The sequence below is a fragment of the Euprymna scolopes genome, chromosome 24 (genome assembly GCF_053919585.1).
Source record: "Euprymna scolopes isolate OS-2025 chromosome 24, ASM5391958v1, whole genome shotgun sequence".
In the NCBI taxonomy this organism is placed as follows: domain Eukaryota; kingdom Metazoa; phylum Mollusca; class Cephalopoda; order Sepiida; family Sepiolidae; genus Euprymna; species Euprymna scolopes.
The window spans coordinates 62,450,112-62,709,858 of NC_136505.1; the positions used below are offsets into that span (position 1 = coordinate 62,450,112).

General features: G+C 34.5%; 2 protein-coding genes and 2 pseudogenes across 8 annotated transcripts in view; all 4 read right to left on the minus strand.

Annotated features, from left to right (window-relative positions):
- Nucleotides 1-29,951, minus strand: part of LOC145246744 (F-box/LRR-repeat protein 2-like) — a 423,804-nt gene extending 393,853 nt beyond the window's left edge. Inside the window, exon 1 of one of the 4 annotated variants that reach the window (XM_080108504.1) lies at nt 29,760-29,951. In XM_080108504.1, coding sequence (XP_079964630.1) covers nt 29,760-29,920 — 161 coding nt within the window. In that variant the 5' untranslated portion in view covers nt 29,921-29,951. Of the gene's footprint in view, nt 1-29,124 lie in introns of all 4 variants that reach the window. The other 3 variants (XM_080108506.1, XM_080108508.1, XM_080108507.1) reach the window with 3 other exon arrangements.
- Nucleotides 29,952-99,962: 70,011 nt separating this feature from the next.
- Nucleotides 99,963-242,769, minus strand: LOC145246746 (histone acetyltransferase type B catalytic subunit-like). 4 transcript variants are annotated; one of them, XM_080108513.1, is made up of 11 exons: nt 242,381-242,517; nt 224,087-224,164; nt 215,761-215,836; nt 205,951-206,074; nt 200,875-201,016; nt 195,714-195,876; nt 189,456-189,560; nt 184,319-184,425; nt 176,627-176,778; nt 165,035-165,151; nt 99,963-100,543 (listed from the first exon to the last, which is right to left on the minus strand). In XM_080108513.1, the coding sequence occupies exons 1-11, from the start codon at nt 242,385-242,387 to the stop codon at nt 100,367-100,369; spliced, it is 1,248 nt and encodes a 415-aa protein (XP_079964639.1). In that variant the 5' UTR covers nt 242,388-242,517; the 3' UTR covers nt 99,963-100,366. The 4 variants fall into 4 exon arrangements, with proteins under 4 accessions (XP_079964639.1, XP_079964638.1, XP_079964636.1 ...); XM_080108512.1 differs by lacking the exons at nt 99,963-100,543; nt 242,381-242,517 and adding exons at nt 134,409-134,818; nt 242,724-242,769; XM_080108510.1 differs by lacking the exon at nt 99,963-100,543 and adding an exon at nt 134,409-134,818.
- Nucleotides 121,991-122,127, minus strand: LOC145247009 (U2 spliceosomal RNA; annotated as a pseudogene).
- Nucleotides 211,450-211,566, minus strand: LOC145246915 (5S ribosomal RNA; annotated as a pseudogene).
- Nucleotides 242,770-259,747: the final 16,978 nt, after the last annotated feature.

A 259,747-nucleotide genomic window follows, 5' to 3' on the forward strand; every position in this document is an offset into this window, starting at 1 on the left:
TTGTCACCATCTATTAAAATTATTTTTTAAAAAAATCTTTTACTTATCAGATCTTACAAAACTTAAATTTATATATTAATGGCCTGGCAAGGCCACAGGGGAGACAACCAAGCAAAAAAAAAAAAAAAAAAAAAAAGCAGCAAAACTGAAGCTGGTCTTCCATGCAAATGTAGGCAAATTTGGGCATATTTTATTGGTTTGAAACTAGATTCTTTTTTTACCAATTGTCATAAAATATTTACCATAGAAGTGCTCGTCCAAGCTCCAATCTATGCCCCCCTCCCTCACCAAACTTTCACAAAAAACACTTGTCTAACTGAAACCACTCTTTATCCTAAACGTAGATTCCATGTGCAAAGCTTCTTTAGAACTGCACGCCTGTGGAACTCTTCCATTTACCTGCTTTCCAGTTGACTACAATATGGTTGTCGGCAAGTACAATAAAAACAAGTTCTTGATGAGCCGTCCCCTTAAGTAATCCAATTTAAAAAATTTCCACTAACGATTACTATGATATTGTCCCACTGACTACTGCACTTATTAACCTTTATCCTTAAATGGCACCAGGCCTTGATAAATGGTGACACCTTAAAAAAAAAAAAAAAAAAAATTATATATATATATATATATATATATATATATATAAAGCTGAACGTCTGTGTGTGTCTGGTCACAAATAGGCTCCTATATGGTTGACTATTATAGAAAACTGATCACATAAGGATAGATGTATCGAGACACAGGAATAGGTAGGTTTGATCTGGCATAATGATGATTCATTAAAATTGTGGGGTCTGCGTACGCGCCTGGTCCACAAGTAACATGCTTCCACAAGTATGGAAATAAAACATTTAAAAAAAAAAAAAAAAAAAACGTTTACAAGTGTTTTTGATATAGATGTACATAATACTTTGATAAGTATGTTTTAACTTAAATAGGGATGGTATAATAAAATTGTGGGGTCTGCATTCGAGCCTGGCCTCCATAGAATGGAAATAGGCACAAACTTTAATAAAGACTTTTCACATCTATCTGCGTAAGTATACTTTGATAATTATGTTTAAGTTTGAAGAAATATGGTATAATAAACTTATGGGGTGTTCGTCCGCACCTGACCTCCATAGAATGGAAATATGTCACAAAGTTTAACAAGGTTTTTTTAATATAGATCCACAGAATATTGTGATAAGTGTTTCAGTGCGAACAGGTATGGTATAATAAATTATGGGGTTTATCTATTTTATTTTTACTTTCATCATATTTTGCTTTGGTTTTGATACCCCCAAATTCGAAACTATCTCTTTACAACCCTTCCTTTACATAACCTATCATACTTTCATAAATCAGCGTCCATTTTCTGTAGGCTATTTTTGAACTCAGTCAACGAAGGGTACTTTTGCTAGTATATAACTGAAAGACCAAATTAACTTGCAATTCAGCAGAAGTCTTCACAAGACACAGATCAGATATTTTGTTAATTCTGGAACAATTCACTGAAATACCTATGAACCATGTGGAGTTAGTGATACATCATAGCTATAAATTTTTTATTAGATGGCTATAAAGTGACCCAGGGTTATTAATCAGAATTCTATGAGTATCGGCTGACCCAACACCACAACATACATGCGGAGATTTGTCACTGAATCACAGGATTATGAATTCTTATTTGAAGACATAGCATTCTACATAATTTATTCAAACTGTCCGACACAAGGTCAATACAAGTCAGTTATTGAAGTCTATAGGCAACTGCAGAGTACCAAACAGTGAAGCTGGCAGCTAAGAAAAGGTCAATTCTCTTCCACCAACATCGATATCCTCTTAAAGTACTTTAAGATCCGAATTGAGGGGCAAGAATGGATGATTTTCCAGAATAGCTAACAAAACTACGAAAAAAATAAAACAGAGGGTGAAAAAGTAAACCAAAGGCATGCCAAGTTATACTCTACTTACCTAGATAAGTTTTTGTTTTAACTTATTTTAAAGTTTTTTTTTTTAATATAGCTAATCTTATCGAATTAAAAAGAAAAACAAAATGACGGTCTCAGAGCTTCAATAATCTCTCAAAAATGGAAGCTTAATACTGATAGAAACGCGTCCAACAAATGTCAGCAATCATGCTGAAATCTAATGTTCTATTATTTTTTAATTTTTGAGCGATTATCGAGGCTTGAATGGGATCGCCATCTTGTTTTCCATTAGACACCTTCACTACCTATATTTTTAACTAAAACAGCTTAAAATAAGTTAGAACGCAACTTATCCAGGTAGGTAGAAGAGTAACTTAGCTTGCCTTTGATAACATTTTTTTTATTTTTTCACCTTTTGTTTTGTTGACTATTCTGGGGAGGGGGGGTCACTCAGGGATGCTTTCATCATATAGATAAACAAAACGTAAAGAAAAATATAAATTGTAAACTAGAGGACGGGGAGGATAATGAAGCAAAAGTTTATCCATGAACTGAATATGAAAAAAAAAAGAATCGATATTTAATGCAAATTAAAACCGACTTTAAAAATAACTACAACTGCTCAAAGCACTGTTTAAGCTGATTTTTTAAGACAAGCGAGGATATTGGTTTTACCATTTTGTTTAATATATTGTCCAGTAAGAACACATTTTTTTATGAACATTTACTTTATGCATTATTTCAGGGTTTTTTTTTTTTTTTTTTCTTCATCCAGAGTTTGGTTAGATAAGAATTCACGATCTGAGTCATATTGAATGAACAAAAACAAAAGAAAAAAGATTGTCATCAAAATGTCAATTGTAAATGATGTATCAATAATTGTTGCATTGTGAGATTGACATTTGTCCAGTTTAGGTCAATGAAAACGACACAGAATGAAAGACGCAGACGCACACAGAATGAAAGACGCAGACGCGCGCGCGCGCACACACACACACACACAGAATGAAACAGACGCACACGCACACACGCATACAGAATGAGACAGACGCACACACGCATACAGAATGAGACAGACGCACACACGCATACAGAATGAGACAGACGCACACACGCATACAGAATGAGACAGACGCACACACGCATACAGAATGAGACAGACGCACACACGCATACAGAATGAGACAGACGCACACACGCATACAGAATGAGACAGACGCACACACGCATACAGAATGAGACAGACGCACACACATACACGCATACAGAATGAAACAGACGCACACACATACACGCATACAGAATGAAACAGACGCACACACATACACGCATACAGAATGAAACAGACGCACACACATACAGAATGAAACAGACGCACACGCATACAGAATGAAACAGACGCACACACATACACGCATACAGAATGAAACAGACGCACACACATACACGCATACAGAATGAAACAGACGCACACACATACACGCATACAGAATGAAACAGACGCATACACATACACGCATACAGAATGAAACAGACGCACACACATACACGCATACAGAATGAAACAGACGCACACACATACACGCATACAGAATGAAACAGACGCACACACATACACGCATACAGAATGAAACAGACGCACACACATACACGCATACAGAATGAAACAGACGCATACACATACACGCATACAGAATGAAACAGACGCATACACATACACGCATACAGAATGAAACAGACGCATACACATACACGCATACAGAATGAAACAGACGCATACACATACACGCATACAGAATGAAACAGACGCATACACATACACACACAGAACGAAACAGATTAAATATCACAATAGAGCTGCAGCAAAATGTAATCTAAAGTTTATCAATTACATCGTTTGGATTACTTACTCGTACATAATTACAAATACTAAAAAGAAACAAAAAAAATCAAAATTGGAGGACAAAGTCAAAAGCTATTATTAATGTCTCATTTTGAGAATGACTCTTCAATCATTTCCGGAAAGCCGATTCTCTGCATTGAAGCAGATTTTAGGTGGCCGATGTTATTCATCGGCTTCTAATTTGGGATATTTCATTTGCTGTTCGACACAAATTATTCCGAAGGAAATACCGTTGAAACATGAACTAAAAGTTGTGACCCAATTGGGTTTTAAAGAAACTTTAAAATTTCAAGCAATTAACCGTAAATAATGATCGAGTAAAATAATTTGCGAGTATAAGTTTTAATCTATAATTGTATTCCTTGTATCGCTTATGAGAATTGAACCGCTCAATAACCCTTACTACAACGAATGAAAGTTATAATCAGATCTAAGTGATATTCTTGAGGTTGAAGGTTCCTTATGCCGTGCGTATTTCAGAGTTCAACACACTTGAAGGTTGAGGGCAGAAACATGAGGATACCCAAGCCGAGAATCAATCTTTTTTTTTTTTTTTACACAGTGGTCACCACTTATCAAGGCCCGGAAGCCACTCAGGGATAAGGGTTATTGCAAGTACATTACGTTAGTGTGGAGATCTGATGAAGTGTTTACTTAAGGGGGCGGTTCATCAAGAACTTGTTAACGTTGGACTTGAAGACATCCAAGCTGTAGTCCGGTGGGAAGCAGGCAGACGGAACAGAGTTCCACAGGCATGCAGTTCTAAGAAATCATGGAATCCGCGTTTTGATTTAGGCACAGATACAGAGTGGGGGAAATTTTTCACAGTGGATTCAGCTAGACGGGTGTTTTTCGTGAAAGATTGGCGAGGGGGGACCAGAGATTGGAGTTCAGACGAGCACCTGCCATGGAAATAACGATAAAACAAGGATAGGCTCGCAACGTCTCTTCTGTAGGAGAGAGGTTGCAGGGTAGAGAAAAGGGCATCCCCCACTAAGCCACGAAGTCTATTTTGTACTCTGTCAAGGCAGGATAGGCTGTTTTTAGCAGCTCCTGCCCAGATATGGTAAATGAAGAGTTTTAAGGTTTAAACAGTTTAAAGTTTTTGAATCGGTGTGTAGTCGATGATCACGCACACAAGATTAGAAGCGTTTTAAATTAGAATCAGTTTAGTATTAAGTAGTAATACGGAGAAAAGTGATACAAGAAAAATTACAACACTTCCGGTCCCGTAACACTCCATTTTGTTAAACTATTATTCGAGGATATTTAAACATTCCAAACGTGTTTTTTCCCCTTTTTTTCCGGATTACATATGTTGGACTAGATTTTAAATCGAAATGGTTCCGAATTAAAAATAATTTATTGCATTTACAATTTACCGTACACCATTTGAAATCATTTACCAATCCTATTTATTAACTCCAATACATGTTCCATCCTTGCGTGAATTACTCCGTCATCGTTTTCAGTACAATATATAACAATCACGACGAATGAATATATATATATATATATATATGAATATATATATATATTGCCCAAACAGCTCCATTTCACTAGACACTCATGCTGGCACATGGAAACATGTACCAGAAAGAACAGTTTGAATAAGTCATACACTATTCACTATGACTACGAAATTCCTACCACCACATACCTAGAAAATGGGACTATTAAGCCTAACAGAGTGATATGGGACAAGGAGAAAGTGGCAACCCTATTTGAAGTAAGCGTCCCTAATGATGCTGGCCTTAACAGAGCAGAGAGGGAGAAAATAAAATATCAAGGGCTTATGTACGACATGAAAAGAAACTGGAACCTTAAGGTATCAATCATACCAGTCATTATAGGAGCAACCGGGCTAATGAAAAAGAATTTCAAAAACTATCTGGCGAATATACCAAATGAACCAAGTGCAAACAAGATCTCTCGGTTGGAGTAACTAAATTAACTGGAGAATGCTTGGCATCCGGTAGAATGCCCCATCCCCAGCAAAAACAAAGTGATAAGAAAATTAAAACAAAAAGCATAACTAGTTGAATTAGTTTTATTCGTTGGGTGTAAATATTTTTCATTCATGATAATGAATGAAAAATATTTACGCCCGACAAATAAACTAATTTAGGTCTTTAAAAAGCAAAATCCAGGGGCAGATAATTACATGCTAGTCGGGTTCAGTTACGGACTATGTCCGTGATCGGGCCATAATCGTACATCACCCTGTTTTACAAACAGGTGTATGAAATATCACATATGTGGCGCCTGCTTTATAAACAGGTGCGACAAAATATTGAGTTTTCTTCATTCAGATTTGGTAGTTCAAAAATCAGTTTAGACATATATGTGTGTGTGTGTGTGTGTGTGTGTGTGTGTGTGTGTGTGTGTGTGTGTGTGTGTGTGTGTGAAGCATGCATGGTCTCCAGTGAATGCAGTGAACGAGGCATAAAAAAATGATTCATGTTCAGCATTTGCCACACCTCATTTAGCCCCAAAAGTCCAAAGGACGTCAAATCCTGGTGAAAATGAACAAACTTTGCAGTTTTAGGTCTTAACATATGTAAAAAGAAATGACTAAGTCCATTTGAGCCCCCCCCCCCATTTAGCCCTAAAAGTCCCTAAGGCCTTAATATATTTACATTTGAGTTCAGTCCCATGAAAAAAATTTTGGACAAATATGCTAAAATAGTCCCGAAATTGGAGTGTTTTTATTAGGCCTAAAAGAACCCCTGGGGCACACCCAAGAGTTATCGCGAAGTATAGATAAACAAAATTATATAAAAATCAGTTAGTTACAACTTTTCAGAAAGTTTTATAAGGCATCAATTTTTTTTTTAATAAGCATAAAAGTGTCAATTTTAGCCATTTTAACCCGAAAGGCACCCCTGGGGGAGGGGACAACTAGAGTTTTCCCGGAAAATCCGTTCTGTTATTCATATTATGTTTAATGTTTGTGCAAAATTTCAAAATTGTCCAAGGCGTAGTTATTGAGAAAAGTGCGGACAGACGAACGGACGAAGGTGAATTTACAGGCCCATTCTTCTTTTATCGGGGGGGGGGGTGCAGAGATAATAGTATGGCATTTTCAAGGAAGTTTTTCTCATTTTGCTAAAACTAGATTAAGCCAATACAAAATCATTCCTTACAACATTAAAAATATCCCTTGAGTTATTGAAACTATACAAGTTCGAAGAATAAAGTTTCTCAGTGTATGAAGGGCTTTTTGTTCAACCGTGGGATTACAACGGATTAAAATGACAAGGTTTGTTTAACAATCCAGAGATTCGAAACAGTAGTAAAAAACAAATCAATGTTACCAAAGGCAGGATAAGTTTTACTAGTTTACCTAGTCGGTTTAGTTTTTAGTGTTTTCATTTAATGCAAAATATTTATTCGGTTCGAAAAAAGTGTCGAGTGTTACACGAGCACGAGAAACAAACGGCCACGTGGTACCATCTTTGAAGTCTCGCCAATGAATTAAAAACTAAAAATTATACAAAATAATGTTAGAAACCGACCCAATAAATGTTATAGCAACATTTATTAGCTAGGTTTCTAACAGTATTTCATAGTTTTTAAGTCATGAGCTACCATACAGCCATTTTATCTTGTGCTTGTGTAACCCTCGACACTAGTTTTTCGAACCGAATAAACATTAAATAAAAACACTAAAAATTTATCCAGCTAGGTAGAAGTGTAACTTGTCTTGCTTTTGGTAACATTTATTGTGTATATGTATATATATATATATATATATATATATATTTATTGAATCTCTGGATTTGAAAACTAACGACAAAATAGAAAATAAAAACGCTATTAAGGTGGCAAGTGAACCCCCGTTTCCTCGTACCCTTTTAAAAAGGCATGTTAAAAAGTAATTTAACTATTCAATACTTAATCGTGTATTCCAAACCGAGTAGATTACTTAACTGCCGAGGATTAGATATAGTCCGCAACACCTGAAATTTAATTTACCCAAAATTTCGGGAGATTAACACTAATAAAAGCGAGGCCAGAGATGCAAGCAGGGAGAAAAGTTAGGGTGACCAAGCGACACAAAAACCAACTGGAAGGGGGAGAGCCAAACAAAAGCCCAACTGGAGTGGTGGGAGGAGCCAAACAAAAGCCCAACTGGAGTGGTGGGAGGAGCCAAACAAAAGCCCAACTGGAGTGGTGGGAGGAGCCAAACAAAAGCCCAACTGGAGTGGTGGGAGGAGCCAAACAAAAGCCCAACTGGAGTGGTGGGAGGAGCCAAACAAAAGCCCAACTGGAGTGGTGGGAGGAGCCAAACAAAAGCCCAACTAGAGTGGTGGGAGGAGCCAAGCAAAAGCCCAACTGGAGTGGTGGGAGGAGCCAAACAAAAGCCCAACTGGAGTGGTGGGAGGAGCCAAACAAAAGCCCAACTGGAGTGGTGGGAGGAGCCAAACAAAAGCCCAACTGGAGTGGTGGGAGGAGCCAAACAAAAGCCCAACTGGAGTGGTGGGAGGAGCCAAACAAAAGCCCAACTGGAGTGGTGGGAGGAGCCAAACAAAAGCCCAACTGGAGTGGTGGGAGGAGCCAAACAAAAGCCCAACTGGAGTGGTGGGAGGAGCCAAACAAAAGCCCAACTGGAGTGGTGGGAGGAGCCAAACAAAAGCCCAACTGGAGTGGTGGGAGGAGCCAAACAAAAGCCCAACTAGAGTGGTGGGAGGAGCCAAGCAAAAGCCCAACTGGAGTGGTGGGAGGGGCCAAACAAAAGCCCAACTGGAGTGGTGGGAGGAGCCAAACAAAAGCCCAACTGGAGTGGTGGGAGGAGCCAAACAAAAGCCCAACTGGAGTGGTGGGAGGAGCCAAACAAAAGCCCAACTGGAGTGGTGGGAGGAGCCAAACAAAAGCCCAACTGGAGTGGTGGGAGGAGCCAAACAAAAGCCCAACTGGAGTGGTGGGAGGAGCCAAACAAAAGCCCAACTGGAGTGGTGGGAGGAGCCAAACAAAAGCCCAACTGGAGTGGTGGGAGGAGCCAAACAAAAGCCCAACTGGAGTGGTGGAGGAGCCAAACAAAAGCCCAACTGGAGTGGTGGAGGAGCCAAACAAAAGCCCAACTGGAGTGGTGGGGCAGCCAAACAAAAGCCCAACTGGAGTGGTGGGGCAGCCAAACTGGAGTGGTGGGGCAGCCAAACAAAAGCCCAACTGGAGTGGTGGGGCAGCCAAACAAAAGCCCAACTGGAGTGGTGGGGCAGCCAAACAAAAGCCCAACTGGAGTGGTGGGGCAGCCAAACAAAAAACCAACTGCAGTGGGGGGGAGCGAAACAAAAACCAACTGCAGTGGGGGGGAGCGAAACAAATACCAACTGCAGTGAGGGGGGAGCGAAACAAAAAACACCTGAAAGGGGGTGGCGGGAGCGCAAAACAAAAAACACCTGAAAGGGGGTGGCGGGAGCACAAAACAAACAACACCCGAAAGAGGATGGGGGGAGCGCAAAATTAAAAACAGCTGGAGGGGAGGGAGTGCAAAACTAAAAACAGCTGGAGGGGAGGGAGTGCAAAACTAAAAACAGCTGGAGGGGAGGGAGTGCAAAACTAAAAACAGCTGGAGGGGAGGGAGTGCAAAACTAAAAACAGCTGGAGGGGAGGGAGTGCAAAACTAAAAACAGCTGGAGGGGAGGGAGTGCAAAACTAAAAACAGCTGGAGGGGAGGGAGTGCAAAACTAAAAACAGCTGGAGGGGAGGGAGTGCAAAACTAAAAACAGCTGGAGGGGAGGGAGTGCAAAACTAAAAACAGCTGGAGGGGAGGGAGTGCAAAACTAAAAACAGCTGGAGGGGAGGGAGTGCAAAACTAAAAACAGCTGGAGGGGAGGGAGTGCAAAACTAAAAACAGCTGGAGGGGAGGGAGTGCAAAACTAAAAACAGCTGGAGGGGAGGGAGTGCAAAACTAAAAACAGCTGGAGGGGAGGGAGTGCAAAACTAAAAACAGCTGGAGGGGAGGGAGTGCAAAACTAAAAACAGCTGGAGGGGAGGGAGTGCAAAACTAAAAACAGCTGGAGGGGAGGGAGTGCAAAACTAAAAACAGCTGGAGGGGAGAGAGTGCAAAACTAAAAACAGCTGGAGGGGAGGGAGTGCAAAACTAAAAACAGCTGGAGGGGAGGGAGCGCAAAACTAAAAACAGCTGGAGGGGAGGGAGCGCAAAACTAAAAACAGCTGGAGGGGGGGCGCAAAACTAAAAACAGCTGGAGGGGGGAGATTAAAACTAAAAACAGCTGGAGGGGGAAGATTAAAACTAAAAACAGCTGGAGGGGGGAGATTAAAACTAAAAACAGCTGGAGGGGGGAGATTAAAACTAAAAACAGCTGGAGGGGGGAGATTAAAACTAAAAACAGCTGGAGGGGAGGGAGTGCAAAACTAAAAACAGCTGGAGGGGAGGGAGTGCAAAACTAAAAACAGCTGGAGGGGAGGGAGTGCAAAACTAAAAACAGCTGGAGGGGAGGGAGTGCAAAACTAAAAATAGCTGGAGGGGGAGCGCAAAACTAAAAACAGCTGGAGGGGGGAGATTAAAACTAAAAACAGCTGGAGGGGGGAGATTAAAACTAAAAACAGCTGGAGGGGGGAGATTAAAACTAAAAACAGCTGGAGGGGGGAGATTAAAACTAAAAACAGCTGGAGGGGGGAGATTAAAACTAAAAACAGCTGGAGGGGTGAGATTAAAACTAAAAACAGCTGGAGGGGGAAGATTAAAACTAAAAACAGCTGGAGGGGGAAGATTAAAACTAAAAACAGCTGGAGGGGGCAGATTAAAACTAAAAACAGCTGGAGGGGAGAGAGTGCAAAACTAAAAACAGCTGGAGGGGAGGGAGTGCAAAACTAAAAACAGCTGGAAGGGAGGGAGTGCAAAACTAAAAACAGCTGGAGAGGAGAGAGTGCAAAACTAAAAACAGCTGGAGGGGAGGGAGTGCAAAACTAAAAACAGCTAGAGTGGGAGTGCAAAACTAAAAACAGCTGGAGGGGGGAGATTAAAACTAAAAACAGCTGGAGGGGGGAGATTAAAACAAACAGCTGGAGAGGGAGCATAAAACAAAAAATAGCTGGATGGGGAGTTTAAGGGGGGAGCGAAACAAACCAGCTGGAGGTTCGATTGTGGAGGGGAGCGAAACACAAACTAGCGGGAATGTCTTGAGGAGGGTAAAAATAAAACCAGTTGGTGGGGCAGTGGGGCACAAACAAAACTAGCTATTGGATTTTAATTATAAGGTGAAGCTCCAATGATTCAAACTCGAGAGATAAGGCCAAAAACATCTACCCATTAATATGGGAAGGGAGATTATTATCAAAAGTGTCCTGAATTTATAATTTAGCACCGGACTTTACTACTTAGATATTAATAAGTCCCTTGTACCCATTCCCCTCCTCCCCGTTTATTTATTTATTTTTTTATTTTATTTTAATGGAGAGTAGATAATACAGTGGATGTGTTATCGGCAACTCTAGTAACTCGCTTCTCCTTTTTTGTCCCTCAATCCACATTCAAATGAGTGATTTTTCTGACAAAGGGTGAAGAAAAAGCTGCTTTAAAGGTTGGTAGTGTCTTTGTGAACAGTAGTCTGAGATGTTGGAAATTTTTCTGTCTATCCTTGTGGCCATGTCACTAGTAAGGGTGCTGGAGGTAAACGTTTTGTCTGGGCTGATGTTATCCGCCTGATAGTCAGGGACCCGAACCTTAGATTAACCACTAAGGAGGCTTTCCTATCAGCAGACGCAAAGTACTGGGACTGCTGTATTGCCATTTGGTGAATGGATTTTGGACCATGCAGTAGTCTCTGGTGGGGCCTCTCGATGCCATACTAGTGGGTAATTGTTACGGCTTTACCTTTTCATGTGCTATAAAAAAAAAAAAATTTCCTGTCTTTTTCTCTTACTTTCCCTCTCTATCCTGCTCTAGCCAAGTATGCCGACCTGTTCCACAAATCCCAAAACCTCAACATGAAATATTTCCAGAAAAAAAACTTGCATAAATCTAGAACCCCATCTTCCAACGCAGACCCCTACTACCAGGTCTCCTTCTCCAACATCAGGGGTCTACGTTCCAACCTTCCAGAGGTTGAAACCCAATTACAGGAGACGAAACCGGACATATTCTTTCTAAGCGAAACTGGAATAGGGCCGACCATTTCCCTAGATGAGTTCATAATTAATGGATACTCTAACTTAACAGCTAAATCTGACTCCCAAGATCGCCAAGGGTATGGAATATGTGCCTACATTAAGGATGGCTTCCCGTGTGGCAGGGATATCTCTAGAGAAGATCCTAATTTACCCTATATGTGCTTCCGGGTTGCACTTGCTTACACCACTGCATTTATATTTGCCCTCTATCAGCCCCATAACAGCGGAGTTACTATCTTTAAGAGTATATCTGAGAAAATAGACCACATTCTGTTTGCACATCCCTTGGCTAACATTCACATCTGTGGTGACTTCAACGTCCATAACGTGGAATGGCTGACCCATTCAAATAAGACAGACGATGAGGGAAGGTTTAGTCATGATTTTGCCATTGCTTATGACCTCACCCAGATTCTTCGCGAACCCACCCGTCTGCCCGATACTACTGGTCAATATGCAAGCCTCCTAGACCTTTTTCTCTCAATTTCCCCTGAGCTATGTTCATGTTCCGTTCATTCTCCTCTATGATACTCCGACCACTCCGTCGTATCAGTTAAGATAAAAATGAAATGTAATAAGTCCCCAGACATACCTATCCACCATACTGTATATCGATACTCTTTGGCTGACTGGGATAGCTCCCATATATTCATATCTGCTTTACCTCTGCATTCCATGTTTAAAAACGAGGTGTCCTCTATAGTATCAGATCTGACCAAATTGTTAATTGTAGGCATAGACCGATTCATACCATCTAAAAAATTCCAACAAGAACCTAACAGCCAGCCATGGTTTGCCCCAGAATGTGCTGCTGCTATCGCTCACGGAAATCACTTTTTCCATAACTATCAACGTAATAGATGCACTGAGACTAAAGCTGCTTTCAGGAACGCCAGCAACCACTGTAAAAGAGTAATAAAAAATGCAAGAGAGCTATATGCCCAGTCTGTTAAATCCAAAGTAGCTGATCAGCGGCTTGGTTCCCACCAGTTTTGGCAAATAACAAATAGGATCCTGAACAGAAGTGTGCGTTCTATCCCAACCATTATCAATAGACTAGAGGTCATCTCGTCAGCATCAGACAAGGCCAAACTATTTGCAAAGAACTTTGCAGCTAATTCTACCCTATGTGACAAAGGCCATCAACTCCCCATATTTCCTCCTATAACACAGAACACGCTAGGTAACATACAAATATCTGTGCATGAGGTCGCAAAGCTAATCAAAAACCTTGATTCCAGTAAAGCAACTGGCCCCGACGGCATCCCAATTATAGTGTTAAAAAAAGCTTCAACCAGAACTTGCTCCCATACTTACGAAACTGTTTAAGCGTTGTCTTAAGGAGAAGTGCTTTCCGACTCCCTGGAAAACCTCATCAGTATGCCCTGTATTTAAGAATTCAGGTGATAAGTCATCTCCCTCTCAGTACAGACCAATAAGTCTGTGTGTTATGAGTAAGTTGTTGGAATCCATATTAAATAGAGAAATAGTCAACCACCTCAGCAGAAATAACCTTAGTGACACACAATATGGTTTCCGTTCTGCAAGATCTACCACAGATGTGCTAACAGTTATATCTCACAGGATTAGTGAATCTCTTGACAAAGGATTTCTTTCTAGGGCAATTGCTCTTGACATATCAAAGGCCTTCGACAAGGTATGGCATAAGGGTCTACTTCACAAGATTTCCAGCTACGGTATAACTGGAAATGTTTTCTCAATCATTAAATCATTTCTCTCTGATAGGCTCATAAGAGTAGTGGTCGATGGGCAAAAATCAGAGGCCTGCAGTATTAATGCTGGAGTCCCTCAAGGGTCAATCCTGGGCCCAACTCTCTTCCTGATCTACATCAATGATCTCCCTAAACACATACTTAAATCATTCGTTGACATCTATGCTGATGACACGACCATCTACGGCAACACATCAAAGGCTGTAAATGAAGTTCTCTGATTCTTTCTCCTCTGATCTTGAGCGCGTGGTTCAGTGGGGGAAGACGTGGCTGGTTACCTTTAATGCATCTAAAACCAAACTCCTATCTTTACATCATCAACACTGATCTCCATCTGGCATCAATTGAAATGGGTGGCTCTCGTCTTAAGTGGTGACCACCGTGTCAAAAAAAAAAAAGCTAGTAGGGCAATGGCAGGATGAACCAAGAACCGTGCGGAGTGGGGGGGGTGAAATAAAAACCAGTTGGAGACCGGGGAAGGACGGTGAAACAAAAACGGTGGGGGGGGGGGAAGTATTTAACCGAAACCTAGCCGGGGAGGAAGGGGCGAGAGTGAAATAAAAAAAATAAAAAAATTCCAGTGTGGAAGAGAGCGAGGAAATTAAATTTAAAATATCTAAAACAAATTTAGTATGTTAACGTTTATAAAATACTTTCCTTTTTCTGTGCTCTGGGTTCTCCCCCATTTCGTTGACAAAGAACATGTGTAGTATTTGTTCTACTACACTTCATCTGTTCTCGATCAGACAAGGAAAGGAGAAACATTTCAATTATTCTGTCTCAATCTTTTTAGAGGGGTTGCTGAATTTTTATCTTGATTAAAATTGACCTTCGTGGGGAAACAATGCTTAATATGGAGAAATATTTTACAAGTCTTAATTTCTAAAATTCCAAAGTACCTGTGCACAACAGCGAGCAAGTTACTCAAACTCGACAATTCGTACTATTAGCATTTCAGCCCGGCGTTGCCCGGGTGTTTGGAAGTGTATGTTGAGAAAAAAAAAAAAAGTGGTGGTAGGAAGGCAGGCTCGAACCCGTACTGCAAAGGAGGAAAAAAACGGGGAAAACACCTGAAGTCTTTGCTGTTACAACCACCGCCAAACCGGAAGTAACTTAGGTTAAAATTAAGGCTTAGACAATCGAAAAGAGGGGGATGAAAATACCGTAGAAAAGTGCCCAGTTAAAAGCGAAGAAATTAATGTTTTTAGCTAATTTTTCGATATTTTTCGTCTGAAAGGTCGAATTTCAAAACGATAGTGATCTTGTAAAAATCCGTCGCCTCTGTCGAAAGTTTTAGGCAGACATGCACACATTTATATATTGGTAACTAAAAATTTTCTACCTAAACTGATTAAAAAGCTTGCCCTATCTCTGAATACTCTATGTAAAATTTCAAATGTTTAGACCAGAAATTATCTGAGTAATTTGATAGAGACCACAAAGATCAAATTTTTTTTTTTTTTTTTTTTTTTTTTAAACTTTGCCCCCTATTATGACCACTTAACATTTGTTTTGGGCTCAAATCAAGTTATTAAGTTAGATCCATGTCCAAGGAACCTATATCTAAAATATCAAGTGTTTAGACCCACAATTGTCGGAGGAGTTTGGTAGAGTTCTCAAAGGTCAAATCGTTGAACTTTGACCCCTTAACAGCCAAATTTCTGGCCGAAAACCGATCACAAAGATTTTTCCAAATCTCAGTATCCTGTATATCAAATTTGGAGTCTAGACTAAAAATTGACAGAGTTATTGCGTAGGGAAATGTACACAGACAGACACGCAGACAGACAGACACGTTCACTTTTATAGATATATAGATATATAGATAGATAGATAGATAGATAGAATTCAAGTAAAACTTGAACAGATTTTTTTGTCCTCCTAACGTATGCGCTCGAGTCCTGTTCCTCTTGCTCGTTCACGACCAGCATCACATCTGAGCACAGCCAGAAACCAACCCCAAATAAACCACGAACGCACTAGTTTGCCCATGAAACAAACTGAATGAGCACGACTCGCTAACGCCCTCACCTGACTTTCAGCCTCTATGGGCAATACTTAAAAATGTTAAAAAACAAAACCCATGACAACGACAGATAAATTTGAAATAAAATTGAAAATTCAATTTTATTTCATGATTGAAGTACCACTTCACACTAAAAACGCAATTTTGGTTGAACAGAACAATAGCTTTGGCTTAAATAGAAATTTCCTACTTTGTCGTGGCCGCCAAATATGTAATTTTGTCAGATGTTAAAATTCTAAGGTATTTTTTTTTTTTACAAGTAAAAAAAAAAAAAAAAAAAAAAAAAAAAAAAAAAAAAGGGGGGGCGGAAAAATATGTATATTTATTACAAATAAATGTTACCAACCTGGATAACTTTGTGTCTGTATTTTAAAGCGTTTATTTGCTTGTCAACAAAAGTAGTTTAAGAATGAAAAATGGCGGTTTCGTTACATCTATTTGGACCCTCGATAATCTCAAAAATAAAATGCTGGTAGAAACCCATTCAATTAATCATGCGAAAAAATGTTCTACCAGTATTTTGTAGAATTTTCGAACCTACAAATGGTTATAACAAAACCAGCATGTGGGGGGTCTAATTCAACAGCATTGACACTACTTTTGATTTCAAGTAAATAAACGCTTTAAAATAAGTTAAAACACAAAAAATCCAGGTAAGTAAAGGCATCAATATCTTGCCTTTGGTAACATTTATGGCATTTTTTTTTTTCGTGTTTTTAGTTTTGTTGGCCATTGTATAAGAAATTAAAAAATGCCCCCAAATAAATCAAGCCTAAATTAGTCTTGTTAGAACACCAGTCGAAATTTGATTTGACAGCCATGATGGAGTGGGAAATTTCTATTTTACTACAAATGTACCTATTTACTATGCCTCCCCACGGGACAGAATTAGACACCAGGGTCGTTTTTTAACGTGGAGAAAAGGTACAAAAATAATTGTCTTAGTCGTGAAGGATTTCTCCTCCACCGAAAGAGAACAAGAAATGGAAGTGCTGACTGAGTGCTGCAGTGCTGCAGCAGCACTGCAGCATCTGAAGAACAGATACTACACTTTGATCTTCAAATGTATCTAACAAGTTAAACATCGGCACAGTAACGAGTTTACATAAAATTAAACTGGTTGAAAAAAAAAAAAAAAAAAAGTTTGGTTTTTTTTTTTACAACCTGCCCCAGCGACAGCGTGGTATAAATACCCCCAACCTCCCCATGTTAAGAACGGCTTTCGAGTTTAAGGCTGCTTATTCGGAAAGTCGTTCTTAACATGGGAGGAGGGAGGGGTTGAAGGTGTTTTACTACGTTGGGGAAGGTCGTAAAAAAAATAAATAAAAATAAAAATAAATACCAAAAAAATGAATTACGTTTTTACAAATTTATAAAAGCAAGTTATCTGAGTAATAGAAAAAAAATACTACAATACAGCTTACAAAAAAATAAACTAAAAAATGATTTTAATTTATTCAAGTAAATTTGTTTAGTTTTATTCCTTTTCAAGAAAAAGTTTCATTTTGTGTGGTTGCCTTTCGGTTGTTGTAACTAAATACCCCCCCTCCACACACACACACACACACAAAACCATCCATGGGGACTAATCTATACAAACACCGTTTGCTTTTCTTTGTCTGGAAAAAATGTTTACTTAAATATTTGAACTTCAAGCATTAATTAGATACAAAATTCTCAAGCCTTTGCGAATATTTTTTATTTAATAAAAATAAAATTACAAATGTTAATTATAATTAAGCGATGTGATTAAACGGCTACTATAGGTCAGCAAATTAAAACATTTCTGAAAATAAATGTTATGGATGGCCAAAGGGGTATTAATAATCAGAAGCAACAAGAGATTAAAAGTACATTGCATACGAGACTAAACATTTAATAAAAATAATCGCATTGCAAAAAAGGCTGCTAAACATGTTCTGAAATCATTGTTCAAGGTACCCAACAAAACAAAAACAAATCGTAGCATAAACACGATCAGAGAGAGAAACTAGTAGTCGCACCATCTCGGCTGTTGTATACATATTTCTGTACTTTTAATAAGAATTCCAAAACCTACAAAGAAATAATTCTACTTCAATGCATTAAAAATGAATACAAGACTTGCTGCTTAATTGGCAAGCATTCGTTAAAACTAAATTAAATGCTGGCTACTAAATTGCTATTTGCCAGTCCTACTGTCCTTCCATAAAGTAAAAATAGGTCAGTCAAGCTTTCTCCGTTTTGGTACCCTCGTTATTGAGATGTAGTTATTGCTTTGTTGTTGAAGCATTTTTTTTTTTCTCCTAACAATAACATGTAAGTCGACTTTTCTATTTAAATACATTAATTGCGTTAATAAAAATAAAATTCGAAACTCGTTAAGCATTTTTAATTACATGTTAAAAAAAAAAATACAAAAGAAAAAAAAATACAAAAGAAAATAGTATCTTTCATGTACATTTTCAAAGTCCTAAATTCTTTTTTTTTCAAGGCCGTCATTAGATTCGTTTTTCAAGTTACATTGCAATTTTAGTATGTAACAGTAAATATTTTAAATTTAACTTCATAATTATGCTTATTGCTACTTTTATTTAAAAAAAAATAAAAAAATTGCACAATGATTTTTAAATAATCACAACACAACACTAACTCTTAAGTTAGAAATAAAAGACGATAGACCAAATTAAAACTAATATTTATAAATCGTTACCTTTAAATCTACAAAACGTTACGAACGAGGTTTTGAATAATAATAATAATAAAAAAAAAACGTACACAACCGTGTCTTTTGTTTAGAAACAATGGACAACAATCAAGTGTACGTTTTATTAAGACCAATACTAACCAGAATACCATTTGGGAATTTAAAGGGTTGAAAAATATCACTTTATTGGATACGTAATTATAGAGGTTTGAACGATGTTCGGGATTCCAAAGATCAGTTTTTGTCCTAACGTAACATTCGACACTACGCGTTACAAACTAAACACTTTAAAAGAAGTTAAAACACCAACAACTTAGGTAGGTTGGTAACATTACAATACACCTTTATTTTTGTTTGTTTTTATCACTTTTTCGTTTTGTTATCTATACAACAAAATTTCCAGACAATTGAGGAAAGAAAATAGTGGCCGTTTAAAAATTCGGAAGTGATTTTTTTTAGCTAACTTTCTAGAAAAAAAAAAAAAAAAGTATAGTGTTAATGGGATTTATTTTTGTATCATTCGGATTAGTATTCTCAGGTTAGTTATTGTCACAACGTTCCAGTCGATGTAACCTCCAATCTTTAGATGTAGCTTTTCGAATTAAAGGAACCATTTATTTAATCCACGAGGGTAGCTGACTTGTTTCGAGTAGACATGAGGATTTCATGCTATTGTCGCCTTTAGCAAGGATTGAACCGTCAACCTCCAAGAGACCACACCATTAAGGGGCAGAGATCACTTAAGGTAAGATTTAATGGGTACCGTAGTGGACTTTTAATCATTTATCTTAGAGGACGGCTCTTCAAGAACCGTTTATAGTTGAAAACGACCATGTTATAGTCAGCTGGGAAGCAGCTCCGTGGTATTGTGGTCCACAGACGAACAGCCGTAGGAAAAACTGCTCACGGAATTTTCGTTTAGATTTATGAACAGGCAGAGAATAAAGAAATTGTTGATAGTTGGTTATAGAGGTAAAACTATATGAAGCTCAGTCGAGCACTCGAGCACCTGCTATGAAAATAACGATAGAGAAATAACCAACGCTTTAAGACATTGGTTCATTCGAGTGTGATTTTGGAATTATTGAATCTAATGTTTATAGTATAAAATTTGCTTTTAAATTCCATTGAAAATTTCCTAGTACAAAAATAAGAAAAAACAATGTGCCTAAAAAGGGTCGGAGAAACCATCGACCGACACGCTGTGCTTACAAAACTGTTGGCCTTGACTGGAAACAAAGTGTAGTATATGTTCCGATGCTACAATAAGTAGCATGTCCTCGGTCATTTAATCTTTCTAGACGGAGGTAATTTTAATTTGTTCCAATCCAGATTGCCCCTCTTTAGGGAGCTGGATGTTCCCTACATCCAAAACGATCTTGTGCTTAACTTTACCATCGTGGGGAGGGGGGGAGTAAATAGGAACAAAACTGAAAATGAAATTCAGACTAAGAAATTCCGTAAAATACTATCATTTGTATTTTGTAAAAACAAAGAACTGGTTTTCGACCGCGTCAAATTTTTATATTAAACACATCTTAAAACAAGTTTATATCAAGTGTTTCTTTTTTTTCTTTTTTTTTTTTTTTTTTTTTTTTTTAGAAAAAAAATCTAGTGTTTTTTTTATAATACTATGTTAAACTGACCTTGAATCTAACTTTGCCCTCGTAGGGAGGCAAGTAAATAAGATGGTTTTGCCAACAATAAGAGTTAGAGAACACTCACTCCTAAAACCGAGAAGAGGAAAAAAAGAAAAAAAAAAAAGATAAAGAACCTTTTCTTGTTTGCTAGCATAGTTTGTTTCTATGGACTGTGTGTGTGTGTATGTGTGTGTGTGTGCGTGTGCGCGCGCGCGCTGTTAGGATCGGGGACTTTTCTCTTGCAATTAGTTTTTGGCGAGCTTAAACACAAAACCCAATTCAGTGAAACAGAAATACCATCAGTTAAGAGAAAGTAATTGATTTTGCGAATAAAAATAAAATTAATTCCAAGTAAAAATTCGCGAAATTTGGCCTAAAAACGTCGAGTGGTTTTAAAATGGGTGGTCAATTTACTAGAACGTTGGATTAGAAATTGAGCACCCCTACAAATATTTGAATATATTATATGGTAGACCAGTGTCCATTCAATCCGTTGAAAAAAATCGAAAATATAAAAAATAAAAAAAATATGAGGGGCAAGCTCCTTTAGGTCCGCCGCAACCCGGATTGAGAAAAAAATTCCGTCGACGCTCCCGTCACAAAGGAAGGCTACTCGCGTAGAGAAGTCTCATCATATGCAACAATTGATTCTCAAAAGTCCAGTCGTCGTATAATTATGTTCTTTCTTAGTCCCCGCCCCGACCCTCTGAGTTATTGTTTATCTGATTTAGAAGCACACAGGAACCACAATACTGAACTTTAAGGTATAAATTTTAATCCTAACCAGAAATTACGGTGTGTTAAAGGAAATTTTAAAACAGTTTTAAGACGTTTAAAGAATACAGGTCGGTAGATTAATCCTGCTGCGTTTGATACGAGTCATTTGTTTAATGTTTTGATTACAATTTCACGTCTTAATTATTCTGCCCTTTAACTATGGGAAAATCCATCATAGTGAGTTTGAATAGAAAAAAAAAATGCCGCAGAACAAATAGATTTTAACGTTAATTCCATTTGAAAAATAAAATAACATTAAACAGAAAAAATATTGTAAAGTCTGTCATTCAGAGGGAGGAGGAGTATAAAAAAAAAGTGAAGTTTTTTTGTATTTATGCACTTATGTTACATGCTGTTTTTTTTTTTAATAGTATTTAAGTTGCATTCAAGTTTCACTATATATTTTATTAAATTGTTAGGTGGAAGTACAGAAAAGTTACAAAATACCGTCCCCCTGTTAAGAATGGCTTTCAAAACATTATTTCAGCACGGTAACGTAAGTGTATAAGTACCATTTTGAAGGCAGACAATTTTTTTAATGGTTGTGATCTATTGGTTATTTGAGTCACGTGATTGATTGTGATTGGTGGCGTTCAGAGGCGGACATAAAAATGTCAACCAATCGAATTTTGTCCATGAATTTCTATTATTTATCTATAAAAATTAATACAAGAATTAATTCGAGCGAATTTATGAAATTTAGAAAAAGAATATTTCGCTTTGTTTATCAATGGATGATATTTTTGGTAGTTTTTGTTCTGATTTATATATGTATATGAGAGAGGATGGGACCCTTATGGATCCGAATGTATCAGATTTACGAAACGAACTGAGAGTAACCAAGTCGTCACCAAACGATCAATTAGTACTGACATTAAACGAAACTTGTTTCGATTCGAGGTAAATTTTCAAGCCATTGATTTTTTTTTAACCCTACGGTGTCGAATCCAACCGTTTCAGATATTTCCGGTTTTTCCGTAATTCGCAGTTGGAAAAACACACGCAGATATGAATTTCTTAGTTCCAAAAAAATGGGTGTATTGCTTTTAGATTTACCCATCAAAATTGTTATGGTTAATTGGTAAATATAAGGTACTGAATTTCATTTCCGGTTGCAGCTACGCTGACAGCTTAGCTTAGCAGCTACAAAAACAAAACGTGTTCCATAACATTTCACAAAATTAAACGTTCTTAATCGGATTTTTTTACAGTATTCGTTTAAATAAAACAAAAAAGTTATGTCCAAAAATTCAACTCGCCGGAAGTTTACCTAAATATGGAATGGAAGCCAGTAAACATGAAACGAAATACGAAACCATATGGAAATAATTTTTTTTTTTTTTACATTGGAATCACCACTTATCAAGGCCCGGAGGCCACTCGAGGATAAGGATTATTGCGTGTACAGTAATCAATAGGATAATAGCGTAATAATCGTTAGTAATGGAGATTTGATAAAGTGTCTTAAGGGGCGGTTTATTAGGAATGTGTTTACGTTGGACTTGAAGACATCCAAGTTGTAGTCAGGTGGGAAGCAGGCAAGCGGCAGAGAGTTCCACAAGCGTGCACTTCTAAGAAAGAAGCTTTGTTCATGGAATCTACGTTTTGATTTAGGCACAGATAAAGAGTGGGGAAAATTACTGACAGTGGTTTCAGCTGAACAGGTGTTTTTGTGAAAGATTGGCGAGGGGGGGGGCAGAGACTGGAGTTCAGACGAGCACTTGCCATGGAAATAACGTTAAAACAAAAAACAGGCTCGCAACGTATCTTCTATGGGAGAGAGGTTGCAGGGGAGAGAAAAGGGCATCCCCCACTAAGCTACGAAGTCTATTTTGTACTCTGTCAAGGCAGGATAGGCTGTTTTTAGCAACTCCTGACCAGATGTGACAGCAGTACTCCATCCTTGGACGTACTTGGCTTTTATATAGATAGAGATTTGCATCAGCAGTGAGATATCTTCTGGAGCGGTAGAAGGATCCCACTATTTTTCCAGCGACCTTGGCAACGGATTTGATGTACGTGTTCCATTTCAGATCAGGAGTAAAGGTCAATCCCAGAAGCTTGTCAAAACAGAGCCTCCCCAAGACGAGAGCCATCCATTTCAATTGATGCCAGATGGGGAATAGAGCGTTGATGATAGGAGCTTGGTTTTAGATACATTAAAAGTAACCAGCCACCTCTTCCTACCACGCGCTCAAGATCAGAGGAGAGAGAATCATTTCAAAAAATTAGTTTTTACACTTTTAGTGCTATCATGAAAAAAAAAAAAAAAAAAAAAAAAAAAAAAAAAAAAAAAAAAAAAAAAAAAAAAAAAAACAATCCAGGGTTTGTTTTACTATACAGATTCGAAAAGGTTAAGTTATCAAAGGCAAGATAAGTTACTTTTCTACCTCACTGGATATTTTTTGTGGTTTTATTTAATGTAAAATGTTTATTCGGTTCGAAAAACGAGAAGTGTTGAAAGCTTCCAAGAAAAGATGGATGCGATGTTCTTGACTCGATAATCACTTCAAAATAAGAAATAAAACAAAATGTTAGTGAAATTTACATTTCTATAAATAGTGTCTTTTTGAAAGATTTGTTTTTCATAAGTTTTATCATAGAAAATTGTTAAATGTTTTTTAACACTTGTGTTAGTTTGTTTCGTTATTTAATTGAAGCTAGCTACTTTGTTTTATCATACATGACAAAACTGACAAAACTTGAAAATGTTAAATTATTTCCATATTTAGAAAATTATAGAAATATAAACTATGAAAGTTTAAATTAGTTTTGAAAATAAAATATTTCCATATGAATATATTTTAAATACTAAAATATTTATAGAAATGTAAAAAATAAGTTTTTTTTTTGTTTCGCGATAAAACAAGTGGTTCCATATGGTTTCGTTTTTCGTTTAATGCTTAGTGACTTCCCTTCCATATTTAAGTAAACGGAGTTCACATCCGGAGTTTTAACTACGTACTGAATAAAGATGCAAAAACGATTTTCTAAATATTTAGAAAGCCGTTCTTACCTTTAATGCATTTTAAGGTACAGTAAAAAAAAAAAAATAAAATAAAATTCTTTTACAAATACTTTAAGTTAATTTCTCCAGGATTTCATGTTATCCGAGACGAAATGGGACCCTTTCTGCCTTGTCACCGGGTCTGCAGCAGCAACCGGAAGGAAAACTCAGCACGGAATCTTAACCATAATCTAGATGGATATTTATGCAGAACGGATTGCTATTTTTTCTTTTTAGATAGCATTTAAGTTAAATTCCATTTTTACTTTTATCTTGTTAATTGTTTAGGTGAAAGTGCAAAAAAAAAATAAATAAATAAATAAAATAAATAAATAAAAATAATAAAATGTAACCCCTTTCCCCCGCCATGTTAAGAATAAGTTTATTTCAGTACGGTCCGTATTCGGCATGAGTATCTATCTCGAGATACTTTTCAATAATCGAAATTTGTTTTCGCTTTTAGAAAGTCATTCTGAATCAAATTGGTTCAACAAGTATCTGTTAAGGAAGAGACATCATTCCTTTGTTTGACTCCCGTTGGGTATTGATTGGTTTTAGAGACATACAAAAAGAAAATGAAGTGTTCAGGCTAAAATATAACTTTAATTAAAATGTTAAATTAGTTTCTCGTCTAAATAAATTGTCTAAATTGTAAACGAGACAGATGTGCAGATAGTAAACAAAGCAATTTGTATCAACCATCATCAAAACAAACGCCATGCTTTGTTTTCCCCCCGTTTCTTGTAACTTCATTCATTGTAATAAAGACCTTTGTTCAGTTTTTTTTCTCTTGCTTTTTTTTTTTTACCATATTTAAATAAATTAACAGTAATTTGAAGTTGCCCTTTTAAATTAATGTTGATTTAAAAAAACAAAAACAACAAAAAAAAAACAAACTTAATTTGAAGTTGAAAAATCAATTAGGTAAACTATGCTAGTAATTCATAGTTTTAGTTTAATTCAAACTAAAAATAAAATAAACTTACTCAAAATTAAAGTTGAAGTTGAAAAAAAAAAAAAAAGGACCGCTGAAGGAGCTCCTTTTCTTGTTTTTCCTCAAAACAAATGAACTAAAATATTCATTCAAACAACGGATCTTTCTTTCTTCTTCCCGTTATTTTTTCTTTCTTTGTTCAAAATAAAGAAATAAAAATAGAAAATAAATGCGACAGATTGGGAAAGAAGCGGGGTCCAATCATACAATAGTTGCGCGATGGAAAAACAAGTTTTTTAGCAGCACAAATGAACCATAATACTCGACTTTGTAAAAAAAAAAAAAAAAAAAAAAAAAAAAAAAATTTAACCAACATAAATGCTTCAAAATCACTTTGGAATGTCCAATACGACGATGTAAACAGTTCACCAAACCGTGTTTTACTTTGTCTTTGGATACGTTTGGTATTTATGCAGAATACGGGCCGTGCTGAAATGTTATTCTAATTAACATTTTAATAAGATAGCGTGTCGTAAACAATGAATTTAAAATCATCTTTAAAATGGTACGGTGCGTATTTTGCATAAGTACCCACGATTTTTAGAGTATAAGAATAGCGTATTTGAAGAAATCTGTCAGTGAGAAAGAAAACCGAAACTGGGGCAAGTTTTACTTTTATCCCAAACTAGAGCGTATTTTTCCAGAGAGCTGGGGATTCCTCACATTAAAACTGACCTTGTGTCTAACTGCTCTCACGATGAGAGCAAATATACTAGCTGTATCTACCTGGTTAGTTTTTTTTGTTTTTAATTTGTTAACTTGTTTCTTTACACTCCTTTTAACAGAATTTTAGAAATTCAGTTTAACTATTACGATATAGTTCATTCAAATTATTGATTTAACTAAATTGCTTCTATAAAACTAAGTAATTGTAAAAGGCAAAGTTTTTATCTACAAAATTAATGGACGTAAAAAGTTCGAAAACTTAATGTGAAGAACTTAAGCCCAACGTGAATAACGCTGTTCTGTTGTGCTTGGAAACAATTGCATTAACAAAGATATTTTAGACAATGACTTATTTATCTGGGTAGAAAAAGTCAAAATTAAATGTAAATGCAATGCATTAATGACCTAATGCAGTCATTACTATTTCAAACCTCAACTAATGTAAAAAAAAAAAAAAAAAAAAAAAAAAAATTAAAAACTCTAGTTTATTCAAATTTGAGTTCTTATTTAGAATTAATTTTAAGAGTACAGAAGTTTTTGTATGTACGTATCCGTCACGGAGACATTCCAAAAATCGTTTTATTTTTATAACTAAATTTTTAAACGATTTAAAGCGATTAGAGCTGATTTCGCAAATTTTAATTATTGAATTTATCCACTAGATTTTTTTCAGGATGGTGACGCGAGGAAGTCCCTTTGTGTACTCCAATTTATAAGACTCAATTTACGTGATTTTTGGAATGGCATCTTCGTTCCGTAATAGACATATGTACACTATAAAGATTTGTATTTTTTTTTTATGTTGAATTTTAAATAACCAAAATTTAGAAAATAAATCAAGTTTAACTGAAAATAAATTTATAATCAAATTAAATAATGCTACTTCCGGGTTCGCATTTTTTAATCTTGAAAAGAATCTAAAAATATTTTTTTTCAAACCAGACAAAGAAAAATGATTAGGTAAACAAAAAGTCAACTACAAAGTCCTCAAAAAAAATAAATAAAAAAAATCCTTAATTAAGAAAGCGAAGGAAAATATATTCAACTGAAAAAAAAAAAAAAAAAATGGTGCTTATATAGATCAGCACCCATGGCTGGCCATTTGCTCGATAAAATCTGGTAACGAATTACGACAGCTGAAAAAAAATGACTACAAAAAGAACCTAGTTCTCGAATGTAAACTTGATTTGACATTTTTGTAAATATTTGCCTCCCCACGAGGGCACACTATCGGTTTTTGAGGTCAGGAAAAAACAACTCCTCCTCCAAAAGAAGCAAGGCACACTTGATTGAAACAAAGTTGTCCGAGTCTAGAAGGACTTCAACTACGAAGAAAATGGATTAAATGCAGCATCTGAACAGATACACTTTGTGGTACTTGTGCATCTATGTTACCGCGCTGAAATAACATTTACAGAAAGCCATTCTTAACATGGGGAGGGGGAATGTTTCGTAACTATTCTGTACTTTCACCTAACAATTTAATAAAAAAATATCGTAGAAAATGAATTTAACTTGAAAATGATATCTAAAAAATAACGCGGTAACAGGTACGCAAAAAGCACCCACTTTGTTGGCCTTTTATCAGTTTTACCAAAAAAAAAAAAAAAAAAAAAAAATCTCTTAAGTTTTGTAAACCAAGATACAACTTTGCATTTTGGCTAAGAGCAAAGCGTTGTTTGTATTGTGTTCTGATATACTCCATTTTTTTCTGCTCTCGGTCAGTAAAGGAGTAATTATAGATAATTTTCCCCAATTCAGAATCCCCTTTAGGCGGAGCTGGATTTACCTCGTATTAAAATACTTTACTGCCCTCGTGGGGGAGGCAAAACACGAAAATAAAATGTTCGCGTTACTGAAAGGAAAAAAAACCACTAAAGTATAAAATACAACACATCTAAATAAGTAAACAAAACATTAAATTTTCCAGTCTTTTTTTGTTTTGTTTTTCTCGCAGTTTTAAAGTATTTTTGTGTGGTCGCCTTTAATTATCGAATCTTACAGAGATTAGCAGAATTTGAAACTTTTCTCAATTCCTTCATAAGGAAATTTGAAAAATAAAAAACATTCTTAAAAAGCAACAAGTATTTTTAAATTAAAAAAAAAATGGAGTTGCTTGATTCAACTTTCCCATATATATATATATATATATATATATATATATATATATATATATATATATATATATATATATATATATGTTTTTCAAACGATGAATATGGTTGATTATTGGCTTCGCCTCGTAGCTCGTTTTTGTTTATTTAGAAAGTCGCCCATAATTTGTTTGGATGTATAACATTTTTATTTATTTATTATTTTTAAAACTAATCTACGTACACGCGTGTTTCGAGTTAACTAACTCATCAATGGAATCTTAAATAACTAGTTGATCCCAACCAGCGTTGTCCGGGAGTATTTCCTTTTGTTTTTAGATTTAACAAAAACAAACAAAAAAAAAACAAGAAAAAAAAAATGAAATTCGGTCATTAAATTAACTGAAGTTATGAAACAAAAACACGATTTTTTTATGTTTAAATCTATACAATTATTGAATACAAAAAGCGTAGTAAACACCAACCTCCACATGGTAAGAACGACTTCCAAGGTTGGGGGGGGGGGTTATTCCGAAAGCCATTCTTAACATGCGGAGGTTGAGGAGGGGGTATACTATACTGGGTTAGGTCGTTAAAAAAGAAAGAAAAATACCCCAAAAAATTTCCAAATTTCTTTCAAATGTCGAAGAGCTACGAAATTTGTATTCATTTTTTTTTTTTAACTATTAATAGGGTTAAAATGGCTGACGTGTTTACGAAAATGCGAAATGCAGTATGGTGGATTTAATTTAACCTTTTTTTTAATGATTTTTTTAAAAGTTATTTTCGTAGTATCTTACGCTATTGCTTTTTTCTATTTCAATAAATTGATCGATTTGTAAAATAAAAAAAATGCCAGTTCAGAGACGAAAAACACGTATACAAAGTGGTAATAATTATGGAGATGCTGCCTTGTTAGGTTTTTCAAAATGTACATTTCAAATTTGCAAGTATCAAATTTACTTAAGTTATAATAAATAAAATATTGAATATTTAAAAAATAAAACAGGATCTGTTTATTTTTTAATAGTGTCACTTATAATGTGAGTTATGGTAAAAAAAAAAAAAACCTGACAAATAAACATAGCTGACAATAACAAACACGTAACAAGGAAATATTTAAAATAAATCTATATTTACCAATAAGTATATTTTTAATATAAGCATTAATCTCATTCTCCAAAGAAATCGGAGTAAAAAAAAAAAAAAAAAAAAACCGAGATGGGGATATACATAAAAAAAAAAATTAATATTATCCTAAATTTTCCTGAAAGTCGGTGACCAGTTTACAACAATAAAAACTTGCTGTATAAATCCCCCACTTTAAGGCCAGATCGAAAAAAAGAAAAAAAAAAAAAGAAAAAAAGTCGGAATTAAGATCATCCTTGAATTTTGTTTTATTTTTCGTGGTCGAAAATTTAAGCTGCACATGTTTGTAAGTGTACTGAATAGGTTTTTATTTTAAACCTATAAATATATGCACATAACATGCACGTATCCTAAAAGCATTTAATAAACCACCCAGGGTTTATTTTTATTTTTCTTACCTTGGGAAAGCACTTGATGATGGAGTTTATGTCCAGCCAGATGCCTTGTTGGCAGTAAGAAGTTTGCAAATAAATATATTATCCATTCCTGTAAGTGGAAACCCAGTGTAAAAAAAAAAAAAATAGCCAGAACGAAGATATACACCTAAGAAAGAATTGTTGGGAGTTTGTTTATTTTTATTTTTTTTTAAAATAAATATCCCTGTTTTGTTGTTGTTTGTTTGTTTGTTTTTTCCAAAGAAAAACGACTTTGTTGTTGTTGAAAACGAGAAGTATTCTAGCAGTTACTGTTGTTATCAACGAATTTGGTTTAAACTGCGAATAAATGCAGCCTTTAATTGTTTGAAATAATTGTGAAGGAGACTAGAAATCCCATAACGCTTATATAGAGAAAAGCATAAACATCAATATGCAACTAAATCGATGTTTTCAGTTGGAGTCATTATTATTTGTGTGCGTCTATATTTACGTTTATATGAAGAACATTGCACACACGCATGGAAATTGAGCGAATGACTCGATATAACACCATCGTCGATTGGTCAGTTACAATGACGCAAATATGCTCATTTTGAGGGAATATGATATGAAAATAATAGGTTCAAACCTCGAATAAAATTCAGAATTACACTTACGGTCGTCGACTAAGCTTTTGTTTAATATTTATGATCCTTTTCGTTCGGATAAAACAGATATTTCTACATGATTTCAATTCTCTTTTGGTACCCGTGTCTGTGTTTGAAAACACAGTGAATCGCCCAATCAGAGAAAGCGTATTGTCAACAGAAAGAACCATGTGGGTACTTCCTCAATGTTTTGATGTGCATGTGACGTCATAGTACGGGAAAAGTGAAGAAAACAATCAATCTCTCTCTCTCTCTCTCTCTCTCTCTCTCTCTCTCTCTCTCTCTCTCTCTCTTACCTGCACGTGTGTGTGTGCAGTATGAATGGAACTTTTTTTTTTCACAAACGTGTTCTGTAAAACAAAGACATATTTATAAGTAACTGTACCTTCTTCCCGACGTTGCCCATGAGTAGTTGATGTTTATTTTATATTATTATTATTATTATTATTATTATTATTATTATTAACAACTAGGAGCTTATTATTATTGTTGTTATTCATTTTTAAAAATATTTTACGATATGGGTTGAAAAAATTGAAAAAAAATAGTTATACTATGAATTAATTTTCTTCGGGTAATCCTTTTTTAATCTTCTATCTATAACATTATTGGATTTAATAGCTTCCAAAAATTTCAGTCTGTAATAATGAGTATTGGCTAAGAATTTTAAAGTCAGAAATGAATTTATTTTTGGGGATTTTAGGATTTCTAAATTGTTTTCAATTTTTCAAAGGTTGTGGCGACTTAATCGCGGAAGTGATTCCTACTAACACTAAAAAGCAAATGGTTATAATTGCTACACACTTTCTTTCTCCGCTCCATTGGAATTCGCTTTCTTCCTTACTTTCTAAAGTAAGTTTCACAGGAATGTGTCAACTCAAAATATTTTTCAACCACCGAAAATCGTCTCAAGCCTCAACAGTAACATGTTGCAATATTTTGGACTTGTAATGAGGTATATATTTAATTGCTGCCCACATCAGCAAAATGTGGCACAAGGCCGGAAAGTGGGAACCTCGCAGGCTCCCCTAAAGAAGGGGCACTCCTGCAATTTTAAAAATTGCCTGAGTAACCCCGTCGGCATTCCCCGAAACTTGCCCCACCGGAAAGCCCAGTGGCAAGGCCTGGGAGGGTGGACCTCCTAGGTATTACCCAGGCGGTGTACCTCAGTCCGACAGATGCTGGGCCGGTTCCCGACCCTTCACCTGTTGGACTGAGTGTCGGTCCGACAGGTGCTGGGCCGGTTCCCAACCCTTCACCTGTCGGACTGAGTGTCAAGTGATGAATCCTTGACGTGTACTACCCTGTCTCCCTGCAGCCAAAGCCGCTAGGAGACCTTCCCCATCAGACGCAGTAATGGGATCATACCCCATTACAGTCGGACGATTCTATTTATAAACGATGCTGCTAGGAACTGACGAATCGAATTAATTCACGTTCTGCTACCAACCAATCAGAAACCAGAATTGCTTCATAAATATTAAACCTTTTTTGGAGCAATTTCACATGTTCCCCCCCCCCGTCTCGACACGGTAAGAATATTTTGCTCTGTGGAACTGTTTACTGCAAACAAGTCACCTCTCAAAACTTGTTTAGAACAACAAACCATCGGAAACTGTTCTGTCTACTGCAAACCAGTCACCTCTCAAGACTTGTTTAAAACAACAAACCATCTGAAACTTTTATGAAACTAAACATGGCTTACACTTCTAGACCTATGTGAAAATAGTAAGCCAACACGAAGTTAAAACATCCTATAAGACCCAGTAACAAAATCAATTTTCCCCAGACTTCTCAAGCCAGTACATTTTGGTCAGGAACCCAACTCCTCCTTTGAGCCGAGATTGGCAAGTTGCAAAAGAAAAGGATTAATGACTCACATATAAGCTTTGTCTATCTTTCATGTACATGCCTACGCACTAGTAACAGTTAGACAAAGAGAAAAGAATTAGAAGGTGCCTTCAATAAGTTTCCAAACTGTTTTTGTACAGGCATTTAAAATTTTCGCAGATTCTTGAAAATTCAATATGTTATTGTTATACATCTTATGAGATGATTGACCAATTTTTATGATTTCAGGTTCAAATGACCAGCTACAGCAGGGATTGGATACACCCTACTAAAGCCTGATTGTCACAGTTGGTGAATTTCAAAAATGCAATCTGGATGTGAGGACACTTTATGGAAAAACGATATGCAATAGAATTCTATTTTAAACTTGGAAAAAAATCCTGCAGAAACGTATGGAATGCTTCATTTTGGACCATCTTGCATAAATTGAGAATCAGTTTTTAAGTGGCATAAGAGATTCAAGGAAGGTAGGGAGTCTGTAAGGGATGAGAGGAGGTGTGGGAGGAATAAGGAAGTTAGAACACCAGAGTTGATTGGTCAAATAAAGAATTTCCTGGATAAGACCGTTGTGTGTCTATAAAGACAATAAGTGCACAGTTTGATGTCAGTGTGGGAACTGTACACACAATTATTTGCGAGGAACTGAAGATGTAGAAGATTTGCGTGAAGGAACCAGTTCCCAACTCTGTCCTTGCAGGGCCGCTGCGAAAAAGGTAGGCTGTCTCTACCGTGCTAGAAAACTACTGACACCTGAAAGTATCCTGTACCTCTATAAGGCTACCATTCGCCCATGTATAGAGTATTGTTGTCACATTTAGGCTGGTGCATCTGCTACTAGTCTCTCGTTCCTAGACAAGGTTCAAAAGAGAGTCGCCAATCTGATAGGCCCTGAACTGGCATCTAAGCTTCAGCCTCTGTCCCATCAACGAAACGTTGCATCCCTCTGCCTGTTCTACAAGTATTTTAATGGTGAATGCTCTGACGAACTGCAGACACTTGTTCCCCCACGACGTAGACACCCTCAACAAACCCGACAGGCAGCTAAATCCCACCCCCATACAGTAGAGATCCCTAGATGTCTTTCTACTCCGGTAGTTTCTTCCCCAGAACCGCTAGATTCTGGAATTCCATTCCAGGTTCCTGTTTCCCTAACTGTACTGACATGCAGAAGTTCAAGTGTAACGTGAACCGACATCTTGCTGCCCAAATCCCAACATAGTGCCCCAGTAGTAGCTGCCCCTGATAGTAGCCCCCTACACCAAAGTGGCAATGTGCCTTGTTCGGGGTGAAAATGTAATAAAAAAAAAAAAAAAAAAAAAAAAAAACCTATTTGACCAAGATAGGCATCAAGACAGTTCCTCATCCTAACCTATTGTCCAGACTTTGCTCCTCCTGACTTTTGGTTATTCCTTAAACTCAAGGAAACCCTTAGAGGCTGTCGTTATAAGACAACTGAGGGGATGAAAGAGGCTGTGACAAGGGTCATTGACACACTCGCACAAGAGAACTTCCATAGGGCCTTCCAGAAGTTGTTGGAACGGTACAAGTGCACTGCAGCCGGAGGAGGTTACTTTGAATGGGACTAGAGTTTCATATGTGTACTGTCAATAAAAGTGCCCATACGAAAAAAAAAAAATGTCTGGAAACTTCTTGAAGGCACCTCTTAATACTCACTCACATGCACTAACAAGAAAAAGGTAAACCAACACACACATATACACATATGCATACGCGTATTACTTACACACGCATATTCATTTGTTGGAAAATATTTTGAGTTCACACAAAATAATTCATTCTTTTTTCAAACTATTAACAAAATATTAAAATAGTTGAAACTGAAATGCATTCTGGTAGATTTAATTTTGTAAATATATGTGCTTCAGATTAACCTTAGAACACAGTGTTACTTACATTACCTCTACTATTCTCCTTCAGCATAGGATTGTATCCTGCTTGACTATATTTGTAATATTATATATTATTTTATGTTTTGGAATCCTTTTTGAGAAGAGGCTTCATAATTGTGTATTCATTTTTTTTTTTTTTTTTGTGGACTGTTATCCACATCTTCATAGTTGTTGTTTCACCACATTTTGGCTAAATCACCCTCTAGCCTTCTTCAGGTGATTATTAACTGCGATGAGATAGAAATGCTAGGTCTTGTAACTGTATAATCTTTGGTGATTTTAATGTTCACCATAAAGATTGGCTTGGTTTCTTGAGCTACACGGCTGGTAATAGCATGTATAGTTTCTTTATTGTAAAAAAACATTACTTTCCCAATACACATCCCAGATCGTGATGATCAGCAAGCTCACTTTTCATCTATTCTGGACAATATGACCCAAAGTTTGTGTAAGAGATGCCCAAAGCTCACTTGTGATGCTGACCATCTTGTAATAATAGTTGATATCAACCTAAACCTCCAACCTCAAACAACGATTGGAAATCCATTAGAAATGCTCCATGCAGTAAACTTTTTTTCGTTCCTTGCTAAACAGGGTGCAAATGAGGCAACGGAATGGGTCATAACAGGTGAAGGAGAATATCTGCCCATGTACAAATTCTATAGTAAGCTCCCCTGTCCCCAATGGTTTACTTCAACCTATGCAGCTGCTATTGCACATAGGCAGCAAGCATCCCATAAATTTAACAGCTACTCAAGGCAGCCACTAATAAACAAAAATTTATAGAATATAAAAAAACCATTGTAAGAATGTAATAGCTGTAACTAAAAGTAGGTATACTAAGATGACCAGAAAATTTATTGAATTACAGCTATATATATATATATATATATATATATATATATATATATATATATATATCGGATAAAATATAATCATTGATATTAGTAAAAAGTTGGATTTTCTAATAAAATACTCAAGTCGTGTGCTCTGAAAATTTGGTAATTCTAACAGTAACAGAGAGAATCTAAAAGCTACACTGGATTTCTAACGCACACGGTATGTCAAATCTAAAAAGAAGGAAGCACCCACTGTCAGAAAATAGGATTGAAAAAGTTTTTTTTTTTTTTTTTTTTTTTTTTTTTGAGTTAAACGAAAAAGATTTCCGAGCGAGATTTTGAAATCTAAATCTTTTAACCATGGAAAAAAAGAAAAGCCAACAAAAAGTTCAGATGAATTTTCTCCGTTTTGTTAATTGTGTGATTAAGAACACGAAACTTTCTCATTTTTATACTCTCGCTAAGAAGTTAAGGATTTCTCTGCAAGTGAGAAAAGTTAGGATCATGTGAGAAAAAAATAAAAATAAAACAAAAGAAACACACACACACACACACACACACACACACACACACATGAAACAGTCGGTAACCTATTTTAAGGGTCAAAATTGAGGAATTTAACAGAGGAATATTGGATATCATTTAACATCAACAAGAACAACGGCTTTCAAAAGCAATTGCGAGAAAAGAAAAACACACAAATAGTATTAAAGGAATATCAGAAGAAATGGAAATAGAAAAGCTCCGTTCAGAAGAGAAACTTCAAGAAAAATAAGACAAATTTCAGCAAAGACAACTAGAACAAATAAAAAAATTTTGAGGAAATATTTCGGTGCTTCTACACTATTGGAACCAAATTTCGGAAATCGTAAAACTGAATTTCGCATGAAAACAATGGTATCTACGTACTTCTCGTATTTTTAAGATGATTATATCCAAAGATTACGAAAATCGATAAGGTAGAAAATTATTTATTAAAAAAAATAAAAAATAGAATTTGATGAAAATGATCGTAAGACACAGGAGAGTTCAAAGGGAGGTAATCTTTTGTTTTGGTTAAAACAAGATGGCGGCAATTTTCCACCTGCTAACACTATTAAAGTTGTTTTGTTTAATAATTCAGTAATATTTAGGTAATTTCGACTGCATAATTTGGAAGCTATTATTGTACTTATTAGAATTGACAAAAAAAATCAGTTTTTTTTTTGTTTTTTTTTTTTTACATAGGCGTCACCACTTATCAAGGCTGATAGGCCACTCAAGGATAAGGGTTAAAGAGTGTAGAGTAGTCAAAAGGACAATATAGTAATCGATAGTAATGGAAGTTCGGTAAATTTGTTAACTTAAATGGAACGGCTCATCAGAAACTTGTTCACGTTGGACTTGAAGACAACCATATTATAGACAGCTGGAAAGCAGGAAAACGGAAGACAATTCCACAGGCAACGGAAGACAATTCCACAGGCGTGCAGTTCTAAGAAAGAAGCTTTGATCATGGAATCTATGTTTAGGTTTAGGTACAGATAAAGAGTGGGGAAAATTATTGATAATGTTTTCAGCTAGTCTAGTGTTTCTTGTGAAAGTTTAGCGAGGGGGGACCATAGATTGAAGCTCAGTTGAACACTTTCCATGAAAATAACGATAAAGCAGAGACAAACTCGCAACATAACTCCATTTATCGGCTACAAAATCTCGTCCCAATTCTGTAGAAGCGCCAATATGTCTTCATGCCCTGCAAGAACAAAAGTTATCGAATATGGGTTAAAATGGTGAAGATGGAAGTGCATTTTCACGAAATTCTATTTGAAGCCTTATCAGTAATTTTAATAACGATCCTGAAAACAGAATGATATTTGCTTTGTATTTTAGACGATACGAAGATCTAAATACGAACTGCGCGAATTAAATTAAAATCTCTGCTTGTTATTAAGAAAATTGGGTACCGTTAAACATACTAAATTCGCCAATTATTTATTGCCACAAAACCCAACGTTCTTACATTTGTTGACGCGATACAATTATTGGCACTTTCTGTATTATACACGGACGGTCGGACGACGGACATTTTTTTTTTTTTTTTTTTTTTTTTTTGTGCGTTTCACTAAACTGTCGCCAGGTGTAGCTTCTCTCCATTTAAATTGTTTATTAATTTAAAAATTAAAACTAATGTATTGTTGATCATTCAACAGGTGCTCTCCAAAAATTAAAACTATATTTTGTTACAATGACAAGGTTACTTTAATTAAAAAAAATGTTTCGGGAAAAAAATATCCAATGATGCTTTAATTCAAAAATTGTTTTATTAAAATTATATTTTCTTACGGTAGACTTTTCAATAAATGCTTCTACAATTATATATTTATACATTTTTATACAATAAATGTTTTGGTTTTCAAATATTTTTGTGTTCGGAAAAGAAAATCATGTTTATTTATTTGCCGTGTTATTAGACCAAAAAGAAATTGGAGTTGTCGCTCCCTAACAATTATCGCCACCCGTGTAATGCAGAAGTGCCCAATTATTAATTATTTTTAATTAATTTTAAAACGTTTCTTTTTTACAAAAGGTGGAAATGTATGTAGGTATTTATATACTCTGGAAGTATGCAAACATAAAATTGCCTCACTATAGAAAACTTTCCCCTTCCATTGACTAAAAACAATAATTAATTATTGAGTATATCATCAGTCAGATACTACACTCTGATGACGAAAACTCCACTACTTTCGCTATCCATGATTTCAAATCGTCAGTGTTAACGCGAACAATTTTAAATGCCTAATCTTCCCACCATGTGGATGCAAAAATCAGAAAGGTCCTTAATAAACTAGAAAATCTGGTTTAATGCTTCAGTATATCACAAAAGATTGCAATCTTTTTATGAACACTCACCAAGAGTCGAGAGATATTGAGCAAAGTGGAGTGATATATTTTAGAGAAAATTCATAAGAAAAAGAAAATTAATTTGCCCACTAAATTTAAGAATGAAAAAAAAAAAAAAAATTGACTCGTAAACCATGTTTGGTTGCAGGCATTTGCATTGGTACAAATATCGTACACATAAAATGAAAAAGTGTGTTAATTGCGATCGCACATGATACAAAAATACAAACTGCAGACTAAGCATTTTTTTTTAAGCTTTATTAAAATTTCTAAAAGTGACAAAGTTGAAAATAAATAGTTTGTACAAGTAAACATATTGAATAAAAATCTTAAATTATAATTTGATTCCATTGAAAAATGCGGTAAAAACATACAAAGGTGCTTTGCCGGCAAAAATATGCCTCCGTTCAGTCTCGAAAGACAAAGGATACCCCCTGTAAGGGTAGCTGCGTGTGTAATTGTGAGGCAAAGTCTGTGCAGTCCCCTAACCACATCTCTTCTGAATCGGCACGGCCTGGATCCAATGGCAAGGAGAAGTCCAGGACGACTGAAAACAATGCCGATATAAGCGGAGAGCACATACAGCACCTCGAAGTCCCAAATGATCACCCATTTAGTACTGCCCAGGTTTAACGTTGCTTAATTTCCATGATCCAATGGGGAACCTGTGTGTCAACATGATTATGCCGTACAGTAATAGCTGCTATAAATTTCACACCCTAACCGTAAACTGATTATGGTCTAGGATCTACGTAGATTTTGTTGGCCTACTGTATAGTTGTTGACCCACTGTATAGTTGTTGACAAACCAACCATGGAAGTAAGCGTTAGTTTTTTTTTCCATGAATTGTTCGCCGAGTTCGGGGTCAACGAAACTCAATTCACATCTAGTAAATTTAAAATATTTCGTGAAACTTTGTGATGGAGCATAGAAATAATCGTCTGGTTCGACCAATAATTGATAAATTTACGTATACTGGAATACTGCTTGTTAAGGCAAGTATATATAAAAAAAAAAAAAAAAACATTAACAAACAACTAATTAATGTTTTCTACGTGCTGTCAAAGAACAGAACGGCTTCTATAGTCAATAATTCAAAGTTTCATTTAACCTGAAACAATTGTGAAAGTCGTCAAGAACAGGAGTTATGGACGAGATATTTTATTAAAATTGAATTTTCAAGAGTAAACATTTAATTAAATTTCAATTTATGAAATGCCATATCAATGAGCATGGCCCCGATTAATATGTTACTTTAAACCATGCATGTGTTTTCGAGGCATGTTCACGACTGAAGGGCACTTTGTCGCCTCTGATCGTGGTGCTCGGGAAATCCCTCCTGGTCCGATGCTGTCCTAACGTATTAAAAGATTAAAAAGTTTGTAAGCTTTTTATGCCTAATCTATATATATATCTATAAAAGTGAAATTGTCTCTTTGTGTGTCTGTGTGCGTACATTTCCCTACCAAACTACTCTGTTAATTTTCAGTCTACAGACTTAGGATTTGACATAAGGGGTATTGAGATTTGAAAAGATCTTTTTAATCAGTTTTCGGCCAGAAATTTGGCTGTCAAGGGGTCACAGTTCAAAAGATTTTACCTTTGCGGTTTCTAACAAACTATTCAGCCAATTTTGGGTCTAAACATTTGAACTGCTAGTAATTATATAAATAGAAATTATAGCAATATTACCTTGATAACAATTAGTTATCATTTTGAGCAATGATGTAGTATAGTCAACAACCGAGAAATCGAAAACAAACAAAATTCGTATATAGCAAATAACTTTTACCAAATGCAAGAAAATTCCATTTTTAACGACCTGCATAGTTTTAGAGTGTGGAAACTGATTGTAAGATTCAACATCTCTGAATATGTTATCGTCACTTTCATTTAACCAAACACAAGTACATAAAAAAGAACAATTTTGTCCACTTTAAATATCGTACACCAAAAATCACGTAAATTGATCAAGTAGTTTTATTTTTATAAAGAAAATCATTTTAAAGCAAATTTGAGTTTTTCCAATGCCAATGGATTTCTAAAATCTCGGTTTAGAATTATCTCCCTTGTACTCTCAGCCTTTTTTTTAAGATGGCATCGCGAGATCGTCGCTCGTACTTTAACCATAAAATTTGATTTTTTTATTTAAAAATAAAACGATTTGATCAATTTACATGATTTGTAGTGCATGATAATTTTTCCCCGTCACGTCACGGTGCATCATACAAGTTTTTGTAAATTCTATTTTTGTCATGAGGGATGAGAATTCTGGACAAGCATCAGGGGGGGGGGGGAAACAAACAAAAAAAAAAAACGACATGATAGGAAAAAAAGAAGCGAAACAAAAATGGGAGTAAAAAAGACTCCCGGACACCATCGATAGGTCCAGCTTGTAGTAAATGGTTTAATGATAATAACAATGCTTGTTTACTAAGCCACAAAGTATTTATTTGACAATATAAACAAGAAATCGTGTTTTTAGTGTTTCATCTTTGCTGATCATTCGCGTTGTTGTTGTTGTTGTTGTTGTTGTTCGTGGTGATGACTAACACAAAGGTCAAGGCTAAATTGACCCCGTCATGCCAATGTTTACTGTTGATTTTGAGCCCGTGCGCATTATTGCCGCGTTTTTTTTTTTTTTGTTTTTTTTGTTTTTTGTTTCGTCTTTATTTATTTTGTTACACTTTGATTCTATCATCTATAAAAAAAAAAAACGAAATCATTCTCTGTCTGTCTGTCTGTGTCTCTCTCTGTGTCTCTTTCATATATATATATATATATATATATATATATATATATATATATATATATATATATATATATATATATAGTTTTGTTGTTGATTTTTTAAACGATATTAAGGTTATCGTCTCCACCTTGGAGATACTGTGTTTTCTTAGAAAGTTGCCCTCTTTTTATTTGAACGTATTTATTTATTATTTTAAAAAAAAACAGTAATCTACGCGTGTTTCGGGGGTCTACCCCTCTTCAGCGTAGCTTGACTGTTGTCTGGACCTTATAAGACGCTGGTCTGAAATACATAAGGTTCGAGTCCTAACAACAGTTAAGCTATGCTAAAGAGGGGTAGGACCCCGAAAAACGCGTGTACGTAGATTACTGTTTTTAAAAAATAATATATGCGATCATGCCATATATATATATATATATATATATATATATATATATATATATAACATAATCGCATTGACACGCCGGTTCTCGTCAGATCATCAAAGTTAAGCAACGTTTAGCCTTGTTAGTACCAGATGGGTAACCATTTCGGAATTCTAGGCGCTGTATGTGCTCTCCACTTATTTCAGCATTTGTTCCCAGTCGTCTTGTACATTCACTTCACCTTTCACTGGTATTTAACAATGTCGATTTAGGAGAGGTGTGGTTGGAGTTTGCGCACCTCCTGCCACAAAAATTGCATGCATGGGCACCCCTTTGTGGGTATCCATAGTCTGTAAAAGACTGATGGAGCCTTAAAAAAATATACATATATACACATACTGTTGTGGCCCAGGAAGAGTCATTAAGAAAACACAAACGTAGATATGTTAGAAAATGTAAAATATATTAAAACAAAAACAGCATATAGAAAGAGCAACCATCGTAGTAAGTACTGCCAAGATAGCAGACTAAGAAAGTATACTGACTATTCTGAGAATTGTAATTCTCAGTTAATTTATACAGTTTGGAAGAGTTCATCTTTAGTGCATGGGTGAGTCCCTATAACAATTATATACATATATGTTGTGGATAAAAAAAAAAGGTGAACACCTGTCATGTTAATAACAGAGTTCTGTTTATAGGGTGTAAAAACTTTTGAAAATTGTTTTTCTATGCGCTGATGATCTTGCTCAGTTGTGAAAAACTATAATTAATGAATTATTATATACTTGTATGTCAACATTGGGCCGAAACAGCTATATGCAAGTTGTTACCAATAAAGCCTAACATTTTAAAAATGATAAATATTATGAGATATATATATATCATATTATATATATTATATTGTATATATTATATTATATATATATTATATTGTATATATTATATTATATATATATTATATTATATATATGTTATATTACATATATATTATATATATTATATATATTATATTATATATATTATATATATATTATATTATATATATATATTATATATATATACATATACATATATATATATATATATATATATATATATATATATATATATATATAGAGAGAGAGAGAGAGAGAGAGAGAGAGAGAGAGAGAGGGTGTTTTTCAGAGGCGACGAACCTTAAATGAAAATAAATCACAGAAAAAATATTTCTATTATATAAAATATTTTGATTATATCAATATGTACTTTATTTCAAAGATTAATTTTTGGCATTTATAACTGATAGTTACCAAATCTACCATTAAGGAAAATCAAGATATCAATTTAAAATTTGCTACCTCTAAAAACACTCTGTATCTCTCTTTTTCTCACTCTCTAATATATATATATATATGCATGTATGTATGTATAAATATATATATGTATATATGTAGATATATATAGATATGTAAGTCTATAGATATGTATATATATATATATGTACATATATAGATATGCAGATATATAGATATGCCGATGTATAGATATGTAGATATATATAGATATGTAGATATATAAATATGTAGATATATCTATACAGGCAGATATATAGATATGTAGATATATATAGACATGTATATATGTATATATGCAGATATATGAATATGTAGATATATATATGTAGATATATATATATAGATATATGTAGATATATATAGATATATGTAGATATATATATGTAGATATATATATATATATATGTATATAAATAGATATGTATGCATATATATATATATATATATATATATATATATATATATATATATATATATATATATATATATATAACCTTATTTAAATAGGAAGAACATGTCCTTTGTATTTCTTCTGTTCATTAATATAAAAAAAATACAACTGAAGTTTTAATTCCGTTAAATAAGAACGAAAATTAAGTTGTGATAAAATCACAGCTTAATTTTCGTTCTTATTTTTACTTCTTTGTCCTAATTCAGCTGTTGCTGTTAAAGTCAGTTTCAAAATTCTTATTTTTCTGGAGCTTGTTTGCATAAAAAATGGGTGTATTTTTTATAAAAAATGTATTTTAAGTAAAAAAAAACAAAACAAAAAAACAATTACGTAATTACGAGTTATATCGAATTTAGTAAACATTCTAAATAATGATCAAGTAAAAAATAATTACAAGAAAAAAATAAAATGTTTTATCGGTTTCTTCTATTGCGACCAAACTGACCTATCTCCCTTATTTTCAGCTAACTTATCTTCTTCTATAATATAAATCTCACCTGTCTGTTTAAATGTATGTATGTATGTTTGTATGTATGTTTGTATGTCTGTCTAAAACTTTCGTCAGAGGTGATGGATTTTCACGAGATTTATGTCATTTTGAAGCTTGACTCTTCGGAAGACAAATATTGATAACTTGGCTAAAAACATTAATTCCTTCACCCTCAACTAGGCACTTTTCTACAGGGAGGAGTCACTTTTTTCACCAATATTTTCGAAAGTCATCCCCCTTTTTTCGATTGACTAGCCTTAATTTAAACATTCGTCACTTCCGGTTTGGCAATGGGCGCAACAGCAAAGACGTCACGTTTTGTTTTGTTTCATGTTCTTTTCCTCCTTCACGGTGCGGGTTTGAGCCTGCCTGCCTACTACCACTTTTTTATTCTTTCTTTTTGCTCAACACACACCTCCAAACTCCCGGGCTAGTTTCAAATAAATGGTGAATCAAGAATATATGATAATGGTATTTTTTTTGTTTGTAAAAAAATAGATCTAGTAGATCTTCTATTCGACCAAATAAGGGAAGTGAGAGTTATGAAGCTACTGAAAGCAAACAGTCCACTTAAACAAAACAAAAAAGAAATAATAATAATAATAATAATAATAATAATAATAATAATAATAATAATAATCAGTTTGATAGAAAATACAATGAGAACACGGAGACTTGAACTGACAGCTGATGGACAATACATAACTGAAATCAAAATACAAAGAGGGATCTTCCAAGGTGATTCTCTATCACCATTACTGTTCATTATAGGCATGATACCCCAGAACAATATATTAAGAAAATGCCAAGCCGGATACAAGTTCACTAACACAGAAGAAAGAATGAACCACCTAATGTACATGGATGACCTGAAACTGTTTGCAAAAAAAAAAGACAGAACTAGAAACGGTAATAAACCTGACCAGAATCTTTAGCCAGGATATCCGAATAGAATTCGGTATGGAAAAGTGTTCACTGCTGACCATGAGGAGGAGAAAACTGGAAGCAACAGGAGGTATAGCACTGCCCAATCAAACAGAGATGAGGGCACTATGTGAACATGTAGCTACAAATACTTGGGAGTGCTGGAAGCAGACACCATCAAAGCAATGGAAATGAAAGAGAAAATTGGAAAGGAATACCTCAGAAGAACAAGAAACTCCTCTGAACTAAACTATATAGTAGAAACCTAATTAAAGAAATACATATGTGGGCAGTGTTACTAATAAGTAGGGCTGTGACAACAGCATATTCTTTTTATTCTTTTGACTCTCGAGTATATATCCGACATGGTTAGACACAGTTAATCAACCGAGAACCACATCCATCTATATAAAAACATATAAGATATTAACGGATATATACTCAAGAATAAAAACAATGAAAAGAATATGCTGCTGTCACAGCCCTACTAATAAGATACTCTGGACTGCTTATAAGCTGGACCAAAGAAGAACTAAGGAATCTCGATCAGAGGACCAGAAAACTCATGACGATACACAATGCACTACACTCAAAGGATGATACTTACCGATGATATGTGAAAAGGAAAGACAGAGGAAGAGGGCTTGTCTGTATGGAGGACTGTGTAAATAACACACGCAAAAAATGAATTAGAAAAATACATAATGTAGAACACGAAAGGAATTACTGCAGCAAGCGACATGGAAGAAACAAATAAGATAGAAAAAGAGACGAGGAATAAGAAAAGGAAAGAAACATGGGAAGAGAAACAGCTACATGGACGATTCATAAGGATTACAAAAGATGGGACTAACGAAAACACTTGGAAATGGCTATAAAAAAAGAAATCTAAACCGGGAAACTGAATCACTAATAACAACTGCACAATATAACGCAATTAGAACCAACCACATCAAAGCAAGGATCGACAAGACACAAGAAAACAGCAAATGCAGAATCTGCAGACAAAGACACGAAACAATAAACCACATAATAAGTGACTGCAGCAAACCAACCCCAAAAGAATATAAAATAGACATGATCAAACGGGGAAGGCAGTACATTGGCAATTGTGCAAACAAATGAATTTTGAACACACAGACAAATGGTACAAACACAAACCGGTAGCAGTACTAGAAAATGAAAATCACAAACTCCTATGGCACATGGATATACAAACAGATAAACCCATCCAAGCAAGAAGACCAGATGTCATAATAGTTAACAAGAAAGAAAAGTCCTACCAGATTGTAGATGTTGCCGCAGACTACAGAGTGAAGATCAAAGAGACTGAGAAGTGGAGCAAATATACAGAACAAGCCAGAGAGCTCAAAAGGATCTGGAAAATGAAGAAAGTTAAGATAACACCACTAATAGTAGGAGCACTAGGAACGATACTGAAAAACTTTGGTAAAAGAATCGGAAAGATTGGAATCAAAGAGATGGCTGAGAAAATACAACAGATTTCAATAATGAAAACTGCAGAAATATTAAGGAAAACCCTTGAATGTGGAGACTAACACCATATATGAACTACATGCACAAACTTGACACAGAAACGATTACAGATGCAAAACACAAAGGAACATCACATGGAATCATAAAAACTGAAACTGTATAATTGTAAGATACCGCCTCCCTCTTTTATTTTTGTGAGTGTCACCATAAACGGGCACCACACCAAATAATGAGAGTCAAGGAGGATGGAAAGACTGAGGAGAGAAAACACTATCCAAACCTCCGCTGGCAGAGTGCAAAAAGGACTGGGACCTTGGGGAGATTTATTGCCACCCAAATACTAGCAAAGACCAATGGTTGCCGCCAACGAGAAATCAATGGTAACGGCTGTTGCGATAACGCAAATTCTTTTGCAAAGGTTATCAAAAGAGGTGGAGAGTGCGCCAGCCTTTTCTAGTCTCACATAAAAACACGCGTTCACATCTCAAGCTATATTGCTTGTCATATACATATGCGCACACAAACACACACGTACACATATTCACGTTCGCGTATATACACTCACATTCACATGTATACACACACACACGCTAACGAACACACATGTACTCACATACGCGCACACGTACGCACATGTAAGCACAGATGGACGACGTCACTTCCCCTTTCAAAGGAAATCCACACATGCGCAAAAGACCACCGGAAACACCTATAAAAGGAAGAGACAACCTGTTTCCAGCCCTTTTCGTCTTAGCTCTTGAGCTGAGCGGTCGTCGGACCATTCGCCCCCCCCACTTTCGGGGCGCCCGCGCGCGTCACGTCCCCTGCTACTATGTAGGGGACACGAGCTAACAGACAGTATGTACACTTTATACGTTTTTCTATCTCCATGGCCTGGATTGACTTTTTCTCATTCTCTCTCTATACTACAATACACTTTCCTTCTCACCAGCTAACAGCGAGAGACGCACGCCAAACTGTATTGACTTTCTTTCTTTCTCTCTCTACAACAATAGACTTTCTCCTTCTCACCAGTAAAGAGCGAGAGACGAACGCGGACATGAACACGTATTGTACCCTTTTCTTTCACTTGTTTCTTCACGAAATAAATTCCTGTTCGTTTAATTCAAGTAAACGCGTTGTTCGTTCCTTCCTCAAAGCAATTTATTTTTCCTTTCCCAATTCAAATCATTTCTCCTATCTTGTACGACTGGGGGATATGTATAATATATCCACCAGTCCACTACAAGAGTAATGGAAGTCTGGGGCGACTTGTTGTCACTCAGACTCCAGGGAAGAACACAAGTTGTTCTCAAAGAGCAATCTTTAATGATGGTTTGCGTGGCTACACCTAGTGAGTAAATAGTAATAATAATAATAATAATAATAATAATAATAATAAGAAGAAGAAGAAGAAGAAGAAGAAGAAGAAGAAGAAAAGTTTCTATTTTATAACAATAATTGCAGGTTAGACTAACACCCAGATGTCCTTGATTTCCGATTTGGTGATAACATGTCGCCGACTATAACTGGACCTCGGAAATGTTCCGATTTTAGTCCTTAATGAAACGGAAGAGAAAAAAATGGTGTGCTGAAGGAAAGAAAAGACATTAATACCCCCCCCCCCGTGTAGGAAGTAGGGAGAGAAATGAAGTGAGAGAGAGAGAGAGAGAGAGAGAGAGAGAGAGAGAGAGAGAGAAATATTCTCAGGGCGTATAGAAAGGGCAAACTATGTGTGTGTGGGAAGGGGGTATCCAACCGAGTTTTAGCACATAAAAGTAAAACCCAAGTGTTGTTGAGCAGTCAGGCTCCACAAATGTAGCTCAAACATAAAACGAAGAAGGCTTCTGTGAAGAAACAGAAGGCAAAGTGATAAAAAATAGCAATGCGATTCATATACGTTTACATAACGATGATAATAATTGGAAGTAAGCGAAAAGTTAACATATCTTTTTTTGAGTGAAAATGATTAGTATTTTTGAGTAGGAGGAGGAGGAGGAGCATCATTTATGATGATTTTGTTGGCATTCATTTCCCCGGTATCTTTCTAGTTAGAATTATCTCTAGAAAGACATCAGGTACTTATGGGAAGGAACACGTGAAGGTTGCCAACATCTCTAAGTGAATGTGTTTCTGTAGAACGAACTGGATTCGAACTTGCCACATCCAGGTTGTCAGTTTGTGTCATTAACCACTTAGCTACCATCACCTCCCTTTTGTTGTTGAAACCAAACTTCTACATATAGCGCTCATGAAAATCATATTTGAGGATTTTCTGGTTTGCATAAAATCCTTCTGTAACGTAGTACACTCGTTTACACGTGTGTTAACCTGTAGACCCAACACATTGTAAACTCTATCGCAAAGGAGACAAAGACAAGGAATGGGAAATAACTTCAACTCGCTGTTTCAGGTTTTACGAAATGACCTGTATTCTTCATTCTCTGGCCACGCATGACTGCACCCATATTTCTAAAGTGATCCTGATCCTCTCGAACCTGATCCTCATCCTCAGTCTGCACACACGTTCTTCTTTCTATATGTTTATCTTTTCTTCTTTGCTGTGACGTCACTTTGCACATTGCTCAGCATTTGCACACAGCTGCCATATGTGCGTCCGCGCTCTATGACACTCCTTGCTGGTCACAGCTGTTTGATAACCTGTAACATTGCAGTTTTTTAACCTTTGACACTGAAACCGCAAGACTCAATAATTGCACGCAAAGTCAGGGTAGGTTTGGCTTGAAACACAAAGGAATTACATAGAAGCAACGTTTTCTGGAACCGCAACTCAAACGTATTTCTCTTGATTTGTGGTTCTACACCTAACACGTTACTGTTGCTACATGGATTACAAATCCTGATGCTATTAACTCCTGGATTTTCATCTGTGCCAAGTAGCTCTGACACTATCTTGTTGCTACTGCCCCTACCACAAGTGAAGAAGGTTTGGATTTGGGGAGCAAAATCTTGGGGTTGTGTTTGTTTCAAACGAGTGAACATAGTGGACAGTTCATTCAGAGCATGATGACTGGTTCATCTGAATTCTGTCTGTTTTGATCCGTCTGTATTGGCAAAAAATTCTGCACTTATATTCCCGACGATCAGTTCCTGATAGGTCTATTTGATTTCAGCAGGTGTGACTTAGTAATTGAAAGCACAAATCAATTGCAAAGGGCAAAATTTTTTACTTATTCGTCCACGGATGGATGTAGATGATAGAACTTGTTAAGTAATCTGTGTCATCCAATGAAATGAGTTTGAGAATACTTCTATTTTTATATATATACTAGCCTAGGTGCCCGGCATTGCCAGGGTGTTTGGAGGTGTGTTTTGACAAACGAAAAAAAAAAAGTAGTAGTAGGCAGGCAGGCAGGCTCGAACCCGTGAATGTGGAAAAAGGTGTTAAAAAAAATGGTAGTAGCGTGAGGAGGGAATCAAGACAACAGTAGGCAGCCAGGGTGGAGAGAGGTGTTAAAAAAAGTGTTAATAGGCAGGCAGGCTCGAACCAGTGACGCGAAGGCAGAAAAGAAAGTGAATCAAACAGTAACGATGACTTGCTAAAATGTCAGCGAAAAAAACGACCCCTCTTTGTACAAAATGGCCGAGTTTAGGGTGAGGGAATTAATGTTTTTGGACAATTTTTCGATATTTGTCATCCGAAATGTTGACCTTCAAAATGATACCAATCTTGTCAGGATCTGTCGCCTCTGTCGAAAGTTTTTCCGTTCTGTTACCTTTTTACTCATATTATGTTTAATGTTTGTGCAAAATTTCAAAAAATTCCAAGGCGTAGTCATTGAGAAAAGTGTGGACAGACGAACGGACGAAGGGGTGAGGGTGAATTTACAGGCCCACCCTCCTTTTGTCGAGGGATCAGAAAGAAGAATGCAAGGAAGAAGAAAAAGAAGAAGAAGAAGTTAACTAAAAGGATAATGAAAAGGATGAAGATAAATAAATTTATATTTATTTATCTTCATCCTTTTCATTATCAGAGAGGGCAAAAGCAGGAGGAGAAAGACGAGGGAAGGGAGGAAGAAGAAAAACGAAAAAAAGAGAGTGAGAATAGGAGGGAAGAAAGCGTGGAGATTTATTTACAAATGTTATGTATACATGACCATCTGTAACAACACGACTAGCCTGTGAAATGGCATCAAACAAAGGCGGTCACAAGAGTTATTGTGGAACATGTCTTCATCCGGGTAACACCGAGTATCCCCGCTTGGAATTCCATTAATGAAACACTGAAACAAATTTCAACTCTGATACTTACATGTCATGTAACCGTACAATTATTGATCTGTGCTTATGCTGAATGCAAGAGAAATAAATACTCAGGAGATGTGAATCAAACAAGAGCACTTGTATTCATCAATTACGTCTCTCTCTCTCTCTCTCTCTCTCTCTCTCTCTCTCTCTCTCTCTATATATATATATATATATATATATATATATATATATATATATATATATATATATATATAATTCCAGGGTTAATATTTATCAGAGGTAAAACAACAATGAAATTTGAACGAGGTTAATGCAAGAGTACTCAATACCGAAGTAGGGCAAGATATACGTTTTTATTTGTTTTACATAAGTATTAATATGTTGCTACACATTCATGAGCATGTTTCGGTCAGCCAGTTACAAGTAACTAGAGACCTCTTCAGGCAGTATTGCCTATACAAAAGTTTAGTCCAAATGAAAATTTTACAGGAGTTCACAACAAATATATACACGCATATATAAATATATAAAGAAAGAGGTTTGTGTTTACTATAACCTTTTTACGCAAATATTACACAAGTATAAATCATGTAGAATCTAAATATTAATACGATAGCGTGTGTGTTATTTTCTGTGTCACGTTTACATCCGAGTCTTTTAATTGTTATGTACTTCCATTTCTTGTAATAAATAATTTTATCAAGAATTCTTCATAAGTTTTTGTTTCGGTTTTTATTATAGCTGATGGCACTCAAGTCATTTAATTTTTTTTATAAATAATTTTATCAAGAATTCTTCATAATTTTGGTTTTAGTTTCGATTATAGCTGATGGCATTTAAGTCATCTACTTTTTTATAAATAATTTTACCGAGAATTCCTCATAAGTTTTGGTTTTGGTTTCGGTTTCGATTATAGCTAATGGCATTCCAATAATCTATTTTTTTAAAATAATTTTATCAAGAATTCCTCATAAAGCTTGGTTTCGGTTTCGATTTTAGCTGATGGCACCTTAGTAATCTCTTTTTTTTATAAATAATTTTATCAAGAATTCTTCATAAGTTTTGGTTTCGATTATAGCTGAAAGAACTAAAGTTATATATATATATATATATATATATATATATATATATATATATATATATATATATATATATATATATATATATATACTTATCAAAATTTGAAAAGGTCTGGAACCTTTTTAATGTTTGTATTTTAATTATTCTCCTTGCCTGATGAAATCAAATATGATTGAAACGGTCTGCACATCGTAGCAAGATATGACTATTTAGATAAAGATTAATATATATATTCATAAGTTTGGGATTCGGCTTGGATTCAAGCTGATGAACCCATATTGATGTATTTTTTTATTTTTGAAATCGCAACTTTATAATATATAAAAATATTCCTTTTTTGGAATCTCGACTTGAACACTTACCATATCCTTTTTCTCCCTTTTCCTGTTTCTTGCTTTCTTAGTCTCATAAACTGCCACTAACTATTAAATAACTTTTTTGATACAATTATGGTAGATTTCATATTGCTTGTTTCCTTCAATGAACTAACCTGCAACATTTATTGTATATTTTGCAAACCTCTTCCCTCTGATGAGAAGAATTGCATTTTTCAAAACTCCATGGAATAAGGCTTTTTTGTTTATTTAAACTCCTTGTCAGATAATTAAAATAGTATTGCAGGTTTATAATGTTCTTTTTGAAAATTTGAATAAACTTTCATTAACAAGATTTTTAATTCATGTTATATATATATATATATATATATATATATAGTAGAAATGGTAATTAATAAAAACTGAAGAAAGTGCTCAATACTGTTGTAGAGCAAATATGCGATTTATAAAAAATAAATCGCATATATATATATATATATATATATATATATATATATATATATATATATATATATATATATTATAACTAACTATTACGTGTAAATATATATAGATATATGCATGTATGGCACAATTACGTTGACACACCGGTTCCTGCCAGATCACCAAAGTTAAGCAACGATGAACCTGGCCAGTACCAGATGGGTGACATTTGGGAAAGCTAGGTGCTGTATGTACCATGCCGAATTATAAGAAATTTCCAGGTTGGTATCTGGAGGCGTATTAATTCACTGGGAGAAATGCACTTAGTTAAGACATGCATCTAGGATAAGTTAACTCTGATCGCGTCGGCAGCAAAACTTTGGATGGCCATGGAGGAGGATGAATCTCTAGCAGATCAACGGCTCTGTGGTATTAAGAGTTATGTTATTCAATTGCAGCTATGCAGATTATCTAAGTGCGATTACTGCATCTTTTCAGATGATCGTTGTCATATTGAATTCTCATCTCATTGTCCATGCCATCTTAGATGACTCTGCAATCCCGCTGCATATCTTGAAGCAGATATGGCATGCAAATTGAGCAATTTCCACTGAGTTGACTTCCTTTGGAGGTTGAAGAATATTCCAATGAACAATAATATGTCTTAAACCAGCAGTAGACCTGCAAACTTTGCTGCATATTAAACAGATCGTTTGGTCTGGACTAATAGGTACAAAGTTGACCTGAACAGGAGTTTTGTGTGACTTAACGTGATTGACAGAGCCAGCTTTTGAAAGCAGCACTTGTTCACAAGTGTCACATTTCCAGCTATGTGTGTCATGGTTAAGACCATCAATTAAATATTTGCAAAGCTCTCGCTTCAGATTGCTGTGGGTATGCTTTCTTTTCTCTAGTGCATTACAACTTTCACATACAAGCTTTTGCCACTTCGGTCTTGGCAGAGTAATTTCTTCCCATGTGTCGATATTGATTTGCAGGACTTTCAAATTGTTCTTTGTACAATCTCTGAACCTCTTCCTAGGATTATGTTGAGGACGCTTGCCATTTTCCAGTTCCTCATAAAAAATTTGTTTCAGCAGCTTACAATCTTTCATTCGAACCATGTGGCCTACCCAATGCATCTGATTATAAGAGTCTGAACATGAGAGCAACATATTCTCACAAGGACCTCAGTGTCGGGTATTTGTAAGATACGCCTCAAGCATTTTCGGAGAAATCGTTCAAGCCATTTAATGTGCATTTGATGCAATGCCTGTGTCACCGATGAATAAAATAGTGTGGTTAGCACACACATCTCATAAATGCAGATCTTTGTCCTGCCTGTGATGCCACGATCAGACCACACTCTATTCTCCAATCTTCCAAAAGTTACAGCAGCCTTCTGAATTTATCTGCAGATTTCAGTGTCGAGAGAGCCATCCCTTGACAAAGAACTACTATGGTAGACAAACGAATCGACTACTGTATGATTATCCTGGTGCAAGAGTTTACATCACCTTTGTTTTCGACAGACTGATCTTCAGACCAAAGGCAGTGCAGGAGTCAGCAAAGCGATCCATTATATGCTGCATATCGGCCTCTGTGTGCAACAAAAAAACATCATTGTCTGCATACAATAAGCTCTTTAACTAAGGCATGATACAACTGGCAAAAAATGACACTTTTTCCCCCATAGTGTTTGATCCATCCATTAGATTTTCCTGCAACTTGGCCAAAATATTGAGGCCATTGTTGTTGATATAAATTTAGTATGGGTAACTGTGGCAAAATTTTGGTTCGCATCCCTCTGGGACTTTTAGGGCTAAAAAAATGCTCTTTTGGAGATTTTTTCATATTACTCAAAAACTTGATATGTATGTCTATATTGTGATTTTCCATGGTGCTGAATTCAAATATACATGTCTTAAGGCATGAAACTGCGCTGTTTGTCCATTTTAACTGGGATTCAGCATTTCCAGGAGCTCAAAAGGGGTCACAATTGCCCCAAAATTGCAAAAAAATGACACTTTTTACCCCATAACTTTTGCCCCATCCATTAGATTTTTCTGAAACTTGGCGAAAATGTGAAGGCAACGTTGGCCCTTCACACTTATCACATTCATAATTTCTTTACTATTTTTTGTGGTGTCATCTCACATGCAGCACAAGAAGGGGACCACACATGTGCGGCTTGTTAACTCACATGTCAGTTTAGAGATTGTAGTTTGCATCCTTGTCACATTTTCAAAACAAAATAAAATGTTCTTTATATGAGCTTTTTTTGCGCTCTCTTGTTTTATGTAGCTTTCACATTTAATTTATTCAATATTTTTCCACTTCTTTATTTTAATAATCAGCAACAAGCTTAAGACAATTTTAAATATCCGTTAAAGATATAAAATGTAAATTGCCTTTTTTCTTCCCTTTCCTTTTCATTACTGACTGACTTTGCCGTTTCTCTTCATTCACCGTTTCTCACTTTTTTTTTCATTCTGAAAGATAACACAAGGGGACGTTCACTGAAATTTCTTCAAGATTTTATTTGGAGAGAATGGATTTATGAGAGAGACTAATTCTATCTTAATAATTATTTACTTCTTAAATTTACAATTCTAACTTTATGAAATGAGTGAGGCAGACGGACAGACATCAGAGTAACATTTGCCTAGATTATAAGTTTTCTATATTATTGGCTTTAGCTTTATTGTATAGCTTCCACCAAGAGCCTGAACTGAAAACTTTAGTTTGTTCTTGCTTGAAAAACGTGACGTCATTCGTTGTTTTTGATTCCTGTTTTGTCTATAGAATTTGATCTTATGTCACCCGTCTTTGGGAACAATTCTGTTTGCGATTTAAAGTCATCATGACATGCACTAAATGTGACCTTTGTTAAAATTCGAACTAGCTAACTTAATCGCTACTGACATAGGGTCCTTAATATGTAACCTCCTGTCCGAGAGGGATGTAGTGATTAATGCATCAGTCTAAATGTGGCATCAATATTCCATATATTGATAAATAGCGGCTTTATAGATTTGTTTGTTCGCTTTGTTTTGTTTTACGACATATCAACCACTTTTGGGTCATTTAATGCCGGAACATTGTAATGTGTTAGATGTTGGTTTGGGGTTTTTCTTGTGGAATCTTTTGTTATATTTTGTTTTATATTTTAATCTCTTTTGAGAATTCAATAATTTATTTGTTAAATATCTCCCTTAGACTATTCTCTTTGTAATACTTTATTCGGGCCCATTTAAAGTCCACCCAGCCCGTCAGTACATGATGTACTGTGTACAGTTCCTGACAGGTTATGCAAATAGACACCTCTTCTCCTTTTAGTAGATGTGAGTGAGTGACACGAGTGTGACCTTTTCTTTTCTTGACATCTTTTTTTATTATTATTTCTTATTCCGATGTTTTGAATAGTTTATTCTCTGTGCATGAGTTCCGATGTTCTTGCCATTTTCTTTTTATATATATACTAGTCTGGGTGCTCGGCATTGCCCGGGTGTTTGGAGGTGTGTGTTGAGCAAAAAAAAAAAATGCTTGTAGGCAAGCAGGCTCGAAGTGAAAGAGGAAAAGAACATGAAAAAAAACAAAAACAAAAACGTGACGTCTTTGCTGTTGCGCCCATCGCCAAACCGGAAGTGGCGAAGGTTTAAATTAAGGCTAATCAATCGAAGAGAGGGGATGACTTTCGAAAATATCGGCGAAAAAAGCGACCCCTCCCTGTAGAAAAGTGCCCAGTTGAGGGTGAAAGAATAAATGTTTTTAGCCAATTTTTCGATATTTGTTGTCCGAAGGGTGGAACTTCAAAACGATACCAATCTCGTGAAAATTTTAGGCAGACATACAAGTATACATACATACATACAAACATGTATACATACATGCATTTAAACAGACAGGTGAGATTTATGTTATAGATTTATTTTGGGTTTTAGGTATGTATAAGGGATTTTTCCCATTGTATGGTTTTTACGACTTTATAGAGATAATGGATCAAGGAATATATTTCAACATATAAGACGACTGTTAAAGTTAAAAAATCATCTTTAAAAACCAATATTTCATAAGATACTGGGTATTGCAATCTCTAGCCTAGGCTAAACAAATATAGCTTCGTGATTTAGCAGTCATCTTATACAACTGATATATGATAAATTTATTAAAATTTGCTCCAATTTTGTACCTTGTCTTATCTGACGATTACCTTATATGCCGAAATATACGTTCCTGTTAGATCACCAAAGTTAAGCAACGTTGAGCCTGGTCAGTACTAAAATGGGTGACCATTTGGAAAATTCAGGTGCTGAATGTGATCTCCGCTTATATTAGCACTGTTTCCAGTTATCTAGCACCTCTCCTTGCCATTGGACACAAGCAGTGCAATTCAGGAGAGGTGTGGTTGGAAATTACACAACATTACCTCACAATTGCACATGCAGCTACCCTTACAAGGGGTATCCATTCTCTCTTGAGACTGAGCGAAGGCATTGAGAGATATAGGATAATGGAAGGTGTAAGAAGTTTTCTAGCCCGATAAAGAGACATAAAGAAATATGAACGAAAGAAAAGTTGCCAAACCGAAAAGTTAAAAAACAAAAAAATAAAAAACAGAACAACAAAAAAAAAAAAAGGAACATTTAATCAGTATAGGAAGCAGATAGAAATAAAGAAAAAGAAAAGAAATGTTACGTAAATAGATGTCTTGCCTTCCCTCATTCGTTGGACAGACTTTGTGTGACAGGATGGAAATATATTTATTTATGAATAAATATACATTGCTCTTTCTATGCCTTTTAAGAGATATCAAATATGCTGCCAAAATTAAAGCTAAAGTGTGAATTCCTTGGAATTTATCGAACGTATGACATCTTGTATGACTGCTAACTATATGTTCACTTGGAAAAACATAAACAGACTTTATTTCTCTTCTTCCTTGGAATTTATCGAACGTATGACATCTTGTATGACTGCTAACTATATGTTCACTTGGAAAAACATAAACAGACTTTATTTCTCTTCTTTCTGTCGATTCAGGAGAGGTGTGGTTGAGGATTGCACAATCCTTGCCTCACTATTACACGTGCAGCTACCCTTACGGGAGTATGACAGACTTTATTTCTCTTCTTCCTTGGAATTTATCGAACGTATGACATCTTGTATGACTGCTAACTATATGTTCACTTGGAAAAACATAAACAGACTTTATTTCTCTTCTTTCTGTCGATTCAGGAGAGGTGTGGTTGAGGATTGCACAATCCTTGCCTCACTATTACACGTGCAGCTACCCTTACGGGAGTGTCCATTATCTCTTCAGACTGAACGTAGGCATTGATATATATATATATATATATATATATGATGATTGCAACGTCTTGTCAGACGAGTGCCACTCCCTCAGACACTTAAAGTTCATGAGCTGAAAAATTACTTTTTTCCTACCGGTGAATTCACACGCTCAAGCAGGCATGACACTGAAGACGGTCATTGAGATCAATTATTATATGCTTCCAGCATTTCAAGCCTCCACACGTCACAACTTTTCCATCGCCACAGGACCATTTTTATAGGCAAATGCCTTAGGGAGTATCTATACACAGATGATGTTACAGAGTCTTAGCTTTGTACGACAGCTGTCTCTCTCTCGGTTCAAAATGTTGAGATCCAGCAACAAGCAAGAGCAAGATAGCCAGCAACAAGTTAAACTGCAGACCAGTTTAATGCGGGTACTGGTCTCCCGCTTTATGGCTTTTTAAATCAGAGATTTGCTTCTCCTAGAAAGGTTGCTTTAACCATGGCTTACGAGAGCCCTCTCCACCCCAACACACACATACATACACACAAACACACACAGTGCTAGTTGGCCGTTGACCAAGAAAAAAGGTTCATTCATATATATATATATATATACACACAGCCTTTGAGACGTTACACGACCGGTCGCCACAGTCGATTGAAAATTTCTTGGGTGACAAAGGCATAAAGTCGGACGAGCAAAAATATTTTGGGGTGAGTAAATTTTCCCTCACACTCGACCGGCGGTCGAGTGATTTTTTTTTCAAATCTCAAAGGCTGTACACACTATAAAAAAGTGACTTTGCCTATCTGTGAAACAGTTTCTACCAAACTACTCTGACAATTTTTGGTCTACAGACTTGAAACTTGATATATAGGTATTTGGACTTGTAGAACAAAATCGATTTCGTTTTTAGCTGGAAAAATAACTGCTAAAACATGAAAATTGAAAAATTGGAACTTAGCAAGCATAGTTCAACATCATGTGTATGTATCTACACATGAGCAAATATACATTTATATGTTTGACTGCGTTAACTTTTCAAGTTTTGATATACAAGCTCAAATAATTACGAATCCTGCCAGAGAGTCAAGGTTTTAGTTTTGATTCTAGCTGATGGCACCCAATTAATATATTTTTAAAAAACTTTTGAAATTACTTCTATATACTGAATACAATATAATAATTAATAGAGAATTGGATCTATAATAATAAATACGAAATCTGCATAAATTAAAATATCACATTGTAACATATTTTACGATTGAGCAATGCCGGACGGCCTGCTAGTATATATATATATATATATATATATATATATATATATATATATATATATATATATATATATATACACTTGTGCCCGATATTATTCATACCCCTCGGATCTTTGAGATTTCTATAAGAATATTGCTCAAACCAGAAGGTAGACTATATTAAAGGGATTTCAAACAATAAATCAAGCATAAGCATTTAATTTAAACTCAACAAATAAATAAATTATGCAAGTTTGAAACATTATACAAAGAAAAACAATAATGGCACTAGTTCAAAATTATTCATACCTCTCTTACTAATAGTCAATAGCATGCCCTTTATTCTTAATAACTGCCTGTAACCGTTTGGGATATTTATCAACAACGTTTTTACAAGCATCAACACTGATTTTTGACCATTCTTCAATGCAGTAGTTCTCCAAATCCCTCAAATTTCTAGGTTTCCGCTTTTTAACCTCAGTTTTCAATATGTGCCAGAGGTTTTCGATAGGGTTCAGGTCGGGACTCTGGCTAGGCCATTTCAAAACATTAATTTGATTATCCTCAAACCATTTCTTGACTATTTTGGCAGTATGTTTTGGATCATTATCCTGTTGAAGGACCCAGTTTGGTCCTAAATGGAGCTTCTCCGCATCCTGTCTAATGTTTTTCTTGAGTATCTCCAAATATTGCTCCTTCTTCATGGTTCCATCTATCTTGACCAAACTACCTGGACCACTAGCCGAAAAGGAGCCCCAAAACATTAGGCTACCACCACCATGTTTCACCGTGGGTATGGTGTTCTTTGGGTTGTAAGCTTCTCCTTTCTTCCTTCAAACGTAAGAAGCATCCATATGGCCAAACAATTCAATTTTTGTTTCGTCAGTCCACAAAATACTTGAGAAAACGGACTCTGAAGAATTCACATGGGTCCTAGCAAACTTTAGACGTACTGCAAGGTGTTTTCCGGTGTGCAATGGAGTCCTTCTTGGTCTTCTTCCTTTCAGACCATTTTCATGCAGAGTCCTTTGCAATGTTTGCCTTGATATTTTTATGCCAGAAGACTCCAGATTTTCTAAAATGTCCTTATTAGTGGTGGTTGGATTTGCATTAACACTTCTTACAATATTCCTGGTGGCTCTAGCAGACAGTTTCCTTTTTCTTCCTCTACCAATCAAGTTGTTTGTTGTGTGGTGGCTCTGGAATTTTTTGATGATGCTCTGTACTGTTGCTGTAGGGACCTCAAATTTCTTGAAAATTGACTTGTAACCTAAACCATCCTTATGTGAATTCACAATTTTAGTCCTAAGATCATTACTAAGCTCTTTTTTCTTCCCCATTCTAATAATTTTTATTCTTTTATTGGTTTTCAGTTGATATCATTTTAATTTCTGAAAAATGCAAAAAACGAAATGAAATTAATCAAAGGTTGTATAAAAGCATTCAAAATAAGAATCAAACAGAAAACAAACAGTCAGAAACTCGATTAATACTGAAAAAATAAGGGGGTATGATTATTTTTGAACATTGCAGATTTTATAAATAGCTGTATATTTCTTTTATTACAAGTATCCCGAGATTTTAAAATGACGAAAATGATCAGAAGAGGTTTATTAAGAATATGTATCAATATGGACGTAAACAATAAATTCTTACAAAAGTTACACCTAATAAACTCAATTTTCAAGGGGGGTATGAATAATATCGGGCACAACTGTATATATATATATATATATATATATATAAGCGAGATAAGTCACAGATTAAAGATCAAGTGAAATATCCTGTTAGATATTACATTCAACAACACTAGAGAGCTCCAATAACCTCCACGACATTACCTCCATTAATGGGACACAAGGTAACACCCAAGTTACACATGAATCCCCTCCTGAAAACAGCTCAGACCTAATTATCCCTTCCCCCTCTACAAACATATCCCATACCCAGAATAGAAACTTTAATGATTTAACTGCCATAAACGCAAATATAAAATCCCACACGTATATCGGCGCAACGGCAAATCTAATAAAGCTGAGAATTTCCAACCATTTAAGCTCCTTTAATAATGAGAATGCAAATAGCAGTAAAGGCACCTCCCTAACAACTCTGATTAAAAGCCTCTCATGCAGGAATATTCTGTACTCGCTAAAATAGGATATATTGAAAAAATCCAACTCCTAGACCCTTAGATTCAAACTCTGCAACCTTTGCACTTCAGAAGCACTTCATAATAACATACTCTAAAGCCACAATGAACGCCAAAAATTAGCTAATTTCGTTATGCAAACACAGGAAAAAATTCAAGTATAGCCAGTTCAAAATCACTTAAGTCACCATACTTAAACTAGCTATGGCAATATGCATCTATATATATGTATGTGTGTGTATGTGTGCATACATATGTGTGTATATGTATGTACAGTATGTATGTGTGTGTATATATATGTATATATGAATGTGTGTGCGTGTATGCATATATATATATGTACATATATGTGTATATGTATATGTGTGTATATGTGTATATATATGCATTAACAATTTACAGAGATACATGCGTATGCCATAAGTTAGCACACTCTAAATGTCTGAATCTCACCGGACCATTTGTGTATGCAGATATATTGGGAGCACACTCCCAATCTAGAAGAGAACTATTAGAAAAACCCAATTAATTGTTAATGTATGTATATGTGTAACTGTGTGGATGCATGCGCGTGGTATATATATATATGGATATGCGTGTCTGTATCTGTGTGTAGATTTATGTATATATATGTGTATGCATATGTTTGTGTGTATGTATATGCTTGTGTGTATGCGCATGTGTGTTATATATGTATACACATATGTATAAGTGTGTGTGTTCGTGTGCATGTGTGTGTGTGTGTGTGTGTGTGTACATTCATGTATGGATGCATGCTGGTATGTGTGGGTATATGTATGGTTATGCGTGTGTGCATTTATTCATGTATGTATGTGCGTGTATGGATATATATATATGTGTGTGTGTGTGTGTGTGTCTGTATGTGTGTATCTGTGCATATGTGTATATATTGCTGGATAGATATATGGATTATTATATAGATAGTCAGATTTAACCAGGTTCAGATCACCTTACACTCAACCCTACATGCACATCAAATCTTATCCATTCTAAGAATAGCTAATTAAACCCGAGTATATAAAGCCTTCAGTTCAACCCAATGAACAACAAAACCTATTTATGCATAGATCGCCTCCAAACAGAAATATATACGTTTTAAATAAATTTAATTAAACCAGATTACACTACTCTAACAAGCGTAATGAACAAACTTTATCTCAGCAAATCAAGTTACTTTTAAATAAATTCTCATAATGATAAAATCTCGGCAACCCCTCCCATCAATATCAAAATTAAAACTCTAATCGACGAGCAACTCCCCCAAATTAAATTAAATTAAACTAAATTAACGTTATCTATACCATCCTCATAAACTTATCGATTTCATAAGAATACACACCTTTTAACTCACTTAAATAATAAATCCCTCAAACATTTCAAAATTCTAGATTCTTACTCGTCTCCATTTCCACCTCACTTATTCACCCACCTCCCACAGCGCCTAAAAATAGCAGCCCTACTTCCATAAAAAAATCACAGAATATATACTTCCCATTTGAACCAAAAAATTAAGAGGTCAGCACAATGATTGATGCCTAACACCTAAATCCCCCCCCCCGAAGAAATTCTAATACACACATGCCTGCTCACACAGACCTAACCTTCCCCCTTCCCTCCTCATCCTCTCTAACTTACCGTCTTATTCCTCCTCTTCCTTTTCTCCTCTAAATGGTTTTCTTTACTTGTTCTCAACAAGTAAACTGACCCTCAGAAACCACAAATTCAACCCATATTAGAAGCTAACCGTCTAACACATCGGTCGAATAAGCATCTCTCCAGAGCATATATCGACCAGGTCTATTAATTTTCGAAGACTCTCGCACCCGAGATATGCATATATGACTCAACGTACAAATTTCATCACCGACGGAAATATATGCTATAGAATGGAACGTTGATTCAATATTTGATACACTGTCTCTACACCCACAAGGACTTTGGATCTCATCTACCAAAACGTATTTAAATCACTGACGAGGCAGTCGCTTCTTCGGAATAACAGTATGAAGCAATCAAACATTCTTGTTATATAGGATTGCTGGCTTCTCCCCTCGACCACTATTCCTCCGACCTGGTAATAATACCCCAGAAAATATTGAACTCTTTCCGATAATGGACTGCCCAGGTTGTATGAAATTCCTTTGCCTATAACTATTATTCACCAGTCAAACAATATTTTCAATATATGTGCTGAAAAGCAAAATACGTGTTTATTCACAGCTGAACATTTTGCTGACCGCATTTCATTTCCTCTGATGATATGAGCCAGTATTGAAAATCCATGGATTAAGGAAATTAACATAACTCTCCTCTATATATTCCTTGTGTCAAACAATAAATTCTTAACTCGAATATATGTGTTTATATTATATTTTGATTTTCAGAATTTAACTTTAACCACTGTGTGTGTGTGTGTGTGTGTGTGTGTGTGTGTGTGTGTGTGTGTGTGTGTGTGTGTGTGTGTGTGTGTGTGTGTGTGTGTGTGTGAGAGAGAGAGAGAGAGAGAAAAAAGGAAAAACTGCGAAAACTTATTGAGACACATTAAGAAGTAATTTTTAAAAGAAATGTGTTCTGGAAACTTTTTTGCGTAATCAAGTCTTCTTTCGGTTAAAAAATACCAATGTTTATTGAGAGTGAGTTATCAATAGGGTGATGACAACAGGATATTTTTTCATTGTTTTGACCTTCGAGTGTGTATCCGTTGATATCTTATATGCTTTAATATAGAATGATGTGGTTCTCGATTGATTAACTGTATCTAACTGTGTCTGATATACACGCGAGAGTCAAAACAATGATAAGAATATTCTGCTGTCATAGCCATAATTATCAAATAGCTTGTCCTCTTTGAGATATATTAACAAAGCATAAATGTCCATAATTATGTCCATTTATAATTTTGAAGTATTCGATTAGCAAAACCCCTCATTCTCCATTCTAATAACTTTCTGGCACTCACTTAGTTCGATCTCTCTTTTTATAACTCAAATTGGCCACCACTTCAATTATCCTTGCAAATTTTTACCGGAAATCAGATCAGATTGAATTCATTAATTTTACTAAAATTATTTAGTCAAATTGCATACCAGATTGGATTCTGTGTATAATTCAGTAGGCATTTATTAATTATACTAAAGATTAATTAATTAAATGGCAAATCTGATTTAATTCAATTAATAATAATTAATTAATTAAATAAGAAAAAAAATTTGTTTGATTGACAAAACGGTTGAATAGGAAGTTTAAAACCAATTTGTTTTGTGTCTTTACTAAATGTCAGAGTATAGAACACAGTTGCTGTTCGAATGATGTTCAGTGATATTCAGAGGTCTGATTTTGCCCCAGTGATGCCCAGGACAAACTTCTTGATTGTATGCGACAAAGACCCAAGTAAGTATAAGTCTTAGTACTGAGAAATATGAGAAACGGAGATAGTTTGAATATGATTGGATGCCCCACTTAATTTGCTGCCCCGTTACTCATACACCTTCTGAATTCTACTGGCAATCTCTGCATATAACGAGGATCTATAAACTCTGTTTCATGTGCATCAATATATAATTACTACAGTAGATTTAAAATACAGTGTATATATATTTTAAAAACAAAAAAGGCAAAGAAGAATGACAGACACAGGTTGTTTGGTTAAAGACGACTGTTCGCCTTTTATTTGCAAAGGAAGCGAAAAATCGTATGATCTGGATGCTGGTCACCTGGGATGTTGCACGTCACTGGAGGCTAAGGTCTGGAGGTTTGGAACAGGTACTCTAGACGTAGCGTGGTTCAAGGTTACTCGCTGGATCTGGAACGATCGGCTGGATGTCAGGTCGATCCGGAACGGACTGTGGACACTGAGAATGTGGGGGACAGTGTTAAGGAATGGACGACACTGAGGATGGGGGATCAGTGTTAAGAAACGGACAACACTGAGAACGGGGAATCAGTGTTAAGGAACGGACAACACTGAGAACGAAGGATCAGTGTTAAGGAACGGACGACACTGAGAACGTAGGGTCAGTGTTGTGGAATGGACGGTCGGTAGGGAGCGAGGTGCAGGTGGGGTTGCAGACCAGAGGAACAAGGTGCGAGTGAGGTAGCAGACTAGAGGTGAGAGGTGCAAGAGAGGTTGCGGGTCGGAGGAGAAAGGTGCAAGCGAGGTTGCAAGAAAGCTGCAGGAGGAAGCCAGAGGCGCTGGAGCGAGCTGGAGGCACCAAGGGCTGGAAGGCTGCGTTGGAGTGAGCTGGAAGCGCTGAAAACTGAGAATGAAATTCGCTGCTGGTGGGTCTAAGGAGGCAAGCAGTAGTGAATCCCATTAGTGAAAAAACTTATTAGCCTTGTTAAGGGCTGGTTGTTTAGCCCTGATAAGGGCTGTTTGAACTGCTGCTGAGATGGCTGGTGTCGCTGGTAACCCTTCGGCAGGTGGGTTTGGTCGACGTGATTGGTAGCATCAGTCGTCGCTTCAGGAGCCTCCTCTTCCCTAGGCCGGGGCTGTGTATTTATTTGCTTCCCCACTAAGCAAATTAGGCACAAGGCCGTTTTTTAGTGGAGAGATTGGAGAAATGGAGACCAGCTCCCCGGGGAGTAGGAGAGCTGGATAGTGACAATTGGTATGAAGGGTTTCCCCTACATTGACCAAGAACTGATTGCTACAAGATCAATGGTCTTATATGTGGGGTTTCCCCCACATATGGTCTTTGATTGCAGTATCTTCTGGAACAGATGGTATTTATTTGCTCCCCCACCGAGCAAATTAGGCACAAGGCCGATTTTTAATGTGAGGAGTGAAGGGAGGGGGAAGGGAAAAAGGGGACCAGCTCCCGAGAGGTGGGAAATGGGAGCTGGTTAAAGGTCAGGCATGTGGGGTTGCCCCCACATCTGGTCTTTGCTAGTCATAGCTTGCAGTATCTTCTGGAACAGATGGTATTTATTTGCTCCCCCACCGAGAAAATTAGGCACAAGGCCGATTTTTAATGTGAGGAGTGAAGGGAGGGGGAAGGGAAAAAGGGGACCAGCTCCCGAGAGGTGGGAAATGGGAGCTGGTTAAAGGTCAGGCATGTGGGGTTGCCCCCACATCTGGTCTTTGCTAGTCATAGCTTGCAGTATCTTCTGGAACAGATGGTGTTTATTTGCTCCCCCACTGAGCAAATTAGGCACAAGGCTGTTTTTAATGTGAGGTAAAAACCAGCTCCCCTAAAAGGGGTCACTCTGGTTACCAAAAATAATAATTGTCCCAGTATAGAGAGTTTCCCCTCCATTGACTGGTACAAATTATCTTAAGTGTAGTATCTGCCGGAACAGATGGTATTTATTTGCTCCTCCACCGAGCAAATTAGGCACAAGGCCGATTTTTAATATGAGGAGTGAAGGGAGGGGGAAGGGAAAAAGGGGACCAGCTCCCGAAAGGTGGAAAATGGGAGCTGGTTAAAGGTCAGGCATGTGGGGTTGCCCCCACATCTGGTCTTTGCTAGTCATAGCTAGTCATAGCTTGCAGCATCTGCCGGAACAGATGGTGTTTATTTGCTCCCCCACTGAGCAAATTAGGCACAAGGCCGTTTTTAATGTGAGGTAAAAACCAGCTCCCCTTAAAGTAGGCAAAAAGGGGGCACTCTGGTTACCAAAAATAATAATTGTCCCAGTATAGAGGGGTTCCCCTCCATTGACTGGTACAAATTATCTTAAGTGCAGCATCTGCCGGAACAGATGGTGTTTATTTGCTCCCCCACCGAGCAAATTAGGCACGAGGCCGATTTTTAATGTGAGGAGTGAAGGGAGGGGGAAGGGAAAAAGGGGACCAGCTCCCGAGAGGTGGGAAATGGGAGCTGGTTAAAGGTCAGGCATGTGGGGTTGCCCCCACATCCGGTCTTTGCTAGTCATAGCTAGTCATAGCTTGCAGCATCTGCCGGAACAGATACTACACTTGGCTGGGGGCCGGGGCTGGCGACCGGCCAAAATTGGACTGGTTGAGCCGAGGCTGGCTGTATTCATTTGGCCAGCATGATGTTAGTGATGTCGCTCCCAATGAGACAAACAAACGACTCTAATTAATTCTAGAAGGAAATTTATGCAATCAAAAGTAGATTGTGAGTTTGTTGATTCCATTTAAATTAATTTCGTCTAAAAGCAAAAATGTCAAAAATCCTGTTTTATTGGCATTTTGTTGATGTATTTGAATTCCAACGTGCATAGCGAAATCGATGATGAAAAGAGAAAGGGAAGGTGAATGAATTCACTGAACCCGGATATGTTTATATGTGTAGCTGGCGTTAACCTATCGCATCCTTTGTTTAAGGGAAGGGAAAGCGAAGAGAACAGTGGGAGCGAATAAAGAAAGAAAAAATGGAGGTTGTGATTTTGAAACCGCGACAAATTCATTTATCGATTAGAGAAACAATTATTAATTTCAATAATATTTTTTAAATAATTGGTCTAGTTAAAATACACATTTTTCGGATAATTATCCGGTATTTCAACAAATTTATGAAACATTAAGATTCTGTTTTCCTAATATAAATTTAAAGCTAAAAGTTCCTGCATAAACAAATCAATTGCCTCATGTACTTTATATTTTAAAGCTATAATAAAATGAATGTTGTTTTCTTCGACACTTCATATCGAAATATACAAGGAGAATATTTAATTTTCGTGAATATAATTTTCATAACAATAACTAACAACAAAAACAAAAATTATATTCACCATTGTAACCTCATCTGACGAAAACCCGCCAATATTTACAATTTAAAAAACGCGAAATCAAGACTGAAATCAACCAATAAAAGGCTGACACGAAAGCAATCATTCAAACATAAACACAAGTTCTATAGCCCATTATTTTAAAACGAAATTCAATAAAATTTGAATTTGCTCAAAAACAATAAATTTTATAAAGTTTATGTTCATTCACCCCATGCTGGCTGGAGTGCTGTGGTAGTTTTCAAGTCATTACAATATTGTAAGTATAATTTCATTCTTTTTATTAAGTGTTGTGTGAACATTCACACCCTTATAGCCGCTAAGATAAACTTGTCTATTTGCATATAACCAGCAAGTCTAGACCGCTCAATGAGAGCTATCCCAGATGTTGCACAGAGATGACTCCCCACGGACTTACTAACTTTTTCTGTACCACTAACCCTTGCTTGATATAAATGTTCTTATTCTCACCAAGTCATCGTGTTCCTACTTTCACCTTTTCCGACTCTACTACACTAAGTATTCCGAAATCATCCTACACCAGCACATTACATTATTAATATTTAATTATGATATTACTATAAGTTGCCCTTAGATTTGTAAAAAATAGAGACAGGTCTAACAAAACGTTATAGTCTGCAATAAGTGGTTAATCTATCAAAATGCTGCTGTTCTTGGGAACCGAACGTTTGATTCAGTCCCGAATTGTTTCTTTCCATTTAAAATGTGATATGAAAATCCGGCACTTTTGCAATACTGTGTGGTAACCAGGTTTTGGGTTTTCAGTTTTTTTTTTTTTTTTTTTATTATTATTATTATTATTATAATAATAATAATAATAATAATAATAATAATAATAATAATAATAATAATACATTTATTTGATGGTAAGTTTGCAGCACTTTTTTCAAGTCACCTCCTTTTCATTGGCACTGGTTCAATAAGATTGAATAGAGATCTTCAGTTGCACAAATTACCATGTGGCCACACAGTAAATTCAATGAGTGATCTGATGACTAAGGCTTTCACAGAATCTTGCTCAAAATTTCCACAATGTTGAATTGCTTCATGAAAGTGCAATCATGCCCTCTAGAAAGGATGCTGTTATATTATCAGTTATAATCTTTTGCAAGAGTTATCAGTCCATTGATTATGTAATTGATGAAGATCAAGCAGTAAAATTTCCTGTAGAATTCACTACAACTGCCTGGAATGCCATATCATAACCTGATATTGAAGCAGTGAGTTCCAGTTTTATTATTACGAAATCTTGATCCACCTAACCTGTGTAACGGTTAGCAATAAAATCTTTGAAAACTAATGATTCGGAAGCCATTATAATAACTGGAAAATTTAAAAGTGAAACTGTGTTAATTCCTCGGATTCCCCGTATTCCTTTCAGTTCAAGCGTTTACAATTCCCAATAAAATTAGTTTTGCTACGTCTATAAATAAAGCTCAAGGACAAAGCTTAAAAAATTGTTGAACTTAATCTTCAGACACCTTTCTTTTCTCATGGCCAATTGGTTGCTCACGCATTAGAAGTCCTGAAAAATTCTACATTTACACACTTGTAAGATGTCACACTATTTATGTAGAGGTTCTTTAAAATTAATGTTACAGGTACATTTACTAGTATTCATATATGCACTGCTGGAAAGTAAATTTTAATTATTTCATTAACAGAATAGATTACTAATGTGATCTTTATATATATTGTACATTAAATAATTAAAACAATAGGCAATTTAACAGTTTTCATATATGCATTATGATATAAAATAATAATTTCAATTCTTTTTTTTTTTTTTTTTTTTTTTTTTTTTTTTTTTTACAAAGGCATCACCACATTATCAAGGCCCAGAGGCCACTCAAGGATAAGGGTTAAAGAGTGTACAGTAGAAATTGGTCAATATAGTAATCATTAGTAATGAAAATTTGGTAAATTTAATAACTTATATGGAACGGCTCATCAAGAACTTATTTACTTTAGACTTGAACACAACCATATTGTAGTCAGCCGGAAAGCAGGAAAACGGAAGACAATTCCACAGGCGTGCAGTTCTAAGAAAGAAGCTTTGTTCATGGAATCTACGTTTAGGTTTAGCCACAGATAAAGAGTGGGGGAAATTATTGATAGTGTTTACAGCTAGACGAGTGTTTCTTGTGAAAGTTTGGCGAGGGGGGACCAAAGATTGAAGCTCAGTTGAACACTTTCCATGAAAATAACGATACATCAGAGACAAACTCGCAACATCTCTTCTGTGAGATAGAGGTTGCAAGGAGGAGAAAAGGACATCTCCTACGAGGCTACGAAGTCTATTTTGAACTCTATCAAGGCAGGACAAGTCCTTTCTAGCAGCTCCTGCCCAGATGTGGCAACAGTATTCCATCCTTGGACGTACCTGGCTCTTATATAGGTAGAGAATACCATCAGCAGTGAGATATCTACTGGATCGATAGAAAGATCCCACCATTTTTCCAGCGGCCTTGGCAACAGATTTGATATACGTGTTCCATTTAAGATCAGGAGTAATGGTCAAGCCCAGAAGCTTGTCAAAACTTGAGGCCTCCTGAAGACGAGAGCCATTCATTTCAATTGATGACAAATGTGGATTAGAATGTTGATGATGTAAAGAGAGAAGCTTGGTTTTAGATGCATTAAAAGTAACCAGCCACTCCTTTCCCCATTGTACTACGTGCTCAAGATCAGAGGAGAGAGAATTGGAGAGAACCTGCTCGTTTACTGTCTTAGATGTGGTACCATAAATGGTAGTGTCGTCAGCATAAATGTCTACAAATGATGTAAGGATATGATTTGGAAGATCATTAATGTAGATCAGGAAAAGAGTTGGGCCCAGGATGGATCCCTGAGGGACACCGGCATTAATACTGTGAGCTTCTGATTTTTGCCCCTCAACTACTACTCTTATGAACCTATCAGAAAGAAATGATTTAATAATTGAGAAGACTTTTCCAGCTATACCATAGCTAGCGATCTTATGAAGTAAACCTTTATGCCATACCCTATCAAAGGCTTTAGATATGTCAAGAGCAATTGCTCTAGAAAGATTGCCACCGTCGAGAGATTTGCTAATCCTATGCGATATAACTGTAATGACATCTGCTGTAGATCTAGCAGAACGGAAACCATATTGAGTGTCACTAAGAAGGTTATTTTTGTTGAGATGTTTGATTACTTCTGTATTTAACACAGATTCTAGCAACTTACTCATGACGCACAGGAGACTTATTGGCCTGTACTGAGAGGGGGATGAGCGATCACCTGAATTCTTAAATACAGGGCATACTGATGAGGTTTTCCAGGGAGATGGGAAACTATTCTCCTTAAGACAACGTTTAAACAGTTTTGTAAGTATGGGCGCTAATTCAGGTTGAAGTTTTTTGAGTACTATAATTGGAATACCATCAGGGCCAGTTGCTTTACTCGAATCAAGGTTTTTGATTAGCTTCGCAACATCACGTACAGATATACGTATATCACATAGCGTGTTTTCTGATACAGGAGGAAATATTGGGGGTTGGCGGTCTTGGTCGCAAAGGGTAGAATTTGCTGCAAAGTTCTTGACAAAGAGTTTGGCTTTGTCTGATGCTGACGAGATTACCTCAGGTCCATTGATAATAGTTGGGATGGAGCACACGCTTCTGTTCAGGATTCTGTTTGCTATTTGCCAAAACTGGTGGGAACCAAGCCGCTGCTCAGCTACTTTGGACTTAACAGATTGAGCATACAACTCTCTTGCGTTCCTTATTACTTTCTTACAATGGTTGCTGGCAGTCCTGAAAACGGCTTTAGTTTCCATACATCTATTACGTTTGAAGCAGTGGAAAAAGTGATTTCTTACATCATATTTTGAAAGAAGAAGGACTAAAAGATAAAATATTTAACTAGAAAAGAGTATTCAGGCTACTGGCGAGACCTCTATAAAATAAAAGGCACCTACTGTTCCTACCTCATGAGGGATATGGAAAAAGAAGCCATTATGAATTAATGTTTTGTTTAATCAATAAGATGATTATGTATAAGGACGGAATATTCAAATATATCAAATACAACCTGGCGACGCCGGGTACTTCAGCTAGTAATGAAATAAAAATAGAAGATGTAATTTTGTTGAGGATGTAGCAGTCATATATAAAGATCTATTTTCTCTTGTGAACCAATGCCCACCCCCACTCTGAGTGATACGCCCACACACTGACCAATCAACAGACAGAGCGGATTGATTCATCTTTCCCCTAAGGAACCTTTTTTTTTCTTTTTTTTTATCTCTTTTGGAAACCTCCGTTAGCGAGCAGAAAGAACCCGGCAAACAACAAAGACAGACTCTCTCCCTTCTCCTCTCGTCCCGTGTCCACTGGACATTGCAACATAGACGATTTTCATAGAAGATAACTGATGCCAACCTGGGACTCCACAAAGGACTGCTGCCTGACATTATTCACCCAAAGAACTTTCTATTCTTTCTTTCTTTAAAACTAGCCTGGGTGCCCGGCGTTGCCAAGGTGTTTGGAGGCGTGTACTGAGCAAAAAAAAAAAAAGTAGTAGTAGGTAGGCAGGCTCGAACTCGTACCACAAAGGAGGAAAAGAATGTGAAAAAAAAAAAGTGACGTCTTTACTGTTGCACCTATCGTCAAACCAGAAGTGGCAAAGGTTTAAATTAAAGCTAGTCAATCAAAAAGCGGAGATGACTTTCGAAAATATCGATAGAAAAGTGCCCAGTTGAGGGTGAAGGAATTAATGTTTTTAGTCAATTTTTTGATATTTTATGCCCAAAGGGTCGAGCTTCAAAACGATACCGATCTCGTGAAAATCTGTCGCCTCTGTCGAAAGTTTCAGGCAGACATATAAGCATACATACATACATACATACATACATACATACATACATACATACATGCATACATACATACATACATACATACATACATACATTTAAACAGATAGGTGAGATTTATATTATAGAAGATGAACACAGTTCAATCTTCAACTTTCTGCTACCAAAATAAATCCTTTTTTAGTTTCGTTTCAAAAGAGTTTTTAAAAATTTATTCTGCACTTTGCATTCGATGACAATTAATTATTAGGGTGTGCTAATAAGTTATCCCCTAAAAGACATCCCAATACTGTTCAATTTTATAAGAAACTCTCCTTATAAGTAGAAAAATAAATTATCCTTTGTACATATTTCATTTTTTTTTTTTTTTTAATTTTGTAGTTTATTGTCTAAAAATCTTAATACAGTATAATCATATTGACTGGTTCCCATTAGATCACCAAAGTTAAGCAACGTTGAGTCTGGTCAATAAATTGTGGGTATGGTTACTAATTCTCCTTATGTCTTAGTGACAATCTGCCTTGCTAAGGGTGAATATGAATAAAAAGTGGATGACCATTTAGGAATACCAGGTGCCGTATGAACTCTCCGCTTATCTCGGCATTGTTTCCAGCTGTCCTGAACTTCTCCTTGTCACTGGAATCAAACAGTGCCAATTCAAGAGAGGTGTGTTTAGCGGTTGCACAACCTTTGCTTCACAATTACTTGTGCGGCCACCTTTACAGGACATATCCATTGTTTTTTATGACTGAAAGAAAGCCACAAATCTTTAGTAATCCAAAAGATTTTTTTTATTTTCAAAAATCTAAATTTTAGGTGACGAAGTGGGAGGGGGAACTTTGTATACCTTGGTTTCAAATATTTTTATTTGTCAAGAGCTACAACCACTGTAATTGATTTTCCTTTCTTTCTTTGTGTACCAAAAACTGAATGGAACTTCTATGAATAAACTTTCTTTGTGAGAACTTTCCATCCGTGGAACACAATACTATGGGATTGCTTGCCAGCTGAATACAGCCTGGTCGTTTTCATATTAACAAATTCTTGTTCAGTCATCAAATTCTTCCCATTTCACTTACTATCTTCATTCCTCAAACTGGCAAACTCATTAAGCCTTATCCTTGAATGATCTTTGTGCCTTGATAAGCCGTGACATATTAATATGAACAAAATCTGATGAATTTTTTATTTTGCAAAAGTGTATTTTTTTTAATGGAAATAGCTCCATACAAAAATTAATCAACGATAAGTGTTGGATGGATATATTCCAACCCAGAAAACAGCAGTTCTTCTTCCTTTGTCAGAAACATTGTTCGTAGAATGTGAGGACTAAAGGACGAATGAAGCAAGAGTTATGAGGCTGCAATGCATTTTTTTTTTTATTATAGTCAAGAAAACGAAAAAGTGGCCCAAAAAGTATACCGTACTTTAGGGTAATTGTGCCAACTAGCTAAAAGTGCTCTTTTGGCAACGGCGCATATAAAGAACACTTTTTTAGTTGGTGCAATTACCCCCGGATTTGCCGCAATTGCCCCAAAGTATGGTATAAAAATAAATGTTATCAAAAGCCGGATAAGTTCCTTTTCCACCTACCGGGATAGGTTTTTAGTGTTTTAACATATTTTTAAGCGTTTATTCAGTTCGAAAAAAAATAATGTTGAGTTTTACGTCAGAACAAGAAAAAAATGACAGACATAAAAAGGTCACAACTTTGGAGTCTCGATAATTGATTAAAAATAGAAAATTGAATAAAATACTGGTAAAAACTAACCCAATAAATGTTAAAGTAAAGCGAAGTCCACTTTCTCTTGTCCTAAATTTATTCAATTATTAAAAACAATTAAGTTTTGTCCGTCATCACCTGTTATTTAGGGAGAGAGAGAGAGAGAGAGAGAGAGAGAGAGAGAGAGAGAGAGAGAGAGAGAGGGGGGGAGGGGGGATAGCTACAGTGTGGAACATTTTTCTGTGATACTAATATGTGTGAAATGAGAGACTTTGTATATTCACGCGTGCCAATTTTTTGTATAAATGACTAAGATGAAAAATCTGTTGTTTCCTTGTGTGTGTGTGTGTGTGTGTGTGTGTGTGTGTGTGTGTGTGTGTGTGTGTGTGTGTGTGTGTGTGTGTGTGTGTGTGTGTGTGTGTGTGTGTGCGAGCGCGCGTGTGTGTGTGGAGGGAAAAGAGATGGCTTATCCTGTGCTCAAACAAGTGACAATGAATTCCCCTCTCTTCCATAGAGATGTGATCCCACCCGTTGCTTGCTGGTATCGTGTCCTTCCGAGAAATGACGAAATGACGCATTGCATCTTGGCTTTTTTCCCATAAAAAAACTAAAAGACTGACCCTCTTCCCTGACAAAACTACCCTCCACCTTTTTAACACTTGAATCAATCCCACATTTCACAGTTGACTGATTCTTTTCCTCTTGTAATCGACCCCCCCCCCCAACAAAAAAAAATGAAAATGGAAGAAAAATCCCTGGGTATTGAAAACCAATGGAAACCAGATTTAAAACATCCTTTTGAACAGGAAATGTCCAGAGAAATTGCCGGATATTCCCAGACTAGATTATAAAGAGTCAAACGTAAATTGAGGTATCAGATTTCATTTATGCATTTCTGTTTGCTTCCCCAGGAGGGCAAGAGAGAGGAAAGTTTTTCTCTATTGTGGTAGAAAAACAAATTCTTGCTGTGAATGACTTACAAAACAGAAAAAAAAAAAAAAAAAAAAGATTGGTGCTCAGTTGAACACCTTCCATGAAATTAACGATAGAGTACAGAGCGACTAGCAACATCTCTTCTGTGAAAAAGAGGCTATAATGAACAGAGAACACCCCCCTCCTCACTAGATTTCTAAGTCGACTTTGAACTCTGTCTTGACAACAAAGAGTGTTCTAAGCAACACCTCTCCAGGTGTTTTTTTCTTTTTATGGATATCGCTTCTGGCAAGGCATGAAGCCATTTGATGTAAGGAGCAAACAAAAAAGTAAAAAAATAAAAAAATTCTTCAAAATTGAAAACTAGCCAACGATAAAGGTTATACGGAATAGATCCTGGCCGCAATTCTTCCCTCTTTATCAGCAATTCTTCCCCCTTTATCTGAAACATCACTCATGGAATGTGCATACTAAAGGATAAAATAATGTATCAACAGTATTCCATCTGAGAACTATTCTAACTTTTATATAGGCCGAGGATTGTATCAAAATTCAGGTACTTTCTGGAGCAGTAGAATGATCCAACATTTTTCCATTGACCTTAGCAACAGATTTTATATGTCTTCCATTTTAAATCTTGAACGAAATTCAGTCCCATGAACTTATCAAAACAAGAGGCTTTCACAAGGAGAGGCACATTCGTTTCAACTAGGGTAAAATAAGCTGGTGGTGGTGGTGGTGGTGGTGGTGGTGATGGAAGAAAAGAAATGTTGCTTTAGAGATGTTAAAAAGTAACAAGACACTTTTCCCCCATTGCACCAGATGTTCTAAATCAGAAGAGAGAGACTAAGCAAGTACTTTACCACCAGTGCTCTTTGAAGTGTTGCCATAGACAGTTGTATCATCTGTGTAGATGTTGACAAATGATCTCAGAATATAATTTGGAAGATAATTAATGACGATCAGGAAAATGGTGGAGGGTGGGGAGTAAATCTTGGAGGCATGCCAGCATTAATACAAGGTTAGCATTTTACAATAACAAAATATCAATTTTTTTATACATGCGTGCAGGGTGTTTATAGATGCTTGTCTGACGCCACTACTTTTTGTCATCATCATTGTTTCGTCTAGTGGTTGCTTTATAGAATAAGCTCCTATTCATGAAGAAAGATGGTGAGATCGTTCTACCGTTCCAGAAAGCATCTCACTCCGAACGCAATCCTTTACCTTTACAAGAGTCAAATATGTCCTAAGATGGAGTACTGTTGTCACATCTGGGGTGGAGCCCCTAAAAGTACCCTTTCCTGCCTTGACAGGGTACAAAACCGTCTTTGAATTTTAGTGGAGGATAACCTTTTCGTTTCCCTACTCCATCTTTTTCACAGAAGAGATGTTGCGAGTCCATCTCTGCTCTATTGGTACTTTTGTGGTAAATGTTTGACTGAGCCTGAATCTATCGTCCTTCACCATAAAATGTTCAAAACAAATACTTACCTAGCTGAAACGACCACCAACAACTTTCCTCATTTGTATCTGTGTATTGAGTCGTTCATGAAGATAATCTAGCTTGACCCAAGTTCCATTGTGACTGATCATGTCTCGCTATCTTTGGTTGGCCTTGGGGCCCTGATAAATGGTGATCCTCCAAATAAAAATAGAAAAAAGACTACACAACAAAAAATTCGCTGAGTTTTTTTCAAGGTTTTATTTAGAGAGAATGGGCTCAGAAGAGAGAGAAAGACTAATTATTATCTTAGTTAATTATTTACTTTTTAACTTAATTTTCTAATTGAAATGAGTTAGACACATGGACAGAGACATTTGATGAAATTATTCGTTTTCTACATCATCTGCAGTGTCTCATTCGCATGGCTTCCACATGGAGACTGATGTGAAAACTAGTTTCTCTCAGCTTGAAAATGTGGCATCATTCATCAATGTTCTGATTTGTCTACCGCTTGACCTTCTGTGAGTGGAAAAACAATACACAGATATAAAATATAGAATAGATTCATTCCGTTTCTGAATTTTGGGGATGAGGATTGGTTAATCATATTATTTGGAACCTTCGGACTACTGTTCTCATCTTAAATTTCGAACAATATCCTTTACTTACTTAATGGGAATAAAATGATCTCGTTCCATCAGCCATAACTGGATAGAGGTCCTAAATAATTCGCAATTGTATGTTTCTAGTGCCCACACCAAGAAGTAAACTTTTTTTTTTTTTACACAGTGATCACCACTTATCAAGGCCAGGAAGGCACTCAGGGATAAGGGTTATTGCGAGTACATTACGTTAGTGTGGAGATTTGATGAAGTGTTTAAGTAAGGGGGCGGTTCATTAGGAATTTGTTAACATTGGACTTGAAGACATCCAAGTTGTAGTCCGGAGGGAAGCAGGCAGACGGAACAGAGTTCCACAGGCGTGCAGTTCTAAGAAAGAAGCTTTGTTCATGGAATCCGCGTTTTGATTTAGGCACAGATATAGAGTGGGGGAAATTTTTCACAGTGGATTCAGCTAGACGGGTGTTTTTCGTGAAAGATTGGCGAGGGGGGACCAGAGATTGGAGTTCAGACGAGCACCTGCCATGGAAAAAAACTTTCAACCTTCAGGAGCATATCACTTTTACAATTGATTTTTCGAAGTAACCATTGCACCATGGGTCCTTGTGGAGTGATATTCTCCTGAAGGTTGAAGGTTCAATTCTCAGTGTGGGCGACAGGAACATACAATTGTGAATTACTTAGAACCTCTATCCAGTCATGCCTGATGGAATGAGGGCATTCTACCGACATGAAGTAAATAAAAGATTCTGTTCGGAATTCTGTCCAAATTCTTGAGTTCGACAGAGACGTTCATGAGTTTGACAAAATACACTTTAAGAAGGTCGAAGGTTACATTGACCAAAACTTTATGAAAATCAAACAAGATGAGAACAGTAGTCCCAAGGTACAAAATAATATGAATAAATTTATTTTGTCAGGTACAATAATAGAAGCCCGTGTCAGGTAGCAACAATTAGTAAGTAAGTTCACAAGTTAACCACCAAATGTTCGCATTCCGAATCACAGATTCAATTAACTCCAATGAAAGTAAAAAATAGAACTTGTTTCCTTTATTTTATCCTTTGGTCCTCATATTCCATAAATGATACTTCTGACAAAGGAGTAAGAATTACTATTTTCTGGGTTGTGATCTATCCATCTCATATTTATCGTTGACTAGCTTTTGACCTTGAAGTAGTATATTTTTTATCTCCTTACATCAAGTGGCTTCATGCCTTGTCTGGAGCGACTTCCACAAAAAAATAGCTTTTCTCTCCTTAAATATGCATGAAGCTAATCAAGTTTTTCGAGCCATGTCACAATACAGATATTCCATAGCTAGCAAATTTGTAAAACAAATTTTTTTTTTTGTGGTCGACCTATTAAATTAAAAACTACTAGTGGATTTCTTCAAATTTGGCATGAAGAGCTCTTGGGATGTCAGCTGTAATCAGATTATAAATCATAAAGTTTAAATAAAGCTTTAATACGTCTCTCTGCTGAATTTAAACTAAAAGTTGCGTGAAGGCTGATTAAATTATCAAAAAAAAAAAAAATCTTTTTTTATCTACAAGATGAATAAAAGCATCATAACCGGAAGTGGAAGTAAATAAACATTTTTTTCTTTAAATCAGATCAAAATAAGAATCCTTTTTTATATATACAAACCACTTCCTCCCACCTGAGACCATTCTCTATCTCTACACATCTACTATCAGACCATGTACTGTTGTTATATTTGGGCTCACAAATCTCTGTCCCATTTGAGGGTTATTGATAAGGTGCAGAAACGTATCTGTAGTTTGATTGGCTTCCACCCTTTCATCTTCTCTGCAACCTCTCTCTCACAGACGTGATGTTGCTAGTCTCAGTCTTTCCTATAAACACTATTATGGCATGTGTTCTTCAGAATTGTCTTATCTATTCTCTGTTTCCTTTGTTCGAGCTCGTTTGACTCATTAATCTAGTGGTCGCTATCAATTTGCTGTTTTGATATCCCATTATAATTCAGTTTCCTATTCCAGTAAACTCTTTCCAAGAATTGCAGGCTTCTGGAACTCTCTTCCTGCTGAATCTTTTCCTCTTACCTACCTACAGCCTAGATCTTTTCAAGACTAAAGCCAACAGGCATTTTCTGCCTTTGCGGTGATCATGTTCTGTTAGCTCCTTACATCAAGTGGCTTCATGCCTTGTCTGGATCGATTTACATATATAAAAAAATCCACTTTACTTTCGGTCTCCCCTCTCCTTCCACTGTATAGTGAACCAGCCCTACAGAGAATTCAACAAAAAATGGCTTTAAAAATCAAACTATTCCTCTTTCATCACAGCTATGCTTTTCGGTGGATGCGTGTTGAAATTATTTGAGCAAAAATGTATTTTTTTTAGGACATGATATTTTTTTTAATACTTTTTATACCAGCCAAGATTCCTTCTTTATTTTGAGGTTCATTAAGTGGCAATTCAACTGATTTTCTTATAAAACAAGTTTTACATGTAGACATTGCATATATGTACGTGGTATTTTTTGTGACTTGCATTTGTAGCTGCACACATGTATGCTCCATCTCTTTTTATTTCTCTTTGCCATCTCTTTGACGGACATTTTACACTTTTCGCACATTTGGATCTACACAGAAAAAGCTAATGGGCCTTCCTACTTCCTCTTTCTCACAGAAGAGATGCTGCGAGTCTATCTCTGCTCTATTGTTATTTTCATGGCAGGTGCTCGATTGAGATTTGATTTATGGTCCTCCTCCCCTACAAAACATTCACAGCAAGTACTCATCTTTCTAAAACAACTGTCGATAATTTCCCTTACTCTGTATTAGTGCTTAAAACTAAACGAAAATTCCATGAGCAAAGTTTCTTTTCTGGGACACAATATTGCAGGGTTGCTTCTTGGCTGACTATAACATAGTTGTTTTAAAATCTTATGTAAATAAGTTCTTGTTGATCCGCCCTCTTAAATAATCAAACCCTATCCAAATTCCGCCATTACCAATCAAGATATTGTCTTACAGTTTACCCGACATTCATTAATCTTCATCCTCGTATGGCTCTAGGCCTTGATAAGCGGTGACCCTATAAAAAGAACCTAAATTAGTTATACCTCTGCTTGACAATGTAAAGATGAGCGAAAGTCTTAATTCCCCACATTAAAAGCGGACATTTTGTATAGCTCTGCTCTTGTAGGGGAGACAACCCAATGAGAACTGTAAACATTGAATTTAATAAAATAGATTCTTACATAATTCACCAAAATGAAACAACAATCTATATGCACCATTAAAAATCTGAAAAAGAAAGAATGAGGAATGTATTCCCAATTTAAAATAGTATGCACATCATTTGGCAGTGGAAAGAACTCGAAAAGCAATGAACAGTGCATTTCTATCCTGATCGCTTTTTTTGGGGGGTGGGGGTGTTCCATTAAGAACATAGGATCTTCGTATTATTTGGATTCATCGGACTACTGCTCTCATCCCGAGTGTGATTTTCACATTTCGTAAGGACCAGTGGTTAGAGTACTTGGAAAAAGCAATCGTAAAAGTGATATTCTCTTGAAGTTTGAAGGTTCAATTTTCAGTGTGGGCAACTGAAAAATACAATTGCCAATTACTTACATGGCTGACGGAACAAGAGCATGCTATTTTTGTCAAGTAAATAAATGGTTCCGTTTCAAATTATGTACAAATTCCTGAGAAGAAGGTTGGAGATTACATCGACCGAAACGTGAAAATCACACTGAAGATGAGAACAGTAGTTTGATGAATCCAAATAATACGAATAATCAATCCTTATCTCAAAAATTCAGAAACGTCAACATAGGATCTTATTCTCTTTTACTGTAAATACTGAATGGTTTTGTTTTTTTAGCAGAAAAAAAACACCCCAACTGATGGAATTGAAACTGTACAGATATTCTTTGTAAAGAAAACATATTACAACTTGGGGACAAAGTAAAATAGGATTGCTCAATAGTGCAAGTGCGGTATTGTGGTAACCGAAACTAGTTAAATAGAATAGACCAAAAGGATGACGCACTAATAACTGTAATTTTTTTGGTACTTTTTGTGAAATTTTCTTGGAAATTTATTGTAATTATTATCCACAGATAAATATAATCATTGTTTTCAGTTATATTTTATGGTTTGTTTATTACTGTGTTTATTATTTTGTTTGTGTACAGTCTGATGTCGACATCACTTGACCAATCGTCACCAAACTTGGTTAAAATATCTGTTATGGTCTAACTTAGAACTCATTCAATTAGGAGATATCTTTAGCAGTAGCAGCTACAAGCAGCATCAACAACTGCAGCAGGAAGGTGATGGTTGCTCAGTGGTTAACGAGGCAGGCTGACGAGCTGGGTGTGCCAAGTTTGAACCCAGTTTGTTCCACCTAAGCACTGTTACTTAACGACATTGGCAACCTTCAAGTGGTCCCTTCTGTATGTACTTGATATCCTTCTAGAAAGAATTGTTAATTGAAAGATATCAAGGAAACGAATGCCAACAAAAATCATCATCATGAATGATGCTTAGCAACAACAACAACAGCAGCGGTTAGTGATATTGCTATGCTATAAACATTTCTAAATAATAAGCCATTCCCAGCTGACAAGACCAGTATGGAAGTAATCAGTTTCTATTAATAAGGTGTGACAGTGACTAAGACAAAAAACCGGACATAGGATCTCCGATTCTGAAGTCAATATATTTAGAAGTTTATGGTTTGTGAACAGTTTCCAGTTTGGGGCAGTCAACAACAGTACACACACACACACACACACACACACGCACACGCACACGCACACGCACACACACACACACACACACACACACACACGATGTATTGGAGTTTGTTTTTTCTCTTGTGAATTTGCATTGTTTTATTTATACTTGAGAACCAGTGCTTGCATTCTTGGCATACTGCAAAAATTAAACTACTGAGTAAATTTTAAATTCTGCAATTGCCAAAAATTTATTTTCTTATTATCAGAATTTAAATAATTTGAATATGCACATATGTACTTAACAATGTAACACACACACACACACACACACACACACACACACACACACACACACACACACATACATACATACACACACACAATCCTCATACAAAAATAGGCACGGCCTGACTTCAACATATACGAACATACAGATGTTTTCACAATATGAACTTTCTTTTTTCTCTACTAATGGATCATTTATTCAATACCACATAGAGTCTCTAACCTTCTTCCTCGTCCAAACTTTTAGATATATAACATAGTACATATGACATATGAGCACGTTGGAAAGTATCAGCAGCAGCAAAGGATGGCTGGCTCGTGAGGAGATTTGCAGCAGCAGCCGAAAAACGTGCGTATGCAAATTAGGCAGTGTGCGCAAGAAAAAGGAAAAAAAAGAGAGAAAAATACACCACGTGCTTGGAAGAGAAACAAAGTGTGACGTTGAAGAAAATGAACGTGTAAAGTCGAAGGCGAGAAATGGTTGGCTAGAAGAGAAGTGTACATCGGGTGAGATGGACGATAGTGAGAGACTTTTAAGTAGTGTCGAAACAATTATAATGGTAAGAAAAATCTTTTTGTTGAGGAAGAAAAAATGCCGACCCGGATTTTTATTTCTTTCTTTCTTCCTAGTTTTGTTTTTATGAATTACTAAAGTAAAACGTAACGGCCACGTTACACATATAATCCGTTTGCTACTAACCCTCTTTCTCTCTTCTGGATCCCCGAGCATCCGATTTTTTCACTTGAAGATAAAAGAACGTAATCTGTATTTGCTATTTTGATTCTTACTCAAAACATTTGAATTTACAACAAAACAGCCGCAGCAGCCGAAAAACGTGCATATGCAAATTAGGAAGTGTGCACGAGAAGAAGGAAAAAAAGGAGAGAAAAATACACCACGTGCTCGGAACAACTATAGATAATTATCTTAGAAAATTGACTTAAATGTTACAATGACACTTTGTGTTTCCATTCCATATTACAGTGACCCTAATGTGATCTGAACACACAACTTATCACTGGCACTACTTTCTTGCATATAAAGACCGTTGGACACACGCAAGACACAGCAGATATTCTGCATATCTAGATCAAAGACTGAAGTAGCAGAAAGGTGAAAGCTGCACTTTTTGGTGATAACTTCAGTCTGTTCATCGTAGAGTCTAGCTATTTGGCCCATATTGTAGCCAATGAAGTCCTGCATTTGATATTATCTTGATCCTGAGCTTGAAAAGTTTACTTAAGTTGGAAATTTTTTACAAAATTTAATTTTTGTCGAATTCGGTATATGAATCTGATGGTGTTTGATGACAGTACAAAAAAAAAAAAAAAAAATCAGCATTATCTTAGAAATAGTTTTTGAATTATCAACGTTTCCATGATATAACTTCGGGAACGCTTCATTGTCAAGCAGAAGTATACAGTCTCACGACTGACTTATGTTCTTGTCCATAAATGTTTTTAAATTCTCCATTTTTTTCATCTTCATGAATTTTAATATTAAAAGAGTGGTGGACATAGAAAATATGACAAAAAACAAAACGTAAAGCTTTTCATTTAAGGAAGATTATGGCTTTTTCATAAATTCATTTAATGCCTAGCAAAGTTTTAAAAAATTATGGACAACCAGGTCGGTACAAAAGTTTTTATCCATTTAAAATTTAATCATGCAAGTGAAAATGAAATGATTTTGAAAACCTTTATTCATAACAATAACGAACTTTGCTTTCTATAACTTGATTCCATCGATTAACGAACTTATAAATGCCTCCCTTGTAAAATTCTTTAGGTTTTGATGTGAAATATCGATCTAACTTATGTTTGATCTTCTCCTATTAGGTGTTGGTCTAAAGCCATCTAAATGATTTTGTAATCCTCAAAATAAGTGATAATCCAAGGGATCTAGGTTAGAAGAATATACAGAATGGAGCAAAATTTCTCAACCAAATTCTCCCTGGAGATCTTTGGTCAGTAGTGCTGTGTGAGTACAAGCATTATCATGATGGAAGATGATTCTCTTTCTGTTGAATAGAAAAGGTAATTTTCGGGTCAACATGGGTAAGAATTTTGCAGACAAAAGCATCAACGATATTTTAATAATCTGAAAGAAAAAGTTGATATGTTTTAGTAATGACAATATGCATAAAATAAATTACAAATGCTTTAAAATATCGCTCCTACAAACCGGCAAAAACTTTTGCAACGACCTGATACTCCCAAAATTAAATTACAGAGCAAATTTTAAATTCTGTGATTGTCAAAGGTTTATTTTCTTACAATCAGAATTTAAGTAATGGGATATACTTGAGTTACACACAAATTTATTATGTTGTTGACTTACAAAAACAATAATAAAAAAATTCCTTAAATTGTTTTCCAACGAGGGCGGTATCAACATTCTTATTTTGCTGTTGTTTTATTGTCAAATATGTTACAATAGAAAAGTATTAAAGTTTTTTGGACTTTTTTTTTGCATAATAGAACGTTTGTAAGTCGTCATTGCCGTAGTAAAGGCCTTACCTCATAGAGAATTCGGCTTGAAGCCTGTTAACCTTCTATTCTTTTTACTTGTAGGTCACCACTTATTAAGGCCCAGAAGCCACTCTAGTATAAGAGCTAATGAGTAACAAGAAGACAACACAGTGATGATCAGTTATGGTAGAACTTGTCTAGGATTTAGTTATTTAAGAGGATGATTCAACAAGAATTTATTTACATTAGACTTGAAAACGACCATGTTATAGTTAGCTGGGAAGCAGCCCCACAGTATTGTGTTCTACAGACGGACAGTTCTAGAAAAGAAACTTTGTTCATGGAATTTTCGTTCAGATACAGATAGAGGAAAATTGTTGATAGTTGTTGTAGCTAGACGTGTATTTGTTGCGAATGTTTTAAAGGGAAGGATCATTGATTGAAGCTCAGTCAAGAACCTGCAATCATAGAGCAGAGATAGACTTGCAACATCTTTTCTGTGAGAAAGAGAAAGCAGGGAGGCAAAAAAAAAGACTAGGTTTCGCAGACTGTTTTGAACTTTGTCAAAGCAGGAAAAGGTGCTCTTAGTAGCTCCTCCTCAGATGTGGCAACAGTACTTCATCTAAAGATGTTTTTGACTCTTGTATAAGTAGCAGACGACATTGGGAATGAGATACTTTGTAGAACGGTAAAATGATTCAACCATTTTCCCAATGATCTTCCATTTTAGGTCAGGAATGCAGGCCAGTCCTAGAAGTTTGTCAAAGCAGTTTGCTTCCTCAAAATGAGAGCCGTTCATGTGGTGGAAAGATAGAAGTTTGGTTTTGGATGCATTAATGTTATAACTAGGCCTGTGACAACAGCATATTCTTTTCATTGTTTTGACTCTCCAGTGTGTATCCATGGATATCTTATATGTTTGTATATAGAGTGATGTGGTTTTCGGTTGATTAACTGTGTCTAACTATGTCGGATATATACTCGAGAGTCAAAACAATGATAAGAATATTCTCTTGTCATAGCCCTAGTCATAACTAACCACGTTTTTATTCCATTTTATTATGTGCTGAAGGTTGGAGGAGAGAAAATCAGAAAGACCTTGGTCGTTGTCGGCCTTTGAAGTGTTGCTATAGATTTTTTGTTACACAAGGCAAAACTGAACATGTGGTGACTGGTGAACTACTGTTACTCTTCTGTGCAAATTTCTGACTTCCCCTTTTCCCTACATTGCAACTGAAGCACGCTTGTTTTATTTTTTGCCAAATAAATTGAATTGAATTGAATGTTCTTATCAGTTAGTAAGTAGTTTTTTTTAGATCATTTAGTAAATCTCTCTCTCTCTCTCTCTCTCTCTCTGTCTCTGTCTCTCTCTCTCTCTCTCTCTCTCTCTCTCTCTCTCTCTCTCTATATATATATATATATATATATATATATATATATATATATATATATATATATATATATATATATTCAAAAATGAAAATGAGACATTTAGATCTTTGTCTAGAAGTGAATCTGTCTCTTCTACCGGCGTCTTCGGTTAGATCAAAGAATGTTTCCTTTCTTTTTTAAGATCACATCTTCAAATGTACTGCGTCGAATTTACAATCCGATATAAAAAAAATGAATTCAACTGAATAAAAGATTCTTGTCCAGAATTCCCTCTATATTAAACAAAAAACAAAAATAATCTTTATGATAGAACGAAAATGTCATATTCCAAAAATCACGTAAATTGATCAAGTTAGTGCCGCAATCTTGAAGAAACAAAGGCAGATAAATCCACAATAATTAAAATTTGTTGATCAACCCTGTAATGTCTACGATTTCCTATTAAACACTTAAAATCGTTTAAAAATGATTTTCATTATAAAAATAAACCTAAGTGATCAATTTATGTGATTTTTGGAATATGATCTTTCCGTTCCGTCACGGGTACCTACGCCGTAAAGATGTTTCTGTATCTTTTTTTTTTTTGTGAGAATTCTGAACTATACTTATACTTTTTTTGGTGCTTATTTAGATTTGCGTTTATAACGAAAAAAATAAAGAAAATGCAGAAAAGTCTTTATGATGTGCGTACCCGCCACAGAACGAAGATGGAATATTCCAAAACTCATATAATTTGATCAAGTAGTATCAAATCGTAGGACTTGTCTTGATGTGATGTGAATGAAACAAGTTACCACATTTGATTGAATTCAAAATTCATCCCTGGTTACCTTCCCTTTAATACCTCTCCAGTAGTTAGGGCTCATAATGGCTTCTAAAAAATACTTAATCGTTAAAAATCGTAACATTTAATTTTGTTAAATAAAAAAAAGATTACTTGACCAATTTTCGGGATTTTTAGAATATAACATCATGTCGTGACAAGTAGGTACACCATAAAAAGTTTTTTTTTTATTTTTGTTTTCCTACATAAGTGCAAGTCGAAATAAGCACCACCCTTTTTTTAAATCTCAAATATCAAAATGAGACATTCAGATTTTTGTATTGAACTGAATGTGTCTTTTGTGTTTTAGATTAGATCAAAAGCAAAATCTTAGAATTTTTCTTTTCTTTTTAAGATCATGTTTTCAAGTACACTGCGTCGAATTTACAATCCAACATAAAAAGAAATGCATTCAATTCAATAAAATAATATTTTAAAATATCAACAAAAAATCGCCACATAAGTTTTAGCCATTTATAGTTAGCAAAAAATCAAAAAAACAAAACAAACAAAAAAACAAAACAAAACAAAAAAATACTGATACCAAAACTATATGGTAACAAAATACTAAACACTGTAATCAACAAAGTCATGACCGTAATTTTTAAAACCAATTTCTCATTCCTAATTGGTCAATCTTAATCAAAACAGCTAAAGCCATTCTCATAACCTAAAAAAGAACACAATAAACAAACGCCCCCTAGTGAGCAGCTGTTGTTTATAAATTTTAAACTACTCAATAGGAAATGACGTCGATTGTTAAACACTTACAAATCACTGTTATCTTTATTCCCCCCCCCTCTCTCTCTCTTTCCACACACGCACGCACACACACACACACACATTTCACGTAAATATATCCAATAGTAAAAGCCATCAAATTTAACGATGTTGTTGAGAGTGCTTAATAAAAAAGAGCAGAATATTATTTTATTCAATTTAGGTAAACAAAATTATCATTTGTCGCTACAACATATTAATTGCTTTAATCTAAAAAATAGATTTCATCAGGCGTTAAGTTAAGGCCAGTCTCTTAATGAAAATAAGAAATTCGGAAGGCTTTTGTATTTCATTTTTCCCTTTTTTAATAAAATTATAATTCAAATAGTGTGATTGGATTTGTCGAAGAACAGAGGGGAGGTGGTTTAATCAGCAGGCACCAGACACAGTAGGAAGTAGCCCTAAACTAGGTCAGACAGCTAGACGAAAATGGGAAAAGGAGGCAGGGCATAGTTTAACATTCTAGAAGATGGTAAAATTTGTTGAGAAGAGAAACTTAGTTTGAATTTATAAAAATTAAGTTAGAAATAGACTTAATTTTAATATCAACTTTTACATTTTTTTATGAGGAGCCTAAGATTCTAAATTAAGACCTTTTATAACATCGATATAACAATAGATGTACTCCGAATCTCTTAACTGTACCTTCAGCAATTACTGCCTTCCATAGTTGGCCGAAACGTCGTAAAACAATAGCTAGAAGATGAGAATAATAGTCCACAATAAATAAAAGGATAAATAATACAAAATTACTCATCTCAATAAGAATTCCAATTAATATACCATTCGGTACGGACCTGACAATGAAAGATCAGATAAATAAATAAACGTGGATTTATAAGACCAAAATATCCAACCTTGATCGACCTTTGGAGCCCGTGATGCAGTGGATACAGAGATTGAATCTCTACAGTTCCAAGTGAGTATTGTCTGAAGATAGCGGTTTCAATCCTACCTAAAGCCGGCCAGAGGCTTAGTTGGCCAAAAAGGTGGTGAGATGGCAACAACTATGGAAGGCAGTAATTGTTGAGAATGCAGTTAGGAAATTTGGAGTTCTTATCTCGTTGTGGTTAACCGCCTGACGAAGGCCAGAGGAATAGTTGGCTGGAACGTTGTGAAACAACAACTAAGAAAGATGAGGATTATAGTTCGCAGTAAATAAATGGATAAATAAAACAAAAATTTCTTAGGAGAATTTGGTTGGGAAATTTTGCCCCATCCTCCATATTCTTCTGATCTTGCTCCATCGGATTATCATTTATTTTGAGGATTTAAAAAAACCATTTAGACGGCCTTAGATTAACATCATGAGAGGAGAATGAATATAGGTTGGATTGATACTTTACATCAGAACTAAAAAATTTTACAAACAGGACATTTATAAGCGTGTTGAGAGAGGTAATCAAGTTACAGAGAGTAAATGTCGTTATTGTTATGAATATATTTTTCAAAAACACAGTTTTTCATTTTCAAGATGAAATTTTAAATCAGCAAAAACTTTTAAATCGACCTACTAATTCAATAATTAATGTCGTGTTAAGAACAAAAGAAAAAAAAAAAGATAGCGTCAACGGTATTAAAAAGTGCAATGAAACCGGGAAAGTTATTTTTGAAAAAAGATAAACTTGTTAATGAAATGAAACAGAAAATCTTTGAATTGATAAGAATTACAAAATAAATCGCACATAGCATGCCGTATCACTATTATCTTTATCGCTTCTCTTTATATATGCACTAGAAAGAATACCTGGTGTTCTTTGGGATTGAATGCAACAAACCTACGTCATTTTGCACTAAGCCAATAACACAATCTTTTTTTTATGGAAATCGCTCCAAGCAAGGCATGAAACCACTTAATATAAGGAGCTAAAAAAAATAAAGATAAAAATACTTTAAGGTCAAAAACTATCCAAAGATAAGTGTTAGGTGGATATGTTTTGACTCATAAAACAGAAATTCTTCCTTTGTCAGAAACATCGCTCATGGAATACGAGGACTAAAAAACAAAATAAGAGAAGCAAGATTTACAAGGCTGTAGAAAGTAAATCATTCTTATTCATGATATTGATCGAAATACATTTTGAGGCACATCTGGCATTTCCCAGAAATAAATGATGACTCGTTTCTACTCCACTAAGTCCTGAACTATCTGTTCTATTAATATCTTTTTTTAATTTCTATAAATTTCAAGCTATGAATAAAATAAAGTAAAACATTTTTTTATGGGTGTTAAGTGTAATCTAGACCTCACGGTAATGTAGTCTCCTCTTTGATCAATATATTTATCCAATTATCCTAGGTAATGCAGTTTCAGACTTTCTACTTTCTCCTTCTCTCTCTCTCTCTTTCCCTCTCATAAGGATTGTTCCAAAAGTAAAGCCTCCTATTTTTTTTTTAACTCAAAAAGTTAAATTACGAAGAAAGCGGTACCATTAAAATGAGTGACCTTTTGTGCTCCAGAATTTATTTTTCCACTATTCTCAATGCATTTCTGCCATGAATTCAATGATGCATCTCTGCTTCTGATGCAGCACGTCCATGACAGAAGTTGCTTTTTTAGAGTCTCACACTGTCAGTATCTAAAACAGAGATGAAACTTTCAGGTCAGGAATGTACAAACTGAGTCACCATAACAATGCAACTTGATCCATTCAGGCGGAATAAAAATAGGAAGCATTGCGTTTTGAACGCCCTCCCCTGTGTACGTACATACATATATATAGTACTTGTTGAGAAAGTACTTCTTTCAAACTCCTCAGTCTAACGTTCACAGGGAACATGAATTGTAACAGATACATTGAGAGCATTGCCAAGGCTGTTGCAAAGAAGGTGAGCTCTCTCTACTGTGCTAGAAAGCTACTTCCACCTGAAAGTATTCTGTACCTTAATAAGGCCACCATAAACAAATTCTTGATGAACCGTTCCCTTAAGTAATCCAATCTTCCAAATTTCGATTACTAACGACTACTGCGATATTATCCCATTGATTACTGTACACTGAATAACTCTTATCCTCGAATAGAATCAGGGCCTTGATAAGTGGTGACTCCTATGTAAAAGAAAAAAATATATATATGGAGTATTGTTGTTACATTTGGGCTGGTGCATCTGCTACTAGTCCCTCACTCCCTCACAGGGTTCAAAAGAGAGTCGCCAACCTGATAAGTACTGAACTGCCATCTAAACTTCAGCCTCTGTCCCATCGACGAAATGTTACATCCCTCTGCCTCTTCTACAAGTATTTTAATGGTGAATGCTTTGATGAACTACAAGCACTTGTACCCCACTTGACGTAAATACCCCCAACAAACCCGACAAGCAGCTAAATCCCACCCCGACACAGTAGAGATCCCTCGGTATACTCACCAAACTTTCACGAAAAACACTCGTCTAGCCAAAACCACTATCAATGATATCCCACACTTTTTATCTGTGCCTAAACCTAAATGTAGATTCCATGAACAAAGCTTCTTACTTAGAACTGCACGCCTGTGGAATTGTCTTCCAGTTTCCTGCTTTCCAGCTGACTGCAATCTGATTGTCTTCTAATGTAAAAAAATTCTTGAATCGTTCCCCTAAGTAATCCAATTTACCAAATTCCCACTACTTATGTTTACTACGCTATAATCACATTGACTAATGTATACCCATTAACCCCTTATCCTCGAGTGACCTCCGGGCCTTGATAAGTGGTGATTCCTGTGTAAAAAAAAAAAAAATTAAAAAAGAAAAAAAGTTTCTTCCCCAGAACTGCTAGACTTTGGAACTCTCTTCCGAGATTCTGCTTTCCCAGACTTTAAGTATAATGTGAACAGACATCTTGCTGCTCATCTCCCTTCATAATATCCCTGCAACTTATGTCCCTGATAGTAGCCCCCTACTTCAATGTGGCACTGTGCCTTGTTTCAGGTACGAGAGTGGAAATGTTGCATTTGTGCTAAAGTTGACTGTTTTTTTTCTAAATTCCCTAAACAGGGCTCAACTTTAATTTTATAACAGGGCTTTATAACTAAAATATTTTTCAAATAAATATTAACAGATACTAGTGTTTCATGCTTCTGCAATCATCCGCAGACTGTTTCACTGTATCACAAGTCTTCAATGTGGCTAGAGAAGCAACTGTCTCAAGCTGAGGCCGAAACTCTACCAATGCCAGTGCTTTTAACCTCTCTGCCATTTGGCTGCTTCTAAGCAGATAGGCGAAATCACGATGATAAACATTATTGAACGTTAGAAGTTTTATTTGTTACACAAATAGCATTGCATTTATATGCTGGTGCTAGTTTGTTATTTCACTCACTAGTATGCTCAACCCAATAAAGAGAACATATTTAGTCATCCACAGAGTGTTTAGCTGCATTACAGCTTTTCAGTATGGCTGGACAGGCAACTACTTCAAGCTGGGATCGAAAACTAGACCTTTTATATAATGTTTCTTGGCTAAAAATGATAAATTTCTTCACAATTGAAAAATAAAATTATAACCTTATGAAAAACAAAGTTGTGTAAATTAAACGTTTCTATAATTTGAATATTTAACCAAGTCTTTTACTCTTTTTCAAAGCATGTCCTTTTGTGATAAAAATACAATTAGCCAATTTTTTATGGTTTCTTATTACATGATTGGCTTCATTTCACTATAATGCTGAATTCTATTTATGTATAGTTTTTACATTCTGCATAGAATTTAAAATGAAAACGTTCTAGCAAACAGAAATATTTATGATTGAGATTGTCGGACTGACTTCCTCATCTTGGTTGTTATCGTCACAACGTTTCGTCTGTTTTGCCCTCTGGCCTTCATCAGGTGTTTTGTATCGAACTGAGGAACCGTTTGTCAGCAGTCTCGAACCCAACCCTTTATTATTATTACGGGGGTACCGTGTTCGGACTCCAGCTAGGCTCTAGGACATAGTTGCTGATTCTCTGTTTTTGAATGTTACTTTTTCACTGCCTTCGTTCAGGATTGAACTCAGAACCTTGGGTAACTGTAAACTTTGATACAACGTCTAGGACCACTCGGCCATATGTCACTAGGACAATTCTTAGTTGGTTTTTGTTAATGCAAAATACAGACAATTACTAGAAATATTTATCTCTCTCTCTCTCTCTCTCTCTCTCTCTCTCTCTCTCTCTCTCTCTATATATATATATATATATATATATATATATATATATATATATATATATATATATATATAAGTGACCTTGTCTGTATGTATGCAAAGTCTCTACCAAACTCCCCCCTGAATATTTAGTCTACAGAGTTAAAATTTGATGCATAAGGTATTTGGACCTGTAGAACAGTTCTGATTTGTTTTTATGTAGCTACTATTGGGTCAAAATTGAAAAAAAAACCACTGACCATGGCCTAGTGTAAGTTGACTCTACCCGCTTTTTTCCGCATATGAGCGAATTAAATTATATGTTAAATGTCATTTTTTTTTTTACTTTTGAAACCACTACTTTATATTAGGTACAATGGCTATATAATAATTTTTTTTTTTTTTTTTTTTTTTTTTTTTTTTACAAAGGCATCACCACATTATCAAGGCCCAGAGGCCACTCAAGGATAAGGGTTAAAGAGTGTACAGTAGAAATTGGTCAATATAGTAATCATTAGTAATGAAAATTTGGTAAATTTAATAACTTATATGGAACGGCTCATCAAGAACTTATTTACTTTAGACTTGAACACAACCATATTGTAGTCAGCCGGAAAGCAGGAAAACGGAAGACAATTCCACAGGCGTGCAGTTCTAAGAAAGAAGCTTTGTTCATGGAATCTACGTTTAGGTTTAGCCACAGATAAAGAGTGGGGGAAATTATTGATAGTGTTTACAGCTAGACGAGTGTTTCTTGTGAAAGTTTGGCGAGGGGGGACCAAAGATTGAAGCTCAGTTGAACACTTTCCATGAAAATAACGATACATCAGAGACAAACTCGCAACATCTCTTCTGTGAGATAGAGGTTGCAAGGAGGAGAAAAGGACATCTCCTACGAGGCTACGAAGTCTATTTTGAACTCTATCAAGGCAGGACAAGTCCTTTCTAGCAGCACCTGCCCAGATGTGGCAACAGTATTCCATCCTTGGACGTACCTGGCTCTTATATAGGTAGAGAATAGCATCAGCAGTGAGATATCTACTGGATCGATAGAAAGATCCCACCATTTTTCCAGCGGCCTTGGCAACAGATTTGATATACGTGTTCCATTTAAGATCAGGAGTAATGGTCAAGCCCAGAAATAAATATGAAATCTGCATGAATCAAAATATAATATTTAAGTATATTTTATGTTTGGGCAGCCTGCTAGTAAAAAATGAAAATTGGCTAGCAATGTTTAATTCGTCAGCTTAAATGCTTTTTGGGTTTGACTTTGACAATCTGACAAGATAACTTTATATGCTAGATTATATGTTTGAGTTGCAAAGAGAATCTCTTTTTTATCCTATGTTTCATCCTTTTATGTTTCATCTGTAATATAAAGAAAGTTGTCAATTTGTCTGGCTAAAACTTAAACTATCAAAAATTTTCTTTCATAAATAAAACTTTTTTACATACATTATATATATATATATATATATATATATATATATATATATACTAGCAAAGATACTCATGCTTAAGTCCTGACCTTAATCTTTGACCTTGAAAAATGGTGTGCACCATCCCTAGGTCATGATCAATTCAGTGGTGTGGACTGTAGGAGAGTATATATACATAGACTATGACCTTGACCGTTATCTAGGAAAATGGTGAGCACCATGCCTAGGTGGGGTACCATCATGCCAGGTTTGGTCATGATCGGTCCAGTGGTGTAGGCTGTAGGAGAGTTGTACATACTGACACAAATGCTACTATTTTATATATAGATATTTTATTTAAAAAACAAAACAAAAAAGAAAAACGATTTGACTCGGTGGGGGGGGGATCTTAAGTAGGACGACCCCTCTCTGGTGTGTTTGTGGTATTGTGGTGATTGAGAACTTTAGCTAGGATTAGCGTAGACAAATCAAAGGTATACGGACGAGGATAACCATAGCCCCCTCCTCTCCCTATTCTTTTTTTTTTTTATTGGACTTGTGCCTAATTTTGTTTTGTTAAATCTGTTTTGACAAAAAATATATAAATCAAAGATGTTTTCCATAAATAAGTCATCACTCATCAACCACTCGAGGATAATGGTTAATTAAGATGGATAGATTGACAGTTGAATGATGATGAATATCATGAGAAGAATAAAAATCTCCACATACAACCCATAACAACAGTTGACTCAGAAAACAGTAATCCCCCCCCCCCCCCCGTTGTTAGAAACTTTGTTCATTGTGTGTTATAACAGTTACTTTATTATGCGTTTTTTTTTTAAATTTTTAACTTCAAGTAAGACATATTGCACTTGGACATAAGGACTATTTGAGATTGTGTCTAATGAGACACTCTGGGGAGTTGAGCAGCGAGATTTCTGTTCACATTAAACTTCTGCAAGTTAGTACAATCAGGAAAGCAGGAAATAAGAAAGAAATTCCAAAATCTATCAGTCTGAGGGAAGAAGCTATTAGAGTAGAAGCTATTAGAGTAGAAGGCCTTTTGCCATCTAGGAACCTGAACAGTGAAGAGGTGGAATTTTGTTGCTCGCTTGCTCGTCGAGGAGGCACTATGATTTCATTAGAGAACATTTTATGCAGATACTTGTAAAATAGGCACAGGGGTGGACTATTGTGATGATGGGAGGTTGGAGCTTGACCAATAGTGCAAGACCTATTAGATTTGAAACTCTTTTTTGACTCCTGTCTGAGAATGAGAAACTAGTGGTAGATGCACCAGCCCAGATGTGTCAGGAATACTTTATGTATGGGTGAACTGTGGCTTTGTAAAAATATAGGATGCTCTCTGGTGTGAGTAATTTTCTAATGCGGTTCTTATTTCAGATTAATGCAAGGAATTCGATTTATAGTTAAAAACGAGATTTTTCAGTCTGTACAAAACGTGTTACTCCCCTTCCGCTCAGGTGTTTTCTTTTTAAAAACGATAGCTGACTTAATTAATTACTTATATAAAGCAATGGCGTCATGATTATTTTCAGTTTGATCTACTTAATCATTTTGATTATCTAATCAAATAGTTTCAGACTATCATTAGTTTTATTGCCAAGTTTTGGTTTTTGTTATCTTCCATTGTTTAGAAAAACAACTTTTAATATCATGTTTACTTTTTTATTTTTATGCGAATTGCTCCAGACAAGGCATAAAGCCACTTGATGTAAGGAGCTAAAAAAAAAAAAAAACTATTTCAAGGCCAAAAACATGGCAACTTGAAAGTGTTAGATGGAATAGATTCTGACCCAGAAAACAGCAATTCTTCTCCCTTTGTCAGAAACATTGATCATGGAATGTGAGGACTAAAGGACAAAATAAGAAAAGCGAGAGTTACGTGACAGCCGATATTTTGTCCTTAAAACTTACTTAAAAGCTCACAGCCGGGCAGTTCAAGACTTCAGGAGTTCCAAATTTGGGCAACTGACTCCACAACCCTGTTTTTAAAGTGTACTTTATTTTAGAAATTATTCTTACCAGTATCTTCAATTTAAACAACATATTTCCTATTTTTATACTTTGTCTATTATATAAAGGATAACTATACAGAATACGGACTGTGATGAAATAACATTATTATTATATTTACTGTACACATAGATTCGAAAAAGTTGTCAAAAAACAAATATATAACAAATAAATGTTATCAAAGGCAAGATAAGTTACTTTTCTACCTAACTGGATATATTTTTTGTGTTTTTATTCAATGTAATATGCTTATTCAGCTCGAAAAACATGCAGTGTTTACCAATGTATTGGAAAATTCAAAATGGCGCCCAACACTCTCTTTAACATGGTAAGTTTAGGAAAAGGTGTTATAAATAATAAACTAGACAAAATACTATTAAAAAAAACACCGAATATATGTCAACTTATGTCACGGTAACATATCTTGAGCGAATTTCTAACAGTATTTTGTCTAGTTTATTATTTATAACATCTTTTTTAATCACTCTAAAAACATATAAGATATCAACTGATATATACTCGAGAGTCAAAATAATGAAAAGAATATCCTCTTATCATTATACATTATACCTTGTCACTAGTAATTATGAGGCAAGGGCTGCACAATCCCTAATCACATATTTTCTAAACCGGCACTGCTTGATTCCAGTGGCAAGGAGAAGTCCAGGACAGCTGGAAACAATGCTGAGATAAGTGGAGAGCACATACAGCACCTGGTATTCCAAATGGTCACCCACTTTATTACTGACTAGGCTCAACAGTGCTTAACTTTGGTCATTTAGCAACAGCATATCAAAGTATAAGACATCAATCATTATCGTAATATTTAGTTTAACACCTGTGTTACCTGCTGCCACGAGTTGGACGTCTTTTAAGAAACGGACTTCCAAACTAACCTCTCTCTGAGCAGGTCTTTATTCTGTTTCTCCTCAGGTCCATTTTTATTATTTCCCACGTTTTCTTTGACCTTTCTCTATAAACTGAACCCAATACCTCAACTGTTCTGTATCTGCTAACCCGGGAACTCTCATCCATTTTCTCAATGTGACCATACCATCAAGGTCTCCTGCTATGCACACATCTCTGTATATTCTCCAGATTTAATCTTCCTCTGAGGTCATCAGAACTAAGTCTACCTTTAAGATTCACATTACACATTCAGTGTATGATTACATCATTTCACATCATTTCTCTCCATGCACTGCATGTCCTCAACCCTCACTAGCCAGGCTTCACTTCCATACATCATCACAGAATATACACATGCCTGATAGACTTTTGCCTTGGTCACCAGTGATATTTTACTCTATTTGTTTCTAATTCCTGAAATCACATTAGAACTTACTCCAATAGTATCACAAAGCTTTGCCATGCAGATAAACTTTATCCTCATCTGAGTTCTCATCCATCTGCATTATTTTACATTTCTTACACACAAACATAGTATCATCTCAATCTACCTGCACTTCTGGTGTATCCAATATTTATAAATACTACTATAAAAAAAAAAAAAAAGAAACAAACAAACTGCACTCAACACCCCTTCCACAAACTTAGCTAGGGAAATTTCATCTGTTTGGGAGCTTCTCAAAACTACAATCATTATTCAACAATTTGATTTTGGTAACATTCATTTTCAGACGTTCCTGGCTTTTTGGCTAGGATCTGATGATTCACTTAAGTAATTGGTCCTTGGTCAATGTAGAGGAAACCTTTCATACCGAGACAATTGCTATTTATTCAGAGTGCCCCCTTTTTGGGGGAGTTGTTTTTTTCCCCCCACATTAAAAAATGACCTTGTGTCTAATTTGCTTTCATGAGGAAGCAAATAAATACCATATGTTCTGATGCTACACTTCACCTTTTCTGACCTCAGTCAGTGGAGGAGTAATCCTTCTAGACTGAGGCAATTTTTATTTTTGTTCCTATCCAGAGTGCCCCTTTTTGGTGAGCTGGATTTTCCCCACATTAAAAACCGTTCTTGTGCCTAACTGCCCTCGTGGGGAGGCAAGTAAATAGGAACGTTCATTTTCAGACTTTTACATTCCATAGCATTTTCCCAAGTCTTTAACATAACGTCATCCATTGTTTTACTAAACCATCAGCACACATCTCTCTTTTGGATAACCGATGTGAGAAGCCCCTTGTCAAACTTTTGCCAGAAACACTATCAATAATTTCCCCCAATCTCTATCTGTGCCTAAACCTAAACATGGATTCCATGAACAAAGCTTCTCTCCTAGAACTGTCTGTCTGAGGAACTCCCATGAAAGAAAAAAAAATGCAGCAATGCTTATGAAAATCACAAATGATGTTCGTAAAGAGAAATGTATAATGTATCTTGGGCTTGATGCAACACTTCCAGATTCAGGGTACATAAATCCACAGGATATTTTCGATGAAAATATCTCTATCGCTATCATGAGCTTTTGTTTTTCATTGCTCCCTTCTTAATACTTCAACTTTTTTCTTTTGAAATTCTGGAATATATTTTTGTATTTCTAATACATTTTTTTTTTTAAATTTGGGAATATATTTTTGTATTTCTAATACATACATTATATATATATATATATATATATATATATATATATATATAGCCAGTAGAGTTTAGTTTCCCAGAAGTACATCCAATGAAACAACATGTGTCTACCAAAAAGTGCTCAATGAGTAAACAGAGCAGGTATATGAAATTTTTGTATAAATAAAAATGAAATGTTTGTATAAATAAATTTCATTATATATATATATATATATATATATATATTTTTTTTTTTTGAAAATTCGGGTATATATTTTTGTATTTCTAATAAAATTTTATTTTTTTTAAAGTCAGGAATATATTTTGATATTTCTAATATTTCAACTTTTTTTTTTTTTTTTTTTTTTTAAATTCTGGAATATATCCCCCCACCCCTTTTATTAATGAGTCACCATTGATTAAGGCCAAACGGCACTTGTTTAGAGAGGTAATAAGATGGATTGTCTCCTCAATGATGATAAATATTATGAGAGGATTTAAAATGATTAATGGATTGAACAATCCACCTGAATTTTCAAGTAAATAAGACCTTCACTGCTTATTTTTTATTTTCTTTTCAGGGTCAGTCAACGTAAGGAGCAGGAAGAGGGGGAGGGATCATGTTCAACTTTTGGACATCCACAAAAAATTGACACAACATTTTACATTAAATAATGTAACAACAATGGCCAGCGTAAGAAGTGGATGACCATTCATGTATTTTCACGTAACCACTTTATATACTAGTGGGTCTACTCGGCCAGTTATGAACTGATATTGGATAAATAGTTGGTATTGGTATTTCCTGAAGAAAAAATAAATAGAGGAAAAAAGCAAAAGTTTGACAAGCACTAAATTCAAAGTAGTAAACATGTATAAACATGCACTGGGTTGCATGTTTTGCTGATGCATATGAACAGCAGACGTTGCAGACAATAGATGCGTGACTAAAGAGAAAAAAATGGTTGAAGTCTGGCCACCTAAGAGATGTTTTCTTTATTTGAAGTAAAATAAATACCTCATTAAACACGAATCATGCTAAAACAAATCTATGTGAGATAAGTAATGTACCTATATCCTGGAACGATAAAATCGTTGCCCTAGAAAAGACGACATGATTCCATTTCCGTTTGATGAAAACCGGTTTTCTTTTTTGTTGCAGACCATCTATTAGTTGGCCAGTTGTGTACAAATCTCAAGAGCGATAGGCGCCTTCTATCATGTCTGAAAGTGTCACAATGTTCAACGAGCGAGATTGGAAATGTGCTACTGGTGCAACTCATGCTTTCTACTGATCCAAATTATGACAACAGGACCATTGCCATCACCCTCAAAATGCAAATCTGGACAGTTCAATGCTTGAGTGCACAGTTCAACAAAGTTTCCGGCCATGGTTATGATCTTTGGTATGGTTTCAAACGAGGGTCACATCATGGCACTTCACATCTTCGAAGTCAGCTTGAAAATCAACACCAAAGTGTACCTGGATTTGCTGAAGAGTGTGGTGATCCTTTGGTGAAACCAGGTGGCCACTGGCAGACCCTGGGTGAAGCAACAAAATTTGGTGCCTATCCACAAGTCCAAAGAGACCCAGGCTAGGCATCAGAGGTGCTATGATTTTGTACCCTTCTCTTACTGGCCCTCCTCCCCCGCCCTGAACCCGCAGGACTACTTCGTTTGGTCATATGTCGAGAAGATCACAAAGATGACCTCTCACAACACCAAAGTCAGCCTGATTACCGCCATACGCTTGTGGAAAAGGCATGTTCCTGGTTCCAGACCCGTATCGAGGCAGTGAAGGCAGTTACATTGAATAGATAGCAGCTCTACTACATAATTAACTAACCTGAATTAATTTTTTCAATAAAAATTTTAAAATGAAGCTGTAGTGTTGTTTTCTTTAGGGTGACAATTTTATCGTTTCACCCTGTAGATGGGTTCCAGATACACCTTTCTTGAATAGACGCTGTCTAGCCGTTCTCTTCGGTGGATATCGAATAGTCAACTGCTGGCTGATCAAATGGTGACCACTGATAAAAGCCAGAATCTAGTTAGAGGTGAAGGGGTTCGAGAAGATAAGAGGAGGGGCCAGTCAGAGCTCTAATTACAATGTTTAATTTACATGGAAAACATTAAACAGATAAATTAAAAATTATTTATTTTTGCAATCAGTTAATTCTGAAAAAAAAAAAAAAAAAAGACCAAACAATAAAATTTTAAGAGGCATGACTTTATGTCGTACATGTTTGCTTAACCAAAATAAAGAAAAATTGAAAATTCTGGAAAAATGATTAAAAAATTTTTTTTTTATTCAATTTAGTCATAGAAAAATGACAAGAAAGTTTAACAAAAAAAAAAAAAAAAATGTAAAAAAAAAAGAAAAAAGATGAATTTTTTTTTTTTTTTTTTTATAAAATGAATTTTTTTCCTTCTTTTGACTGAGTGCATAGTTTCACCTGGGGTGAAAAGAATTCATTGAATAAAACTTTCTAAGACATTTTGAGATTCTTTCAAAGGAGAAATCCAAACAAGAATGTCCTGCTGATAACATTGTTTGAATATAACACATTTAAAGAACAAGAACAAGAACAAACAATTGTCTTAAAAAAAAAAAAAATTCTAAATCGAAATTGGTGCAATGTCTTCTTTTGTATCTTATTCCAACTCTCCCAACAAAGAAAATCATTTCAAAATTCTTTCAGATTATTCAAACGTTTCACAATATGCTGATACATCCCCAGAAATTCCTGAAACTGATTCTCAAGAAACAAGTGGCGTTGTTCAAGTGTCATATTTGGCAAGGTAGCTGACAATTCTTCTGGGTTAAGAATATTTTCCAACTTCTTGAAATCGCGGCCATTTTTCTGAAAAAAAAAAAAAATTAAAGAAAAAAAAAATCTATTATATAAAGGGCAAATGTCTTTCTGTACATCCAGCTAAAACTTGGAAAATACACAACAAACACCCATAAAGTAGGATGTATAATACTTTAAAAAAAAAAGAAAAAAAGATTAATTATATTAGGAGGTCAAAAGACGATTTATATCATTTAATATTATCCAGTCATATACACATCTTTTAACATTTCCCAGTCACTAATTAAAGGAAAGTAATTTTGATTTTTTTTTTTCACAAAGTTATTTCCCTTACACAAACTTGAATTGTGTATGTTCAGAGAGAGGAATGAGCTAGGCGAAGAAGAAAGAGGGGGTGCGGAGGGAGAAATATAAAGGGATAGATGTTATGTTGCATTTTTGTCCCAGAGAATACCAGATGGCTCTGCTAATTTTACATAATTGGTTTAAAAAAAAAAAAAAAAAGGACCATTTTCTTAAAAAACGGCATCAATTCCTTTTTCATTTTGTGTCACGCTATCAATAATACACAAATAAGTTACAACTGGCATCACAGTTACAACTTTGCAATATATTCCTCAAAGATTTCCATATAAATTTATATCTTAGATGATTTTATTTTTAACCTGGTAAACATCAGCAAGAAATCATGTCTATCCTGTCCAGTAAGAGAGGAACCGCACGAATCGGAGCAACAGTTCGCGTGCATGCTCGAATGCGATTCTACCTTACACGGACAGACCCTGATAACTAATTAAATTTAACATTCAGAATAACAATGCCATTAGTTAACCTTTTCATTCTATTATGAAAAACATCATAGAACGGACTTACCAACTTTTTCATTGATTTATAACTTAACTAGATAATTGTTACATTAGCATTCCCGCAAACGTTTTTATTAGAGAGAGAGAAAGAAAGACTGTGCGTGCATGTGCACGTCATTCTAATTCTGTTTTTGTCATCGTCTTATTTCAATTACTACTACTGCTATGCCTTTTGATGAAAGAGAGAGAGAGAACGAGAGGGAGAGAGAGAGAGAGAAAACAAAAGAGAGAGAAGGAGAAAGAGAGGGAGACAGACAGATTGTGTGTGTGTTTTACTAAACAAACAAACCACAGATGTCAAATGGCAACATGGGAAACTCGAAACTTATTCTCTCATCAAAACTCGATTTTGACTCATTGCGTTTTCCGTTTTCCGTAACAAGCATACTGTACTAACATTTACCTCAGTCTAAAGGGTTTTCTCTTCAGATCAACTTTATTCCACAATAAATCCAACTTTGAAACTCTTAATCGTCTTTGAAAACTTTTCTTTTTTTTTTTTTTATTAATCTTTTTTTTTAAAGGGAGCCACTCAAGGATAAGGGTTCATGAGTGCACTAAAGTCAATCGGAAAATATCGAAGTAAAAGTTAGTGAAAATTTGGTAAATTGGATTACGTAAGGGGATGGCTCATCAGGAACTTGTTCACATTGAACTTGAAGACAACCATATTATAGTCAGTTGGAAAGCAGGCAAACAGAACAGAGTTCCACGGGCATGCAGTTTGAAGAAATAAGCTTTGTTCATAGAATCTGCACTTAGGTTTAGGCACAGATAAAGTGTTTCCAGTAATAATTGCTTTTCTACCTTATCGTTTTCTGTAACAAACACATTGTAACAATATTTACCTCGGTCTAGAAAGATTTCTCTTCAGATTTGTTTACTTTTGTAAAACTAAACCAACGGAATAAATACTTAGCAGTGTTGCTTTCAATTTGATTTTACTAAATGAAATATTCTTATTTCAGCCTTTTCTAATTTTTAATTCAATTTTTTTGTTAATGTTTAAGCCCCCCCCCCCCCCGCCTTCCCCGTCAAATTTCGCTTAACACTTCACAAATACCTACTTATGCAATTTGCAGATTGTACTGAAATAATGAGAAATTTTGTTAACTATTAGGGACTTTCAATTAACATTTTCATAGACAAACACTACCATATACAATTACATCTAAATTGACTATCATAGCTAACAACTAGCACGGTCCATATTCTGTATAAGTACAAGGTGCTCCTTGCTTTGTTCAGGTTTGGAATAAAACACCACATTGATCATGTCCGCCTTTGAACGATGATTATGGGCCGTAAACTACAGTTATTAAGGCAGTGAGTGTCCGCCAGTGCTCACAAGTGCTTGCCAGCGACCATAGGTAAACCCCAATACCTGCAAGGACTCACATCAAAACAGCAGGACTTGACAGTGCTATGAAGTGAGAGTAGCCAACTTAAAAAAAGCAATGACCAACATGGATGATAGTACCCATCACTCTATGACAGTGCCCGACAATTAAACAGATAAATTAAAAATTATTTTTTTCTTTGCAATCAGTTAATTCTGAAAAAAAAAAACAAAAGCCAAAAAAAACAAAACAATAAAAAACAAGACAAAACAATAAAATTTTACGAGGCATGATTGTATGTTGTAAAAGTTTGCTAAACCAAAATAAAGAAACATTGAAAAATTCTGGAAAAATGATTAAAAAAAAATATAATTTTTTTTTAGTTATACAAAAATGACAAGAAAGTTTAACACAAAGAAAAAAAAAAAAAAAATAATGAAAAAAAAAAAAAGATCAATTTGTTTTTTTATAAAATAAATTTTTTTTCCTTCTCTTTCTCTTCTTTTGACTGAGTGCATAGTTTCACCTGAGGTGAAAAGAACTGATTGAATAAAAACTGTTGAAGACAGGCGATTTACCAGCCAGTTCCTGCTAAAGCTTGCTCCCATCCAGAACTGATAGTAATCACTGTCAAGCACCGTCTTAATCGCCAGTTCCAACAGTTCCCACCACTGGATGACAGTACACAAATATTGAAGACAGGCCATTTCATTTCAGAGCAGTCCAATGGAGATCAACACTAATCATGATTGAATGCAAGTAACCGCTTAAAAGAACTAAAAATGCCAAAGACCACTAGTACTTGCCATTGAAAATTTAATTTCAGAGCAGTCCAATGGAGGCTTATATTGGTCATTACCGGCAGTGAATGCCAGGAACTGACAATGACAATTGGAAAGGTAGCCAGTGTCCTCTAATAAGTGAAAGTAACAAACCTAAAAATAGCACTAACTGCAAGTAACCATCAGTTCCCACCACAGGCATTTAGTGGATGCTAGTACTTAATGATACCTAATTGGAGAAGTCCAATGAAAGCCAACACTGATACCATCAATGACAGCCAATGTCCACCATATCTGCCAGTACCCACAAGTAATTGCCCCAAGCCAATACTAATCATCAGTAACCCCCAGTGATGACAGTAACAGCCCATAACTTCATCTAGTTGCCACTGCCAGACAATACCTGACAATGGAAGCTAAATGATTTCATTTTGGCCACAGCTGCCAGTGTCTGCTATTTGTCAGGGCTGACAATCTTAGTTTAATTTGTTTTCAGGGGAGGAGGCCTTCATTGAATCTGTTCTGGCTTTGTTTCATACTTCCACAGGGCAACACTGGTACACAGGCCTGCTAGTATAAATAAATAAATAAATAAATATAAATAAATAAATATATATATATATATATATATATATATATATATATATATTTCTTTTTTAAAACAATATATATATACCGCTTCCCACTTGGGTGTACCAAATTGGTTAAAGTGTAAATTATCCTCAACTCACATTTCAATTTTTGGTCTACAGACTTAGGGATTTAGATTGGTAGAAAAATTTGGATTTGGTCTTTAGCTGGTAAGAATAGCTGCTTGGGGGTCAAAATTGAAAAAAATTTAATTTAATTTAAAAGGCTCTGCTACACATGCACAAATATACATTTATACCTTGTACAACATAATTTGAAAAAGTTATTATGCTTAAGAATATAGTACAAATTGTAACGAGTAAGGCTAGAAAGTTGTGTTTTGGTTTTGATTCTAGATGATAGCATCCAAGTTATATTTTAAAAAACTTGAAATCGCTACTAGATATTTGGTACAATATAATAATCAATTGGCTCTACAACAATAAATATGAACTCTTCATGAATACCATATTTAAGCATATTTTACAACTGGGCGACCTCCTAGTATATATATATATATATATATATATATGACATTGTCTGTGTGTGGGGAATGGTCTCTACTAAACTCATCCGTCAATTTTTGATTTATAGACTTGAAATTTGATATATAAGGTATTCGGACCTGTGGAAGCAACTTTAATTTGTTTTTTTTAGCTGCTAAAAATAGTTACTGAAGCGTAAAAATTGAAATTTGGCAAGAGTAAATCAAATTTAATGTGTATCCTCTATGCATGCGCAAATATACATTTAAATGCTTTAATTTGTAAAGTTTTGTCCTGAGATTAGATGGAAGCGAATACCACTAGAAAGCTAAAGATTTTGCTTTTGATTCTAGCTGATGACACCTAAATCATATAAAAAAAAAATCAAAACTCTTGAAATCACAACTATATATAGGGTACAATATAATAAATGTGAAATCTGCATAAATTAAAATATATCTAAGCATATTTTATGACAGAGTAGTTTGATAGTGTATGCACATATGTGTTGGGAAAAATATACTCTTGTGATTATATTCTACTCATTGCGTATACCAATCCTTTTTTGTTTAGAAGCTCTATGCGTGTTAAACATATAAATAAATAATAATTTTGCTCCAAGGTTTGTTTTTATTTTAATCAATTATTTCAACATATCATAACCCCCCCCCCAAAAAAAAAATGCACATTTAACATGATTTTTACAGTAATCGGGGAAAAGACAACTCTATAATTAAATTTAGAGATTGGTAAATAATCAGAATCGATAATTGTATCAGAATCAGCAAAAATATTGTAATCGTCTCATCACTAGTTTCTACACTTTACCTTAGAAACAAACCAGACTAACAAATTCACAAAAAAGCCCAGTTTGCTTTTTAGATCACAATGGTAAAATTTGAAAACAAAAAATATGTTTCAACTCTTTTCTCACTGCATGGCTGTAAAAAAAAAGTTGAACAGAAATTACCTTGAAATAATATCTTAACAAATAAATAAATTTGGAATTACTTTCTGGCTTCTAAAATCGCCCAACTCGGGCAATATAATTAGTACGTATGCAGTTTATGGACCATGCTGAAATGATAGTGTTCTTACTTAGAAAGTAATTCTTAACATGAGCTTTATACCTTTCTGTACTTTAACCTTACAATTAAATAAACCAAAGATACTATGATAATTGAATTTAACTTGAAAATTCTATCTAAAAAAATAGAAGGGTCCATAAACTGCAAAAGCAACAGATCATTTATTGATACATTTTTTTGTTGCTTGTTATACGATATAACATATACTATTTACTTTTGATTATACCATGGTTGTTTTTGTTTTACGGCATATCAACCCTTTTCGGGTTATTTAATGCCGAATCCAAAGATTTTGAAGAAAGATTTTTTAATAGAATATATTTGTTGTTTTCAAGTCGGTTTCTATTTAACCCATAGTTGGGACTCTAACAGGTATTACCACTCCAGGTCAGAATGGACCTGGGAGCAATGGTAATTAAAGGATAGCTCCACACTCCCCAAAGCCTGCAGGCTGGGGTCTCACCACTGGATATAGTTTAAGGTCATACCCAGGGCCATGTTTACTTTTGATTATACCATATAATATATACTTGTAAACTGTTTTTGACTACTATTTGGGGTATGAGACCAGTGGATTCACTAATCATTTTTATAACCACTGGCTGTGCTAAACAACCAATGAAAACATTACAAAGTTAGTATAAAAATTGTCGAATTCCGGATTCAATCAGTTCGCCGCTAAATACATCATGGACCGCATTTGATTCTTGACCGCCATCTTCGTTACTGCCAATTACAGTAAAGATCTGATCTGAACTACACCACCATCTTTGTTCGACATAATGTCACAACACTTAACAGGTTATGGGCCCAGCCATCATCTTTTCTTTGACGGATCGGAATCTAAATTTGAATTGTGGCAGGTAAAATTTCTGGGATATTTAAGGATTCGAAAACTACACAAAATGATACAATCTCCAACAGAGAATACTAACGACCCCGGATTTACTTTTGATTATACCATATAACACATACTATTTACTTTTGATTATACCATATAACACATTCTATTTACTTTTGATTATACCATATAACACATACTATTTACTTTTGATTATACCATATAACACATTCTATTTACTTTTGATTATGCCATATAACACATTCTATTTACTTTTGATTATGCCATATAACACATTCTATTTACTTTTGATTATACCATATAACACATTCTATTTACTTTTGATTATGCCATATAACACATTCTATTTACTTTTGATTATGCCATATAACACATTCTATTTACTTTTGATTATGCCATATAACATATTCTATTTACTTTTGATTATACCATATAACACATTCTATTTACTTTCGATTATACCATATAACACATTCTATTTACTTTTGATTATGCCATATAACACATTTTATTTACTTTTGATTATGCCATATAACACATTCTATTTACTTTTGATTATGCCATATAACATATTCTATTTACTTTTGATTATACCATATAACACATTCTATTTACTTTTGATTATACCATATAACACATTCTATTTACTTTTGATTATGCCATATAACACATTCTATTTACTTTTGATTATGCCATATAACACATTCTATTTACTTTTGATTATACCATATAACACATACTATTTACTTTTGATTATACCATATAACATATTCTATTTACTTTTGATTATGCCATATAACATATTCTATTTACTTTTGATTATGCCATATAACACATACTATTTACTTTTGATTATACCATATAACATATTCTATTTACTTTTGATTATACCATATAACACATTCTATTTACTTTTGATTATGCCATATAACACATACTATTTACTTTTGATTATACCATATAACATATTCTATTTACTTTTGATTATACCATATAACACATTCTATTTACTTTTGATTATGCCATATAACACATACTATTTACTTTTGATTATACCATATAACATATTCTATTTACTTTTGATTATACCATATAACACATTCTATTTACTTTTGATTATGCCATATAACACATACTATTTACTTTTGATTATACCATATAACACATACTATTTACTTTTGATTATACCATATAACACATTCTATTTACTTTTGATTATGCCATATAACACATACTATTTACTTTTGATTATACCATATAACACATACTATTTACTTTTGATTATACCATATAACACATTCTATTTACATTTGATTATACCATATAACACATACTATTTACTTTTGATTATGCCATATAAAACATTCTATTTACTTTTGATTATACCATATAACACATTCTATTTACTTTTGATTATACCATATAAAACATTCTATTTACTTTTGATTATACCATATAAAACATTCTATTTACTTTTGATTATACCATATAACACATTCTATTTACTTTTGATTATACCATATAACACATTCTATTTACTTTTGATTATGCCATATAACACATTCTATTTACTTTTGATTATGCCATATAACACATTCTATTTACTTTTGATTATGCCATATAACACATTCTATTTACTTTTGATTATGCCATATAACACATTCTATTTACTTTTGATTATGCCATATAACACATTCTATTTACTTTTGATTATACCATATAACACATTCTATTTACTTTTGATTATACCATATAACACATTCTATTTACTTTTGATTATACCATATAACACATTCTATTTACTTTTGATTATACCATATAAAACATTCTATTTACTTTTGATTATACCATATAAAACATTCTATTTACTTTTGATTATACCATATAACACATTCTATTTACTTTTGATTATGCCATATAACACATACTATTTACTTTTGATTATGCCATATAACATATTCTATTTACTTTTGATTATACCATATAACACATTCTATTTACTTTTGATTATACCATATAACACATACTATTTACTTTTGATTATACCATATAACACATACTATTTACTTTTGATTATACCATATAACATATTCTATTTACTTTTGATTATGTCATATAACACATACTATTTACTTTTGATTATACCATATAACATATTCTATTTACTTTTGATTATACCATATAACACATTCTATTTACTTTTGATTATGCCATATAACACATACTATTTACTTTTGATTATACCATATAACACATACTATTTACTTTTGATTATACCATATAACACATTCTATTTACTTTTGATTATACCATATAACACATACTATTTACTTTTGATTATGCCATATAAAACATTCTATTTACTTTTGATTATACCATATAACACATTCTATTTACTTTTGATTATACCATATAAAACATTCTATTTACTTTTGATTATACCATATAACACATTCTATTTACTTTTGATTATACCATATAAAACATTCTATTTACTTTTGATTATACCATATAACACATTCTATTTACTTTTGATTATACCATATAACACATTCTATTTACTTTTGATTATACCATATAAAACATTCTATTTACTTCTGATTATACCATATAAAAGATTCTATTTACTTTTGATTATACCATATAACACATTCTATTTACTTTTGATTATACCATATAACACATACTATTTACTTTTGATTATGCCATATAACATATTCTATTTACTTTTGAGTATACTATATAACACATACTATTTACTTTTGATTATACCATATAAAACATTCTATTTACTTTTGATTATACCATATAAAACATTCTATTTACTTTTGATTATACCATATAACATATTCTATTTACTTTTGATTATACCATATAACATATTCTATTTACTTTTGATTATACCATATAACACATACTATTTACTTTTGATTATACCATATAAAACATTCTATTTACTTTTGATTATACCATATAACACATTCTATTTACTTTTGATTATACCATATAACACATACTATTTACTTTTGATTATACCATATAACACATGCTATTTACTTTTGATTATACCATATAACACATTCTATTTACTTTTGATTATACCATATAACACATACTATTTACTTTTGATTATACCATATAAAACATTCTATTTACTTTTGATTATACCATATAAAACATTCTATTTACTTTTGATTATACCATATAACACATTCTATTTACTTTTGATTATACCATATAACACATACTATTTACTTTTGATTATGCCATATAACACATTCTATTTACTTTTGATTATACCATATAACACATTCTATTTACTTTTGATTATACCATATAACACATACTATTTACTTTTGATTATACCATATAACACATACTATTTACTTTTGATTATACCATATAACACATTCTATTTACTTTTGATTATACCATATAACACATTCTATTTACTTTTGATTATACCATATAACACATTCTATTTACTTTTGATTATACCATATAACACATTCTATTTACTTTTGATTATGCCATATAACACATTCTATTTACTTTTGATTATACCATATAACACATTCTATTTACTTTTGATTATACCATATAACACATACTATTTACTTTTGATTATACCATATAACACATTCTATTTACTTTTGATTATACCATATAACACATTCTATTTACTTTTGATTATACCATATAACACATACTATTTACTTTTGATTATACCATATAAAACATTCTATTTACTTTTGATTATGCCATATAAAACATTCTATTTACTTTTGATTATACCATATAACACATTCTATTTACTTTTGATTATACCATATAACACATACTATTTACTTTTGATTATACCATATAACACATTCTATTTACTTTTGATTATACCATATAACATATACTATTTACTTTTGATTATACCATATAAAACATTCTATTTACTTTTGATTATACCATATAACACATTCTATTTACTTTTGATTATACCATATAACACATTCTATTTACTTTTGATTATACCATATAACACATACTATTTACTTTTGATTATGCCATATAACACATTCTATTTACTTTTGATTATACCATATAACACATTCTATTTACTTTTGATTATTCCATATAACACATTCTATTTACTTTTGATTATACCATATAAAACATTCTATTTACTTTTGATTATACCATATAACACATACTATTTACTTTTGATTATACCATATAAAACATTCTATTTACTTTTGATTATACCATATAACACATTCTATTTACTTTTGATTATGCCATATAACACATACTATTTACTTTTGATTATGCCATATAACATATTCTATTTACTTTTGATTATACCATATAACACATTCTATTTACTTTTGATTATACCATATAACACATTCTATTTACTTTTGATTATACCATATAACACATACTATTTACTTTTGATTATACCATATAACACATTCTATTTACTTTTGATTATACCATATAACACATACTATTTACTTTTGATTATACCATATAACACATTCTATTTACTTTTGATTATACCATATAACACATTCTATTTACTTTTGATTATACCATATAACACATTCTATTTACTTTTGATTATACCATATAACACATTCTATTTACTTTTGATTATACCATATAACACATACTATTTACTTTTGATTATGCCATATAACACATTCTATTTACTTTTGATTATACCATATAACACATTCTATTTACTTTTGATTATACCATATAACACATTCTATTTACTTTTGATTATACCATATAACACATTCTATTTACTTTTGATTATGCCATATAACACATTCTATTTACTTTTGATTATGCCATATAACACATACTATTTACTTTGGATTATACCATACTAGCGGGGGTACCCGGCGTTGCCCGAGTGTTTGTTTCCAGGACGGGGGGGGGGGAGTTTTAAAAAATGTTATGGTAGGTAAGTAGGAAGGATCAAACCTGAAGTCATGAGTAAAAGTAGGAAAATAAAGTGTGGAAAAAAAAACAAAAAAAAAACATCTGCAACGTTAACAGTTCGGCCACCAAGGAAAGTCCATTCCAGTTGTTTAGGAAAAAAAAACAAAAAAAAACGACTACGGTAGGTCAGCGCAAACGTGAAAATATAATGTGAATTGTCCAGCACGCTAACCACTACGCCACAGAGCACTGCAGCTTAGTTTAGTGATTTTAAATAACTTCACATGAAAGAACTACGAAGCCAAACCGGTGTTCTCTTCTCAACTGTTCCTTGTGAACGATCCCCAAACGGTGTTAAGTGGTGGCAGGGGGAGGAGGAATTTATTAGAGAGAAAATATTTTACCACTTCCATTGATCTTAACCGATTTTGGCCGTGACTTCTCAGCAGAAAAAGTATAGAAATCTAAGATTATCGAGGAATTTGAGAAATAATAAGCCTATAACACACCTCAGATATTGTTCTGCCGTTTGTGCATATTATATTTGCATGAAATATCTTGATTTTTAATCCTATTAATGTCAAAATCAGACGGGAAAAAATGAGTTCATTTTATTTATATAGAGATAACACATACTATTTACTTTTGATTATACCATATAACACATACTATTTACTTTTTATTATACCATATAACACATTCTATTTACTTTTGATTATACCATATAACACATTCTATTTACTTTTGATTATACCATATAACACATTCTATTTACTTTTGATTATACCATATAACACATTCTATGTACTTTTGATTATACCATATAACACATTCTATGTACTTTTGATTATACCATATAACACATTCTATTTACTTTCGATTATACCATATAACACATTCTATTTACTTTTGATTATACCATATAACACATACTATTTACTTTTGATTATACCATATAACACATTCCATTTACTTTTGATTATACCATATAACACATACTATTTACTTTTGATTATACCATATAACACATTCCATTTACTTTTGATTATACCATATAACACATACTATTTACTTTTGATTATACCATATAACACATTCTATTTACTTTTGATTATACCATATAACACATTCTATTTACTTTTGATTATACCATATAACACATTCTATTTACTTTTGATTATACCATATAACACATACTATTTACTTTTGATTATACCATATAACACATACTATTTACTTTTGATTATACCATATAACACATACTATTTACTTTTGATTATACCATATAACACATACTATTTACTTTTGATTATACCATATAACACATACTATTTACTTTTGATTATACCATATAACACATACTATTTACTTTTGATTATATCATATAACACATACTATTTACTTTTGATTATACCATATAACACATACTATTTACTTTTGATTATACCATATAACATATACTATTTACTTTTGATTATACCATATAACACATACTATTTACTTTTGATTATACCATATAACACATACTATTTACTTTTGATTATACCATATAACACATACTATTTACTTTTGATTATACCATATAACACATACTATTTACTTTTGATTATACCATATAACACATACTATTTACTTTTGATTATACCATATAACACATACTATTTACTTTTGATTATACCATATAACACATTCTATTTACTTTTGATTATACCATATAACACATTCTATTTACTTTTGATTATACCATATAACACATTCTATTTACTTTTGATTATACCATATAACACATACTATTTACTTTTGATTATACCATATAACACATACTATTTACTTTTGATTATACCATATAACACATACTATTTACTTTTGATTATACCATATAACACATACTATTTACTTTTGATTATACCATATAACACATACTATTTACTTTTGATTATACCATATAACATATACTATTTACTTTTGATTATACCATATAACACATACTATTTACTTTTGATTATACCATATAACACATACTATTTACTTTTGATTATACCATATAACACATACTATTTACTTTTGATTATACCATATAACACATACTATTTACTTTTGATTATACCATATAACACATACTATTTACTTTTGATTATACCATATAACACATTCTATTTACTTTTGATTATACCATATAACACATTCTATTTACTTTTGATTATACCATATAACACATTCTATTTACTTTTGATTATACCATATAACACATACTATTTACTTTTGATTATACCATATAACACATACTATTTACTCATGCATGAAATACTTTTGCCATATCCGAATCCATGCATCAACAACTAGTCTCATCTTTTTTGAATACCCCCCCCCAAAAAAAAGAAAAATATCTCTAATTTATAGGTTTAATATTGCCTACCAAGCTCCTACAACAATGTTACATCCATGTACTTGTATATACTCCTGACAAAATGTAAAATCACACCTCTTCACTGTAGAGGTTCCAAAATGCTGGAAGGCTCTTTGCTCTAATAGACTCTTTTCTGGGACTGTTTGCATTTGGAAGTAGGATCTGTCATGCGTGCAGCTACCTGGACAGGGACTCACCAGTGTGGATGATGCTCCCACCCTGCACGTTAATAAAAAGAGAACTCTTGATGACAACAACTTCTTTGCAAACCTTGAGGTAATATTGTAAAACTGAAGCTAAACAAAAGTGTATGGCATGATTTCTTAACGTACAAAATTTGTACTTCATTAGAAGAGTCTGTAATTTTGAATGTTCTGATATTAATTAGTGTTGGGATGACTAATCGGAATCAGGAATCGGAAACCCCCAACATTTTGGAGTATTAGTATTGAAAAATTTGTGCATATTTTCTGATGCAAAAAAACAATTCCTTTAATTATCTTATTTGATTTTGTTTAAAACAAAATCTTCCACTGCTGGTTCTTCCACTACTAGTAGTAATAATGAAACAAATATTTATTGATTTTAAACTACCAGTAAAACTAAAATCTATAGATCACCCCCCTCCCCTCATTAACTAATTAGGATAATTAAATTTCATTTTAACGGCTTCAAGTTACCGTGGCAATTATCAGGTGAGTTTCTACAACTATTTTGTATAATTTTTTATTTTTAAGTCATTGTTGAGACTTCAAGCGACATCACGGCTATCTTTTCTTGTTCTCATGTAACGCTTAACATTATTTGTTTTTTTTTTTGAAAAGAATAAACATTTACAACACCAAAAATTTATCGAAGTAAGTAGAAGAGTAACTTGCCTTTCGTAACATTTATTTGTTGTTTTTTTACCACTTTTTCATACCTCTGTGGATTGTAAAACAAACCCAATAAAAGTTATTCTTTTACTTAACTGGATAAATGGTTTTTTAACTCCTTTAAAAGCATGATCATTGTCGGTTATTCTTTTCCGATTTATTTAAAAAAAAAAATATTCTTTTCCTTTCCATAATTAAAAACTTATGTTTTCTTAATAATAAAAATAGAATGAATACTTTATGTTTGTAAGTTAGTTGACAAACACTTTGTTTACAAATTTTTTGTGCGTGTCATGACGCACAACTCTCATATTTATATGCAGTTGTCACTATTTCTCTCGACTTGTGCATAAGTTTTTATCCAATACTTTTCAAATTTTAGGACAAATGAAATTAATATATTTGCTATTAAATAGCATTTGAACAGTTTCTATCTTTACTTATCCTTGTACTAGAAAGTGTTAACTTTGAGATATTTTATTTGCGACTCCAAAACCAAGAACAACAAAAAAAAAAAAAAACAAAAAAAAAAATAATGTTCATTGTCGATTATTCTTTTTCAAAGAATTTATATATTTTTTTAAATATTCTTTTTCTATCCATAATTAAAACTTGTTTTCTTATTAACAAAAATAAAATGAATACTTATGTTTCTAAGTTAGTTGACAAACACTTTGTTGATAGATTAAATGTGTGCGTGTCACGACTCATAACAATTCTCATATTTATATGCAGTTGTCACTATTTCTATCGACTCGTGCATAAGTTTTTACCCAATTCTTTTCAAATTTTAGGACAAAAGAAAGTAATATATTCATTATTAAATAGCGTTTGAACACAGTTTCTATCTTTACTTATTCTTGTACTACAAAGCGTCAAGTTTGGGATATTCTAACTTTTTACTGGAAAGAGTGTTGTGTTCAAATTCCGTAGTAAAGACAATTCTTTTCTCTGATTAGCTATAAAATAAAAAAAAAAAAAAACTACAAATATCGTCAATGGGTACAACTTCCCCTTCGAGTATTTATGTGAACACACATCGACTGCTTATTTGCAAAAAGTGATCTACTGCCAGAAGGCATGCTATGCTGGCATGTTTCGTTGTTAATAGTCGTATAGCGATTTCTTCGAATATACAAACCATAACAAAAACATTAAAATATCATTTTAAAGTAAATTTTATTGTGAATCCAGTTATATAAATTTTATTTGGGTGGCGTAGGAGAAATGTACTCATTACTCATTTAAAGACTATGAGTGTCAAATTAAGTAGCAGTGTGCACCCTGTCCAGCGCTGAAAGTTAAAGTTTCTGGTATTGCTACTTATACACTACAGGTCTTTAAATTTTAAAGAAAATCTGTCCAGCTGTTTTGGAGTCTATAAGGAACGAACTCACACACAAAGTTGCATATATATATATATATATATATAATTAGTTTTTTTTGGAAAAAGAATTCCAGCAGAGTGCTCAATTAAAAGGAAAATCCAAATTTTAAGAGCGTATTTATATTTTGTGTACAGAAAGTTGTTAGTTGAGACAGATCATTGGTACCGTCGGGGACGAATATTGGCTGAAGAGAGCTTGATAAGGATACCTTAAACAGGCTTTATTATCGGGCTTGAAACCGACGGCACGAATGATCTGTCTCAAATAACAACTTTCTGTACACAAAATATAAATATATATATAGATAGATAGTGGTGCCAAAAAGAAAGTTCACACCTGACATTTTTACAAAAACCGCAAAGTTAAGCTAAATTGAATGTAATTGTTTAAACAACCTATACTTCATTTCATTTGCCTTTTATTCCTCTATAATTTTACCTGTTCATATTTGACTTTTAATTGATGCTATCATCAGACGAATAAGAAAACATTAAAATTTAACAGAATTTAACGTATAAATGTATATTTGTGCATGTGCACAAGAAAGAACATTTTTTCAAATTTTATTTTGACCCTTTAGCAGCTATTTTACCTGCTAAAGCCAAATCGAATTTGTCTCACAAATCCAAATCTCCTATATATCAAGTTTCAAGTCTGTAGACCAAAAATTGACAAGAGTTTAGTGGACTAATATACGCCCACACAGAAAAAGTTACTTATGTATGTACATGTGATAGAATTTTTTCATATTAAACGCTATGTTCACAAAAAAGTACTGAAATTAAAATGAAAGGCGAAAAAAAAAAAACAACAAAAAAACTGGAAATTTGTATTTTGGACCAACGTTCATTCCTTGCAAACAATGTCCGAAAGAGTTCACATGAATTATTTTTAGCTTTTGTTAGAAGAAGAAGGTTGTATTTTTTTAAATATCTGAATTTGCCATAATTGTGAAAACTATTAATATAATTTTTACCATTCAACACATTTGTTTCAGTTTCTAATTTATTATTGCACCTTGTTTTTTCTTTTTTTTTGCTGGTTGAGATCAATGCTAATGCATTGAAAAGTAAAAAAAAAAAATATATATATATAACGCTCTTCTTTCACAAACGGAAAAAAAAAAGAAAAGAAAAGATAAAGTTGTAAGCAGGCATACTCGAACCCATACTGCGAAGGAGGAAAAGAATGTAAAAAAAAAAAAAAGTGACGTTTGCCAAACCGGAAGTGGCGAAGGTTTAAATTAAGCCAATCAACTGAAAAGAAAGGATGACTTTTGAAAATATTGGTGAACAAAGCGAGCTCTCCCTGTAGAAAAGTGCTCAGTTGAGGGTGAATGGATTAATGTTTTTAGCCAATTTTTTTATATTTGTCGTCCGAAAGGTCAAGCTTCAAAATGACACCAATCTCCTATAAATTGGTCGCCTCTGTCGAAAGTTTTAGGTAAACATACATACATTTAAACAGACAGGTGGGATTTATACTATATATATATATACACTTGTGCCCGATATTATTCATACCCCTCGGATCTTTGAGATTTCTATAAGATTATTGCTCAAACCAGAAGGTAGACAATATTAAAGGGATTTCAAACAATAAATCAAGCATAAGCATTTAATTTAAACTCAACAAATAAATAAATTATGCAAGTTTGAAACATTATACAAAGAAAAACAATAATGGCACTAGTTCAAAATTATTCATACCTCTCTTACTAATAGTCAATAGCATGCCCTTTATTCTTAATAACTGCCTGTAACCGTTTTGGATATTTATCAACAAGGTTTTTACAAGCATCAACACTGATTTTTGACCATTCTTCAATGCAGTAGTTCTCCAAATCCCTCAAATTTCTAGGTTTCCGCTTTTTAACCTCAGTTTTCAATATGTGCCAGAGGTTTTCGATAGGGTTCAGGTCGGGACTCTGGCTAGGCCATTCCAAAACATTAATTTGATTATCCTCAAACCATTTCTTGACTATTTTGGCAGTATGTTTTGGATCATTATCCTGTTGAAGGACCCAGTTTGGTCCTAAATGGAGCTTCTCCGCATCCTGTCTAATGTTTTTTCTGGAGTATCTCCAAATATTGCTCCTTCTTCATGGTTCCATCTATCTTGACCAAACTACCTGGACCACTAGCCGAAAAGGAGCCCCAAAACATTAGGCTACCACCACCATGTTTCACCGTGGGTATGGTGTTCTTTGGGTTGTAAGCTTTTCCTTTCTTCCTCCAAACGTAAGAAGCATCCATATGGCCAAACAATTCAATTTTTGTTTCGTGAGTCCACAAAATACTTGAGAAAACGGACTCTGGAGAATTCACATGGTTCCTAGTAAACTTTAGACGTGCTGCAAGGTGTTTTCCGGTGTGCAATGGAGTCCTTCTTGGTCTTCTTCCTTTCAGACCATTTTCATGCAGAGTCCTTTGCAATGTTTGCCTTGATATTTTTATGCCAGAAGACTCCAGATTTTCTAAAATGTCCTTAGTAGTGGTGGTTGGATTTGCATTAACACTTCTTACAATATTCCTGGTGGCTCTAGCAGACAGTTTCCTTTTCCTTCCTCTACCAATCAAGTTGTTTGTTGTGTGGTGGCTCTGGAATTTTTTGATGATGCTCTGTACTGTTGCTGTAGGGACCTCAAATTTCTTGGAAATTGACTTTTAACCTAAACCATCCTTATGTGAATTCGCAATTTTAGTCCTAAGATCATTACTAAGCTCTTTTTTCTTCCCCATTCTAATAATTTTTATTCTTTTATTGGTTTTCAGTTGATATCATTTTAATTTCTGATAAAATGCAAAAAAACGAAATGAAATTAATCAAAGGTTGTATAAAAGCATTCAAAATAAGAATCAAACAGGAAACAAACAGTCAGAAACTCGATTAATACTGAAAAAATAAAGGGGTATGATTAATTTTGAACATTGCAGATTTTATAAATAGCTGTATATTTCTTTTATTACAAGTATCCCGAGATTTTAAGATGACGAAAATGATCAGAAGAGGTTTATTAAGAATATGTATCAATATGGACGTAAACAATAAATTCTAACAAAGTTACACCTAATAAACTCAATTTTCAAGGGGAGGTATGAATAATATCGGGCACAACTGTATATATATATATATATATATATACCTACATGCCCACACATACACATTATTTTTTTCGGTAATTGTTTTTCACAATAGCAAATTCAGATATTTACAATGAAGAATTTTCCTAAATGTTAGGTGTCATCACCCTTAAAATGTGTGTCGGATTCTACATATGGGAGCATATGAAAATATACACACAATCTTATGTACATATATTTGTTTATAATAATTATAAAGGATAAATGTTGTTATTTATGTATTTATGTTTCAATATGTATTATATTATGATAAAAAAATTGAAACAATAAGAAAAAAAAACTCAAATTAAAAAAAAAACAAGTAAAAAAATCAAACCGGAAAATATAGCCGTGTACCCCCCCCCAAAAAAAACAAAATCAAATAAAAAAAAAACGACGTAAAATAAAGAAATAAAAAATAAAGAAATTACAAAAAAAAACCCCCCAAAAAACCAATATAAATTAAAATTAAGTCAAAGCAAAAGACATAATTTATAAAAAAAGATAAATCTTGGTAAATAAAAATAGGAACCATCTTTAACCAACCACACGTAAATTTATTTACAACTGCATCTATATGCCGCAATTTAGTTTCATTTATCATCCCTATTTATCTGCAACTCCCTCCTATAGTTAGACCTAAGTTTTTTTCAAAAATTTTTTTTTTAATGTGGAGAAAATTTAGCTCCTCAAAAATGGATACTCTGGATTAGTGGGACAAAAATAAAAGTTGCCTCAGTCGAGAAGGATTTCTTACACCGATCGAGGACAAAAAAAGATCAAGTACAGTATCCGAACATATACTATAATTTGCTCCTAAATAACCTCTAATTAGTTTCAACTAAATGAAAATTAAGAGAAAAACCTCCAAATGCAATCTATAATATAAATCTCACCTGTCTGTTTAAATGTATGTATGTATGTATGTATGTATGTATATCCCACTAAAACTTTCAACAGACGTGACGGATCCTAATGAGATCGATATCATTTTGAAGTTCGACGTCTCAGACAATAAATATCGAAAAATTGGCCCAAAACATTAATTCCTTCATCTTAAATTTGGCCGTTTTGTACAAGGGGGTGGGGAGTCGAAACCCATACCGCGAAGGAGGAAAAGAACGTAAATAAAAAATGTGATGTCTTTACTGTTGTGTCCATCGCCAAACCGTAAGTGGCGAAGATTTAAATTAAGGCTAGTCAACTGAAAAGAGACGATGACTTTTGAAAATATCTGCGAAAAAAGCGACCCCATCTCGTAGAAAAGTGCCCAGTTTGGGGTGAAGGAATTAATGTTTTTAGCCAATTTTTCAATAAATGTCGTTCGAAGGGTCGAGCTTCAAACGATACCGATCTTGTGAAAATCTGTCGCCTATGTCGAAAGTTTTAGACAGACATACAAACATTTAAACAGACAGGTGAGATTTATATTATAGACTAGCGAGGGGTACCTTTTGTAGACACACAGAATAAGCGAACACACATACATACATTTTCGCTTTTATATTTATAGATGGTTTTATGAATATGGCTTAATAAAAAAGAAAAAAAAGAGGCAGGAGACAGGAAGTCATTCTTTGATGAAACAATCACCTTCATGAATTTTTTTGAAATAACCTCAGTTTTCAGCAAAGAGAATTGCCATAAGAAGGAAAAGGAAGGCAAGATGGAAAGAGAAAGAAAGATAAAACAAGAAAAAGAGAAATAAAATATCAGGAAGTAAGGCTCTAGTGATTTAGCAAGAATCGGCTTTTTCATATTTGGGGGGAAAAAAAAGAAAAAGAAAGAGAGAGAGAGAGAGAGAGAGAGAGAGAGAGAGAGGGGGAGGAAAAGTCACATCCCTACAATTGTAACACAGTGCTGATGGCTATTTGCATGCAAAATGACATCACCGGTGGGGGGGGGGGGGAGGGGGACTTTAAAAAGGAGATCTTGTTAGAATGAACACGTGGACGATGTCATGGCCATAACAATAAGGAAATAAATGTCGTTGTACAACAGAAGTCCTTTTCTATTCTTTGTCTGCTTTGTGACTCAGGCTACAACGTGTTGGTTTCCGGACAACGTAACACAATACTATCATTAACACGAAATTGGTGAATAATAACAAAAAAAAAAATAAAAATAAAAAAATATTTACACTAATTCTTTACATGCTCTAGCATTTTGTTCCAGCAATTAATTACTAAAGTTACGTTTATTAAGGTGAGCGATCAAATAGTTCTTTTGGAAAATATTAAAAAGCAAGAACCGATAATACAGCTTAAAGATAAGGTGGTTGTCCAGAATTCTCTCTAGATAAATAAATGAAGAAAAATCTGTTTGATGTATGCACTCCTGACGGAACCAAGATATTGCATTCCAAAAATCATGTAGATTGCTCAAGTAGTTTTATGTTGAGATATTTCCCTTGTTTTTTAAAGACTCTTTAAAATGACATCGCTTTTTGGTTGGCAATAAAATTTGACTTTCTTATTTAACAATGCGTGAATGTAGGATTGACATGAAATTCTTAAAGATAAACTAAAATGACTGAAAAATGGACTTAAATAAAAAGTAAATGACTTAGAAATGACTTTCATGAACTTAAGGATGAATTGAAGGACCTTAAAAATGACTTGAATGCTTAAAAAATAACTGGAATCCTTCAAAAACAACTTGAATGATCTAGAGAATGACTTGAATGGCTTTGAGACTAACTGGTTGTATGGGTGATCATTTTACATTAAATTAATACAGAAAAGTGATCCCCCACTTTATATCACAAAGTTACAAACATAAGTACAGCATGTAGTAAGAACAGATACTACACTTTGATCTTGGCCAAAACGCCAAGAAAAGCTGTATTTATTTGTTCCCCCACCGATCAAATTAGGCACAAGGCCGATTTTTAAAGTGAGGAGTGAAGGGGAAATGGGGACCAACTCCGTGGGGAGTAGGGGAGCTGGATAGTGACAATTGGTATGAAGGGTTTCTCCTACATTGACCAAGGTTTTATATGTAGGGTCGCCCCCACATATGGTCTTTGCTTGCAGTATCTGCCAAAACAGATACCACACTTTGAGATATTAAATCTTTTATTCATGTTAAAAATACAGTCAAAATCAACAATGAACAAAAAACTCAGGCACATGGCCAACTCAAAACGGGGGATTGTTGGGGGTCGTTGGTCATCCTTGTCACTCCAGAACTAAACAAAATCAAAAGTTTCTCCCAGCTAGTATCTTCTTTCACCATAATACCGCATTCACCCTTTCGTACTGGGGGATGTCCTACTTAACTCCCAATTTTTAAAACATTTTTTATTGAAGTGTAAAAACAAAAAAGATAACAATAAAATCGTACAATAATTCATTTGTGTCAAGGGCGGGGGAAGAAAAAACAAAAGGTGATTAGTAGGACCCTCCCAACCCCGTCTAGTTGATAGACTGGCCGTTCCACTAGGTTTGTAAAAGGAACCTCACTTCTGCGGGTCAGTCTCTAGGTGGGGATGCCCTCTAGATGGGGGTGAATGGAGAAAAGAATTTTGTGGGTAAGGGATGGGCGTTAGTTTGTATTTCTTTCTCTCTAAGATGCGTAAAATTTATAGGAAGGGGGTTAAAACAAAAATTGCAAGTAAGAGGGGATGGGGATCTTGGAGGCTTCCTAATCGGAGAGGGATGGAACACACACTCAGCTAGCTGAGAGGCTACTTGTTTAATTTTACTTTATGGAACTGTGTGTTCCACACCTAGGCGGGGAACACGTATTCAAATTTGGCTCCTCTTCGTACACACAGACTTGCTACATGTATCCATCTTCTGTCAAATGCAGCGCGATGCAGCCTTCTATCACATCTGATCTTCACCCGTAGTTGGTGTTTAAAGAAAGCGATCAGATCCTGATCAGAAAAAGACAACACCCCTCGGCAACCTTGCAGACGCGACGTCCAAATCACCATTCTTGCCACGGCCAGGATCGTAACGTAGACCATTTGTCTTTCCCGGTCCCACGGCGGCCTGACGTTGTCCACGACATTGGATACGGTAATTGGGCGAGGATGCTCAGGGTCGATGCGCTTGGCCAAAAGGCCAAGAAAAGCTTAAAAAGCTAAGAACAGCATCTATTAACAACAGACCTTTGATCTTAACTAAAAAGGCCAAGCACAAAAGTGTTACCGACAGACCGACCGACGGAATGACTTATAGAGTCGCTTGCATGCAACTAAAAAAAAAAATACTTGATCAATTTAGGTAAATTTTGGAATACAATATTTTCTTTTTGTCTTGGATATAGTCACCATACAGATTTTTCTTCATTATTGTCTTTAATATATAGAAGGAATTCTGGGCAAAGACCAAAGAAAATTCAAACAATTTACAAAAAGTTATTCAATCGCATTTCTGATTTTTTGAGATGAGAATTGATTATTCATATTATTTGGATTCTTTGGACTACTGTTCTCATTTTGAATCATTTTCACGTTTCGGTCGATGTAACCGCTGACTTTCTTCAGGTGTATCTTGTCAAACTTGGGAATGTTTCTGTCGAACTCATGAATTCTCCGAGTGGTGACCAAAATAATAAAATTGTGAATTACTTAGGACTTCTATCCAGTCATGGCTGACGGAACAAGAATATGCAACCCCCGTGAAGTAAGTAAAGGGTTCTATTCGAAATTCTGTCCAGATTCATCAGTTCGACAAGATCCACTTGAAGAAAGTTTGGAGGGTACGTCAACTGAAATGTGAAAATGATGAGAACAGTAGTCCGAAGAATCCAAACAATACGAATTATTCAATCACTTTAAAAAAAAAAAAAAATATTCTAGAAATATTCATGCATTCAAGTTTATTATTTGATTTGTTTACAAAGAGAAAATAAGTTTTGAACACAATTTACATTTTCACCGCTTACCAACTAGGATCGTTTGCATATGTAAATGCTAGCTGAATCGCACATGATGCTAAATAGAAGTCCAATGTAAACAAATTCTTGATGAGCCGTCCCCCTAAGTAATCCAATTTACAAAATTCCCATTACTTATGTTTACTACGCTATAATCACATTGACTAATGCATACCAATTAACCCTTATCCTCGAGTGGCCTCTGAGCCTAGATAAGTGGTGATTCCGGTGTAAAAAACAGTACAATTAAAGAAAGCCGATATCTAAGCAAAGCAATTTTTTACAAGTGAAAATTTTCAGAAATTTGCAAAAAAAAGTGAAAATCCATGAATATAACACCGCAACAAAATTCAGAACAAAGTGTCGTCTTGTGTGTCGCATGTTGATAATGAGTAACGCCACCTAACACAAACTGAAATCTTTCTAAGCTGAATCATCTGTATGGAAAGGTGAGAGGATACCATAACGCTTAGTTAACTGCACCGTATGATAACAAAGGTCTATACAAAATTTCAGCCAGATTTACACAGTAGTTTTCAAGAAAACTTTTAGCATATGGAATTCTAATAATACTAGCGGGGGTACCCGGCGTTGCCTGGGTATTTGGAGGTGTAAAAAAAAAAAAAAGTGTTAGTAGAGAGGGAGGCTTGAACCCGTGACGAACCCAAAGGTGAAAAAGAAAGTGAAAGAAAACATGACATCTTACCGCTACGCTATGAAACCATAGAAAGTGAAAGCATTCAAATTTAGCAATGTCAATCAAAAATTTGACTTGCTAAGTGAATGAGTTCACACAAGTGCAGAAATGAACATTGGCTGAAGGCCAGTTCAGCTTTCTGCTGTTTCATTTATTTGTTTCCCAAGATGTTGTGGAAACCAAGCTCCCCCGAAGAAGAGGAGGAGCTCTCAAATGAATAGTAATTTTCTGATATGAAGGGTATTACCCACATCAATCAAAGCTGATTGCCTTCAAGACGTGCCGGCCATGAAGGGCAGCAAGCTAATTTGATTCAATTCAAGTTTCACTTTATTTATACGAAAAAGATAAACAAACACCGGAAACCAGTTTTTTTTTTAAAAAAAAACATGCTCAAAATAAATGTAGAGACTAAATGTAGTACACCCCCCTCCAAAGTCTTTGCTGGACATACAAAAACGCATGTGGCTGTTTTTATATATATATATATATATACTAGTGGGGGTGTCCGGCATTGCCCAGGTGTTTGGGTGTAAAAGAAAAAAAGTTTTGGTAGCGAGGTAGGCTCGAACCTGAAGCCATGACGCAAAGGTTGAAAAGAAAAGGAAAAAAAACTGACATCTTCAGCTCAGCCACGACGGGACAGGAACTGAAAAGCATTCTAACTTAACGATTAAAAAGTTAAGTGACAGGTGCGTGAATTTAATGAGGTTAAACATGACGCGACAACTTGGGCTGCAAGCCAGTTTTTCCCAAGATGTTGGGGAAAACCAGCTCCCCATCAAAAGGGGAGTGTCCAAATAAATAGCAATTGTCTGATATGACCCCCCCCCCCCGCATTAATCAAACCTCATTGCTTTCTGGACGTCTCGGCATGAAAGGCCGAGAACTTGGCTTTGCTTTCACAGGTTTGCTTTTTTTTAGCCAAAGAAACACGCGAAGAATAAAAAATATCGCGAAAATAGCTTGTAAAAGTTGCCCAATTTAAAAGATACATGTGACTTCCTTTTGTAAATCGGAGATATTATAATCTAGGTGGCATATAAAAACTTCTAAGAAACAGTGACCCCCTTCCCTCTCAAAAAAGCCTTTGCCGGACATACACAAAAAATGCACACACACACACTCTAACACACATATTGCCTTTTATATATATATATATTAGATAACTGGTATGAAAAAAATATAGATTGAATTAGGAAATTTACTTGATGTTTATAGATCTGGTTTCTTTAATGATGATACAGAAAAAATAACAAAACAAAAAGAAAACAATGATCCAAAATACAAAAATAAATTAGCCTTTTCAATAAATTAAAATAAAAATAATTCAAACAATAAATAAATCTTTTTTTTTTTTTGCATAAGCAGAGATAATTGCAGAATACAGAACAAATGAAAAGGAAATAAAACGAAAAGCTTTTTTTTTTTTCGATAAAAACAAAAACAAAAAAAAACAACAAAAAAGAAAAAAAAATTGCTGCTTCTTTGCAATCACTTCCCCATGAAAAAGGTAACTTTATTATTCTTGACATAATTAAAATTTTCGAATGAGCATTTCAAGTAGTCGTAAACTTTTTAGAATCCTCTTCATTTTTTTATACAAAACATTCAAGCAGATTTTTGGAGTTGTGATTTTATTTTAATCTCTGTCATATTGGAACAATAAGAATGTTTGGGTTAGAAAATATGGAACAGTTAAGGTAACAAGGTCAGTTGGCAAGGGAAGGAAAAACTGGGAGGAAATGATAAAGGATTTTAGAGAAAGAGATAATGTCTTGTCTAGAGATAAGTTAACTTGGGAGTCAATTTCTAAAAACCAACATATAAAGACACAGCATTCAACCAACTTCCTCCAAAAGAAGCAGTGTAATAGGAATATTAAATTGACAAGCGGCCCCCATTTGCATGCATATTCCGGTCAAGTGAGGTAATATTAGGGTTTTGCAGTTCTTGCAGGAAGGTGGTACAATCTTCCTACATACAGCACCTGGTAGTCCCAAATCATCTCGTACTGACCATGTTCAATGTTGATTAACTTTGGTGATCTAACGAAAACCAGTGTGCATGATTTTGCTGATGTAAAACTAAATTGGATAACATTTACGAGTTTCTAGAAAAGTTTATTTTCTAATTCAACCCTCCCTTCTCACCAAAAGAGGCACTTGGGATTGGAACAAATATAAATTTTTGGCACTTGTACAGTTTAATGAAGACGTTAAAAAATGAAAATATTGAAAAAAGTTATATTGTATGTATCCGTTTTGGACTGAAGTTCTCTGAAAAAAATTTGATAGAGTAGTTTTTTTTTGTTTTTTTTACAGCGGAAAAACGTTTTTATGACGGCGCGCTGAAGGTAGCCATGTTCGGACTTTTAGAACACGCCACGGAGAGATAACTCAGTCTAAAGTGCCGACACCCCTTTCCCCATCTTAAATCATAGCTTTTCTCCTTAAAAATCGAAACATGGCTACCTTTTGATTGGTATTATAACAAATTGTTTTTCCCCTGTGAAAAAAAAAAAAAAAAAAAAAAAAAAAAAAAACTTGATCAAATTAAGTCAAATTTTTTTCAGAAAACTTCATTCCATAAGGGATACGTACAATAACTTTTTTTTTTGTCTCCGATATTTTCGTTTTTAATGTCTTGATTAAACTGTACAAGTACCAAATTTTTTTTTCAGTCTAGAAGAATGTCTCTTACATTGAACGTGGACCAAACAGAAAACATTTTTGTCTGTGTTCGATCAATGCCTCTGTTCAGTTTCAAAAGAGGAGGAATAAGAGTAAGTGCACATGTAATTGTGAGGGAGGCAAACATTGCACAATCTCCAAGCACTTAGAATTCTCAAATGGTTACCCATTTTAGTACTGACCAGACTCAATGTTGCTTAACTTTGGTGATCTAATGTTGTATATGTTAATGGTTAAGAAAATTACTTAGTTACTCCTTGAAATTTGAAATAGAAAATCAGGTACCTGTCCAAAATTATATTTAAAGATAAAAAAATAGCGAAAAATCTATACGATCTATATGCTTGTAACACAACAAAAACATTGTATTCCAAAAATCATGTAAACTGATTGAGTAGTTTTATTTTGAAATTAGAAAATCAAGTTTTATGAGTAACTGAGCAGCAACTGTCTTGTGACGCCATTTTGAAAACAGGCTGAAGGAACAAGAGAGAAAACTCCAAAGCATTCAAATTTGCGAGATTTTAGAAAACCATTAACATGGAAAGGGGAAGGGGCATTGGAAAAACTCTCTTACAAATGATTTTTTATAAAAATAATACTTAATGATTTACATGATTTTTGGAATATGATATTTTCTTTCTGTCACAGGTACATATTTTTTTTTTTTTTTTAATATAAGGGGAATTCTAGACAAGCATCGAAAGTCATTTTTGGCTTTAAAATTTTCGTCATAGTCAGCTAACGTACTTAATTTCCAGCAAATCAGTGACAAGGCAACTCAGTCCTTCGTTTTTTTTCTCTCACGTCTATATCTCCCTGTGCATGTACTCTTTTTTTTAATTACGTTTTTCCAATCATTTTTTTTTTAAAAATAATCATTGAAAAGTTTATTTTATCTTATTTTAATTAAGAATTATTGAAATTAGTTTTATTTTATTATTATTGAAAACACTGGTGTGCTCTTTTTTTTTTTTTTTTAAAGAAATATTAAAAACAAAGATAGTGCAAATAAAGACCACTTGTGTTATTTTTATCTGTATAATTTTGTTAATTTTTATTGTATATTTTTCAATGTCTCTTTTCTCCTATTTTATTTAAATAAATTGCTTCATAATAGAAATACTGAAGAATAAAAAGTGAAGGAACTGATTTGACTTGTCACCGCTTCTGGTAGCAGACACGCTGGAAGTTAGGAAGTATGTTAATGCTGACTGACTGGAAGACATTATCACTAAACATCTATACATTGCTACCGCTAAAACATGGACTAGTTTATTCTTACCCAGATAGATACTCACTAGCCATAGTCTGTACTTAGATTTACATCTATCTACATTACATAGCAATAGCTGTCTATTCCTTAGTTTTGCAATAAATACAAAAACTGAACTGATACTCTAATGCAAAATACTTCATGATTTTCAAAGGAAAAGCTGAAGATATCTATCTGTACTGTATTATACACCATATAAAAAATGACGTTACTTGTATCTACATTGAAGATACATCTTAACCCTCCTGCTATCTAAAACACCCAGAGCCTGGGCAATCACATTTTTAGATAATTCTTAATATCAAACCATCCTGTAATGCATTATCCTATTCCTAAGCCAACATAAAAATAAGGAAAAAGAAATTCTAAATTTAAAGGAAAAATATTAAACCATATACTAACTCCATCCAACAAAGCTGTTGCAAATATAGCTGCTTCCACTGCATGAACTTTTACTCACCCCCTCCTCCAGTAACAATGAAATAGCAATGTCTCTTAATCACTTTGAGGAGTGTAATTTATCAGTAGATATATAAGATTTACATACTAACCCAGTAACATTAACTACCCACACGGGGTCGCAGAAATACCTGGATTAGGACCCAGGCGCGGGGCAAACCCTCTCGGTGCTGATGGACCCGTAGATCTTCCCAGGTCATCCGTCTAGGAGAAGGAAAACTCTGAAGCTAAACCTAAGGGGATAGAGGCCTCTCCAATCTTGGTTGACAACCTTCCTAGAGCTGGTGACTCAAACAAATTACCAGTCTGCAAACCTAAACTGCTTAAGGAGTAGATAGGCACTGCCTATCGCCCGGTTTCCATACTCCTTCTTTGCCAGGCGTAGAGGTCGAATCACAGGGATTCAACAGAAACACTCAGTGGTCGATCTTGTTTCCTGACTAGGGCAATGAACACCGTTTTCTTCTCTTCCAACACATCCCACCCCTCTAAACTGGGCGCTTGGGAATGCATGAATGTCAAAATGCCAGTACAGGTAGATTGGGTTGACCATCGTCTGATGGGTTGAAGGTACCAGATTGACAGTTCCTGGCTGCTGTTCCCAACTGGTTGTACAGGAGCCTTAACTCTTTGGTAGCGCTTAAGAGCGGCTGCTCCATCAACAGTTGAATAATATTGGGATGTTTGCAGTGCCATGTCGCACATGGAAAAGGGACCCTGCACTCATCCCCGGTAGACTTTCCTGAGGCCACACTCCTAGTAGATGGAGAATCAGCTGATGGTCTACTTGTATTGCATGTCTAGTATTCTGCATAACCACTTGTTCCGCACCCCTACCTAAACTGAAACTCTATAAAAAAAAAAAAAACAATGATGACAGTACAATCTAAAATTACGCTTAAACCAGTACAAAACTCAAACAAAACCAAATTGCCTCCTCCCTTGAGGCTTGCATTTACGAACATCTGCGGGCTTAGAACTAATTTAAATGACGTTGAAGCATTTCTCCTAAGAAACACCCCGGATATCTTAGCACTAAATGAGACTAACTTATACTCCTTCATCCCCTCTAACTATTTAATATGCTCGGATATCTCCCACTCTGCCGTAAGGACTCTGACAGACATATGCATGGGCTTGGAGTCTATATTCGAAACACCCTCCCCTTGACTAGAGAAACAAAACTAGAATCTGACCATCAAGACTTCATGTGCTTTAGACTTCACATGCAACATAACATTAGTTACTTTTATTTTCTCTGCTGCTCTCCCTCGATCCAGGACTCTACCCTAATAAACAAAGTCTCTAACAGCATAAATACAACACTTTCCCTCGACACTAGCGCACAAGTGCATGTATTTGATGACTTCAATGTCCACCACAATTAGCTTGGATTTTCTACTTACACAGACGCAGCTGGTAGAACAACACATAGCTTCTCTATATCTCATTCCCTATCACAGACGGTTACGTTTCCAACCCGTTTCCCTGACCAGCCAGCAAGAACAACACCTATCACTGTTAGATCTGTTTCTGACCATAGTCCCCGATGATTGCGTTACGAATGCCCACAGCCCACTTGGAAATGCTGATCATGTAATGATAATAGTTGAAATCGCACTTAACTCTAGAGCCAAAATGGAAGAGCCATTACTCAAAACAACGAGATATTATAAAAAGGCTGACTGGGAACTCATCAGAGACGCCCCATGGGGAAATATCTCCTCACTTCCTGCTGAACAGTGCGCACGAGACCACTGAGTGGTTCAAAACAGCAATTGAAGCACATGTTCCCATGCGGAAGTTTTATAGCAAGCCCCACTCTTCCCAATGGTTTACTTCTACTTGTGCAGCTGCAATCGCGCAAAGGCAGCATGCGTACCGCAGATTTAACCAACATAAGTCCAGTTCAAACAGACTGAAGTATATAGAAGCCAGAAATAACTGTAAGAAAGAAATAGCGACAGCTAAGAGAGAATTAACTGAAACCACCAAAAAACGCATTGAAGCACAGAAATTAGGAACCCGTGACTTCTGGAAAATCTACAACAGTGTAGTAAATAATGGGCAATGAACAATTCCCCCACTATCCAACAATCATGAGGTTGTTTGCTCAGCAATCGAGGAGGCTAACATGCTTGCCAGTTGGTTCGCCTCCAACTCCACACTAGATCCTGCAAACCACCCCCTCCTTGACTTTCCTTTGCAGACAGATGCCACACTAGACGATCTGGTGATCACCCTATCTCAGGTGCATGCTATCATAAAAAATCTTGACACTTCAAAAACATGTGGACCTGATCTCATTCTGGCTGTGCTATTAAAAAAGAGCTCCGCCAAAGTAGCGCCGGTTCTCTCCAAACTTTACAACAAATGCCTTAAGGAATCTTGCTTTCCTGCCTGCTGGAAAACTGCTTCTGCGGTACCAGTTTTCAAGAATTCTGGTGAAAGAACTTACCCAGTAAATTACCGCCCCATTAGCCTCCTCCCACTTTTCGCCAAAATATTTGAGTCCATTATTAACCAAGCTCTAGTCCATCACCTTACGGATGCTAAACTTCCGACCAACCAACAATATGGATTTAGGCAAGCCCGTTCCACAGCAGACATCCTCACTGTAATCTCTGAGCGTATATACCATTCACTTGACAAAGCAGGGGAGGGTAGAGCGATAGCTCTAGATATATCTAAGGCTTTTGACAGGGTATGGCACGAAGGTCTTCTCAGGAAAATCAGATCAAACGGTATCACTGGAAGAATCTATAACATAATTAAATCCTTCTTAGATAAAAGAAAAATCCAGGTTGTCATCGATGGTCGTACATCCAAACAATATGATATAAATGCGGGAGTGCCTCACGGGTCTATCCTTGGACTTCTATTATTTCTAATATTCATAAATTACCTCCCTGACAAAATTGTCTGTGAGATGGGTATATATGCTGATGACACCACTCTCTATAACAGACATGACAAGAAAACAAATGAACACAGATCTAGAGAAATGGCAAAAACACTAGAGGATGACCTCCAATCTGTAGTGAAATGGGGACAAAAATGGATGGTCACATTCAATGCTGCTAAGACTAAACTTGTTTCCTTCAATAACTACAAGAAACCTTCTCTACTACCAATAGCAATGGCCAAAGACTCTTTATCTGAAAGCACATCCTTTAAACTCCTTGGCGTAACATTCCCAGGAAACAAGAGTTGGAAAAATTACATTGAGAGCATTGCCAGAAACGTTGCAAAAAAAGTAGATTCTCTCTACCGTGCTAGAAAGCTACTAACGCCCAAAAGTATCCTGTACCTCTATAAGGTCACCATTCGCCCATGTATGGAGTATTGTTGTCATATTTGGGCTGGTACATCTGCTACTAGTCTCTCACTCCTAGACAGGGTTCAAAAGAGAGTCGTCAACCTAATAGGTCCTGACTGTCATCTAAGCTTCAGCCTCTGTCCCATCGACGTAATGTAGCATCCCTCTGCCTGTTCTACAAGTATTTCAATGGTGAATGCTCTGACGAACTGCAAGCATTTGTGCCCCCTTGACGTAAATACCCCTGACAAACCCGACAAGAAGCAAAATTCCACCCCTTCACAGTTGAGATCCTTAGATGTAAGAGAACCTTCTACTCCAGTGGTTTCTTCCCGAGAACTGCTGGACTTTGGAATTCCCTTCTGAGTTCCTGCTTCCCCAACAGTACTGACATGCAGAAGTTCAAGTGTAACATGAACCGACAACTTGCTGCCCAACTCCCCACATAGTACTCCTGTAGCTTATGTCCCTGATAGTAGCCCCCTACAGCAAAGTGGCAATGTGCCTTGTTTGGGATGAAATTGCAATAAAAAAAAAAGAAAAAGAAAAAAAAAAAAAAACTGACTATGATCAAATTTTTTAGCAAATTCTTATTAAATGTTTTAAAGCTATTTATGTCCAATAATTTCAGAAATAGAGATTAAATGAACATTACCATAACAAAATTAGCAATAGTTTTATAAGATATGAATTTAACGATTACCCAATAATGTAATTAAATTGAATTTTCAAAATCTCGTTAAAATATAATTTGGTAAAAAAAAGAAAAAAAAACAAATAAAAAAACAACATAGTGAAACAATAATGAAAGCAGAAAGACTCTGAGGTATTTGGTATTCTATTGTTGCAACTAACATTTTAAAAGTAAAATAAAAATAACTTGTTTATTATTAATAGACACTGAGATTCTGAGTGTCCGACCATCCCCAAAACTTTATTGTTGACTTAAAACGAGTGCTTCATGTCAAACTTAAAAAGTAAATGTGATATTGTTGTGACTAATCCCTATTGACCCATAATTATGCAGTGAACACATACCTGGACTACACAAAGGTTTATACAAAATTTTAGTCAGATCGTCCCAGTAGTTTCCGAAAAAAAAAAAAAGAAAAAAAAGAAAAGTATAATGAACAGACAGACTAAGCGAAATATAATATAGATCAACGAAACCCCCTTTTCGTTGGGTGTGTGTGGGGGGAGGGATGACTGTAAAGAATCAGCAAAGAATTATGTTTTTTTTAATTTTTTAGATGAGGATTAATTATTTGTATTATTTGGACTACTGTTCTCCTCTTGAGTGTTATTTGCACAGTTTTGGTCAATGTAACCTCCGATCTTCTTCAGGTGTTATTTTGTCAAACTCTAGAATCTTTCTGCTGAAATCGGGAATCTGCACAGAATTCTAGATTGAACCCTGTATTTAATACACAAGGGTAACATGCTCTCGTTCTGTCAGCCATGCCTGGGTAGAAGTCCTAAGTTATTCGCAAATGTATTTTGAGTTTCACCCGCACTGTCGATTGAACCATCAACTGCCAGAAGAGTAACTTTACAACTGAATTTTACCTAGTACTTTATCCACTATGCCACAGGTTCTGGTGGAAATTCCGTGCAGATTTCTGAGTTCAACAAGATACATCTGAAGGAAGAAGATTTGAGGTGACATCAGTCGGAACATTGTGAAAATAACACTCAAGATGAAAACAGTAGTTCGGAGAATCCAAATAATATGAATAGCAAAGAATTATTTATAAAAAAAAATCAAAAACAAAAACGAAACCAAATATAAAAGATTTTTTTTTTCCGTATGAGATTTATTGAGTTTTACAGCAAAGCTGCCTGAGAATTTGTTAAAAATTTCTTGTTCATTTTTTTTTTTTCTTTTGGCAACAAGAACGTGGGCTTTTAATCATGACAACATTTGGATTTTATCACAGAAGTTTGAAAAAGGAAAATATAAAAAATAAAAAAACCTTGGTTTTTAATCCAAGATTTTATTAATGTGACGATTTTTCTTGTGTTTTCGAATTTTTTTCTTTTTAGTCGAAGTCGTCGCTCGTTTTAACCTGCCTAAGACTTGTATGTAATTTTCAAAGTGAGCCTGGAACTGAATGTCTAAGCGCAAGTGACGCCTCTCTATTTCCGATTGTAGCTTTTTAGGGCTCAGCAGCAAATACAGTTTCTGTAGGGTTTTACCTGACCTCTGAAATGACAAAGCGATCACAGTTTCAGTGAATGACAGAGGTTTTCATAATTTTTTTTTTCTTTTCTTAGTTTTATAAAAAAGATTTCTTAAAATGCTAAACTCCAAAATTCTATAGGTAGACTTAAAAAGTAAATCATAATTTACACATCATTGGCAGATCTGATACAAATTTTAAAATAGTTCTTTTCTAAAACAGCGCTTCTCTCAAATATTTTGGTTTAGGAGCACAAACGAACCAACTAATTTTAACTAGGTTTTGGGATTTTTGAGATGAGGTTTAATTATTTGTATTATTTGTATTCTTCATACTACTGTTCTCATCTGTAGTGTTATTTTCATGTTTCTGATGGTGTAACCTCTAAACCTTTTCAAGTGTACCTTGTCGAACTTGGGAATCTGCACGAAACCCTTTATTTAATCCATAAGGGTAGCATGCTCTTGTTCTGTCAGTTATGACCGGATAAAAGTCCTAAGTGATTCGCAATTGTACTCTGAGTGTTGACCACATTGAGGATCGAACCTTCAACCTCAAGAAGAGTGTAACTTTGCAACTGAATTTTACCAAGTACTTTACCCATTCACTACGCTACAGATCTGAAAGCACGCTAACCCATATATTAAATAAAGAGTTCCGTTTGAAATTCTGTGCAGATTCCAGAGTTTAACAGAAAGGTTCCCAGGTTTGATAAGATGCACCTGAAGAAAGTCAGAGGTTACATCAACCGAAATGTGAAAATAACTCAAGATGATGAGAACAGTAATCAGAAGAATCCAAATAATTTTAACTAGAAATGATTTTCTATCTGGCAATTTAAAGGCTTTCGTATCACTTCAGAATTTTTCAGGGTTACAATCATTGGCATCACCACTATTTTTATACGGATATAATAAAAGAAAAAAAAAGAAAAAGAAAATGGACACATGATATAAAATATGTGGTTAATAACACTGACTGACAACCTGCATGTGCCAAATTTGAATCCAGGTTGTTCCACAAACACTTTCGCTTAGGATGTTGGCAACCTTCATGCGGTCCTTCTCACAAGTACCTTGTGTATTTCTTGAAAGAATTTTAACTAAGACAGGAATGCCAACAATAGAATCATCCGATTCTTAAGAAATGAACGAATTGTGCTAAAAAGAAATTTTTAGTTTCTTACAACATGGATGTGTAATGTGAATCTTAGAAGGCAGGCTTAGATCTGATGACTTGACATTAAATGCAGACGGTTATAAAGAGAGACGTGTGTAGAACAGATGATTTTGATATTATGGCTATGTTAAAAGAATTGATGAAAGTTCTTGGGTTAGTAGATCTAGAATAGTTTAGGTAGCAAGGTCAGTTAGTAAGGGGGGGGGCAAGAAAAACATGGTGAAAAGTGATAAGGACGTATTTGAAAGATGGAATAAATAATGACTTGACCAGAGGTAGCTTAATTTGGATAATCTCTAAAATGTTGTTTATAGTAAACAAAACAGGCATTAAATAGAACAGATAACTTGAGCATTTGAAAAGTGATTTTGGAGCCTTTAAAGTGTCAGAGAGAATGGTAATTTCTGACTGGAATTTAAGTCAAGTATTATGGTTTATATGAGCTCCTAAACTAAAGGAACAACTTTTCTAGAAAAAAAAAAGACCAAGGTTTTTGGCAATGTGAAACAGACAGTAAATTATAAAAATCAGAAAGAAAATAATTGTAGGTGACGAAGATGTTAAGGGTTTATAATTCCCATCCAAAACAGACAATAGACATTAAAAACCGAATATGATAATTGAATTATCATAATAATAGTCTTGTACTACTAAAATCCCTTTTAAGATGTTAGAATTACTTTTAATTAAATAAATTAAACTTTAAATTTGGTAGACATCTAAACAAATATCTTTGATGTCATCAATTAATTTTCTAAATTTGGTGCTTGTCAAATATTCCTCCTCTCTGAAACAGCAAAACTAAAGGAAAATTTGTTATGATGTACATACTTGTGATGGAAAAGAAAATGCTGTACACAAAAATTGCATAAACTGATCAAGTAGCTATATTTTTAAATAAGAAAACCGAATTTTATGGCTGCTAAAATGCGAGTGACGATTCTGTGACATCATATTGAAAACAAGTTAAAGAAACAAGAGATAACGCCAAATAATTCAAACTTATAAGATTTTAGAAAGCCGTTCTTTACATGGAGAGGGGGGGGGAGGCATTGGAAAAACCCAACTTTGCTTAAAAATGATTTTTACAAAACCAAAACTCTTTGATCAATTTATGCAATTTTTGGTGTACAATATTATCCCCCTGTCATGGCTAAATACATCATACAGATATTTTTTTTTTTCATGTAAGGAGAGGGGAAATTCTGGACAAGCACCCTAAATTTTTCTAATTTACCAATTTGCATATAAATGCTACTTTTCACAAGACATACTCCTTGAAGAAAGCTACAACTCTCTAGTAGAATAAAAACATCTTGAAAAGATAAAAACAGAAAAAACTTGAATTCAAGAATATTCCCAGAATTTAGGGGAAAAAAATAAATAAAAAATAAATAAAAATCACATGTTTTTCTTCTTCATAATTCACAACAATTATAACGACAAAATAGACTTATGAAATCTTGAACAGATAAAAACAAATCAAATATGAATTTATATGTAACTTAAAAGAGAAAATCAAATATGAAAAATATGAAAAGAACAAAAAAGAAAAAAAAAAACACCCACAAAAAACATTTATTACTAATGGAGATTTGGAATCTGTATGAAAACTATATTACTTTTAATATATCTGAAGTCAATATTGTACTTTCAAGAATCAATCAGTTTAGGGGAAGAAAACTAGCATTTGTTCTGGTGTCATGAAACCATCCTTACAGACATTATCTCCTCCTTTGGAGGGTGTGTGTTGTATATGTTGTCAGGAAACCATTCTCTTTGAGGCAGGATTAGTATAGTATTTGTTCTATTATTATGAGGCCATCCTCCCAGGCATTTCTCCTCACAAAAAATAATTTATTTTCTCAGTATAGAGATCCCAAATACCTATTCCCCATCTATTGTGGAGGATCTCACACGATCCATGGCCCAAAATTCCTTCAAGCCCCCCTCTTCACCCAATAATCTGCCCCTTGTTTTCTCTCCTCTTAGAAACTTTCTTGCTTGTTTTCCGTTCTTAAAACAACTGGTAAATAAATAAGATAAATTTTGAAGAGTTCCACTAACCACTAAATTTAGCATTTTTTTAAAATCAATCTCTGATGATTTTTTAGCAATATCCTGCAACTGATGAAATTGGACAGATAACTTTTGTAAATAAAAAAACATGAAACCATTGGGGATAATGTCAAGAAGGTTTTACCTATAAAGTGAATGTGGTATTTTGGTGATTGAAACTACTTTAGAGAATAGACCAAGAGGGCAACAACCCACCGCTATTCCACCTCACCCAATTTTTGTCTTGTGTCACATCATATTTTATAAAGAAAATTTTTTCTGTGAATCTTTTTTGTATAATTTTAAAGATTATGGAGAATTGTGTCTGAAAACAATATTACTTATTTATCTGAAGTACGAGCAAAATTATGCTCTTTCTGGTCAGATATTTTGTTAGTGCACCTAATAAAATTTATTGCGTCAGACATCGAAAGCTGAAATTTGGTGAATATTTTATTCATATCTTTTAAAAATTTCAGTTGTTTTATGCGAGTTTTACTACTGTGAAAATTACAGATTGACAAATAATTTTTTTATTATTTTAACTTTGTGCCCCCCTCCTCTTAATTATTTATTAATTTCTAATCAGAAATTTAATATTATGCAAGGTTTTGAATAATTTCATATTCTTCCACATAGGCAACATGCTAGTGTTAAAGATTAAGAAAAAAAAAAAAAAAAAATCACAGCAAACTTCTTCGGCGGATACTAATGTACATTCACCACCACCACATAGCTGAAGGTGACTAGTCAAGGCTTTGGTGCTTTATCCTACGGTGTTGTAGTATTCCACGCTCAGTGTGGAAAGTTTCCCTACAAGTAGTGCATGAGTAGTTTTTTTTTTTTTTTTTTTTTGATACACAGGCACCACCACATTATCAAGGCCAAGAGGCCACTCGACGATAAGGGTTAAAGAGTGTACATTAGAAATTGGACAATATAGTAATCATTAGTAATAGAAATTTGGTAAATTTGTTAACTTATATGGAACGGCTCATCAAGAACTTGTTTACATTAGACTTGAAGGCAACCATATGTAGTCACCCGGAAAGCAGGAAAACGGAAGACAATTTCACAGGCGTGCAGTTCTAAGAACGAAGCTTTGTTCATGGAATCTACGTTTAGGTTTAGGCACAGATAAAGAGTGGGGGGGGGGGGAATTATTGATAGTGTTTCCAGCTAGACGAGTGTTTCTTGTGAAAGTTTGGCGAGGGGGGAACCATAGACTGAAGCTCAGTCAAACACTTTCCATGAAAATAATGATACATCAGAGACAAACTCGCAACATCTCTTCCGTGAGATAGAGGTTGCAGGGAAGAGAAAAGGACATCTATGAGGTTACCAGGGTTTTGCCTTTGGTAATATTTTTGTTCAGACCTGACCTTTATTTCTGCCCTTACTTTGTGAAGACTACTGCGCTAGCAATTTCAGTCTGCTTCTAGCTCTTCCCAATTTTTTGTGTTCATATTCATTGCCTTTAGGTGGCACTTTATCACAATTTTGTAGCAGAGTTTCTGCCCACCAAACTTTCTGTACCATTTTCCAATTCTCCATACAATAGGACTTTTAGGATGCGATTATTTTCCATTCTGCCAACATATCCAGTCCATCACAGTTGTGTGGTGGTGAGTATGGTTTGTACGCTGTCCATGTTGGCTCTGTTGAGTACTTCAACATTTGGTATAAGATTCTTCCATTTAATTTTCATAATTTTTCTTAGGTGGCGCTGTTATATTGCTTCCGACCTCTTTATGTGGTCCCTGTACAGTGTGTAGGTTTTTACTGAATATAGTAGGGTAGGTAATACCACTGCTTTATGAACTTTGCATTTTATTTCTAAACAGATTAGAGCTTTAGCAAGCTATCAAATGGTTAAGCAATAGAGTCAAGGAAACTTTGGGATCAACAAGATGTTTGGTGTCAAGGATGATCTCTAATCTAAAGAAGAATATTGTTTGGTACAAAGAACACTTCAACGAGCTACTCCAACGAAGCTGAGTTGGCTGCACAGGAATATGACTGCAAAACGGCCTTGTCAACGGTGAAGGAAGTGCAGCAGATTTTGTGCCAGTTACGGTAAATATCGGAAATCATCACAGTGAATCTGGCATTCAACAGTGATGTAGGCCCTCTCTCCCTTAAACTGCACCATCGATTACATCCTTATTCACGCTCTTTGAAACTATTTGAGTGAGAGTTGTGTCGGACTTGACTTATCCTAATGACAGTCTTGTTGGTTTCATTTATCTCTTTCCAACTACAGGAAGATGTGACACAATATTGGGAAAGAAGTTCAAGTGTAATGTGAACAAACATCTTTCTACTCATCTCCTTTCATAATGGCCCTGCTAATCAAGTCCCTGATAGTAGCCCCCTGCTTCAAAGTGGCACTGTGCCTTGTTTGGGGTGAAAATTGAATTAAAAAAAAAAAAAAAAAAAAAAAAAGTGGAAGTTGAGACGCGAGGTGTATATTGCAATAGATGGGTCGCAGTAGGCTGCACTTTACATCAGTATCAACACTAAGGTTCATACAGACTTCATCTCTGTACATCTGCTGACTACTGTCTCTTAATGAAAAAAAAAAAAAAATTAATCGTATTCTATGTTGCTTTGGAAGAATTGGAATTGCTTGTATAATATGGGTCCACAATTGTTTCGGTCAAATATTGTGGGGCATTGGGAGATTTAAAAATCAACCAAGCAGCATGGCTTGTCTACAAATCTATCATCTAGCTGAACGTTCTTTATAATTATGAGACATGATCAAGAATAGTGATCGATCCGCAAAAAATTAAAAGTTTTTGACAATTTGACAATGATCAACTCCACTACATCCTGTGTTGTTGGCCATGTTCTAACTGCTGTCCTCAGTATGAAGTCTCTGCTATCTGTCCTGTTGCAGCAATGTTTTTAATAGTTTGAGCATACAGATGTGGAATTAATTAAATTGTAGCATAATCCTCCTTTCCTGGATGGAGAAAGCTAGAACTTGGCCGAGGTCTTTGACAGCGGAACTGTAGTTAGTTACATATCTTGTGCAACCTTACTCCAGATTGCTGTCCATCATATCCAATGATTTCTAATGTCGTGCAGGCCAGAGAGGAAGCCAATTTAAACCCAACCAGGACAAACGTCATTGCAAAAAAAAAACAACAACAACAGCCCCCCCCCCCAAAAAAAAAACAACAACAAAAAGAACAATTTTTCTTCTGGTATTTTATGTTGTTTAAGCTGATGTTTAGTGCGTTCTTAAACTTAAATTGCATTTTAATACAGAACATTAGCATACACAATTCTTGACATTTTTTGAATATTAACGGCATTCACCCAGGATGGGTAGAGGCAGCTTCTCCTAGAACACACAGCATCCCAAATGAATGCAGATCACACAGAATGGTCCACAGCGACCAAGATTATGGGCAGCCAGTACAAAAACCAGCAGTGACCACTGTAAACATGTGGCTCATAAGTAGGTTTTGAGCTATTGCTTCGTGTATAAACTCTCATGTTGTGGCGCGCAGCGTGGCTGAACAAACGGAATCTCTTTTTTTAAAAAGCTTAGTTAAAGTGGATGATCCTGTACTGCGTACAGGTTTGTGTATTGGAGACAAAATGGTGGCAACAGATCCGCAGAATTTGGCGGAGGCAGTATAGGTCAAACATTACCAACCATTTGAGATCCGTTGCTTATTTTCGCAGCTGTAGAGAAGGATACATAATTCACAAGTAATCAGCAGTCATATTTAGATAAGAGAAAAATTAACTAGAAAAATAATTTGTAGCACAATAATTCAAAAACTATGTGCATCATTAACTTGTATAGTTAACAAATTTGAAAATATCACATTTTTTGTCATTTTCTAAACAACTCCAATTTCAATTAAGAAAATGAAAATTTACAGAAAGGCAAGGTGCACATGTGGGAAGGAAGTCATTCTTTAATGATACAAAAGCCATAGCTATCGTAATCATGAAGCCTTAGCCTTCATCACAAAATTAACATTTTCAGTTTTCAGAGAGAACTGTCATAACAGGGAAAAGGTAGGCAAAGCAATTGAGGAAGAGAGAAACCTGAAAAGAGAAAGAAAGGAAAAGAGAGAGAAAGAGCAATAAAATTCAACCAAATAGCCACACAAAAATAAGGAGGCGAGGATTTAATTTTTTTATCTTCCCATTTGAAACTATATCAAGTTTAACATAAGTTCATAGAAAGGGGCAAGTTGTGTTATAGATGGGAGGTGATAGTGGTCCAATAGTTTACATGGACTGGGTGTTTCAAGTTTGAATCCAGTTCGTTCCACAAAAGATCACTTTCACTTCGGATGTTGGCAACTTGTTTGTTTTCATATTATAATTTACGATGCTAAAACCAACGAAACAATGATATTTTCATTAGATGGAAACATTAAAAACAAAAAGCTGCGGCAACTTTTCTTTCTTTTTTTTTTTTTTTTAAATTAAAAAGTAAATGTTATGGTAACATTTTTAAAAAATTAGTCCTTAACCTTAAAAAATACCAAGAATGAAACTCTTTAATAAAACAAGGATGAAACTTTTAAAGCTGTGGTGACTTTTTTTATTTTTTTTACACCGTAACAAAGCTTATAATATCAATAACACCAACTTTAAATAGTTTTAAAAAATGAAAATGGGACGATAATTCGAGAGGAATTGTAATTTATATTAAAAAAAAAAAAAAAAAGAAAAAAAAATCAAAAAACCCTGTGATTTATTATTTATGTTAAAAACTAGATATTGGTATTATTAATATTATTAGCTTTTTTTTTTTTTTTTTTACATAGGCATCACCACATTATCAAGGCCAAGAGGCCACTCAAGGTTAAGGGTTAAAGAGTGTACAGTAGAAATTGGACAATATAGTAATCGATAGTAATGGAAGTTCGGTAAATTTGTTAACTTATATGGAACGGCTCATCAGAAACTTGTTCACGTTGAACTTGAAGACAACCATATTATAGACAGCTGGAAAGCAGGAAAACGGAAGACAATTCCACAGGCGTGCAGTTCTAAGAAAGAAGCTTTGTTCATGGAATCTACGTTTAGGTTTAGGCACAGATAAAGAGTGGGGAAAATTATTGATAATGTTTTCAGCTAGTCTAGTGTTTCTTGTGAAAGTTTGGCGAGGGGGGGACCATAGATTGAAGCTCAGTTGAACACTTTCCATGAAAATAACGATACATCAGAGACAAACTTGCAACATCTCTTCTGTGAGATAGAGGTTGCAGCGAAGAGAAAAGGACATCTCCCACCAGGCCACGAAGTCTATTTTGAACTCTATCAAGGCAGGACAAGTCCTTTCTAGCAGCTCCTGCCCAGATGTGGCAACAGTATTCCATCCTTGGACGTACCTGGCTCTTATATAGATAGAGAATAGCATCAGCAGTGAGATATCTACCGGATCGATAAAAAGATCCCACCATTTTTCCAGCGGCCTTGGCAACAGATTTGATGTACGTGTTCCATTTAAGATCAGGAGTAATGGTCAAGCCAAGAAGCTTGTCAAAACTTGAGGCCTCCTGAAGACGAGAGTCATTCATTTCAATTGATGCCAGATGTGGATCAGAATGTTGATGATGTAAAGAGAGAAGCTTGGTTTTAGATGCATTAAAAGTAACCAGCCACTCCTTACCCCATTGTACTACGTGCTCAAGATCAGAGGAGAGAGAATTGGAGAGAACTTGGTCGTTTACAGTCTTAGATGTGCTACCATAAATGGTAGTGTCGTCAGCATAAATGTCTACAAATGATGTAAGGATGTGATTTGGAAGATCATTAATGTAGATCAGGAAAAGAGTTGGGCCCAGGATGGACCCCTGAGGGACACCGGCATTAATACTGTGAGCTTCTGATTTTTGCCCCTCAACTACTACTCTTATGAACCTATCAGAAAGAAATGATTTAATAATTGAGAAGACATTTCCAGCTATACCATAGCTAGAGATCTTATGAAGTAAACCTTTATGCCATACCCTATCAAAGGCCTTAGATCTGTCAAGAGCAATTGCCCTAGAAAGGTTGCCTCCGCCTTTGTTCAGTATTAAAAAAAAACAAACCCCTCAAAAAAAACCCTGTGATTTATTATTTATGTTAAAAACTAGATATTGGTATTATTAATATTATTAGCTTTGTTCAGTATTAAAAAAAATAAAAAAGCCGCCTCAGCCTTTTTTTTCTTCATATTTTCATCCTTGTTTTATTAAAAAGTTTTGTTTAGAACAAAATTATAATTTCCATTTGTCGCATTTTCGCGATGTTAAAGACTATATTTTTTTAAAACCTTGCCATAACATTTACTTTTTAATCAAAAAAAGAGTAGTCATAAAAAATGTAGAAAAAAGTCGCCGCAGCTTCTTTTTTAAATGTTTTCATCTAATAAAAATATTGTTGGTTCGTTGGTTTTAGCGCCGGAAATTATAATATGAAAGCAGAAATTCTTAATAGCCACGTAAAGACTACATTTTGTATTATTACTGTTATCAACTTTGTTACATTACACAAAAATTCGCCACAGCTTTCTTTTAATAAAAAAATAGTGTCGCATCGAGCGTCCTAAATTATGAGATGAAAAAAATGAACGAATCTTTTAGTAAACGAGAGTTGTCTCCTTCTGCACAATGACAAATTGTAAAACAATATCAACTTTTTTGTGGTCCTTTCTGTAAATACTGAATGTCTTTCTAGAAAGAATTCTGATGAGGAAAATATCGAAGAAACCAATGCCAGCAATAAAATCTTTGGATTCAGACGATACGATGATGATATCACTTGAGATGATATCTTCTTGGGAAGATGATAGGTTGGTTGGTTGGTTGGTTGTTTTACGGCATATCAACCTGTGAGACTAACCGTAGCCCTCGGCGCAAGAGGGTCCGTGTGTGCCTGGCGTGTGGGGTGGTGGCTGATCCTGTGGTCAGGGCAGCGGACGAAAGAGTTTCAAGATGGCGCCTGCCTGCTTTTATTAGAGACGGAATCTTGCAGGATCGCGCGAGATCTCGCGGGGATGCAAATTAGCTAGGCCATCTTGAGGAATAAAAATCGGTCCATTGGAGGTGCGAGGCAGTCGGGTTCTGACGTTCGTGGCGATCAGTACAGTGACCGTTAGGTTCCGTTTCTATTCGTGCAGTCAGCTGAGCTTTGTTAGTTACCTTCGCGCCGTGGCTGTCATTGGTTGTTGGTTCGCTGTGTGTTGCCGTGGTTCTTCAGTGAAACGCTTCGTCGCCCACGACAAGACTCCCCGTCTCCTACACAAGATACTCATACACAACCCTTTTCGGGTTATTTCATGCCGAATCCAAAGATTTTGAAGAAAATTTTTTTTAATAGAATATATTTGTTGTTTTCACATCGGTTTCTATTTAACCCATAATTGGGATCCTAACAGGTATTACCACTCCGGGTCAGAGTGGACCTGGGAGCAATGGTAATTAAAGGGTAGCTCCACACTCCCCAAAGCCCACAAGCTGGGGCCTCACCACTGGATATAGTTTAAGGTCATATCCAGGACCCCCATTGAGGGACTTTTACCCTCTGCAGGGGGGCAGTCGGCATATTCTAATGCCCCACCGACAGGGCTGGAAGATGATAGGATATCCTACAGCATCACACGATATAATTGTAGAAAGGTTTGTCTTCTTTCTATGACATTACAACTATTTATTTTGATTTTATGTTTTCCTCTTTTTCGCGCCAAACAAGACGTATTACCACTTGGACGTGAAAGGCTACTCTTTGGGGAGTTAAGCCGTAAGATGTCAGTTCATGTTACAATTAAACTTCTGCATGTTAGCACAATCAGGGAAGCAGGAAACAAGGAGGGAATTCCAAAATCTAGCAACCTGGGGCTCAAGTAGTAGGAGTTCATCAGAGCACATTCCATTAAAGTACTTTTAAAACAGTCACATGCATGCAACATTGCTGCAATGGGACAAGAGTCGTGCTTGGCTGATAGTGCAGGACTTATTAGATTAGAGACTTTTCTTGGACGTCGTCTGAAAGCAAGAGACTAACGGTAGATGCATCTGCCCAGATGTGGCAACAATACTCCACGCATGGGCGAATGGTGGCTTTGTAGAGATACAAGATACACTCAGGTATGAATAATATTCTAGCACGGTAAAGGGAGCCTTCTTTGCTGCAGCTTTGCAAATGTCTTCAATGTATTTGTTCCAATTCATGTTCCATATGAATGTTATACAGAGATGATGAGTTCTCAGGTAAGGTGTTATTAGCCATAGCTATCAGCGGTTGAGAAGGTTTCTTTGTAATTGTTAAATAATGTTACCATCCACTGACGGACCCATTCCACTACAGACTGAAGCTTGTTTTCTTAGTCAAATATTATGGTACAAGTTTTTTTGTTTTTTTTTACAGAGTGTGTACTTTTTTTTCTTTTTTTAAATTTTAAGTTAAACATTCAGAAATTGTTTACGTCTTGTGATATACAGAGTTAAACTTGAGCTCCATCCATACTTGTAACTATGTCCTTCATAAATGCCGATCAAGCCTGATGATTTCACGTCAATAAATTGAGTGACCTCGAGCCATTTGCTGTTCCAACGGCAAATTCCATAGAGCTAAGAGCCCAAGTTGGATTCTCTTTTAGCTTTTAACTTTCACAGCCAGGTTTTTCTTTGCCAACTACGTTGCTTTTGCCAAACTTGCATCTATATCTCACCTATCACGTGAATCAGATACAAAATAGAAAAGCAAAATGCAAAAAACAAAACTGTATGTAAAAAAAAAAGAAAATGCATTGGATAATGTCTGTCCATTTTTTTTTAATTACTCAAGAAAAGTAGAAAGTGGATCTTGGATTTACTTTCGGCAGCTGCACTACTCTTGTTGCCTTTATTTTGTCCTTTAGTCCTCACAGTTTAGGAGCAATGCTTCTGACAAAGAGGCAAGAATTGCTGTTTTCTGGGTCAGAGTCTATTCCATCGAATATTTATTGTTGGCAAGTTTCTGACCTTGAAGTTATATATAAATTTTTAAACGCCTTACATCAAGTGGTTTCATGTCCTATCTGGAGCAGCAGTTTTTTTTTTTTTTTTTTTTTTTTACATAGGCATCACCACATTATCAAGGCCAAGAGGCCACTCAAGGATAAGGGTTAAAGAGTGTACAGTAGAAATTGGATAATATAGTAATCATTAGTAATGAAAATTTGGTAAATTTGATAACTTATATGGAACGGTTCATCAAGAACTTATTTACGTTAGACTTGAAGACAACCATATTGTAGTCAGCCGGAAAGCAGGAAAACGGAAGACAATTCCACGGGCGTGCAGTTCTAAGAAAGCTAAAAAAAAATATTAAAACTCACATAAGAAACATCTCATCATAGAAAAGAAATCCAACTCACTGAACGATTCTCTGTTAAGCAAAATATCAAATAAAACACCTTTTTTTTTTAAAGACTCCATCCCTCTCTCTCTCTCTAATTCTTGCTATTCCTTCTCCTTGTTAGCAATTAATTAAAAAAAAAAAAAAAAAAAATGCTCATAAATTACTGTGTGATAAAAAAGTTATATAAATGTCACTTCCCACCTCTATTCATGCCAATTCTGTTCCTGTTGACCCCCCCCCCCAAACGAATATTAAAAAATACTGTATTTTACAAGAGTCAACGCTGAAAAAAATAATACATCAAAATTTTTAACACAGCTTGTGTCGTTTTGACTTTAAGTTACACACACAACTTTCTTTTCATGATACAAAATTAAATTGCTTTTTTATTTTTATTTTATGCTCATGCCAGCATGGATAGTACCATTAAATAAATGATTTAGTCCACAGGGCTGGGAATAAACAAAGAAAACCACAAAGTGAAAAATACATGCGCTTAATCTCCATCAAGATGGGAGATGAATCGGTTATGCAAAAATATCATAAATGCCCTTTGGAGTTTAGCTTATGAAAGCAGTTTATGAAAAATTCATTTATCAAATGTGGCAAAAGTTATGATACGTGGCAGAAAGAATAAGATTAGATGAAAGAATAAGATTAGATGTTGGTTGAAGAAAAAAGACGTCTTTAAAAAGACTTCTACAGGACCTAAAATAGAGTAACATCAACTTTAAAACAATTAAGAGTTTATTCCCCTCCCCCTTCCCTGAACATTTCTTCCAAAAGCAGACATCTATAAAATGTGTCCTATGCTTGATTTTTTATATCAGCAAGATGTTCATCAATACACAAATTAGCAATATACCAGAAACCATAACTTTCAGTGCTGGACAAGGCACACACTGCTACTTAATTTGACACTCATGCTCTTTAAATCAGTAATAAGTACATTTCTCCTGCCTTCGCCAAAATAAAACTTATATAACTGGATTCACAATAAAATTTACTTTAAAATGGTTTTTATTGTGATTTGTATATTCGAAGAAATTGCTATTTAAATCTGACTATTAATGACACAACATGCTAGCATAGCATGTTGGCTGGTTGGTTGGTTGTTTTTGTTTTACGGCATATCAACCCTTTTCGGGTTATTTCATGCCGAATCCAAAGATTTTGAAGAAAAATTTTTTTAATAGAATATATTTGTTCTTTTCACGTTGGTTTCTATTTAACCCATAGTTGGGACCCTAACAGGTACTACCACTCCGGTTCAGAGTGGATCTGAGAGCAATGGTAATTAAAGGGTGGCTCCACACTCCCCAATGCCCACAAGCTGGGGCCTCACCACTGGATATAATTTAAGGTCATATCCAGGACTCCCATTGAGGGATTTTTACCCTCTGCAGGGGGGGGGGGGAGCAGTCGGCGTATTCTAATGCCCCACCGACAGGGCCGTGCCTGCTGGCAGTAGATCACATGCAAATAAGTGGTCGGGGTGTGTTCACATAAAGAAATGAAGCGAAAGCTGCACCCATTGATGACATGTCTAGTTGTTATAGCTAATCAGAGAAAAGAATTGCTTTTGCTATGGAATTTGAACACAACACGTATGTTTTTCCAGTCAAAAGTTAGAATATCTGAAATCTGACGCCTTGTAATACAAAAATAATTATAGAAACTATGTTCAAACGCTATTTAATAGTGAATATATTAATTTCTTTTGTCCTAAAATTTGAAAAGAATTGGATAAAAACTTATGCACGAATCGATAGAATTAGTGAAACTGCATATAAACATGAGAATTGTTGTCTGTCGTGACATGCACAAAAAAAATCTGTAAACAAGTATTCATCAACTAATTTATTAACATAAAGTATTCATTTTATTTTTGTTATTATTTAGAAAACAAGTTTTTAATTATGGACATGAAAAGAATATTTAAAAAAAAAAAAATAACCGACAATGAACATTGTTTTCTTTTTTGTTTGAACATTGTTTTTTTTTTGGTTGTTCTTGGCTTTTGAGTTGCAAATACAACATCTCAAAGTTAACGCTTTTTAATACAAAGATAAAGAAAGATAGAAACTATGTTCAAACGCTATTTAATAGTGAATATATTAATTTCTTTTGTCCTTTCATTTGAAAAGAATTGGATAAAAACTTATTATGTATGAATCGATAGAAGTAGCGAGAATTGTTGTGTGTCGTGACACGCACAAAAAAAGATCTGTAAAAATGCGTTTATCAGCTAACTTACGAACATAAAGAAAACATAAGTTTTAGTGATGGAAATGAAAAGAATATTTTTTTAAAAAATAAATTCTTTGAAAAAGAATACCCACACTTTTAAAGGAGTTAAAACACACTAACCACTTATCCAGTTGTAAAAGAATAACTTTTATCGGGTTTGTTTTACAATCCACAGAGGTATGAAAAAGTGGTAAAAAAACAAACTTCTACCTACGTTGATAAATTTTTGGTGTTGTAAATGTTTATTCTGTTCAAAAGATGTTCATCATTACCAAATGTCGAATGTTACATGAGAACAAGTAAAAATAGCCGCAATGTCTCTTGAAGTCTCGACAAGTTTTAAAAATAAGAAATTATACAAAATAGTGGTAGAAACTCACCCGATAATTGTCACGGTAATTTGAAGCAGTTAAAATTAAATTTAATTATCGTAATTAGTTTAATATACTTGAAAACATAATTGTAATCTGTACAAAATTTCCTTTAATTTGGTATGCTACAAACCATATTTTGTTAATAATGTCTTTGAATCGTGTCGTGGTGGCTATCTTGGATGTCCTGGTTGCCATCTTGGATTTTTCACAGTGTAATGATGACAAATGATAATGTCCATCAGAATAATATTTTACATGATAAAGCCTTACCTCCCATTTTCTTAACTGTTTTTTTATGATGCTTCTACTAAAAGCCGTTAAAGTGAAACTTAATTATGCTAATTAATATATTAATTAGTTTAATATACTTGAAAACATAATTGTGATCTGTACAAAATTTCCTTTAATTTGATATGTTACAAGCCATATTTTGTTAATAATTTCTTTGAATAATGTCATGGTGGCTATTTTGGATTTCTCGGTCACCATCTTGGATTTTTCATGATGTGATAAGGACAAATGATAGTGTCCATCAGAATAATACTTCCTATGATGATAAAGCCTTACTTACAACTTTTCTTAGCTGTTTTTATGATGCTTCTACTTAAAGCTATTAAAATGAAACTGAAATATGCTAATTAGTCCATAAGTTATCAAGTGAGATGGTCATGAATAACGCCAACTGAACCTTCATGGTATTATGATTCAAAATTCCATTGTAATAATATCTTAAAAAAAATCTATAGATAAAGTTTTTTTAAAGATGGGTTAGTCTGTAAATTGTGCAAATTTCCTATCATTTTCAGTCATAAGCCTATATACATTTGAATAGGACTGACTTGAGGCAAAATGTCCAATGAACAACTCCAGTTCTAATGAGTCGATTTTAAAAAACTAGAGATATTATTTCTTTGTTTTTTATGCTCTTTTCAGTAATGCTTGATTTCAGTTTATTTGATCTAAAGAAAAAATGGTGGAAGATTGCTAATCAAATAGCATACTTACAAGCATAAATAGGACCTTAAACACAAAAATTCCACTAATGCATAGGAACGCTTTCATATACAGTTTCGGCCTTACAAACTGAACTCTCAAGACTTAATCCTCTCTTCAACAACACAAATGCTTTAAAGTGCCCTCATTCTTTTCTCATCATCATCTATATACATAAAAGCGAAAATGTATGTATGTTTGTTTGTGTGTATGTATGTGTGTATGTTTTTGTGTCTGCTAAAAACTTTCGACACATGCGACGAAAATTCACAAACTCGGTATCATATCGAAGCCCCATCCTTTGCTTGAAAAATATCGAAAAATTGGCCAAAAACGTTAACTTTTTCACCCCGAAATCGACAATTTTCCACAGGGGTTGGTGGGGTGGGGGTGGGTCAACAAAAACGGGTTTCTCGTAACGATGACCGATTCTACGCATGCGTCAGATGACGTCATGACCTGATTTACTTTAAATAGTTGAAAAACCGAGTAAATTTCATCTCCGTCGCTTCAGCGCAGTTGGTTAACGCGTTTGTTCATTATCTAAACGTTTTGGGTTCGAATCGAATTTTTTTTTTTTTTTTTCTATTTTTTAAATTTAAATATTGAACCCTGTATTATTTAAACCATTTTTCACGTAACGTTCGTTTTCCTGTTTTTTTCTTTTACTTCACTTATTCTTAGCGACACCCGGGTATCCACCGATTTTTAAAATTTTAATATTGAAACAGGCTTATTTAAACCATTTTTCACGTGTTTGTTTGCCTTACGTTAATTTTTTTTTTTTTTAAATGTTTTGATTACCCCCTCCCCCCTGCCAGCTTAATTAAAACGTTGTTTTCTTTTCTTACTTCGCTTATAACAATGCTTACATCGTCGTCGTAACGCTCGACGACTTTCAAACATCTTTCACTAACTCATTCTGGCTGGCCGATTTTATTTTCAAAATTCGCTTCAGGGCTTCGGGTTCCATCCTACCCCCCCCCCCCCGTTTCTTTTTTATTTAACACCACACACACCTACAAACACCCGGGCAACACCGGGTACCCCTGCTAGTCTAAAATAAATCTTAGATTTGACTTTTACCCCCTAACATATGGCAATTAAAAAAAAGATCACACTCAAGCAATGCAATATACCCCGCCATTTTATATCAACTCTGACCCCGATTAACTACTAGTTATTTTTACTGGTATTTATCTATGTTTCTATTATTTTTTTCTTTTGCTTTCAAAATTAATGTTTTATTTCACCACAAGCACTGCATTTATGTTTTAAATAGGCAGTCACACATCAAAACTATCCTAGTTCACTTCTTCTTTCCTGTTTTGCGCCTCTTTCAATAATTTTCAAATCTTCACTTTTTCTGAAGATGTTCGTTAATTTGAACAAAACCGATCAAATCTCATTTAATTTTTATTTCTTGTTTTTGATGGTTTTTCTTACATTCCATCTCTATGATTTTTCATTTCATGATATATCCCGCATTTTATCCTTATATATATCGATATCTTACTTAATAAAGATAGTGAAGTATGTGTACTGTATACTAGCAGAGGGCACCCGACCTTGCCAGTCATAAAATACACATAATATATTTTAATTCATGCAGAGTTTGTATCTATTATTACAGACCCAATTCTCCATTGAATATTTATACATATACTAGTGGGACCTGTGGAAATTCCACAGGGGACTCATTCATATGTAATATATTGATGTTGGCGTTCTGTAGATGTTCAGCGTAAATGGAGACGCTCTGATATTATTGTAGCTTTTTTGTTAAAACTGCAAAAGTATTTATCTAAGCTAGCACGAACGCCCAGCAAAGCCTGGTCGTAAAATATGCTTAAATGTATTTTAATTCTTTCAGATTTTGTATATATTATTATAGAGTTAATGTTCTATCAATTTTTATATATTATAAAATTGCGATTTAAAAAAAAAATAAAAATATATATATATATATATATATATATATATATATATATATAACTTGAGTTCCTTCAGCCATAATCAAAACCAAAACATATGAAGAATTCTTGATAAAATTATTTATAAAAAAATAAATGACTTAAGTGCCATCAGCTTTAATCGAAACCGAAACCAAAACTTATAAAGAATTCATGGTAAAATTATTTATGGCAAGAAATGGAAGCACATAACAATTAAATGACCCGGATGTAAGTGTGACACAGAAAATAACACACACGCTATCGAGTTAATATATAGATGATACTGATTTCAAAAGTAAAAAAAAAAATAAAAAATTGAGAGCCATCATGAAAATGTTTAGCACTCCAGATTCATTCGCTACCATTTGAACTAACCTGACAGATATATTAGAAAGTTATAAAATTAAACCACTTTTTAGCCATGATTAATGTACACATGTGCAAACTAATACAAATATGTCAGCAAGTTGAAGTGAACATTTTGCATTTCAACTTGCTGACTCCTGTATGCGTTATTCATCGATCCAAACAAAGATTTTACTTGTTAGAAATGATTCTTGGTGTATGATCACTATTTCCTATTAATTTCAGTCTTATGTGACCAGTAGTTTAAGAGTTTATCGATTAAATACTTACACACAGACATACATAAATACACTGTTTTATTTATATAGATATGCAAAGGATAATCTCCAAAACTAATGAACGGATTATTATGAATTTTGGAATATATATTCCAGACAACGTGTGCAAAGCATAATTTTTTTTGTAAACTTTAACATTTTAAGGGGTACATGTATATATAAAAAGTTAGCTATGTTTATATAATTCTATGTACCCAGTACTACCTGCCTCATGGTCGGGTCACCGGCGACTAAACTGGTTCCCCCACCAGACTTGTTTGGTGAGGTGGGCGGCTAGTCTCCCTGAAGGATTAAAAACAAGACCTTCCAAAGGGCGAATGAACTCTTTTTCTGGGTCAACAGCCAACTAGCACCGTGTATATTTGTGTGTGTGTATATGTGTATTGGGGTGGAGAGGGCTCCCGTAAGCCGTGGTGAAGGCAGCCTTTCTAGGAGAAGCAAATCTCTGATTTAAAAAACCATAAAGTGGAAGACCATTACCCGTATTAAGCTGGTCTGCAGTTTAATTTGTTGCTGGCTATCTTGCTCTTGCTTGTTGCTGGATCTCAACATTTTGAACCGAGAGAGAGAGACTTAGCTGTCGTACAAAGCTAAGACTCTGTAACATCATGTTTGTATAGATACTACCTCAGGCATTTGGGCTCATGGATTTTAAATGTCTGAGGGAGTGGCACTCGTCTGACAAGACGTTGCAATCATCATCATCATCATGTATAGGATTCACTCATAAATTAATTACCAACCCATTATGAATTCTGGAACAGGGTGAGTAATGTGGACTATATTTTTTATGCAAAGTGAACAATTCATAAAAATTCAGATCTATCTGATTTTTGTGAAATTTTAACAATACTTATTAGACACTAATAAATACTCCAATTTAAGTTTCTTTGGAGTATTTTAACATGATTTTAGAAGGCAGAAATTCCCGTTTGCAAATTTAAATATTTAAATTTGCACTGAATTTGATTCATAATCATAAGACACCAGTTAACCCTAACCCTAAATCGACGATCGCAATGTAGCAAAAAAGATGACAGCAATATTTTGGCCTTCTAATGTTATCAAATAATTTTGCTAATTGTTTTTTTTTGCTAATTATTGCTTAATTGGTTCAGGGTACAAATCACGGCACAATCACATTAATACACCAGTTCTTGCCAGATCAGCAAAGTTAAGCAACATTGAACCTGACCAGTAATTGATGGGTGACCATTTGGAAAGGCGAAGCGCTGTATGCACCACGAGGTAAAAATACCAGGTTGAGAAACTGGCGCGGTCTATCCTTCTCTTGAGGGTAGATGGGACTCTCTTAAGCCATGGTAGGCACCCCATCTAGTGATGGCGTCACAGTAAAACATACCCTTAATAGCCCTGGCAAAGCATCAAGTATTCAGCTACCGACAAGATTTAATTTCATTGTATTTTGAATCCAATCTTTGTAAAGTCGTGTAAATTTTCTTGGTAATTGTGCATAAAACCAGACACTAAGTTTCAAACATGGCGGCAGGTCCGTCAATTGATGTATGGAAGCTCAAAATGGATACAATACTCCTGCTTATATATTTAGGCAAAATATCAATACTTTTTTGTTAATAAATTTTTTCTAACATTTACGTTTTTATTTCTTTATTTAAACCTGTGCAATTTATTATGATCGCCGTTGATTAAAAAAATATTATCGTTATAGTTAACTATATTTGACTTTCTTTTTTTTTTTTTTACTCCCTTATAATAAAAATATATAAAAACATGTAAACTTTCTTTATTAATTGATTTTGCGTTTTTAATCGCATAGAAATATCTAAACAGTTTGACAAAATAAACAGTTATTTGAAAAAGATATGCGACTAAAAAAAAACACAAAATCAATTGATTAAGAATGTTTACATATTTTCATATATTTTTATTAAAAGGGGGGTAAAAAATAAACATGAAATATAATTAACTATAAACATGTTTTTTTGTTTTTAAATCGGCGACAATGGTAATAAACTGCGCAGGTTTACATAAAGTATATCATAAATAAAGTACATTTAAATATAGTACAAAAAAAAAAAAAAAAAAAAAAAGAAACAAAATTATGTTATAAAATATATTAGCAAAACTTATCTTAATATTTTGCCCAAAAGTAATCAGTTTTGAAGAATAGCAGAAGTATTGTATCCATTTTGTGCTTCCATAACTCAACTGACAGACCAATCACCATGTTTGAAACTTAGGATCTGGTTTTATGCACAATTACCAATACCATTTTGTTTTTAGAATTATCTAGATTCATCTAATTTAATATAAACTGAAACTATTGCCTAAAATCCTTGCTTTTCATCATACTTAGACACCAATTCAAAGAGATTTCCAATCTTTCGACTATATACAAGAGGCGTTACAAAAGTAATGCATCCTATTGTTTTTATTCCGCCCAAATGGATCAGAGGGGATTGCAAATTGCATTGTTATGATGACTGAACTTATACATTCATCACCTGAAAGTTTCCTCTCTCTGTTGCAGATATTGACACTGTGAGACTCTAAGAAAGTAACACCCTGCCATGGAGTGACATAAAAAGCAGAGATGTGTCATTGAATTCCCGACATAAAAAATGGTACCACTTCCATCTTCGTAGCTCTTCAACTTTTTGAGTTAAAAATAAAAATAGGAAGCTTTAATTTTAGAATAACCCTCGTATAGATATTTTGTTTTCACCCAAACAAGATATACTACAAGTTGAAAGGTAAGGGGCTACCATTTGGGATCATGTCTAACAGGGGACTGTGGGGAGTTGAGCGGCGAGGTATATGTTCATATTACATTTAAATTTCTGTAGATTAATAGTCAGGAAAGCAGGAAATGGGAGGGAATTCTAAAGTCCAACAGTCCGAAGGAAGAAGCTATTAAAAGCTTTCCGGCATAAAAAAAAAACCCTCAACAGTGAAGAGGTGGGATTTTGCTGCTTGTTGGTTAGTCAGGAGTATGTGTGTCAAGGGGGCATAAGTGCTATAAGTTCAGAGTACATGCCATTAAAATACTTGTAAAAACAGGTACAGAGATGTGACATTGTGACGATGTGATAGAGATTGGAGCTTGGTCGAGAGTAGGGGTACCTGTTAGATTTGAGACTTATTTGGACCGTTTAAGAATGAGAGACTAGGAAATGAAGCAAGAAAAAGTGGCGGGGGGGGGGGAGAGGAGCTGGCAAAACTAAGAAAACAATGTGATGCGATGCATATAGTAAAAATGTATATATTCAACTCTAAGCATCGGGTATTTCTGTTAATCTAGAATGAAACTATTCTTTAAAATCCTTTTTGATGTTTCAGAAAATTTTATTCTAACCAAGAAACCAAATGTGGAATTTTTACAAGGTCATTCTATGTTTCTACGTGAGTCACAGGCTAAGAAGAAATTGAAATGTTGACAACTGGAATCAAGGTTATAAAAAATAGATGCTAGGGTTTTAATAACTATATTTTGTTGAAAAAAAAAAAAACTTGACAGAACGTTTTGCTGGTAAAAAAAATGTGATGGAACTTGTTTACATTAGATTTGAACGCTACCATGTTATATTCAGTCAAGAAGCAGGAGTGCAGAATAGTGTTCCACAAGCAAGCAGTTCTGGGAAGAAGCTTTGTTCATGGAATTTGCATTTAGATTTAGGCATAGATAGTGGGGAAAATCCTTTATAGTGGTTGTAGCAAGCCGAGTGTTTTTTTTTTGTGAAAGTTTGGCAAGGGGAAACCATAGATTGGAGTTCAGTCGAGCACTTACCATGAAAATAATGATAGATCAGAGCCAGGCTAACAACGTCTTTTCTGTGGGTTTGGTTGTTTTTGTTTTACGGCATATCAACCCTTTTTGGGTTATTTAATGCCGAATCCAAAGATTTTGAAGAACATTTTTTTTAATAGAATATATTTGTTGTTTCAAGTCGGTTTCTATTTAACCCATAGTTGGGACCCTAACAGGTACTACCACTTCGGGTTAGAGTGGCTCCACACTCCCTAAAGCCCGCAAGCTGGGGCCTCACCACTGGATATAGTTTAAGGTCATATCCAGGATCATCTTTTCTGTGGGAAAGAGATTTTTGTAGGAAAATAGTTCTAGCAGATCTTCCAGTCGATCATTTTTCGTAATTAAAAATGATTTTTCATTAATTTCGACATGACATGTAAGTACTGTACTTTGGAGTAATTGCACCAACTAAAAAAAAGTGCTCTTTATATGCGTAGTTGCCAAAAGAGCACTTTTAGCTAGTTGGCACAATTACCCCGAAGTACAGTATGTAATAGAGTTTTTATCAAAAATGAATATTTTGAAATTGAATTATATCAAGTGCTGCTCAATGTCTAACTCAGGACATGATTAGTTTTTGCACAAAAGTGCTGTTGTTCTTTCACATACAGTCCATCGTATTCGCAAATGATTGCCTATCTGACACTGACCAGGCTCAACGTTGCTTAACTTTGGTTACGCAAGAGAACTGGTGTGTTAACACGGTGATGTAGTACTTTCATAATTTACTAACAACAAAACTTGATTGATAAAATAATGATAAACTTTACCCCTGCATAAATATTTTCCGAAAAAGGAGAAAAATCAACTGCAACAAAAAGTGAATACATTTTTATTTCATGGTTTCATTTGAATAATTCTGTCAATTTGACCATGTCATTTTTACAGTTATAATAATAACTAGTAGGGAAACCCGACGATGCCTGGGATTGAATGATGATCGATGAATGTTTCACACTCCCATGTTTTTATTGTCATTGAAATCGATGAAATCGCCCATTTCTCAATCAAATCAATCGATTGCCTGCTCTAGTTGGGAACCCATCGCGGTGCACCAGAGGGAAGCTCCACATCATACCTCCCCCGCAGTGACTTAGTCCACAATATATTGTAGTCTACATTGCACTGTAGAGAACTTACTGTTGATTTTATAAAAATATTTTTTACATACAATGATTTGAATTAAAGTTTCAAATGCAAAAGTCAAGCATCATGCTTCAATTGTGCTCCAAACAGAAACATTCATTTCGAATGTGCCCCTGTCATATCAAAGAACATACTGTTGATTTTATATGTCGAGCCTTTCGGCTCGTATGGTGATAAAACTTCTCAAATACACTTGTGATGTTCAGCTGTGCAAGGTTTTAAATTTGATCAAAATCGCTTGTTCCTTCTTTTATCAAAGTATTTTGATTATCGATATTTATGGAAGACATTCTGATAAGAACACTGCCAGGCACATAAAATACTTTTGTGTGAAATTTCATAAAAAATTGGCCCAGCCGTTTTTGAGTTCATAGGGGATGAATTCACATACATGCATATACACACAAAGTTCCTTTTATATAATAGTAGAGATATAGAAACAGAAGGAGTGGTGTGGGCAGTGGTTGGAGGTCATTCTACTTGCAATATGAAAATACATTCTTGATTTTTCATTTTCAAATTTGTGTTTGAATTAAAGGTTGTCTTGAATTATTCAATTAGTCCTTTTTATTTCTACATCCAATTCATAAGAATAAAAGCAAGATTTTGAGGAGGAGGAGGAGGTAAATCTCTCTCTATCTCTCTCTCTCTCTCTCTATATATATATATATATATATATATGTCTATCTATTGCTGTGTGTGTGTGTTTTGGAAGTTTTTTCAACTTCAACTACCCACCCCTTCTAAAAGAAAAAGTGAAGCATGCATGGTCCTCCGTGAATGCACAGTGAACGAGGCATAAAAAAAAAGTGAGTAAGTTCAGAAATCCCCCCACCCCACCCATTTAGCCCCAAAAGTCCCCAGGGGACGTCAAATCCTAGTGAAAATGAACTAACGGTGCAGTTTTAAGCCTTAATATATGTAAATTTGAGTTCTACACCATGCATAAAAAAAAAAAAAAAAAAAAAAAAAAAAAAGACCAAGTTCATCGTTGACAGTTTTAGTCCCAAAAGTTCCCAAGGCCTTAACATATTTAAATTTGAGTTCACCACCATGCAAAACAGCTAAATAGACATACACAGAAAATTTTGGACAAATATGCTACAATAGTTCCAAAAATGGAGTGTTTTTATTAGCCCGAAAAGAGCCCCTGGGGCACGCCCAAGAGTTATCTTATAATATATATTATTATAAACAAAATCATATAGAAATCAGTTAGTTACAACTTTTCAGAAAGTTTTATAAAAATCCAATGCATCAATTTTTTTAAATAAGCACAAAAGTGTCACTTTTAGTCATTTTAACCTGAAAGGCACCCCCTGAGGTAGGAGGGGGGGGGACAACCGAAGTTTTACCAGAAAATCCGTTCTGTTACTGTTTTACTCATTATGTTTAATATTTGTGCAAAATTTCAAAAAATTTCCAAGGCGTAGTTATTGAGAAAAGTGCAGACAGACAAACGGGCACGGGTGAATTTACAGGTTCACTCTCCTTTTATTGGGGGACCAAATACATTTTAGTCCCAAATCTATCATTGAAAAACTCATTTGCTTGTAAGTAATCTCTTGAAATCATTGCATTAATTTAATTTCAAGAATTTACACTAGTCTTAATATTACTGTAGGGATCACTAGTTGTTTTCTATGAAAAACTTTTATATATATAAGTTAACGTGTCTGTGTACATTTCCCTACGCAATAACTTTGTCAATTTTTAGTCTACAGACTCGAAATTTGATATACAGGGTACTGAGATTTGGGAAAATCGATGTGATCGGTTTTTGGCCAGAAATTTCACTGTTAAGGGGTCAAAGTTCAACAATTTGACCTTTGAGAACTCTACCAAACTCCTCCGAAAATTTTGGGTATAAACACTTGAAATTTTAGATATAGGTTCCTTGGACATGGATCTAACTTAATAACTCGATTTGAGCCCAAAACAATAAATGTTAAGGGGTCATCATAGGGGTCAATGTTAAAAAAATTGACAGTTTTTTTTTTTGTTTTTTTTTGCTCGGCATACACCTCCAAACACCCGGGCAACGCCGGGCTGAAATCCTAGTATATATATAATTCAAAATGGCGTAATGGAAACATTAAAGGTATTTGCAGCTTCTCTTCCAATTTTCGGATTTTAATCATGTTAAATCACACTTCATTTCCTTTTGATGGATTGATTGTTGCTATTTCTTCTGATGAGTTAAGGGCATAATAGATTCACTGATTGATTCAGTTAAGGGCATAATAGATTCAGTGATTGATTTTGCGCTACAAAACATACTGTCAAGAATTGTATATGTCAACTGAATTAAAGGAATAAATCATAAGATGGTGAACATCATGAATTTTGGAATATAGTTTTTTGTCATTTATTCTCTATATTGCTCTGTAATTACATTGACCTTCTTAAATAAGGATTGGTATATATTATAAGAAAATATATTTCTATAGAAATATATATATATATGACTACTCCCTTATTTAAATATATATATATATATATATATATATAAATAAAAAGAAAATGAGTAAAAACATTTTTCCCATGGAAATGGGCGAGACGGGAAGTCAGAAGATTGAATATGGATGTGAACAAAAAGGCAAGCTAGTGACTGGATAAAAATTTACCAATGCATTCAATAATGGAACAGTGCAGGGTAAGGATAAACTCATGCCTTCAAGGTTATGAGAAATTTAACATCTTGATTAAATCTGTTTTGTCTATAAAGAGCACTTTTAAAGATAGAGAGAAACCAAAGGCAATATGGCATATCAAGCTTTTACAGTTGCTATCAAGTTGCCTCCCCACAAAGGCAGCATTGAACAAATTCAGATTTTAATGTGGGGAAATCCAACTGCCCAAAACAAGGCACTCAGTCCAAAAAGATTTCTCCTTCACGGATTAAGAACATAAACGATGAAGCTTAATATCAGAATAGATACACTTTGCTCCTAGCCAAAAGGTTAACTAATTTGAGGTATTTACTTCCTTCTCACTACAGGAAGATGTGACACACGGTTAGAAGGTGAGGAAAGTCAAGCCAGCGCTCCTAAATGGGGATCACTCTTGCCTTTAAAAAAATTGCCTGGGCAGCACTATCGGCATTCCCTGGTTGAGGGTAGACATGCAGTAAGCAATAAACTTACTCCACCCCAAAGAGTGGAGGCAAAACCTGGTAGCATAGACCTCCTAAGAATAAATGCCCTAGCCCGACAGATAAAAGGCCACCAAAGTGGCATTGTTTCTGGTGGAATGATTGTTGAAATTGAATCCTCGATCAGCCGTCACACAACTGGATGGCAAATGAATGCCGCCAAGGCCAATTAATACTGAATTCAGTTCTTATGCCCCAGATTTGATAGTATAAATTTATGTATACGCAATGGTAATCAAATGCAGATGAGACCTAGATGGATACAACTTAAGACACCAGAAATTGATTTATAGATTTGGTTTTTGCTTATTTTGGCCCTTTTTTTTTTTTTTTTTTTTTTTATTAAAATCAAGAAGAAATCTGAATTTCATTTTTAATGGAAATTTCTCCAGACAAGGCATGAAGCTACTTGATGTCAAGAACTAAAACAAAAATACTACTTCATAGTCAAAAACCAGCCAACAATAAATGTTATAAATTCCAACCAAGTCAACAGCAATTCTTCACCCTTTGTCATAAACATCACTCATAGAATATGAGAAGTAAAAGACAAAATAATGGAAGCAAGAGTTGAGGTTGCCAAAAGTAAACCCAAGCTCTATTTTTTAATCTACATAGATACTCTGCATCTATCAATTTTGTGAAACTTTTAGCTTTAATCAAAACAAAATAATGTCATAATACTTTCTAGACAAGGTGAAATACAGATACAAATCAGAATCGGCTTATACTTCCTTATCCCGCTTGTGAAAAGGGAAGGAGGTGTACAGGTGCTTGAAAATAATAAAAGCCACACTTATCACCTGCTGTGAATAGAAAACCAAATCGCGTATAAAAAAAAGCAAACAAAAGAACTCACTCTCACACAGGCAGACAAGAAGCAAACAAAAAAAAAAAAATGTAAAGCCATATTTTTCATGGGAGGGGTGTGAAGAGCAAGACAAGGAGTGACTGGAACAGGTTTGAAACTGTTGGTCAAGCAACAACAGTGGACCAAATGAAATAGGTCAGAGTGGCCAACCTATATATTTTTTTCTTCTTTTTTTTGTTGGCAATATCAGACATTGATATATAAAAAAAAAAGAAAAAAAAAAAGAGCTGCTGCTGCTGCTGGCAGTATGAATGAAAAAGTGAAAGAGGAGGGGGGGGCAACATCTTCATTTGCAAAATATTTCCTGAAAGATGTGCAAAAACAAAATAGGCAAAATACTTATATCAAATGAGTGAGAGCATTCCTTTGCTAATGCGCAGACTTTAATTGCATTACAAAAAAAGAAAAAATGTGGGGAGGAGGGGGGGGAATGGTATCTTCCTTTTTGTGATATTTCATATTACCAATGTTTGCAAATTATAAACTTATGTTTAAAATCTGTTCAATTTATAAGCGTGTGTTCAGTTTTACTAAATTTAATGCAAAATGCCCCGCCCCCTTTCCAAACAGTCAAAATTTCTTAATAGCATTCGTAAAAAATTACAAATTTACAGAGAAAACGGAAAACTTAAACAAGTAATAATAATAATAAAAAAATCATTTTATAACTTACAAATACTTTTTCAAGGACGTGTGAGACTGACTATCCAGTTGTAGACAGCTTTCCATGGCTTGCACAGGTTTGCCTTTTGGTGGCTGCTTCGATGTCTCTCACTCCAAACTTACATAGAACTGCCATAGTTTGTTCGAAGCAAAATTTTTATAGCTGGATGCCTTTTCTACCCCCCCCCCCCGGCCCCCACCAAAGAAGCACATATTTTGTGAATATATTCTCTCTTGATAATTTCCCGTTAAACTGTGCTCGTTTCTTGTCAAGAATATCACCATCAGCAGCACAACTAAGCTGTTCTCTGACCTTTCGTTTGACATCACAACTATTATCGCCCATGGGAATAATAGAATTGTTTTATGAGGTTTACTCCCCTAGATCCGCCGTGTAAAAAAAAAAAAAAAAAAAAAGAATTGCTTGTATGTCCGACAAAAAACAATTATGTTTAAAGTGTTTTTGTTTTAAACAAGGATTTTGTAGTTTGCTTAAAACATTGTGTGAAATGTAAAAGGCGGCTATCACAATGTAGTTATGGAGACGGTCTATGTAGTAATTTACTACATTTTAGTTTTATTTTATTTACTAGCAGCGTTGCCTGGGTGTTTGTAGGTGTGTGTTGAGAAAAAAAAAAAAAAAAAAAAAAAAGTTGTAGTAGGCAAGTAGGCTCAAACCCGAAGCCTTGACACGAAGGTGGAAAAGAAAGTAAAAACACCTGACATTTTACCGCTTGGCCATGATGGGACAGGAAGTGAAAAGCATTTTAATTTAACGATTAAAAAGTTGACATGCAGAAAGTGAAAGTGAATGAGTTCACGCAGTTAAGCTTTCAGCTTTCCGCCGTCGTGGGGGAAATCAGCTCCCCCAAGAAGAGGAACCTCTGGCAGTGTTTCAGTGAATAGCAATTGTCTGATATGAGGGTATTCCCCCACAGTAATGATCTAAACTGATTGCCTTTAACACCTGCTGTCCACAAAGGCCAGCGAATCGATTTTTTTATCGAATCAGTTTCACTTTTATACGAAAGACACAAACAAACATGCGGAGAGCAAGAAATAGCGCAAAAATAATGTGTAAAAGTCGCTCAAATAAAAGCTAGAGACAACCTCGTTTCGTAAATCGGAGATATTATAATCTAGAAAGTATATAAAAAGTTGTAAGACGTGGTAACCCCACTGAATCACCCCGAAAAAAGCCTTTGCTGGACATACAAAAAAAGAATGCACACTCTAACCAGCTCCCCATTTATAGGGGAGTGTCAAATTGAATAGCAATTGTCTGATATAAGGGGTTCCCCCCTACATTAATCAAAAACGGATTGCTTTCTGGACGTTCCAGGGAGGAAAGCCGGGAATTGCTCTCGTTTCAACTTAGTTTCACTTTATTTATACTAAAAAGCCGAACACACTTGAGAGAGCAAGAATTTTGTAAGAGTCGAGGTAAATAAATCTAGATGGGATGCGTGTTTGCAAATCGTACATATTATGATCTATGGGGTATATAAAGACTCCTTCCTTGGACATACAAAAAATGCGCACACTGCATTTGTCTTTTGTGTGTGTGTGTGTGTATATATATATATATATATATATATATATATATATATATATATAGATTGTCATGAAGTCCCTTCAATATTGTCATCATTATTTATTTTACAGCATAGACTGTTTCCATAAGTACATTATGACTGGCCGCCAAACAAAACACCAACCATGTCACAATTATGTTTCAAGTCTTTCCACCTTCTGTAAAAGAATTGATATATAAAAGCAAAACCAATACTTACATGGAATGGTAAGTTGAGGCGTTTTTTGACGTCCAAACGATAAGCTTTAAATTGTTCTTCATTATTAACATCAACACATTTTAATCGTAGAATTTCATAACATCTCCGAGCTTGTCTCTGCAATCAAGAAGATTATACAATTATCGTCTTTCATTTGCGCAAAGAATAAAAATAGACAAATAAAAATCTTATACGGTTTCCAATAATTCAAAAAAATTTTTAAATAAAATATTTTCACTCAAGTTCGTCCATAATTTTTTTTTTACTGTTATTTCACCCCAAAACAAGGCACAGTGCCACTTGAATGTAAGGAGTTACTATTTGAGACCAAATCTACAGGGATACTATACATCCTTGGGCATACTGTACTTTTATATAGATAGAGAATTGCATCAGCAGTGAGATATCTATTGGAGCGGCAGAAGGATTCCACCATTTTTCCAGCGACCTTGGCAACGGATTTGATGGACGTGTTCCATTTCAGTTCACGAGTAAAGGTCCAGCCCAGAAATTTGTCAAAACATGAAGCCTCCCCAACACGAGTGACACTTACACCGAAGGGGTAAAAGTGTTTGAGCTTGTCAGAACACATTTCAGTAAAATAATTGAAAACCATGCACAAGGATACAATATTTTAGCAAGGAGACAGAGGTTAGAGTTTAGTTGATAGTGCAGAACTTATTTAGTTGGAGATGCTTTTCAGACCGTGTCTAACAGCAAGAGACGAGTGGCAAATGCATCAGCCTAGATGTGGCAACAATATTTCAATCATGGGTTAATGGTGGAATTATAGAGGTATTGGATACTCTCAGGTGTGAGTAATTTTTTAGCATGGTAGAGAGAACCCACCTTCCTTGTAGCAACCCTAGTAAGGTTCTCAATATATTTGTTCCAATTCATGTTGCCTGCGAATGTTAAGCCAAGGAGTTTGAAGAAAGAGTTTTCAGGTAGTGTATTATTAGCAATACCAGACACAATAACGTTCAGCGCTGGACAAGACACACACTGCTAATTAATTTGACACTTATAGTTTTTAAATCAGTAATAAGCACATTTCTCCTACCTCCATTATATAAATAAATTCACAATAAAATTTACTCAAAAATGGTATTTAATATTTTTGTTGTGATTTGTATATTCAAAGAAATCGCTATTTAAATCAACGAAACATGCCAGCATAGCATGCCTGCTGAGGTTAGATCACTTTCTGTAAATAAGCGGTTGGGGTGTGTTCGCATAAATACTCGAAGCGGAACTTGTACCCATCAACAATGTTTCTAGTTGTTTTAGCTAATCAGGGAAAAGAATTGTCTTTACTATAGAATTTGAACACAACATGCATGTCTTTCAAATCAAAAGTTTGAATATCTTAAAGTTGACTCTGTAGTACAAAAATAATTAAAGATAGAAATTGTGTTCAAATGCTATTTAATAGCAAATATATTAATTTCTTTTGTCCTAAAATTTGAAAAGAATTGGATAAAAACTTATTATGCACGAGTCGATAGAAGTAGTAGCAACTGCATATAAACATGAGAATTGCTGTGCACCGTGGCACGCACAAAGTGTCCGTCAACTAATTTACGAACATAAAGTATTTGTTTTATTTTTGTTATTATTTAGAAAACATAAGTTTTTAATTATGGAAACGAAAACAATATTTAAAAAAACATAAATTCTTTGAAAAAGAATAACCAACATGATCATGCTTTTAAATGGGTTAAAACACACTAACAACTTATCCAGTTAAGTAAAAGAATAACTTTTATTGGGTTTCTTTTACAATCCACAGAGGTATGAAAAAGTGGTCAAAAAACATAAATAAATGTTATCAAAAGCAAGTTATTCTTCTACCTACCTCGATACATTTTTGGTATTGTAAATGTTTATTCTGTTCAAAAAACAAGTGGTCTCGAGCGTTACATGAGAACAAGAAAAAATGGCTGCGATATCTCTTGAAGTCTCGACAATGACTTAAAAATAAAAAATTATACAAAATAGTGGCAGAAACTCACACAATAATTGTCATGGTAACTTGAAGCCGTTAAAATGAAATTTAATTATCCTAATTAGTTTAATGTACTTGAAAACATAATTGTAATCTGTACAAAATTTCCTTTCATTTCCTATGCTACAAGCCATATTTTGTAAATGTCTTTGAATCGTGTTGTGGTTGCCATCTTGGATTTTTCATGGTGTAATGATGACAAATAATATTTTGCATCATGATAAAGCCTTACCTCCTATTTTTTTAACTGTTTTTTTTTATGAGGCTTCTACTTAAAAGCTTTTAAAATGAAACTGGAGTATACTAATTAGTTTGTAAGTTACCAAGTGAGATGGTTGTAAATAACGCCAACTGAACCTTCATGGTATTATGATAATATGTTCAAAATTTCATCATAATATCTTAAAAATATTTGAAGATACAACTTTTTAAAGATGGGTTAGACTGTAGATTGTACAAATTACCACAGACTGATCTTCCTCTAAGGTTTCATTGCCTTAGATATGTGTTCATTTATTTCCCTCTTGTGTCTATTATAAAGCATGGTGTCATCAGCAAATATACCCATCTCAGAGACAATTTTATCAAGGAATTTATGAATATCAGGAATAATAAAGGTCCAAGAGTCGACCCTTGTAGCACACTCACATTTATATCATGTTGTTTTGACGTTTTGATGAGAACAACTTGGACTTGTCTCTTGTCCAAGAAGGATTTGATTATATTAAGTATTTGTCTAGTAATATCGTACAATGCAATTTTCCAATAGTCAGGAAAGCAAGATTTGGTAAGGCATTGAAGCATTTGGAGAGAATTTGGTAAGATTTGCTAAGGTTGAAGCATTTGGAGAGAATTTGGTAAGATTTGCTAAGGTTGAAGCATTTGGAGAGAACTGAGGAAATAACATGGCATGGATGAGCTCAGGTCCACAAGCCTTTCAGTCGGATTACAGCAGCCAAACAAATTCTCAAATCGGTACCCTCATATTTGTCAGACAAGAGTGACCAAGTCTAATCATGTGAACATATGTGGCAATCAAGCATCCTGAAGATACCCAGTTTTAAGAGAACGGGTTGAGATGCACAGCATTCACAGCTCTAGTCAGGAAACAATGCCAGGTACTGAGTATCTGCAGAGTCCCTGTGATCACACTTCTGCACTTGGCTAATAAGCAAAGAAGGAGTATGGAGTTTAGGTTTGCAAACTGGTAATTTGTTTGAGTCACCAGCTCTCGGAAGGTTGCCGACCAGAACTAAAGCGGCCCCTCTCCCTCCCTCGTTAACATCATTGTCGTCGTCATCATCATATTTAGTTTAACATTCAGTTTATATGCTATCATGTATTGGACAATCAAGTATGTGATAGTATTGTTGTTTTCTTTTTCTTTTTTTAATTTTCTTCCTTTGAAGATTGTAACGTAACGTTGGGTATGGGGCAGCCAAACCAGCTCCCAACATTGCCCTGCTTTTTATTGAAACCAGCCGAGAGCTCTTTTTAGTATCCTCCTTGTTCCCTTAAGTGCAAGTGTCTGGATCTCTTTTGCACTTGGTTCACCAGGAATATAGATTATGATGAAAGAGGTGGTGGCGATGACGTTGGTATCAAGGTGTTGTCAAGCAACATGTTGGAAAACCAAGGAGAGATGACATACATTTTTGTTTTGATTCACAAAAAATCCGAAACCATTCCAAGATTTTGCATCTTCTTAAATGCACCCTAACATTGCTATGAATATCCATAAATAGTTTTCTTGAGGAAACAGAAAGAAATTAATTTAATTTTTTGGTGCTGACAAAAAAATTTCAAGATGTACCAATGAAATTTAAGATTTTTTGGGTTTTTTTATAAAACTATAAAATATTTCAGTTAATGGAACATTTATTTAACTTTTTAGATGCATTTACTTATCTCTATAATACGTTCTCTGTCACTGTAATAGCATTCAAATGGGCTGAGTTGAGCTAGCTCCAAATGAATTCACTACATTTTGCATAAATGCAATTACTCATGCACAGAATACTCAGTGATGAAAATGTTATCAGAAAACAGTTTTTCGGTAAGATTTTGTACCCCCTGCCCCCTGATTTGTAATTAGTTGTATGTTAGTGTTAAAATTTTTTTCATGAAATTTGGAAATTAACTAAAATACAAGTTATTGTTAATAGATTGGGGTGTCTGAAATTCTTTTGACAACTCATTTTTTTTTTCATTATGTAAAAAGACTTCAACATGATGAGTATTGAAAATTAAAAAAAAAATTTTCTTCAAACATCCACCATTAAATAAATCAATCCTTTTTATTATTTTCATCTGTTAAAAGTAAAATTGTAACTTGCTGTCTCTTGTGGTACCAAGTAATTTAAAATCATGATATCTGGAAAAAAAAATCATTTTATTTTAAAAAAGTATCTAAAAACTATCTGTAATAGCAGCAGCAATACTATTAGCGATAGCATGGATGTACGCAAACATTTTTTGTTAATTTTTTTATTCCAGAACGAATTAAAAATTTAAAAAATGAAAATATGAATATAAAAAAAACGTTCTTACATATTTAGTTGGAGCTATTTTGTTATCAGAACATATTTAACTTAATTAGAGCTATTCAGTTATCAGAATATATAATTAAAGCAATCCCAACCAGTCTGGCTTTATTTCTGGTCAAATTTTAAAAATATTTATATGGTTGAAAAAACAAGAAAATAAGCTTTGTAAATATGTAACTTGTTTCACTTTTAACCACTGCATTAGTTTTCAACGGTGAATTAAACAGTGTTTTGTTTTGAAAAAAAAAAAAAAAAAAAAAAAAAATGTGAAATATAATTTTTTTGCTTCACCTGTGCGAGCAGTAGTCCCCACCCATCCCCGATATCCCCCCCCATCTGTTTTTACAATTTTTTCAGCAGATTATAATCGAATAGACACTAATGTACCCAATTATTAAAAAAAAAAAAAAAAAAAAAAATCAATATTTGTAGGGGGTTCTCAGTTTCTAAGGAAGTTGCTATTTACTTGCCTCCTCATGAGGACAGAGTTAGACACAAGGTCAGTTTTTAACGAAGGAAAAATCCAGCTTCCCAAAAAAGGCAATCTGGATAGGAACAAACATAAAAATTTTCTCAGTCATGAAGGATTTCTCCTTCACTGACAGGGGACAGAAAAGGCGAAGTGTAGCATCAGAATACTACATTATGATTTTGGCCCAAAGTCCAGGTAGAGAAATAAAAAATGTCTTAAACTGGAAAGTTTAACAAAATAATGTCACTCGGATAAGAAATGTAATTGAAAATAAAAAAACAAATTTATCCAAAATTTGTGAACGATTTGTCAGCTTTAGCAAAAAGTGTTTTTTGATGTTTAAATAGGTGGGCAAAAAATACTTAATAGTGTCCATTTTCTGTTAGTGACATCATTCGTTTACAACAAAATTTATTCTTGTCTGTTTGTCGTAATTCTTGTAAAGTTTCACACCCTTTATTTATGCAAGTTTACATATTTAAAAGTAATTTGATGTTCAAAATCTAAGGCATAACATTTTCAAAAGCCAATGTTTATGGCCCACTAACCGTACATATGGGTGTTAAATGCCCTCTTAAAAAAAACCCAAAAAAACTCCCTAATCCCACCTCTCATCCTAGGTAAGAGTGGCAAGCCTCCTCCTCCTAAAACCTTCTTTAGCTCTAACAATAATAAATCCAAGTGGCAAACTCCTCACCAAAAAAAAATTCTTCAGTAAGCTACATAGAAGTGTAAAAAAAAACATCCTTCCTTAAAAAAAGTGCACGATTTATCTCCCATAAAAAAATAAATTAATCAAATATCATAAAACACTAGAATGGTCTCGAAATGGTAAATTATTTTACATTAAATTTGTGAAACGAACCCCCACTTTAAATTCTAAAATTATATTTTTTTCTATTAAGTCTTCAGGACGTTTACACATAATTTCCCTTAACTCTATCATTAACCCAAAGTCAGAGTGGCAACCTTCACACCTCATAATTGCACAGACCTTCTAAAACCACATATAACCGTCTTTAGAAAAAAACGGCGCACAGAATTTATCTCCTATAGAAAAAAAAAAAAAAAAAAATGGGTAACTGCCCTACATCACTAGAATGGCTCAAAATGGAGAATCATTTTACATTAAATTCTAAAATAATACTTGTTAAGGGTCCTGCTATTTTATTATAAAGTAGAGAGATTCGTTATTTAGCCCGCTAGCAGTTTAATAATATGAATAAATTTTCAAAAAAGAAGTTTGGTATATTTTCACACCTCGTGGAAAAAAAACAAAAAAAAAACAAAAAAAAAACAGAATGATAATCAAAAATTTATGTAAACAGATCACAAACTGCTCAGCTAGCAAGATCTTATTCTAAGGCATCATAGGTCGCTAGCTGATTTTCTGCTTCAAATTATGCTTGAAGGCACAAGGGAAGTAATCCACCTCCTTTAAATTTAATTTTGAAATTCTCCTCCCTACTTTCTTTAACACTTTTGCTAGCATGTGCAGGAGATACATGTCCGTAGAAGACGTCTTTTTCTTTTTTTAGTCTTATACTTTTTTGGTTCAATTCAAATAGACATTTAAAAGATGAGGTAGGATTTTTCGGCCAAGCAATTTATTTAGGTCACTGATGCACTAGTTAAGACCATCACGGTGTGATCACTGACTTCTACCAGACCAGTCACTGTTATCTACTACATTAATAAAATCATTTTGTTTTTTCTCTGCATCTACAGAATCAATACGAAAATAACCAAACACTACCTAAACACATCTTTCACACAAACACTACCTAAACACATCTTTCTTTCTTAAAGCAGGTTTTGTAAAACTATACATACATTTCATCACCGTTTTAAATTACATTCCAAACAAAATGACACTCTCATTTATGTATTTCTACAAGCAAAGTAGCAACCTGTTTTACTCTATATCCATTAAATCCTCTCACTCTCATATTACAGTGTTACTTCCTGGATAATTATAATTATTTTTACACAATCACTTATTTCATTCCTAACCTTCTAGTTTTAAATGTAGGTGGCGTAACATGCTGGCCATTAATTGTCTACACTATAAAGGATTCGCCAATAGCTGTTTTCAGTCCACACACTAAACCTTTGAGGTGATTGACCAGGATGCATCAGTGTCTATTAGAATTTTCACAAGTTTAGTATTCCTGAGATATCCCACTGGAGATACAAACCCATCAGACATAAATAGTTCATAGTCGTTTGACATGCCCTTAACTGTTTTTTTTACCATTCATTTCTTTTTGCCCAACGTTTTATTTTTTTTTAATGGATAATAAGATATGAAGACAACTAATCTAAGGAGCTAACTAGAATGAAACAATATTATTACAAAGACAGAAGATGCCCTTTGTCTTGACCTTGAAATATAGGTAAAAGGAAGAGATTTCTACAAGCTTGCAGTTCTTGGAACAAAGCTATTGGAATAGGAAGCTGAATTACAATGAGGTATCAATACAGGGAATTGATGAAGATCACTAGATCAATTGGTTAAACGAGTTGGAACAAATTGAATAAAAGGTATCCAGTTTTAAACCAAACGGATATGCTGAGTTTTTTTTTAATACCGGATTATGTAATGGGGTGAGGGATTTCCTTGGAAATTGGCTTTGTCATAATGTGGCTTGGCTCGAATTAATCGACTGACAGAGTTCAGACCTGTATTAAGCACCATTTTTGGAACTGTGCAACTTCCAATCAAATTGGTCGTCGATTTTAGCCCTATCTAGCTTCTGCTAGATAGGCCATATATACATCAACAATGGTGATCATGCTCTATCTGTTGATTAATTACTTTTTACAGAAAAAAGTTTATAAGTCGTGGATACAAGTTGATTAAGCAAAAATTAGATTATTTAACAGAAAAATTTTTTTTATTGCCTTTTCTACATTCAAAGCAAAAGCGGAATTCTTTCTATTATGATTTACTAAAAAAGGCGGAAATCTCACATCTGATTTTCTGTCATAAATTTGCTTGATGAAAATTGATTTTGATCATAAAATATTTGTAATATGTAATAAGTGTTGAGAATCCTATTTACGCTGTTGTTTTTAGGCTCAATATATCTTAAACTTTAATCAAAAACTGAAATGACCCTTTAAAATAAATTTTTTTTGATAACTTAACAAAAAAAAAAAAAAAGAAAAAAAAAGACCCCCCCCCCAAAAAAAAAACCCAAAAGAGCCAAAGAGTACAGAACTTTGTCAATTTTTCTGACCACGTATGATTCAAAGACTCCAGAAAAATTCCAGTATGAAAAAACAAATTTGGGTCTACAACGGTTTCTCCCAGATTTACTTTTGCACACTGTAAACAAATGAACAATAAACAAGTTGTTTGGTTTTTCAATTTTGAAAATAAGGAATGATTTATTTAAGAAAAAAAAAAAAAAAAAAAAATGAAGCAGATTATTTGACAGAGAAAGGCTACTGCAAGGTTTTCAAATAGATAGAAATGCAGAGGGTACAAAGATTTTCAAGCAAGACAAGTTTACCAAGAAATCTATCAAATTCAAATCAAAAGAGTATCACCATCACATACTCTTACATAAACATAACTTGGTTTTTAAAAAGTATTGTATTGAGATCACATTAATTGCTAGTTTTGGTCAAAAGACCGGGTTCATTGGTTGGGTCAAGTCATTGGTCTAAGGAGAGTTTGGAATAAAATCTATTAGAAAATGGGGTTATATCTAGATAGTCATAGCACAGCAGACCATGGACTTATGAACACTTTTGGAAAGATTACAAGTGCCACTCGTTTCCCAAGGTTGAATAGCAGACTATCAGAATAAGAATTTTGTCTGACCAAATCGAAACATGTCTCATAAATAATCCTTCAACTAAGAGATCGAAGGGACCCAACCTAACTGCTCAGCAGTTCCTAAGAAAACCTAAAATGTCCAACTCCTACTCTTCCTTCTCTAAAAGGCCGATTCTAACTGCCTTCCCTTCCCATCTCCTGAAATCTTTTCACTGGACTGATTTTGGGCTTTGTTAATGATCACTATTCGACCACCCAAGATATCCACCAAAGATAACATCAAGACAATCTCCATTCGTGAAGGATTATCTGCAGATAATTGTGGACATCACTTTTCTCAAACAGTATGATCTTTCAATTTAATAAGATACTTACTTTTTCAAACAATAAAAACATTTTTTAGGTGGTCAGACTCAAGTCAAAGATGTTCTCAGTTCTGTGTCACCTATTTCTTCCTTTGACCAAGCATCTATTAATCTGCAAGGTCTGCAATTTATATGCACTATTTAAGCATACTGCGTAGTGCATGTTTACAGATTTAAGGAAATTTTTTCTCAGAAGAATTAATAGATTCTCTGGAAAAGTTAATACCAGACAAAATATAAGGTAGTAGAGTTTGTATGTGTGCGTACAACAGTCCACACCACTGGACCGATCATGACCAAATCTGGCATGATAATGGTCCCCCACCAAGGGATTTATTACACCATTTTCCAAGGTAAAGGTCAAGGTTATCGTACACGCATACACACACTTTCTTACAGCGCACACCATTGAATTAATCGTGATAAAACCTGACTTGATGATGGTCTCCAACCTAGGGATGGTGCACACCATTTTTCAAGGTCAAGATCATATTTAGTGCGGCTCTTACAACATCCACTTACTACAAAGGTACCTGCGAAGCGGGTACCTGAGCATACAATGTATGGCAAAACGCTAGTATGTTTGCTAGTAAAAAATATTTATCTTCTCAATCCAGAGATGTTAACAGTTCTGTTCTATTGTCTCCACTCCCAGAAGAGATGACCAAGAGAAAAGTTTAAAGATTTGTGTTTGCAAACTAGTCTAAATATAATCCCAACGTTTCCTTGGACAATACTCCACACTTTGCATAGAACTCGTCACAACAATTTTGCTGAACTGGTAAATGATGGTTGTGGCTTAGGCAACTTGTTTGAAGAATGCTGAAATGCAAAGACATTCGAAATTACTGAGTTTTATTCTAGGAAAACATCAACCAACAAATCAACTAACTAATGTGATAAGAAGATTACTTGAACTCTCTTACCCCCCTCCCCCGTTTATGTCAATTGTTGGTATTTAAAAAGATATACGGCACTGAAGTTATTCATCTCCCTTCCATAGCCTGATGATGTGACTGCCAAAAGTGCCCTTGGCATTCCCCCGGTAAAAGCGTCTCAGACAATTAGCCTAACACTAACTTCCTCTCAAAGGAAGAAGGCAAAGCCTGGGAAAGTGAATTTCATAAAACTGCCTAGAACCAGAGACATACCTCAGCCTACAGGAAATAAGCCACCTGAACAATGGCCTAGATCCTACTGGCTTTGGTGTTGAGAGAAAAATCCCTGGCTGATAACTGTGCTGAAGGTGGAACAACTGATCAAACTATTCATTCCCATTTTAGGTTATTTAATGTTCTTAAAAGTTTGTCAGCATTGTGGAATATTTTTCATTTCTTTGTTTATTATCTCTTTTTGCTTGATAGTCTGGATCATATTTTGTTCTAGCTTTTATACAACCTTTAAAACCTACTTATGCTCATAGAAAACTTTGAAGATGTATCTCAAGTCAGATACAATTACTAATTTATTTGGAAATTGTGCTATAGATTGATCAAATAATACCTAATTAACAGACAAAACAGGATTTATAAGTTACTATTAATACAACCTTTAATTGTTTAGTTTACCTTTGCGCAAGTAATAATAAAATGTCTATGAATTAGTCTTCTATCTGCAGATTAATCAGACATCTTTAAGATATAAGGGAATTTACTCTTTATTTTATGCCTTAGCTTTGAAAAATAGGTGTTTATCATGAGGCTACCCTTAATAAATGTTATATGTTTGGATACAGTATGCAATCAACCAATAGACTTTCCTTTTCATGATTAAAATGGATTGTAAAATGCCATACTAGGCAGAATCAAATATCGATTTAGTAGCTACAACGCCATTTAGGTTTGATGACAAGAATTCCACAAGATAACTTTTTATTTCATATATATATATATATATATATATATATGTTTTGATACTTGCAGTACATGTTATCAATTTGATTTAACTGCTTTTATCTTTAAGACTGATTTAATACTTGTTCATCTATATTTTACCCAAGTTCATTTTTACTTTCTAATCTCTCTAAGGTTGGTTGGTTGTTTTTGTTTTACGGCATATCAACCCTTTTCAGGTTATTTAACGCCGAATCAAAAGATTTTGAAGAAAATTTTTTTTAATAGAATATGCTTATTGCTTTCAAGTAGGTTTCTATTTAACCCATAGTTGGGACCCTAACAGGTACTATCACTTCGGGTCAGAGTGGACCTGGGAGCAATGGAAATTAAAGGATGGCTCCACATTCCCCAAAGCCCGCAAGCTGGGGCCTCACCACTGGATATAGTATAAGGTCATATCCAGGACCCTCTCTCTCTGTGAGATAGAGACAAATGAAATGAATGTACAAAACTTATTATTAGTAACAAGCCATAGTTTCAAATCATTAAGTGTACAAAAGTTCCTTAAAAAAGACATACCTTACTTAACTTTAGTTTCATGCGGGATTCTGTTGCCATTTCTTCAGAAAATCCTTTTCGAAGTTGGTCTGGGTGAAAACAGGGAAGTGCCATGCAATTTCTTGCATCAACAAAATCTCGTAAACGCTGAAAATTATCAGAGGGATCCTCAACTGCCAAAATAGAAAATTTAAATTATTTCACACAGGACAATGAAAGAGAGAGCGAGAAGAAATAGGAGGAGGGGGAGGAGGCAAATTTACAAATTAATTTGTTTTCTTTTTTTTAAAAGTAATAATGTGAATAATAAATTTTACTTATTCCACATACTACGGCTCCAGCTCAAACTGACCTGGGAGTAATAGCAACTAAAGGGATGACTCCATACTTCTCAAATTGGGACACCAGATAGAATAAAATCAGGTTCAGTGTCCAAAATGTATTCTGATCAGCCATTATAATGAATATTAATTCAAATTCAAAAATCCTAGACTCTTGACAAAACAAAAATGAAGATTACCAACAAAAATCTAGACTCGACTTCTCTGGCATATTTATAAACCCTGGTTTCATATAGGTACCCCCCCCCCAAAAAAAAAACGTGATTTTAAGTACAGAAATTCTTTCACAAACTTCTTTAATGTTTACTGTGGGATGAATAGATGCATGCCACAAACGGCAAACTTGCAATGGGAGAAATACTTTGCTAAACGAAGAGACCACCCAAGAAAGGACTTGAAATAATAATGGCTTCTTGAAAACAAAGGTTTATGCTAAGAAAGCAGACCACTTGAGATCTTACAGAATTAATGTCCTCTCCTCATAATAGACTTGGTCAATCGTTTCTTTTATGACCATCAGCAAATAATTTTCAAGTACTGTGTTGCCTATCCCAAGCAACAATAGCATATATTTTACATGTATCCGTCTAAAATTTTATGTATACATTTTCAGTATTTACTTTGTTAGTACTCATTACTAGATAGTAAGTTATGACTTCTAAGTTAAACAGAGAAATGGGGGCTTAGATGTTTTCAGTCAGCCGACGAACACTGTTTGTTAAGTATTTTTTTTTGGTCATGCTCACCATGGAGTAAGGAATTTAAGCAGATCAATCTTTTGAATTATGTCTGGTTGGAAGTGAATGTCATTTGGACTGCAAGTCTGTTTTGTATTAAAAACTGTATCATTTTAAACCTTTCAAAATAAAACATTTTCATTTGTCTTTAACTTGATTTTTGATTTTGTTTGAAAGGAAAATCCTTTCTTAACAGCAGTGACCAACACAACATCACAACACTACAGCCAATGTCAAAATTAAGTATCACATAAAGCAGACAATCACAACTTGTGCAGCATGCGCACGCAAACAAGTTGAAATTGTTGGTGATTTGAAAATGCATACTCTCATGACCATCTATAAACCTGAATCTTTCAAACCTAAATTACAAACTTGGAAGCCCTGCAAGTCTGCTGATAGTGCTAAATTTGAGAAAGCCATATCTGCTTATCTAAATTTAAGAACCCTTTTTCCACGACCGAGGGTATTTAGAACAAGCTCAAGAGTGCAGTTTGCTGTGACAAAAAATGCTAGTAACCCAAGGAAAAGACGTCATCATGACAAAGAAAGCAGAGAATAAATCAGACAATTTTGACAGACACATAATATTATACATGCCATAATATTATACATGCCATAATATTATACATGCCATAATATTATTTAAAGAAAAGACTAAGACGGAGATATGTGAGAAGACGGTGCAGAAAAGAAGAAATAGTGGAACTAACCAAATTAGACGTGTTTCTGAACCATATCAAAATTCCTTAAATGGAGCAGAGATTCACCAAAGTAAATATGCCAACAGTACTTAAAGCATTATCCAAAGAAACACTGTACAGGATGCCCTTAGAAACTGTTGTATGTCGATGATTTAGTAATAATTGCTGAATCAGAGGAAAAACTGTGTGCAAAACCAGGGGTCATACAGATTTTCAATGTCCATTTTCAGAGACTTTTCAAGGTTTTTCAAAGACAAAATTCAAGTTATAAAAACAAAATTTGGACGAACCTGGACGAGCCCCCCCCCCCCCCCCCCCCCCCGCCATAAAAAATTCTTTTTTATGTTTTATTTTTTCTGTGGATTATCATCGATAACAGACTTAACTTTCATATTAGCAGAAAAATTTTTTTAAAAAATTTATCAAATAATTTAATGTGGGGGATCACTTTTTAATTATAATGTTCTATTAAGGTGATACCCCTTTTTGCGGTCCTTTTTTTTTTTTTTTTTATTACATTTTCACCCCAAACAAGGCAAATTGCCACTTTGGTGTAGGGGGCTACTATCAGGGGCAACAACTACTGGGGCAATATGTAGGGATTTGAGCAGCAAGATGTCAGTTCATGTTACACTTGAACTTTTGCACGTCAGTACTGTTGGGAAAGCAGGGACCTGGAATGGAATTCCAAAGTCTAGTGGTTCTGGCGAAGAAACTATTGGAGTAGAAAGATCTTTTACATCTAGGAATCTCTACAGTATGGGGGTGGGATTTAGCAGCCTGTCGGGTTTGTCGAGGGTGCTCACGTCGTGGGGGCACAAGTGATTGCAGTTCGTCAGAGCATTCACCACTAAAATACTTGTAGAACAGGCAGAGGGATGCAACATTTCGTCGATGGGACAGAGGCTGAAGCTTAGATGCCAGTTCAGGGCCTATTAGGTTTGCGACTCTCTTTTGAACCTTGTCAAGGAGCGAGAGACTAGTAGCAGATGCACCAACCCAAATGCGACAGCAATACTCCATGCATGGGCGAATGGTGGCCTTATAGAGGTACAGGATACTTTCGGGTGTTAGTAGTTGTCTAGCATGGTAGGGAGAGCCCACCTTTCTTGCAGCGGACCTGGCAATGCCTTCAATGTAATTGTTCCAACTCATGTTTCCTGTGAACGTTAGGCCAAGCAGTTTGAAAGATGTACTCTCAGATAAAGAGTCGTTGGCCATTGCTATAGGTGGTAGAGAGGATTTCTTGTAATTATTGAATGAAACTAGTTTAGTCTTGGCGGCATTGAATGTGACTAACCATTTTTGTCCCCATTTCACTACAGATTAGCCTCTAGTGTTTCTGCCATTTCTTTAGAAATGTGTTCATTCGTCTTCCTGTCATGCCTGTTATAGAGTGTGGTGTCATCAGCATATATATCCATCTCAGAGGCAATGTTGTCGGGGAGGTCATTTATGAATATCAGGAACAATACAGGTCCAAGGATAGACCCCCTGAGGCACTCCCGCATTTATATCACACTGTTTAGATGTACGACCGTCGAGGACAACCTGGATTTTTCTCTTATCTAAGAAGGATTTAATTATGTTAAGTATTCTACCAGTGATACCGTATGATCTAATTTTCCTGAGGAGACCCTCATGCCATACCCTGCCAAAAGCCTTAGATATATCTAGAGCTACTGCTCTGCCCTCCCCCGCTTTGTCCAGTGAATGGTATATATGTTCAGAGATTAGAGTTAGGATGTCTGCTGTGGAACGGGCTTGTCTAAATCCATATTGTTGGTCAGTCAGAAGTTTAGCATCTGTAAGGTGATGGACTAGAGCATGGTTAATTAAGGTCTCAAATATTTTGGCAAAAAGTGGGAGGAGGCTAATGGGGTGATAATTTAATGGGTCAGTCCTTTCGGCAGAATTCTTGAATACTGGTACAACAAAAGCAGTTTTCCAACAGCCCGGAAAGCAAGCTTCATTAAGGCATTTGTTGTAGAGTTTGGAGAGAACTGGAGCTACTTCGGCTGAGCATTTTTTAATAGCACAGCTGGGATAAGATCGGGTCTACATGCTTTTGAAGTGTCAAGGTTTTTTATAATAGCATGCACCTGAGCAGGGATGATTTTCAGATCGTCTAGCGTGGCGTCTGTCCGCATAGGAAAGTCAGGTAGGGGGTGGTTGGAAGGGTCCAGTGTGGAGTTGGAGGCAAACCGACTGGCAAGCATGTTAGCCTTCTCGATTGCTGAGGAGACAACCTCGTGATTGTTGGTTAGTGGGGGAATTGTTGATTTCCCATTATTTACTACACTGTTGTAGATTTTCCAGAAGTTTTGAGTTACTAGTTTTTGTGCTTTGATGCATTTTTTAGTGGTTTCCGTAAATTCTCTCTTAGCTGTCGCTATTTCTTTCTTAACATTATTTCTAGCTTCTATATACTTCAGTCTGTTTGAACTGGACTTATGTTGGTTAAATCTGCGGTGTGCACGCTGCTTTTGAGCAATGGCAGTTGCGCAAGTCGAAGTAAACCATTGGGAAGAGTGGGGCTTACTATAAAATTTCCGCATGGGAACATGCGCTTCGATTGCAGTTTTGAACCAGTCAGTGATCTCGTTTGCACACTGTTCAGCAGGGAGAGAAAAAATATTTCCCCATGGGGCATCTCTGATTAGTTCCCTGATGGTTTCCCAGTCAGCCTTTTTATAATATCTCGTTGTTTTGAGCACAGGCTCTTCAGTTTTGGCTCTAGTATTTAGGGCGATTTCAACCATTATCACTGCATGATCAGCGTTCCCGAGTGGGCTATCGGCCTTTGTTATGCAATCATCAGGAACTGTGGTCAAAAACAGATCTAGAAGTGACGCGTATTGTCCTTCCTGGTCAGGGCAACGGGTTGGAAACGTAACAATTTGTGATAGGGAGTGAGATATAGTGAAGCTATGAGTTAAGTCATTAAATAATCTTTAAAAAAAAATTTTTTTCCCCTGATAATATGAATGTTAAGTCTGTTATCAATGACAATCCGCAGAAAAAATAAGAAAACGTGAAAAGAAATTATTTTTACGGCAGGGGGAAAAGCTTGTTCAGGTCCACTAAAATTTGATGCGTAAACAAATGATATAATAAACCAAAAAACTTAATTGATAACAGGAAAAATCATTTTCATTTACATACAAAACAATATGCCTATCAACAATCATATTCATACTCTCTGACCCACTGTGATTAAATTTTATTTTTCCCCATTGTAGATTGGTCTATGTTCATTTTATTTTTAAATTTCCGATACTGTGGATAGAAGAGTTACGTCCTTTTAAAACAAAACTACTCAACGTTATATGGAAAACATCAGATAGTTTCATGATAAAGGGACCTAACTCTTGTATCCACAATAATATAATGCAATTTCAGAACAATGTATTTCGATTTTATTTTCAATATTTAAAAAAATATTTTAATGGTACTTAATAATAATTCATTAGTATTTATTTTGATTTTCTTCTAAATATTTCCACACAAATTTTTACTGGACATAAAGAACACGATTTTCAAGGTCTTTTCAAGACATTTTCCATATTTTCAAGGATTTTTCAAGGTAATATAGAAATAAGGCCCTTTCAAGATAAAAGTCAAAATTCAAGGACTTTTCATGCCTGTACTAAGCCAATATAGAACCAAAAGGATTTCAGATTAACATTGGAAAGATGACAGTCATCATCAACAACCCTAGATTGCATACGCTGAAAGGTTTTGGCAATTATTTTGTGGTGTTTGCAGATCTGGTTTGTTTGTTTTGTTTTTACAGTTTATGAACCCTTTTCAGGTTATTTAATGTCAATTCTGAACACCTTGACAAAAATTCCCATACTTCAAATTCTTCATGCTTTCAAATATTTATGTATGGTGTTTAGTTTGGCTATTTTGCTTTATAAAATATCAACCCATTTCAGGTTATTTAATGCCAAATCCGGCCATTTTGGTAAAGGTTTTTATGCTTACAATTCTTTATATCTTCAAATATTTATTGATGGTGCTTGCTTTAGTTGTTTTCTGGAGTAAAATTGTTGTTTTTGGCTTTGCAGAATATAACTGAGTTTTCCAAAGGAAAAAAAAAATACATCAATGTTTGGTACATTTTAGGTGAGTAAACTGGTATCTTTAGACCATCTGATCCGATAGGGCCAAGTTTGCAGATCAAGTGTTGGCAGCAATTCTCTATTTTATACACGATGTCACTATTTCATTTATAATAGGTATGGTGGGCTGCTAGGAAGATTACTCCCTAATGAAACCTATCTTTCTGGAAGATAAGCTGGTACTGCTCGTCCAATTAAAAGCAAGCCCCATACAGAGTCTTTTGTAGATGGTATGCAGAAGTGTGAAGTTGTAAACTGATTTTGTTTATTTTGATGATATGATTTCTGCTGTGGGATTTGAGACAGAGTTTTGCCCAGATTGTAGTCAACTCTATATTGAAATCGCCTATGAAGGTATACACATGTTCGATATAGCTCCAGTTATGTACACACATCTCAACTGAAGGTAACTGATGAAAAGCAAGGCAAAAAAAAAAAAAAAGAAAAAAGTACTCACAACTTTTGTTTAAGTACGGCATGCTAACCGATTAAGGCAGATTGGCAAGTAGTAAATGGCAGAAAAGCAGCTCTATTTTATGTATAAAACATAGCGATATTTTATGCATAAAACATAGCGATATTTTATGCATAAAACATAGCGATATTTTATGCATAAAACATAGCGATATTTTATGCATAAAACATAGCGATATTTTATGCATAAAACAGTGATATTTTATGCATAAAACAGTGATATTTTATGCATAAAACATAGTGATATTTTATGCATAAAACATAGTGATATTTTATGTATAAAACATAGTGATAATACAACAAACAAGAAAATAATTATGTTTGTTTTTGTCCAGAACTCCCCTATATTTAAAAAAAAAAAAAAAATGAAAAAAGGGAAACTGTGTGATTTACGGATTTACGTAGCCTTGACGAAACAAAAATATATTTCCAAAAAAGAATTACATAAATTTATCAATTTTATTTTTATAAAGAAAATCATAAAGTGATTAACAGAAACTCCAAGAAATCTCACAAATCTATATATAAATAAAATAGCGTGTGTTATTTATTTTGTGTGTTATGCTTACATCCAAGTGACTGTCATTTAATTGTTATGGACTTCCATTTCTTGTAATAAATAATTTTACCAAGAATTCTTCATAAGTTTTGATTATAGCTGAAGGAACTCAAATTATATATATATATATATATATATGTATATATGTATTTTTTCATAAGTTTTGGTTTCAGTTTCGATTCAAGCTGATGCACCCAAGTCATATGGATATTTTTTTATTTTTGAAATCGCAACTTTATAATATATAAAAACAGATAGAACATTAATTCTATAATAATATATATGAAATCTGCAAGAAATAAAATATATTTAAGCGTACTTTACGACAGGCTATGCCAGGCGTCTCTACTATAATGCTTTTGCAGTTTTAACAAAAGAGCTACAATAATATCAGGGAGGGTGTTTCTATTTACACTGAACACCTACAGAATGCCAACATCAATATATTACATATGAGTCCCCTGTGGAATTTCCACAGGCCCCACTAGTTTTAATTGAGTTATCTAACTTTAAAAAAAAAGAAAAAAAAAAAAAAAAAAGAAAAAAAAAAAGAAAAGAAAAAAAAAGAAAAGAAAAGATTGTTTTCAAAATGGTGGACAAGACAGTTGCTTTTCTGTTACTAATAAAATTTGATTTTTCTTATTCTGTTTTTAATATAGGGGGAATTCTGGACAATGAATTAACTAGTTCATATAAAGAAAAGAGGTATGGCTACAAATGAATGCACATTACAGGATAATCTGACGGAAAATATAAGTTATTACTACTTACCTGTAATATCGAGCACTTCTGGTTTAGTATAACATTCATTATAAAAAGTTTGCAACAGGTGAGCCCCATGACCTTGCTTTTGAAAAGGTGGCAGAATAAGCACTTGACTACAAAGAAAAGAAAATAGAAAAACAAGTTTGAATATTAAAACATTTCAATGTACAAAATGTCTCCCACCCTACCCTAAATTCAACTCTTGAAATCAATGAAGACTCCTGACCTTTTACAGAATGTATGTTTGGTCACAAGCCCCCTCCCCCACACCACTTCCAGCAATATCTTCCCTGAAAAAGAGGAGAAAAAGTTATTTACTTGTTGACTGAGGCATTATCACTTGTGCTAGTAGATTCGCAGACAACTACCAGCTTATGTAATTCATTTCATAAAGTAAGTTTTCAAAACTTAATCTCTATGTTAATAAAAACAATATTTGTGTACACAAAAACTACTGAAAAATACTGAGCAGAATGTCAATCATATTATTTTGATTCATCGGACTACTGTTCTCATCTTGAGCGTGATTTTCACAACGGTTCAGTCGATTTAATCTCCGACCTTCTTCGGGTGTATCATGTCGAACTTGTGAACATTTCTGTTGAACACAAGAATTTGGACGGAATTTTGAATAGAACCCTTTATTTACTTCATGGGAGTAGCATGCTCTTGTTCTGCCAGCCATGATGGGATAGAGATCCTAAGTAATTAGCAATTGTATTTTTCGGTCACCCACACTACTTCATTTACTCACATAAATTTAATATACGAAAGTATAGATTTATGCGTAAACTTTAAGTATTTACTTCAAAAGTGCTCAATACGTAGGTAGAGCTAGTTAGTAATTTATAAAATATATATGGCGATTAAGCTACACTGAATATTCTGCGTTTCATCCACTATAGGATTCGTCAGGCTTATGCGCGAATTCTGTGGTTGTTTCTTGTTTGTTCGATAAAATGCATGCCCATTGGCTGATAGGAAGGGGCGCGGTGGATACTAAAAAGCTGATTGGCTAACTAAAAATCCTCAACATATATAAAAACAAGAAACAACCACAGAATTCACGCATAAGCCTGACGAATCCTATAGTGGATGAAACGCAGAATATTCAGTGTAGCTTAATCGCCATATATATTTTATAAATTACTATATATATATATACATACATACACACACACACAGTGAGTACAACCCTCACATTTCTTCAAATATTTAAGTATATCTCTTCATAGGACAACACTGAAAAAAATGATTTTTTGACACAATGAAAAGTAGTCTGTCTGCAGCATATATAACAGAGTTAATTTATTTTCCCCTCAAAATATAACCATTAAAAGCTAAATCCCTGGCAACAAAATTGAGTACACTCTTTACGAAAAGTTGTCAAATGTCAATATTTTTCATGTCTACTGTAACATTTTTCGTGGCCACCATCATTATTCAAAACTGCCTTTACTCTCCTGGGCAATGGAGTTTACCAGAGCTTCACATGTAGCCATTGGAATGCTCTTCCACTCTTCAATTACGATGTAACGGAGCTGGCGGATATTTGAGACTTTGCGCCCCTCCACCTTGTGCTTGAGGATGCCCCAAAGATGTTCTATTGAGTTCAAGTCTGGAGACATGCTTGGCCAGTCCATTACCTTTACCCTCAGCTTCTTCAGTAAAGCAGTGGGCAGTGGTTGTCTTGGATGTGTGTTTTGGGCTATTATCATGCTGGAAAACTGCTCTGTGACCCAGTTTCTGGAGGGAGGGGATCATGCTCTGCTGCAGTATTTGACAGTACATGTTGGAGTTCATGTTTACCTCAATGAAATGTAACTCTCCAATACCTGCAGCACTCATGCAGCCCCAGATCATAACATTCCCACCACCATGCTTGACTGTAGGTAATGCTTTACTGAAGACATCTGTTAGTGTGTGTGTGTATGTTTATGTCTTGCTAAAACTTTTGACACACACGACCAACACTGGCAAAATTGGTACCGTTTGAAAGCTCAGTCTCGTGGATGACAAATATCCAAAGCTTGCTCAAAAACATTCATTCTTTCTGTAACGAGATGGGTCACCGGACAATGCCGGTGAACCTTGCTGGTGGATTGAGAGACAGCTGGTCTCTTGGGTGGTCCTTTGGGCACAAATTCAGGAGATTTCATATTGTTGAATCTAACAGGATAATGATGGTGATGATGATGATGATGGAAGAAAAGGGTAGATGTGTTCTTAACAGGTGATCAAATGATTCCCTCACAAGATAGATAGTTGAAAGGTTCAAGTAGACACCATAAATATATATTTCCCAAGCAGGGAAAATTCGGCACTTATGTTTAATTGAGGGATTTCCAGAGAATTGAAGCAAGTGATAGCCGTCAGATGGTCAATTAAGTGGCAATCGACCGTGAAGGCCTTTGGGAAAAGCATTCCACGACTGGTGATAAATTAAAGACGAAAGAAACAAATGTTTATTGCAAGATAGACCAGTTCTCATAAATTGGACTTTAAGGCATATGACATCTGATAATGAAACCATAAAAGTCGCCAATCCACGGGGCATGGATATTTATTGCTTTTACCAAAATAATAATTCAGTTTTGCCATGGCTGCTGACGAATTCAAATAAGGAGAGGAAAACGTTTTTTCTCTTCGATAATTTTAAAGGTAGTTTTTTTTTTAATTTCTTCTTTTTTTCTTCTGCGTCAGGGCGTTCAGAGGTTGGTGGGAAATACTTGGACCTTCCCCCACCTTTGGGAAGCGGAACGTTACTGGACCCAGCAAAGGGACAACTTCTGATTGGCTGATCGCCATTGGGGACCCGTATTGAGAAGGCGGAGTTACAGCTGACCGATTCTAATATAACGAAAAGCGAAGACATCTGAATGAAACACACTGCCATGCGTGTTCGGCAACCCACCTCCCATTGCAACCTGGTTGAGACGCGCCTTTGTTTTCTTTTCTAAGTTGATTTTTTTTCTCAAGTGTAAACTGACGATAACAGGCGAAGAACTTTGTTAGCAAACGAAAGCCAGCCCCTAGAATCTGTGCAAGTGACTAACGCCTTGTGTACATATTATTTATAACATTTAATGCAATACTTATTTTACGTTATGAAAAAAGTTAATCCATAACTTTTTTTTTGTTGTTGTTTAGAAAATGCCGTTGCTTTCAAGTGCAGTCTATTTTCAGAACCACAACGACGGGGACAAATCCTACAACTGGACAGAGACGAAACGTGATGCCACAGGGATTGGAGTCAGTTGCACCTTTCCTTCAAGCCTGTGCATCTGTTCCGGCCCTGTAGGGGTCACATTTCAGCATCAACTAAACTGGTTTTTACAAGGAGGGGTCACATTTTTCATCAACATTTTTGCAAAGTCATCATACGCCTTGCAATGACTAGCCTTATTTCAAAACCCGCCGATGTCTTTTGTCGCAGTGGCCATAGGGGCTAAATGGTTGGGTTTTTTCACTTTCTTTTCCATCTTTGTGTTACAGGTTTGAGCCTGGCTACTGCAGCTAATTTAAAAAAAATTTTTTTTCAAGGGAGTTGATTAATTTTTTTTAGGGCTCCATTGCTCAATACCCTCATCATAAAACCTCTCTACACCTGGGCAACACAGGATACTCCTACTAGTTTCTTATATTTCCGAGTATAAGTTAAAGCAACACCATTATGTGTCTGTAATTATCTTTTTTTTTTTTTTTTAAATTTTAAATATTACATTTTCACCCCAAACAAGGCACATTGCCACTTTGATGTAAGGGGCTACTATCAGGGGCAGCAACTACTGGGGCACTATGTTGGGATTTGGGCAGCAAGATGTCGGTTCACGTTACACTTGAACTTCTGCATGTCAGTACAGTTAGGGAAGCAGGAACCTGGAATGGAATTCCAGAGTCTAGCGGTTCTGGGGAAGAAACTACTGGAGTAGAAAGATCTTTTACATCTAGGGATCTCTACTCTATTCTAATATGAAGTCATGTCGTGAGTCGGAGTTTGTTGGCTCTGAATAGTAAAGTTATTCTATTTTTTATTAACATCCTACTTGACATTTCTCCGTAATTTTTGGTGTATACAAATATTTTGCCTGATATACAAGTATGATAAATAGTTTCCGTGTTATTTTATTTTTAACTAAAACCAACGTTTCCGTTGTAGGTGAGAGATCAATGCAATCTAGCATGGCATTCGGGTGATTGTTGTTCTACTACAAGTAAAAATCTGCAATCAATGCTTGATCGATGTGAAATTTAGATTATTTTAACATGGGATATTTGGATTTGGACTGCCTTTTGACATTCACGTTTTGGGCATATTCTACATCATATTGAAAGAATGAATAAGAAAACACAGGAAGTGATAAAAATGCATGTCATAGAAACAAGGATAAATAAAGGCTTAGTCAGAGACAAGTTAGTTTGGAAGTCGATTTCTAAAAGCCATTCAACACATTTTAACATGTAAAACAAACATTTAATTAAATATGATGATGAGACTGTTGGTTTGGTCATGTTGAAAGAATGAGTGAGAGTTCTTGGGTTTGTAAATATAAAAGAGTGGAGGAAGCAGAGAGGGGAAAGCCAAGAAAAAACTGCAATTAAATGGGAGAGAAAAAAAAAAAAAAAAAAATCAAAATACAAAAACAAAAAGTCACAGATAAAATTTGTCACTGTATTTCCTCCTCCTCACAACTTTCTCAACTTCCAGCACGTGTTTCTCACCCTCACCTCTGCCAACAGGGGTTTTATTAAAAAAGACTGCATTTCATTTGTATATGTGTGTGGTGGTCGGTGTGATCTTGTGCAATTCCACGAGACTACACCTTACAAAGCCACGGCTGCCATCTTTAATCTCTCTCTCAGACCCTACCTGAAGGTAAGTTGTATAGCCACACAAGGCACACACACACATATATATATGAGCGCTTGCTTCTTTGATTATTACACTCAACTCTACAAAAACACAGAAAGTGATTAAGATGGGTAAATAAATACCTGACCAGAGATAGATTAGTTTGAAAGTCAATTTCTAAAGGCTGGCCAACACATGCCAACAAACGTTAAACCGACTCTGAAATGAGATTTATTTTACTAAAAAAAAAAAAAAAAAAATTAAAAAAAATAAATAAATAAACCGACGCACCTTATTCGAGGACGGATTTTTTCAGGATATGCATAATAATTGTAAACAGTCATGTAGCCAACAGTTGCATAGCAGAAGCCACCATTTTTCTGGTATTTTTCAAATCTGTTAATAGAAAAAGAGGAAAAATTGTTTTACAATGAAAGTGCCAGCCTGAAAAAAATGAAAGCCTTCATACAAAGGAGACAACACACTTAGTAGTTTGTTCATTCAATTTATCATTTTAAATCCTCTCGTAATATTCTTCTTCATTCAACTGATATTTCATCAATCTCAACAACTCTTATTCTCCAGTTGCTAATAAGTGATGACTTATCACAAAATTCTGATACCATTACCGATTCCGTACTAAATTCCTGATTCTGATTCTTGATAAATCTCTAAATAATTGGTTGGTTTCCTGTTTGAAAGCATTGTTAAATAGAATAGCACATAGAACACGTATATAAAAATATGTTTTGAAGCTATCCAATGCAAAAAATAATAATTTAAAAGTAATGTTTATCAATATGTTTCGGCAAAGAAACTCGCCCTTATCAAGATTTTTTTTTCCCTTCTTACACCTCATGATGGTAGTTTTTAGGTGGGACACGTCTGTGTCGTGGTTGTTCAACGTTTTTTATTTTCTTTATTTTTTATAGTCCAGGAATGCACATGGCGTGTGCTAAAGGAATCTCTAAATATTTAACTATAATGCTGTTATTCCTTTTCCGATTACCGTAAAATTTTATGTTAAATGTGCAGATATTTTCTTAAACGTAAAAAACACATGTTGAGGGTGAGATCTATAAATTTTAGTTTTACTGGTCGTTTAAAATTAATAAATATTTGTTATTTCATCATTACTATCAGCAATGGAAGATTTTGTTTAAAAAAAAAAAAAAAATAAAAAATAAAATAAAGGAATCGTTTTTAGAATCAAAACATAAGTACAAATTTTTCCGATTCCAATACCACCAAAAGTTTCGATTTTTTTGATTCCCGATTCCGATCAATCATCCCAACACTATTAACTATGGTTTTATAAATTTTCAGAAATGTAATTCAGTGCTTGTGTAGTATAATTCAATTTAAAACAAATGCATTTCAGTTAAAAAAAAATATTACATAATTACGTGTCATGTCGAAATTGGTAAAAATTACAAAAATAATAAAGTAGAAGACCTACTAGAACTATTTTTGGTCCTTAGAATTCACCTTTATCAATTTGTTCCCAAAAATTCTCAATAACTACTCATTACATTTTTCTGAAATTTTGCATGAAGTTACAACTACCCAAGGGAGGAAATGAAACATTCTCAGATTTTTTATAAAAATTCTGGTTGCGTCCCCTGAAGGTCAAAATCGCCAAAAATAGCACTTTTCGGGACATAGAATCTTTTCCGACCATTAGATGTTGCTGAAAATTACCCAAAAGCAAGACCATATGGATATACATCTGGTGTTTTAGGACTGAAAAACATCTTTTGGGGCTAATTTTTATTTTTGTCTTAAAATTCAAAGCATCAGTCGAGGGACCATATAGTTTTTGGCTTGTTTTTTTACCATGTTATGGAGTTGCTGGTGATCGAAGGAGGGATGAAAGTTATAACCAGGCGCCTTTTGATTTGATAAAAAAAAAAAAAAAAAAATAATTAAAGGGCGATTTTATTCAGACAAAAATGATTCAAAGTAGATGCTCAACCTATGGTCCCCCGCCCCTCCACTCCCAAAGATGTGCAACAAATACTTGTCTAGCAACAATTGTTAATAATTTCTGTTACTCTTTATCAGTGCCTAAAACTAAACAAAAATTCCATAAGCAAAGTTTCTTTCATAGAACTGTGGAAGACAATACCGTGGGGTTGCTTCCCAGTTGACTATAACATGGCTGTTTTCAAATCTACCAATCAAGTTCTTGCTGAACCTTTCGCTTATAAATTAAACTCTACCCAAGTTCCACTATTACTGATCATCAAGGTTTTGTCTCCCAATCTACTTGACACTTGTTATTCCTTATCCTTGAGTAGCCCATGGGCCTTGATAAGTAGTGATGCCCTAGAAAAAATAAATTTAATAAAATATACTAGCAATCTGACATTTTTTATTTTGTAATGGCTGATTTTAATATTTTGTCAAAATCATGGACCGCAGTTACCTCCTTTGGATTTTAAGAACTCTTGAACATTAACAAATATGATAAAGCGTTATAATTCGATAAAATTTTTTGCTCTTAATTAATTTTTTACTCCATTTTTTTTTTGTAATTTTACTAATTTTGACATGATGCATAAGCATATGATAGTGTTTTTGACCTAAAATATGTTTGGAATTGAATTATACTGCACAAGCACCTGTTACCCCCCCCCCAATTTTAATATGAATAGGAGTATCTACTTCAGGTTTGTAAAGGAGAGATCATTCTTAATGCTTGTTTAATTATATAAAACTAGCGAGGGGTATCCGGCGTTGCCCGGGTGTTTGTAGGTGTGTGTGGAAACTCCGGGGGTGTGGGGGTAAAAAAAAAAAAAAAAGTAAGTCTGAGGATCGAACCCGAACCCGAACCCTTGAGGCAAAGTTGTAAATTAAAGTGTGAAAAAAAAAAAAAAAAAAAAAAAAAACGTGCGACGTTAACGATTGCCCCACTGCGATATGCTAACGGGAACACGTTTGACTTTATTTAATTACTTGGATTTGGCAGGTGCCCGTTTTAATGAGTTAATGAGGGCAAGTTTGACTGCGGGATAGTATTTTCCAAAGATGTTATAGGAAAAAGACTAACCCACATGCGGCGAGCGACAAATGTTGAATATTTATCTTCCCGAAATCGAGCAAATTAAATAGACAGGCGAGCTTTGTTGTTAACTGTGAGATATTACGGTTTATATGGGATATAAAAAGTTTTAAAAAGTTGTGAAGCGACTGACCGACCGCTTCTCTGAAAAAAGCCTTTTGTAGACATACAGAAAAAGCGAACACACATACATACATTTTCGCTTTTATATTTATAGATAATTTTGATCTTCCTCCCCTTCCCCCATTTATAACCATCAAATATTAATGATAATGACCAAAAATATCCTAACAAGATAACTGCAAACAAATACCCATTCTAAACAAGAAAATTATAATCTGAAAATTTTGTGTACGATTGTTTCAGAGACAATATCAACTTCTCAATTTCATCATCAGTATGGGGGAGGATGACACCAAGTTAAGATTTAAATAAGAGCATCATAACCAAATGAGTTATACATCAGTTTTAATTAAGTAAATTAAACTACAAACATTGCGGTTAGTCAAGAAAAGTAAGTCCCTTGCCTTATCCAATAAAAAGATCAGTTGATTAGTGACCCATACATTGTTGTTTTCGTGTTCTGGATTCAGACCATTATTTCTTATATATATATATATATATATATATATATATATATATATATATATATATATATATATATATATATATTATATATATATACATACACACGCACACACACACACACATACTTCAGAACAATGTAATGCAATAAATCTACTGGTATGGAAATCCAGTGATTATTGGTCTTACAAAATATTGGCTGTAATATTTTATAAAGACAATCCCAGCTAAATAAAAATTGCTCAATATACTAGATAGAGCAAATAAATTATATCAATATCCTTTTCATTTTGAACCAATATATAATTTCCCTTACTCTATGATTTAAAAACTTTAAATTATGATCTATGTTTATTGTATTTAGCAAAGTAGGTATAAACCATTATAATATTTGCTAATATTTTCTCCTCTGAGGAGATGGGTAGGCATCGAAAACCTATAGGTTAAGGAGATGTACTTATTGAAATATATTCTTTGTCTTACATATAATAAAAATTCTAGATTTGAAATTTAACCATTTCACATAATAAAATTTAAATTACGATTATATATATATATATATATATATATATATATACACACACACACACACACACACACACAGTGTGGAATGATAAAATTGTTGTCATAGAAAAGACGACATGATTTAATTTCTCTTTAATGAAAACTGGTTTTCATTTTTTGTTGCAGACTATCTATAGTTGTGTACAAATCCCAAGAGCAATAGGAGCCTTCTATCATCTCCGAAAGAAACACAATGTTCAACGAACAAGATCAGAGATGTGTTGTTGTACAACTTATGCTCGCTACCGATCCAAGTTATGACAGCAGGACCATTGCCAACACCCTCAAAATGCATTGCTGGATTACCACGAATAACAAGGACATACCCCGAGTGATGAAAAAGTTTCCAGCCAGGCTTACGGTTTTTGGTGTGGTTTCAAGTGAGGGCCACATCATGCCACCTTACATCTTCAAAGTTGACTTTCAAGTCAACAACAAAGTGTACTTGGATGTGCTGAAGAGTGTGGCTATCCGTTGGTGCAATCAGGTGGCTGTTGGCAGACCCTGGGTGTTTCAGCAGGATTTGGAGCCAGCCCACAAGTCCAAAAAGACCCCAGTTTGATTTCAAAAGGAGTGCTACAACTTTGTACTTTTGTCTCATTGATTCTCTACCACCCCCAATCCAAACCTGTAGGACTACTTTGTTTGGTCATACATTGATCTCTCACAAAACCAAAGTCAGCCTGATCGTCACCACCTACCGACGTTTGTGGAAAAGACATGCTCCCAGTTCTGGACTCCTATTGAGGCGGTGATTGGATTTCTGAATTTGTGAGATTAGGATTCATATTAGTATTACTCTGATTACTGTTCTCATCTTTAGTGACGTTTTGTCTGATTTAATCTCTGACTTTTGTTAAAAACATGCAAAAGTTATAACCTGTTGACTTAGAATGAGTGCTTTATTGATGGTTGCATAAGGTTAAATATGATTATATGTTCTCATTTTTGCATTGCATACTAATTCCTAACTGTGCATTGAGCGGATACCATAATAGTTTGTTGCACCTTATTAATAACAAAATTCCATAAAAATTTCAACCAGTAGTTTCCGAGAAAAAAAAAAAAAAAAAAAAAAAAGGAACAGAAAGACAAACGAAAAAAAAAAAAAAAATTATATATATATAAATAAAAAGGGCAAAATATGTGTGTGTGTGTGTGTGTGTTTGTAAGTCTTGCAAAAACATATGCGACGGATCCTAACCATTTCGGTATCGTTTTAAAGCCCCATCCTTCAGATGACAAATATCGAAAAATTGACCAAAAACATTCATTCCTTCACCCTCAACTGAGCAGTTTTCTACAAGGAGGGGTCGCTTTTTTCGCCAACATTTTAGCAAGTAATCACCTTCTTTTTGATTGACTATACTTAATTTCAATGCTCCATACTTCTAGTCGGGCGATGGAGACAGCAGATAAGACATCACTTTTTTTTTTAAAACTTCGCCTTACTGCCTGCCTACTATCACTTTTTTTTTTTTTTTTTTTTTTTTTTTTTTACACACACCCAGGGTTCCTTACTACACACACCCGGGCATCTTCATGCAACTTTACAATTAATAATCATAATTTTTGGATATGTTACTATTTGCGACATGGCAATTACGTAGGTACCATTTGTTTTACTTGAAATTCAATATTTTTTTTGTTATTATAAGATAGAAGCACCTACTTTCTTTAAAAGAAAAAAAACAAAAAAACAAGCAAAATATCTTTTTGTGGGCGAAATTTAGCATCCCTGCTACACCACCCAAACACCCGGGCAACACCGCTAGTATAATGTAGATGAACACTACAAAAGCAACTTTTGCAACGAAAAAAGTCACCCTGGTTGAATTTTCAAAATATATACAATTTTTATTTAGTGTACTTATAGCAAAGTAAATATTTGATTAAAAATACTTAGATGCGGTTCGAGGGAGAAATAGATGTTTCTTGGGTTCAACAATGTTTTTCTTTCTTTAGTAAACAATCAAACGTCTTCTTCAGTGCACTTGTACCCCCCCCCAAGTGCGTGCGCGCGCGCACACACACACACACACACAATAGACGTTTTCATGCAACTTTACACTTAATAAAAATAATTTTTGAATATGTTACTATTTGCGACATGGCAATTACGTAGGTACCATTTGTTTTACTTGAAATTCAATATTTTTTTTTATCATAAGATAGAAGCACCTACTTTCTTTAAAAGAAAAAAACAAAAAAACAAGCAAAATATCTTTTTCAGGGGCGAAATTTACATATAATTAAGATTTAAAGACATCTTTTATATCTTTTTTCAGGTGCGATTGGTTATTTGGTAGCGTAAAAGAGCAAGCTGAATCCCTTACAACAAATAGAATGTCCATCGGTTGTCGTCGACATCAATGTAGGAAGCAGCATCAATAAAAAACAAAATGAACGTTTGTAATCTCTCATGATACTTTCTAAAATCTGGCGTATCTTCAATCGACGCTTTGTAGACTTCAAACGTTGTCGCTTTATTATCTTTTCCTGAAAGAGAAAAGAATCATATTTTCATTTTCAGACAATTGGGAACATGTAAAAACTTCAAATTAAAAACAAATGCAATTTGAGAAATTGGATTTAGAACTCAGTAATTCTTTAACATTTTTATTTCTTAAAAAAATTTTTTATATAAAGAGATTTTGTCTGTCTGCCACAATTGTTTTTAATGTACTAGTGATGGGACAATTCTCATATTTTTCCCCAGATTCCAATACGATTACAGATTCCATATAAATCTCTAAATATTTAACTATAAAGTTGCTATTTTTCCCTGGTTACTATAAAAACCCATGTTAAATGAGCAAATATATTCTCAAACGTAAAAACACACATGTGGATGGGGGGGGGGTCTATAAGTTTTGCTGGTCATTTATAATCAATAAATATTTGTTATTTGATTATTACAAGCAGTGAAAGGTTTTGTTTTAAATAATTAAAGGAATTGATTTTGGCACTGGAAAATAGGCACAAATTTTTCCAATTCTGATACTGCCAAAAGTCCCAATTTTTCCAATTCCAATAAATCGTCCCAACGCTAGTAAATAAATAAACTACGGAATTTGTCTCATTTTGAAATATCAGAGATCTTACCTACTTTTAGAAATGGAAAATGTTGCATTAATAGTTAAATAATAAATTGCCAACAAATAAAGTGAATGCCATGGCTGGAAACAGAAAGCTTGAGATTTTCAATTTCTACCAACTGACTTATTTGGACTTTGTATAAATAGAGCTGAAAACATAAAAAAAAAAAAAAAAAACAACCACAAAAAAAAAAAAAACCATAACTTTGGCATGACTGTAACATAGCATGGATATAAATGCATGCGAAACGAATCACTGGTAAAGACAAAAAACTATGAGGAAGAGAACGATCAGGTGAGAGACGTGGATAACATTCGTGATCACATGCGAGGCGTGAAGGACGCTTGAGATGATGATTATGTGAGAGACGTTACAGCAGTAAAGGGAGAAGGAGGAAATAAATGTTGCTACAAAGAAAAAACAAATTGGAGTTATTTCCTATTCTTTGTTGTGGTCTCCTTTGTGACTGAATATATATATATGTGATGGACTAAACTTTTGTATAAGCAATATAGCCTGAAGAAGTCTCTATACTTGTAACTAGCTGACTGAAAGAGGCTCATCAAAGTGTAGTGACATTGATGCTTATGTAATATGAATAAAAAGTATATATGCCCTACTTTGGTATTGAGCACTCTTATTAAAGCTTCATTGGTTGCTTTACCTCTGAAAAATATTAATCTGGAATTTATATATATACTAGCAGTTCAGTTTCAGCTTTGCTCGGGCCTTATGTACTGTTATGTGCATATATATATATATTAAAATGTTTGACTCATGTCTAGGTAACCTACATCTAAAATCTAAAATTTCAAGTATTTAGAAATTTGGTAGAGTCTGCAAAGTTAAACTCTTTTAACTTTAACCTCCTGGCAGCAAAATTTTCGCTTAAAAACTAATTAAAAAGCTTGTTGCATGTCTGAATAGGCTTTATGTAAAATTTAAAATGTTTAGACCTAAAATTGGTTGAATAGTTTGCTAGACACCGCAAAGATCAAATCTTTTGAACATTGAACCAATTTAAAAGCTTATCTTATGTCTGAATACACTATGTAAAATTTCAAATGTTTAGACCAAAAATTGGCTGAGTAATTTCGTAGAGGTCAAATTTGTTAAAAGTTTTTGACCCCATAACATTTATTGTTTTGGGTTCAAATCAAATTAAGAAGTTTGATGCATGTCCAAGTAACCTACATCTAAAATTTCAAGTGTTTTGACCCAAAATTGGCGGAGAAGTTTGGTAGAGTTTTCAAAGGTTAAATTGTTGAACTTTGACCGCTTCACAGCCAAATTTCTGTCCGAAAACCGATTGAAAAGATTTTCCCAAATCTCAATACCCCTCATGTCTGTAGACTGAAAATTGACAGAGTAGTTTGGTAGGGAAATGTACACACACACAGACAATTTTACTTTTATAGATATATATATTGTACATGGAGAAATCATACCTATGATTACATATTCTTTTGTTATAACTAGCCCGGGTATTTGGAGGTGTGTGTTGAGCAAAAAAAAAAAAAAGGTAGTAGGAAGGTAGGCTCAAACCCGTACCACGAAGGAGGAAAAGAATGGGGAAAAAATGTGACGTCTTTGCTATTGCGACCACCGTCAAACCAGAAGTGACATAGGTTTAAATTAAGGCTAAACAATTGAAAAGAGGGGATTCCAATTATAGGGTTAAAAAAGCTTCAACCAGAACTTTCTCCCATACTTACAAAACTGTTTAAGTGTTGCCTTAAGGAGAGGTGCTTCCCAACACACTGGAAAACCTCATCAGTATGCCCTGTATTTAAGAATTCAGGTGACAGGTCATGTCCCTCTCAGTACAGACCAATAAGTCTCCTGTGTGTCATGAGTAAGTTGCTGGAATCCATATTAAAAAAGTAGTCAACCAGCTCAGCAGAAATAACCTTAGTGACATGCAATATGGTTTCCGTTCTGCTAGATCTACAGATGTGCTAACGGTTATATCTCATAGGATTAGTGAATCTCTCGACAAAGGCTTCCTTTCTAGGGCAATTACTCTTGACATATTAAAGGCCTTCGATAAGGTATGGCATAAAGGCCTACTTCACAAGATTTCCAGCTACGGTATAACTGGAAAGGTTTTCTCAATCATTAAATCATTTCTCTCTGATAGGCTCATAAAAGTAGTGGTTGATGGGCAGAAATCAGAAGCCCACATTATTAATGCTGCTGTCCCTCAAGGTCCAGCCTGGGACCAACTCTCTTCCTGATCTACATCAATGATCTTCCAAAACACATACTTAAATCATTCGTTGACATCTATGCTGAGGACACAACCATCTATGGCAACACATCAAAGGCTGTAAATGACAAAGTTCTCTCTGATTCTCTCTCCTCTAATCTTGAGCACGTGGTACAATGGGGAAGAGGTGACTGGTTACTTTTAATGCATCTAAAACCAAGCTTCTATCTTTACATTATCAACGCTCTGATCCCCATCTGGCATCAATTGAAATGGATGGCTCTCATCTTGGGGAGGCTCCATGTTTTGACAAGCTTCTGGGATTGACCTTTACTCCTGATCTGAAATGGAACAGGTACATCAAATCTGTTGCCAAAGTCGCTGGAAAAATGGTGGGATCCTTCTACCGCTTCAATAGATATCTCACTGCTGATCCAATTCTCTATCTATACAAAAGCCAAGTACGTCCAAGGACGGAGTACTGCTGCCATATCTGGGCAGGAGCTGCTAAAAACAGCCTATTCTGCCTTGACAGAGTACAAAATAGACTTCATAGCCTAGTGGGGGATGCTCTTTTCTCTTCCCTGCAACCTCTTTCCCACAGAAGGGGCGTTGCGAGCCTGCCGCTGTTTTATCATTATTTTCATGGGAAGTGCTAGTCTGAGCTCCAATCTCTGGGCCCCTCTCACCAATCTTTCACAATAAACACCCGTCTAGCTGAAACCACTGTCAGTAATTTTCTCCACTCTTTATCTATGCCTAAATCAAAACGTAGATTCCATGAAAAAAACTTCTTTCTTAGAAGTGCACGTGTGTGGAATTCTCTTCCGTTTGCCTGTTTCCCACTTGGATGTCTTCAAGTCCAACATAAACAAATTCTTGATGAACCGCCCCCTAAGTAAGACACTTTATCAAATCTCCATTACTAACGATTACTATGATATTGTCCCATTGATTATTGTACACGCAATAACCCTTATCCCCGAGTGGACTCCGGGCCTTGATAAGTGGTGACTTTCATGAAAAAAAAAAAAAAAAAAAATGACTTTCGGAAATATTAGTGAAAAAAGCGACCCTTTCCTGCAGTGCCCAGTTAAGGGTGAAGAAATTAATGTTTTCAGCCAGTTTTTTGGTGTTTGTCGTCTGAAGGGTCGAGCTTCAAAACGATACTGATCTTGTGAAAATCCGTCGCCTCTGTCAAAAGTTTTAGACAGACATGCAAACATACATACATACATTTATATATTGGTAGCTCAAATTTTCGACCCAAACTGATTAAAAACCTTGCCCTATCTCTGAATACCCTTCATGTAAAATTTCAAATGTTTAGACCAGAAATTGTCTGAGTAATTTGGTAGAGACACCATAGGTCAAATTTTAAAAAACTTTGATTCCTATTATGACCCTTTAACATTTATTGCTTTAGGCTCAAATCAAGTTATTAAGTTAGATCCATGTCCAAGGAACCTATACCTAAAATTTCAAGTGTTTATACCCAAAATTGGTGGAGGAGTTTGGTCGAGTTCTCAAAGGTCAAATCGTTGAACTTTGACACCTTTAAAAGCCAAATTTCTGGCTGAAAACAGATTACAAAGATTTTCACAAATCTCCATAACCTGTATATCAAATTTTGTGTCTGTAAGACTGAAAATTGACAGAGTTATTGTGTAGGGAAATGTACACAAACAGACAGACACTTTCACTTTTATAGATACTAGCATTTCAGCCCGGCATTGCCTGGGTGTTTGGAGGTGTATGTTGAGCAAAAAAAAAAAAAAAAAAAAAAAAAAAAGATGTGGTCAATTTTTTTAACTTTTGACCCCTATTATGATCCCTTACCATTTGTTTTGGGCTCAAATCAAGTTATTAAGTTAGATCCATGTCCAAGGAACCTATATCTAAAATTTCAAGTGTTTAGACCCAAAATTGTCGGAGGAGTTTGGTAGAGTTCTCAAGGTCAAATCATTGGACTCTGACCGCTTAACAGCCAAATTTCTGTCCGAAAACCGATCACAAAGATTTTCCCAAATCTCAGTACTCTGTATATCAAATTTCGAGTCTGTAGACTTAAAATTGACAGAGTTATTGTGTAGAGAAATGTACACTCACAGACACGTTCAGTTTTATATATAGATATAGATTGACAAATATAGAAATTATTTGTGTTTGACAGTAATAAGAGGTTTTACCGTGTTCTGTTTTGTAGGAATGCACCAATTCTCCTGGTGGTCGGAACATCTCTTCCTTAGAAAGAACACTGACAAACTCATCAATATTCGTGAGGTAACCTGAAGTCATCATTTCAGCGATCGGCTTCTCAACATCGTCAGCCTAAAAACAAGATTTGGACGAAGAAAAGGAAAAGAAATAATTAACTTTGAGAAAAAAAACAATCATTTAACGGGATCAATCTTGAATGATAGTGAAATTGTAACTATGAAATAAAACCGCTTTATTTCAGTTACAAAAACGGAAACCAATGAAAAGAATGACAAACCAAACATTTTCTTTACACAAAAAAAATTGGCAAACGTTACAGGTCAAAGCAGAATGCAAGAAAAATCCCATATAAGTATTAAAAATGGTTTTATGTTGTTGTTCTCATATATCAATAAGTGACGAATCATTTCAAATTAAAATCCATTTAGTATTATGCACATAAAATTGAGAAAAACATGCTTTAAATGTGTCAACATTATGTGAATAAGTAAAATCAAAACAAAATGAATAGGATCTGATATTGTGTGATTTTATTTATTCCGATAATGCTAAAACTTTCACGCATGTTTTTCTTAAGTTTACATGCATAATTACGGTGACACACCGGTTCTAGCTGGATCACTCAAGTTAAGCAATGTTGAACCTGGTCAGTACTAAATGGGTGACTATTTGGGACTTCCAGGTGCTCCACTTATCTCAGCATTGTTTTCAGTCGTCCTAGACTTCTCCAGTCTCTATTGTTTTCCTTGAGCTTAGGGAATAACTAAAAGTCATACGGAGCAAAGTTTGGACTTTAGGGAGGCTAAGGAACTGTCTTGATGCCCCTCTTGGTCAAATAGTTTGTGACAAGGATGAAGCACCTTTGGGACAAACTGTGCAAATCTTCTGCATCTTCAGTTCCTTGCATCATCCTTCACAGACTACTTGCCTTCCTTGAATTTCTTAGGCCACTCAAAAACTGATGCGCGATTCATGCAAGATGGTCCAACAAGAGTCTGAATCATTCAATACGTTCCTGTGGCATGTTTTCCAAGTTTAAAACAGAATTTTATTGCATATCGTTCGTCTAAAGTGTCCTCATGTCCAAATTGCAATTTTTAAATTCACCAGCTGTGACAATCAGGCTTTAGTAGGGTATATTCCGGTTCCTGCTGTAGATGTTCATTTGAACCTGAAGTCATAAAAATTGGTCAGTCATTTCGTAAGATGTCTAGAAATAACATACAGAATTCGCAAGCGTCTACAACAATTTAAAATGCCTGTACAAAAAAGTTTGGAAATTTCTTGAAAGGACTTCATAGACTTAGGAACCTGCATCCTACCATGCACGAGGCAGTCAAAGTATACAATCGTTTCTGATCGGAAGCCAAATCCACAATTTCTTCTCGTTGTAATCAAATCTCCCTCAGTTGTCTGCTTCCAGTTAATTTTTGGTTTTCCTCTTCTTTTTTCCATTAGGGTTCCATTGGAGCATTTGGTTGGCAATTCTCTCTGGGAGATGTCAAAGCTAGCTTTTCTTTTTTTTTTTTTTACACAAAAATCACTTATCAAGGCCCAGAGGCCACTTGAGGATAAGGGTTAATGGATATACATTTAGTCCAGGTGATTATAGCGTAGTAAACATAAGCAGGCAAACGGAAAAGAGTTTCACAGGCGTGCAATTCTAAGAAAGAAGCTTTGCTCATGGAATCTACATTTAGGTTTAGGCACAGATAAAGAGTGTGGGAAATTATTGATAGTGGTTTTGGCTAGACGAGTGTTTTCTGTGAATGTTTGGCAAGGGGGAAACCATAGATTGAAGCTCAGATGAGCACTTACCATGAAAATAACGATAAAGCAGAGACAGGCTCGCAACGTCTCTTTTGTGGGAAAGAGGTAGCAGGGAAGAGAAAAGGGCATCCCCCACTAAGCTACGAAGTCTATTTTGAACTCTGTCAAGGTAGGATAAGCTGCTTCTAGCAGCTCCTGTTGGTTAGGGTGCTCTCCAACTTCTTAGTTGGTAGTTTGATCACTCCATATGATCCCTAGAATCTTTCTTAGGCATTTAGAATCAATCACATCTAATTCTTCTTTAGGTTGATTTTGAGATACCAAGTTTCACTTATATAAAATCTTAATGCATGAGAATTCATCTTACTACCACAACTGCAAAGAACATTATTTTCTATTTCTGTGTGCCTAACATCAAATAGAATTTCCATGAACATAGTTTCTTTCCAAAAGCTTCCCATGTATGGACACATTACTAGTAGACTAGAACAGGGTCGTCTTCAAACTCAATGTCAACAAGTATGTGTCATAAACTATCCTTATAAGTAATCAAACTTTGTTAATTCCATTCTTATTCTTTAAATCCACCCGTACCATTAATCTTTATCCTCAAGTGACTACTGGCCTAAATAAGAAGGGATTTATCTATATATCTATAAAAGTCAAAATGTCTGTGTGCGTGTACATTTCCCTACGAAATAACAGTCAATTTTCGGTCTAGAGACTCAAGATTTGACATAAAGGGTATTGAAATTTGGGAAAATTTTTTCAATTGGTTTGCGGACAGAAATTTGGCTGTGAAGCGGTCAAAGTTCAACAATTTGACCTTTGAAAACTCTACCAAACTCCTCTGCCAATTTTGGGTCTAAACACTTGAAATTTTAAATGTAGGTTCCTTGGACATGGATCAAACTTTTTAATTTGATTTGAGCCCCAAAAAATAAATGTTAAGGGGTCAAAATTGGGGTCAAAGTTTAAAAAGATTTGACCTCTGTGGTCTCTACCAAATTACTCAGCCAATTTCTGGTCTAAACCTTTGAAATTTTACATAAAGGGTATTCAGAGATCGGGCAAACTTTTTAATCGGTTTGGGTAAAAAATTTGAGCTGCTAAGGGGCCAAAGTTCAAAAGATTTTACCTTTGCGGTGTCTAATAAACTACTCAGCTAATTTTAGGTCTAAACATTTTAAATTTATACATAACGGATATTCAGACATTCGGCAAGCATTTTAATCAGTTTTGGGGCGAAGATTTTGCTGCCAAAAGGTCAAAGTTGAAAGAGTTTGACCTTTGCAGATTCTACCAAATTCCTTTTCCAATTTTGAGTCTAAAGACTTGAAATTTTAGATGTAGGTAACTTGGACATGAGTAAAACTTTGTATTTTGATTTGAGACCAAAATAATAAATCTTATGGGGTCAAAATTAGGGTCAAAGTTAAAAAAAATTTACCTCTGCGGACTCTACGAAATTACTCAGACAAATTTTGGTCTAAACATTTAAAATCTTATATATTCTCACGTAGGGCAAGTTATGAACAGTACATAGGGCCAGCGCAAAGCCGGGCTGAACTGTTAGTTAATAAAATAATTACCAATGAAGTTTTTTGTTGTGGATGAAAACTGTTTGAAAAATGAAAAACATAAATATAGCAGAAATCACGAAAAAAACTACTATTCAAGTAAAATAAAATCCACAAAATTAATAAGGTACATTATTTGGTTTAATTCTTGTAACCTATTATTGTTAATCTTATTGTTGTTATAATTAGTAATAATATTTAGTAGTTCAAGGTTAGAGTATGGAATTTTTTCAGTTAATTTCCTAGGCAACACCAGAATATGGGTTGGCTAGTAAAATAAAATTTAAAAAAAAAAAAAAAAAAAAAAAAAAAAAAAAAAAAAAATTCAAGATATATATATTCTAATAGTCTCATGTCTATAATTCTTATTCTAATTGAAATCTGTTATGATTTTGATTCTAGAAAAGTAAGGAGTCTTAAGATCCTAAAGCTCAAATGAGATTGTACCTATATCATACCTCTCGTCATTCTTTAAATTACCCAAAAGAAAAGATTTTTTAACTGATGTCAATTTTCAAGGGCAACTAAATTAAAAACAAAGTAAATACAACCAATCCCAACACCTAGAAAGTGTTGCAAAATCTACAAGGATCAGTTAATTAGCTTCATAGTTTATCCCAAACAATCACATACGTAATTGTATGGATATATAGATTTCTAAAATTGTTGCATCTATAGATCGGATGTAACACTGAAAATGAGAAAATGGTCATAAAAACGGGCATTATACAATTTTAAAAAATTTCATGAAGAAAATTTAGCAAATAACTTATTTAAAAATGATTCATGTTTTAATAAAATATTCTCTTATTTTGTAATATAGCTCTCATATATTATGAGCGATGTTTCTGACAAAAGAGAAAGAATTGCTGTTTTTGGGGTTGTAATTAATCATTGTAACTTATCATTAGCTCGTTTTTGACTTGAAGTAGAATTTTTATTTCTTTTTATCAAGTGGCTTGATGCCTTGTCTGGAGCAATTTCTATTAAAAATAAGTGTAAATTCTGAAACCATTCCAAGGCTGTAAAAAAGAACAAGAATGGATATATCAATTCAGTCTGCACATTCAAGAATTAAAATGCTATTTCAAACTGCCAGACAGACATCTCCATAAGATGCCTGCCAAAGTTTCTATTTTAAACTGCCAGACATCTCCATAAGATGCCTGCCAAAGTTTCTATTTCAAACTGCCAGACATCTCCATAAGATGCCTGCTAAAATTTCTATTTCAAACTGCCAAACAGACATCTCCATAAAATGCCTGCTAAAGTTTCTATTTCAAACTGTCAGACAGACATCTCAATAAGATGCCTACTAAAGTTTCTATTTCAAACTGCCTGATAGGCCTCTTCTAGAGATGATCGCTAAAACCTGTGTGTGCGTGTGTGTGCATGTGTGCGCGCATACTTTTGACATTTAAAATTAATTTCAAACTTTGTAACCTTGTGTTTTAATTTAAACAAAATATATATATATATGTATATATAAAAATGTATATTTCAGCTTATATAACTCACATTTTGCAAATAATCACAAAATTCTTGAGCTAATTCAACCAAAACTTTAGGCATATTCAGCGCTCTTGTCACAAACTACGTCTATTTTCATAAAAGCCTGACAATATAATTTCTAAGATTTACTGAAAAAAAAAAAAAAAAAAAATCTGATGATACACTTTGCAGTAAGATACTTACACAAATCCCTTCAAATTTCTGAGGCGTTACTTTGTCCATATATTTGATTTTCAAGTAGGTAACCAAAGCACCAGCCGTATAATATACATCTAAGCTCAGATCTCTGTAGCCAAAAATGCTTTCTCTGAAAGGAAGAGAGTGCGGAAAAAAAGAAAGCAAAGATATCAGTAAATGAAGAAAGGAGCAGATGTCAGAGTTAACAGCAAAAAATAAAAATTTTCTGAACAAGCAACAAATTTTTGTTCTAATATTTGTTTTGTCTGTTTATACATTTTGCTTAAAAAGTTTTGTAAATATAATTATGTAGTTTTTTAATTTCATTTTATAAATCTACAAAACCTTTTGTAAATAAATCAAACGTGCCTATAACAAAAGTTAAAAACCTCTGTACTTGTTTAAGATTATTAGTGGAACTTTTAATGTCCTCCTCCTTACGTTTTTGAATTTTTTGTAGAGGAGGATTAGTTATTAATATTATTTGGATTCTTTAGACTACTGTTCTCATCTTGAGTATCATTTTCATAACGTTTTGGTCAATGTAACCTCCAGCCTCTTTCAGGTGTATAATGTCGAACTCAGGAACTACAATTATGAATTACTTAAGACATCCATCCAGTCATGACTGACGGAACAAGAGCATACTACTCCCGTGAAGTAAATAAAGGGTTCTGTTTGAAATTCTGTCCAGATTCCCGAGTTTGACAAGATATACCTGAAGAAGGTCGGAAGTTACATCGACCGAAACGTTGTGAAAATGACACTCAAGATGAGAATAGTAATCTGAAGAATTCAAATCCCTTTCCTTAAGTTAAAAAAAAATCTGCAAATTATTACAAGTGTGTATATATAATGCATTGTTTTGTTCATGATTCAGCCCAAAAAACGAATATCCACTGGACATCCTATCATTTTCAAAAATGGCTGAAGCAAATATGCAAAGATGTAGATGTTGATCCTTCATTCTGAAACAAAGCTTTGACAATTGTCCCAATTTGATTGTTTATTGGATACTTGCGTTTTAATTCAAACACGTAAAGCTTCGTAGGTGAAATATTTTTCTCATCTGCTTTAGTGTTGGTGGCTTCAACATAATCACAGAGATGCTAATGTTGTTGCTGATTTCAAACTTTCAATGCTAATGAAGATTAACCGGTTTGAACTAGCCAAGAATTTATTTGGTTCTTGTTGCTTCTTATACTTCACAAAAAGAAGTTTTATATCAATCGAAAGCTTATATTTCAAAATTTGAGCATCCCCTGTCCTCTCCAAACTCTCTAACAAATGCAGAGATGAGTCTTGCTGCCCCGATAGCTGGAAAATTGCACCTGTGCTACAAATATTCAAGAATTCCGGTAAAAAAACTGACTTGCTCAATTATCACCGCATCAGTCTCTTCTCCTGCTTCGCTAAAATCTTTTGAGTCTTTAATCAATCAAGTATTAGTCCACCATCTGTAAACAGCTAAGCTTCTTTCGGACCATTCTACTGTGGATATTTTAACCATAATCTCTAATGTATTGGATAAAGCAGGGAAACAGGGACTGTAGCCCTTGATATATCGAAACTTTTTTTGGCATGAAGGGCTTCTCATGAAAATTAAATCATGGTATTTCTGGACAAATACTCAATATAATAAGATCTTTCTTACACAAGATAAAAATCCTGGTTGACTTTTATTCCTGATATTTGATGACATCACGCTCTATAATAGACTTGAGGGAAAAATAAATTTACACATACCCAAGGCTACGGCAGACACCCCAGAAAATGATGAGTCAGTAGTACTATAGGGCCACAAGTGAATGGTAACATTTAATGCTACTAAGTCTAAGCTTTTTTCCTTTAACTAAAAAAAAATTCTCAATCACTGATTGTCATGACACACAACAGCCTAGCTGAGAGCCCATCTTTCAAATTTCTTAGTTTAACATTCACAAGGAACATGAATTGGAATATATTGAGGACATTGCCAATGCTGCTACAAAGAAAGTGGGCTCTCTACTATGCTAGAAATTTATCTACACCCAGAGCTCTATGGACAAACTTATTTTTGACAACTAAATATTTTTGTTTACTAGCCAAATAGAAAAGTTACTAGCCAAACCCATGTGATTTTTGGAATATGACATCTTCGTTTCATGACGAGTATGTACATCATAAAGATTTCTTTGTATTTTTTTTTTTATAAGTGTAATTCTAAATATACAACAATTTTATGTTGATACTTGAAGGTATAAATATTCTAATTTCTTCAGATATTTTTTAAACAGCCTTCGTTAAAAACAATAAAAAAAAGTATACTGTTCTATTAAACTTTTATTGTTTAAATAATTTAACTTTGTTCATTTTATATTAAAAAAAAAAAGGCTGAAAAGATATTTTTCACTCAGCAGTGAGCCTTGGAAGATTGTCAGTAAAAGAAATACAATCACCAAAAGATGTTTCATTATTTCTAGTTACCACTATGAAAAAAAATCACTCGCAAATGCAACTGTTTCACTCGCAATGTAGAGCCCTGACACCTGATAGTATCCTATATCTTTACAAAGCCACAATTCGCTCATGCATGGAGTAATGTTGCAGGGTCCAAAAAAGGGTCTCAAATCTAATAGATTCCGCATTATTGGACAAGCTCCAACTTGTCTTGTCGCTGCGATGTTACATCCAAGTGCCTGTTTTACAAGCACTTTAATGGAATGTACTCTGATGAACTTATAGCACTTACATACTCCTGACAAGAAGCAAAATTCCACCCCTTCACTATTGAGGTTTTTAGATGCTAGAAAGCCTGACTGCTAAATTTCAGAATTCCTTTCACATTTCCTGCTTCCCTGACTGTACTAACCTGCTGAAGTTTAAATGTAATGCGAAATGGGAAAATGGTAGGATCCTTCTACCGCTCCAGAAGATATCTCACTACTGATGCAATTCTCTATAAAAGCCAAGTACGTCCAAGGATGGAGTACTGCTGCCACATCTGGGCAGGAGCTGCTAAAAACAGCCTATCCTGCCTTGACAGAGTACAAAATAGACTTCGTGGTTTAGTGGGGGGATGCTTTTTTCTCTTCCCTGCAACCTCTCTCCCACAGAAGAGACGTTGCAAGCCTGTCTTTGTTTTATTGCTATTTCCATGGCAGGTGCTCGTCTGAGCTCCAATCCCTTGTCCCCCCTCGCCAATCCTTCACGAGAAACACCCGTCTGGCTGAAACTACTGTCAATAATTTTCCCCACTCTTTATCAGTGCCTAAATCCAAACGTAGATTCCATGAGCAAAGCTTTCTTAGAACTGCACGCCAGTGGAACTCTCTGCCGCTTGCCTGTTTCCCACCTGACTATAACTTGGACATCTTCAAGTCCAACATAAACAAACTCCTGACAAACCGCCCCCTTAAGTAAGACACTCTATCAAAATCCCCAATACTAATGATTACTACAATACAATACTATCTCATTGATTACTGTTCATGCAATAACCCTTATCCCTGAGTGACCCCCACATATATATATAAAAAAAAAAAAAAAAAAAGACATCTCATTGCTCAACTCCCCTGTCCTGTTAGACACAATGCTCATTAGTATTCCCTTATGTTCCAAATGGCAATATACCTTCTCTGGTGTAAAAAAAAACATTTTCTACAAAATTGACATTTGCTTTTTGATCAAACCAACTCATCTTGCATGCTTTGTACATCGCAAACAATTAAATATTGTTCAACAGATTCATTTTTGTGAATAACTTTAAAACAGATAGAGCTATGGTATTTCACCACAAAGCAAGATATATTTTAGAACTTTTATTTTATTATTAACGTCCAACACAATTATATAAAGGAATGACATACATTTTAACAGTTTACGTGGGATAAACCTTCATCTGAACTACTTTTAACATTTTTTTTCTTCTTAACTCTCATTATGTATATTTGTGAATTTTTGAGATAAAGAGGAATAATTTGGATTATATGAACTATTTTTCTCATCTTGGGTGTTATTCTCACAATATTTCGGCCAAAGTAAACTCAGATCATATTCAGATGCATCTTATCAAACTCTGAAATCTGAATTTCATCCGTGGATTGAATTCTGTATAAATTCCCCGAGTATGACAAAAAGATTCTAGAATTCGACAAGATACACTTGAAGAAGGTCGGCAGTTACATTGGCTGAAATGTTTTGAGAATAACTCATTATTAGGGTCGTGACAACAGTATATTCTTTTCATTGTTTTGATTCTTGAGTATATATCTGTTAATATCTTATGTTTTTATATAGATGGATGTGGTTCTCGGTTGATTAAGCGTGTCTTCAAACCAATAAATTTGCAATTGCAAGATTGAAATGCAATTCAATTTACCAAAAGTTTTTAAAGGCGGCAAAAGTCTAGTGAAAACTATAATAAAATAAAGGTTGCATGTCTAAGATGACGATGGAAAAAAATAAATAAAATAAAAAAATCGGCACCCTCACAAATAAAGTTGTAATAAAGATGTTGGATGCCTACTAGACACCATCTTCAAGTGTCTAACGTCTCTCTATACAGGGGTTTGTCAGGACAACCTGGCATAAGGATATTTTTCCTGAAAGTAAACCCTCACTAAATATTCAAAATAACATAGTATTCGCAACCCAAATAAGATCTCAGTATGGCCAAACAACAAATGGTGTACCTTCTCCAAGTGGTGTTACCTCAAGTAACAGCATGAAACTAGATACTCCACCAGACTAGATTAATTCCCATCCTGGAATCTAGTAAGACCAAGAGACCACAAGAACGATATACTCTAACAAATTAAAAGGTCAATTGAAGAGAAAACAAGTCAAGCATGCATGGTCCCCTGTGAATACACAGTGAATGAGGCATAAAAAAAATGACTAAGTTTAGCATGCCCCCCCCCCCCCCTATTTAGCCCCAAAAGTCCCCAGGGGACGTCAAATCTTGGTGAAAATGAACAAACGGCGCAGTTTTAGGCATTAACATATGTAAATTTGAATTCTGCACTATGCAAAAAAAGAACTGAATGAATATATATGGATATATAGATTTCTAAAATTGTTGGATCTATAGATTGGATGTAACACTGAAATGGTCATAAAAACGAGTTTTATATAATTTTCAAAAATTTCATGAAGAAAGTTCTAACAAATAACTTATTTAAAAACGATTCATATTTTAATAAAATATTCCCTCATTTGTCCCACCCCATTTAGCCCCAAAAGTCCCCAAGGCCTTAATATATTTAAATTTGAGTTCAGCACCATGCAAAACTGCTAAATAGACATACACAGAAAAATATGGTAAAATAGTCCCAAAAATGGAGTGTTTTTATTAACCCTAAAAGAGCCCCTGGGGCACATCCAAGCATTATTGAAGTATCCACCACCATAGCGCTTGAGCCCCTGGAGGCCATCTACAACTTTTTGTAGATGCTTTTGTAGCGAGGAGTTATTTTTTTTTTACAGGGTGAGGGTGCTGGCTCCATGCCCAACCTTCCCAGAAGGTACATACAGCACCTAGCCTTCCCAAATGGTCACCCATCTGGTACTGGCCAGGCTCAATGTTGCTTAGCTTCGGTGATCTGGCGAGAACCAGTGTGCCAACATGATTGTGCCGCACATCGCGAAGTATAGACAAACAAAATATAGAAATCAGTTACAACTTTTCAGAAAATTTTATAAAAATTCAAGGCATCAATTTTTTTTTTTAATAAGCACAAAAGTGTCAATTTAAGCCATTTTAATCCAAAAGGCACCCCTAGAGGGGAAACCGGATTATTCCCAGAAAATCTGTTCTGTTACTGTTTTTTACTCATATCATGTTTAATGTTTGTGCAAAATTTAAAAAAATTCCAAGGTGTAATTACTGAGAAAAGTGCGGACAGACGAACAGACAAGAATGAATTTACAGGTCCACCCTCCTTTTGTCGGAGGACCAAAAATGATGTTCCAAACTTTTTTACTAACTCAGTGTTTGAGATGTAAAGAACTTTAATGGACTATTCGAATATCTATGCATCTCATATAGAGATAAAGTGTTAACCCCCAGGAAATGAACCCCTTGATTTCTGAGAACTTCGACTGAAGTGAGCATTCATTCTTTTTTGCAGACTGTTATCCTCATCTTTATAGTTGTTATTGTTTCACCATGTTTCGGCCAACTCATCCTCTGGCCTTCTTCAGGTGATTAACCGCAACGTGATAGGAATGTTCAATCTTGTAATTTATCCCGAGTAATTACTGCCTTCCATAGTTGTTGTTTCATCATGTTTTAGCCAACTAATCCCCTGGCCTGCTTGGGTAGGATTGGAACTGTAGAGACTAAACACCTCTATTCACTGCGCCATGGGGCTGAAACCTCAACTATAAAAATGGGGATAACAGACTGCAAAAAGAAGGAATGCACAAATTATGAAGCCTCATCTTAAAGAATTTCAAAAAACAAAAACAATTTGACTGAAGTAAAATGAAACACATGAAGATTAAGTCATACACGATATATAAAATGGTGAGGAGAGTGTTATATCAGGAGAAAGTTTTTATTGGTTTCCTGCATATTCAACCTATTTTAGGTGATTTAATGCCAAATCCAATGATTTTGGGAAAAAGTTTTTATGTTTCAAGTTTTTTTTTTATATCTTCAAATATTTATTCATGGAGTTTGGTTGTTTCGTTTTACAGTATCTTATGTTCCACGTTTTGTATATCTTCAAATAATTAATAATGGTAATTCGTTTGGTTGTTTTGGAATAGAATTTTTTTTTTTTTTTTACTTTGCAGAACATGGTTGAGTTTTGTAGATTGAAAGAAAAAAAGACAATAACACCAATGTTTTATACATTTTTAGGTCAGGAAGCCAATATTTATATCAGGAGAAAGAGACGGTGGGGTTCACAAGAGTTGATAGCAAGAGAAAGAAACACACAAATTAGGTATCATTAAATATTTGGAAAATAACTAAGCTAGTATTTTTATTTACTGATTAAATTAAATTTAGCTTTTTGTCCTTTAATGGGATTTTTAAGATTTTAATAAAAAAAAAAAAAATATGAGGTGGCTTAAATAAGTTTCCAGACTTTTTCATATGGGCACTTTAATTGATAATACACACATGAAACTCTAGTCCCGTTTGAAGTAATCTCCACCGGCTGTAATGCACTTGTTGCAGTATTCCAACAATTTCTGGAAAACACCATGGAAGTCCTCTTGTGTGAGTATGTCAATGGCTCTCGTCACAGCCTATTTCATCTCCTCAATTGTCTCATAATGACAGCTTCTAAGGTTTTCCTTGAGCTTAGGGAATAACCAAAAATCATAGGGAGCAAGGTCTGGATTATAGCAAGGGCGAGGATGCCCATCGCAAATATTCCGCATCTTCAGTTCCTTGTGAATAATTGTGTACAGTTTTCACACTGACATCAAACTGCACACTTATTGTCTTTTTAGGCACACGACGATCCTTATCCATGAAATTCTTCATTTGACCAATCAACTCTGATGTTGTCTTCCTTACTCCTCCCAAATTGCTCATCATCCCTCAGACTCACTGCCTACCTTGAATCTCTTAGGCCACTCAGAAACTAATGCTTGATTCATGCAAGATGATCCAAAAACAGTCTGGAGCATGTTGTTTCTGCGGCATTTTATCCAAGTTTAAAACTGAATTTTATTGCATAACGTTCTTTTAAAGTGTCCTCACATCCAGATTGCATTTTTGAAATTCATCAGTTGTGATAATGAGGCTTTAGTAAAGTGTATTCCGGTTCCTGTTGTAGCTGTTCATTTCAACCTAAAATCATAAAAATTGGTCTGTCATCTCATAAGATGTATAGCAATAACAAACTGAATTTTCTAGAGTCTACGACGAGTTAAAATGCTAGTACAAAAAAAGTCTGGAAACTTATTGAAGACACCTCGTAAGTTGATAAAAGTCTGTTCGCATGACTGATCTTTGAAGATGGAAGATGCTCCATGTTGTAGTTATGGTTTAGGAGAACGAGTCCACATCTCTAATCTGTATATCTATATATAGGCAAACCCTTCTTTGAACCATAAATTATCCCTGCAACTTATGTTCCCGATAGTAGCCTCCTACTTCAAAGTGGCACTGTGCCTTGTTTGGGGTGAAAATTGAATAATAATAAAAAAACGGTTATAATCAGTTTGTAATATAAATCCTCCATGCATGAAAATGATAAAATTTTGTTACAACAAAAATTATAGTGGTAGGAGTGTGCGAGAAACGTGGTATCGGTTTCAGCAAACCAACATTCATCCCATGTAAAATACACGCTCCTATGCTGTATGAACTTGTATCAAAAGCCACGACAATCTCTCGTTCTGGATTGTAAGGAATTAAAAAAAATACCTAGGATTATGAGGGGGGGGGCTTGAATATCAGAACTATTAATATCTTGCAGAAGATTATGCTTTAAGACAGTATGTGGATGTATAAGTGTGTAGCATGATAGAGGGGACAGGACAGGATGGTCTGCTTGTGTGATAGACGATCCCGTCCCCATGTGTACAGTGAATGTATTGAATGGTAGAAGGATTGGAAAGCAAAAGATCGCATAATGATGACGAAAACATATCGGTATATATCAGCAAAGGAATGAAGATTTATTTACATAAATTTACACGAGAAATATTAAGAAAGAGATAGAAAGAATAAGAGTTTGTTACTTGCGATTGATGAGAAGCTGACGGGTTTGTCAGGTAAGCTGGTTGGGTGGCCAATGCCCCCACCAGGAGTGACTCTTGATTACATGTTGACTGCTTGAGGGTCCAGCGTGAAAGAGAGAGAAATATGAGAAACAGGAAGTCACGTGGCTGTGTCACTCTTCTGAGTTAAAGGGCGACAATCAAGTTAACCTGGGAATTTCCATTCCCACAAGCACATGAATGACAGAAAGTAATGGAAGAAATAAGCATTACTCGCAGTTGACTTGACGTAGACATCTTTAATATAAATCTCACCTGTCTAAATGCATGTATATCTTTCGACAAAGGCAACAGATCCTGACAATCATTTTGACATCATTTTGAAGCTCGATGTCTCGGACAACAAATATCCAAAAATTGGCCAAAAACATTAATTCCGTCACCCTAAATTCGGCCGTTTTGTACAAGGAGGGGTAATTTTTTTTCGCCGACATTTTACCAAGTCATCATCACCATTGGATTGACTTCGATTAATTTCAACATTTTTTTTACTTCCGGTCACGTCATAGAGACATCGGCTGAGACGTCAGATTTTCTTTCAGTTTCTTTTCCGCCTTCGCGTCACGGGTTCGAGCTTGCCTGCCTACTACCACTTTTTTTTTTTTTAACACCTCTCTTCACCCTGGCTGCCTACTGTTGTTTTTATTCCCTCCCCACAATACTACCATTTTTTGTTTTTAACACCTTTTTCCATATTCACGGGTTTGAGCCTGCCTGCCTACTATCATTTTTTTTTTTTTTTTTTTACTCAACCCACACCTCCAAACACCCGGGTAACGCTGGGCACCCAGGCTAGTTTAATTTATAAGGAGGCAACACATAATAATATAAAACAAATTACATCTATTAGTCTGATATTACAAGAGTTTGTGTGTTACAACTATCACCGACAGAAGTAATATTTCTATATCTCCATTTTCCTGGGTTCAAAGTCATTCTTTCAATGGTGCCTGCCAGCCAGCTGCACTGCACACAAGACGTATCAAATTATACATTTAGGGAGGGAGAAAGAAAAGAAAAAAATGTTGCCGGTGGTGTCGTATGGAATACAAAAGAGAATACAAAATGTTGGGACAGCAAAACAATACGTACTGATCTCCAAAAAGCTGATGTGTCATGTCTGGTCGAAATGTTGTATCTTCATTTTCTAAATCGTCTTCTTCTCGAACTAAAATGGGAGCAAAGAAAGTAATGAGTATGAATTAACAAAATCCAATAACAGCACAACAAAAACATTTAATGATTATCAAAAAAAAAAAAAAAAAAACAAAAACAAAAAAAACAAACAAAAAAACGTGTGGAAAAGAAAAGGAAGTTTCAATATGCTGACTAGTGATGTGGCGATTCCACACCAACCACTCACCCATCCATCCATCCATCCATCCACCCCATTCTGATACAGTTATTGATTCTCTTCATAATTCTTAACTCACATTCCAAAAATCATTAAATATTCATTATTTTATTATTAGTACAATAGAAAATTATCGTTCGAATAAACAAAAATAAAAGAATCATTTCTGAAATTGGAAATTAAATTAATTTTTTTCAAATTATATTTCTCATTCTGTGAAATTTCCCAAATCTCTTACCATAACAACTTCAAAAAGTTCTGAGTTTTTCTGATTCTGAATAATTGATCTCTCACTAATGTAGACAGAAGTAATATGAACCAATCTTACTCTATGATTACAAAACCATGGGTGCTATACTAGATACACAATTTACACTCCACTGAAGCCGGTAGCTTTAAATGATAAACTGACTCCTACAATTTCAGAAAACATAATTTCAACCTCTGAAGCTTTATATTAGTAATGCTTTTGTATACATATTTTATTCATACAAATATAGCATAGCTACACATTTCAGAACATGTTTCTGTACTTTTGTACTTGAATTTCTAACATCGTCAAATAATGGTTCATTTTAGTATTTATTTTATAATGTGTTATTCTTAAAACTAGTGGAACTCTGTCAAAATTAAACAATGCCTTAGACATTAACCAATATAATTACTGTTAATAATAATACTCCAATCTGAAATAATCTCTGTCAGGTTCAGCAGCATAAAGAAAAATTACTTTTTCTCATGAAAATTAACAACTAAAATGAAATCTCTTACCATAACAATAATTGTCAGCTAAATAATCTTTACAGCAATGAAACAAATTTCACTTTGTCAAATGTATTTAGAATCGTGGTACTGTTTTAGATGACGGGAAAACAATTTGATTTTGGAACATTTTAAAATGGGTAAAATCAGAATCGTTTAATTTTTATTTTAAAATCAGAATCGTTTAATATTTATTTTAAAATCAGAATCGTTTAATATTTATTTTAAAATCAGAATCGTTTAATATTTATTTTAAAATCAGAATCGTTTAATATTTATTTTAAAATCAGAATCGTTTAATATTTATTTTAAAATCAGAATCGTTTAATATTTATTTTAAAATCAGAATCGTTTAATATTTATTTTAAAATCAGAATCGTTTAATATTTATTTTAAAATCAGAATCGTTTAATATTTATTTTAAAATCAGAATCGTTTAATTTTTATTTTAAAATCAGAATCGTTTAATTTTTATTTTAAAATCAGAATCGTTTAATTTTTATTTTAAAATCAGAATCGTTTAATTTTTATTTTAAAATCAGAATCGTTTAATTTTTATTTTAAAATCAGAATCGTTTAATTTTTATTTTAAAATCAAAATCGTTTAATTTTTATTTTAAAATCAGAATCGTTTAATTTAGCAACATCAAATTAAATCACCAATTACTATTTTGCTGATCGGATGATCTCATTTTTATTTAAAGCTATATGAAAGATGTTAATATATGTATGCCTAAACATATCTTTTTCTTTTATATAAAAAGGGAAAAATATCTGTGTGTATATGCAGCTAAAACTTGAAAAATGCGCAACAAACACTCACACACATATATATATATATATATATATATATATATATATATATATATATATATATATATATATACTAGCAGGGAGACCCAGGGTTGAATGATGATCGACAAATGTTTCACACTCATATTTTTATTTTAATTGAATCAATGAAATCGTTCATTTTTCAATCAAATCGATTGATTTCTTGCTATAGTTGGGGACCCATCTCAGTGCACCAGGAGGAAACTTTACATTCCTCCCTATAGCGATTTAGTCCATAATACATTGTAATCTACATTGCACTGTAGAGAACCTACTGTTGGTTTTAGAAAATTATTTTTATATATAATAGCTTGAATTAAAGTTTAAAATGCAAAAATCAAGTATCATGCTTCAATTGTGTTCTAAAATTCTTTTTGAATACACTCCTGTTATATCAAAGAACCTACCGTTGATTTTATATGTCGGGCCTTTCAGCTTGTGTGGTAATAAAGCTTTTCAAATGCACTTGTGATATTAGGCTGTGTAAGGTATTAACTTTGGTCAAAATTACCTGTTCGTTTTTTCATCGGATTATTTTTATTATTGATTATTGATATTTAAAGACATTCCAATACAAAACCTACCTAAGTCACATACCTACGTGAGAAATTTAATAAAAATCGGCCCAGCCATTTTTGAGTGCATAGGGAACAAGCTCACACACACACACAAAAAATTTCTTTCATATCATCGGTTTTTTTTTTTTTTTTTTTTTAAATTTAGCATAACCTTAGATGCATAATATGTAAAATTTCAATGGGGGGGGGCAAATGGCCACTTTATATAATTTAATTTTATCAAGATGTGCACACATCTTTCAATGTTTTTATGTAGTCTATTTTTCAGCCACATTAAATGGAAGCAACTGCTTTTCATAGTTATTTCCATTCTGTGGACTCAAGTTATGCGTGTCCAGAGAAGAATGAACTGGGCAACAAAGAAAGAAGGTGGGGAGGGGAAAAGGAGAATAGTTATGTTAGACTATTGCCCTGGTCAATACTAGGTAGCCCCACTAGTTATATAGTTAAATCTATTTCAATACGATTGTTGATTACTTACTAAACAAGAATTTGTTAAAATTGGATTTGAAAACAATCATATTGTAGTCAGTTGAGATGCAGCCCTTTGGTATTGCATTCTACAGAGGAACAATTCTGGAAACTGCTCATAAAATTGCATTTAGCTCAAGGTACACAGATGAAGAAAAAATTTCTTTTTACAATAAGTATAACTAACTTTACTAAAAAAAAAAAAAAAAAAAAAAAAAAAAAAAAAATTCTATTTCTTTTTATACAGGATATCATTAAAATTTGATTAGCTAAATTTTGGTAGATTTCTAAAATCTACATGCTCTTATAACCTGAAAATATATCAATGATCCTTAAACAATACTTAAAAGATAGCAGACATTTTAAACACAAATTTTTTTTTTTTTAAATAATGATTCTCAATTAATATGATTCTAATTTTATATTAAGCAGAATTTATTGTGAAGAAAAATAATGCGTTCTTGTCAAGAAGTTCCCCTATATTAAAAAAAATAGAGAAAATTTGCATGATCTATGTACCCGTGATGAAACAAAAATATCATATTCCAAAAGTCACGTAAATTGATCAAGTAGTGAATTTTTAAACAAAAAAATCAAATTTTATAAATAACTGAAAAGCGGCTGTCTTGTCAGCCATTTTGGAAACATCTAAAAGAAAAAACAAAGGAAGATAATTCAACAATAATTTAAACTTTCAAGACATTGTAATGCCAACGAATTCTCACTTATCACTTAATGATTTTCTTTATAAAAACAAAACTATTTGATCAATTTACATCAATTTTGAACTATGCTATTTTCGTTTCGTCATGTCCATCATTCAGAATTTTCTTTATTTTTGTTGTTTTTTTTTTTTTTTTTTTTTTTTTAAATATAAACGAAAATCTGGACAAGAAGCGAATAATGTTTCAAATTTGAATGAAGACGAATAATTTTTATTTAAGATTTTCAAATTTTGTCATCTTTCAAATTGAAAGAGTCAAATGACCATTTTGAATATTAAAACCTCGATTTTAGTATGACAGAGTTATCTCCTTTTGCTGCTCATTACTCATATTTGTATTCGCTTCAAAACGATAGCGATTTACAAACTATTCCGAACGATGACAAATTTAAAAACTTAATATAAAGTTTTATGACATTTTCCATTGATAGATCGAAATAGCAATAGATCTGACAAATTAACATTGAATTTTGACTAGTGATTTACACGTAAAAAGTGTAATTTACTTTAGTTTCTTTCTGCAAATTATTCTGACACTGGAGACAATTTTGAATAAGGATCTAAAAAAGCTTAAAATGTAAGGGAAATAATTCTTATTTTCAATACAATATTTAGGCAATACGAGTTATCTCCCTTAAATTTTGACCTTCCATTCTAATCTCTTTATGGCATATATACATTACTAGCCTTGTTGCTCGGTGTTGTCCGGGTGTTTGGAGGTGTGTGTTGAGAAAAAAAAAAAAAATGGTAGTAGGTAGACAGGCTCGAACCTGTACTGCGAAAGAGGAAAACAACGTGAAAAAAGTGACATGTTTGTTGTTGTGTTCATCACTAGCAGTATCAGAATTTTGGGGGAATTTTTGACACCCCTAACAGAAAACTGCGATTAAAATATAGAAAACTCGTAATTTCTCTTTCTAAAGTGGGTTATTTATTTTCTTTATAGAATATGCTTCCAAAATAAACTATTTAAGTTGTTTAAAAAAATAATAGAAATATTATTTTTCATTGTTTAAAAAACAGTGTTTACAAAGTGCGTGCGTGCGCTCTGGGAGCCATTTTGTTACGTAGTGAAATCAATTGATTTTTATGAGATGAATATTTTTCAATTTTTAAACTTTAAAAATCTATCAAAATTTTCCTATTCGTTCAATTGTTACGTTTTTGTCAGGGTGAATGTAAAATTTTATGCTCTTTCCGATAAACTAAATATAATATTTTAGACAAACGTTGTTTTATAAATTCACCCCCCCCCATTTTGGAATGTCTATGAGAATTTTAATAATTAATTTTGTTCGGCACGTTTTATATATCACAAATTGAAGATAAAACATGAATAAATAAAATACTCAAATGTAAAACAACAAAAAATATCACTTATCTGTAAATTTACCGGTAAAGTCCAAAATTTAAATCCTTCTTTTTTCGATAACCACGTTTTTTTTTTTTTTTTTTTTTTTTTTTACGTGGAAGCTTAATTTTTGTTTAGAATGTTCCAGTAATTAATGGTCGATCAGTTTATATTTTTATATTTAATTCCTGATTTCCTTTTTTTCGATATAAAAAAAAAAAAGACGAAATCGGATAATGCAGATTTATAGTATAATAAAAAAAAAAATTCAGGTATTTCTTTAAGATATTAAAAAAGAAAAAATAACATTGCATATCTGCGTCATATCGTAATTCGTGTTAATGAAAAAATGAAAACTCCCAGTTTTTTATTTACGATAGCGTAAAGGCACAAAAATAAAAAAAAAGGACAAGTTATCTCCCTTAAGTCCAATAAACCGAATATAATATTTTAGACAAACTTATATTATAAAGAAGACGTGTTTTGGTTTGTTATTATTGTTATTATTACATTAAATATTTGTTTAATCATATAGGGTAAATATGAAGAATTTCACCCTTTATTCATATAGGGTCAATATGAAGCCACCCTCGAAAATTCCTTTAAAATTACGGCCAAATCTGTTCATTGCAATGTGGCCATAAAGTGGGTGCCCATTTGACGTGACATCATTATAGAAAAGTGACCCCCCACTTTGTGACCATTTCTAAAATTTTTTATCTTTGAAACTACTAGTTTCGTTTTCCGTATATATAAATGGTTATTTTCGTTTTCAGCGCCTCCGAAAACCTTTAAAAGTGGAAAATTTGAAGGAATATAATCCAATATCGAGATTATTAAGGTTTCTAAATTAGTGTTTTTTTTTACACTTATAGGCCTCCGTACATAAGTAAGAGATAATTTTTCACTTCCGGTGTCGTTACAAGTTGCTTGAAAGCCACGCGTGGTCGCGATGTGTGTTGGAAAAATCCTTCCATTTAAAAAATACATGGATTATAATACATAAATATGAATAAATTCTCATACAGGAAGATTAAAAGAAAGTATATCTTACTCATTAACCAGGTAAGTTATATATTTTGCCATTTTAAAAATATATCATAAGATTCAACTAGTGTTTTGTTCGACATTCCGTGAAATGTTAAGTGAAGAAATCGAAGGAAAAATAAATAAAATTGTTTATTTCTCTATTAAAGCTTTTATGATATTAAAATTTGGTCTTTGCTCGTTTTATTGAAATAAAATTTACGGGTTTAAATTACGTTTTACTATTATTAAAATCTGATAGAAATATAGGTGTATATTCAAAATGGCGACTCGCCTGAAAATTTCCCCAAAATTCTGATACTGCGAGTTCATCACCAAACCAGAAGTGACGTAGGTTTAAATTAAAGCTAGTCAATCGAAAAGAGGAGATGACTTTCGAAAATATTGGCGAAAAAAGCGACCTATCCCTGTAGAAAAGGGTCTAGTTGAGGGTGAAGGAATTAATGTTTTTAGCCAATTTTTTTAATATTTGTCGTCTGAAGGGTCAAGCTTCAAAACGATACTGATCTTGTGAAAATCCGTCGCCTCTGTTGAAAGTTTTAGGCAGACATACACACATTAATTTAAACAGACAGGTGAGATTTATATTATAGATTAGCGGGGATACCAGGGTGTTGGGAAAAAGAAAAGTGTTAGTAGGAAGGCGGGCTCAAACCCATGACGTAAAGGTGGAAAAGAAAGTGAAAGAAAACGTGACATCTTACCGCTACGCTACGAAGCCATAGGAAGTGGTGAATGAGTTCACGCAAGTGCAGAAATGAAGGTTGGCTGAAGGCCAGTTCAGCTTTCCACCGTTTCATTTATTTGTTTCCCCACGATGTTCGGGAAAACCCACAAGATCTGAGTGTCCAAATGAATAGCAATTGTCTGATATGAAGTTTTCCCAACATTGATCAAAACTAATTGATGTTCCTGGCAGGAAAGCCAAACCGCCTACTTCATTCCAATTAGTTTTGCTTTTATACGAAAAAGAGAAACAAACACGCGAATAGAGGGAATTTTATAAAAGTCGATCAAAATAAATGTAGAGACGACTTCTGTTCGCAAATTGTAGATATTATAATCTAGGGAGCATATAAAAAGTTGTAAAAAATAGTAACCCTCTCGAGACCCCCTCCCCCCTGAAAAAGCCTTTCTTAGACGTACAAAAACGCGAGTGCCACTTTTGCCTGTTATATATACAGATTTAAGATTTAAACTAACATGACTTTAATGGGTCCCATGTTATGCTGGGTAAATAGAGTTAGTTTAAAATAAGAAAAAAAAAAAAAACAAACAAACACTACTTTTTCTTTTCACTAAAACTAATTTCTCTATCATGTTCTTGAATTTTTTTCTCTTGTTCCGTCAGTCATTCATGAGTAGAAGTCCTAAGTTGCAATTGTATTTTGAGTGTCACCCATAATGAGGATTGAACCTTCAACCTCCAGAAGAGTGTAACTTACAACTGAATTTTACCAAGTATTTATCCGCAAATCCATAGCATAGTGGATAAAGTACTTGGTCAAATTCAAAGTATGCTACCCCCATGAATTATATAAAGAATTCCGTTGACAATACATTTGAAGGTCAGAGGTTTACAATAATGGAAACATTGTGAAAATAACAGTCAATACGAGGACAGTAGTCTGAAGAATCCAAATAATACAAATCACTAGTGCAGGAGGAGGGGTGGAGAAGAAGGCGTAAAACACGCTTAAATATGATAGTCCAGATTTCTTATATATTATTATAAAATCATGATTTTAAAAGTAAAAAAAAAAAGTATTTGGGTGCCATCAGCTAGAATCGAAACTGAAAGCAAAACTGTAGCCTTCCAAGCTGGTGACGTTACCACTGTACCAATGTGACACACATATGAACTGATTAAAATTAAACTAAGTTGAGTGCAAAATGTATGACGATTTTTTTCAATTTTGACCCCCTAAAAACTATTTTAACCAGCTAAAGAGCCATAAAAGAACGGCCCGTAAATAAATCCAATCATTTGAGGCCCCTAGTGCCACTCTGCGACTTTTAGTTTCGGAAGAGATAGAGTTTGAAAATATGGAGACAGACAGACAGACGTACTGAGTTTTATAAATCTAATATATAAAATTAGATTTTCATACATAAAATTAAGACCCTATTTATTGTATGTACCAAGAGGTTGCACACAAATTCTTAAAATATTTTCCATTCTTTCAAATACCAGAAAAATTACAATTCTAAAATCAAATGTTATACATGTTTAATAAGTCTTTTTATTTGTTGTTCAAATTTAGACAATAAAAATGTAACATGTAGATTTTACTCACCAAGCTTGAATTTGATAACGTCATTGGCACAGCATTTATAAGCCTCAAGCTTATTCTTCATCAATCCAGAAGTGACACCTAATAAATAAAAGATTTTAAAAAATCAATAATTTATTATTGTTACATAATACCTAGAGTAGAGTTGTTAAAAATATTGATTTCGTGATAGCCCATCATTTCAAACGATATCTATTAGTGTTAAGATGAGTAATCTGAATTGAAAAAAGAAATCGGAATTTTTTAGGGTATCGGAATCAGAAAATTTGTTGTATTCTTGCAATTGTTTTTTTTTTTTTAATTTTTCAATAGTTGTAATCGTTTTTTTTTTTTTTTTTTTATATAGACGTCACCACTTATACAGGCCGAGAGGCCACTCAAGGATAAGGGTTAAAGAGTGTACAGTAGTCAAAAGGACAATAGAGTAATCGATAGTAATGGAAGTTCGGTAAATTTGTTAACTTAAGCGTAACGGCTCATCAGAAACTTGTTCACGTTGGACTTGAAGACAACCATATTATAGACAGCTGGAAAGCAGGAAAACAGAAGACAATTCCGCAAGCGTGCAGTTCTAAGATGGAATCTATGTTTAGGTTTAGGCACAGATAAAGAGTGGTGGGAACTTGTTTTTGTAAATAGAATACTTTCTTTGCTGGTACTAATAACAAAATGATAAAAATTACCTTTAAACTACCAGTAAAACTTAAATCCATAGATCATAAGTGTATTTTTGCATTTGTGAAAATATATGCACATGTTATGCGTTTTTAAGCTAAAACAAAAAACAAAAAAAAAAAATAAATCTACAGCTAAATTTCAAAAGAATCAGTCTGTATTTTCAGACATCCTGATCTAGTTACACGAGTTGCAGGTTTTATATAGGATGCGGCAGAAATAGCTCCAACATTTCAAACTCTCAACTATACATTGCTAATGAACTTATGCAAGTGCCAATGATGTTTTCATTTTGCCAATAGCTTAATAATTTGCCATTTTTTTTTTAGGTATCCCCATCAAGGAATATGGTTTAGACTAGTGTATATCATGCTTTTATTACAGAAATGTTTTTGAAGAATGGTGACTCTCTAAGTAGAACAGAGAGAGAGAGAGAGAGAGAGCTTTCCAAGTTCATTACAAGTTAAGATGGTGTGATGCTGTTCCAGATAGAAAACAGATATGGATTGCAAATTTCAGAGCTACAGGTTCGGCACTTAAAAGAAAGCCAACTAGAAGGCCTCAGAGCACTTGAACATCAGACAGTAGTTGAGCTGTGAGACTTTCTGTTAGTCTCCTACACGTTCAGCTTGTAAACATGCTTTGGCCTTTCGGGTTGTCTGATCGAAAAGTCAGAAGAATTCTACACACTGATATATTATTCCATCCATACAAATTAATGATCGCTCAGAAACTGCACGAGTGCGACTGGGAAGATCGGATGTCAAAATGTGGGAGATATTTCTGACACCCCCTGTACTTCAATTTATCAACCTGACAATTTGCTCACCCCTCCATCACTATTGACCAGATATTTGACCTTGCCATTTTTATTTTCCTTCTCCCTATTTCTTATTGTTGCTTTTTCTATTCTCAAAGTTTGTCCTCATTTAATTGGATGTGTGTATATGCACCCATCTGTGTTCATTTATGCATATCTATAATATAAAGCTGAACGTCTGTGTGTGTCTGGTCACGAATAGGCTCCTATATGGTTGACTATTATAGAAAACTGATCACATATAATGATAGAAGATGTTTCGAGACACAGGAATGGGTATGTTTGATCTGGCATAATGATGATTCATTAAAATTGTGGGGTCTGCGTATGCGCCTGGTCCACAAAGTATGGAAATAAAAAAAAAAAAAAAAAACGATATTTGACCTTGGATAACAGATCAACAAGTACTCGCCTACAATGGACTTGAAGATGACCATATTGGCAGTTTTGCAATTTGTCATTGTGCAAAGGGAGACAACTCTTATGTACGAGATTTGTTCAATTTTTCATCTCATAATTTAGGACGCTCGATCTGACGATATGTTTTTTTTTATTAAAAACATTAAAAAAAGAAAACTGCGACTAATTTTTTTTTATGTAACAAAGTTGATAACATTACAAAACATAGTCTTTACGTGACTATTAAGAGAATCGTCTCTATTTCCATATCATAATTTACGATGCTAAAATCAACAAAATTTTCATTAGATGAAAACATTTAAAACAGCTGCAGGTTTTTTTGTTTTTTTTTTAAATTAAAAAAATATTATGGTAAGGTTTTGAAAAAATTAGTCTTCAACCTTAAAAAAAATACAAAGAATGAAACTCTTTAATAAAAAAAAAAAAAAAAAAAGGATGACACTTTTAAAGCTGCGGTGACATTTTTTTTTTACTGTAGAAAAGTTTATAATATTAATAACTAGTGGTGGGACGATTAATCGGAATCGGAATCGTTAATCGTAAGAATCGTGTATTTTGGGAGGTATCGGAATCGGAATCGCATCGTTAAAAAATACCTTAATTTTCCGATTCCTTCATTACGATTCTTTTAGTCTGATGTTGAAAAAAAGAAAAAATTTTCCTGATATTTCTAACCGCAAGAGAGAAATGTAGCATGTTATAAAAAGAAACCAAAGAAATTCATTATTAACAGGGCAATGTTTAGTGCCCCTCCCTTACAAGGTTCATTCATTCAGATCTATTGTAATCAAAACTACAAAAGAGTTAACTTGAAAAGAAGTATGCAGGGCTCTACATCGCGAGTAAAAATTAAAAAAAAAAACGCTTATCTTTTTGGCGATTGTTTTTTTTTTACTGACAAATCTTCTAATAGTGAATAAAAATGCTTTTTCAACTTATATTTTCTTAAAATAAAACGAGCAAAGTCAAATTATTTAAACAGTAAAAGGTTTAATAGAACAATATACTTTTTTTTTCTTTTTTTAAAAGGCTTTTGAAAGAAATATCTCTAAAATGAAATTGATCACGTTGTATTATTTCACAAAGTTTTGACAGTAGTCGGCTTCTTTTGAAGTTTAAAAAAAATCGACCCCATACCTATCTCTTCCAAACTTAAAGTTATTAAATAACCCCTTCGTTAATTTAAGGGTAATTAATTCAATTCAGTCAAGTTTTTTTTTTTAATTTCATTGAAATAAAATCCATTATTTTTTTTAATTTTTTCTCCAGAAAGATAAAACCCTGAATTTGATTATATTAAAAGCAGAATAATATAATCTTTTTTCAAGAATTTTGAATTGAAAATTAAAAGTGTTTTGCGCAGTTTTTTGCCGAACGAAAAAGAAATTAATATATATATTTTTAAAAGGTTTTGTAATCAATTAATTTTTATGTCTAAATAATATTTACGATTAATTAAATAATTTCATTTTAAAAAGTATTTATAAATAGAATTTTACTTAAGACTTATAGTTTAGCAATATTGAACCGCATCAACCATGTGTGAATTGAACACAGTCAACCAAAAAATTCAAAACAAAATGCATATTTGCATTTCATTATGTAAACTTTTATACATTGGTTTCAAAAATTAAATTCTATAAGTTTTTTTTGTTAACTACCGGTTGGTACAATTTACCGCCCCATCCCTTTATATTTTTTTCTTTTTGTCTTTTTTAGCGGATTATTTTCAATTAATTATCCAAATAAGTGACTAGCTTTAAAACAAAATTTAATAGTAAATTATTTGTTTACAGATAAACTGAATTTTCTAATATGGCCCAAAGTCCAAAAAAAGTCTTGCATGGAAACTTTTTGAAGTTGATGAAGATGATGAGTTGAAAGCCATTTGCAAAGTCTGTCAAATTAAAATATCGCGAGGAATAAAACCATCTAACATGACCACAACCAACATGTTAAAACATTTAACTATGAAGCATCCAAATAAATTGGAGGAGCAAAATAAAAAAGAAAAGGAACAAAAAATTGCCAACTAGTCACTCAGAGCAGTTTTATTAGTGAGGGTCGAAATCGCACTGTCTTTTTTTTTTTTTTTTGCCTACGTCACCATCTAGGTGTCACCAATTTTTTTTTAACCCTCCTTAACTTCAAACAGTAAATACAATATATACACCTAAAAAAATAATTTTTAAAAATGCTGATTCTATTCAGGAAAAATTCTTTTAACTAGAAATTAAAACTTAGGTAAAGATAGCTGACTGACAGCAATAGGAGCACTGGTTAACTACTGAACCACGTGGAAAGGTGTGTGTGGGGGGGGGGGAAAGGAAATTAAATGATGATAATAAATTATGATAACCGTCTTTGAAAGGCACTAAACTCCTAAAATTTACTTCTTTAAAATTTTAGGCGGCACTCCCTGGCGATTTTAAAGCACTCTCTCTCAAAAAAAAAAAAAAAAAAAAAGATTTAATTTTTAAGGTTTGGGAAAGAAATATTTATTATAACCGAATTCCTGTATGAAGACTGGATCTACTTTATTGGACGTTAATTTGTGAGATAAGTAATTTTTCAATGTTTAATATGTTTTTAAAGTTTCAATTATCAAATTTTTTTTAATTGCGTTTATTTTTCAATTTATTTAAAAAAAAAAAAACAGGGTTTTAAATGTATTTTTCAAGGTAACAAGCTTCGAAAGAAGTCTAATAAAAAAAAAAAAAAAAAAAATCACTTAATTTCTACAACCCTGAGAATTTAATTATTAAAAAAATATTGAAATGTGACATTTTTTTTATTTAACATTTCTATTAGTTCAATTAATTTTCTTTCAATAATTCATTTCACTCAACAAACTTCACCATTTTTTGTTTTTTTTGTTTTTTTAAATCTTTTTCTGTAATTTTGGTAATTATGTTTGCTCAATTTTATCTAGTATTTCATTTGTTTTTTATAGTGGTATCATTTTTATATGTGTTCCTTTGATATACCCTATTTCAAAATTAGTTTGACTAAACTTATTCTTCACGTTAGAAACAACGTGTAAAAACAATGAAAAAGTAAGAAAAAATAATAGGTGTTAACTACTCCTTGTGAATTATGGAGGTCTGAAGAACTGCCGTCACAAATACAACTATCAATAGCCAAACAAAAAATCGTTTTTGAAATTCCTTTAATTGTAACTTTTCGCTATACCTACCTTTTGGTATAAAACAAAAACTTTCGATTAATGGTATTTCTCATATATGGTCGTTAACTTTGGAAAGGTTATTTTGTATCTACGGCGCCATGTCACGTGGTATATTGTTTTTTTTTTTTCATTACGCACGTTCATTTATAAAGTATTAAATTAAATATTTATCTTTTTTATATTTAATTAGTATATATTTTCTTTCTCTTCCGCTATATTTTTTTTTATTTAATTCATTAAATCTGTTAATTATGAGGAACAAAATAATGAATCGTGTGTATTTATTCTCTAATTTTCTTGTTTTTGTTCTGTTATATAAATTCTACTTTATTTGTTTTTTATCTGAAGGATAAATTCTATTTTCTTTGAGTTTTTTTTTCTGTATTCCAATTAAGTAAAATAAATTTTCTCTAAAATAAATTTTGCTAATTTTTCCGTTTAGTTTACTATATAATAATTTTATTTAAACCAAAACACGACGGTGTAGACATAAAATATCTCTTCCAAAGTTAGGGAACATATTTGGGAACTACCGACCATAAGTATAAAACTACCTGGTATATTTCAAAACAATAATTCCCTAGGAACCGGAATCGTACTTGGTATCGGAATCGTTAATCAATATTTTCCTGGAATCGGAATCGTATAAAAATTAGGAATCGTCCCAACACTATTAATAACACCAACATGTAGTTTTTTTGTACCTGGATGTGGTGATCTCCTAGTGCAATCAGACCCTAGGTGTAGCAGCAGCAGGAGTCGGTGCCGGCCAACAAGTTCAAAGAGACTAAGGTTTCAGAAGGAGTGCTATGACTTTGTACCCTTTTCTCACTGCACCCCCTCCCCTTCTCCGACCTGAACTCGCTGGACTACGTTTGGTCATACGTTGAGAACATCACCAACATGACCCCTCACAACACCAAAGTTGGCCTAATCATTGCCATCTGCTGGCGCTTGTGAAAAAGGCATGCTCCCAATTCCAGACTTGCATCTAGGCGGTGATTGAGGCTGAAGATGGTTACATTGAATAAATCTTAGCTCTACTACATAATCAAGTTCCCTGAATTGATTTTAATAAAAGTTTTAAAATAAAGTTGTAGTGTTGTTTTCTTTAGGGCAACATTTATCGTTCCACCCTGTAGATTAAAAACAAAGAAATAAAATTCAAAATTAGTCTTTCAGTTTTTCTGTCTCTCTCTCCCTCGCTTGCACAATATTGTATGACTATGCATATAAAAACACTCCTATCTTAAAGAAAAACACACAAAAATTAAGCCTATCAAAATATTTGAATCTGAATTTTTATTGATTTACAATTAAATTAAAAAAATCTAATTTCTATTATCCTATCATTCATATTAATAGTAGTGGAAATAGAGTAGAAATGGATTATTTAGGGGTGGAGGCGGCTCAACAAGAACTTGCTTACAAGAAGTTTCAATATGTTAGCTGTTTGAACAATTTTGTGGCAAGAATCAGGGAAGTACATTTCCTGGCTGTACATAAAGCTGGCGAACCTCATTCTTACCATTATTAGAAAAACAATCATTAGAACATCAAGAGCAGCTTCTTAGAGTCAACTTTAAAATGTAAATTCTTAAATTAGAGTCATATGACAGGACTCTACATTGCGAGTGATTTTTCAAATTGGTAACTAGAAATAATGAAACGCTTATCTTTTGGCAATCGCGTTTCATTCACTGACAATCTTTTAAGGCTCACTACTGAGTGAAAAATATCTTTTCAAGTTTTTTTTAATTAATAGAACAAACAATGTTAAATTATTTAAACAATAAAAGCTTATTAGAAGAATATACTCTTTTTTTTTTAACGAAGGCTGTTTAAATAAACATCTGAAGAAACTAAAATGTTTATACCTTCAAGTATCAACATAAAATTTGTTATATATTTAGAATTACACTTATTTAAAAATATACAGAAAAAACTTTATGATGCACATACTTGTCACAGAACAAAGATGTCATATTCTAAAAATCATGTGGGTTTGGCTAGTAAACGAAAATATTTAGTTGTCAAAGGTCAACTAAATATAAATTTGTTCATAGAGCCCGCTATGAACCCTTCCATTGGGTATGAAATAGGGTTAGGGTTAGGGGAAATAGAGATTGCACATTAATACTGTTGTATGTAGGAGAAAACAAAAATATAAAGACTCTTTTCTTATTAAATTTTTAAGTTGCTGTTCTTTTTTTGTTTTTTCATTTTATTCTGGTGGGGTGCGTGTAGGATTTATCACATTTCTCAGGTGGGTGTCAAGTGTTATATAACCAGACATAAACAATAAATCTGTGTGCTGTCTCCATACACCAACTTCCTAATTCTGACATTGGTGAAGTGAGCAACCGTGGCCTTCAGGGCAAGATCACAGTGTCGTATCTGTTCTGACACATTTTATTTTACTTTTTCTATCCTCGGGCAGTGAAGGAGAAATCCTTCATGACTGAGACAATTTTTTTAATTTTTGTTCCTATCCAGAGTGCCTCTTTTTGGGGAGCTGGATTTCTCCACATTAAAAACTGACCTTGTGGAGAAGTAAATAGGAACAATAGTTTTTAGCAACTATTATTCATCCTTTATGACGTCATCCATTTTTCAAGTAGACACACACAAAAAAAATGGATGATATCATAAAGGATGAAATGTAGCTGTCAAAAGCTTGTTCCTTTCTAATATATATTCACTACACCGATGAAGACTGAAGGATCGGTCGAAAATATGTACTTGTAAAAAAGTTTAATTTTCTATCATAATATTATTTTGCATTCCGGCACGTCACCAATTGAAAACGAATAAAAAATGTTATAAGCTTTTATACTTTTCGTATTCTTTTTTATACACTTACATTTATATATATATATATATATAGCGTGTCAGGAGGTGATGAAAAAAATCCAATGAAGTGCTCGATCGTGGATGTGAGAACTGAAGATACAATATTTATTATAACACTATAAATATTTCAAGGTCGTACCATTGGTTTTGTTATGCCGAATCAACCATAAGAGGTTGAAAAAACAAAACAGCGTAAGTTCGTCAGCAACAATGAAAAACTGAACCAATGCAAAGTAAACAAACAAGGAAAAAAAAACGTTAAAAGAGCGTTTAAGACTCAGAGTATCAGAATTAAAATTTTTTAAAAATATAACTAAAAAAAACCGACGCCTATAGATTATGGAAGGAAGAAAGTGTGTGTGTGTGTGTGTGTGTTCACTTTGCATTGGTTCAGTTTTTTATTGTCGCCGACGAACTTACACTGTTTTTTCCAACCTCTTATGGTTGATTCAGCATAACGAACCCAATGGTATGACTTTGAAATATGTATATATAGTGTCATAATAAATATTGTGTGCGTGTATATATATATATATATATATATATATATATATATATATATATATATTATTACATGCATAAAAGTAAGTAATCTATAAATATGCATGTTTTGGAGTTTACTCATCAGTATAACTAGACTTAGTTGACAAGGATCGAACCTACTACCACTCGATAAGTGGTCTAGTGTTTTACCACGCAACCACAGGACCCTTGTCAATTTTTATCGCTGTAAATACAAAATTGTTTATTTATTTTTTTATTAGTGATTCTGTACTATTTTCTTTCTTTCCGTTGCCTGAGCGCTTATTATAAGAAAGGAGTTATCTGCCCTTTGTTTACATTTTTTTTTTCGTCCAACATATTTTAGGACATATTATTTTGTTTATTATTTGTTTTTTATGGAGGCTATAGCAATGTAGGAAATGACCATTGAATTGATGTGATGTATGAATAAAAATGGACAAACGAAAGAAAGTCCTGTATTTTTAATTTTTTTTATCTTCATATATCCATTTATTTTCCAAAAACAATCACAAATTGGTAAATATGGACTTACTGTTTGAGATAACCGGAATGGTGGAAGTCTTTATGTTTCAAAAAGCAATAAACCAAAAGAATGCCATAAATTTTTTTTTATTTTTTTGTTTTTTTAAAACAACATCCTTTTGGTTTATTTGTTTGAAACAAAGATATGATTCTTGAAATATCAAAAACTTCTACCATCCGGTTATCTCAAACAGTAAGTCCATATTTATCGATTTGTGATTGTTTTTGGAAAATAAATGGATATACAAGCATAAAAAAAAACAACAAAAAAACAAAACATACAAAACCTTTTTCCGTTTGTCCATTTTTGTTAATGTCACATCAATTCAACAGCCGGCTCTATGCATTGCCATAGCTTTCTTATATTCCTTCATATTTATTTACCAGCAATGCTTCAAGCAAACTACCTTTCCTTTATATATCTATATATATATATTTTAATAATGTTAATGACAAAATGAAAACAAGTTCCCTGATCTCTTTTTTTTTTCTTTTTTTTTTTTAAATAATTTTCTTCCTTTGAAGATTGTAATGTTGAGTATGGGGCAGCCAACATTGCCCTGCTTTTTATTGAAACCAACCAAGAGCTCTTTTTTGTATCCTCGTTGTTCCCTTAAGTGCAATTGTCTGGATCTCTTTTGCACTTGGTTCACCAGAAATATTATTTAGGTAGGACTTCAGGTTCTTTTTCATAAACCCTGTGGCACCTATAATACCTTGTATGATTGATATCTCCCTAAGATTCCAGTTTCTTTTCATATCATACATGAGACCTTGATATTTCCCGTATGTAAACTATTGCGTCTAGGGTAGAAATCAAAGTCAATTTTTATTTTTTTACCCAATACTGAGGGACTTCTTTTTTCTGATGGAGCTGAATATCACATATATTAAGCTGATCATGTGTCACATCTTGTCCTGGTGGACAGACAGGATAAAAAGGATGTTTTATGGTAAAATTATAATCTGAAAGTTTAATTAAAAATAAAAACAGTAACACAGACATTTAGGTCTGCTCAAAAAATGTTATTAAAAATATTAATTTTTAAATTATTTTTCTTACATTCAAACCAATTAACATGTCTTTTTAAAAAGATAACTTTCGTTAAAATTGTAGATTAACATCCTCAGCTACACCCCTTTCCCCAAATAAGAGTCTACCTTTTTTAGGCAATTATGTGTGAGTATTGGAAGATATAGTTTAGAATTTAGAGTAGGAGATCAGTTTCTTATATAAATTTAACATAAAATGATCTTCCATTTCAGAGCCATTTTAACCTTTTAGGACTGTTAACTATTTTTTTTTACCACTAACCCTAAGTCTGATGGGCAAAGCCATGAAACTACCTGTAATCACAAAAAAAAAAAAAAAAAAAAAAAAAAAAAAAGGTAGAATCTGATATTTAAAAGTGTAATTTATCAGAAAGTGTTAATCTATAATAATGAAATAGTTTTTGGAGGTGGACATCTATCAAGATATTAAATTTTTTTTTTTTTTTTGAAAACACTTTTCTTTTTCACAGATAAACAACTTTCATTTAAGAATTAAATATATACGAACAAATTACGATATTGTTTGGTCATTAAATTAATTGAACCAAATTGTTATAAAAGCTACAATTTAGTTAAGACTAGCGAAAGATGCTTGGTCTTGCTCGGTTGTAAAATATACTTAAATATATTTTAATTCATGCAGATTTTGTATTTATTATTACAGAGCTAATTCTCTATTGAATATGATCCTGTACCTAATATGTATTACTGATTTCAAAAGATTAAAAAAATAAAATTGATTTAGGTACCATCAACTAGAATTGAAACCAAAACATTTAATGCTCCAGCGGTGTTCCTAATGTTTGAGCTATCGACAAATAGACAAGAAACATTTTCGGTGCAAGTCTATAAATGATCCACAAGTAATCTTTTTTACTGTAAAAATCTGAAAAAAATATTTATAATGTACGTACTTGTCACTGCATGAAAATGTCATATTCCAAAAATCACGTAACTAGTTTTTTTTTTTTATTTAAGAAAATTAAATATTATGAGACATTTCATTGAAGAAAAACTTCACGCCATATTGTTTTTGAATGATACACTGCTAGCGGCACCTATTGGGAATGTTTGGAATATAAGATCATGCAAGAGGCAGACAATCGACTGTCCACGCTATAGAAAAAAAAAAAACTTGGATAATTAAGACATTTATAAGTTTTTGAGGATGTTGAAAACGAAAATAACGTTTAAAATTCCAGCAAACAAGTAGTTTCCAAGATGTAAAGAATTTTACGTAAATTGAACACCCACACGTTGACACTCCTCCAACAAAAATTCGACAAATGTTTATTTCAGCGGCGTAAATTCAAGTTTTGCACTAGTGGTGGCCATAAAGTGGGTGATCATTATACGTTAAATTATTATAGAAAAGTGATCCCTCACTAACATTTCTTCATATCTTGGAAACTACTCGTTTGCTGGAATTTTAAACGTTATTTTCGTTTTCAACATCCTCAAAAACTTATAAATGTCTTAATTATCCAAGTTTTTTTTCTATAGCATGGACAGTTAATTGTCTGCAGCTTGCCGATCTTAAATTCCAAACATTCCCAATAGGTGTCGCTAGGAGTGTATCATTCAAAAACAGGATAGCGTGAAATTTTTCTTGTCTCATAATATTTGATTTTCTTAAATTAAAAAAAAAACAAAAAAAACTACTTGATCGATTTACATGATTTTTGGAATATGACATTTTCATGCAGTGATAAGTACGTACATTATAAAGATTTTTTCCAGATTTTTATAGTAAAAAAGATTACGTATGGACAATTTATAGACTTGTACCAAATTTTCAATTAAAACACTTATAAAGCTAGGAATGAATCTGTACATCCACGAAAGTAACAGAAATATGTCAGCAAGTTGAAATTAACATTTTACATGTCGACATATTTCTGGACGCAATATTCATCCAAACAAAGATTTTACTCATTATAAACCATCCTTGGTGTATGATTACTATTTCTTGTTAAGTTAAGTGTTATGTGACCAGTAGTTTAAGAGTTTATCGGTTAAATATTTACAAAGAGACATGCATACATCTGTTTTATTTATATAGATATGTAGCCATTTTAAAGCTGAAAAGTTCAAGATAACCGAAAATAACGATTGTTAACAACTTCCAGCAGATAAAAAAAGGAGGGGGTTAAAAAAAAAAAGGTAATTCCTATCGATATCTTAGGTAATTGTGTAAAGCCAAGTTTTCAGTTTGGTTTGGTTCAAATTCTATAGAAGCAACCAAAGCAAAAATATTCATAAAAATTTAATTTGGCACTGTTGTATATATCATCTGAGGGAGATAACTATTTTACTGACATTAACGTACAATGAGCACCCACTTTAGCTCCCTATTTCATGTTTGTTTTTTCTTAGTTCCTGTGAAAATTTTTTAAAAATTCTTTTTTAAAAGAAATAAAAATTTTAATATAATTAGAAATTCTTCAAGAAATGCTCCAAAAGTTTTTAATACGATTTTTTAATTACTCCCTCACCTTAAAAAAAACAAAAAAACTTCTTTGATTCATTTTTTCATATGACAATTTGGGATGCTAAAGTGAACGCAAAGCATTTAACATTAGAAAAACATTTGGGCTTGACAATGACTTCTCTGGAAAAGTATCCAATGTTAATTGCAGAGTGAAATGTAATATTTATTAAACAAGTTCGACAACTTTTTAATGTAACATTAGGTAAAAGTGCTCTAGCGGACCAACTAAAGACTTGCCTTTAAAAAGTTGATTTTTAAAAGTATCCAGATCTGTTTCGAACAAATATCACATTTAAAATTATTGCCAACAAGTAGTTTTTATGATATTAAGGCCTGTTTCCCTAATGGTTTTTCCACTTTGCTATTTTGACCGTGCGAGCGAGTGTAGCGACACAGATGCTACGCCTGATCGTGTATTCAGCAAAAAGATGGCGTCCAGAGAAAACCATTAGGGAAACAGATTTAATATCATAAAAACTACTTATTGGTGACAATTTTAAATGTGATACTTGTTCAAAACATACCAGAGTACCTCTAAAAATCAACTTTTTAAAGGCAAGTCTTTAAAACTTGTTTAATAAATGTAGTGTTAAATGTTTTGTGTCAGAATAAACAATCCCAACCTCTCTACGTTAAGAACGGTTTTCAGAATAAACACCCTCTGCAGCTAAGTCTTCAGTGGGACAACAACCAAGTCACGGTGACCGTTTTTTTTTTTTTTTTTTTTTTTAAATTAAAGAACCGTATTAAAAACTTTCGTCGAACTTGTTTAATAAATATTACATTTTACTCTGCAATTAGCGTTGCATACTTTTCCAGAGAATTCATTGTCAAGCCAAAATATCAGCTTTTTTTTGGTATTAATGTTTGTGTAATGTTAAATGTTTTACGTTTATTTTAGCGTCCGAAATTGTTGTATGAAAAAATGAATTTAAGTTTTAAACTGTAAAAATGAAAATTAACTTTTTTTTTTTTTTTTTTTTTTTTAATTAAATAATTGTACTAAAAACTTTTGTAGCATTTCCTGAAGAATCTTTGATTGGATTCGAATTTTTGTTTCTTTAAAATAAAAATATTTTTTCACAAGAACTACTAACAAAAACATTTTTAAAACAAACATACGAAACACTAGGGAGCTAAAGTGGCCAAAAAAGTGGGGGCTTACTGTACACTAATGTCTTAGTAAAATAGAGTTATCGCCCTCAGATCAATAACGACATATACAGCAGAGCCATTAATTATTCAATATCGACTCCTTTAAAGAGAATTTGGCAAATGTGTAGTTTAGTGCCGTAAATTATATGACAGAAATTTTTTTTATAAAAACTATTTATTTTTTTTGGTTATCCTTTAGGGAGATAGTCCCGACGTCTGCCTCGTTCTGAGTTCGGGGAGAGGCCGCCTGACGTAAGCGGTGTCGAGGCAGAAAATTACCCTAAGTCTAAAATATGCGATATGTCCCACCCAGACAGATGCTTTTACAAATATTGTGAAACAAATCGCAGAATTTTACAGGGTTAACTAACCTCGTGGAACTATTCTAATCATGTGGACTGTTTTTTTTTTTTTTTTTTTTTTTTTTTTAATTCTAATTATTTGAACTGTTTATTTTGTAAAATTCCGATTATTTGAACTGTTGAATTATCTAAAATTTGAACTGTTTATTTTGTAAAATTCTAATTATTTGAAGTTTTTATTTTGTGAGATTCTAATTATTTGAACTGTTTAAAATAAAAATAAAAATTCTAATTATTGGAACGGGTTTTTTTTCTTCTTAAGTTAACAACTGGGCACTTTATTGAAGGGGTAATTTTCTGCTTTGACACCGCCTACGTCAGACGGCCTCTCCCCGAGCTCAGAACGAGGCGGACGTTGGGACCATCTCCGTAAAGGTTATCCTTTTTTTTTTTTTTTTTTTTTATATAAAACACATTATTAGACCCTAAGGCTGAAATAAAACCCGAAAAATATTCATTTTTATTATTTTTTCAACATTTTTTATTAGACTAAATGTACGATAATCGAAGCCGCCATGTTTTTAAAATTTGGCCTTTCTAAGTTTTGACAGATTGGTCTTTTTAAAGCCAAATTCGGCCTTTTTTACGCTCTTTCATTATAAAAACGGCGGCTAAAACAGTTCCAAAAGCGTGACTTTTATTTATATAACTTTTTGTCTGTCAAATAATTTACGCCGCTAAACTACACATTTGCCAAATTTTTCCCGTTAATATGATACTTAAGTCTGTAATCTATGATAATCGCTAGAAAAAAAAAAAGTGTAAAAACACGCATTTTTAGGGGGTAGGCATTCTTGCACATCCGCTTTAAACAATACAAATCGATATTAAATTAAATCTTTACGAATATTTTAAAACTTTGTTACGTCATCTTAAATTGTGATGTAATTTTAAAAATTAAATGACGCTGTTTTTTTTTTTTCACGAGAGAATTTCGGACGCTGAAACCGTACGTACACAACTTAAAAGTTGTGGTTTTTAATTTGCAATATTTATAAAAAAAAAAACATAAAAGGCGAAAACTAAAAAATCTTAACGAAAATAATTGATTGCACCAATAATGTTAAAATTTTAAGATCTGTTTTAATGAAAAAGTAAAAATAAATACAAATTGAGAATTTTTAACAAAAATGGAGGAAAAAGGAAATAAATACTACTAAAGACAAGTTTTTGCGTTTTAACTTATTTTAAAGCGTTTATTTTAAAACAAAAGTAGTGTTGAGTCTAAATTAGAAAAAATGGCGGTCTTTTTGCAGCCATTAATTTCGAGATTCGATAATCGCTCAAAAATCGAAAATTAAAAACAAAATATTGGTAGAAGATTAAAATTTTCGCATAATTGCTGACATTGGAGGTGTTTTCGTTTCGGTACTAGTGCACTTATTGATCCGTGCTGAAATAACGTTATTATTTAAAAAGCCATTCTTAACATGGGAGGGGGAGGGTGTATTGTACCTATTATATACTTTAACCTTACACTTGAATAAAACATAAAACTTTAATTAAACTTAGAAATACGATTTAAAATATAGCGTGGATTGGATGGATCACTAAGCGCACACCGCACCAGACCTCCGCACCCACCGACCGGTGTTTATCGGTCATTTGTATATTTTTCAATTTTGAGCGATTATCGAAGCTAGAGATGGCGGCAAAAAGACCAGCGTTATTTTCATTTTAATTCAGACTTTACCCTACTTCTGCTTTCAAATAAAAAATAAATAAAACGCGTTAAAATAAATGGGTTTGTATTACTGTACACATAGATTCGAAAAAGTTGTCAAAAAAAAAACAAAAAAAAAACAAAAACAAATATATAACAAATAAATGTTATCCAAGGCAAGATAAGTTACTTTTCTACCTAAATGGATATATTTTTCGTGTTTTTATTCAATGTAACATGCTTATTCAGCTCGAAAAACATAGTGTTTTGTTTACCGATGTATTGGAAAATTCAAGATGGCCCCTCACCCCCTCTTTAACACGGTAAGTTTGGGAAAAGGTGTTATAAATAAAAAAAACTAGACAAAATACTATTAAAAAAACCCGCCGAATGTCAACCTATGTTAACATGTATTGAGCGAGTTTTTAACATAAATAATAACACAAAAAGAACTTGTCCAGGTAGGTAACAGAAAAACTTAGGTTGTCTTTGGTTATATATATATATATATATATATATAATACCCTAAATTTCATCCAGCTGTTTTTTTATATTAATTACAAGTGAAAAAAGAAGAAAAAAAGTGCTCATATAAATCAATCCCTATGGACACAAACACATTGGCACCTTAAAACCCGGTAACTAGTAAACAGTCGGTGACCACACAAAATTAAAACTGGGTTCCCAAAAAGGAAAACTACCGGTTTATTTACATTGCATTTTATTTCGTATTATTTGGATTCATCGAACTACTTATTCTCATCTTGAATATAATTTCCACCTTTCGGTCGATGTAACTTCCGACCTTCATCAGGTGTATCTTGTCGAACTCGGGAATTTCTACAAAAACATTCTCGAGTTCGACAAGATACACCTGAAAAAGGTCGGAGTACATCGACCGAAAGGTTGTGAAAATCACGCTCAAAATGAGAACAGTAGTCAGATGAATCGAATACGAATAACCAATCCTAAATCCTTATCTCACAAAATTCAGAAACGTGCATTTTATTTTTCTTAATCGGGTTTTGAAGGTAAATTCATTTTTTGTAAATATCTTTTTTTTTCATTTTACGTAAGCAGTTTTTGACCGAACACGTCATCTCAATGTAAACATATAAGAAATAAAATAAAATGTAAATCTGGGTTTGTATTACTGTACACAGATTTAAAAAAGTTGTCAAAAAAACAAATATATAACAAATAAATGTTATCAAAGGAGAGATAAGTTACTTTTCTACCTAACTGGATATATTTTTTGTGTTTTTATTCAGTGTAACATGTTTATTCAGCTCGAAAAACATGCAGTGTTTACCGATGTATTGGAAAATTCAAAATGGCGGCCGACTCTCTCTCTCGGAGAGGGTAAGTTTGGGAAAAAGTATTATAAATAATAAACTAGACAAAATACTGTTAGAAATTCGCTCAATATATGTTACCGTGACATAAGTTGACATATATTCGGTTGTTTTTTAATAGTATTTTGTCTAGCTTATTATTTATAACATCTTTTCCCAAACTTATCGTGTTAAAGAGACAGTCGGGCGCCATTTTAACTTTTCCAATACATCGGTAAACACTGCATGTTTTTCGAGCTGAATAAACATGTTACATTGAATAAAAACACAAAAAATATATCAAGTTAGGTAGAAAAGTAATTTATCTTGCCTTTGATAACATTTATTTGTCATATATTTGTTTTTTGACAACTTTTTCAAACCCGTAAATCTTATATGAATCAGTAAAAACATCGTTCCAAACTTGGTTTCATTGTGTGACAGAAAAAAATAATTAGGTAACGAGTTGTATTAGACAATTTACAGAGACAATATGGTAGCTGATCTATATAAGTCCCTTGGCAAATTACTGTAATACTATTACAAATACAAAATCTAATTAGAAATTAGAAACAAATACTGATTAATAGTTTTTAATTTAAAAAAAAAGTTCAAACATGGTTTCGTACAAAATATAGCAAATGCGATGAAGGAATTACAGTAGAGCGACCTATTAAAAACCTTTAAAAAAAAAAAAAAAAAAAAAGTAAAAACAAAACAAAAAAAACACTTAAAATCCAAATGACATCTTCAAAAGCATTTCGCTTTAAAATCAATAAATTATCATTAATATTTATTTGTTAAAAAGAAAGAAAAAAAAAAAAACAGCCATTTTCTTGACGTCTTTTTCGTACTAGTAAGAGCGAGCAAAGTTAAATAGCAAAAAAATGGCTACAAGTTTAGTTTTTATTTTAACAAATCTTTATTTCCTATCGGATTAAAAAAAAAAAACGAAAATAAAAAGAAAAATCGATAAAAGTAAATAAAAAAAACAATAAACTTAAAGTACTAAGAAAAAAAAATGATTTCGATAAAATCAGTTTGAAACAATAAGCGAAGCAACTCAGCGAGAGAAGTCGGTAATAAAACAAATTGTTCAAAGGGAAAGTAAAAATCGATCTATAATTTCCACTATTTACTATCCTCTAGCCAGTCACGGTATCGATCAAAAATACGAAACAAATTAAACGATTCAGCTTGAAATTTATAAGATTCTACGAGATTAGAGTGTACTTACCCGCCATTTTGCATTCCCGCGATAATAGTTTAAGAAAAACAGCCTCGTTTTCGTTTAAGTGCGAAAAAAAAAACAACAAAAAAACGCACCGGCCAATTTAGAAATGAGAGTTATCTCCCTTGAATGTAGACGGAAATGAGTAGGAGGTGCTTAAGAAGGAGGAGTAAGAGGAAAGCGACTTCTCCCAAATTCATACAATACTTCTTGGCTTGCATTTTTTTTTTTTTTTATAAATCAAATCGTTTTTGCGCGCAGATAGTAAACATATCCATTAAAAAAAAATATACTCAAAGTCTGTTTTGTGAGAAAATAAAAATAAAAATAAAAAAAGGAGATTGCTTACTTGGTGGCGCCGGCCTCGAGGGCGGAATTCTAATCTGAGTGGTTGAGAGAACGAGTCTCTTGGAGGAGTAGGGGGAGGCACTATTCTTCTGTTATAAAAGAATTGTGTCTCTGACTAGCACCAGTCCTGTTAACGACTTACTGGTGAACGGTTGGCACAAATTAGTTACTCGCTGCTCACCATACTACAAAACTTGTTACTCGACCCAGTAGGGGGGGTCGCATAGGGCATCCTTTGCAACCCCTCGGAGCTTACGCTATCACCGGGTAATCTACTTTACCCTCTAAATAGTTTTTTTTCCACATCTTGCAAAGGATTTGCTGCTTACTCTTTCGTCGGTTAACTACTGTCATGAACGTCACGAAAGAGCAGCTCCTACGCAGAAGGGAGTCATTGACTCAGAAGATTCAGGGACGACTGAAGATGTGTCGTGATGGAGTTAGGCCATCGGCGTACTCATTCTTAAGGACGGAGATTCGACAATTCATTGTCGAGTTAGAGACTTGTATCACACAGCTGGAGTTAGGCTCCTTTGATGAGAGTACACCTGCCGAGATTGAGGGTGCTTGGCTGCCTCAACTAAAGGATTATTATGAAGACTTGGGCGATTTGGATCAAGCATACCGACAGCCAGAGCCCAGCCCTTACTCGGAATCTGCCTTTGAGTTCTCAAGGGCTTCTGCAACTACCGGGAGAGGTTCTTCCTTCATTGTTAAACCCCCACGTATACAGATCACAGGGCCTACATTTAGCGGACAGGAAATGGAGTCCGACCGCATGAGTTTCAGAAACTTCTTGACTAGGTTTGAGAACTGCGTGATCGGCATGGCCAATGATGCCGAGAGGTTGAACTTCTTGAAGTGTTCACTCTCAGACAGAGCCTTGAGGCTGGTAAATCACCTGAGTTGCACTGACACCAATTACCAGCAAGCCATGGCTATACTGAAGAGGGAGTATCTGGACCTGGATGAAATCATTGACCAAATATTCCAGGATATTCTGGACTATGTACCAAAGAAAGGTGGAGCCCTTTTTGAGCTGGGGGACTTCGTTACCAGGACGGCATCGCTGTTGGAAGAGCTGGGGAATTCCTTTTCGTGTGACTTTTCTGTGGATGATTCTGGCGGAGCCAGACTGATGGCTAAGATTCTGTTTAGGAAATTTCCTCTCGAACTGAAAGGTGAGATAATAGCGCTAACAAATAGACGGGTGCCACCTTTGTCCTCCATATTGAGGCTAACTGGAGAAGCAATAAAGAGATTGCAGATTAAGGGCGGTGTCTCCACTGCATTTACATCAACAGTAAGACAGAATACGTCTCAAAAGTTTGGTAGGGGGAACGCTATTACTCCTTCTTTTCATGTGGATGTGAACAATGCAACTTCAACCGGGTATTCCCGCACGTTGCCACCCATTCTCTCAGTTACATTCTCTTGTGGACCAAAGACAGTGTCAGTGAATTGCCTACTGGACATGGGTAGCGGGCGGACATATCTGGCGGCAGATGTACTGAGAACTTTGTGCCCAATCGAAACCCTTGGTGTCAATTGTCAGCTGAGATTGTCTACCTTTCTAGGTGAGTGTCAGCGTGGGTTCACAGAGGTAGTCCTGGGAGTTGACTTGGGTTCTGGAAGGACTGTGACATCTCCTGTCTTGGTAGCCGATGGTATGGACTTGTCGGTTTGAGTGGCCAACCTGGAATCTCTATTGCGTGTCTTTCAGGATGCAAAATATGCTTTGGCCGGCCAGTTTGAGACCGGAAAGGATTTAATACCGATCAAGGGAATAATTGGGTTAGACCTGATTGAACACCTGGACTCATTAAAGCTGATCCCGTGTTTGAATGGATGGGCCTTTGCAACCCCGCCTGGATTGGTCCCGTTTGGAGCAGTGGACTCTTTTTTCTTGGAAGATAAGCCCCTCTCTGAGGTTACTCGCCTCTCGTTTAATTCGGTAATGGAACATACCCCCCAGGTCGATTCATCACATTTATGTTTTGTCCTTGAAACACAATCAACATACCTGGATCCCATGGCGGAGTGCTTTCCTGACAGTATGGTACAAAGAGGACTAGAACAAATGTTTATGTTGGAATCTCTGGGGCTTCCCAGTCAGGAGGACTTTTCTGATTACGATAAAGTTCAGATGAAGCGATTTGAGGGAACGGTAGAGCTTCGGGATGGAAGCTATTATGTGGAGCTCACGATAGATTAGCCAGAGTCCCCTCTAATCATGCAACTTCCTTGCATGTTTTAGACCGGGTAGCAGCAAACTTGACTAAAAGAAAAATATATGATGAATATTTGGAGGTGTTTCGTCAGCAACAGGAGGACGGTATAATTGAAGAGATTTTTGTCTCCCCTCAGGAGTTCGACAAATATGTGTGGATACCACATAGACCAGTTTTCAAGTCGGACCCTACGGCAACTACCAGGATAAGACCAGTGTTCAACTGTAGTTTGAAGACAGGAGATGGATTATCGCTGAACGAAGCAGCATATTCTGGCGTTAACTTAACAGGGGACATCTTAAAGTTGTTGCTGGCCTTTAGAGCCAACAATTATGTGCTACTAGCAGACATTCGCCGAGCCTTCCTAATGATTCGGCTTAAGCTGGAGGCGGATAGGAACCGGTTTTGCTTTTTTCTTAAACAAGGAAATTGTTTGCGCTGCTTCCGCTATACCACCTTGATATTCGGGTTTACTTCCAGCCCATTTGTGTTGGGGTGCATCTTAAAATTGCATGCGGCAAAATACCCTCAAGATGCTTGCCGCAGAATGATGGAGGACCGGTTTTATGTGGATAACCTTGTGGCATCCGTGGCAGACGCGAGTGAGCTTACTACATTGTATTCCCTTGTTAGAGAGCGTTTGCTGGAAGGGGGCTTTATTATCCAGTCATGCAACTCAAACAGTCAGGCGCTCCGCAATAGGATGAAGGAGGATGGTACTCTAAGTATCCATGAAGAGGAGTGGGAGAGAGTACTGGGCTACCGATACTCCCCACATTCGGAGGAGTTGTATGTCGCTCCGGTAAAGTGCAATCCTGACGTGACAACTAAGAGAGGTGTTCTTTCAGAGTCAGCTAAGGTCTTCGATCCGTTGTCCCTATGTCTCCCAGTTACTATCCGCAGTAGAGTGCTAATCAGGTCCATGTGGAAGAATGGTGCAGGTTGGGATGATCCACTCCAGCCAGCGATCTTGAGCGATTGGAGAGAGCTAGCCAGGGACCTTTCAGGGTTGAGTGATTTCCGTTTTTTGCGCAAGGCGCTTATGGCAGGGCTGCCTGGAGATATGTACCTGTTTTGCGACGCGTCCAAGGAAGCATATGGGTTCGCCGTGTATATCGTACAAAATGGTCGGTCATCCTTATTATTTGCGAAAGCTAAGGTGGCACCTATGAAGGACAAGACTTTGCCTGTGTTGGAACTAATGGCCGTTTTCCTCGCCTTCAAGTGTCTCCCCACAATCCTGGACAATTGTGAAGGATTTTTTCCCGAGAATTTGTGTATAACCACGGATGCACAGGTGGTCTTGTCCTGGATTTTATCTCAAAACATGGCTAGCAAAAATGTTTTTGCAAAAAATAGACTTAAAGACATTCTGCAGATGAAAGTGGAGTTGGAGTCTCGCTATGGCTTGAAGACTCTCTTCAGATATGTTGATAGTACACTCAACCCGGCGGATTTGTTAACAAGAGGATTAACATTGAGAAAGTTCCAATCCAAGATGGAATTTTGGTGTTTAGGCCCTTCCTGGCTATGCGAAGGAATAAATCAATGGCCAGGACAGGATATGCCCTGTTTGAGTGAGATATGCCAGCGAATGACCCGCAGTTCAGCAAATTGTTCTTTGATCCATGATCAAGAGTACACTTCGGCCATACCTTTTCAGAGGTTTTCCTCATTCTCTGGTTTACTGACTGTTACTGCCTTGGTGTTTAAGTTCCTAGCCATCCGATTTAATCGACAATGGGACTACAACTCTAAGGCAGCGATCTACCTTATGAAGACAGTGCAACGGCAAGAATTTCCCGTGGAAGTGGAGTACCTAAAGGAGCCGAGTGGTAAACCCATGCCAGTTAGGGTTCGTGCTCTGGATCTTTTTCTGGACCCTGACGGTTTGATTCGATCTCGGGGAAGAATCAACCAATCTTCCCACTTTGGTTATGAAGTTAAAAACCTTATTCTGATAGGGAAACATCATCCTGTTACCAGACTCATCATTTTAGATTGTCATGAAAGGTGTTGCCACCTTGGAACTGGGTCAACTCTAGCGGAGTTGAGGCGAAGCGGTTATTGGGTCCCGCAGGGTCGACAAGCTGTGAATAAGGTACTGGCTGTTTGTGCCAGATGTAAACGTTATAATTCAACGCCAGTGACGCCGAATGCTGCTGCTGCCCTGCCGTCGCACCGTACCGATTTCAGAGTCCCCTATCAACACACTGGGATTGATTTTACTGGCCATCTTTGGGTGAGTGACGGGAAACGAGATACGAAAATGTACTTGCTCCTGTTCACTTGTTTGAATATCAGAGCAATACACATTGAAGTAGTTCCCAACATGAGCGTACCCTCTTTCTTCCAGGCACTGGTTCGATTTACTAACCGATATGGCGTTCCCGAAACCCTTTATAGTGACAACGCGAAAACGTTTATAGGAAGTGGAAAGATTTTCGATCGTCTCTCTCTTTTTACGGACTATCAAAGAAAATACGGTCCTTGTAAGTTAAAACTTAAAACCATTCCCTTGTTCTCTCCTTGGTATGGAGGAACATGGGAGCGATGTATCAAGACCATGAAGAATTGCCTATTTAAGATTCTTGGCAGGGGTAGATTGGATTACTTTACCCTTCTGACAGTGTTATCGGATATTCAGAGGTCTGTTAATAACCGGCCTCTTACTTACCAGGTGTCAGCCGACAAAAATGCTACTCCAATTACCCCGAATATGTTCCTTAAGCCCAATCAGAGCCCCGGGCTATTGATACGACTGGATAGAGAGGATAGAACAACCTTGTTGCCTCCCAGCAGGGAGAGGCTAATTCAAACCTTGGAACTTAGGGACCAATGTCTGACAGATTTCCACAAACTATGGTATGAGGAGTACCTGCTAGAGCTGGGAAGGAAGATTCCTGGTCGATCCCGACTCAGTACAAGAACCCGCCTCCAGAAGGATGATGTTGTGCTGATTAAGAGTCCTTTGAAACCCAGACCGTTTTGGGTCTTAGGAACTATTACTGAACTGATTCCAGGCCATGATGGTGTCGTTAGAGCAGCACGTGTACAAAAAGGGGAGGGCTTGGAGGAAGTACATTTCCTGAAACATCTGTACCCCTTAGAGCTTTCTAGGACTCCTGAAGGACCTCCTGTTGCGGAGGGAGGGGAGACGTTGGATTCACCCCCTAGTGTTGAAGAGCAGGTCTGGTTGTGTCCCCTGTGCAGCTCTCCGCAGCAGAATCAGAATATGATCGGGTGTGACTCGTGCGACGATTGGTACCATTTCCGATGTGTCGGTATCGACTCAGAACCTCCCAACAGGCAAAAGTGGTATTGCCCAGAATGTGCGCCCCTTAAAAAACGACGGGGTAGACCTAGCCTGCTGCCTGCTTGATTGATATCTGGACTGATCGACTACTGCTATATTGTACTAACAGTTGTTTTTTGATTAAGAATTTTGGTGGCCTGTCATTTTTATGTAACTTTTTCTTTTTCTTTTTTCTCTTCTACCTTTTGTTTTTTTTTTTTGTTTTTGTCGGGAGTGTGTGAGAAAATAAAAATAAAAATAAAAATAAAAAAAGGAGATTGCTTACTTGGTGGCGCCGGCCTCGAGGGCGGAATTCTAATCTGAGTGGTTGAGAGAACGAGTCTCTTATAGACTTGGAGGAGTAGGGGGAGGCACTATTCTTCTGTTATAAAAGAATTGTGTCTCTGACTAGCACCAGTCCTGTTAACGACTTACTGGTGAACGGTTGGCACAAATTAGTTACTCGCTGCTCGCCGTACTACAAAACTTGTTACTCGACCCAGTAGGGGGGGTCGCATAGGGCACCCTTTGCAACCCCTCGGAGCTTACGCTATCACCGGGTAATCTACTTTACCCTCTGAATAGTTTTTTTTCCACAGTTTTCAATGTAGATTAAATCTGTTTCTCTTTAAAGACCCCCCCCCCCTGGATACCTGTGTTGCGGGAGAGGAAAAGTTAACTGGAAATCTGTTCTACAACTTTTGTAGTCACGTTTAAAAAATGGGGTACCGCATGCACAGAGTGATCCGTGCTGAAATAACGTTATTATTTTAAAAGCCATTCTTAACATGGGGAGGGAGGGTGTTTTGTACCTATTCTGTACTTTAACCTTACAATTGAATAAAAAAAAACATATCATAAAACTTTAATTAAACGTGGAAATACGATTTAAAAAAAGCGCGGATCTGCAGTCTGCACTCGCTGCAATCTGCATTAGCACCAAAAACGAAAAAAATAAACAAGTAGTTTTTTTTTTTGTTTTTTTTAGACGAATTAAAATCTATTAAAATCCATTTTTCTTTAACAACTTTTTTCACATAAAGGTAAAAGCCTGAATTTTAATGTGTGAAAAGCAGAATAATATAAAACTTTTTCTATTTTTAATAGAATTTTAAATTGAAAATTTTCTAAAACCACACCAAACACCATTCACCGCGAATTTTTGTCTCGATTGATAAAACATTTAAATATTTTTTAAGGGGTTTTGAACCAATTATTATTATTTTTTTGTTTAAATAAGATTTAAGATGATTTGCTATAAGAATATGCAAAAATATTATAAGTACCTGCATTTCAAATAATTCCAACTTTTTATATCACTCTATAGAGTTCACGTAGCGAAAAGAAAAAAAAAAAAAATTAATGATAATTTAAAGTAAACTACGGAGGCCTTGACAGGACTAAATGAACTTTTAATGGTGGGATATTTCTATCGATCCAGTAGATATCTCACTGCTGATGCAATTCCCTATCTATATAAGAGCCAGGTACGTTCAAGGATGGAATACTGTTGCCACATCTGGGCAGGAGCAGCTAGAAAGAACTTGTCCTGCCTTGATAGAGTTCAAAAATAGACTTCGTAGCCTCGTAGGAGATGTCCTTTTCTCTTCCCTGCAACCTCTATCTCACAGAAGAGATGTGAGCCTGTCTCTGATGTATCGTTATTTTCATGGAAAATGTTCAACTGAGATTCAGTCTATGGTCCCCCCTCGCCAAACTTTCACAAGAAACACTCGTCTAGCTGAAAACACTATCAATAATTCCCCCCACTCTTTATCTGTGCCTAAACCTAAACGTAGATTCCATGAACAAAGCTTCTTTCTTAGAACTGCAACTGCACGCCTGTGGAATTGTCTTCCGTTTTCCTGCTTTCCAGCTGACTATAATATGGTTGTCTTCAAGTCTAATGTAAACAAGTTCTTGATGAGCCATTCCATATAAGTTAACAAATTTACCGAATTTTCATTACTAATGATTACTATATTTTCCAATTTCTACTGTACACTCTTTAACCCTTATCCTTGAGTGGCCTCTTGGCCTTGATAATGTGATGCCTGTGTAAAAAAAAAAAATTTAGCTATATATTTTTTAATGTCTGATTTGATGATTAAGATAAGGGTTTAATTCTTTTTTCATAAGCGATATATATATATTGCGCGAGCCTTTTCAAGTCTCACGCAAAAACACGCGTTCACATTTCAAGCTATATTACTTGTCATATACATACGCGCACACAAACATACGCGCCCACGTCCACACACGTACATATATTCACGTTTGCGTACATACACTCACATTCACGTGTATATACACACACGCTAACGTACACACATGTACTTTTTGTGGGGTAGTTGTACCCCAGCTAATTATTTATCTTTTAGAACGCTCGACAAAAAAAAACGACAAACTCCTTTTAACATTGAACCTTTGCAAGTCTTTATTCCACGGGATAATAGTGGTGGAGCTCGAAGTTCTTGAGTCAGGTCCACGTCGGACTGTCAGTGCTGGGCGAGGAGGAGAGGAAGGTGTGTCTTCGCTCGCGGCTCTGTGCTGACTGTTGGATATTCCTTGCACTCTTTTTGGGGACAGTAGGATCAATGCGCCCTGCCTGTTGATTGGCCAGTCTATGGCCGAAGAACTTACAGGGAAGCATTGATCCGTCAGAGAGTATAGTTCATTAGGGGGGGGGTTGCTACATAGTCACACATGCGCACACATACGCACACAAGGACAACGTCACTTCCTTTCAAAGGAAATCCACACATGCGCAAAAGACACCACCGGAAACAAGTATAAAAAAAAGAGCAATAAGCGGCTTCTTCCTTTTAAGCCCAGCTTTCGAGCTGGTCGGTCTACGGACCGACCGCATGTACCTCACACCATTTACTACTATGTGAGACAAAAAGCTAACAGACGCTATGTACACATTCTCACTCTTTCTCTCTCTATCTACTACTGGTTCCTGAGAACACCTTCGCGTAGCTAACTGCTAACTGACGTCAACCCTCTATCCTTTTCTTTGTCTACACGATGGACTGCCATTTCTCGTTCTATTACATTACTCACTTCTCTTCCCCCGTGCGAACAAACGATAGTGACCTGAACTTGAGATGAACACACATTTCCTTTTCTTTCTTCAACACCAAACGATGGTTACACCCGAGCGAACATGAACACATGTTATATCTAAAACATTCATTCTTTCAACAGTAAATAAACGACGTTTATCTTATCCATCAATTGAGTTTTTGTTTCCTTCAATTCCATTCGTTTCATTATTCTTTTGTAACGGGATTGGGATTTATATATCCTAGTCCCCTACAATATATATATATATATATATATATATATATATATATATATATATATATATATATATATGTTGTCTACATAACAAGTTAAGCAACGATGAGACTGGCCAATACCAAATGGGTTACCATTTTGAGAATGCTAAGGATCATGTGTTGAAAACAACTCCTGCACCTAGTATCACGCTTAGGCCACCACAAGAATTTGCCGAAATGAATTATTATATTTTTAGCTAAATGCGCAGTTATTAATTAATTTTTTTCTTTTTTGGTATCGATTCTTCAAAGCATTTACTATTTAATGGTATATTAGCAATATTGGGCTCACTAAAAGAAAATTATTAATTCAATTTTAAAAGATTTAAAAGTGGTGTTTTTCGCAAAAATAATGAAAATATATATATTTTTTGCTAATCTGAAATTATGTTAATTATTAATATATTCAATGAATTTCACACTTCAAAACACAAAAGATGAAAAATTTAACACATTAAAAATTGCGATTTTCAATCTTAACATCTGATACGTGCATAGTTGCTTTTTGTTTGTTTGTTTGTTTTATCTACAATCCCCCACAATATTTTGTTCAGTTTCGACTGATTATTTTAAGCATATTTGTACCCAAGAATAAAGAAGGGATGGTTTGTAGGCAAAATATATATATATCAATGTCGATTATGGAAAAAAAAGTGCATCATTATAAAGTTCATTCTTCACTTAATAATTAGTGAAAATTTCGTATTGATTGGATAATTACTTGATTTTTGGTAGATTTTTAAAGAGAGTCTGTCAACTGTGCAGTTCTAGGAGATTCACCCTCCTAGGCTTTACCATCTTTCTTTGAGAATGGGTTAGTTTATTGCTAATTGCCCAAGGCACTTCAATCAAGGAATACTGACGGGACTGCCTGGGCATATTTTGAAAGCTAGAGTCTTCTTCCTTTGTGGTACTGATTCTTCAATCCCACTTTCCACCCTTGTGTCACATCTTTCTGATGTGAGAAAGAGATAAATATATCAGTATATATATATACATTGTTTTCGGAGGGTATGCACTCATTCTTATATGCAAAACACATTTATTTAAATCATTAAATGCACAAAGTTATAAAGCCTTCCATTACTCATAGCACTAAACAGTTGCATTATTTCTACAGATTTTATTAGAAATTTCTGAGAATCCAGTGCTAAAACTCATTCCCCATAAAAACTTATCCTATAAAAGTTGTGTTAATCTTGTTGTAGGACTTTTATAAAAGTGGCATGTGGATTCTGGAGATTGCTACAACAAGAGAGAGGCAAAAAGGCAATACATTAATAGGCAAAATACATTAATAGGCAAAATACATTAATAGGCAAAATACATTAATAGGCAAAAAAAAAAAGACAAAACTGGAACTAAAGTTAAATGTATAAAAATAGCCGATTTTATTTGGCCAGAAAGTACGACTAGTTTCAGTTGCTGGCACTACAAGAACGTTCATGTTAATTGTCTGGTCAGATTGCTTTTCCAATGTTGTTAATCGAACAGTAGATATAGCATGGAGATTGGATAGCTTCTCAGCAAATTAATAGAGAAATTGTCCGGAAAAAGACCAAGCTTGTCCTGAGAAGGACAGATAGAATGCAACATTTGTAGCTTGTTGAAAAGGACCGATTCTGATAATCAAGTATTGTGGGACAGCCAGTAGAGATTGCTCCAACAACACATCGAAATACGCAAAGATTTATTCCTTTTACTGTATAACTTTTATGGGAGAAGCATGTGGATTGTGGAGGTCGCCTCATTAATTTTTCAGAGACGAATGTAATACAACAATGGGCAAAAATATGATAAATACTGGAAATAAAGTTGAATATAAAAATAGTTGGTGCTTATTTAGCGAGAGACAACAGATTGAGTTTTTTAATATGTCATTTTAAGCAAAACCAATATTACTTATTTAGGTATCAAAAAGTCAAGACATCGCCAGATGCAGGAGTTGGAAGACACCAACATAAACAGAAGGACGTCAGCAGGAATAGGAGAACAACCTGCTAATGTTGCATAAATACATAGATGATAGCTGTTGTAGTTATTAAGACGATTATAATCATAGTGGTAGTCAGTGCTGAACTGCTGTTATTATGTTGTGAGGGTGTAAAAGGTCTATATATATGTAAGGCGTTGTATATAAAGTGTGTTGAGTATATGATGAGTTGTGTATATATATTGAAGTTTCTTTGTGTTATCTAGTGTTCATAAATCCTTGTGGATGTGTGTGTGGCATGAGCTACAGAACATTTACAATACGGACAACCCAAAGAGGATGGAACACAACTTTGGGCGGTTATACATCTTGCCAATAAAGAAACCATACCTTTGTTAATCCGGATGTTGATTGACGAATCTGCCAAAAGTTGAAATGAGTATTTCTTCCAAAAAAACAAAAACAAAAAAAAAAAAACGACCAATAGTCTTTGGTTATATTTTAGACAACTTTTATTTTATTATGTTTCCTTGTCAGAAGATTGCATGCTTGTCTTAGACTCTGCTGTCTCCAACATTCTCCTCATTCATCTAACCCTCTCTCTAGCTGTGTCTCCTTTAACTCCTAACTTTCTTGTATATATGTAACTATTCCTTTGTGCTTACATCATTTGACCGCATGAAGACCCAGCATGTGACCCTCAGTCACGTTTTCTGGCCAAATTTATTGTTTTTATTCCTAGGTTTGGATACCCACTCTGCTTATGTCCACCACATTCTCTCCTTGTTATTGTTTCTAAGTTAACCAAAATATTTTACTAAACATTCTCTCGGCATATCTTTTTCTACATAACAGTTAGAAAACAATAATAATGTTTATTATCTAACATTTTACTTTTTTAATAATAATAGTCGATGTTCTAAATGGACTATTAGCAAGGTCACTCAATGTTGACATAGCATAACTTAACACTGTAGAAAGAGGCGGGATGAAGCTGCTGCTGACATGATTGTGAAAATGCTGTTTTGTCAGGCAGAAATTAAAAGGAGAGAAAAAGTGTTGCAGCTGCTGGATGTCATCATCACCACCGTGGTGAAATGGCTCTGTAATGTCTAGCAATAATCATTGGAGCAAGATGCATTCTCCATAAACAGTGTCTCGCTGGTTACTGAGACCAGGGATACAAGGCCTCTGATATAAGTGAATTACACATGTTGTTTTGTGAGCTGCTCCTGATACAACGCTTTCATGAGATCTGATTGGTCAGGTTGAGTGTTGATATGTGCAGAAAAAAAGAAACTGTAGATTTCTGTCACAGGTTAAGGTGTTCAAGGATTAAACATTCAGTTTTTTAAAGAATGTCAAGTCATAAACTATGTTGGTGCAAAATATTCATACAAAATAATAATTTCTTTATTCATTTATTAAAAAACGTTGAGTAAGTTTTTTCACAACGTTTCGGCCAACTATTCCTCTGGCCTTCGTCAGGTGGTTACCATGACGGAATAGGAACTCTGAATCTCCTACCAGTATCCTCAGCAATTACTGCCTTCCATAGTTGTTGTCATCTTACCACGTTTTGGCCAACTAAGCCTCTGGCCGGCTTTTGGGTAGGATTGTAACTGCTATCTTCAGACAATGCTCATTTGGAACTGTAGAGATTCAACATCTCTATCCACTGCGCCATTTGGAGTTCCTATCCCGCCGCGGTAATCACCTGACAAAGGCCAGAGGAATAGTTGTTGGCTGAAACATTGGGAAACAACAACTAAAAAGATGAGGATAATAGTCCATAATAAATAAATTAATAAATAATACAATAAATTAATAAATAATACAATAAATTAATAAATAATACTCCTCTCAATGATGAATTCCAATTCATTAAAATAATAATTTCTTTGTTTAACAATTTAAGATGCAGTAAGATAAAGTGATCATACAATATGAATGTTCAAAGGATCCCAAAAACGTTCTGGAGAAAGAAGAGTTGTCTTGTTTGTAAGGAGAAATTAAGTACACATGTTTATGGGGTTGTGTGTGTGAAAAAGGGGCATGAATAGGTGTGCATATTAATGCACCTGTTTTGCCAGTGAGAGGCTGAGTATATATGTTCGTTGCAGAGGCGAAGCAGGAAAAAAGAACTCAGCAAAATATAAAGGTGTTATTTATTTCCAAAAAATAAATATGTTAACAAGAGTTCAGAATACACGTGAGTCGAGATGCAAGATGATGAAAACAAATTTAAACAAGCACTTGCCCGATTCGGATATATACACAGCTATGCGGATTACCCAGTATATAGCTTGGAAATTGTTACCAAACGGATGTAAAGAACGTATAATATGGATTTTACCAAGCAAGTTGGATCAACAAAAACATTCATATCCTTTTTCTACAAATCCTCCGGCTACAGGACTTCTGATAAATGTATTATTTTCGCTTTGACTTTCCATGTCTCACTGACTTTAGCAAATAGGGTGCATACCTTTATAACTATTTGCTAATATTTTCTCTCCTCTGATGAGATGGTAGACATCGAAATCCTATAGGTTAAGGAGATTAATTTTCTAAAACATTCTTTGTCTAGCTTAGAATAATAAAACTTCTTTGATATGAAACTCAACCACTTCATTTCATTTCAATGAGAGTTTTTGAAATTCATTGAATTACAATTTAATATATATATATATATATATAATATAAAGCTGAATGTGTGTGTAGTCACGAATAGGCTCCTATATGGTTGACTAGTTTAAAAAACTGATTACATATAATGATAGAAGATGTATCGAGACATAGGAATGGGTATGTTTGATCTGGTAGAACGGTGGTTCATTAAAATTGTGCAGTCTGCGTTCGCGCCTGGTCCACAAAGTATGGAAATAAAAAATTAAAAAAAAACGTTTACAAGTGTTTTTGATATAGATGTACATGAGAATATTTGATAAGTATGTTTTAACTTTAATAGGGATGCCATAATAAAATTGTGGTGTCTGCGTTCGTGCCTGGCCTCCATAGAATGGAAATAGACACAAACTTTAATAAAGACTTTTCATATCTATCTGCGTAAGTATACTTTGATAATGATGCTTCAGTTTGAAGAAATATGGTATAATAAAATTATGGGGTGTTCGTTCGTGCCTGACCTCCATAGAATGGAAATATGTCACAAAGTTTAACAAGGTTTTTTTAAATATAGATCCACAGAATATTGTGATAAGTGTTTCAGTGTGAACAGGTATGGTATAATAAATTATGGGGTGTATCTATTTTATTTTTCCTTTCATCATATTTTGCTTTGGTTTTGATACCCCCAAATTCAACCCAAATTTACAACCCTTCCTTTTCATAACCTATGATACTTTCATAAATCAGAGTCCATTTTCTGTAGACTGTTTTTGAACCCAGTCAACGACGGGTACTTTTGCTAGTATATATATATATATATATATATATATATATATATATATATATATATATATATATATATATATATATATAAAAGAAATACGAGAGAAAAAAAGAGGAAAAAAAGAAAGAGGGGAAGAGAAAATAAGGGGGGGCGGAGATCGACAATAATTAAGTTTTGAAGTTTAAAAATACATTAGATTGTAGTGTGTGTGTGAGGGGTTAGTAAATTCAGCTAGGCGTGGGTGAAGGTGTAATGATATAGGGAGGGGGAGATAAAAGGGAGGTGTAAGGAGAGGAGGAGGAGGGAGGAATTTCAATTTTGGGTTTTAAGATTTGGCTGTATTTAGTAAAATTGTTTAGCTATACACTGGAGTATATGAATTGACAGGAGGGAGAAAGGGAGAGAGAAAGGTTTAGTGAACGTGTCATATGCGTTTGGCAAGGGTTTCATTTTAGAACGCTCGCAGTGGCCACGGCAAGACCAGATGTACATCTGACAATGAATTGTTTTAGGCAGTTAAGAGCGAATACATATGCCAATACACGCGCACATACACACACATACATACTCATATAAACACATACATGTATATATATATGTATACACAAATACGCATGTATACATAAAATTATATCAACATATATACACACAACCACATACGCACATACAAATATATACAGAAAGTATGCGGAAACATACATGCCAATAAATGCATACACATGCACACATCCATATATACGTATACATACAGACACGCATATGCATATATATACATATATACACATATATATGTATACATATATACACACACATACCCATATATACATGCACACACATACACATATGCACAGACATATATCTCCAGTAGGATATTGATGTATACATACATACATACATACATACATACACACATGTACACATACATTCATACACATATAATAACCTACATATTCATAAATATATACATACATATACAGACATGCACATATACATAGATATGTGTCTGTTTATACTAAGTAAATAAAGTAAAGTTAGAATAAAAAATAAAAGGGTTTAGTTAATAATGAGAGTTTAGGTAGACGCATGATAAAATATGTTCCAATATATGTTACTTGTTTTATATTTAGGGGTCTGTATTGGTTTGGCTTGCTGATTATGCGGGGGGGGGGTTAAGCTATATTGGCTTGTAAAAAAAAATATTATTTATAATATAAAATAAAATAAAGTAAAATAAAATAAAATAAAATTTCGGATTTCTAAATAGAGAATAAAAATAAAGATAAAAATAAAAATAAAAGTAGGATTAAAAATTAAAAATTAAAAATTAAAAATTAGAAATTAAAAAATTTAAAAAAATTAAAAAAATTAAAAAATTAAATATATTTATAATATAATATATTATATATATATATATATTTCTGTAGAAATATATTTTCTTATTATATATCAATCCTTATTTAAGAAGCTCAATATAATTACAGAGAAATATAGAGAATAAATTACAAATATATATATATATATATATATATATATATATATATATATGATTCTGAGATCCACAACTTGTTGCAAGAAAAACACCGCCTGCTAAGAGCGCATCAAAATGACCCAGCTTGTGTGGTGAAGAAAACTGCCTTCTCTAACATGCACAACAAAGTCCAATCCAAGCTGCGTTCAATGCAGGAATCCTGGCTCAGTGCCAAGGCAGATGAAATCCAAGGCTATGCAGACAAACACCATACAAAGAATTTTTACGATGCACTAAGGGCAATTTACGGATCACGGTCTTCGGGATCCTCTCCTCTGCTCAGTGCCGACGGCTCAACTCTACTCACGGGAAAGAAGGAGATCCTCCACAGATGAGCTGACCATTTCAACAAAGTGCTCAATCGCCCTGGAGCCATCAATGATATAGTAATTGAACGTCTTCTGCAAGTCCCCATCAATCAACAGCCCGACACCCCTCCATCAATCGAAGAGGTCAGCAAAGCCATTCAGCACTCAACCAGTGGAAAAGCTCCAGGTCAAGATGCCATCCCAGCTGAGGGTTACAAGTCTGGTAGTGCAGCCTTGCGGGAGCAGCTGACCTGCTTGTATCAGATTATGTGGAGGAAGGGACAACTACCACAAGAGTTTAAAGACGCCACAATCGTTCACATCTATAAGCGAAAAGGAAATCGCCAATCCTGCGATAACCACCGAGGTATCTCTCTCCTGTCCATAGCAGGAAAAATCTTGGCTCGCATCCTCCTCAACCGCTTACTTGGTCACCTGGAACAGGGACTCCTGCTGGAGAGTCAATGTGGTTTCCGTGCCAGTCGGGGGACCACTGACATGATCTTTGCTGCCCGTCAGCTTCAAGAGAAATGCATCGAACAGCACTGAGACCTTTACACAACCTTTATCGACTTGACCAAGGCATTTGACACAGTCAGTCGGGATGGTCTGTGGAAAATAAGAAATTCGGTTGCCCAAGTACTTTCATCACAGTAGTTTGTCAATTCCATGAAGGCATGATGGGGCACGTCCTAGATGATGGTGAACCCTCGGAGGCTTTTCCGGTAACAAATGGAGTTAAAAAGGGCTGTGTCCTTGCCCCTACACTGTTCAGCTTGATGTTTTCTGCAATGCTATTTGACGATTTCAGCGACCAGTCACCAGGCATCAACATTAAATTCAGAACAGATGGAAAGCTGTTTAAACCAAGGAGGCTGCAGGCTGTGACAAAGGTGAAGGAAGCAGTGCTGAGTGACTTTCTTTTTGCTGATGACTGTGTTGCCCTCAATGTCAGCAATGAGTGAGAAATG

Bases quoted from the DNA above. Each gene is read 5' to 3' on its own strand.
- LOC145246746 (XM_080108510.1), bottom strand. The intron at 195,877-200,874 runs GTAAAACCTCTT...TTTCTCTTTCAG, and splicing joins TTCCTACAAAACAGAACACG to GAAAAGATAATAAAGCGACA. The intron at 184,426-189,455 runs GTGCGTCGGTTT...TTTTCTTTGTAG, and splicing joins AAAATCCGTCCTCGAATAAG to TCAAGTGCTTATTCTGCCAC.